This window comes from Dendrobates tinctorius, unplaced genomic scaffold, assembly GCF_039654945.1.
Source record: "Dendrobates tinctorius isolate UK_male_01 unplaced genomic scaffold, ASM3965494v1 ptg000163l, whole genome shotgun sequence".
NCBI lineage: Eukaryota > Metazoa > Chordata > Amphibia > Anura > Dendrobatidae > Dendrobates > Dendrobates tinctorius.
The window spans coordinates 8,871,937-9,160,294 of NW_027361830.1; the positions used below are offsets into that span (position 1 = coordinate 8,871,937).

The 288,358-nt window shown below is 44.4% G+C and overlaps 1 protein-coding gene across 6 annotated transcripts; it reads right to left on the bottom strand.

Annotated features, from left to right (window-relative positions):
- Positions 1–72,555: 72,555 nt before the first annotated feature.
- Positions 72,556–231,994, bottom strand: RELCH (RAB11 binding and LisH domain, coiled-coil and HEAT repeat containing). 6 transcript variants are annotated; one of them, XM_073550188.1, is made up of 30 exons: positions 231,440–231,990; positions 202,403–202,492; positions 194,140–194,211; positions 193,970–194,025; positions 189,000–189,113; positions 186,758–186,949; positions 178,163–178,254; positions 172,878–173,180; positions 168,678–168,753; positions 168,287–168,382; positions 156,582–156,694; positions 155,023–155,113; positions 152,437–152,508; positions 147,341–147,481; positions 145,763–145,927; positions 142,800–142,947; positions 127,496–127,652; positions 126,723–126,846; positions 126,005–126,053; positions 124,555–124,634; positions 124,292–124,398; positions 116,570–116,669; positions 109,968–110,050; positions 108,970–109,033; positions 108,460–108,598; positions 102,796–102,912; positions 88,868–88,956; positions 85,059–85,129; positions 74,266–74,382; positions 72,556–73,410 (listed from the first exon to the last, which is right to left on the bottom strand). In XM_073550188.1, the coding sequence occupies exons 1-29, from the start codon at positions 231,954–231,956 to the stop codon at positions 74,268–74,270; spliced, it is 3,633 nt and encodes a 1,210-aa protein (XP_073406289.1). In that variant the 5' UTR covers positions 231,957–231,990; the 3' UTR covers positions 72,556–73,410; positions 74,266–74,267. The 6 variants fall into 6 exon arrangements, 5 of the variants coding, with proteins under 5 accessions (XP_073406289.1, XP_073406288.1, XP_073406287.1 ...); XM_073550187.1 differs by lacking the exons at positions 74,266–74,382; positions 109,968–110,050 and adding an exon at positions 109,188–109,270 and having other exon boundaries at positions 231,440–231,989; XM_073550186.1 differs by lacking the exon at positions 74,266–74,382 and having other exon boundaries at positions 231,440–231,987.
- Between the last annotated feature and the right edge of the window lie 56,364 nt (positions 231,995–288,358).

Below are 288,358 nucleotides of genomic sequence, written 5' to 3' on the forward strand. Positions count from 1 at the left end.
CCGAGAGCAGTCCGTGACCGCTCCTGGCACTTAGTGCCGGGTGTCAGCTGTGAGAATCAGCTGACACTCGGCCACGATCAGCCGCTCTTCCCTTGTGAGCACGGCTGATCGTTATGACGCACTATCCTGTCCACAGTCATACGAGCCCGGGTCACCTGAACGGGATAGTACATCATATATCAGAAAGGGGTTAAGGTCCATTTACATGGACCAACCGGCTAAGCACAACGACCAGAGATTGGCAAACTTTTACTGATCGGAAGTCGTCTAATTGCCTATTTACAGAGGCAGACCAAAGTAAACGGTACGCACAGAGTCTGGCTGGTTTATTTTAGTTGTGATAAAGCACATCACAAGAAAACTTAAAAACAGTCCTTGTACAGCACAAAGTGAAACATAAAGCAAAAAGTCCATACAATAGTGCTGGTTTTCCCGCTTGGGTTGGAGTCCAGCTTCTAAGTCCTTTAGCAAAGGCACACAATAGAGGAGGGCTGCACACCTCCATACACAGAACCATCTTTGAGAGAAACAGGTCCCATTTTACAATGTTAACCACCCCCAGGGGTGGAGATATGGCGAGCAGCCGCCCGCTCTAACTCTTCATCTGCTCACATTGAGACCTGGCCCTATCATGGCTGATTAACCCCTCTTAGTACTTTGTGTACTAGAGAGAGCATTACTCCAGATTTATATCACAGACGACATGCACCTCTGTGATAGATATCTCCCATCCACTATGTGTCCGGCAGCCCCCTTAAAACATGTAAATCTCATGCAATTAATTGTTTAATACTTGCAATTTCATAAGGTCTAAAAATTGCTCCAGACTGAAATATTTCATTTGTCATATCATAACTTTAAGAAGCTGGTGTTAAAGAATTGTTGCCATTCATGATACACAATATTTTGCCCTGTTTGTTTAAAGATCGTTATAATTCTTTTTTCCCACTTAGATTACAGATCTATCCAAGTAAAATAGGTTCAACACACCTTCGGAAATCCCCACTGCTATCAGCGTCAAGGGCTATAAAAACAGAAAAAAAGCGATGGTCTTCTTGGATAGTTCTATTTTGCACTTAGATCATTTGCTATAATAGTTTATGCAGAAGAAATATAATCCTATACTTTCTATTCCAGAGTTAAAAAATGGTCTGTGAAATGTGCTGACAATGTACGTGAGATATTAAGAGAAATTACACAATACAGTTGCAAACAATTCCAACAACCTTGGCTAAAATGACAGCTAGAATTTAAAACTGTGTTACCACAAAAGGGTATGACAAAGGTAATAAAAAAAAGAAAATTGGTTGTATATAATTTCTCCATCGGGTCCAATTGGTGGCAGCATAAATAGACATGCTATAGATTTCAAGCAGTGCTCAGATCTTATTACATCTCATCTACTTTACTCTCACTAAAAATAGATTTTCCTCCTGGAAATCTGCAGAATATTTGCTACATAGGAACATGCACTAAAAGCTGCCAGTCACCCATTATGCCTAATCTTAAAGTGGTTATCTGTGATAAAATGGCCCCCAACACATAATTCAAGCGGCAGCCTGTACTAGTCCATGTCTGGATGTGCTGCACCAGAAGAAACAGAGCTCTAGATGTGCCTCTCAACGGACAGAAAAGCAGTAGGGTAAGCACACGGGAATGTGTGGTTTTATGTGTTCATTGTTTTTTGTTAGTCAATCATTTTTTGATTACCTACGTGTGGTCCTATGAAGGAGGTAGAACTTTTTGGCCGCACATAGGCTGGACCAGTCATCCAGCTGAGAAGGAAGGGAGATCCTGTGAGAGGTGCAAGTGGCCACTATGTATCCTTTTGGATTGCATAATGGTGGTTACGGCTGGACCTTTCTGGACCTTTTTGACTGGACCGGTGTGGAAGCTAAAGGTTAACCCATGGCTTTACAAAAGAGTGGCTTGGCAAAGTGCAAGTGTTTAGGTCATCAATACCTGATCATTGGAAATGCAACACTGGTGCCGGTGGGAAGTTCTCGGATAATGCTGGAACACAGCAGCACCATAATTTCTATAGCGACTGGGAACATATACTGTAATACACATATGCATGTTTTTCCCAATATCTGACATGAAATCAGAATAAACCTTTCCTGTGTTAGGTTAGTTAGGATTACCATAATTATTAATATTTGCCAAATGCCAGAATAATGAGAGTGAGAGAATCTTTTAAGGCATTTTTTTACTTACTGCAAAGTCAAAAGTTTCATTAGTGTTAGTATTTGGTACCATTGCCCTTAACCCCTTCCCGACATGCACCGTACATGTACTGCTCTGCGGGAGCTGCTTTCTCTGAAACAGCATTTCAGGTACGGCGCACCTATCGTGCGGCCTCATGCTGAGTGCTGCAGCAATTGGGTATGGGTGTTCCCTGAACAGTGATCCGTATGTCATCCATGTACAATGCCAGGATGCAATTTTCTCGCATGTAAGCATCCGTGTGACATGCGTATGGCATCCATGCGGTCAGGTGGGGAGTCTGCGCAGCCTCAGTGACTACCGCTGACGTCACTCAGGCTGCACTGACTCCCCGCCTGACCCGCGGTTAACTGACAGCGTGGGAAAATTTTCAGAAACTTTCCCACGCTAATCAGTTCATCTCCGGTCAGGCGGGGAGGCTGTGCAGGCAGCTTTTCTTTCATTCCTCTGTGGTTTACAGACAGGGCAGTAGCATTAGCACCGCTCCCGGTTGTAAATATTTAAACCCCTCCAGATGGATAGCAGCGTGAGACTTGACTGTACGATGGACAGGTATGGGATATTGTTGCTTTTTTTATTTTGGATTTATTACAGGAGAACGATGGCTTCGATTGAATTGGAAGTGTAATAAAGATGGAAAAAATGTGTGTTTATTTATTTCATTAAAAGTCTTTATTCTTAATGTGTGTGTGTTTTAACCCTTTCAGACAAGTGGATTAATAATGGATGGGTGTCTTATTGACACCTCTCCATTATTAGCCAGGCTTAATGTCACCTTACAATAGCAAGGTGACATTAACCCCTTATTACCCCATATGCCACCTGCATATAGGAAGAGAGAGGGTAAGTACCTGAATTGGTGCATCTTACAGATGCGCCTTTTCTGGGGTGGCTGGAGCAGACGTTTTTAGCTGGGGGGGCCCAAAAACAATGGTCCCTCTCTAGGCTATTAATATCTTCCCTCAGTCACCGGCTCGCCCTCTCTGGCGGAGAAAATTGGGCGGGAGCCTACGCCAGTTTTTTCGTGAATTAATCCTTTAATTTAACACCTACAGCTCCAAAATTTAACACACATACACTACTAACATTATTAGTGAGGGACATATAAAGAATGGATATGCAATGGTTTACTATATGTAAACCATGTCTCATATCCTGTCGGGTTCTGTAATGATTTTACAGATGCCGACAATTGAATTTTCACCTATTCTGCTATATATATCTTTATGAAATATATATATATATATATGTGTCAATGACATATATATATAATATATAAAGCTCAATGTGGGTGTGTATGTACAGTATGTATGTATGTATGTATGTCCGGGATTGGCATCCGCACCGTCGCAGCTACAGCCACAAAATTTTGCACAGTCACACGTCTGGACCCCGAGAGCGTCATAGGCTATGTTTTGAGGTGAAATTTTAACCCCGCACGTTCCAATTCACCAAACAATTTTGCCCCTTGGTACATAATGGGGGAAAAAAGTATATGTATGTATTGGCATCTGCACCATCGTAGCTACAGCCACAAAATTTTGCAAAGTCACACGTTTGAACCCCGAGAACATCATAGGCTATGTTGTGCGGCGAAATTTTAACCCCGCGCATTCCAATTCACCAAACAATTTTGCCCCTATCTACATAATGGGGAAAAGTGTATGTATGTATTGGTATCTGCACCGTCGTAGCTACAGCCACAAAATTTTGCATTCACACGTATGGACCCCAAGAGAGTCATAGGCTATGTTGTGTGGCGAAATTTTAACCCCGCGCGTTCCAATTCACCAAACAATTTTGCCCTATCTACATAATGGGGAAAAAGGAAAAGGAAAAGTGTTGGAGGCAAATTGACAGCTGCCAGATGTGAACAAGGGGAATTTAAAAAATGAGAGCGATGGCACCAAAGAGTATATACCGTACAGTTGCTAAGGTGGGGCCCTGACATGGGATACTCACCACACACGGGGATTTGAACACACACACAAAATGCGCCACACACTACCACTTGCTTCAACACGTATACCACCCTCAGCACACATTTCACCAACCTCGCCACATAAAAGTTGAAACACAAAAGTCGCCACTCACAACTCACCACACTGTCCTAGAACTGTTTAAAAGATGAAAAATGAGCTGTGATTGGTTGCTATCAGCAACAGTTTTCTTTGTAGACAGTTGTGGTAACTGAGGCCTATTATTGTTATTATTTCTATGGTGTTATTGTCCTCCTGTAAAGATGGAAATAACACAATTTATTACCGTGCCAACACAGACCACCCTCTGACACAGACTGCAGGGGGAGCCCAGTATCACACAGGATAGGATTAGATACACGGCTCAGCAGTCAGTATCACACAGGTTAGGATTAAGGGCCTGTCACACTAAGCGATATCGCTAGCAATATCGCTATAACGTCACTGGTTTTGTTACGTTATAGCGATATTGCTAGCGATATCGCTATGTCTGATACTTACCTCCGACCGGCTCCCCCGCTGGTTATCGCTGATCGTGCGAGAATGTCCTGGACCGTTTCTCATCGTCAGCTTCCTGCTGGGCTTCCTGTGGCGCCGACGAGCGACGCGTGGACGCGGGCGGGAGGACGTCTTGATCACCGTGTCTGACAGGTAAGTAGCGACCCCCAACCGCTGCTATGTCGCTGGTGAGATCTGCCTGTGTGGCAGCTCACTAGCGACCACTTAGCGATGCACCAGTGATCCATATTGTTGCCGGGATCGCTGGTGCATCGCTAAATGTGACAGTACCCTTAGATACACAGCTCAGCAGGCAGTATCACACAGGATAAGATTAGATACGCAGCTCAGCAGTCAGTATCACACAGGATAGGATTAGATGCATGGTTTTTATGTGCAATATAATCATTATAATTTGTTAGAACTAATCACAGTTGGTTACTATGCCCAGGCAACGCCGGGCTCTTCAGCTAGTGTATATATATATATATATATATATATATATATACCTATACTATGTGTATACATGTATTCTATCTATTCTATTTTAGCCTGTCAGTGTGATTTTACTGTATAGTGCACTGAATTGCCGGCTTTTCTAAAGGACACCGGTGCGTATTTCTCGCAAGACACAAGCATGGTCCGTGTGTAATCCATTTTTTCTTGCCCCCATAGACTTGCATTGACGAATCTCGGTTTTAATACAGTGCAAATCGCAGCATGCTGCGATTTCCCCGCACGTATAATACGGAGAGAAAAAAACATGATGGGAGCTGCCCCATAGATTAACATTGGTCCGAGTGCTATGCGATTTTTTCTCGCATAGCACTCGTCAGTATTTCTCTCTAGTGTGACTCCGGCCTAAGGGGTATACCGGGACCGTGTGATGCTCAACCCTTTTTATGTAGATGTATTATATTATGTGGTACTTGTATAGATGTTATTATATATATATACCGGTTCTGCTACGTATTATGATATTTTCATAGGGAAAGTGTAGTACCCGAATTTGGCCACAAGATGGGGTACATAGTAGTTTGAAGTATAGCAGTGTACATAGTAGGGTAGGAGCCCAGATAGTAAATAGTTAATTTAGGAGGGGTCACGGCAGTTAAGATAGTGAGGACTTCCTGTTAAGAGTCAGATGGGACACGGTGCCCAAACCGCCTGCATGGGCTTCAGTGACCAGGATTATAGCACGGACTTAAGTGTCCAGAATCATAACAGTCACCACGCAACATTGTAATAAGTGAGGAGCCCAGCCATCTACAGAAACAGGCCAGGAAAGCAGCAAGACAGAACTACGGTGGGCTACAGCAGTGTGGTGCAGAAGTAGAAGGAAAGGCCAGGAGAGTACAGGGACGCAGGAAACTCCATGATATGGCAACTTATCGCATGGGCTGATGCCCTTAGATTCGTGGTGAAATGGCTGAGGGAATCCCCAACCGCAGTGAGTGTAAACAGAGAGGATGCTGCATTACCGTTAAAGGCGGTAGGTCCCTGTAGTGTACTGGAGGCCATAGGAAGTACCACAGGAGAAGCTAAGACAGTGCAGAAGGGCAGGTCATTCACCATGTGTCAACTGACTTCGGGAACAGATGATCTGATATCTGGGGTGAAACAGACAAAGGAGTGTCTAGCCATGGCAGAGCTAAACAGGGAGGAATTATATGATATGGTCCGACTCGGGAACATGCTGTGTGACAGTGAGAAAAGTACAGGGAAAGAGGAAGAGATGTGTAAAGTTGAACATGTGATTAATGCTGTGAAATACTTGGATCTACTGAGAAATGAAAACAGTAAAGTTGTTCAGTTTCAAGTTGAAATGAACTGTGTCTCAATCCATGCGAAATTGTTTGCAGTCAGCCTTCAGTGGCGCAGATGAGGTCTTAATGATGCTGGACCTGAAGCCACAGGTATGCTGACAAATGGACAATGTTTTCATGTGATGGGAGGCCAGGGCCTAGAAGCCCCAGTGTCCTCTGCCATGACTATAGCCCTGGCCGTCTCACACTAGCACTGATCGTGATCGTGGGCATTTAACCCCTCTGATGCCGCTGTCAGTAATGACAGCAGCATAGAGGAGCATCGCGTATGAGCTCATTCCCTGCGCACTTCCATCAGGACAGCGAGATGCGATCGTGTTGTCCTGATGATCGCCATGGAGACCCCAAGATGGCCTCGGGGTCCTTCCAGGTCCTGCAGAGAAGGTGCCTTGTGAGTGTCTGCTGACATGCTTCCTTCCCTGCCTGTCAGATACTGATATGATACTCTGCAGTGCAGAGTATCAGATCAGTGATCTGACACCATGGAGTGATGTTCCAGAATGGGACAATGTAAAAAAAAAGTTATATATATATATATATATATATATATATATATACAGTATATACTGTATATTGATAAGTGTAAAAGTATTTTTTTAAATCCCCCCAAAAAAATTTTTAATATTTTTCCAATAAATAAATTTATTTATGTAGAAAAACAAAACAATAAAAGTACACATATTTAGTATCACCGCGTCCATAACGACCCTCTCTATAAATCTGTCCCACTAGTTAACCCTTCAGTGAACACCTTTAAAAAAAAATTTTCAGCAAAAAACAATGCTTTATCTTCATACCGCCAAACATAAAGTGTAATAAAACGTGATCAAAAAGACGAGTGTAAATAAAATGGTACTGCTGAAAACGACATCTTGTCCTGCAAAAAAACAAGCAATCAGCAGAAAAATAAAAAAATTGTAGCTCTCTGAATAAAGTGATGCAAAAATAATTAGTTTTTCTATAAAGTAGTTTTTATTGTGTAAAAGCGGCAAAACATTAAAAAAATATTACTGACCCGAAGAATAAGGCTGTCTTACCAATTTTACCACACACGGAATGGTATAAAAAAAACAAAAAAACAATTCCTGAATTGCTGTTTTGCTCATTCTGTCTCACAAATATCGGAATATAAAGCAATCAAAAAATGTCACGTGCCCGAAAATGGTACCAATAAAAACGTCAGCTCATCCCGTGGAAAAAACTAGCCATAACATGACACAGTCAGCTGAAATATGTAAAAATGTTAGCTCTCAAAATGTGGTGATGCAAAAACTAGTTATTGCAATAAAAAGCGTCTTTTGGTGTGTGACAGCAGCCAAACATGAAACCCAATATAAATCTGGTCTCGCTGTAATTGCCTTGACCCGAAGAATAAAGTCATCTAATAACTTGTACCACACGAGTAAAGGCGTAAAAAATAAATAAAACCAGTTCTTCACGTGTTGATTTTTTCTTTCTGCCTCCCAAAGATCGCAGTAAGGCTCGGCGCACATTTATCCTGCGCTCTGCGCTTACATCAGGGTTTCCATGTAAATCTATGAAATATGTGATTCAGACGGAACCTCTGGTGGAAGATTCCCATTAAAGCGGCAGATGGAGGCACTGTGGATGCCATAGGACTTGTGATCTGGCGGTGTCCGTCTTTTTTAGAATTGCATAAAACTGTGGTCTGCCACAGTTTTGTGCACTTCTGAAAAGGGGGGATTCTGCTTTTCTAGTAGTTAGGGGCTCTGTATGTGAAATCCGCAAACTTTTCTAGGAAAATCTGAACTCCAGGAGGCAAATAGCGCTCCGTCCCTCCCGAGTCTCTCCTTATGGCTAAGCAGTACTGTACAGCAACATATGGGGTATGTCTACATTCAGCAGAAATTGTAAGACAAATTTTGGTGCCATTTTTACTGTTTTCCCAGTATGAAAATGTAAAATTTGGGGCTAACGCAATTTTTGTGGTGATAATGTAAATTATTTCTTCTTCACTGCCCAATTGTATAAAATTCTGTGACACACCTGTAGTGTCAATATAATCACTATACCCCTAGATTAATTAATTAAGAGGTTTAATTTGTAAAATGGAGTCACTTATGGGGGGGTCCTGCTGTTCTGGCACCTTAGGGGCTCTACCAATGTGACATGGAACCCTCAAATCAGTGAAGCAAAATCTACACTGTTATATGGCGCTACTTCTCGACAGAGCTTTGCACTGTGCCTCAAAAGTAGTATATGGGGGTATCGGTGAAGTCAGGAGAAATTGCAAAGCAATTTCTGGGGTCCATTTTCTTCTATTACCCTTGTGAAAATACACAATTTGGAGCTAAAAAAGATTTTTGCAGGAAAAAGGTGATTTTTTTTATTTTCACTGCTTAATGTTAGTCCCACCGTGCGTCCAGATAGTTGTTTTCCTCCACATATTGGGTATCTGCGCACTCAGGATAAATTACACAACAAATTATATGGAGCAATTTCTCCTTTTACCCTTATAAAAATGCAAAATTTAGAGATACAATAAGAGTTATCTGGGAAAAATGTGATTTATTTTTTTTTATTTTCACAGCTCAACGTTATATAAACTTCTGTAAAGAACCTGTGGGTTCAAGGTGCTCAATACACATCTAGATAAGTTCCCTAAGGGGTCTAGTTTCCAAAATGGTGTCACTTGTTGGGGGTTTTCACTGTTTAGGCACATCAGGGGTTCTCCAAACGTGACATGGAGTCCGCTAATTATGCCAACAAATTTTACATTAAAAAAATGAATGGCGCTCCTTCCCTTCCAAGCTCTGCCGTGCGCCCAAGCAGTAGTATTCCCCCACATATGGGGTATCGATGTACTCAGAAGAAATTGCACAACAAATTGCATAGTCAATTTTCTCCTGTTACCCTTGTGAAAGTAAAAAAAAAAAAGTTAGGTCTAAAGGAATTTTTTTGTGAAAGAAAAGTAAATGTTTATTTTTTCCTTCTACATTCCAATAATTGCTGTGAACCACCTGAAGGGTTATTAAGCTTGCGGTTTTGAGTACCTTGAGGGGTGCAGTTTTTAGAATGGTGTCACTTTTGGGTATTTTATGTCATATAGGCCCCACAAAGTCATTTCAAATGTGAGGTGGTCCCTAAAAAAATGGTTTTTCAAATTTTGTTGTAAAAATGAGAAATCGCTGGTTAACCTTTACCCTTATAACTCACTAACAAAAAAACAGTATGTTTCAGAGATTGTGCTGATGTAAAGTAGACATGTGGTGTTAGGTTGAATAATAAGAAATGTTCACTAGTTGGAAATGTTCACTAGTTGCCTGCTCCTGGCCCAATGGATATTGATCAAGTGCACACTAAAGTATCACAACATACACAGTCGGATGTAACCTCTCTTTCATCAATCTATGGCACAGCTCCAAGAGACTTTATTAATCCAAACATAGGTTTATATATCCCCTGTAAGGGGGCTCGGTTAGCTCTAAAATACGAGTGATCAGATGTATTCCATTGGTTAGTGGGTTTGACAATGAGCTAGTCCATGGGCGGATCCATGAAGCCATCAGAGTGGGTGTCAACGTGGACAGATCCAGGAGGTCATCAGGGTGGGTTGGTCCATGAAGTCATCAGGGTGGGCGTCAATGTGGGTGGATCCATGAGGTCATCAGGGTGGGCGTCATCTTGGATACCAGCACATGGTGTGTGGTGAAACAAGAAATGGCAGCCATCTTTAGTGTCACACATTGATCTGAACAAGCTCATGTAAGGTTAAACAATACACTTTGTGTAGTTTCTCTCAATCTCTTATATTTTGAGGTTAATTATTTGATCTTATGGCTCTCCTCAACAGTCCCCCCAAATACTTTGTTAACTTTTTTTTCTTTATCCTACCGTGATTCCCAAACCCATCAGTGTTAAGTGTCACTATGACATCAGAGGCTTCATGACAATACAGATGCTATAGACACCAGTGAATGTGTGACCCATTATGGGTATATCAGGAGGTATATAGGAGCGCGCTACCCGCATCCTCGGGACTTTCCTACCTGCTGGGTCCATTACTCTCCAATCTCCCATCACCATGGTTACAAAGAATACACATGTGACTAACCCTGATGTACACATCCTAGATCTGACCATCTCATCCGGGAAGGGGGAATTAGAGTCTTCACCAGTTTGAGACAAGTTTTCCCTTGTGGAAAACCTCCCTTTGTAACTAGACTTTGATAAGCAGGTCAGACCCTGCTCTGTCCCTACCTGTCTGACAAGTTTACAGTATGAGAGATGGATTCAGGAGGTGCTCAGCAATCCTGAAAAGAAATTAACACGACAAGCACAAACTCGCGTACACCTACTCTGACTGCCTAGTTGGGGACTGTAAAAAACTGAAGAGGGCCTAGCTGTTCTATAGCTGCAGAATAACTAACCTCTTGAGCTAGGAAAATAGGCTTGATGTTTCTATACCTTTCTCGATTATCTTTCTTACACAGGGAAGAACACAACAAACAATAATTGCTGCAATAATTAAGACGACAAGGATAACACCACCTATCTGAGCTATCCATCTCTGCCATCCCTTCATCCACGAAAAGTATTGGTCCCAGGGATCTTCTATACCTGAATTCCTTTTTAATTCTTTTTGTAGGGAATTCAGCTTTTTTTATCGCTACTGTAACTGTGGCATCCCTGAGGGTTCAGTCGCCACAGAGGTACTGCACCTCCTCCTGAGGTGTGGTACCCCACCATTCAGGTAAGGTGGAGACCCCTGACCACACTCCAACACCTGCATCCCACACAACACAGTAGTTTAGCAAAGCACCCTTTGGTGGCTCCCTGCTTGGAACACGAAGCGTGCTGGGAGGCGGGTGGAGTTTAGTTTGCACAAAAGAGCGGGAAGAGGATAGGATAGGGAGTTGGTCACAGGAGTCTGACGAGGTCGGACCTGTGTAAGGAGATCCCCTGAGAGGGATGGAGGAAGGAAAGTGCTGCAGCCGACCTCAGTGATCTGGGTTCACTGGCACACCGAAAGAAAGCCTGACTCTCCATAAGAAGGAAAGGATTAGCACTGAACGTAAGGAGAATAGAGGAACTAAGGAACAGGGTTGGAAGAGAGAACCCTTCTCAAGTTCTAGGTGCAAGGCCGGGGTCCGGTCCCCAAGGTTGTTTGGATACTTATGGTCCCGCAACAGACACCGGAGGAATAGAAGTTTGTCATCACTTTATTCCCACCCAAGACTTGGGGGCACAACAGCAACAAGATAGAGAACCGGGACTTGGTAGCAGAGAGTCCCCGAAGCAGGCAACAGCTGTCTGCCATACAAGTAGAGTTCATAGGAACATCTGACAGGAGGAACTCCAGTGTAACTCAGTACTAGGAGTACTTCATTCACAGGTGCTAAGAGGGAGACGTTCAGCAAAGGCACATATGTTGGCGGGGTGTTGGAAAGGAGTGCTTCATCTTGCCTGGAGGTTGACTGAGCTCCTGACCCGGAGGACATGGCACCGATGCGGGATCTTGAGCCACCACAGACTGTGAGTAAAGCTTTGGAACTACATGCCCTGGTGTCCTCCACTTATTCCTGCGTCAACTTGCCCGGCACTGCTACATCCCTTGTGCCCGACACTACACCATCTAAATGTCGTTTCATTCACTCTGCCCTGCCTGTGGAGGGCTATACCATCACTGCTGCACCACACCAACTGTCCCAGAGGAACTGTCTGCAGCGTCGGCTTAACATCTACCTTGCCGAACACCACAGGTGGCGTCACGACTTACACATCGACACTGAACATTTACAATGGGCGCCCAGGGCCACGGGCCGGGTTCCAGCTACCGTGACATCTCTCATTGAGGACCATCGGGCCCGGTACCAAGTACCCCACTGCCCTGGGTGTGAGGGCGACCCATAACCTTTCTGGTGGGACCTGTATTGCACAACACACAAAGTAAAGGATATACAACATTATGCAGAAGGTTCTGATGGAGGCCCGAACTTCTTGCAGTGAGAGGCGTGTATCCATGTCGGTCTTCCTTCAAGTTTGACCGAAGTAGGAGTGGTCAGAAGCACTTGGTAGGGACCCTCAAATCTCAACTCCAGGGATGTCTTTCTGATAAACTTCTTTACCAGCACGTAGTCACCAGGTTGGAAAGTATGGGTATCTTCACTGGAATCTGGAATGGATGATAAAACTCATGCATGTGTTAAGAACAATTCTTTAGTAAGGGTAATGACATAATTTACAAGAGTATCACTTCCCAAGGCTAGCTGTTGTGGAAAATATTGACTCAACTTTGGAGGCCCCGCAAAAGAATCTTGCATGGTGTGAGTTTAGTGGGACCCCTTGGAGTATAAGGCAATGGGCAAAATGTCTGTCTAAGGAAGCTTGACCTCCTAACTGACTTTCAGTATTTTATTTTTCAAGGTGGCATTCAGTCTTTGTACTTTTCCACTGCTCTGAGGGTGATATGGAGTATGTAAACCCAAATCAGCCACTACCAATGTCTATAGTTCCGTAGTCAGTGCTGCAATGAATGCGGGTCCTTGGTCACTCTCAATTACCTCTGGGACCCAATATCTGCATACTACTTCATTCATCAGTCTCTTGACAGTCACTCTGGCAGTCATGTTGGTTACTGAATAGGCTTCGGGCCATCCTGAGAACATGTCAGTCACTACTCACATACTCGTACTTCCCTACTTTCGGCATTTGAATATGGTTGATTTGAATTCTCTGAAAAGGATAGAGTGGTTTAGCCAAATGTTTCTGAGTAACTTTTTGAGGTGGTGCTGGATTGCATGTTGCACAGGTCACCACACTGGCTTTGCCTTCCTCCAGGGGAGGGTAAATGCCAGGCTTGGAAGCAGTGATGGGTCTCTCCAGCAGTTAACCTAATGCATGCAACACAGTTCCACTCCGGGCCAGCAGGGGGAACTCTGAACCAGGATTCTGGAGAGGAGTGTCCTCTGAGGGCTAGGAGGAAGAAGGGTGAGATAGTCTGCGGAGGGTGAAGTGTGCAGACGGGATGTGCGAAGTTGGAGGTCGAGCTGCAGAAGGCGAGCTCCCTCAGCTTGAGAGCACACAGAAACAGAACTGGAGCCTGGTCTCCACGGTGGTACGGATACTGACGGTCCTGCCACAGATACCAGAGGAGTAGGAGGCTGTAAATGCCCTGCTCCCAGCAAAGACTTGGGGCACAACAGCACTTGAATAGAGAGCCAGGACTAAAGAGAGGAGTCCCCGAGAGAGGCTACAGCTGTCTGTCATGCAAGTATAGTTCTAGGAACATCTGAAGAGAGGCATTTCAGAGTAACTAAGTACTGGAGTGCTTCACACTACAAAGCGCTTGGAAGGAGACTGCACAGCCCTTCTGCTGAGAGAGAATCCTGATCTGCTTCCAGGCTAACCTGCCCCAATACCATCTGTAATCAGGACTCTGGACTGCATATACTCAGTAAAGGTACAGAAACTACAACCGCTGTGTCTTGTCTGTTCCCTACACTTTCGTCACTGCTACATCCCCGGTGCCAGCTACAGCTACACTGCCCTGGGACTACAGCTCTACCTGTGGGGAGCTTTTACATCTTTGCTGCACCCTACCATCAGTCCCAGCGGATCTGTATGCAGCGTTGGCCTAACACCATACTTGCCAAACACCACGGGTGGTGTCACGAACTATTCTACCATTAACTACATTTCCCCATTGCTTGGGCGCCCAGGGCCACGGACCGGGTCACTCAGGGCCGGACTGGGACTAAAATTCAGCTCTGGCATTTGAAGTTACACAGGCTCACTAGTCACATGGTGACTATATAATATGTTTGTACACTTGTAGGCTACAAGAAGTGAGAGGAGATTAACACGACTATATAACATGTAGTCAGAGCTGCGCCCAGTATTTCAGCTCAGTCCTATTTATTGCTTTTAGGTACAGTACTGCTCCCAAAGCTCTGTCTCCTTTTGTACGCATGGTGACAGAATTCCTGGCAGAACTGCTATCCATTGGGCAACCAGACCCCCTGGTCATAGCTGCCCCTATCATACCTCCCAACTTTTGAGGAAGGGAAAGAGGGACAAAGACTGCGGCGCGCGCAGCTGGCATTATGGGCACACTGACTGGCACTAAGGAAGAGAGAAAACAGAGAGAGAGAGAGAAAAAAAAGAAAAAAGAGAAAGAAAGAAAGAGGGGAAAGAAAGAAAGAGAAAGAAAGAAAAGAGAGAGACAGAGAAAGAACAGAGAGAAAGAAAGAGGGGAAAGAAAGAACAGAGACAGAGAAAGAATAGAGAGAGAAAGAAAGAAGTAAAGAAAGAACAGAGAGAAAGAAAGACAGGAAAGAAAAAGAAAGAAAGAGGGGAAAGAAAGAACAGAGAGAGAGAGAGAAAGAAAAAGGAAAGATTAGAGAGAGAAAGAACAGAGAATGAGAAAGAAAGAACAGAGAAAGAAAAAGAGAGAAAGAAATAAAGAAAGATTCTATAAAGATACTATAGCAGCCTGGCTCCCATTGTAATGCCCACCTGAGCCTCCCGATGCAGTACATATCATGATCCGCTCACAAGGCCGGCATCCCCGATTCCAAGGCGATCCTGATGTCTGCGCTGTCGGAGGACATGGTGATGGATCTGAAGCATTCCTGGTTCTGTTACAATCTCCTCAAGAAATTATCTCATTTCCGGTCAGCTTCAAGCACATCACTTCAGGTGGAACGTCATGTGTGTGTTTTAAAATGCTTCTCGGGGCTCCGCCGTGTACTCCTGTGTCCGTGGGAAAAGCACGCTTTGTATGCTTCATACACACTTGGCTCCGCTCCGTACATCCCGTACACATATGTCTCCATGCCGCACACACACGGCTCCGCTCCGTATACCCCATACACACGCGGCTCCGCTTCGTACACCAAGTACACACGCGGCTCCGCTCCGTACACCTCGTACACACGGCTCCGCTTCGTACACCTCGTACACGCGGCTCCGTTCCATACACCTCATACACACACGGCTCCTCTCCTTACACGTCGTACACACGCGGCTCTGCTCCGTACACCTCGTACACACACGGCTCTGCTCCGTACACCTCGTACACACACGGCTCTGCTCCGTACACCTCGTACACGCACGGCTCTGCTCCGTACACCTCGTACACACACGGCTCAGCTCCGTACACCTCGTACACACACGGCTCTGCTCCGTACACCTCGTACACACGGCTCTGCTCCGTACACCTCGTACACACGGCTCTGCTCCGTACACCTCGTACACACAGCTCCACTTCGTACACCTCGTACTCATGTGGCTCCGCTCCGTACACCTCGTACACGTGGCTCCGTTCCGTACACGCGGCTCTGTTCCGTACACCTCGTACACACGGCTCCGCTCCATACACCTTGTACACACACGGCTCTGCTCCGTACACCTCGTACACGCGGCTCTGTTCCGTACACCTCGTACACGCGGCTCTGTTCCGTACACCTCGTACACGCGGCTCCTCTCCGTACACCTCGTACACACACGACTCCGCTCCGTACACCTCGTACACACACGGCTCCGCTCCGTACACCTCGTACACACACGGCTCCGCTCCGTACACCTCGTACACACACGACTCCGCTCTGTACACCTCGTACACACATGGCTCCGCTCCGTACACCTCGTACACACGCGGCTCCGCTCCGTACACCTCGTACACACGCGGCTCCGCTCCGTACACCTCGTACACACGTGGCTCTGCTCCGTACACCTCGTACACACGCGGCTCCGCTCGGTACACCTCGTACACACGCGGCTCCACTCCGTACACCTCGTACACACACGGCTCCGCTCAGTACACCCCATACACATACAGCTCTGCTACATCTACCCTGTAAACCCCTCCTGACCCCACACATACTTATCTCATCCAGCACCATGACAACAGCCAACAGCACCGCAGACACCAAGAGGCAAGGCTGAGCGCACAGGACCTGTGATGAGGTCACAGGAGGGGCGGAGTCAGGGGTCACATGATCAGGGGTCTGGACAAAGGCTCCTGATCATGTGACCCCTGACTCCTCCCCTCCTGTGACCTCATCACAGGTCCTTCAAACAGAGAAGGCAAGCGACACTGTGAGTGGCTGCGGGGGGTGTCTCATGCTACGGCGAGGATGGGGTGCGTGGGGGGGCGTGCTGGCTTATCTCCCTGCAGTGCGGGAGGAACTTGGAAACTATCACCGCCGTGCCGCAGAGGGCCGGCGGCAGGAGCAACAGTGGCCGCAGCAGCTGGCAAGCGGCCAGATGATCGGGCGCTGCCACCCGCGGCCCACATGACAGCGGCCCAGCGGGAAAATGCCCGGTTGGTTATATTGCCAATCCGGGCCTGGGGTCACTGCTGCTGTTACACATCTCCCTGACACCGGCCCGGTACCGAGTACCCCACAGCCCTGGGAGGGCAACCCAATTTGGCGTCACAAACAGGATTACGGAGCCTGGTATCCCGGGGTCCTGTGTGCCATAGACTGTGTTTGTGAACTGTGTTATATTGGCACCAATTGCCGCGCTGCTTGGTGCGCGTGGGAAGAGAGAGGCGGGCCTTTGTGGGCGGAGCCTGCCGCAGAGTGCGAAGAAGCGAAGTGCCGCGCGGGAAGAGAGGACAGCGCGAGAGAAGAGGAGGAGCTGAGGCCTACAGCCCGGAGCGTCGGGCCTGTGAAGCGGCCGCCGGTGAGCTCACACAGCCCCCGGCCCTGGCCAACGTCCACTAGGGGGGAGAAGATGTCCTCGCCAAACGGCGATGCAGCCACAGCGGTCCCCATGATGCCGCTATCCATGCCCTACATACCGGGAGCAGTCTGGCTACCACAGTACTCAGGTGAGTCACATACCCTGAGTGAATTTAAGGAAAGACTGTGCAGCTTGTTTAAAGTTTACCCTCTGTCTGAAGACCAGAAAGTGAATATCCTGATTGGACAGCTAACGGGTGCAGCGCAGAGAGAAGTGAAAGCCTGGCAGGCCACCGATAAAGAGACTGTTGCAAAGGTCCTAGCCAAACTGAAGAGTACCTTTGACACCCGCACTGCAGCTGAAATCAAGATGAGGTTCTTTGACTGTAAACAGAGGGCGCAGGACAGTATCAGGAACTATGCCCTCAACCTGCAGGAGGCGCTGCGAGCAGTTAAGCAAGTTGACTCTGATAGTGTGAAAGAAGAAGACAAATTGTTAAAGGAGCAGTTCATCGAAGGACTCCTGTCCAGTACCCACAGAGGACAGTTACGCATCATTACCCTGCAAAACCCTGATTTGAACTTTGCTGAGTTTAAGGACAGGGCTATCCGGGTACTGCAGGAATCCTCTGACAGCCGTCCAGCGCCTCCTAGGCGCCAAGCGATCACCTACCATCGGGAAGCTACATCCTTTCCTTCCATCCCTGTGGAGGCTGATGCCCAGACCTTGGATAAAGATCCAACAGAGGAGCTGCGTCTTCAGGTCCAGGAGCTGACCAAAGGAATGGCTGCACTCACCAGAACCGTGCAGTCCCTGCAAGATTCCTCCAAAGAAAAGGTCCAGCTTGCTTCCAGTCCAGAGGATGTCCCGTGGCTCAGGAGGAGGAGAACTCCGCCACTTCGAGGAAGGAACAACGATCGCTACGACCAGGACGGACGTCTGTCGCCGCTGTTACAAGGCAGGTCATCTTGCAAGGTACTGTCCTTTAAACGAGCAACCCCTGGGGCAGAGGGCCAACCCCCAGGAGTAGGATCACCAGGCCCAAGGAACTGGAGAGCCAAGTATGTGGGAGGGAGACCGATCCTTCCTGTGGTGATTGACGGCATCCCCATGAACGCTTTGCTGGACACTGGCTCCCAGGTGACTATGCCGTATATTTTGTACAAGAGGTACTGGGCTGATTCTGAACTCACCCGTGGCCCCAATGATGAACTAACTGTAGTTGCTAGTAATGGTCATAACTTGCCGCAGATTGGATGCAAGGAAATTTCTGTTAAAGTGGGGCGGGTGGAGCTAAAATCACAAGATCTGATAGTTGTTGATATTGACCGACGTGAATGTAATCCCATGATGACTCTTGGAACAAATGTAATTGAAAACTGTCTGTCCAAGGTTATTGTCTTGTTACAACAGGTGGCTGAGACTGCTGGTTCCAGTGAACAACGAGTCCTGCAGAAGGAGATCCGAGCCCTGATGCAAAGGCAACAGGTAGAACTCTCTGGCGGAGAGATTGGCAGCGTCAGAGTGAGTGATGCTTTTCCCATTGTAATACCCCCCAGATGTGAAATGTTGGTTTGGTGTTGGGCTGCCATAGGGCTCAGAGGGCAGGATTACCAGGCATTGGTAGAGCCAGTATATTCAGATAGCAGGCCCACTGTCCTGACAGCCAGAGGGGTGGTTGATGTACGAAAGGGGAGAGTACCTGTACGCCTTCTGAATTGTGGGGAGGAGGAAGCCACAATACCTCGGTACGCCACAGTTGCTAAATTGCTCACTGTTAATAACAACTCATTGCAGGCAGCAGGGCCTTTGGTCTCATCCGATCCGGTGGAGGACAATGGCCCTGTGAAGCAGCTAGAAGAGTGGCGCCAGCAACTGCAGGTGGGAACTGACTCCACACCTTCATACCAGAGAAATGGGGTTTACAGGGTGACACAGGAGTATGAGCAGGTATTCAGCAAACACCCACTAGATTTTGGGCAGGCAAAAGGGGTGCAACATCATATCCCCACTGGAGACCATGCACCCATAAAGGAGAGGTACAGACCTATACCCCCAACACAGTACCAATGTGCTAAGAGTATGTTGAAAGAGATGAAGGAAGCTGGGGTCAATAAGGACAGTTGTAGCCCATGGGCAGCTCCAATAGTGTTTGTAAAGAAAAAGAATGGTACTATGAGAATGTGTGTTGATTACAGGAAAATTAACAGTATCACACATAAAGATGCCTACCCATTGCCTAGAATTGAGGAATCATTGGCTGCACTTAAAACTGCTAATTACTTTTCCACCTTGGATCTCACCAGTGGGTATTGGCAGGTTCCCGTGGCAGAGGCAGACAAGGAGACAACCGCATTTACCACTCCGATGGGTCTCTGTGAGTTCAATTATATGCCCTTTGGACTCTGCACTGCTCCAGGAACATTTCAGCGGCTGATGGAGTGTTGCCTGGGACACATGAACTTTGAGACAGTCCTGTTGTACCTGGATGATGTCATTGTTTTCTCCAAGACCTATGAAGAACATCTGGAACACCTGGCTGAAGTATTTGAAGCTTTGTCCAATTTTGGCCTGAAGGTGAAGCCTTCCAAATGCCACCTCTTGAAGCCTTAGGTACAGTACCTTGGTCACGTGGTCAGTGCAGAAGGTGTGGCTCCAGATCCTGACAAGGTCACGGTCATCCGGGACTGGAAGAAGCCCAGCAACCTCCACGAGGTACGCCAATTCCTTGGACTGGTAGGCTACTACCGGAGATTCATCAAAGCCTTTACTGAGATAGCTACCCCGATGCAAAACCTTTTAGTGGGGCAGTCCAAGAAAGGCAAGCAGAAGAATTCCACATTTGAATGGACTGAAGAGTTGGAGAGGTCTTTCACCAGATTGAAGATGGCTCTCACAGGTGACGAAGTTCTGGCCTACCCAGATTATGACAAACCCTTTGTGCTGTACACGGCTGCCAGCAGCGTGGGATTAGGAGAAGTACTGTCGCAGGTACAGAATGGAAAAGAGAGAGTGATCTCCTACGCCAGCAGGAAGCTGCGTCCCACTGAGAGGAACCTGGATAATTACAGTCCTTTCAAGCTGGAGTTCCTTGCCATAGTCTGGGCTGTCACCGAAAGGTTCTAGCATTACCTAGCTTCTGCCAAGTTTACAATCTTCATGGACAGCAATCCGTTGACCCACTTGGACACTGCAAAACTAGGTGCCCTGGAGCAGAGGTGGATGGCTCGGCTGTCTAACTATGAGTTTACTATCAAGTACCGAGCAGGGCACAAGAATGCCAATGCGGATGCGCTATCCAGGATGCCTAATTTGCCGGATGCAGGAGAAGACCCTGAGTCTCTGGAAGAGGTAGAATTGCCTCCCTTCCACCGGCCACTGGTGGCCCAACGTGCTCAAGGAGTGAGAAACAGGTGGCCTGGCTTGAAGGAAGTCACTCTGAATCCGTTGCCCCATCATGATTGGGCAGAAGCGCAAGATAATGACCCTGCAGTCCGCCTGGTGAAAGAGCTGCTGACACAAGGTGACACGCCCAGAGTTGAATGCTCCTGAGGAAACTCATCAGTTGTGGAAGGAAAGAGGTCGGCTGTTCATTTATGAAGGGAAGCTGTGTCGGAGGAGTATCAATGCCCGCACACATGAGCTGGTCTGGCAGGTGGTGGTCCCAAAGAGAGATGCATCAATGGTCCTAGGAGCATACCACAATGGAGCTGGACACTTTGGATGGAAGAACTTGGAAACATTGCCCCGAGATAGGTTCTACTGGACTGGCATGCGGAAGGCCATTGAGAGGTGGTGCTGGCAGTGTGGACAGTGTAACCTGCGCAGAAAGGATCGAGACAGCCAGAGAGCTCCCATACAGCCAATCATCCTCAAACAGCCCCTGGAGTTGGTAGTCCTGGACCATGTGATGCTGGTTCCAAGCCGGTCAGGCTACCTCTATGCCCTTACCATTGTAGCCCACTATTCAAGATTCCTGGTGTTTGTGCCCGTCAAAGATCTAACAGCCAGGACAGCGGCCAGAGCATTCCAGCAGCACTTCTGTAGACCACATGGTTATCCTGAGAGGGTGCTGACAGACCAAGGTCCAGCTTCCGAGGCAGAAGTGTTCCATGAATTTTGCAACTTATATGGGTGTAAGAAGATCCGGACAACACCTTATCACCCACAGACCAACGGCATGTGCGAGAAGATGAACCAGGTAGTGATTGATTTACTGAAGACATTGCCCTTGGAGGAGAGAAATATGTGGCTAGAAAAGTTGCCCGATCTGGTGGACCTCTACAACCATATCGCAGTGAACTCCACCCACTGTACTCCAGCGTACCTGATGAGAGCAAGGCCTGGTAAGCTGCCTATTGACTTGGACATGGGAGTCCTGACGCCTGAAGTAACGTCACCAGATGCTGACTGGGACAAGGAGAGGCAGCAGCAGTACAGAAGGGTACAGGAGTGTGTGGAGAAGAGTCTGGCTCAGGCAAGGCAGAAGCAGGAGAGACTTTATAACCAAAATGCACCTGCTGTTCCTTTTTCGCTGGGAGAACAAGTTCTCAAGAGAAAAAAAGACTGCATAAGCTGGATGATCAATGGGAAGAGGATCCCTATACAATTCTGCCCTCGAACTTTGATAATGCCAAAGTATGCCTTGTTAGCAAAGATGGAGGAGAGACCTCAGCAGCGGTATCCAGGGATCACTTGAAGTTATGCCCTGACCAGTTGAAAGAAAAAGCGGGAGGATCAGATAACATCCCACCTACAGAGGAAGAAAAGACAGTCAGTACCGTGCTGGGAGAATTCCCTGTGAATTGGACTAAAGTGAACAATGCTATAGTGGTGCCAGTGTTGCTGTTTCCCCAATTGGTAGCACAGGAAGATGTGACTCAAGAGAATCAGGAGAATCGGTTAGCAGATGCCACACCAGCAGTGGAGCCAGAGAACCCTCGCCCTGCCAGTGGTGAACCTGTTGTACCCATGGTGAGTCTAAGAGTCCATAGGAGAATGCTACCCAGTTTACCCACATTAGAGTTACGCAGGTCTACCCGCACCACACAAGGCATACTACCAGTTAGATACAGTATAGAAAGTAAAGTAAAATGTGAATATTGAAATTGAATGTAAATATGTAACTGTTTTTCAAGTTTTGTGCCTACAGGTAACCTGTAAGAGTTCCCTTTGAGTTACCAGTTTGTTTCATGGAAACTGAACCACAGGACTTATGTGTGGTCAAAAACTTTATTTATAAATAGTTTACCATTTGCCAGGAAAGGACATTGATGCTGGACTTATCATCATAGGACCATTTTTGAACACTTGGTTTTTGTACATTTTTACCTTTTTCAAATCCTGTACAATTATTGTTGTTTATATGTTATTCAGGTTTTCTTTTATTCAGCCCAGGAGTGCTGACTTTCACTAGGGGGGAATGTGGCGCCCCCAGGGGGTATGGTCGCCACACTGGCTTTGCCTTCCTCCAGGGGAGGGTAAATGCCAGGCTTGAAAGCAGTGATGGGTCTCTCCAGCAGTTAACCTAATGCATGCAACACAGTTCCACTCCGGGCCAGCAGGGGGGACTCTGAACCAGGATTCTGGAGAGGAGTATCCTTTAAGGGCCAGGAGGAAGAAGGGGGAGATAGTCTGTGGAGGGTGAAGTGTGCAGACAGGAGGTGCGAAGCTGGAGGTCGAGCTGCAGAAGGCGAGCTCCCTCAGCTTGAGAGCGCACAGAACTGGAGCCTGGTCTCCACGGTGGTACGGATACTGACGGTCCTGCCACAGATACCAGAAGAGTAGGAGGCTGTAAATGACCTGCTCCCAGCAAAGACTTGGGGCACAACAGCACTTGAATAGAGAGCCAGGACTAAAGAGAGGAGTCCCCGAGAGAGGCTATAGCTGTCTGTCATACAAGTATAGTTCTAGGAACATCTGAAGAGAGGCATTTCAGAGTAACTAAATACTGGAGTGCTTCACACTACAAAGCGCTAGGAAGGAGACTGCACAGCCCTTCTGCTGAGAGAGAATCCTGATCTGCTTCCAGGCTAACCTGCCCCAATACCATCTGTAATCAGGACTCTGGACTGCATATATTCAGTAAAGGTACAGAAACTACAACCGCTGTGTCTTGTCTGTTCCCTACACTTTCGTCACTGCTACATCCCCGTGCCAGCTACAGCTACACTGCCCTGGGACTACAGCTCTACCTGTGGGGAGCTTTTACATCTTTGCTGCACCCTACCATCAGTCCCAGCGGATCTGTATGCAGCGTTGGCCTAACACCATACTTGCCAAACACCACGGGTGGCGTCACGAACTATTCTACCATTAACTACATTTCCCCATTGCTTGGGCGCCCAGGGCCACGGACCGGGTCACTGCTGCTGTGACACATCCCCCTGACACTGGCCTGGTACCGAGTACCCCACAGCCCTGGGAGGGCGACCCAAGGGCAATGACATAATTTACAAGAGTATCACTTCCCAAGGCTAGCTGTTGTGAAAAATATTGACTCAACTTTGGAGGCCCCGCAAAAGAATCTTGTATGGTGTGAGTTTAGTGGGACCCCTTGGAGTGTTTCTGACTGAGTATAAGGCAATGGGCAAAATGTCTGTCTAAGGAACTTTGACCTCCTGACTGACTTTCAGTATTTTATTTTTCAAGGTGGCATTCAGTCTTTGTACTTTTCCACTGCTCTGAGGGTGATATGGAGTATGTAAACCCAAATCAGCCACTACCAATGTCTATAGTTCCGTAGTCAGTGCTGCAATGAATGCGGGTCCTTGGTCACTCTCAATTACCTCTGGGACCCAATATCTGCATACTACTTCATTCATCAGTCTCTTGACAGTCACTCTGGCAGTCATGTTGGTTACTGAATAGGCTTCGGGCCATCCTGAGAACATGTCAGTCACTACTCACATACTCGTATTTCCCTACTCTCGGCATTTGAATATGATTGATTTGAATTCTCTGAAAAGGATAGAGTGGTTTAGCCAAATGTTTCTGAGTAACTTTTTGAGGTGGTGCTGGATTGCTTGTTGCACACACAAGGAAGGACTTGCAATATTTTTGGGTGACAGTAGAGATCCCAAGTGCCATATAAGTCTTCCAAATCAAGTAATTCATCTGATTCCTGCCTCTATGGGTGATACCGTGTGCCCATTCTGTCACCGAGGGGTACAGATTACGGGGTAGACAGATCTTTTTGTTCATCCTCCAGACTCCAGCTTCATCCTTTTTAGCTCCGCCTTCTTGCCACAACTTATTTTCTGTTAGGCGTCGGATTCCTGGCACTGCACAGTTGGAATCCAGAGCCAGACATCCTGCGGTCTCCCATTCTCCTCTGACCGCTCAGACTCCTGCTCAGCAATCTCGGCGAACCAGGCATTCCCCGCAGACTCGTTCTGTGAGCCTGGATGTTGCTGCCACCTCTGGTGCAGCAATGATAACGCAACCTGCTTTGCAGGGAACTGCTCTAGAGGCTAAGTCCTCGCGCCGTGCGACTGGGCATGCCCGCAACTTGTCCTCTCAGTGGAGAGCAGGGGTCACATGTGAAGGTCCTATGTCGGATCTGATTGGTCCTTCCTATAGTACTGGAAGGTCCCGGAAGCGCATGGCTATAAAAAGCCTGCGTGGCGGCTCGGCCATGCGCTAGTGTAGCATATTATGCTGTGTGTGTATGGTGATGGATGCATGGACTGGTGTCTGACTTATTATGAAACCCCTTCCCTCGGATATTACGAATGGTGACAGTATGTTGGGTTAGTCAGCTCCAGATTGTGGCAGGCTACACGCCACTGAGCCTTCCTCACCTACACTAGCGTCCGTCGGTGCCCGGCTCCTCCGGCATCGTCGCTTAGCGGCTTCAGTTACGGCCGCGCTGCAGTAGTAGCAGCTTTTGGTGTTCGCGGCTGCGACGCCACACGCCGGCTGACCTGTGCAGCTAACAGGTTCAGCCTTTACGTCTAGTTCATACTTTGGCGTCTCTGTGACTAAACAGAGTCCGCTCTCAGGCTCTCGGGTGACGTTAACCCGAGCGCTGTATCGCACTTCTAGCGTATCTGCCATTGTCCAGCAGCGGTCTTGTCATCTACCGCACGGTGGACCCCGGGCGGCAAACGCGCCTTCCATTATTTATATCTGGTGCGTTCCGCCGACCCTAACACTACACTAGCGCCAGGGTCTGGCTGGCAATGGCAGACGTGCAGCAGCTGCAGCGCTACATTCGGCAGCTGGAGAGCAGGTTGGCGGCTATTGAGAGCACCAACTCAGCTGCGAATGCTGCGCTAGCTGCTGCTCAGACAGTCGCTGAGGCTGTCTCACGTGCGCCCACACTTTTGCCCCTGCCGACTATGTCTCGCCTCCCGCTCCCCGATAAGTTTTCGGGTGATAGTGCCTCCTGTAGGGGATTCGTTAGTCAGTGCTCCATCCAGCTGGAGTTGCTGGCTGCACGGTTCCCTACGGAGCGGGCTAAGGTGGGATTTATTGTCTCTCTGTTGTCTGGCCGGGCATTACAGTGGGCCACGCCATTGTGGGAACGTGGTGATCCCGTGGTACAGGGGGCTGCTCAGTTCCTCGCGGCTCTGAAGCAAGTCTTCTTGGGACCACGGGTCACCCACGATACGGCTCTCCAACTGTTATCTTTAACACAAGGGTCACTTTCGGTTAGCCATCATGCTGTCCAGTTTCGGACACTGGCTTCCGAGTTAGAGTGGCCGGACAAAGTGTTGGTCCCGGTGATTTGGAGAGGCCTGGCTGAGCACGTAAAAGATGCTCTAGCTACTAGGGAGATTCCCACCAGTTTGGAGGAGTTGATCGCCGTTTCCACCCGCATTGATCTCCGCTACACGGAGCGCGGGTTGGAACGAGCGCAATCCAAACGTAGGGTTAATTTGGCTCCCACCTTTACTGAGCCCCTGAAATTTCCCGCACAGGAGCACCTCTCCTCTGAGCCTATGGAGGTGTCTCGCACCGGCACTAAGTCGCGTCCGATGCGAACCTCTGTGCGCTGTTATCAGTGCCGACAGTTGGGCCACTCGGCTGGCACATGCCCTCAGCGGCCGAAAAGACGACCACGTTCAGTGGCCGTAGGTGGTGGTCAATCCAAGGTGGGACCCTTTTCACCCAAACCGGTGTTCCGGGGTACATTAGATAGTGGGTCCTCCTCCTGGGAGGCAGAGGTCACCCTGGATTCCGGGGCCGAGGGGAACTTTATGTCCTCGACTTTTGCCCAGAGACACGCTATCCCTCTGGTGATACTCCCCCAACCTCTGACCATCAGGGTGGTAAATGGGGCACCGTTACCGTCTCAGGTGACCCATCAGACAGCCCCACTCGGACTCTCTATTTCACCCTCACATCAGGAGACTCTGTCCCTGCTAATTATGCCCAATGGCATCGATCAGGTGCTCCTCGGAGTTCCCTGGCTTCGTTGCCACTCCCCGCATATTGACTGGGCTTCAGGGAGGATACTGGGCTGGGGCAAGGACTGTGAGAGAAGGTGCCTGAGGGGCAGCGTTCAGGTGGCTTCCACAGAAGTGCCTGCGGATCTCTCCGCGCTCCCCAAACCCTACCACCATTACGCGGACGTCTTCTCTAAGAAGTCTGCGGAGACGCTCCCACCGCACCATTCCTATGATTGCCCGATTGATCTCCTGCCAGGCACAGAGCCTCCCCGAGGCTGTGTTTACCCTTTATCACTCCCTGAGACGGAGGCTATGTCCCAGTATATCCGGGAGAACCTGGCTAGGGGTTTCATCAGAAAATCGGTGTCACCGGCTGGTGCCGGGTTCTTCTTCGTACAGAAGAAGAACGGAGAGCTACGCCCCTGCATCGACTACCGAGGTCTCAATGCTATCACGGTTAAAAACAAATACCCCCTACCGTTGATCTCGGAGTTATTTGACAGGTTGCGGGGGGCCCGGATCTTTACTAAACTAGATCTGCGGGGTGCATACAACCTGATCTGCATTCGCGAAGGAGACGAATGGAAGACAGCTTTTAATACCAGGGATGGCCATTACGAATACCTGGTTATGCCCTTTGGCCTTTGTAATGCCCCAGCTGTCTTCCAAGATTTTGTCAACGACGTCTTCCGCGACATACTCTCTACCTCGGTGGTGGTCTATCTGGATGACATACTCATCTTTTCGCCAGATTTGACCACCCACCGGAGAGACGTCTGCAGGGTCTTTGACCGTCTGCGGGCGAACTCGTTATTTGCCAAGCTGGAGAAGTGCCAGTTTGAGCAGGAGTCCTTGCCGTTCCTGGGCTATATCATCTCGGCCCAGGGGCTGGCCATGGATCCGGCCAAACTACAAGCGGTAATGGACTGGCAGGAACCCCATTCCCTCAAAGCGGTGCAGCGCTTTTTGGGGTTCGTGAATTACTACCGCCAGTTCATACCACACTTTTCCACACTGGTGGCTCCTTTGGTTGCTCTCACCAAGAAAGGAGCTAACCCCAATGCTTGGTCAGAACATGTCTCCAAGGCCTTCTCGGCTATAAAATCACATTTGGCTGGCGCTCCCATATTACATGGTCCCGATGTGGATAAGCCGTTTATCCTTGAGGTAGACGCTTCTTCCGTCGGTGCAGGAGCAGTCCTTTATCAAAAGGATGCTCAAGGTCGGAAGCACCCCTGCTTCTTCTATTCCAAGACCTTCTCACCGGCGGAGAAAAATTACTCCATCGGCGACAGGGAGCTGCTAGCCATGAAGTTGGCTTTTTCTGAATGGAGACATCTCCTGGAGGGAGCCCGGTTTCCCTTTCTGGTATATACGGACCATAAAAACCTGGTCTATCTACAGACGGCCCAACGCCTGAATTCCCGTCAGGCCAGGTGGTCGCTCTTCTTTTCCTGATTCCGCTTCACCCTCCACTACCTCTCTGGAGAGAAGAACGTCCGTGCGGATGCTGTCTCACGTTCAGTGGTCTCAGCGGAGGAAGGAGAAGCTGAGCCTCGGTTAATTCTCCCGCCGGAGAGTTTTACGACCGTGGCTCCAGTTGCGCTCGAGTCGGTACCACCGGGCAAGACCTTGGTGCCTCCTCAGCTACGGCCGGAGGTCCTCACCTGGGCACATGCCTCCAGAGTGGGTGGCCATTTTGGTAAAAAACGGACCGCCGAACTCCTGGCAAGGTCATATTGGTGGCCACATATGGCTCGAGATGTCAAGGAGTACGTGCAGGCATGTGTTTCGTGTGCTCGGAACAGACCCTCTAGACAGAGGCCGGCGGGGCTGTTGTTTCCCCTGCCAGTGGCGGATAGACCATGGGAGATGGTTGGCATGGACTTCATAGTTGGCCTGCCCAAGTCTGGTGGCAGTACGGTCATCTGGGTGGTCACCGACCATTTTTCCAAAATGGTGCATCTGGTGCCACTCGCACGCCTGCCTTCCGCTCGAGGTCTGGCCACCTTGTTCATTAAACACGTATTCCGTCTACATGGCATGCCGGACAAAATCGTGAGTGACCGTGGTCCCCAGTTTGCGTCTCGGTTTTGGAGGGAGCTCTGCAGTTTACTCAGCATCGAGCTAAATCTATCCTCCGCTTACCATCCCGAGACGAATGGCTTGGTCGAGAGAGCCAATCAGACCTTGGTCACCTATTTACGACATTTTGTCTCTGCCAGGCAGGATGACTGGGCATCCTTGCTACCTTGGGCAGAATTTGCCCTAAACAATGCGGTGGCTGATTCCACTGGTCAGACGCCCTTTCTCCTAAACTATGGCCAACATCCACGTGTCCCTGTCCCGATGCCAGTGTCCTCCACTGACTCCAGGGTGGCAGACTGGGCAGTGGAGGCCCGGGACATTTGGGATCGCACTCAGGATGCTATCCGGGCATCTAAAGAAAGGATGAGGGCGTCCGCCGACATGCATCGGCGGCCTGCGCCAAGCTTCTCCCCTGGCGACATGGTATGGCTCTCCACCCGAAACATTAAACTGCGGGTTGAGTCTCCCAAGTTCGCACCGCGATACATTGGACCATTCAAGGTCCTCGAGCGACTTAGCTCGGTGGTCTACCGCCTGGCTCTACCTCCACATTTGGCCATTTCGGACGTGTTCCATGTGTCCCTCCTCAAACCAGTTCACATGGTCCGGTTTTCTGAGTCATCTGCCGGGTCATCAGACTTATCGTCTGATGAGTTTGAGGTTAACGCCATCGTGGGGCGCATGTTTGTCCGTGGCAAAAAATTTTATTTGGTGGACTGGAAGGGTCATGGGCCCGAGGCTCAGACCTGGGAGCCGGTGGAAAATACTCACGCACCGCTCCTGATCGCGGCCTTTGAGCGCAGTGAGGCTCAGAGGGGGGGGGGCCCTGGGGGGGGGGGTAATGTTAGGCGTCGGATTCCTGGCACTGCACAGCGGGAATCCAGAGCCAGACATCCTGCGGTCTCCCATTCTCCTCCGACCGCTCAGACTCCTGCTCAGCAATCTCGGCGAACCAGGCATTCCCCGCAGACTCGTTCTGTGAGCCTGGATGTTGCTGCCACCTCTGGTGCAGCAATGATAACGCAACCTGCTTTGCAGGGAACTGCTCTAGAGGCTAAGTCCTCGCGCCGTGCGACTGGGCATGCCCGCAACTTGTCCTCTCAGTGGAGAGCAGGGGTCACATGTGAAGGTCCTATGTCGGATCTGATTTGTCCTTCCTATAGTACTGGAAGGTCCCGGAAGCGCATGGCTATAAAAAGCCTGCGTGGGGGCTCGGCCATGCGCTAGTGTAGCATATTATGCTGTGTGTGTATGTTGATGGATGCATGGACTGGTGTCTGACTTATTATGAAACCCCTTCCCTCGGATATTACGAATGGTGACAGTATGTTGGGTTAGTCAGCTCCAGATTGTGGCAGGCTACACGCCACTGAGCCTTCCTCACCTACACTAGCGTCCGTCGGTGCCCGGCTCCTCCGGCATCGTCGCTTAGCGGCTTCAGTTACGGCCGCGCTGCAGTAGTAGCAGCTTTTGGTGTTCGCGGCTGCGACGCCACACGCCGGCTGACCTGTGCAGCTAACAGGTTCAGCCTTTACGTCTAGTTCATACTTTGGCGTCTCTGTGACTAAACAGAGTCCGCTCTCAGGCTCTCGGGTGACGTTAACCCGAGCGCTGTATCGCACTTCTAGTGTATCTGCCATTGTCCAGCAGCGGTCTTGTCATCTACCGCACGGTGGACCCCGGGCGGCGAACGCGCCTTCCATTATTTATATCTGGTGCGTTCCGCCGACCCTAACATTTTCATCATCTGGTGTCTTGTCTTGATGTACATGGATAAACCTCATAAGAGAGCTTTGAGGCCCTTCTTCAGAGTCTTGTGACATGTACACCGCTGCTTTCTCTTTCCCAAATGGATCCACAGCATAAGTTTTTGTTGTTTTGTCAGCAAAGAAGTTCCCCCTTACTTCTGGAGAATCCAATCTCCCTTGAGCTTTGATCTTGATCACTACAACATCCGAAGGTATATCTAGAGTGGCCACAAGTTCTTGTATGGTAGCAGCATGTTTTACCGGAGTTCCACTGGATTTTAGGTATCCTCTGGCTGCCCAGATACTGACGAAGTCATGAGCCACTACGAAAGCATATCTTGAATCCATGTAGATGTTGACCACCTTCTCCGTCGCTTCCTGACAAGTCAGTGTCAAAGCCTTAAGTTCTGCTTCTTGAGCAGACATGCGGTGGTAGAGATCAACCTGAGATGACCTGGTCATGTGAAACCACGGCATATCCCATATGGAACCTTCCTGTTTCATCTGCAAATCTGGAACCATTAGTGAAGAACTTCAGGTCAGCATGTGGGAATGGGCCTTCAGACACGTTTTTTCTTGGAGGTTGCTTCTTCCTGCATTTGTTCGAGACAGTCATGATCCTCTGAGTGTGTAAAGGTGTATTCACTGAGAGCATCAATATCATCATCCACCCCCCCTGGAAAGAGGAAGCAGCGTGGAAGGGTTGAGGATGGTGCAACGGACAAGAGTGACATTATCCGGACTCAAGAGGGAACATTGGAGTCTCATATGACACTGCAGCGACAGGTGTTTAGGTTGAGTCTGGTCAAGAATAGCTTTTATGTCATGTGGAGCCTTTAAGAAAACCGGATGTCCTAAGATGATACCAGAAGTTTTGTCCAGAAGCATATGTGCAGTATGTACAGCTCTGAGGCAAGTCAGGGAAGCTTGAGACACAGAGTCCAGGAGGGCAGAGTAATAGCCAATTGGTCTTGTTCTTCCCCCATGTTTCTGTGCTAGGACTCCAGAAGCATGTCCTGCTACTTCACTGACAAACAAGTAGTTAGACGAGCATGATATCTCTCCACTGATTCCCCAGGTTCCTGCGTGACAACCTTGAAAGATGTTGACTGATCAGTGTTCTGCCCATTCTGTGCAGCAAGATATTTTTTAAGTGCTGTTTCAGCTATGGCCATTAGGTGTCATATTTGCCTCTTTTTTATTCATGTGTTTGGAATCTTCTGTTTCCCTAAATGGTTAACTGTTCAGAACCGCCCTTTCTTCCTTCCCTGGTTAACAACATGTAACCATTTTCAGCTGGTCTTCTGAGTAGCTCACATCTGCTCAACTCCCTGCAAAACCACTGCTTATAACAAGTGGATTCTGGTAAGGTTAATGCAATTATGAGTTATTCATCTTTGTTAGCAGCCATAATGCAGCCCCCCATGATGTTTGTGATGCATGTTCAGCTCCTGTAATGTTATTACACTGCATGATAGTTATATGCATCCTCTGGCCAGTGAATGCATAGCTGGCAGCCATGAGTTGTTTTAGATATCTTTCTCCTTTGCTGCTGTGTATGTTGTATTACACAGCCTCTATATAATGCACTCTATCGATATAACAGCATCCTGTATCATTGCTACTGTTGTGATAGTACCCTGTATAGCTGTGATATTGTCTGCTAGTACTGACATGCTGCATTATCTGTTTCTTATAGTTTTTACCTGAATCATCCATATCTGTGTTCAACAATCTCTGAATCATCAATAACTGTGTTCAACAATCTATGATATCATCTACATCTTTGTGCAACAACCCCCAATCTCATCTACTACTGTATCCTACTATACCATCTGTTATCTCCCATTGTTGTCCATATCATCCCAATAAATAATAGACAAGCACCCATACAGTCTTGTTACTGGGAGTGGATGAAAGGTTTAGCCGTATGCTGGAATCCACACAGTGTCATACGTGGAAGAAGGCAGAACAATCAGCCAACTTATCCGAGGCCCATGTCTTAAGTTTTTGGCAGAACTCGACACCAGAGTTCCATGTGGTGTCAATAGCAAGTGAGGCATCATTGAACGCGATTTCCATAACAGGTCAATATGTATTGCCTGCTTTAAGATTTGCCAGGGAAATGAGATCTTGCCACGTGGCTGAGTAATTCCTTTGGATTTGAAGCATGCTTCTGTAGAAAGGCATAGGCAGTTTTTCTGGATCTGGATGTTGGTTCAACAGAGTAGCAGCTTGCTTGGGTGTTAACTTGATATAGAGGGTGGGCTCCTCTGACATGAGCATTGGCACTATTGGTGGTGGCACCTGAGGTGGGTGTAAAGGTGGCACTGGGAGTACAGATGTAATCACTTGCGTATGAAGAGCAGGAGGAGGTAACAGTCCTGGAATAAGCTCTATTTGGGCAGCTCCAATTTCATGGGGTGGTGTCCATGTGACGCAGTCAGTCTTAAAAGCTTTAACAATCCTGTCCTCATTACTAATTATTCTGATTTCGGCGAGGCAGCAAATGTTTGCGTGGCTACATTTGTTCATTATAATTCCAACTATTTCTCTTGCACAAGCATGAACAGGGAAACCGAAAATGCCAGCAGCAATAGCGGGAATTGTCAAGGTCTCAATCTGCTCACTAATATTGGCATACTCTAAAATGCGAGTTATTGCTGCACGAAGTTGTTGAGCACAAACATCTGGATGAATAGGGTCAAAAGTAGGGGTCACAGCGTGTATGATCATTCTACATGGAAGACTGCCAGATTTAATCACTGCTATGTCCCCAACAGCTATCTGACCACGTGACTCAACAATGATTCGACTGTCAGCTTGAATAGTCGCCCCTCCTGCTTCCACTATAGACCAAATAGATATAATACTAAAATTTACTGGTGATTCCAATAAATATTTGCAAAAACCGAAAGAACAATGGAAGCTCAAATACCATAAAAAATGGATTTTTATTTAGTATATGCAACAATGCAAATTTTACATATTTTCATCATGAAAGACAAATTTTATTTAATAAATGCAACAATGCCGATTAAAAGCGGGTAACACCAATACAACAAAATTGCTGCACAAATATCCTATGGTATAGATGGATGATGCATTCCCTGCATAAATGTATGCCCAGAAAAGTCTTAGTTACTCACCGGTTAACGGTGTTTTTCGGAGTCAATGACAGCACCACCTGAGAGAGGGGATCCGCCCTTCAGGAACAGGAAACCTACAGATACAAAAGGGTGGCACCTCTCCCACGCATCAGTTGGATTACAGAGCACAAGAGGACCACAATGGTTAATGGCAAAATTTATATACAGTACTTTTACACAACTATTCCTTACTAGTGTACATACAAGAAGAAGAAGTGCACACCCAAATTTCCAAATTTAAACTAAAGGGAGGGAATATACGGGTGCTGTCATGGACTCCGAAAAACACCGTTAACCGGTGAGTAACTAAGACTTTATCGGTCGTCCATGACAGCACCACCTGAGAGAATTACAGAGAGTAAAAACTATTTAGGGAGGGACTACAGCCTGCAGTACCCTTATACCAAAAGAGAGGTCTGTGGAAGCACCCAAGTCTAGCCTATAATGACTATAAAAGGTGCTCGGAGAGGACCAAGTAGCCGCCTTACATATCTGGTCAATGGACACTTCTGATCTTTCGGCCCACGAGGTCGCCATGGCTCTGGTGGAATGCGCCCTCAGCTTCTGGGGTGGCGACCTGCCTTTTGAGGTGTATGCTATTGAGATCGCTTCTCTAACCCACCTAGCTAGTGTACTTTTTGACGCTCTACAACCTTTCCTAGGGCCTTGATGAGAGACAAACAGGGCATTATCTTTCTTTCAGGGATCGGTAACTGCCAGATATTTTATGAGGCATTTTCTAACATCCAAGGTGTGAAGCTTTTCTTCCTTCTCATTAGCTGGATTAGGGAGGAAAGATGGAAGGACTATCTCCTGTGTCCTATGAAAGCTGGAAACTACCTTAGGTAAATACGCCGGATCAGGTCTGAGTATTACCCTATCGTCCTTGAACTGTATATAGGGAGGACGTCTAGATAATGCCTGGATGTCGCTTACCCTACGAGCTGAGGTTAGAGCTACCAGGAAGGCTACTTTGAGGGACAGGATCTTTATGGAAGCTGAAGAGATAGGTTCCAATGGGGCTTCTGTCATGGCCGTGAGGACTAGGTTCAAGTCCCACGGCATGAATCTATCTTTCGCTATTGGCCTGGATCTACCTGCTGCCTTAATGAATCTACTGATCCAGTAATTACCCGCGATGTTTCAGCTAAAGAGGGCCCCCAAGGCTGATACTTTTACTTTAAGGGTACTAGTGGAGAGCCCCATATCCAGACCCTTCTGAAGAAACTCTAAGATTTGGTTTATAGGTGCTGAAGTGCCAGCGACCACTCCAGAGTTCTGCAGGAATTTTTTCCAAATTCTGACAGATTTTGGTGGTGATGACTTTTCTACTTTTAAGTAGGGTGTTAACTAGGTTTGGGGAGAAGCCTTTTTCTCTCAGCAGTGTCCGTTCAAACTCCACGCTGTCAGATGTAGGCCAGCCACCTGAGGATGGAACACTGGGCCCTGGGATAGGAGATCCGGGATGTCCGGAAGGACCCAAGGGTCGGATAACGACATGGTTCTGAGGCAAGAAAACCAAGCCCTCCTGGGCCAAAGTGGAGCGATAACTATCACCCTTGCTCTGTCTCTCCTGATTTTCTTCATCACCAGGGGTAGTAATGATAGGGGAGGGAAGGCGTAGGCTAGCCAGAAGTCCCACTTTATCAGAAAGGCATCAACCGCCAGGGGGTTCTCTCTGGGATTTAGGGAGCAAAATTGTTTTAATTTTCTGTTTTCCCTGGTAGCGAAGAGGTCTACCTCTGGTTGTCCCCATTTTTGTACAATTAGGTCGAAGATGGAGGTGCTTAGGGACCATTCTCCTTGTTTTAGTGGATTTCGGCTTAGGAAATCTGCTGTGATATTTTTCTTCCCTTTTATATGTAGAGCTGTTAAAGATTGGAAATGCTGCTCTGCTAGCCGGAATAGCCGCTCTGCCACATTCATCAGGGGTTTGGAACGAGTCCCGCCTTGGTGGTTGATATAAGCCCTGGTGACTTGGTTGTCGGAGAACACTCGCACATGATGGCCCTGTAGATACACAAGTAGCTCCTTAGCTGCCTGCTCTACCGCTGTCAACTCTTTCAGATTAGATGACATTTCTATCTGATGATGCTCCCATAGTCCTTGTACCAGAATCTCACCCATATGAGCCCCCCAACCGGAAGGGCTAGCGTCCGTGGTGACTATGCGGGATATGTCATACTCCCAGGGGACCCCTTTGGATAAGTTATCTTTGTCTAGCCACCACTCTAGGGACTCCCTTGTGTTTCGGGACAAGGTTAGCTGGCCCTCTAAGTGACCCTCAAGGATTCTCTGGTGCCTTAAGACCTCGCCCTGCAGTTTTCTTGTATGAAACTGTGCCCACTGGACTGCCGGGATACAGGACGAGAGGGAACCCAGGAGGGACATGGCTTTCCTGAGGGACATGGTGGGGTTATTGCAAGCGTTCAGGACCTGATAGTGTAGGCGAACAAGCTTCTCCGGGGGCAGACGGCATTCCTGTTTCTCAGAGTCTAGGATCAGGCCCAAGAATTGTTGGACTCTCACCGGCTGCAACCGAGACTTTTTAATGTTAAGCAGCCATCCTAACCCCTCTAGGGCAGACATTGCCCTTTGTAGTTGTTCCAGACAATGTTTTGCTGTTTTCCCTGCGATCAGGAAGTCATCTAAGTAGGGGATCACCAGAATGTCCGATTCACGTAGATGGGCCATAACTTCCGCTACTACTTTGGTAAACACGCGGGGAGCGACTGCCACCCAAAAGGGGAGGGCCGCATATTGGAAATGTTGGACTGACCCATCCAGCTGAACCGCCACTCTGAGAAACCGCTGATGAGCTACATGAATGGGAATATGGTAGTAAGCATCTTTTAAATCTAACACCACCATAAAACAGTTTTGAAACAGTAATTTTATTGTCGATTTAATTGTCTCCATCTTAAACGGGCGTATGACCAGGAATTCGTTTAGGGATTTAAGGTTTATTATAGTCCTGAAGGACCCGTCTGGTTTGCGGACCAGGAACAGGGGGGAGTAAAACCCTTTCCCCGTTTCTCCCTCTGGGACCACCGTTAGGACCCTCTTACGGCAGAGATCATGCACCTCGGCCTCCAGGGCAGCTTGTTCTGGTGTGGAAGACCTGAGCGGGGTGACTTTAAATCGATCTTGGGGGACCCGGGCGAATTCTAGGCGTAGACCCGCAGCTATCACCCCCAGTATCCATTTACTATTGGAAATCAAGGACCAGGCTGGGTAGAAGGTAGCTAGTCTCCCCCCTACCGGGGCAACTAGTCATTGGGGCGGTTTTTTAGTGTCACGTGCTGGACCTTCTTGACGTCCCCCTCCTCCGAACATGAAGCCTGTACCTCTCCTTCTTTTGTCCTCCCATCTGCCCTGATCTCTGGACGGCCTTCTATGGAAATAGCCTTTCCTGGTAAAGGGACGTCTGTAGGAAGGATTCGGCAGACTGGGGAACTTCTTTTTATCATCCCCGGCTTTCTCTAAGAGTTCATCCAAGACTGGGCCAAACAGATATTCGCCCTCACATGGAATGGAGCAGAGTCGTGATCTGGCCTGGATATCTCCCGGCCAGCATTTTAACCAAAGGGCTCTTCGAACTGCGTTAGATAAACCCGCAGTTCTGGCTGCCATCCTCGCCGAGTCCACTGAAGCATCCGCCAAAAAAGCTGCCGCACTTTGGATGATTGGCAGCGTTTTCCGGATAGAAGCTCTTGAGACTCCGTCCTTTAGTTGGGAATCCAATTGGTCTAGCCAGACCATCATGGATCTGGCCGTACATGTGGCCGCAATCGCTGGTCTTAGAGCGCCTGCTGACATTTCCCAAGTTCCCTTCAAAAAGGAGTCTGCTTTCTTATCTAGCGGGTCTTTTAAGGAGGCCATGTCGTCGAAGGGAATGGAGGACTTTTTGGAGGCTTTGGCTACCGCCGCATCCAGTTTAGGGGCTTTATCCCATCTGTTTACCACTGGGTCGTCAAACGGGTACCTCCGCTTGAAGGCCGGAGGTAAGGAACCTTTTCTTTCAGGTTTCTTCCATTCCCTATCTATTAGGCTCTGGACCTTATCATTTAATGGAAAGGCCTTCCGCTTCCTAGGATCTAGACCCCCGAACATCACGTCCTGAGCTGAAAGTTCCGGTTTTGTGTCTGCTACCCCCATGGTGGACCTTATTGCTTTAACTAGCTTATCCATCTGGTCTAGGGGGAAGCAGAATCGACTCGAGTCTTCCTCTGAAGAAGACGAAGTGGAGGCCGGGGAATCTGAAAAGTCTTCGATCCTTAGGGCGGTCGAGGACTCTGAACCTGAGAAACTGCATTCTCTTCCCCTAGAAGAATCCTTTTTAGATAGGGCCTTTATCTCTGTCCTGATTATGTCCCTCAGGCTTGTGGAGAAGTCTGGCGTTTCTTCCGCTACCTGTATGGACGGGGGAGAGTGTAAGGGCCTGTCAATCTACCCCTGGGCTCCCATCCCTATCCGACCCCTACCGTTTGTCGCACGCATGGCTGACACAACTTTTTAGGGTAGCCGTCCGGCAAGGGGCAACTACAGAGGGCACATTCCCTGTGCTTCTGTTTTCCCGTAGCTTTCCTTCCCTGCGGAAAAAACATAAGGGGACACTGCATCAGGGTACATTCACGGAGATCTCTTACCCATGCAGATGAGGCAGGTACCGGATCACGGAGGGAGGCAGGAGGGTCCTTTAGCCTGGAGGAGCTTCTGTGGCTCTGTTCGCCCGTCCGTTTCTTCTTTTGCTGGCCACTCGCATGTGGTTTCACAGTGGCCTGTTTCTGCGGGTGCTCCTGCACCTCGTCCAGCTGCTCTGTGGGGGCTTCCGTCGCATCCATTGCTGGCCTTCAGAAGCACCCCAGCAGCGTCACCTCCTGCCTTTTAAGGCCTCCTTCTGGTTCAGCAGGATTCTAGGCACGCACCTCCCACCCGGGACCCCCCCGCGACCCTCCCCCTGCAAGCTCCGGTCATCCCCTCCCCTGCCCCGGCCACCGCGCGCCGGCCAGTAACGCCGTGCACACACGGCGCGCGCCGGAAGCCGGCCGGCACCCGACTTCCGGTTTCGGCGTTCCCGGCCCCGCCCCCTCCGCCGCATCACTTCCGCCGCCCGTCCGAGGCCTGCGGGGACGCGCAGAAGGAGCCGGCACGGCGCCCCCGGCTCAGGCCCGGCCACAGCCCCCACGCGCGCCGACCTGCGCCCGCCGAATGGGCGCCACCACCGGCCGGTCGGAAGAGAGAGCGCGGACCAAGGGGAGAGCGCACCAGGAGGGGACCGGGACATACATACCTGGTGCAGCAATATGGAGGCAGCTGTCCACCGGACCCCTGGCTCCACCTGCTCTCACCACCGTCGTGGTGACCTACCCGGCCCCACCGTGGCGCTTCCAGGAACCCGAGCTTGACCGAGGTAGGAGACCCCCTCGCTACCTGGGTCGGTCAGCCGGCCTGGGAATCCCTCGGCGACTCCATGATGGACGATCTGAAGGAAGTCCCATCCTCTAGGAACAGGAAACCAACTGATGCGTGGGAGAGGTGCCGCCCTTTTGTATCTGTAGGTTTCCTGTTCCTGAAGGGCGGATCCCCTCTCTCAGGTGGTGCTGTCATGGACGACCGATAAAAGTTGTTCTTGATAAAGAGTGCAAAAAAGGTTATTTTTCCAAAAATGTCCAAAAGACTAGCCTACATGACCAAATCCTTATAAAATATTTATGTATAGGAGATGTAGACAAAGCCACCTACCACAGCAGGAACTTTACCCCAAGTTCAATGGACCCAAGTTCAACAGACCAAAGTACAATGACCCCAAGACCAGCGGATCAGGATACTTCGGCACAGTCAGGAGACAGTGCTTCTCATTCTTACGCCACAGAGCCAAAGACTTTGTTCACGGACTGCGATGCCGTCGGGAACTGTTCCAACCGTTCTCTGATAAGATCTTCAATCAATAAAGTCTTTATCTTCACTTTTACTCTTTTGCTGAGCTATATTCCGTAGCAACCATGCTGGCATCACTGCATGGCCTCCCAACCCCACCTACCTTACTCACTACTCCGGGACATGCTGTAATTTCTGTCTGCTGCCGGCTTCATGCTGTATGCCTCTTGCCTCATGCCTGCTCTCTGCAGACTTCCTGGCTGTGTGCATAGGGGGCGGCGCCGGCACTCTCTGGTTCTTATGGAATCAGTGTGCACCTGCCTATGGTGTTCCCAGCCAATTGCCAAGAGGCCTCTAGTATTTATGGCAGGTCCACCTGGTGGTGCCTGAACAACACCTTTGCTCAGTAAGTGTCTTGCTGCTGAGTTGCCAGGTCCTGTCCTATCTCTGCCTCTTCTGGTGGCTTCATTCCTGCATCTGTTTCCATGTGCTTTGTGTCATATTTTCCGCCTACCAGGAGGCAGTATATGCTGGTCTCTGTACCCCTGTCTCTGTGCCTTATGCATTTCTCGTTCCGCCCACCAGGAGGCAGAATATCCTGGTCTCCGCATAACGTGCGGTTCTGCCTTGTTTCGTCCTTGCTGGTGCAGAATGTTGTGCTGCAGCTCCTCTCCGCATACCTGCGGTTCCGCTCTGCTCTCCTCTGTGGCACTTGTTGCTGCAGAACCTCTTGCTGCAAAAGAACCTCTTGCTGCAAACTGCAGTTTCTCTCCACATACCTGTGGCTCCGCTCTGCTCTCCTTTCCTGTGGCACCTGCTGCAGAACCTCTTGCTGCAAACTGCAGTTTCTCTCCGCAGCCTTGCGGTTCTACCCTGCTCCGCAACCCTGCGGTTCTGCTCTGTTTCTGTTCAGCATCCTGTGGATTCTTGTCCTACCCATCTGTACTGGTTCCTGAACCAGTTCTGCATCTTCTGTGTGAACAGCTCTCTACCTGTTCCCTGACACCATTTATATCTGTCTATGTTCCATCCTTCCCGAACCAGTTCCTGCACCTCCATTGTGAACAGCCCCTACCTGTTCACATATTCCAGTCCGTGTCTCTGTCCTGGCTCTACCGAGTCAGTTCTTGACTGCCAGTGCATCAGCCGTGCCCGCCTGCCTGCCAGCATCTCAGCCATGCCTGCCTGACTGCCAGTGCCTCAGTTGTGCCCGCCTGCCTGCCAGTGCCTCTGTTGTGCCCGCCTGTCCTGTCAGAGTGCCAGCCGTGCCCACCTTTTTTGCCAGAGTGCCAGCCATGCCCGCTTGTCCTGCTAGAGTGCCAGCCATGCCTGCCTGTCCTGCCAAAGTGCCAGCCGTGCCCGTCTGAGTACCAGTCAGGCCTGTCAGCACCTACCTGCACCTGCTGTCAGTGACCAGTCCCTCAGTGGGATCAGCAGCCACATCCAGACACCACCCTGGAGTGGTACCTGGCAGCTACCTGCCGCACAAGCCTGACCTCACCATCAGAGGCTCCAGTGAACACCAAGGTAGCTGCTTAGTCACACCCCTTCCAGGGTAGTGTGGTTTGTGGCACAGTGGGTCCACTCCCCTCGCTCGCGCCAACCAGCCTGGGCACGAGCGTTACATATTGTATATTTTACTGTCTTTCTCGGTACCTCCCTGCGTGGAAGGTTTCCTTGTAATCATATCCGTTAATTGCTCAAGTAAACTTTGTTAACCCCTTCTCTGTCTCCTGCTGTTCACTGCATCCGACGAATCTTTACACAATAAAGCTATAGTGTGCTAAATGAATAGGGAAAATGTGAATTTGGGTGGAAAATATTTTGGCATGGTGGGGGGCCCCATTTGAAAGTTTGCCCTGGGGCCCATAACTTTGTAGTTACACCACTGGTGGAGACGTATAGAATCCAAGCTGCTTAAGGCCTTCTTGTGATTTTTCCACAATCAGTGATGGTTTGGGGAGCCATGTTATCTGCTGGTGTAGGTCCACTGTGTTTTATTAAGACCAAAGTCAGCGCAGCCGTCTACCAGGAAATTTTAGAGCACTTCAGGCTTCCCTCTGCCGACAAGCTTTTTGGAGATGGAAATTTCATTCTCCGGCAAGACTTGGCACCAGTCCACACTGACAAAAGTGCCAATACCTGGTTTAAAAACAACAGTATCACTGTGCTTGATTGGCCAGCAAACTTGCCTGCCCTTGTCCCCATAGCGAATCTATGGGATATTGCCAAGAGGAAGATAAGAGACCCCAGATCCAACAATGAAGATGAGCTGAAGGTTGCTATCAAAGCAACCTGGGCTTCCATAACACATCAGCAATGCCACAGGCTGATCGCCTCCATGCCATGCTGCATTGATTCAGTAATTGATGCAAAAGGAGCCCCGGCCAAGTATTGAGTGAATTTACTGAACCTATATTTCAGTAAGCCAACATTTTAGATTTTAAAATAATTTTATAGGCTGGTGTTATAAAGTATTCTAATTTACTGAAATAATAATTTTTGGGTTTTCATTGGCTGTAAGCCGTAATCATCAACATTAACAGAAATAAACACTTAAAATAGATCACTCTGTAATGACTATACAATATGAGTTTCACTTTTTGTATTGAAGAAGTGAAATAAATTAACTTTTTGATGATATTCTAATTTAGTGAGAAGCACTTGTGTGTGTAAATACAGTTGTGCTCAAAAGTTTACATACCCGGCAGAAATTTTGCTTTCTTAGCCTTTTTTTCAGAGATTATGAATGATACCACCAAAACTTTTTCTCCACTCACGATTAGTGGTTGGGTGAAGCTATTTAATGTCAAACTACTGTGTTTTCTCTTTTTAAATCATAATGACAATCCAAAACATCCAAATGACCCTGATCAAAAGTTCACAAACCTTGGTGATTTTGGCCTGATAACATGCACAGAAGTTGACGCAAATGGGTTTGAATAGCTACTAAAGGTAACATCCTCACCTGTGACCTGTTTGCTTGTAATCAGCGTGTGTGCATAAAAGCTGATTGAATTTCTGAGATCCAGACAGACTCTTGCATCTTTCATTCAGCCACTGACGTTTCTGGATTGTTAGGTAGTTGAACTTTATAAAACAGGAAAGGGATGCAAAAAGATATACAAGGAAATGATAATGCCATTCAGCAGCGTACAAACTGTGATTAACAAATGGAAAATCAGGGGCTCTGTAAAAGCCAAACCACGTTCAGGTAGACCAACAAAAATTTTGTCCACAACTGCCAGGAAAATTGTTCTGGATGTAAAGAAAAACCAACAAATAACATCAGCTGAAATACAGGACTCTCTGAAAACTAGTGGTGTGGTGGTTTCAAGATGCACAATAAAGAGGCACTTGAAAAAAAAATGGGCTGCATGGTCGAGTCGCCAGAAGAAAGCCATTACTGTGCAAATGCCACAAAGTATCTTGTCTACAATAAGCAAAACAGCACAGAGACAAGTCTCAAAACTTCTGCAACAAGGTAATTTGGATTGATGAGACCAAAATTGAACTTTTTGGCCACAACCATAAACGTTACATTTGGAGAGAGGTCAACAAGGCCTATGATGAAAGGAACACTATTTCTACTGTAAAGCATGAAGGTGGATCGCTGATGTTTTTGGGATGTGTGAGCTACAAAGGCACAGGAAACTTGGTCAAAGTTGAAGGAAAGATGAATGCAGCATGCTATCAGCAAAAACTCAAGGCACATTTGTAATCATCCCGGAACTGCGCATGGGTCATACTTGGATGTTCCAACATGACAACGATCCAAAACACAAGAACAAGTCGACCTGTCAATAGCTACAGCTGAACAAAGTGAAGGACCTGGAGTGGTCATCTCAGTATTCTGACCTCAATATCATTGAGCCACTCTGGGGAGATCTCAAGCGCGCAGTTCATGCTAGGCAGCCCATGGATTTACGGGAACTGGAGGCTTTTTGCCAAGAAGAGTGGAGAGCTTCACCATCTGAGAAAGAATAAAGAACCTCATCCACAACTACCACAAAAGATTTCAAGCTGTCATTGATATTAGAGGGGGCAGTACATGGTATTAAGAAAATAAGAAAAGGGGTATGTGAACTTTTGATTGGGGTCATTTGGCTGTTTTGGGTTGTCATTATTATTTAAAAAGATAAAACACAGTAGTTTGACAATAAATGCCTTCACCCAACCACTAACCATGGGTGGAGAAAAAGTTTTGGTGTTATGATTCATATTCTCTGCAAAAAGGCCAAGAAAGGAAGAAATTTCCCAGGGTATGAAAACTTTTGAACACAACTGTGTTATATATATATATATATATATATATATATATATATATATATATATATATATATATATATATATATATATTACATAGTACCCTATGCCGCTGGGTTCGGGCAGCATCTTGGAACTTCTGGCCGCTGCCGGTAACATCTGATTGGCGGGGGTACCAAGTGTCGCATCCCCACGTATCAACTATTGATGGCCTATCCCAAGAATATATGCTACCAATATAAAACCCTTTTAGCTATGATATCCAACTAAAAATGATACTGTGACATCTAATATCTAAGTAAACAGTTGCACTGCAGAGATTTCTGCAGTTCCTCTCCGTATTTTATATCAAGGATCAGGGTACTGACTGTTAAAAAATGAAACCCAACAGCAAATGGTTTTGTGTTACATGCTTGTGGTTTTTCGTTCTTGTGAAAGCATACACAAGTTCAGCAAATCCTTGCACCCTAAAGCGAAGGTTATGAAAAACCAACATAAACAATAAACATAGTGAAGAAATGAGGATTCTTTACAGTTAGGGCAGTGAGAATCTGGAATTCCCTGTCTGAGGAGGTGGTGATGGCGAACTCAGTCGAAGGGTTCAAGAGAGGCCTGGATGTCTTCCTGGAGCGTAACAATATTGTATCTTACAGTTATTGTTAGGTTCTTTACAAGGACGTAGATCTGGGGATTTATTCTGACAGAATTTTATAGGCTGAATTGGATGGACTATTGTGTTTTTTCGGCCTTACTAACTATGTTACTATATTACATTCAAGCTACTATAATCTCAGAAAAACGTGCTGATGTTATCCTATGGAGGCATCATTAGGTCATACAATTGCTATACTTCTCTTTTTGTGAAAGCTAACTTGTGCGGTATGACATTTGCCTGAACTATTGCAGATCTGAAAGTGGCCTTTTGGGTACCCTCACTTTCATATACGTGGGAACAAAGTGATTTATGCAGAATGTGTTTTGCTTATCATTGTTGACATTACCAGATTCACTGTACTGTATTTTTCACCATGACAAACTCAGTAAACTCTGGCCAAGGCAAGTTACAATGTTCATATTCAGTCTTACAGTTTTCTGAGAATAACATTTTTCCTTGTATAATGAAGTTATGAAACTTTCTAATATACTTCTTTGTTTTAACTGATTAAGTTCTGAAGGCCTCTTGCTGGCAGTGAATGAAAAGCATCCGATATTTTTCAGTTACAAAATTTGCCCTTGTGCATTTACTAACATCGACAGATATTTTATATTACAAACTTGTATAACACTTTATTATGCCATGAATAAATAAAAAAAATCCTAATGCATTAGTGAATGTGACCTTATCCAAGAAAGAAATCTATCTTGTGTCAGTGCTTTAAGCAAATCTACGTGTCTTTGTACAAGGGTAACAATGTAGCGTACAGTGCGAGTCATTCTCACTAACTGCAAACATGACATGGATTTATTAAATGCAAAAAAAGCCCAAAACTGCATTACTAAAATGGTTCAGGTGACATGCAGCAGTAAAGGGAGCCTGTTGGCAGGATTTCACATCCAAAATTATTTATGTTGATATGTAGCTCTTTTTAACCCCTTCACCCTGAAGCCTGATTTCACCTTCCTGACCAGGCCAATTTTTTCAATTCTGACCACTGTCACTTTATGAGGTCATAACTCTGGAACGCTTCAATGGATCCCACTGATTCTGAGACTGTTTTCTTGTGATATATTGTAATTCATGATAGTGGTAAAATTTCTTTGATATGACTTGCGTTTATTTGTGGAAAAAAATGGAAATTTGACAAAAATTTTGCAATTTTCAAAATTTTAATTTTTATGCCCTTAAATCACAGAGTCATATCACACAAAAGAGTTAATAAATAACATTTCTCACATGTCTGCTTTACATCAGCACAATTTTTAAAACATAATTTTTTTTTGTTAGGAAGTTATAAGGGTTAATAGTTGACTAGCGATTTCTCATTTTTACAACAAAATGTTCAAAACCATTTTTTTAGGACCCACCTAACATTTGAAGTGACTTTGGGGGGTCTACATGACGGAAAATACCCAAAAGTGACACCATTCTAAAAAGTGCACCCCTCAAGGTACTCAAAACCACATTCAAGAAATTTAATAACCCTTCAGGTGATTCACAGGAATTTTTGGAATGTGGAAGGAAAGAATAAACAGATTTTCCAAGAATAGCTTGCGGATTCCATATAAAGAGCCCCTAAGTGCTAGAACATCAGAATGCCCCTCAAGTGACCCCATGTTGGAAATTATAACTCTTTGGGAATTTATCTACAGATGTAGTGACTGTTTTAACTCTGTGAGGGAGGGCCAGGGCTGTTGTCGTGACTGAAACTAGTGGCTCTGGTGCACCCTGGTCTTCCATCACATGAACAGAATGCCCCCCTCTGCAGCATACCTTTTGCTTCACCTTCTGCACCATCAGGGTCCCATCAAGCTGGCTGAAGTTCCCCTGCTTCCGAGGTTGTACAATAAGAGACAGAGTCCATTTCAAACTTAAAACGAAGACCTTTACTCTTTTCTTGATGCAGCACATTCTTGTCAGTTACAACATCAGCATTAGGTTCCACACAGTCCACGTTCTCCGCTCTCCCTACTCTTTCTCCTACGTCCTTCAGTACATTACTGGGTCGTACTGCCTCTTGCGATAACACAACGTCCTCCCTGTACATGCTCACTAAGCCTGGGAGTTCCCTCGTCTGTTTCACTCTGGAACGGAGGGCGTCAGCCCATGCAATGATTTGCCACATGATGCATGTCCTGTGTCCCTGTTCTCAATTATGGTCACGCTGCTGTTTCAGCTGCACTTCTGTCCTTAAGGACTCCAAATGACTGGCTTAACATTACGGAGCTATGCGCCCAACACGGGCACTAGGCCCTTACTGACTAACAACAGGAAGACACTTTCCTCTTAACATGCCTAGCTCCACCTAAGTAACTATGTACACTAATGTGCCGCCATCTAGTGTCTGATTATATACAGTACATAACTATACAACATAGCAGCAAGACATACACATGTACAGTAGTTAGACATTAGTAAGGGAGTAGGGGCATGTATCTATCTCTGCTCCCCCTTACATTCCCCCTTCCTTTTAAAATGATTGACCCTGACCATATAACGCTTTAATTTTTAATGTGTGCAAATTATACTTCACACAGAGAAGTATACCACTTCAATGCAGTAGACATATATATACATTAACTCAACGTGAGCCAAATCTCTACAACGTCGCATGAGTCCGTGCTCTTGGAAATAAGTGCCTGGCTCACAGTCCTCCAGGTGATGTTCACAGTTTAATAAACTACGGTCCCATACACCGGACCCGAACATAAATATATACAGCATACCAAGTGACCCATCCATGGGGTCTACAGTCCCTGGGGGAGGTGTCACCCTCTCTTTGAACTGAGTACTGCCCTTGAATGTTAGGTGCACTGCCTGTCCCAGGAACAGTCTGTTGCTGCAGTGGTACATGGTCCATGTAACAGTCCCAGGGCATATTCCTGCTTTCCAGCAGAAGGGGCGCAACAGGCACAAACATAACTTATCAAACTCAACATTTACTCCTGGCCATCCGGCCTCATTGTTCCCAACTCTGGGAGTGTTTCTGGACTCTTTTGCCCAGAGGGACCCAGAACAGTCCCACATTTTCATAAGTGCAACGAGCACAACTTCACAATATCAAGCAGACAGTTCAATGGCACATGCGTCCCGTGCCGCTTTATTAGAAGTGTCCCATACCAGTGTTCAGGCTGAAGAGGACTCTGCAGCCACAGAGTCCGTAGACTGCCAGGATGTAGCAGAAGCAGTGCTACACTGGTGGCTAGATGGGGTACAGGGGACCGACCGAACCTGATGCGGGCCCGTGTACAGTTCCAGGCCCTCACCCTCTGAGCACAGAGTCACTGCCACTGCAAAGTAGCCCCTGCGGCAGTCCTCTTTTATAAAGGAGACCCAGTCCCCTTCTTTCAGGAGTCCCCTGAATTTTACCGAGGCAGTATTAACATAGATTTTGTCGTTGGTTCCCGACTCATGAATGAAGCCGAACGAAACCTCTCTGCACCTCCTTATACACAAGCTGGCCGCCCCGCAACTGCGACGACCGGCCTTAGTGCCCTCTCCATGCCGGCGCAATTCGGCCCAAATCTCCCTTTCCCGCTGCTTATTTCTCTCGATGACACCAGTAATCCAAGTGGACTGCCCAGGATATGGAAATGGGCCCTCCATGATGAGATGGGTATGGGAAGCGCCCATCGCCAAACCGGCACCGGACGTGGGCCTGACCTCCCGTTCTTGATGGACCCGAGAGAGATCAAGGGGCACCGGATCGCCATATGAAGACTCATCCCCCAGGAAGGGATGCTGCGGAACAGACCAGCCTGGTAAGGTAGAGGACTGCGGCCAAGACTAACCCCCCAGGGTCAAGGTCTGAGGAACACTCACCACCACTGGTCCTGTTAGTCCAGTCGCATCTGTCCCGTGACCGCTGCATCCCTCAACTGCTGTGTACTCTGACCCCAAGGCTTTAGTACCGGTTTGGCCTTCAGTTCCGGTACAGGTTCCTCCAGGGCTGTCATTGATTCGGGTCCCCGTCGACGCGGTAGAACTGGCTCTGGGTGAGAAGGTTCCGGTCCCAGCAGATGGCGTTCCGGCTTGGCCTCCACTTCCGATGTAGGCTCCTCTGAGGCGGTCACTGGTTTCGGTCCCCGATGATGTTGAGGAATAGGCTCCGGACAAAGTGGTTCCGATCTCCGCTGCTGTCCCGGCTCCTGAAGATCAGGCTCCCTCTCCGGAAGGTGTTGAGGCTACGCTTTCCGCTGATGTTTTGGCTCCACACAACATGGCTCCGGCTCCTATGGACGGTGTTCCGGCAGCCACCGGCAACTTTCCTCCGCAGGTAGCAGGCACATTGCAGCATCGTCTTCCCTCTGTCATCCGGGTGGGGTCAGCTCCTTCTCCTACCGCCATTTTCACTCCACACGGCCTATGCCCCTGCAGTGGTGGGTACAAGAGTGGTCCATCGCTGCCGGCGCCGTGTCTTGCAATGATGCCGCACTGCAGCATGTAGGGCCTTCTTCTGGGCCCTACCCGTTCCAGGGTGGGGTCACCTCCAGCCGCTCCAACCATTTCATAGCAATCGGTTGTAGAGGGTGAGTTCTTCGACTTTGTCAGACAGTTTATTGCGCCATTTCTCCATCAGGATGCCCACGAAGGGTGGGATCAGGGCTGTTGTCATTCCCTTGCTCGCCATCTTCCACCATCTTTAGAGCCGCCATCTTGATGTCAGTCACACTTAAAGTTTTAGACAAGTCCAGTATATCAGTCACATCCAGCATTTCGGTAACATTCACAATTTCTTCATTTTCACTCTTTCAGGTCACATCACTAGCATCTTCACGGCATTCCCACGCTGCACGGTTGTGGGATCCTGCCGATTACGCCAAGTGTGAGGGAGGGTCAGGGCCATAGTCATGACTGAGACTAGTGGCTCTGGCGCACCCTGGCCTCCCATTAAATGAAAAAGAAAACCAGAAAGCACAAAAGAATAAATAACCCCTAAAATATAGCTTTTAATTCAATCACTAAAAACATTAGAAGTGAAAATTACTAAATACCTAGGGGGTCAGGAGACAGGATCCAAAGAGCAAAATCAATATTGCAATTCCATATAATAATAATTATAGACCATGGGGCAAAAAGCTAACATGTCCTAATGAGCCCTAATCAGGCCCTTTCTGACTGCGAAGGTTGGCACCTTAGTTGTTGACGATATGGCGCCCCCGCTCAATGTCGGTGTCCCTAGTTACACCCTAGACCTCCCTACGTATACAAAAATGGGGGACACAAAAAATATGTACACACACACCTATGATACCAAAAACAAAAGTGAAGAGACGTTTTAAATGTCTCATAAATAAAGTGCTATAGTGCTGTAAACTTATCTCGTAGTATGTCTAATGATATACATACCTCAAAAACTAGAAACTTATCTCGTAGTAGAGAAAAAGGGGAGGGCATCAATATGCAGCTTAAATAGGACTTATCTCGTAGTAAAAAAATGCTGACGCGCTGCAATAGGCAGACCCATATGGCAATAACAAATACAATAAAAAACATCTACAGAGAAATTAATATATAATAGACAGCACATATGAAAATTCATTTGTCCGAATCTGAGGACAAGCACCAAAGATAATCGGAACACTGCACATTTAAATAGCAGAAAGTAAATCCCGCATTGCATATGCGGCAGCCATTGCTAGTGGGCAGGGGTTAAAAATGACCCTATTCCACTATGAGGCTCAATTAACCTCAAAAATAGTTGCACATAGACACAATGCACACCATATGTGATATTTCATATATCCAAATAGAAACAAACAACATGATGCTACCAAATTCACCTCAGTAATAATTTCTCATGTGGTCCAAAAAATATTAGTCAGTTAAATTCACGCATGCATTCTCTGTGAATGTAACTGACTAAAATTTTTTGTACCACATATGTGCTATGTCCCGGAACACAGCAAAATACTTCCGGGACATAGTGTACCGGCGCATGCGCAGTAATTATTATCGGCTTTGCCCGCAGTTGGGCAAAGCATACTGCGCGAAGCAAGATTGCTTTGCGCACACGCGAACTATGGATAAGAACTACTCTAATATCGGAGAAGATTGCAGTCGGGGTCCACGGATGGGGTGGAGAAAGATGAACAAACACCGCCCTTTGGACTGGACCCAGGCCATTTACATAGGCCTGCAACTTCCGGTGACAGATTCCCTTTAAATCTAAAGCAATAAAAAAATAAACATGAGATATCATAAAAGTCCAGTCTATCAAAATATAAAGTTAATTACGTACGGTTAAAACCTTATAGAGAAAACAATTGGAAATGAAAGAAATGTGTTTTTTTTTCTCTGCAACCATAGCACATGAAAAAATATAGGAAGACGCAATCAGAACATTATATGGGCCTCCCAAAATTCTATCAATTAAAATGTCCGCTTGTCACACAAATATGGTGACACAAAACCATTTTTTTTTTTACTAAAGTCTGATTTTTTTTCATCTTTTAATTAAAAAAAAACAAAAACACTTCGGTATCATTACAACCATACTGACCTGGAGAATTATGTGCATTTTTTTCTCACCATTTAACAATACTAGCAATTTTTAATCACGTTTTCCCATACATTTTAAAGTTATCCAGGTCTGGTACAAAAGTCTGCAGCCACTTTGACTGCAGACTTGTAAATCCTCACATCGTGCATAGTACATGCTGTCAGGATTCTCCAGCGCCACTGGTGAGACTGGGCAGTCATGTAACCACAAGTATGCAATATACATACTCCTGGCCAAATTCTGACTAGACGATGGGTGGCCTCGCTCAATGCGAGTGAATTGTGACTGCAGTCTTTCGTGGAAAACCTGGACAACCCCTTTAAGGTAAAATTAATTGTGTCGTTCAAAATTACGATGAACAAATAAAAATATTATGACTTTTGGAGGAAGAGGAGAAGAAAAACATTTATTTACAGTAAAAATTGCTCAATTCAATTCTCTCAATCCATGTGTGGCACCATCCGTCTCATTTCCTCCATCAGTAATCACACGGCATCTGTTTCATCACCAAGGTTCCTTCAAGTGAGGCTCTCACATTATGGAAAAACAGGGATCCTCCCTTTGGTACTAAATTAACCCCTGCTTAATGCACTGCCCTCTAGCCCTTGCACTAAAATGTTTTATCTGCTGTTTAAAGGGAATGTTCATTTAAAAAAAACGGCTCCTGTAAAGGATCAGCATTGAAATCCTTAACATACCAGAACTTGTCAAGACAAGAGCGATCTAACTTAGGAACATTTTCCTTTCACATATACACTTCCTTAATAGTTCCTCTTCAGAGTACTATTAGCCCAAGGCCTAAAATGCCTACAAATATTATAGAGCCCACAAGATGAAAGTACTTTTAGAATATATAACTTTTGGCAATTCTAGCACACATTTTAATTAGATGAAGGGATGAAGTTAACTTTCAAGATTACAAGGGCACCTGGCCCCAATTCATTAATACTGGTGATTTGTACGTCAGTCTTAATGATGGGAATGAGAGAATTAGATGTGCTAAATTCATTAAAAGGTATATCTGAGACATTATAAAAAATAAAAAAAATGCAACTAAGCACTAACAGGCAGGTAATTACAACTTGCATGCCTGTTGTGCACATTGCCGCTCTTCCCTGGCACAGAACGGTCACAGACCACGCTTGTCGGGGATGCAGAAGCTTCTGCTGACATCACATGTAAATAGAGGAGGCTTCTTTTCTGCTCTGTTGCCGGGGCGGGATTTACAACATCATTCTGATTGACAGCCGGATGGCCGCTGCCTAACTGGGGGAGCAGGCTGTCAATCAGAATGATGTCAGAAGTCACGCCCCGTCGCATAATTAGAGGAGTCCGAATCCACAGTAGGAGCGTCTGTGACCGCACGGTGTTGGGGGAAGAATGGCGCAGTGCACAACAGGCAGGTAAGTTGCAATTACCTGCGTGTTAGTGCTAAGATATATTTTTGGGTTTTTGTAAAGTCCCAGATATATGCTTTAAAGACATTGCCAGAAATGTTACTACAGTCAGGCACTGAAGTAGCATTTCGGGTGTAATACACACCACCACTTTTGATGACTTTGTCATGATGGCATTGACACACCAATCTCTCTTTGCTATCTTCTTATAGCCTTCTCCTGCTTTCTGGGCCTCCACCATTTTCAGAGTGCTAGGCAGTTGCTTAGAAGAGCCCATGGCTGATGTTTTTTGGCACAAGGTTAGAGGAGGCTGGGTTTTTATAAAGCTGGGAAACTTGCATCACCTGGCCTTTCCTAACCATGATAGTGAACAAGCCATAACCCTAACAGGTTATTTAAGGTCTGAAACTTGGTCAAAGTTGTCTGAGCACACAAATCTCCAAGGATGCTCAAACTTTTGCGACTGCACATTTTCCTTTTTGTAATTTTTAAACTGTAAAAAATTACTATTATATATATATACACACACACACATACACACAAGCACACATTTCTCACTAAATTATCAAAAAGTTATTTTATTTCAGTTCTTCAATACAAAAAATTAAACTCATATTATACAGTATAGAGTCATTACAGAGTGATCTATTTCAAGTGTTTATTTCTGTGAATGTTGATGATTATGGCTTACAGCCAATGAAAACCCAAAAGTCATTATCTCAGTAAATTAGAATACTTTATAACACCAGCCTGAAATATGATTTTAAAATCTGAAATGTATTGCTCAGTAAATGCACTCAATACTTGGAAGGGGCTTCTTTCACATCAATTACTCCATCAATGTGGCGTGGCATGGAGACAATCAGCCTGTGGCACTGCTGAGGTGTTCTGGAAGCCCAGGTTGGTTTGATAGCAGCCTTCAGCTCATCTGCATTGTTGGGTCTGGTGTCTCTCATCTTCCACTTGACAATACTCCATAGATTCTCTATGGGGTTAATGTCAGGCGAGTTTGCTGGCCAATCAAGCACAGTGATACTGTTGTTTTTAAACCAGGTATTGGTACTTTTGGCAGTGTGGACAGGTGCCAAGTCCTGCTGGAGGATGAAATTTCCATCTCCATAAAGCTTGTCGGCAGAGGGAGGCATGAAGTGCTCTAAAATTTTCTGTTAGACGGCTGCACTGACTCTGAACTTGAAAAAACACAGTGGATCTAGACCAGCAGATTACATGGCTCCCCAAACCATCACTGATTGTGGAAACTTCACACTAGACCTCAAGCAGCTTGGATCGCGTGATTCTCCACGTTTCCTCCAGACTCTGGGACCTTGATTTCCAAATTAAATGCAAAATTTACTTTCATCTGAAAACACCTTGGACCACTGAGCAACAGTCCAGTTCTTTTTATCCTTGGCCCAGGTAAGACGCTTCTTTTGTTGTCTATTGGTCATGAGTGGCTTGACACAAGGAATGCGACATGTCCCATGTCCTGGATATGTCTGTGTGTGGTGGCTCTTCAATCAATGACTCCAGCAGCAGTCCACTCCTTGTGAATCTCCCCCAAATTTTTAAATAGGCCTATATTGACAATCCTTTCAAGGCTGCGGTTATCCCGGCTTGTGCACCTTTTTCTGCCACACTTTTTCCACCACACTTTTTCCTTCCACTCAACTTTCCATTAATATGCTTTTATACAGCACTCTGTGAGCAGCCAGCTTTTTTAGCAATGACCTTTTGTGGCTTACCCTCCTTGTGGAGTGCGTTAATGACTGCCTTCTGGACATTGTCAAGTCAGCAGTCTTCCCCATGATTGTGGAGTTTACTGAAACAGACTAAGGGACCTTTTAAACGCTTAGGAAGCCTTTGCAGCTTTTTTATGTAAATTATTCTAATTTACTAAGTGACCTGTCAGCAGTCTGCATTATGAATACCTAAGCAGAGCACCACATAAGGAACACCCCTCCCAGCCTGTCCCGGGGCATGGGCATATCATTAACACAAAACTGAAAATAAAGATTAAACAAGAACCAGAAGATGGATTTCATCAACCAAGGTATCATTTTAATCAGTATAATGGCGCCAACCTGACACTGTGTACAATCCTGCTGACAGGTTCCCTTTAACGACATGTGATTTACAGGGTGTGTCATATTCTGGCTCTATGCCTTTGATGCAGGCTCGCAGACCAAGCCTGCATCTTTGCCGGCAGATCGGCAGATGATAGTTGTAATAATCAGCCATCATCAGGTGGCACAGAGTTGGCGCTCATAGGAGACAGTGTTTTTGCTATATACAGTCATGGCCAAAAGTGTTGGCACCCTTGAAATTGTTCCAGAAAATCACCTTTTTCCCTCATTTATTTGTATTGGAACAACACAAAAAAACAGAAAAAATAGCAAATTGGACAAAATGTCACACAAAACACCCAAAATGAGCCAGACAAAATTGCTGACAGCCGCAACTTAATATATGCTTGCATGCTATTTGGAATAAATAACTGCAATCAACTGCTTCCTATAACCATCAACAAGCCTCTTACACCTCCCAACTGGAATTTTGACAACACTTCTCTTGCAAAATGCTCCAGGTCTCACATATTTGAAGAGTACCTATTCCCAGCAGCAATTTTAAGATCTCTCTGCAGCTGTTTAATGGGATTTAGATCAGGACTCATTGTTGGCCACTTCAGAACCCTCCAGCGCTTTGTTTCCATCCATTTCTGGATATTTCTTGAAATATGTTGGGGGTCATTGACTTGCTGGAAGACCTATGACCTCGAACGAATTTTGACTTACACACATACTTTTTGGCAAACTGCAGTCTAGCTTTTTTATGTCTGTCAACACTGTGGTCATTCTGGGTCTCCTGCCATAGCATTTAATTTCATTCAAATGACGATGGTTAGTTGATGCTGAAACTGAGCCTGCAGGTCAGCTTAAATTTGATTGGAAATTGACTGGGGCTGTTTATCCATCGTTTGGATTATCCTGGGTTGCAACCTTTCAGCAATTTTTCTCTGCTGTCCACATCAAGGGAGATTAGCTATAGTGCCATGGGTTGTAAACTTCTTGATTATGTTTGCACCGTGGACAAAGGACCATCCAAGATCTCTGGAGGTGGACCTGTAACCTTGAGATTGTTGATATTTTTCTACAATTTTGGTTCTCAAGTCCTCAGGCAGTTCTCTTCTCTGCTTTCTGTTCTCCATGCTTAAGCCCCCGTTACACACTGCGATATCACTAGCAATATCACTGTAAAGTCACCGATTTTGTGATGTTGCAGCGATATTGCTAGCAATATCTCTGCATGTGATACTTACCTCCGACCGGCTCCCCCGCTGGTTATCGCTGATCGCGCGAGAAGCCCCTGGACCAGGGCTTCCTGTGGCGCCGACGAGCGATGCGTGGAGCCGGGTGGGAGGACGCAGGATCGCCTCGTCTGACAGGTAAGTAGCGATCCCCGTCCCCAGTGATGTCGCTGGTGAGATCTGCCTGTGTGGCAGCTCACTAGCGACCACCTAGCGATGCACCAGCGATCCTGACCGCGTCATATCGCTAGTCGGGATCGCTGGTGCATCGCTAGGTGTAACGGTACCCTTAGTGTGGCACACACAGACACACAATGCAAAGATTGAGTCAACTTCTCTCCTTTTTATCTGGTTTCAAGTGTGATTTTCATATTGCCCACAACTGTCACTTGCCAGAGGTGAGTTTGAAAGAGCATCATATGCTTGAAACAAAGTTGTTTATGCACAATTTTGAAAAGATGTCAACAATTTTGTCCGGTCCATTTTTGGGGTTTTATGTGAAATTATGTCCAATTTGCTTTTTTCCTCCTCTTTTTTTGTATTGTACCAGTATATAAAGAAGGAATAAACATGTATAACAAAACGTGTAATTGCAATAATTTTCTGGGAGAAATACTTCATTTTCTGGAACAATTTCAAGGGTGCCAACACTTTTGTCCTAGACTGTATAGCAATACTATGGTATTGCTGCATATAGTACAAGTGACTGGATGATTGCAGATTAAGTCCCCAAAGTGAACAGATGCAGCAAAATGCAAAAAATGCTTTAAAACATCTGAAAAAAAAAATCAAATTACCTCTTTTTTTCCCCATTGAAAATTAATTTAAAAAAATTACACGTTTTATACAGTGTGGGAAATAATTATTTGATAGCTTGCCGATTTTGTAAGTTTGCCCACTGACAAAGACATGAACAGTCTATAGTTTTAAGGGTAGGTCAATTTTAACATTGATAGAATATAAAAAATAAAATCCACAAAAATCACATTGCATAAATTATATAAATTTACTTGCATTTTGCAGTGAGAAATAAGTATTTGATCCCTCTGGCAAACAAGGCTTAATACTTGGTGGCAAAACACTTGTTGGCAAGCACAGCAGTCAGACATTTTTTTATAGTTGATGATGAGGCTTGAGCACATGTCAGGAGGAATTTTTTAGTTTTTGGATTATCTTTCACCATCCTAATGATCAAGGATAGACCACTGTCGATTGACAGTCATTTTATATTTCTTCCATTTTCTTACTATTGCACTAACAGTTGTCTCCTCACCCAGCGCCTTACATAAGGCTTTGCACCCCATTCCAGCTTTGTGTAGGTCTATGATCTTGTACCTAACATCCTTAGAAAGCTCTTTGGTCTTGCCCATGTTGTAGAGGTTAGTCTGACTGATTAACTGAGTCTAAAAAAAATTTGGATTTGTCATGTTATGAATTGTGCCACTGATTACTGTGTTTATATCATCTTTTGCACGACATGCAGAAAACAGTATGTAGGATCCACAAGTCGTAGCATAAGAAAAAGATTGTCGGAACACATTTATGACATCAATAATATTACTACCCGTAGTCTTTCGGGGGCTTCTAAACATTTTTTGCATGAACATAAGGGAGAATTGAATAGCCAGCGAGTAAGTGCTTTGGAATTTGTTCCTGCTCCTCGGCGTGGTGGCGATAGAATTAAATTGCTCTATATGATTGAAGCTCGATGGATACTAAAACTTAATACTAGATATCCAGCAGGATTAAATTTGAAGCACGAATTGATGTATCTATATTAATATGTTTTTTTTTTTTTTTCTTTTGCCGGGTGCGGTGGTATGTGCCTTTAATCCCAGCTACTAGGGAGGCTGAAGTTTGTTTGCTTTTGGTTTAATCATCAGATTATTATTAAGTGAGAATTCATATTGTAATATGTTTGTATAAGATGAATGCATCATAGGGTTAAACCAGTGAGATACTATTGTTAACTTTGAATTAGTGATGTCAGTTTCACAGCTGATTTTGGTGGGTGTTACCCAAGGCAGCCTTCTCTGGTTGCTTTTCCTTGATAAGTGCAACATTTATTCAGTATTTTATGCTATGATTAAGGGTCAAATATGATCCGAAACGCGTAAGCCTACACATGCTTTTATCATCACTGGAATTGCATTTTTTAATTATGGATTAAATAAAGGCTTTTCTTAATTTTTTCACATCGTGTGCTGGAACCATAAAAAACTTTTTTTCATTGAGCATTTCTCCGTGCACCGAGATTATGGAAAGGAGGACTGGGCAGGCTGAACCAGGTGAGCTGAAGATCAATTCTACATTGTTTGATTAACTGAGTCTGTGGACAGGAGTCTTTTATAAAGGTGACTATGTAAGACAGCGGTCTTTAATGCAGGTAACGAGTTGATTAGGAGCGTCTAACTGATCTGTAGGAACCAAAACTCTTAATCGTTGGTAGGGGATCAAATACTTATTTCTCACTGCAAACTGAAAATAAATTTATTTAAATTTATACAATGTGATTTTCTGGATTTTATTTTTGATATTCTATTAGTGATAAGCAAGTATGCTCGGTACTCGAGATTTCCAAGCATGCTTGGGTGATCTCCGCGTATTTTGGGCGTGCTCGGAGATTTAGTTTGTGTTGCTGCAGCTGCATGATTTGTGACTGCTAGACAGCCTGAATAAATGTGTCCCCACATGTATTCAGGCTGTCTAGCAGCTGCGGTGACACAAACTAAGTCTCTGATCACACCCAAAATACTCAAACACCCGAGCATGCTCTGAAATCTTGAGTACCGAGCATACTCGCTCATCACTATATTCTATCTCTCAATGATAAAATTAACCTACCCTTAAAATTATAGACTGTTCATGCCTTTGCCAGTGGGCAAACTTACACAATCAGCAAGAGATGAAATAATTATTTACTTCACTGTAGCTGCTGTCGAAAAAAAAAAGATAAAAATCTAAATTTGACCAAATCGGTAAACATCGCAATGAGAAAAAAAAATCACAATGCTAGAATTCACGTTTTTCGGCCAACGCAAGAACACAAAAGATTACATCTACCCCAGAATGGTGTACATAAAAAAAAAAATTCGACTCAAGGCACAAAAATAAGCCCTCTCACAGCGCCATCTCCCGGAAATTGAAAATGTTACGGCTCTCTAACAGACGTTGCAAGTAATTTTTTTTTGTTAATTCTGATTTTCTTGTCACTGCTTAGGTAGTATCTCAATAATCGTAAGGAGATACCAAACATGGAGAATCATATTTCCAGATAATTTGGGGAAATTCCACTGTTTTTGCTATTTTGCCACACTTGAAATTATTTCCCCGCTTTCCAGTACATTACGGGATAAAATGGATGGAGTTCTTCACAAGTACAACTTGTCCCAAAATAATAAGCTCTCATATGGCTGTGTAGACGGAAAAATAAAACTTATGGCTCTTGGAACATTTCGAGGAAAAGCTAAAGCGCAAAAAAAAAAAAATAAAATAGCTTGGTCCTTAAGAGGATAAATGTTTTTTTTCTTGAAGAAAACAATGCAATACTTACATACTTGTATAAATTTCTTGATCTGAATGTTGATTCAATAGATATACATTCGGGATTAGGAGGGAGAAGCTTGCTCAATAAGGCAAACTAGATCATGAATTATGGATGTATTGAAGCCCTCCATTTATGCTCTCCTATGGTCTAAACTTTCACCACATTTTTCATGTTGAGCTGGACACACAAGTAGCAGTGACTGCAGAGGAGTGGACTAAAAATTTTTTTTTTTTTTTTTTTTTTTTTAAATTTCCCTCTCCATTGCCAAGATATTAGCAATCGAAGTATTTGGCACCTAATGAGTTAACTTTAGTCAAATCCGAGTGAGTGTTTTCACTGGTAGGCAAGAGTTGCTATGTTTAGTCAAAGTGGGTGTTAACGCATTAGATACCAAATACTTTGATTGCGAATATCTCCAAAATGGAGAGGTGGAATAATAAAGGAAAAATGTTTTGGTGCTCGGTCCTTCATGAGTCTTTTTAACCGTTTTATTCAACAGATGTCTTCTCTGGACAGTTTGGAACACTAAGGCCTTTTTCACATTTCCGTTTTTTGACGTCAGTGTAAAACCAGCAGAATGTGAAAAAAAGGATCCGTTTCCATTGTGGCACAAACGGAGGCCACCGGATCCGTTTTTTTGACGGATCCGCATTATCAGCTAGTGGTGGAAATTTAAAGGAACACGAGCAGAGAGAGATTCTGCCGCCAGAACGGAATTTGGGGTTAAATTTCTGGCAAGGAAATTCTTCCGGGCATGCTCAGTGTCAAAAAGCGGATCCGTTGCCGGATTCCATCAAAAAACGGTTGGCAACGGATCCGCCACCCATAGGCGACCATTATAACGAATGGCGGATAGCGGCAGATCCGTTGCTATCCGCTATTTTGACGCAGACAAAAAACATTTCATTGTCCGTCCACTGAAGTCAGCGGACTCCAATATTTTGGCAGATCCGTCAAAAACCGGATCCAACGGATAACCATCCGTCAAAATCCACCGCTAATGTAAGTCAATGGGAAAAAAACGGATCCGCCAAAAAAAAATAAATGGCGGATCCGTTTTTTTTTTTTGCAAAACGGCGGATTTTGACTGATGGCAACAAACGGAAATGTGAAACAGGCCTAATGAATGATTCAAGGAGCCTCCTGCTTCCATCGTCTATGTGACTGCTGGAAAAGCTCAATAGTGTGCTTCACTTTCTCCTCAGTCCTACAGACAATGAATGGAGCATGGTATGAGTTCTCCGTTCGAGATGAGCATCTGCAGAGCCAATTTCCAGATCCTTGTTCTCAGAATTGCTGGGGGTACCAGTGATCTTACTTATGAAGAATGAATAACTTACTATTTTGCAACAACTTTTTAACAATGGCAATTTCTCCATGCGAAACAGCCTCATGATGAACAGCTACTTTTTGGGGTAAATGAGCTATAAAGGGGGAACAAAGCATTTTTCACTTTAACCCCTTTACCCCCCAAGGGTGGTTTGCATGTTAATGACCGGGCTAATTTTTACAATGCTGACCACTGTCCCTTTATGAGGTAATAACTCTGGAACGCTTCCATGGATCCAGGTGACTTTGAGACTGTTTTCTCATGACATATTGTACTTCATGACATTGGTAAAATATCTTTGATATGACTTACGTTTATTTGTGAAAAAATTGGCGAACATTTTGAAAATTTCGCAATTTTCATCCCCTTAAATCACAGAGATATGTCACACAAAATACTTAATTAGTAACATTTCCCATATGTCTACTTTACATCAGCACAATTTTGGAACCAAATTTTTTTTCGTTAGGAAGTTAAGGGTTAAAAGTTAAACAGCGATTTATCATTTTTCACCACCATTTTTTTCTCTAGGTACCACATCACTTTTGAGGGGTCTGTATGATAGGAAATACCCAAAAGTGACACCATTCTAAAAATTGTACCCCTCAAGGTGTTTAAAACCACATTCAAGAAGTTTATTATCCCTTCAGGGGCTTCACAGAAAGTTTTAAGAGAAGGCTGGTAGTGCAATAAGAGACTGCGCTGCTGTGGTAGAATTCAAGATATCTTTATTGCCAACGCGTTTCCTGAGCCACTCCCAGCTCACTTCATCAGGGCATGTTACAGAAGATCATTGCAGGGGTATATATACATAAAAAAAAAAGGGGGGAGGCGCCAAAAATAGTGGGGTGACACATCAGCATGGATACATATACATGAATCATACAAAACAATAAAACTTTATTACAACCATATTAAAAACGATGTTTAAAATGCCATAAAAAGAGTGTTGGTATAAAAAACGTGAGGGAAATGTTCATTGCTCAGAGGTATCCCAAAAAACTCATTAGTTCTACATTTTATAATGTTTTTAGAAATTTTAACCAGAATATTCTCCTCAGCAAATCTCTGACTAAACAAAAGATGATGCTGAACTCTTTAGAACAAATTTTATTACAACAGTCAGTTCACAACAGAACAGGATAAGAGATAGAATCATAGAATCGTAGAGTTGGAAGGGACCTCCTGGGCCATCTGGTCCAACCCCCTGCTCAAAGCAGGATTCGCTAAATCATCCCAGTCAGATGTCTGTCCAGCCTCTGTTCGAAGACTTCCATTGAAGGCAGCTTGTTCCACTCATTGATCACTATAACTGTCAAAAAGTTTTTTCTAATATCTAATCTGTGTCTCCTCCCATTCAGTTTCATCCCATTACTTCTAGTCTTTCCTTGTGCAAATGAGAATAAAGTTGATCCTTCTACAATGTGACAGCCCTTTAGATATTTGTAGACAGCTATTAAGTCTCCTCTCAGTCTTCTCTTTTGCAAACTAAACATTCCCAAATCCTGCAACCTTTCCTCATAAGACAGGGTTTGCAGACCGGTCACCATTCTGGTCGCTCTTTTCTGAACTTGTTCCAGTTTGTTGATGTCTTTTTTAAAATGTGGTGCCCAAAACTGGACACAATATTCCAGATGAGGTCTGACCAAAGAGGAGTAGAGGGCAATAATGACTTCATGTGATCTAGACTGTATGCTTCTGTTAATACATCCTAGAATTGCATTTGCCTTTTTTGCTGCTGCATCACACTGTTGACTCATATTCAGTCTGTGATCTATTAGTATACCCAAGTCTTTTTCACATGTGCTGTTGCTTAGCCCTATTCCTCCCATTCTGTATATGCTTTTTTCAGTTTTATTGCCCAGATGTAGTATTTTGCATTTTTCCTTGTTAAAAACCATTCTGTTAGTTGCTGCCCACTTCTCCAGTTTATTTATATCTTTTTGAATCCTCTCTTCTCTATTGAGATGTTCTAAATAATTTATGGCCCATCATTAAGAAGGACCCCATACTTAATGGGGTCCTTCCAGACAAACCTGCTATCACCTTCCGAAAGAATATTCTGGCTCCAAGTAGACTTCTACCCCAGAAGCCTACTACCCATACCATTTAATCACCAGGTATTTAAAAGTGTCACCGTCCTAATTGTGTTTGCTGTCATACCATTTCACACTGCACATCTGCGTTTGTCCACCCCATTACACTTGAAAAATTTCCCCTCAAATTCCACCTCACTTGTCATTCCTCTCATGTTATATATGTCGCGGGCAGCACGGTGGCTCAGTGGTTCGAATCCCACCAAGGACAACATCTGCAAGGAGTTTGTATGTTCTCCCCGTGTTTGTGTGGGTTTCCTCCCACATTCCAAAGACATACTGATGGGGGGCTCAATCTAAATTCCCTATCGAGGACAGTGATGATAATGTGTGCAAACTGTAAAGCGCTGCGGAATGTTAGCGCTATATAAAAATAAAAGATATTATTATTATAATGCAGCCCACATATAGTATAATGCAGTCCTGCCATACAATTTAATGTAACTCCCCCATAGAATATAATGCAGCCCCTTATATAGTATAATGTAGCCCCTCCATAGAATACAATGTAGCCCTCCTCATATAGTATAATGCAGCCCCCCACAGAATACAATGTAGCCTCCTCATATAGTATAATGTAGCCCACTCATTGAATCATACTCTATCACCCCCACAGAATATTATACAGCCCCCCATAGAATATAATGTAGCCCCAAATAGAATACATCCCACCTCCCCATAGAATATAATGTAGCCCCCGTATTATATACACAGCCTCCCCTATAGAATATAATGTAAAATGTAGCCCCCCATGGTATATAACATAGCCGCCTAGTATATAGCCCAGCCACACATGGTATATAGCACAGCCACACATGGTATATAGCACATGGTATATAGCACAGCCCCATGTGGTATATACAGTGCCTTGCGAAAGTATTCGGCCCCCTGGAACTTTTCAACCTTTTCCCACATATCATGCTTCAAACATAAAGATACCAAATGTAAATTTTTGGTGAAGAATCAACAAGTGGGACACAAGTGTGAAGTTGAACGAAATTTATTGGTTATTTTAAATTTTTGTGGGAATTCAAAAACTGAAAAGTGGGGTGCTGGGGGCAGGCGGGCCTCCCTGCCTCACAGGGGTCCCATAGCGACTGCGTGATGTGCCGCTAGCTGGGGGCCCCTGGGGGAGCGGAGGCCCTAGGCAACTGCCTGCCCCTAACGCCGGCCCTGACTCTAGGCAACATAGATGTGAAGCAGTTCTAAAAAAAACTGTGGATATACAACTAAATATTAGGTTAGTGATTCTCAGGAATGCTAAATCCACAAAAAAAAAAATAAAGTACATATTATGAGTTTGTTTTTGAACAGTCCAATGTTCATTTTTTGTTATTTTCTGTAAAGTAGTTAAAAATTATATACATGTCTCTAAATGTTTTGAATTAGAGAACAGTGTGCCATGTTCCCAATGCTGGAAATAAAAACTAGTATAAAGATATTGGGATTAACTCATCTTTTTGAACACACTGATATTATTTTGGCCACTACTGTACATGCATAGATATACTATAGAATCAATTACATATTAAATACTTTACACAGTGCAGTAACTTTTCCAAGTGAGATTGTAAGGATATTTTAAGTTTCTCCACTTCTGATATTGTTGATGTATCTGAAGATAGGTGAACAATTTATAAAAGATCAGTGGGGTCAGTTACCAATCAGCTGTTCTCTGCCCCTATTCAATGAATAGAAATAGATCTGCAGTAGCTGTCAGCGCCACGACACAGTTGATGGAGCTGTGCTATTCAGGTCAAGCAATTGCCAACATCTGGCCGCAGCCTGCACGAAGAATGAATGATAGGTGGGGTACGGATCTGATAGTTAAGGCTTACCTTAAGGACAAGTCATCAATATAAAAGAAGGTGAACAACACTTTAAATCTGTACAGCTAAAAACAAGTGATTACATTCAGTTCTTGAGTGTATTCTTGTTAATAACATTAAAAAACATGACCATAGCATTCAATGGCTTATCGTGTGAAAAAGACAAATGTGGTAATGCAACATATTTTCAGAAGAGAATGAAATCCCAAGGGGCAAAGCATTCCAATCCTGGAAAAGAACTTGTTTAGCTACCAGCGACTCTCTAGTGAAACATTAATGCTGGCAACGTGATGGGTCACTTCCTGCTACGTAATGGACTATCCTAATTTGCTGAAAAGGGGAAAAGGAGAACGCTTAGTCCAGAAACTGCTGGTTAGTTCTCCGGTTGATTTATCTATTAGACGAGTTGTGTAATTGTACCACCCCAGCATCAAAGCTCAGGGTCGGTCCCGTTCTGTGAACACACACATGTACAGTTGTACTTCTATTATTGGAATTACTTTTTCATTTGCTTCGTTCTTCATAAATTCAATAAGAGGAGCAGTCAGAACTAAAATGACAACCTACCTCTGCCCAGAAATGCTACCAGCTGGATACAGGCTGCCATTTACCGACACAAACTTCTATTTCCACAAGGTTAGAAGCCATTTACTTACAGTTTTTAACAATATTTTCACATTTTTCTCAGATACCCGTTCTGTGGCCCCGTCAGGGCTTACGTCTGAAACCCCCCAAAATAGGGATTTGGGCATATGCGCCGACTATAACCTGGAGGCAGAACCTCAGACGTAGTAGATTGCTTCTTTGTGTCCTCCTCTATAGGCGTATGCACCCGGAAATGATACACGGCAGAGAAGACATCCACTCTGCTGGCTCCATTATAGTCTATGGCCCCGTCGGCACATATGCCTGAATTCAGTTTTGCAGTGATTCAGATGTAAGCCCTGAATGGGCGCCTGAATGCAATGTGCAAACACCCTTAGCATCATAGCACCAAGCACTGCATGCAAAAATAGCTTAGTTACTCACCAATAACGGTGTTTCTCGGAACCCATGACAGCACCACGGAGAGAGGGGATCTGTCCATCCTGGACAGGAACCTACAGATAAAAAGAGCGGTACCTCCCCTCCGCCTTCAGTTGGTTACAGAGCATCAGAGGGTCTCCAGATTAGTTAAACAGAAGTATATACACATTATAATATTGCTTATTATCAAGAAGCACCGTGCCTAAACGGAAACACTCCATGGACAGTAAAAACGTGCTCACCATACTCGTGAAGGGGGGGAATAAGCGGGTGCTGTCATGGGTTCCGAGAAACACCGTTATCGGTGAGTAACTAAGCTATTCTCTCTCATCCATGACAGCACCACGGAGAGAATTACAGAGATTGGTAGCTTAGGGAGGGACTACCGCCTGAAGGACCCTTCTCCCGAAGGTCAGGTCAGACATAGAGGCTAGCTCTAAATGATAGTGTCTGAAAAGAGGTGTCGGCCGGGTGGCCACCTTACAGATCTGTTCTATCGATACCTCGGATCTTTCAGTCCCCGAGGTCGCTACTGCTCCTGTGGGATGAGCTCTCAACCCCGTGGGAATGGTATTCCCACTGGATGTATATGCCAATTGCATCCCTTATCCATCTTGCCAGGGTACTCTTAGATGCTTTGAGCCCCCTCCGAGGTCTCTGGAAACACACAAAGAGAGCCTTCCTTCCTACATCCTTTGGTGGCCTCTAAGTACTGAACTAGGCACCTCTTCACATCTACAGTAGGGTGTGAAATCTTTCTTCTCCCCTATTCCTGGGATTTGGGTAGAAGAAAGGAAGGACTACCTCTTGGGACCTATGAAAAATGTGATGCCACTATAGGTAGATATGTCGGGTCAGGCTTCAAGACGACTATCTTCTAGAATTTTGGTCAACGGTGGCGCTGTTGATAGACTGAATATCGCTTACCCTGTGAGACGATGCTAGCACCGCTAGAAGCATAGTTTTAATAAGATATTAAGGGGAGCTGACTGGATAGGTTCAAATGGGGGACCTGTTAGTGCAGATAGTACGAGATTCGGGTCCCATGATGGTAACTTCAGGCTAAATATTGGCCTAGACCTGGTTGTGGCCCTGATAAACCGTGCTACCCAGGGAATTGCCTGCCACATCCTGGTTATAAAAAGCACCTAAGGCCGCTATCTGTACTTTCAGTGTGTTAACCACCAGTCCCTGCTCTAAGTCCCTCTGCAGAAATTCAAGAATTTTGTCAATCTGGATTCCATCCTGGACCCTGGAGGTGGACAGAAACTTCCTTCAAGTTCTCCCATAGGCTCTTGTCATGACCGGTTTCCTACTCTTTTGTAGTGTAGAAACTAGGCTTTCAGAGAAAACCCCTTTCCCTCAGCAGTGCCCTTTCAAATTCCATGTGTTAAATAGAAGTTCACTGCCCGAGAGTGTAACATTGGTCTCTGAGACAGTAAGTCTGGGAGATCTGGTAGGACCCAAGGGTCGGTTATTGAGAGCATTCTCGGCCAGGAGAACCAAGTTCTTTTTGGCCAGAAGGGAGCCATTAGTATCATTCTCGCTCCGTCCTCTCTGACTTTCCTTATGACTGCCGGAATGAGAATGATCGGGGGAAAGGCATACATTAGGCTCTGTGTCCACGGGAGCATAAGAGCGTCCAGGGCCCGACGATTCCCCCTGGGGTCTAGGGAAAGAAAAAAGGTTTCACTTTTTTGTTTCTGTAGTTGGCATACAGATCTATGTCTGGGGTTCCCCACATTTCTACAATCTGCAGAAAAAAGGACTGTTTTAGGACCCATTCTCCCTGGCGTAATATGGAGCGACTCAGAAGGTCTGCTCTCCAGTTCTCTGTTCCCCGTATGTACAGTGCCGAGAGAGATACTCGGATAGGGTGAGGATTTTGGAAGACGTGTTCATTAGGGTTCTGGACCTGGTCCCTCCCTGATGATTTATATAAGACACCATCACCTGATTGTCCGAAAATATGTGGACATGATGACCTCACAGCACGGGTAGGAAGTGTGTTAAGGCGTAGCCTACTGCAGAGTTCCTTTTGGTTCGAGGAGGCTTCTAATTCCTGGCCTCCCCCTTCCCTCTGGGCCACCCTGCTGTTCATGTATCCTTTCCCATCCTGTGGGACCGGCATCCGGGGTAATTATATGTGTGATTTTTATTTTTTACCCAAGGAATCCCTTTGGATAGGTTGTCTTTGCTTCCACGCCAGGCTAGGAAATGAAGTTTTAGAATCTAGGGTAATGCGGCCCCCTAAGTGACCTTGTAATGCTAACTGGCTGGCTAATATATCCCATTGGAGATGTCTTGTATGTAGCTGTGCCCATTGGACCGCCCGTAGGCAGGCAGAGAGAGACCCTAGTAATGACATTGCTTTTCTTAGTGTCATGGAAGTGTTCAGAATAGCTCTTGCTACCATGTGAGCGATGCTCTCTTTTTTACGGCTCGGGAGGTATTGCTCTTGGGTGTTTGAGTCCAGTGTTAGTTCTAGGAACTCCCGAACGTGTTGGCTCCAACCTCAATTCTCTTAGGTTCAGAAGCTAGCCGAGGTTCTGTAGAGTGTTCATCACTCTGTCCCTCTGTTCCTTGCATTTTAGGGGCGAGCCGCTATTAAAAGTCGTCCAATATGGGATTATTAATTTGTCCTGCTCCCTTAGGTGGGCCATCATTTCTGCTTCTAGTTTTGTGAATACTCGTGGGGCTATACATATTCCAAACGGCAAGGTCCCATTTGGACCCCTTTTTTCTCGCCCTCTATAGCGACCGCCAGTCTGAGGTATTTTCTGGAGTCTTCGTGGATGGAGACATGATAGTACGCGTCGCTGAGATCTAATACTGTCCTAAAGCAGTGTGGGAACAGGATTTTGGTGGTTAATTTGATTGACTCCATTTTGAATTTTTGTTGACAAACGTTTAGACTTTTCAAATTTATAAATTATCCGGAAGGTGCCGTCCGGTTTGGTCACCAGAAAAAGAGGGGAATAGAAGCCTCTGCCCCTCTCCTGCAGGGAAACATCATGGAGGACTCCTTTCTTTACTAAGCTTAGGACCTCATTTTTGAGAGCTTTTGTTCTCATATAGAGGATCTTAGTGGAGTTACTACGTATTTTTGAGGTGGGAGAGAGAGAGAGAAAGTCTATCCTTAGGCCCGAGGCGATCAGAATAACCAAGGGCTGTCTGAGATTTCCTTCCACAATCTGTCAGTTAGAAGGTTTCTTGTCTTGGGATAAGTTACCGAAGAGGACCTCTATCTCCTCTTCTCTCATCCCATTCCTGTTCCCTCGGTGACCTCCTCTGAAAGAACTTTGTTATGAAAGGACCTTTTAAAAGCTATAGGCCCCAGGTTTGGGCATCCCTTCATTTTATCCCCTGCCTTTGGAGGATGTGATCCAACGTCTCCCTGAATAGGAACTTTGTTTCGCAGGGGATCGAGCATAGCTTCATTTAAGCTTGTAAATCCCCTGGCCAACATTTGAGCCACAACTTTCTTCGGGCTATGTTTTGACAGGGCTGCCGCTTTGGATGATAATCTTACTGAGTTGGCTGATAAGTCCGCCGAGAAAGCCGCCTGCCCCCCTTATTCTTGGAATAGATTCCCGAATCTTTTCCCCTGAGTGTACCTTTCCTCAACTATTTATCTAGTTGATCCACCCATACCATAAGGCTCTGGAGGTACATGTTGCCGCTATAGCTGGCCTATTGCTTCCCAAGCACCCTTGAGGGAGGTATCGGTCTTTTTATCTAAGGGGTGATTCAGAGTACCCCTGTCCTCAAAGGGGAGTGCAAACTTTTTTTTTTTTTTTGAGGCCTTGACGACAGCTACTTGGGATTTCGAGGCCTTGTCCCAAGATGTGTACGCCCCTTCGTCAAAGGGATATTTCCTCTTAAGGGAAGGGACTGCCTATCCGGCTTTTCCCTTTTTTTTTCCCTGTACATTCTTGTTTACCAGGAACACCCTGCGTTTCTTTTGGCCCAGTCCCCCAACATTATGTCCTGGATGGGCCTATCAGGGCGAGGGTCTGCCACCCCCATGGTAGATCTTACTGCCTTTATCAGCGTGTCTACCTCCTCTAGGGGAAAACAATGACGGCCTCCCGTTTGCTCGTCTGAGGATGATGAGCCGGTGTCCGAGGTATGTGAGGTAATCTCCTCTGACGTCGAGACATGTGACTGGGAACCTGCTATGGCGTCCCCCCTTTAACTTTCCCCCCCATGTTAGGGATGAAAAGGGGGTACTCTGAACTGATTACAGCTCTTAGGTTCTCTTATCTCATGAGATTGGTAGGGCTCTGCTACCAGTGGGGCATACCCCGTTCTTTGTTTTCCCCCCTTCTTATTTCCCTGATAAGGGAAAAGAAGTCTGTTACAATGGTGAACATTCGCGAAGGTCACTCACCATGTATGCACGGTAGCAGGTACCAGTTCGGGAGGCGGATTCAGGTCCCGTACGGGCTGATACAAGGATGGTGACTGCTCCTTGCAGCCGATCTGCTGCGTGGACTGGAGTGGCTACTAGACCGGTCACGCCTGTCCACTTTTTGCCGGAGATGGTGGTGTCGCTGCTGCCTGGCTCCTGCTTGGGCTGCTGCTCCTGCTGTTCCCCTGTCCCCCACTTCCGGGACGCTACCAGCCAGGAGCACTTTCAGCGCTTTCATTTCGAATCTCCCGGCATGTGACGTCACCTCCTCTCCCAGGCTGCACCGCTCTCTGTCCGGGGAGTGCGCCGTGCGCATGCGCCGACCGCGGGGATCCGGAAGTCTTTGTTCATTTCCGGGGCAGCGCCATATTGGTACACCTCTGTACCATAGCGCAGCCCGCACGTGCCCTGGGTCCCCACCAGCCCCAGCCTCCTTTCCGGAGCGGCGGCTCGGTCCTCTCCCCCCCCGTCCACCCTGTCGACTGCAGCGGTGGCGGCTTCAGGAACCGACTCCGCCGTGACAGGGGCCTCCCCGCTGTCAATCCTCGGACGGGACGGCCCTGGATCTCCTCTTTGGTAAGCTGCTGCTGGTTCTGTAGGTCACCTGTCAAGGACAGGAACCCAACTGAAGGCGGAGGGGAGGTACCGCCCGTTTATTTGTAGGTTCCTGTCCAGGATGGGCGGATCCCCTCTCTCTGTGGTGCTGTCATGAGTGAGAGAGAAAAAGACAATTGCACTAGTAAAACAGGTTTTTTTTTTCCGTTTTAAGAACTTTTCCTACAACTTAAAGTAAGCTGTATACGGCAAATCAAACCATGTAATACAATTTAGAAAACAACATATTACAATGTTTATATTAGAACAGTAACATTTGTGTATAATACATCTACTTTTTATTTTTCGACAAGTTAGTTCCTGTAGTTTAGTTTAAACCATGTAGCATCTCATTACTGGGCCTCCACAAAGGTGCATAGGGCTTCTTCTGTATATTTCCAATTTTGAACAGATTATTTTTGGCAAATTTCCTGTAAATCTGAAGATGATTATGTGCAGCATACGACAGAGTTTGTATGGCAGCACAGCTCGGTGCGAGGCAGCATATATTGCTCCATGTTAGACACTGTTCACATGGCTCTGTTGTGTGCATGAGCCTTTTGCCTTATTCACTAATCCTTGTGTCATGATCCAAGCACGGACGGTGATGAACCGACAATGCAAGCTGCATACAATATACAGCTCTTTGACCTGACAAACGTGGTGTACTTACTTTGAAAATCCACATTAGAATGGTTGTAGAATCCTCAAATGAAAATAAAGATTGAAGATTGCGGAAGACTTTCTGGCAAGAAAATTCAGCAGCCTCATCAGGTCTAACGTTCCCATAGAAATCAGACTATATTGGCAGACAGTTTAGTCATGTGTACGGAGCCTCCCCCAGATGATGGCTGTCTATTGTGTATGAGGATCTTAAGGCTATGTGCCCACGTTGCTTTTTTGAAGCAGAATATTCCTGAGCGGAAACGCACACCCTCTTCCTGGGAAACCGCATGCGTTTTATGAAGCGCTTTTGTAAGCATTTTTGACGCTTTTGTTGAGCATTTTTGCATGCGTTTTCCTATGCGTTTTTGCAATACAACTGTATGTATGTGGAATCGCACGCGTTTCTGCAAAATTAATCAACATGCTGCGTTTTTTCCGCTAAGCGTTTCCGCTGTGGAAAAAAACGCACCATTAGCACAACATGAGCGGATTCCATTATAACATTGGATGCTTTTCTTAAGCATTTCCGCAGCAGAAACGCGCGTCTAAAAGTGCCACGGAAACGCTTAAAAAACGCAACGTGGGCACACAGCCTCAGAATTGTCTTCAGAAATCTGGCGAGAGATCCTTGAGGTTGTGTACCCACGTAAGCGTTTTTTTCGCGCTTTTACCGGCAAAAACGCTTAAAAAAATGCTTACAAGAAGCATCCCATTCATTTTAATGAATTCCGCACTTTTTGTGCACATTGATGCGTTTTTTACCGCGAAAAAAATGCAATGCGGTAAAAAAAAGCAGCATGCTCATTAATTTCACGGAAAAATCCGCATTTCTAAGTATATTCTATAAGCAGGAGGATGCTCCTGTAAAAAACGCATAAAAAAAACACGCAAAAAAAACGCACGTTTTTCCTGAGAAGGAGTCAGTTTTTTTTCTGCATACGTGGGTACATAGCCTTAGACTTAAAAGAAGATTGTCTGGTACCACCTAGAAATGCAAACCACTCCGCTGTTATTAGTGCCAGTGGTGGACAGACGCAAACCCGGAATGGAGCTGCACATACCGGCTTCATTAAATGTGTAGCTGAACATGGCTCATCTGCAGTACCCAGCAGCTGCTGCTACCACCACAGAACAAAGCTGTGCAGTTCTGTTCAATGTTTATATCCAGCCTTCACCAGAGCCAATAGCAGCTGATTGGTGGGGGTGCCAGACCCCATCAATCTGATACTGAGGGCCTATCTAGTGTTAGGTCATCAGTATCATATGAATGGAGAACCCCTTTAATTCCAAATTTTAAAGCTAGTGTGTATTGTTCTAACTAAACCAGTCAAACTACTAAAAAGCATAAAAATACACCAACACAGTTGTTAGAATCAGTGGAAAAAAATAAAAATGAATCATGGCTCGTTTCTGGCAGGGCAATGCCATGATGAACGTTAAGACTACCTGAAACATTGATGTGAAGGAAAACCATAACAAAACCATCAGTGATAAACAGTTTTTAATATTGAATGAAGTGTCTTCTGAAGATGACAAAGCGAATATTTACAGGATTTTGTTCTCAATATAATGGTAGACTCCTCAAGCTTCTACTCTACAATGACATCGTGGCATCACTCCACTCCGAAACAATGAAAGACAAAGGCCAAAGAAAACCCACATGGGAAGAAATCGTAGAAAAAAGCCTCAGCCGCGCGCGTGACTTTATGCTTATCCTTCTACCATGGTTTCATTGAGAAAGAATCCAAAAAGGCACAGGGTAACGCTGGCTCTTAATCATTTACACATACTAGAAACCGATCCATATACCCAGAATTTAAATACATAGTCATTTTCACTTTATTACTTCATGACAATTAATTTACATTAAGTACCATTGCAATGTGTGCGGTATATAACAGAATCGCCAATATTCCTTTCAGAAAAAAATACTTTTTCACTATATATATATATTTTTCTTCTTATGTATAAAAAAAATAGACAAAACACAGAATGGAGACATGGGATAGGCTAAAGATCCTGCTTAAACTTCATCTACAGTAGTTACTCCCAGATCAACGGACATGCTGATATACTAATGAAGTGCAAATATCTTTGGAGTTTTCAGTAAAATATATTACAAGAACGTAAGACAGGAGAAAAATAAAAAAGGCATGTACTTCAAGTACGAGGAGCAAGTGGTCCATCTTTAGTGTTTTATTGGCTAGAAGGAAGCCATTCATTTTTTCCGCTGAAAAACATTTGCCAACATGGCGCCAGATGTTGTAAGCTGGCCCATTTTGTTCAGAAACTTGGTCTTTGCATCTTCGCTCACGAGGCTTGCTGCAATCGACATGGACCTAAAAGAGAGAATTACATAATACATAAGACAAACTAATGTAGTGCTACAGCCATAACTAAATAGGAGATTTTTCTTTCACAACAAATAGACAAGACCTCACAAATTCTAGAAATGAAGCATTAGCCCCAGTTCCAAATTCCAGTGATTCATGTTTCAATTCTTAAAAATATATGTCTGAGGCTGCTGTAAACTACATTTGAGAGCTTTAAATGGAGTCTGACAGCAGGTTTTTCCTATGTGATCTAAGTGCTGCATGACTTGGGGGCAGAGAGCCCGATTCCAGCGATGTACCACTTGCTGGACTGCTTGGTTCAGTTTGGATGGGATCCCTTTTCTCTGCTGTAGAAGTAGCAGTGGTCAGACTCCCGAACTGCACATAACCCGCCCAAATCAATGAGTGGCAGCTGACAATCACCCGTGGGGGCAGAGTTACACAAATTAGCTGGACTGGACTGCACGCGAGACCTAGTCCTCTAGTGAATATTTCCTACTGAGCAAACACAGATTATATAGAAATTACAGCACACAGCCTAATAAGTGACACACTGCTGGAATCAAGAGTCTCTGCTCATGCATCAGGCAGCTCTTAGATTAAATGGCCAAAACGTGCAGACAGATCCCCTTTAAAATGAAGCTTGATGTTTGCCCTCACAATATGCTGATGGCCATTAACAGAGACCATTGCCCCAATAACACGTGCCAGTTCTGGAAGCCTACTTTTATTTAATCTCACTTCACTGGAAATATTCCCCGGCCTTGAACACAAGATATTGATCAGAGAATATTTTGATTTGGAAAAAGATAACCTCTGGCATATAAATAAATGTATGCATAAAGCTGAGGAAAAACTCACTTCTAACCCTTCTTTTCAGCACCTGACTTGGACAGAGACCAAACGTTCCAGGTTGGAGCACGAGCACACGACGGCATGGAAAACAGATTGGCCGGAAAAAGACAAGCTGAGAGCATTCTGGAATGAGAGCAAGAAAAGCTGAGAGTAGAGAGAAAAATGTAAAGTGCAATTCAGTAAGGGTAACAAGGAAACGGTGAGTACGTTGGAGAAGACAGGGAATGACAGCACGTAAAAAGAATTGAAGAATGTTCTCAGCCAGCTTTTAACTCTCCAGTAATGTCCATCAGCAATCTGGAACGTTTGGGTTTAGTCATTATTGCACAAAATTGGATCTTGAAAAACCAACACCAGAATAATAATAATAATAATAATAATAATAATAATAATAATAATAATGTAAATATCATGAACTATAGAGATTTTTCTAAACTGAGAATATCTTCATAGGACAGATTATACTATATCCCAAGTTTTCTTCTAAAGTTCATACATGTGGTCGACCCAAGAAACATATTTACCAACTTCAACTACATTTAAACATGTGTAAGAAGAGGCTGCTCACACTACTGTCCACCCTGTTCTGATCAAATGCTGGAGATATCAGGGATGCTGAGGTAAGAAGAGGCTGCTCACACTACTGTTCACCCGGTCTTTCTGATCTAATACTGGAGATATCAGGGGTGCTGAGGTAAGAAGAGGCTGCTCACACTGCCTTTCTAATCTAATACTGGAGATATTAGGGATGCTGAGGTAAGAAGAAGCTGCTCACACTGCTTTCCACCATGACTGTCTGATCTAATACTGGAAATATCAGGAGTGGTGAGGTAAGAGGCGGCTGCTCACACTGCTGTCTTCCTGATCTAATGCTGGACATACCAGCTACACTTTGCTGTCCAGCCTTTGTATCTGATCGAATACTTGAGCTACCAAGGGTGCTGAGGTAATTAGAGGCTGCATGCATGGCCGTAAACACTATCAACTTGCAGCTATAGGGTTAATCTGCAAGTTAAGAGCATTCCAAAGCTGCTCAGTCACCTAACTGAAAAAGTGGCTTCCAGGAGAAAATAAAGTTTATTCTTCCCAAAGGTGTGCATGTCAGTCACTGCTCGCTATACTGTGGGAGTGGTGGCTGTAAACACACTCAGACACTGCTCAACAGCTTGCTCTGTACAGATGCACTACAGACCGAGCTGTTATAGTGCTGGGGCATGATGACAGCTGCCACTCGCTATGTACAGAGTGGTGACTGAAGTGGCTCCGGCACATGTTAATGACTGAAAGCTTGAGGCTGCCGGGAGAAATATAGTTAATTTTCTCCTTGCCATGCACTTTCAATAAGACAGCTTTGGAACGCTATTAACCTGCAGATTAACCCTATATCTGCAGGTTAATAGAGTTTGGGGACATGATTGCCATTAAAATATTAAATAGCTATGAAATAACGCTTAAAACCAGCATAATCCAAAGGACAAGCAACAGCCATCTAAACCATACAAGCATCACGCTTGGCTTACACCATGTATATGTAGCTGATTTGTGAAGCTCTGTAAATAAAACAAAATATGAACCAAAATAAATGTTACCATTCATAAAAAAAAAGAGTTGACGTTTCAGTAAATCGACCAAAGTATATTGTGAAAAAGGGCATGTAAGCTTATGATTAGCAGATATGATATGTTGCTGCTGTTGTTGCCGTTAATGGGAACGCGTTAACAAAACAAAACAAGGTATCTATCTTCAGCCAAAATAGTTATCTGTAGGTAAATATGGTTTTAAAAATATGTGGTGCAGCTGCAGGGAGAAAATGAAATTATACGGGGCAGCACTGGAACAGCGAGTGCTCACTACATAGTGAGCACGCTGTAATCATTCCTCCTGCTGCTTGACGGACATCCTGCTTTGGATACGGACATACTGCACCGCAATGTGTCAATAAAGGAGCAGTGGGAGTGATTGTGTGCTCGCTGTGTAGGGGAGGGCTCGCTGTGTAGGGGAGCGCTCGCTGTGTAGGGGAGCGCTCGCTGTGTAGGGGAGCGCTCGCTGTGTAGGGGAGCGCTAGTCATCAGAGTTGCACCTGGAGCTGTGAACACACAGTCGGCGCTCACTGTTCACAGCCTCAGGTGAAACTCCGATGACCAGAGCTGAGTGTTTGCAGGAAGGATATAACTGCATGCTCTCCCGGCAGCCTCATTTCAATACAGTGGGTGCAGAAAGTATTCAGACCCATTTAAATTTTTCACTTTGCTTCATTGCAGCCATTTGGTAAATTCAAAAAAGTTCATTTTTTTTCTCATTAATGTACACTCTGCACCCCATCTTGACTGAAAAAAAAACAGAAATGTAGAAATTTTTGCAAATGTATTAAAAAAGAAAAAACAAAATATCACATGGTCATAAGTATTCAGACCCTTTGCTCAGACACTCATATTTAAGTCACATGCTGTTCATTTCCTTGTGATCCTCCTTGAGATGGTTCTACTTCTTCATTGGAGTCCAGCTGTGTCTAATTAAACTGATAGGACTTGATTTGTAAAGACACACACCTATATAAGAGCTCACAGTGCTTGTCAGACCAAATCAGAATCATGAGGTCAAAGAAACTGGCCAAAGAGCTCAGAGACAGAATTGTGGCAAGGCACAGATCTGGCCAATGTTACAAAAGAATTTCTGCAGTAATCAAAGTTCCTAAGAGCACAGTGGCCTCCATAATCATTAAATAGAAGAAGTTTGGGACCACCAGAAGTTTTCCAAGACCTGGTCGTCCAGCCAAACTGAGCAATTGTGGGAGAAAGAGCCTTGATGAGAGAGGTAAAGAAGAACCCCAAGATCACTGTGGCTGCGCTCCACAGATGCAGTAGGGAGATGGGAGAAAGTTCCACAAAATCAACTATCACTGCAGGTCTCTACCATTCGGGCCTTTATGGCAGCCTCTCCTCAGTGAAAAACATATGAAAGCAATGAAACAAAGAGAGAAAAATTTAAAGGGGTCTGAATACTTTCCGTTCCCACTGTATGTTTAGAAAGGTATTTACCTGCTGGATAATACTGTTTTGTTATTTTGCTGTCAGGTTCTCAAAAATATTTCAATTAAAATAGTTTTGTGAATGCACATGCAAGGAGAAGAAAAAAAAGGTTTTATGATTTACCCAGAAAACAGCACAATATGCTAATCCACTACAATCTGTGATACTTGTAAAAGCCTCAACACAACTTTCAAATGAAATCTGGAAGGAATAAGTAAGAAGAGGAACCCAAGGGGAAGGAAGCAATGTGGAACAAGAGGGAACTTCCCTTTTCAGGACAACACTATAATTTTTATGTTCTCTACAGTAACGCACAAATCACATACAAGGCAATTTAAATGTAATAATGCATTAACACTGACTCTAAATATAATGATGGAGACATGTAAACTATAACCCATCTTGACACTTTGTAAAATAGTAAACGTGACTCTAAACTAGTCCCGAAATCTGCCAACATAATAATAATAAAGTATATAAATCATAATTTAAGCATTTCATCTTTAACTGTATCACTGCAGATGAGTAGAGTAGCAGCAACTCCTGTGTTGGAAGCAATAGTCCAAAAGAGGTCATACATCTTCAATAACTGGCGGCCAACCACGATTCCTTTTAGACAAACCCAGGCCCATTTCCCTACACGTGTCCACATGTGTTCTCGATAGAGAGTCGATGCTAGACATCTTCTGTGGCACTTCTCTCTCTTAAAGGGGAAGTTTCAAAAGGAATCTTCCACAGGGCACCATTTTCTGCTTACTGCTTTGCTCGCTCGTAGGCTGCTGGCAGAGGTGGCAGGAGAAGAGTTATTCTAAATAACTGCATCCAGCGATCCGGTCAGTTTCAGGGCGGTGCGTGTAGGCTATAAAGCATGGAGCCTACTCATGCCCATGCTGATGCCTAGATAACCGATAGAGACAGCAGGGTGGCCTACGCAATAAACTGTATAATATAAAATTAACAATCCCTCTGTTCTTGACCACAGAGAGGATTTTTACTAAGGGGTAAATTGAAAACTTGCTTGTCTATGTAAGCACTTTGCAATTTCACCCATCTATGATCTTGAGAACACCTTTAACAACCAAAAATATCAGGCATGTTGAAAAGTTACAAGCATGACCCTTCATTCCCTCAGCATCCGCGGTCAGAGGAGGTATTTATTAAATATGGATGGCCATAGTAAGTCCTATAATATGATGTTTGGCAGTACCTTTGATGTCCCTTTACTGGCAGATATACAATGTGATCAATACACAAGCGATAACTTTTGGAGCCTTATCGAGCAGCCTCCCGACTAGATGGAATCTCCAAACAATGGCAGAGTGATTCTTATTGTTTCCACGAAAATAGACTACTGCGCCATGTACCAAAGAAAATACGTCTAAGAATTCCCTGTGTAACAGAGTTTGGGAAATTATACCGAAACATATTTTTAGCAGGAATTGTCAAAGTTTAACTTCAAGTGAAACAAAAGCTTCATTACTAGGTAATCATTAAATCACTAACAGTCTACATGCCATGATATCGACTAGACAGCTAAGGCATCCGGCTCAATTCCAATATATTCTGTATGTCTGGGTTTACAATCTGCTAATAATGTGAAGAAAACAGCCCTTGAAGGATTCAGTATAGTATTTATTGGAAACGTAGGAAACCGTGATAGAGGAGATAGGAAAACGGTGTTGTCACAAATGGGGAGCAACCTGGCCAACAAAATATACAACCCCCAAATTGTAGACCGCCTCTTATCTACTGGCCAGTAATTTGCGCCATTGATTCCATTTAATGATCTGTAATAAGCCACAGCCAACCCGGCACATTCCTCACAGCCAAGCTGAGTGTATCTGTGTATAGAAAACACGGGTATTACATACCTGGTAATGTGTTTTTTCATGACACATGACGGCACCACGAGAGAGGGGATCCGCCCCACGAGGACAGGAAACCTTCAAGATAAAAGGGGCGGCTCCTCTCTCCGCATCAGTTGTTTTACAGAGCACGAGAGGAACTCCGCAGGTTAGTGGACACATAAATAATACATATTTTATACTGCTAAATTTCCAACACCAAGGGAGTGTATAATACTAACAAAACACCCAACTAATGACGTGATCAAATAGGGCGGGAATATAAGGGTGCCGTCATGAAAAAACACATTACCGGGTATGTAATACCCGTGTTTTTCCATTCTACATGACGGCACCACGAGAGAGTTACAGAGATTTGTATTCTCTTTAGGGGGGGGATCACTGCCTGTAACACTCTTCTCCCAAATGTGAGATCAGAGGTAGCAGATAGGTCTAATCTGTAATGTCTGAAAAAGGTAGATGGAGAGGACCAAGTGGCCGCATTACAGATTTGGTCGATGGAGGCGTCCACTCTCTCCGCCCAGGACGTTGCCATGGCCCTCGTGGAGTGGGCTTTTAGGCCCTCTGGAACAGCCCTGCCTGCACTACTATATGCTAGTATGATGGCCTCTCTCACCCATCTAGCTATAGTTTGCTTAGAGGCTTTAAGGCCTTTCCTTGCCCCCTGATATGAGACAAATAAGGCCCTCTGCTTCCTCCATGGTTTTGTCACCTCTAAATACTGTAGGATACATCTCCTAACGTCTAAGCAATGTAATCTCTCTTCCTTTTTGTTAGCGGGGTTAGGACAAAAGGATGGCAAGATTATTTCCTGAGCTCTGTGGAATTTCGACACTACCTTAGGGAGGTATGCTGGATCTAATCTTAACACGACTCTATCGTCCATAACCTGAGTGTATGGCGGGTCTGCTGATAGTGCGTATAAGTCCCCAACCCTACGTGCCGATGTGAGTGCCACTAACAAGGCTGTTTTTAAAGTTAACACTTTATCTGATGTTGCGTTTATTGGTTCAAATGGGCTTTCCGTTAGAGATGATAGGACTAAATTTAGATCCCAGGGAGGAGGTTTAGGAGATGGGACAGAGTCAGCTCTAGTACAGGCCCGGATAAATCTGGCGACCCATCTATCGTTTGCCAGGTCATAGTTGAATAATGCTGCCAGGGCTGAAACATGTACTTTCAGGGTGCTGACCGCTAAGCCCAAGTCTAAACCCCTTTGTAGAAACTCTAGCACTGCCCTCACAGGTACTTCCCCCTCCTGTATTGGGCCTGAGGTGGACAAAAATTTTCTCCATATTCTCCCGTATATTTTTGTAGTCACTGGCTTTCTGCTACTGATTAGGGTGGCAATCAACCTTGCTGAAAAACCTTTCTTCTCTAACAGTGACCTTTCAAATTCCAGGCTGTCAAATGCAGCCTGGAATTCGGAGGGTGATTGAAGGGACCCTGTGTTAGGAGGTCGTGGTCCTCTGGGAGCACCCATGGGTCTGTCACTGACATCACTCTTAGCCAATAGAACCACGGCCTTTTTGGCCAAAAGGGAGCTATCATAATTACTCTGGCTTGGTCCTCCCTGATCTTTTTCAGGACTAATGGAATGAGGCATATCGGAGGGAAGGCGTACAGGAGACCTGATGTCCATTTTATCCTGAAGGCGTCTACCGCCAGTGGCATGTCTGCTGGCCTTAGGGAGCAGAATTTTTGAACTTTTCTGTTGGTTTTTGAGGCGAAGAGATCTATTATGGGTTTTCCCCACCTCTGCACAATTTGTTGAAAAATGGACTCTTTTAGGCACCATTCGCCTTGCTTTAAGTGGTTCCTGCTCAGAAAGTCCGCCTTCAGGTTGTCCACGCCTCGGATATGCAGGGCCGATAATGAGAGAAACTGATGTTCCGCCAGAGTCAGGATTCTTCTTGCTATTTCCATTAATGACCGAGAACGGGTGCCCCCCTGATGGTTCACGTATGCAACTGCTGTACGATTGTCCGATAGGACTTTCACATGATGTCCTCTCAGGTGTGTCAGCAATCCTTCCAGCGCTCTTTCGATGGCTAGTAGCTCCCACTCGTTTGAGGATAGATCTTTTTCCTCCCGAGCCCAAGGATCTTGGAGCCATAGGGTGTCTAGATGGGCTCCCCAGCCCCAGGGACTGGCATCTGTCGTGACTACTCTGGAGGCTGCATATGTCCAGGGTACTCCCCTCGGAGAGGACTCTATCTGTAACCACCATCTTAGTGACTGGAGTACAGGATCCGGGATGGTGAGCTTCTGTTCTAACTGCCCTTGAAGCGTCAGATCGCTTTGTAACACACACCACTGAAGTTCCCTTGTGTGAAATTGAGCCCATTTTACCGCTGGTATGCAGGAGGTTAGGGACCCCAACACTGACATGGCTTTCCTCAGAGTCATTGTTGGCTTTCCTAATGTTGTCCTGATTAGATTTTTGATTTTCTCTTCTTTATCCTTTGGGAGGCGACATTCCTGTATTACCGAGTCTATTGTTAGGCCCAAAAAATTCTGGACCATTGTTGGCTCCAACCTGGATTTTTTGAAGTTCAGTTGCCAACCCAGAGTCTGAAGAGTCTCTATCACTATCTTGACTCGTTCCTGACAGTGAGAGAAATCTTTCCCCACTATCAAGAAGTCGTCCAGATATGGTATTACTAGATTATCTTTTTCTCTGAGATGTGCCGTGACCTCCGCAATTAATTTCGTGAAGACTCGGGGGGCTGTTGCTACCCCAAAGGGCAGAGCCTTGTACTGAAAGTGATGCCACTGAGATTTTATCTGGACTGCCACCCTGAGATATTTGCGGTCTTGCTGCCGGATCGGGACATGATAGTAAGCATCCTTGAGATCCAGGACCGACATGTAACACCGAGGGAAGAGGAGTTTCACTGTAGATCTTATCGTCTCCATCTTGAATGATGGGACTACTAGATACTTGTTGAGGCCTTTCAGATTTATAATCGTCCTCCAGGAATCGTCTGGTTTCTTTATCAGAAATAGGGGGGAGTAAAAGCCTTCCTTTTTTTCTTTTTCTGGAACTTCTTCCAGTACGAGTTTTTGTATAAGCGATAATACCTCCTCTTCCAAACTCTTTTGTCTTTCTTGAGATGATTGTACCGGAGTTTGAATGAATTTTTGTGGTGGCCAGTGGTGGAATTTTAACTCCAGACCTGACCCTACCATCTGTCGGATCCAGGTGCTGGATGAGATCCTTTCCCAGGCTGGGAGGAAGTGAGAGAGCCTTCCCCCCACCTGAGAAGGACCGTCACTGGGCGGGTTTTTTGGCTTCTCTTGGGGGCTTACTGAAATAGAAGCCTCTCCCTCCTCTGTATCGTCTGTCAGAATTGTTTCTGTCACGATCTTTAAATTGTTGCCTTCTGAATTTTCGGCCCCTCTGAAAGGAGCGCCGAAAGGCTTGAAATGGTTGTTTCGGAAAATCCTTTTTTATATCACTCGCTTTTTCCAACACTTTATCCAATGCCGGACCGAATAAGAAATTTCCTTCACATGGTAGAGAGCAAAGTTTCATTTTTGCCTGAGTGTCCCCCGGCCAGCATTTGAGCCATACCGCACGCCGTCCTACATTGGTTAAGGCTGCTGACTTTGACGCTAGCCTGGCCGAATCTGCTGACGCCTCTGCGAGAAAGTCTGCCGCCACTCTAATAGCCGGTAATGCTTCCAGAATCGTCAGTCTGGGAACTCCTTGTTCTAATTGATCCTCCAAGTTGTCTGTCCATATCTTCAGGGACCTAGCCACACAAGTGGCTGCGATGGCGGGTCTTAGTGCCCCAGCCGAGGTTTCCCAGGCTGCCTTAAGGCAATTGTCCGCCTTCCGGTCGAGCGGTTCTTTTAGAAACCCCAGGTCCTCAAAGGGTAGGGAAGATTTTCTGGCGACCTTTGATATCGCTCGATCTTAAATAGCACCTTTTTTTTTTTTTGGACCACCTGGTCCCGCCCTGCCCCGCTTGTGTCTGTGTGGACGCGCGCACGTGCGTGCCCCATGCCTCTGCGTGCCCCCCCCGGGACCGCAGGCCCCGCGGTGCTGTGCGCGTCGCTCTACTTCCGGGTCGCACGCAACCACTTCCGGTTCATCGGCCGTCATGCGCGCTCCCAACGCGTGCGCGCCTCCCGGTGCGACCATACGAACCTGGGCGGGGTGAGCGCCTGGGCCCTACTTGCTTCGGGGCCCCCAGACACCCCTTACCTGCCCGATGGACACCCTGGCCACCACTGACTGCAGGTATACCTTTCCTTTTCGCTGCGGGGTCCGGTGTCTGGTCTTCAACAGGGAGGGTACACTCTCTGTGGCCTCCGAGGAGCCTTTTTTTTCCCTGCCCGGGCACCGATGTGTCTCCTGGGCTGCATGGCCACTGTATGTCGACAGGGAGGGAACACTGCAAGTGGCCTCCCTGGACCTTGTGATGTCATCTTGGAGGGTCCACCGCCAAGGTACCCCGCTTCGCCTGGGCATCTGCCCTACCGGCTGTGGCCATGCCTTCGCTCAGGGGGGACATAGGCATATATGGCCCCCAAGGCGACTACCGGTACCCGGCGTCGGGTGTAGCAAACCCATGCCTGACCTTAATCACCCGACCCAGGTCCAGGCATCCTCTTCTTTCTTCAAAATTTTCAAGAGGCTTTCATCTTGAGGGTTCCCCGTCGAGGACAGGAAACCAACTGATGCGGAGAGAGGAGCCGCCCCTTTTATCTTGAAGGTTTCCTGTCCTCGTGGGGCGGATCCCCTCTCTCATGGTGCCGTCATGTAGAATGGAAAAACTACTATGCAGGGTTAATCCTGTAATCAGAGGATTGCTGCATGACTGACTGTTGTGTCCTGTAAGATGCCATTTTTGGAAGATCATTGTGCAGTGACTAATGTGCCCAGAGGATATCCCATAAATGTCTGATAGGCGAGTCGCAGTGATGGGGTCTGCCATCTATCTTAATGTGCTGGCATTTTAGTTAAAATATACTATAAAGCTCCTAGCCACAGACGAGGCTAGTCTGGCTATGGACCACAGCTGGCTCTTCCTAGCACCACTCTAGGAATATAACTCTTGTGGTCTAGATTCTATTCAATTTTAAAAAAAAGTAGTCAATAAGTGTATGCTAAAAAGAAATCACTTACTTCTTTGTTGGCTAAGGCTATGTGCACACACTGCGGTTTTGGCCGCAGCAGAACTGCAGCAGTTATGCAGACAGTGTACAGTAGCATGTTATCCTATGGGATTTACAATCTGCTGTGCACATGCTGCGGATTTTTAACTGCGGAAAAGCTGCGGTTTTGAATCCGCAGAAAAAAATGACATGTCAATTTTCTGCGGATTCTGCTGCGGTTTACCATCTCCTCCATTGTAGAGGTGATAAACCGCAGGGAAAACCGCAAGCCAATCTGCAGGTAAAAACGCAGGTCATTTTACCTGCAGTTCCGCAGATAAAAAAATCCGCAGACCAATCCGCAGTGTGTGCACATAGCCCAGTTAAAGGAAACCTGTCATGTTGAACATGGCACCCTATCTAGAAGCTAGATGTTCTAGAGCAAGAGGCTGGTCAGCTTGATGTACATTTTTGTAGGAAGAGCTTCAGTAAACCTTGCAAGTGCTTGTGCATGTTGGAGTCCAGTGGGTGAGGCTATTCAGGGAGTCTTCCCAGTATGACTGTGCTTACAGAGAGAGCAGTCAATCACTATTAGGACAGCCCTCTGTACTCGTATGCTTACCTACACCAGAGATCGCAATAAATAAAATACACGCTATAATGAACCACAGAATGTAAAATAATGTGTCATGTGTTTTATGCCTTCATTTCATGGAATGACATGTACATTCATACAATGATTATTTTTTTTAGTGTGCCTTCACAAAGGCAATTGAAAATGAACAACATGGACACCTACCCTTGAGGTTCCTGGACCGTCTTATTTTCCACCTTTTGCTCACATTCTTTTATCATGGAGCTTAAAATTACCTGACAAAAAGAAAATAAATCACAAAGATCAGAACATTCTGTTCACATCTGATGACCTGTGCATAAGTAGTTATACTCTTCCAAAAATATATGACATTTGCCAGCAGAAACCTTGTGTAGCCTTAATATCCACTGAAATAGAGCATTCAATCTTCTGAAAATTACCACAAGTCTGTAGAAAGGCCTACACATATTTACAGATACAAATGCGAAGCTATAACAATTAGGAATCATCTTCGAGATGAGAGCAGTATGGATATGTTGTCATCCACATTAACTGTCCTATTGGGATTTTTCTCCCTGATAAATTAGATTGGAATAACCCACCATACTAATCTACCTAATACTGCCCTATAATTATACTACATGCAATTTGCAATCTCATTTATTTTAATAGACTGTCAGAAATAGATTATTAAAGGGAGTGTCTGGGACTTTTATACTGATGGCAGGTCCTTAGGATAGGTCATCAATAACTGATGTGACAACCGGGACCTCTGCCGATCAGCTGTTCCCGATGCAGTCAGCAGAGATGTGCTCTATGGCAGAGTGGAACTAAACAGCTCTGTCAATTGCATATATGCTGAGGCCAGGTACTGTACACCCGCCCCCTATTGACTTCAATGGCATGGCCACTATACAGTTAATGCAGCTTTGCTGTGCAGCTCCGTAACTGAGCACATGCGGCATCCATCGGAAATCGCTGATCGGCAGGGGTACCAGGTATCATATCCCCAATCAGTGAGATTTTGATGATTTATCCTAAGGATAAGCCATCAGTGTAAAGTCAAGTACAACCTTAATTAAAGCAGATAAAGTACATAAAGGAGTATCTGCAAGACACTAAAATATGTGGCTGTAACAATCTTACAATGTCTAAAAACTTAGCAAAGTAATAGACAACTGAAAAGTTAAAGGCAAGAAAAGGCAGATTTTTATTATTTTTTTTGTGTTCAGCAGTAGTGCGTAGTGCAAATGTGCAATTTTCTTAAGGAAGCAACACCGTGAAATGTGCCTTGAGGTTTGGGACTAGGAAGTGCGAGTTCACTTCCAGGATTTGTTCTCCCTTGGATCTGTGACCTAATAGGTGTGTATGTATTAAAGCAATTGTTCAGGATTAGAGAAACACGGCTACTTTGTGCCTAAAATGCACCACACCTGAGGATATTAGCATAGATTAAGATTGGGGTCTAGAAAATTAAATGCCATCTATATACTAAACTTTAATGTTACAGGCTACAGTTTTTCACATTAATTTATGGTACTGTGAACTAAAATACAGTGGCTTGTGAAAATATTCACCCCTTGGCCTTTTACCTATTTTGTTACATTATAACCTGTGTTTTCAATATTTCTGTAATCTGATTTCTGTAATGTGATTTGATGATTCAGCACTAAATAGTCTAAGTTGGGGAAATAAAGGGAGACAAATATAGGCATATAATAAATTTATGGGATCAAATAACTAAAAATTGTCATGTGCATATGTATTCCCCCTTCCTGCTGTGAAGCCCCTAAAAATTTCATATGTCACATGCTTAGTGAAAGGAAGTCCACCTGTGTGTAATCTAAAGGGGGTTAACACATAGCGATATCGCTAGCAATATCGCTAAAGCGTCACCGATTTTGTGACACAGCTGCGATATTGCTAGTGATATCGCAACATGTGATACTTACCTCCGACCTGCTCCCCCGCTGGCTATCGCTGATCGCGCGAGAGCGGCCTGGTCCATTTCTCGTCGGCTTCCTGCTGGCGCTGACGAGCGAGCCATGGACGCAGGCGGAAGACGGACACCCTCGCCGCGTCTGAAAGGTGAGTACGACCGCCGACTGCTGCTGCATCGCTAGTGAGATCTGCCTGTTTGGCAGCTCACTAGCGACCATTTAGCGATGCACCAGCGATCCTGATAGGGTCATATCGTGGTCGGGATCGCTGGTGCATCGCTAAATGTAAAGGGGCCTTAAGTGTCCCATGGTCTGTCAGTATATAAACACCTTTTCTAAGAGGCCACATAGGCTACAACACCATTAAGCAAGTGGCATCACTAACCAAACACCACCATGAAGACCAAGGATATCTCCGAACAAGTCAGGGATAAAGGTGTTGAGAAGTACAAGTCTAGGTTGGGTTATGAAAAAAAAAAATCCCAATCTCTGATGATCCCCCGAAGCACCATTAAATCCATTATCATCAGATGGAAAGAACATGGTACCACAACAAACCTGCCAAGAGAGAACAGCCCACCAAAACTATCAGCCTGGGCAAGGAGGACATTAATTAGAGAGGCAGTACAGAGACCAAAAGGTAATCCTGAAGGAGCTGCAGAGTTACCAAGCAGAGACTGGAGTATCTGTCCATATGACCACAATAAGCCGTACACTCCATAGAAGTGGCCTTTATGGAAGAGTGGGCAGAATAAGCATGTACTTACACACAAAAATTGTAAGGCTCATTTTGAGTTTGCCAAAAGACAGGCTGGAGACTCCCCAAACTTATGGAGGAAGGTGATGTGATCAGATGAGAGCAAAATTGAACTTTTTTCCACCAAGGTAAATGCTATGTCTGGTGCCAAACCAACAAAGTTCATCACCCCAATAACACCATCCCCACAGTGAAACATGGTGGTGGCATTATCATGCTTTGGAGATAGCTTTTGGCAGCAGGGACAGGGAAGTGGTCCAAATCAAGGGGAAGATGGATAGTGCAAAATACAGGGATATTCGTGAGCAAAACATGTTTCAATCTGTCAGTGATTTAAGACTGGGATGGAGGTTCACCTTCCAACAAGACAATGACCTAAAGCATACTGCTAAAGGAACACTAAAGTGGTTTAAAGGGGAAATGTGTGGCCTACTCAAAGCCCAGACCTTAATCCAGTTGAGAAACTGTGGTCAGACTTGAAGACAGCTGTTCAACAGAGGAAACCATCTAACTTGTAGGAGCTGGAGCAGCTTTTCCTTGAGGAATGGGCAAAAATCGAAGTGGCAAGATATGGAAAGCTTAGAGACTTATCCAAAGCAACATGCAGCTGTAATTGCCAGAACAGGAGGCTCTAAAAAGTACTGACTTTGGGGGGGGGGAATAGAAAAGCACACTGAAATTTTCAGTTATTCTGTTTTATTTGCTATTTGCGTCACAAAAAAAGAAAATCAATTGTTCACAGTTGCAGGCATGTTCTTTACATGAGCTGATACAAACCCTTCAGAAAAACAAAACCGTGAAATTTCAGGTTGTGAGGTAGCAAGACAATGCCAAGGGGGTGAATACTTTTAAAAGCCACTGTATATCTTACTATATATTTTTGCATAGGATTTTCTAAACACATTTTAGTTGAAATTACTCATTAGTATGGCTTGATATAGTTTATTAAGAGAGCGAAGAAAACATCAGGGAGAAAATTCCTGCACATAGAGAAACTCCTCCTGTTATTGTAATGTTTGGTTGAATAAATTATGAACAATCTATAAAAAAGAAACACTATTACGTGATCAGGCAAATCCAACACAAAGTTAGCGAATTGTAAGAGATTTTATGAAGACACCCCTAAAAGGAAGTTGTAACCATATCTAAAAAATGTCATGCCATATTGCACATTTTACTGATGACTTCTATACTGTGAAGCACGCTACACGTTTATCAGCTCGGCTCACCCTTTAAGAATTAGTTAATTCCTAAATCCCAAAGTACAATTCTCATCCAAATTATAATGCAGCACTAGACAAACCAAAACGACTTACCTCATGTTCTGGGGACAGATGTTCCATGTCAGCACGCAGACACCTGAGACCCGGTAGAAAGTGGCTTACCATCAACTCTTCAGATATGACTGACATTTAAGTTAAGTGGTTCTGTAATTTATGAAATATACAAGCATTCTAAACCTTTAATTAAAGCAGGCCATACATATGAGACTTGCTGGTGTGTTCCGACAGCTTTTTCTGCTGAATCCATCATAAATGTGAACGCTCAGCCAAGCATGTGCTTCGACAGACATCATGAGACATCATGCCACTCGATCGGGGAACAGATGTACTGCCAGCAGTCAGTGATTTTTATCATCAAAATCTTGGATTATTTTTTTCTAAAAAAGAAAAAGTTAGAAGTTGCATAGGGAAGAATAGAACACTATAGTGACTAAGTTAGGGGCGGTGGTGTGGTCTCATGCCTCTGTTCGTGTCCATACACAATAAGAACAAATAGCGAAACTTGCTGTTTAAGGCTAGGTTCACATTTGCGTTCAACCAAGCTGCGGAGGGATGCGGACTTCCTCCATGAAGCTCCGCCCACTGCGGCACCTCCTCCGGTCAGCTCCGCCTACGCCTGCATGCGGCTTGCGTACCCATCTTTAACATTGAGTACGCAGGCCGTGCGGATGTATGCGCTTTGATGATGCAGCGATCCGCATTGAACGGAACATGTTGCAATTTGATGAGGTCGCCGCATCGTCAAAACGACGCATGCGGAGGCATCCACATACATCCGCACGGGCTGCATACCCAATGTTAAAGATAGGTACGCAAGCCGCATGCAGACGTAGGCGGAGCTGACTGGAGGAGGTGTGCAGTGGGCGGAGCTTCACGGAGGAAGTCCGCATCCCTCCGCAGCTCGACCATCCGCAAATGTGAACCTAGCCTAAGAAAGGACTAACTACATATCCTTCCTACAATATAGGATGTTGGTGGGGAGGAAAGAATAAAGCATGTTGAATTTTAACTCCTATTTAACGCCTATAACTAAAGGATATTCTGCTTGCAGAGGAGATTATCGTCCACCAGAGAGGTCTATTAGTGATTCAAGGCCCATCTACATGGGACAAAATTATAATCGGCAAATGAGCATTCATAAAATGGTTGGATCCTGATCGGTCTGTGTAAACATGCCACCAATCGGCCATTGAACGAGCAATACACTTGTTCGCTGGTTGATCGGATTGTTTATGTCATCATAAAAATCACTGTTGACAGCTCGTGGTCCCATATAACAGGGACTGTGTTGCTGACATCATGCATGCTGTATGGGGACATAATGAGCAGATCAGAGATCGCTGTGTCTGAATACAATTTTGCCAGCCTGTGTAAACAAGACCCTAATTAAGCATAAACTGACGTAGTGTCTAAGGCTAATTACTTAGCTGAAGAGATTTTGACCACGAATACACTTCCAGTTACTTCTTTCAAATCTAACATTAATGAAGTGTTTCAGAGTGCTATCCTAGTCATCGCGTGAAACCAACCAAGACTATTTATTTACTTGAGTTTCCATGTGGCCTCCAGTATGTAGCAGAACCATGCTCAAATTAAAGACCAGCCTTAAAGAGCATGGCTACAACATTACCATGGGTTTAGAGACGCACAATGTCTCAGCACATTTAAAAAAACAAAACACAATCCAAAAGGTTTGAGGTTTCAAACAATAGAAAAAGTTTCTAAAAAGTAAAAAGGGTGCGACCCAAGTAAAGAAATTAAAGGGAACCTGTCAACCCCCCCCCCCCCAGGGCCTATTAAAGTAAAAGAGCCATCTTCAGCAGCACCAAGGATGCATTCTGTGAACGTGGCTCTTATGTTTATTATGCCTAGGAATGCTGAAATAATGGGTTTCATAAATCCCCCGCCATACCTGGGAGGTATGTTTTCTCCGCAATTCAACCGCCTCACAGCTGTCCATCATCTCCCTCTGGGTGCCGCCTCCTCTTTCTCGTGATGTCACCGGCGCCTGCGCTCTGCACTCAATATTCGGGCATGCGCCTTGCGAGCTGCCCGGGAACTTACATCATGTGATGTACGGATATCGCACCTGCGTGTATCAGAGGCCCCAGATCCCGCCCCGCAGTGTGTTATGATGTATTCACACTGTGGGGCTGGGAATCTGGGGATCTCTGTGTCTGTCCCCATCTCCCTCCGCCTCTTTCGGAGGCGGAGGAAGATGGGCGGCTGCGAAGCGGTTGAGTCAGAAGGAGAAAACATACCTCTATTGAGTCAGGGAGGTATGGCGGGAAATTTATAAAACTCATTATTTCAGCGTTCCTAGGCATAATAAACATAATAGCCACCTTCACAGAATGCAGCCTTAGTGCTGCTGAAGGTGGCTGTTTTACTTTAAAAGGCCCCTGGGGGTGACAGGCTCCCTTTCGGGTATGTGCACACGCTGCGAATTTACCTGAGGATTTTTCCACGTGGATCCACAGGTAAAACCGCAGGTAAAGGGACTTGCGGTTTACCTGCGGATTTGCCAGCGGTTTTTCCCTGCGGTTTGACACCTGGACAATGGAACAGGTGGCAAACCGCTGCGGAATCTGCAGAAAGATTTGACATGCTGTAGATTTAAAACCGCAGCAAATCCGCATGGAAAAATCCGCAGCATGTGCACTGCGGATTTTAAATCCCATTGGCTAACATGGTACTGTACACTGTCTGTGGAAATGCTGTGGATCCGCAGGGCCAAATCCGCTGCGGATCCACAGCGTGTGCACATACCCTTAATGTGAGGGAAAGTTACTGGATATTCTCTAAGGACTTTGTCACTGAATATAGACAGAACTTAAATCTAGTTGAAGTTAACTTAATGTTGGATTTTGTTTTCTATTACTTACATCTTCCTTCGCTTTAAACAAAACCCACAAACAAAATGATGCATAGGATTGTGTTTCACGAGAAATCTCACATGGCTATATTCATTCTTTATTGTTATTCATTGATACCTTTTTATTAGATTTGTGGCAGTTTGTGCTCAGAAAGAATAAAAATACATATAATTTAGTGATTTTTTGGTACAAAAAACTTGTTTATATACATGTTTGGTTTTCACATGCATGATATATAAGAGGTGGAGTTCAAAGCTAGCCGGGCCACGGAAGAAGCTGCAGTGGTGAAACTCGAGTCAGGCTTTACATGTTTTATATGCTGTGTTTTATGAATCTTTTGTAAGTACAGTAAAATGTCTTGCGGAAGAAAGACAATAAGAAGGCTAAGCTGAATTATTTTACCCCCAGGAGAAGTACAATAGAAGAAAATATAACCAGTTTGGGGAATCCAGTAACACCTTGGAAGTGAACTCACTTGATTGCTAACTGTGAATCTCTTCAGCTAAGTAGTCTGCACAAGAGCTACATTATCTGTGCAGCTTATCTTTGAAAGTGTGACGACTTGTGTGAGAGTGGTGACCATTCTTGTTTTCTTTTTTGGACTGATTCATCTGTTCAGGTTTTAAGGGCTTTGAGCTACATTTATACTACAACAAAATAAACGTGAACGAGCGCTTTTAAAAAGGTTTTTTTTCCATCATTATATTGTCATGTAAACAGGTAGCCAATCACCCAATCAACAATCAAAATACCTGTTCATTTGGAGACAATATATTATTGTTTTCGGTGGCGCATCACCCTGTGTAAACAGGACTCGCACTGCAGAGAACTATGGCAGCTTATGCGCACTGAGCGAACTATTACAGATCACTCACATCGTATACTGTGTAAACCGGCATTTAAACGACTGCCGATCGGTAAAGGTTCATATCGTGCCACCAGTCGGTGTAAACAGACCCTTACTTCCAGATTAAAAACTCACATACAACGAGCACAGTTGGGTATGGAGAAGTAGGGAGGAATGACTGTTGATTGAATATGGACAGGTTAAAAGAATGGTACCGATTAATCTGAAGCAGTTAAATAATGGCAAATTGTGCCAACTATAATTGCCATGCCAGTACGATTCACAGACTAAATAAATCCAACTACACCCGAATCAGTAAAGATCCATCTCTAGGTCACTACCAATGAGGGCTCATCTGATTTTACTACTCTAAAAGATCTAGCAACCACTCACAGGAATAAAATACTCTGTTAATGCAGGATCAGAAAAGAGGAAGGTGATGGGAAGGAAGCAGTTATTGACTGACGCATCAGTGGAACTTCTCGTTTATAGACACAAGCCTGCCATTTATAATACAGATATCATCAAAAGCCTTGCACAACTCACCGGACTAAATATAAATGAAGTGTCCAGGAAGTTTAGTGGCGGCAACAATTCTCAAATACAGAACATTAGCTTCCTGTAGCACGAGACAGAATGTTAAAACTAACTTAGTTTGAAGCATTAGCCAAGTCCTAGCCGGCACAAAAGAGTTGTGTTGTCCCAAGGGGTCTCCTCGTGGTTATTAGAAATTAAGTAATTACATAAGACAAGCACGTAAACTAATGGAAACATATAGACAAATTGTTAGCAACTCTTTTAAAATCACTTGTGGCAACAAAAACACTCCGTAGGCAGATGCTCTCCTATGTGTCTGCATTCAGGAGCTTTGTCCCTTGGATATCATGTCACTTCACTGCTGCAGTCATTCAACCTCAGGTTTCTGCTGTCTGGTCACCGCAGAACCTAACACCACGGCTTCCTGTCCCAGCACCGATAGCCAGAGCGGCCAGTACTGCATTCATTGGGTAAGAGCCGAGGTATACGCCTTAATATCATAGAATTAAACCATCGCTGATGCTTGGAAGACTAATTAGGGGTCACATTACATCTAAGTCAATTTCCGGCTTTGATGGCCAAAACTTTTCATGACCCAATTAACTAGTTCTAAGATCCATTTCTCAAAGTGGAACTTGGAAAACTTAGCAAAATGGCTAGAAAGATGAAAATGCATAACTTTATTCAATGTCCCCACAAAATATAAAAAATATTCAATGTCTCAAGAAATACCCAACAAAAAACGTTACAGACTGGGAGAACTATATTCAAAGCGCAATGCCAAGCTTACTCATAAATGAAAACCAGAATGGAAGAATAACCGACAAAGAGGTCAATAATAATGGTGAAAAAACAAATCAAACAGTTTATTGATCAAGAATTTTAGTGTTGCAAGGGAAGGAAGAACAATCAGAAGAAAAGGCGAGTGCTGATCCAAGTGGCAGAAAAGATATTAAATATTCAAATCAACAATGATAAATGAGTGTAAAATAAATACTTACATAGTTTAATAAATAGCTGCAACTGTGAGCGGCCACTGTAAGCATGTCCCGGCACTTATTATAGGCGGCTAAGCAGTCATTCAGTGCAGAGCCAGCTGTCAGTCAGTGCCGCGGTGTGCGGCGAGCGGTGACTAATTGCTTCAGGCACATCTGCATGACCTAAAGCTAATGGCTCCTGGAAGGAATAAAGTTCATTTTTTCCTAGATGCCACACTTTCACTACAGTGGTCCAACAGTTTCCTAGAGGCATTATCCTGCAGATTAACCCTATATTTGCAGGTTAATGGCATTATCTGACATGGAAGGTGCCCTTTATCCCCTTTACAACCTTGGACATATGGCTACATCATAGCAATTTTGAGCTCACTCACAGAGGCTGTGCGGACATGATCGCTGCCGGGTGTCAGCTATCAAAATCAGCTGGCACCCAGCCCCTGAGGGCACTTTAGCCCCCTAAATGCTGCGGGGGAAATTATACTTTCTAAAGGGGGTGCTACTAAGTACTAACCATGTAGAGTGCCCAAACTTTTGTAATTTTTAAGATGTAAAACAGAGCAAAAGAAAATAAATATTTTATAACATACAGTGGGGAAAAAAAGTATTTAGTCAGTCAGCAATAGTGCAAGTTCCACCACTTAAAAAGATGAGAGGCGTCTGTAATTTACATCACAGGTAGACCTCAACTATGGGAGACAAACTGAGAAAAAAAAAATCCAGAAAATCACATTGTCTGTTTTTTTTTCATTTTATTTGCATATTATGGTGGAAAATAAGTATTTGGTCAGAAACAAAATTTCATCTCAATACTTTGTGATATATCCTTTGTTGGCAATGACAGAGGTCAAACGTTTTCTGTAAGTCTTCACAAGGTTGCCACACACTGTTGTTGGTATGTTGGCCCATTCCTCCATGCAGATCTCCTCTAGAGCAGTGATGTTTTTGGCTTTTCGCTTGGCAACACGGACTTTCAACTCCCTCCAAAGGTTTTCTATAGGGTTGAGATCTGGAGACTGGCTAGGCCACTCCAGGACCTTGAAATGCTTCTTATGAAGCCACTCCTTCGTTGCCCTGGCGGTGTGCTTTGGATCATTGTCATGTTGAAAGACCCAGCCACGTTTCATCTTCAATGCCCTTGCTGATGGAAGGAGGTTTGCACTCAAAATCTCACGATACATGGCCCCATTCATTCTTTCATGTACCCGGATCAGTCGTCCTGGCCCCTTTGCAGAGAAACAGCCCCAAAGCATGATGTTTCCACCACCATGCTTTACAGTAGGTATGGTGTTTGATGGATGCAACTCAGTATTCTTTTTCCTCCAAACACGACAAGTTGTGTTTCTACCAAACAGTTCCAGTTTGGTTTCATCAGACCATAGGACATTCTCCCAAAACTCCTCTGGATCATCCAAATGCTCTCTAGCAAACTTTAGACGGGCCCGGACATGTACAGGCTTAAGCAGTGGGACACGTCTGGCACTGCAGGATCTGAGTCCATGGTGGCGTAGTGTGTTACTTATGGTAGGCCTTGTTACATTGGTCCCAGCTCTCTGCAGTTCATTCACTTGGTTCCCCCGCGTGGTTCTGGGATTTTTGCTCACCGTTCTTGTGATCATTCTGACCCCACGGGGTGGGATTTTGCGTGGAGCACCAGATCGAGGGAGATTATCAGTGGTCTTGTATGTCTTCCATTTTCTAATTATTGCTCCCACAGTTGATTTCTTCACTCCAAGCTGGTTGGCTATTGCAGATTCAGTCTTCCCAGCCTGGTGCAGGGCTACAATTTTGTTTCTGGTGTCCTTTGACAGCTCTTTGGTCTTCACCATAGTGGAGTTTGGAGTCAGACTGTTTGAGGGTGTGCACAGGTGTCTTTTTATACTGATAACAAGTTTAAACAGGTGCCATTACTACAGGTAATGAGTGGAGGAAAGAGGAGACTCTTAAAGAAGAAGTTACAGGTCTGTGAGAGCTAGAAATCTTGATTGCTTGTTTCTGACCAAATACTTATTTTCCACCATAATATGCAAATAAAATGAAAAAAAAACAGACAATGTGATTTTCTGGATTTTTTTTTTCTCAGTTTGTCTCCCATAGTTGAGGTCTACCTATGATGTAAATTACAGACGCCTCTCATCTTTTTAAGTGGTGGAACTTGCACTATTGCTGACTGACTAAATACTTTTTTTCCCCACTGTATACACACACGCATAATAATATATATATATATATATATATATATATATATATATATATATATATATATATATATATATACGTATTATAATATATATATATATATATATATATATACACACACACACACACTGTATATGTACACAGATACATACACAGTATATGTATATGTGGTTTAGACAAAAAAAAATAAGGAAATGTGTCATCTTTAACTGCAGGCCTTTGAGAGATCATTTCATTGTCAACTTGCTTAACTGTTCACAATAGTCATTTTGACCAGGGGTGCCCTAACTTTTATATGTCACTGTATACTACATTTCTAATCGAAGGCATTTGCTAATATTATTATTACCTACCTCTTTATTGGGATATTATCTTGGAAATAATACCGCTTTAAATCATAGTGGGTGTTATCAGTTAGTTTTCACTGGGGGTGTGTACTTCTCCTGTATAAGACTAATTAACCCCTTTCTGACATTTGACGTACTATCCCGTCCACGGGCCCCTATGACTGGGGACGGGATAGTACGTCATCATGATCAGCGGCGCTCCCGGGTTTAATAAACCCGCTAAACAAAGAAAACAAAGGGATCAAATGAAGGTAATTAATTTATCTGAACATGTTTTATCCCCAATACAGGAGAATCTTCTCAGTTGAGGCCTCACCTTCTTGACTTCTTCTTGTTTAGATGCCTTTAATACGGTAAAGGACATCAACTTATTTTCTAGAAAAATAATTCTTCGAAAACTTCATTTTAAACCTGAACAACATGATCATTTTGATACAGAAGAGAACAGGGAGGCTATTCAAATTTTGGAATCCCTACAAGAGAATGAGTCATCTAAGGTGAGCATGATTCCCAACGAACTAGTGTCTAAATCCAAAAATTTTCCTTCTTTGGGACTATGCCCTGCTGTAGAGATCTTCACAAAATTAGTAACACGTGATGTGGAGGAACTGGCATTACATCAAAAAGTAGATCATAATTTAACTTTCATGGAGCGTCAGGAATTGGCTGAATTGAAATCTTGGGATGATGTTTTATTCAAGCCAGCGTATAAGGGGGGCAACCTCGTTATCTGGCCGGTTTGGATATATGAGAAACAGGCATATAAATTACTTGATGACGATTTATGTTACCAGAGATTAACGTATAATCCATTATCTGCTTTTCAACAGACTCTTGTGAGTATTCTGGAGAAGGCGTTTAATGATGGTTTGATCACCAAGAACTTTTTGGACAGAATACGTGACTATCACCCACGGCTGCCCACATTTTACCTCATTCTCAAGGTACATAAAAAACCCCATTGATCCTCCTGGGAGACCTATTGTGGCAGGGAATGGGGGGGTTATGTGAGGTAGTCTCGGATGTGATAGATCATTTCTTAAAACCTATTATTGTTTCCAATCTCCTATCATTTATTAGGGACACGAATCAGGCATTACAACGGATTGATCAATTGGTATTAGATGATATGATTCTAGTAACAGCTGATGTAGAAGCATTGTATACTTCAATCAAACATGACAATGGCTTGGCTGCTACCTCTCGGTTTTTGAAATCCAGCAATATGGATAGTCATCTTGTGAACTTTATCCTGGTACTTTCGGATTTTGTTATTAGGCACAATGTTTTCATTTTTGATGGGAAAATTTATTGTCAACAGCAAGGTACGGCTATGGGGGCATCTTATGCCCCCTCATATGCCAATTTGTTTTTGGGTGCCTGGGAAAGGAAAATATTTTTTGAGGATGACATTCCAGAGATGAGTCAGGTTCACAATTGGATGAGATATATTGATGATGTCCTATTTGTGTGGGAGGGACCTTTGGAAGATCTGGGAAGCCTTAAGCAGAAATTAAATAACAGCCGTAACATTTGTCTTACATGCAAGTCAGGTAGAAGCTTAGAGTTTTTGGATATTTGGGTGGAGGAATCTACTAATGGGATGATACGTACATACTTGAGAGCCGATTCATCACATCCAAGGAGTACCATCCGTGGAATTCCAATTGGCCAATTTCTCCGGATTAAGAAAATTGTTCGGATCAGGAGTCCTTTGCTAAGCAATGTAGTGACTTAAAAGAGCGATTTCAAGAGAGAGGCTATAGTCACACTTCAAAAAATTCTACCTCAATCTCCGCAATGTGTACCTAAGAGATCTACCAACTTGAAAGATATTTTGGTACATAGCAACTATGAACTGAAGAAAAGAGGGATGTTGGGCTCACCGTTACCACAGGGATTTTATACTTGTGGCCATTGCAAGGCCTGTTTCAATCTGGTGAAACTGGTGAAAAGTAGGTACTTCAAAAATTGGGATGGATCACGTTCTTTTGAGATGCGCAAACATTTGACATGTTCATCTAGAGCTGTTGTCTACTACTCTGAGTGTCCGTGTGGTAAGGTATATATAGGCCTTACCACTCGTGAACTCAAGGTTCGTGTTAGAGAACACGCTCTCGATATCGAAAAGGCTAAATCAGTGGATGATGAGGCCCAATTGAAGACTCTACCGTGCCATTTCAAAAGATTTCATGGTTGTAATTCTAGAAAATTGAGAATAAAAGCAATAGATCAGGTTGATTTAGGTCCACGCGGTGGTGATGTGGGTAGAGTCCTAGCACAATTAGAGTGCTGCTGGATTTACCATTTAGGAACTATGAGCCCTTCGGGCCTCAATGAAACTACAGGTTATTCTTCATTTTTGTAAAGATGCATCCTTTTTAGTGGGGGGTATTTAAATGAGGGTTTGCTTTGTTTTTAATTATTTTTATTTTAAATTTGTATTCATTTAGGTTACATGATTGATTTGGGATATGGGACGTGGTTCAGTGTTTACAGTTGCAGCTGCTTCAGAAAATTGACATGGGACACTTATTTGGAATCTCTGGAACTTTGGGACATTTATTTATGGCCTAATATGTATTATGTTTGTAATTAGTATGTGTTTTATAATGTATGTCCGTGATGTATATGTATGTATATATTGACATATATGTATGTATTGACATATATGTATTTTGTATTATGTCATATGTTCATGCTTTTATTTTAGTTATTTTTTTTTATTTTTCATTTAATATTTTTTCTTTATTTTGTTTACATTTTTTAGCACTGACAGTTTGGATTATGCATGCACACTAACCTTACATGAAAATTAATTATAATAATGTATATGGTTTATTGATATACTGAGCATTTTTATACAAAAATCTAAATTTTGCTATATGGCACGGTCACTTTAATTGCATTGTCACTTTGTTTGATATATATTCTTATATATTAAATATTGGTGGTTCACTAAATAAATTAATGATATAGTCACTTTATTATGGTGCGCACTCTTGTCTATTTTATGTAGATATCTAATAATGATTTAATTCACATATGGGTCATAATGCATTTATGGCTTTTACATAATCAATACATAAATTTTCACTTCACAAGGGCACATTATCGTTGTAAATTTATGTCCAGTTTAGATCTACGGTCAGTATGGGTCCATGTATTTTTTCCACACAGAGATCTTTCACATTATTTCTTGGTGTTCTCATGAATATGCAGCCGCAGGTGCGCGATTGTCCTGACCTCGGTCTATTTCCGGAGACGCTCTCACACTGACACGCAGGCAATCATGCTTGCATGTCATTGAGCGTTACCCAGAGGAAGTATGTCATCAGGAGGCGGGCTACCGCGTCACGCGTCATGATTTGCTTATGCTGTCCATCTCTCCCGGCTCTTCTCTCTCATTGGCTACCAGCCGTATAAATATTCATGTACCCCTCTCCCTGGCACGCTTCTAGAAGAAGCAGGTGGCGAAACGCGCGTCGGGGTGAGGGGACGCCAGGTGCACACATCTCTCTCTATTGGTAAATATTATTTTGTTATTCTTTAGCACCATTTATTCCCACACGGCTAGGTATTGCCTTGAGGGATGGTCACAGGGGCTATTACTGCTAGTATATATGCTGATATATTATTATCTGATAACATCACCACAATATGTCTTTTAGAGTGTGATGTTTTGAGCCACTTTATTGAATTGCCTATGGGATTATACTAGAGTTTTCACTGACAGCATTTATTTTTCATGCTTTGTATATATGATTATCTCATCACATCACTACAATAAGTTATACGTCATGTGATGTTTTGATGTGTATAATTATAACAGCACCTTAACATTTACTTAAAATGCTGATCATAATACTGATATACTAGGCTTTTTTTTCTCTCTATACTCAGTATTGGCAGTCTTGTTGTACCCTGTGCATGTTTCTTTGTATAAAATTATTGTCTTGATTGATTTTTGTGCCTTGGTGTCCCCTAGACAGTATTTTGCTTTTTATGAATTTATTAATTTTATTATGAGTATTTAATAAAATATTGATTTTTAAAATCTAGGATCTCTTCGTATTTTTCCTTGAGATTTATGTATATGGGATTTTGTGTGTCCAAGTTCCTTTTGGGGTCTAGTTTCCAAAATGGGGTCACTTGTGGGGGGGTTTCCACTGTTTAGGCACATCAGGGGCTCTCCAAACGTGACATGGCGTTAGATCCGAATTCCAGCCAAGTTTGCACTGAAAAAGACAAAACGGCGCTCCTTCCGTTCTGAGCTCTGCCATGCGCCGAAACAGTGGTTCCCCCCACATATCAGGTATCTGCGTACTCAGGACAAATTGCAAAATAACTTTTGCAGTCCAATTTCTCCTGTTACCCTTGGTAAAATAAAAAAAATTGGACCTGAAGTAATTTTTTTGTGAAAAAAAGTTAAAATGTTTATTTTTTTTTTTAAAACATTAAAAAAATTCATGTGAAGCACCTGAAGGGTTAAAAAACTTCTTGAATGTGGTTTTGAGCACCTTGAGGGGTGCAGTTTTTAGAATGGCATCACTTTTGGGTATTTTCTATCATATAGACCCCTCAAAGTGACTTCAAATGTGATGTGGTCCGTAAAAATAAAACGGTGTTGCAAAAATGAGAAATCGCTGGTCAACTTTTAACCCTTATAACTTCCTAACAAAAAAAAATTTTGGTCCCAAAATTGTGCTGATGTTAAGTAAACATATGGGAAATGTTATTAAGATTTTTGTGTGCCGAATCTCTGTGCTTTAAGGACATAAAAATTCAAAGTAGGAAAATTGCGAAATTTTCAAAATTTTCACCAAATTTCCGTTTTTTTTCACACTTAAACGAAAGTTATATCAATTAAATTTTACCACTAACCTGAAGTACAATATGTCACGATAAAACAATGTCAGAATCACCGGGATCCATGGAAGCGTTTCAGAGTTATTACCTCAAAGGGACAGTGGTCAGAATTGTAAAAATTGTCCTGGTCATGAACGTGCAAACCACCCTTGGGGGTAAAGGGGTTAATCATAAGCAGGCAGCACCACATTAAAAGGAAAGAACACCCCCCCCCCAATAAGTTACAGTAGGCTTTTCAATGTGTTGGATGTAAAGATACAGCTCTGACATCCTGGTTTAACACGAGTCCGTGTGAAGGAATGGGCAGTGGAGCTGAGTTTAGCTGCGTCACATTTCAAATTCTTCTATTAAGTCTCTTCCTCTCATAGCACTATGCACTGCCCCAGCACTGATAAGAGAAGAATATTTGGAAATCAGTTTGGTTTGACTAAATATTCCAAATCAAGTGCCATAACTTATGGGGTAGTTACATAAAAAAATGGCACTATATAGCCAGCTTTCTTTCTCCTGGAGAACCAATTTAGATACTCTTTTCCCTAGTCTATAAGTCTTCCAATTCCAGATGGCGGTCTTACAAGGAGAAACAGTGCCATCCTAAACTACTTACACCAAAACAAGTTCTGTATGTACTTTAGACATCATATCCACATTTTAGCAGGCAAAGAGGACATAGAAGTCTACATATTATAATCACCATATTTAATACTATGCAAATCAGCTACAATTTGAAGATAATGCTAGTTTCACATTAAAAGGGTTGTCCACTACTTGGACAACGCCATTCTAAATTCTCATATTTTCCTCTTGGAAAACAAAGACATCTATACTCCCCTCCGGCACCATATTTATGTCATGCGATCCCTGCAGCCACTCAGTTGCTGGCTTCACTCTTCCCCTCCTTCGGACAAATCACATACATCCGGAGAAAGCGAGAGTTGCAGCTTTTTCCATTTCCTCAAGATATAGGAGACACGTCTGAAGGTGGGAAGAGTGAAGAGGCCGCTGATTGGCTGCAGGGATCGCATTACTTAATATTACGCAATCCACAGGGGAGCCAGTGCTGACACCGCTGAAACGGCACTGTTGGTGAGTATAAGTGTTTTTATTTTATAAGAAGCAAACCTGAGGATAGAAATAGGGTTGTCAGAGTAGTGGACAACCCCTTATGAGCAATGCAAAAAAAAAACTCCTTTGTACAGCAGAAAAGTACTATGGTACAGACTAGAATTTTCACAACTAAACTATTTGCCTCCCATTCAAAGCCTAAATTAAGAGGCTACATAAAGGATACAGCAGCAGGAAAGAGCACTGTAAGCTTCAAACAGAAATGTTGCGATGTCCAGTCTTTTAGTATCCACAGACTGCTGGTTATTGACCAATGCTAGTTTGTGTAGGTGCGGAAGAACAACTAGAAGACAAAAAGGCAGTGTTAAAGGCAGGCTAGTAAACTGTTCAGTATGCATGTACAGTAACATTTAGCGGGAACGTGTCACCAACAATAAGCCAACTGGATGATATTCTATGAAAGTGCACTAATGGAGCATCAGCCCCACTTACAAGGTCCCAAAAAAATGCTGGTCACGTAGAGATAACGATAAAATATGAGACCCAACCCTGTGACTCCTTACAAAGAGTTCAGTCAAATCTGTTAATTTACTGGACGATCATTTACAAAGTGACACCTGTAGGCAGTTCGTGATGTTCACTATATGGACACAAGTATTAGGACACCTTCAGGACTTTTTAATGACACTCCATTCTAAATCCATAAGCCTCGATATGGACTTGTGGTCTCCTTCTGCAGCTCTAACAGCTTTCACTTTTATGGGACGCTTTCTATAAGATTTTGGACTAAGTCTTTGGGTTTTTTGCCCATTCATCTATCAGAGGATTTGTGAGGTCTGACACTGGTGATGGACTACAGGACTTTGCTCGCAATCTCTGTTCTAATTCAATCCAAAAGTGTTTGAGCGGGTTGAGATCAGGATTCTGCCAGCCAAGTCTTGCCACACCAAACTCAGCCAACCATGCCTTATGATACTGCTTCACTGAAATTTAGGGGCCTAGGCTAAAACATGATAAACTGCTCCATGGCATTATTCATACTCCACCAAACCGTACAGCAGACACAATACAGTCTGACAAGTAACGTTATCTTGGCATTCATCAACCCCATACACATCCTTCAGATTGTCATATAGAGAAGTGCGATTGGTCAATCCACAGAACACGAGCCAAGTGGTGGTGTGCTCTTCTCTATACCGTCTAAAACTTAGCATTGTGCTTGGTGATATAAGGCTTGCATGCAGCTGCTCAGCCATGGAAACCAATGCCATGAAGGTCCCAGTGGGGGCAGTTTTTGTGCTGATGTCACTCAGCAGACATTTGCCACTTTTAAGCACTATGCAGCTCAGCCCTCAGCGAGTCGCCGTCTGTAACTTTACGAGGTCTGCCAATTCATATCTGAACTTGTTTTGCCCCTTAATGTTTCCACTCTTCAATAATACCACCCACAATTGATTTTCCTAGTTGAAATTTCACTAACAGCCTTGGTACAATGGAGGGGGTCCTATTTCAGCCCCCAGCTCACATTCAGTAAGGCAGACTGCATGGCAATGGGATGGATTTTATACATCTGTGGCAATGGTACTCAATGAAAAGCCAAAATTTGTGCCCACATAACATACTGTATCTCTTTATTGGTAGATACAAATTGCATAAAGGCAAAAGAAAACTCAATTTTTACCATTCTACATTGTGATGCATTAGTTGAATGTTCAGTATAAAACTTCTACACCTTTATTCATAAAAGGCTAAAAAAAACTTGTTGATTAAAAACAGACATGTTGGGTCTATTAATTGTCTATACTGATTAGAGGACTTTTCTATTGATGGCTTAGCCTTAGGATAGGTCATCAATATCTGATCAATGGGGGTGTCTGTGGCTTGATACTGCACTTCTGCCCCCTATTTGAATCAATGCAGGGCTGATGTGCAGTACCCACCCGCTGCCACTTTGCGGATGACGAAGCTGAGTACATCTGGCCGTCACTGGCAGAGCTGATAGGCGGGGGTACCGAACAGATATTGATGGCCTAGCCTAAGAGTAGCCAATCAATCAATGTAACATTTACAGACAACCCCTTTAACTCCACTTAGGTAAAAGTGAGGCTCATAATGTGGTAGGCATGGCAGAGACTTTTGCAGTACAACTCTGCTTATAACGAGGATGACGATACTGACTTTCAAAATGAAACACAACAGCCCCCGACATGTCTCACGGCTAGATGCATCATCGTCAGAGGTATTGGGGTATGGATCAATGTATTTATGACATTAAAACCTGCCATATAGCTCAAATCTGGACTGTCAATCAATGGTGTACACACACTTCAGCTTGTGTAGATTTATTGCTGCATAATGAGCACACATTTCATCATGATTAAACAGGTTGTGTGGATTTAGTATAACCATCAGGAAATAAAACATTGAACATTTACTTCCAAGTTTTTTTTATATACACCGGTATTTATGAATATTTGCTTCCCAAAAATGAGCCACACAGGACCTGCCAGAGGTTTTATTTGTTTTTTATGCTTTATAATTAACAAAGGTGAAGATTTATTGAGCAGTGAACTACTGCATCACAATGTAGAGAAGTAAAAGTGGTGTTTCTTTCATCTTGGGGCAATCTACCCAATTCATTGTCTAGTCAAGTCTGCAATTTGTGCACCTCTGAGCATCCCTTCGCATCTCGGATGGGTACACAAGCCATGTGCCATTCGGCGCTACTGAAACTAGCACTGTCAAATCGTCTGGGAGTATTGCATGCTGTTTCCACATATACCAAATGCTCACGTGATCTAGCAGAACTGACTGTTATTAGGACCGAACATGGATTTAATTTCAGTAGTCACAACAGATCTTTTCTGTTTCCAGTCAAGGATATGGGCCTTGCTAATGCAGCTAAATGGATGAAGGCTCAGTGAAATAGGACTATATATATATATATATATATATATATATATATATATATATATATATATATATATATATATCTCTCTATCTATATATATATATATACATATATATATATATATATATATATATATATATATATATACACATATATATACACATATATATACATACATACACACACACACAATCAGTGCCAAAAGTGTTGACACCTTGGAAATTGTTACAGAAAACTTAGTATTTCTCCCAGAAAATCACTGCACTACACAATTTGTTATATGTGTTAATTTCATTTCTGTGTATTGGAAGAACACAAAAAAAACAGAAAAAAAGGCAAGCTGGACCTAATTTCACAAAAAAACACAAAAATGGACACGACAAAATTGTTGGCACCGTTCCAAAACTGTGGGTAACAACTTTGTTTCAAGCATGTGATGCTCGTTCAAACTCACTTGTGGCAAGTAGCAGGTGTGGGCAATATGAGAATCACACCGGAAAGCAGATAAAAAGACACTTTGCATAGTGTGTCTGTATGTGCCACACTAAACATGGAGAACAGCAAGAGGAGAAGAGAACTGTCTGAGGACTTGAGAACCAAAATTGTTGAAAAATATAAACAAAATCTCCAGACATCTTGATGTTCCTTTGTCAGCGCTGCACAACATAATCAAGACGTTTACAACTCATGGCACTGTAGCTAATCTCCCTGGATGTAGACAGCAGAGAAAAACTGATGAAAGGTTGCAACGCAGGATAGTCTGGATGGTGGATAAGCAGCCTCCATCAAGTTCCAAAGAAATTCAAGCTGTCCTGTAGGCTCAGGGTGCATCAGTGTCAAAGTGAATTATCCATCAACATTTGAATGAAATGAAATGCTATCGCAGGAGACCCAGGAGGACCCCACTGCTGATTCAGAGACAAACAAAAAATAGACTACAGTCTGACAAAATGTATGTGTGTAAGCCAAAATGCTTCTGCGAAAGCGTCTCGTGGACAGGTGAGACCAATATAGAGCTTTCTGGTAAAGCATATCATTCTAGGGTTTACCGAAAATGGAATTAGGCCTACAAAGAAAAGAACACAGTACCTACAGCCAAACATGGTGGAGGTTCAAAGATGTTTTGGGGTTGTTTTGCTGCCTCTGGCATTGGGTGCCTTGACTGTGTGCAAGGCATCACGAAATCTGAAGATTAACAAAGGATTTTAGGTCGCAATATAGTGCCCAGTGTGAGAAAGCTGGGTTTGTGTCCTAGGTCATAGGTCTTCCAGCAGGACAATGACCTCAAACATACTTCAAGAAGCACCCAGAAATGGATGAAAGCAAAGCGCTGGAGAGTTCTGAAGTGGCCAGCAATGAGTCCGGATATAAATCCCATTGAACCCTTTTGGAGATATTTCAAAATTTGTGTTGGGAGAAGGCACCATTCAAATATGAGAGACCTGGAGCAGTTTGCAAAATTCAAATTCAAAATTCCAGTTGAGAAATGTAAGAAGCTTGTTGATGGTTATAGGAAGCAATTGACTGCAGTTATTTATTCTAATCAGTGTGCAACTAAATACTATGTTGAGGGTGGCAACAATTTTGTGTGGCCCATTTATGGGGTTTAGTGTGAAATTGCGGTATGTGCAAATTCCTGTTTTGTCTCTTTTTTGCGTTGTCCAATACATACTAAGGGAATAAACATGTGTATAACAAAACATGCATAACCAATAATTTTATGGGAGAAATACTTCATTTTCTGTAACAATTTCAAGAGCGCCAACACTTTTGGCCACGACTGTATATAAAAAAACTTTTACCAGCCCAAAAACTAGTCCTGTAAAGAAGCATTATTAGGCTCCCTGTAAGAGCTAATGTAAAGCAATCAGTTACAGAGACAGATAGTAACTTTAATTGGAAGAACATTTGTGGCTCTGTGGCAGCACATTTCATCAAATTTATTTCAATACATACATTTAAACTTATATAATATTTACATTCTTTTTGCATATCAACTAAACTAATATATTTTTTTCTTTCAGATTGAGGAAATGGGACAAAACATAGATGTGGGGTTCCAAAATACAAGGAAAGCTGTGGAAAAACTAAACCTCTTTTAAAAACAATTTTAAACTCATATAAACAAAAAGGCGTTACACAATATAAATGCCAAAGGTGAAGTATATCATGTTGTCTTAAGTTCTAAAGTATCTTTAAATAGGAAATTGCAAGAAAAACGTTCAGAGACCAGTGCACCATCAGAAAATCATCTGCTGGTTAAATAAAATTTATTATTTTAAATCCAGAACTTTTTTTTAACTATGGGCCTAAAAACTAACAGGCAAGTAGGCGAACCCGAGTAGGAGTACCCGAAGTGGCTCAGAGCCACAGTAAAGAGAGGAGACTTAAAAGCTACAGTCAGTTCACAAGCAGGTAATTAGATTATTACATGGGATGGAAGGTTTCTCTTATAATGAGAAGTTAGAAAACTTATGCTTGTTTACATTAGAAAAAAATTAGCTCAAACAGTGATTTAATTTACGTGCATCAGCATATGCAAAGCTGTGGAAGTCGACTTAATCCTTCCAAGTACCTTACAAAGGATCAGGGGACGTGGATTTTGTATGAAGAAAGGCTATTCTGGTAGCTAAACAGAAAAGGGTTCTTTACAGTTAGAGCAGCCAGACTGTGGAATGCGTACCCACGAGTTAATGCAGCTCCTGTATTACCGAGTGTGCAAACAGACTGCTATAAAGAGGAGTGGTTCCCAGTTTTGTAGTTTTCTTTGGCTGACAGCAGAATTTTGACACTGCTTCTTTGTACTGAATGTCCCCATGTGTGCTAGTCATGTAAACGTATGGTCACTGCTAGCTCTTCTCCCCAAATAAACCACAAGCACAGAAATTCCCAGTTAGATGCTGGCACACGGCCTGTGTACTCAAGATAATTGCCCATCTGCGATGGTGCCAAGTATGACGGCTCATCAAGGTCACTCACATTCATCTCTGAATCTAGGCTCTGCATTGGGTCCAACTCTTCCAAATGTCCTGATGATTTCAATCTGCAAGGAATGCTGATCTTGATACTGGGGGTCCTCCAGGAATGACGCCAGCTGCATTTTTACTCTTTCTAATAACTGCAATGTAAGAATCATTACACAACGACGTCCAAGAAACAAAACATGTACATCTCACACTATGAAAAGCCAACTGGCTAATGACAATCTGACTCTCCTATAACCATATTACAGTGGCATACAAAAGACAGGGAATCATTCCGCAAGGTAAAACAAAAGGAATAAAACATATGGGAAAGGAGTGAAATTGGCCTGCTTCCCTTCTTCAGACTGTCTAATAATGTACAACCAGACTGATCGCTATCTTTACAAATTAACAGTACGAAGGTCATAGATGCACAAAGTTTACAAGCCTTGAGACATTCCATAAAATCTAAACAATGTCCTAGTAGTAAGTATATAAAAAAAGTCACATTTGCTTGAGTTCCCACCTCTCTCTGAGTAACAGTCTCCATGATGGTCCCGAATGCTGGGATGGTAGCAATTCTTACAGAACTGTAATAGATTAAGGGGTAACGTGCCATTTGTATTGCATCCAACACACTTATATTAAAATCAATACAAAGAACCTTCTAGAACATGGACTTTAAATCTAGTTATTGAAGGGAGAGTAAAAATAGGAGAATTAGAGTCATTTATTGGAACTCACAATTCTGGGTCACTGGACAAGGTTACAAGGGCCGGAGCAACTCGCTTGTCAATTAGGGATTCTTGCATGCCTCGGAGAATGAGCTGTAACCAGTCAACATGCAATAAAAAATGGCTTGGTAAAAAGAAAGTAAACCTTGGCTAGTTGTGACTGTGGATGGGCAGAGTGTAAACTTGGTCTCCTCCATAATTGTTAGAGGTAGTGGAAATTGTGGTTTCATTTTAACAACGGTGTTAGTCAGAATATTAAGCATCCTGCAGGTAAGTCATGCTCCATCAGTTTAAGGGTGTGTGCACACGCTGCGGATTCTGCTGCGGATTGATCCGCGTGGATTTAGCAAAATCCGCAGGTAAATCCGCAGGTCAAAAGACCTGCGGTTTATCTGCGGATTAGCCTGTGGTTTATCACCTCTACAATGGAGGAGATGGTAAACCACAGCGGAATCCGCAGAAAGAATTGACATGTCAATTCTTTCTGCGTATTAGAAACCACAGCAAATCCGCGCGGAAAAATCCGCACCGTCTGCAATGCGGTTTCCATTTCCCATAGGATATTATGGTGCTGTACACCGCAGCAGAAACTGCTGCGGATCCGCATGACCAAAACCGCTGCGGATCCGCAGCGTGTGCACACACCCTTAGTCTAAAAGATCCAATTTAAATTTTGTCAGAATAATTGAAAACTCTTTGCCCGAAGTAGTGTTTCTGGAGAATTGTGGAGACTGCGGGGCATTTCCCATGATCAGGATGCTTAAAGGTTGAAATCAGCAAAGAAACTTACATTTCTGGATCGCTGGACAGAGTGATGAGAGCAGGGACAACTCTCTGAGCTACCAAAGTCTCATTCACGCCCTTCACCAAAAGCTGATTGGACGGAGCGAGGGGGAAACCATGGTGCGATGCACAGGAGAGCGAGCAGGTAGAATGGCAAGGAGCGAGAGAAAGGGGAGAAACACAAAAGGCAAACATTAGAAGCTACTATTTACTGTACATGCTAAAGAAAATTCCAAGTAGGAAGATCAGGCATAAGTCGGAAAAACTGGAGTCAACATTATCAAATATAACAAATCTAAAACGCAACTGACAAATTTATGAAAAAAATAAAAAAATCGCTAGGCAAAGATGCAAAATACATTGCAGACTGAATACAGAGGACAGGGGTTTCAGGTCATTCAGAATAAGCTGCTGTGTGTACATGGAGTAACACTATTTCTTCCTGTTATAAGAATTGTATCACCCATTTTTCACATATCTTCAGCATGGAGGGCAGGGCAGAGAGGAGAGCCGTAGAAGACATGGTGTGGATGGCTTAGGACGCGTCTTCCACATGAAATAGGAAAGGCGAATGGCGGTCACAAGAAGAGAGGAGGCGCCCGATCAAGGCCAGGGGTGCACATTGGCCCGCCTCATCTGTGAGTAGAATACAAGGTGCTTTTTGTGCTCTATATAGGGGTTTGGGAACATACATCCAGCATTGTAGAATGCGGCCTCAGAGGGCTGAAAGACGCTGGCTGTACATGGTTACGCTTGCCATTAACAGCATGCAATTTCCAATGCTGAACATTGACCATGATTTAATGTTTGGTAACCTATGATCTTACATCTTCAGAAAGGGAATCTCCATTTTTGTTAATTATCACCCAGTGGATAAGTCTTCACAGCAAAATATCAACTATACTTTAAGGAAATACAGGTTGTTTATTTTAGCTGCGTTTTTTTCATGCACATTAAAAGCGTGTTTTTAGAGTACCAGCAAAAGCTATGGGATTTCAGAAATCTCACGCATATGCTTGCTTTTTTTCATGCCTGAATAGGAAAAGTTTGGAGTTTTTTAAATCTGTAGCACATCAATTCTTAAAGTGTTTTTGAAGCATTTTTTCACCCACGGAAAGCAATGAGAAAGAACAAAGATACTGAACAGTATTAAACATGTTCTGTAGACTAGTGACACACATAACCTGTACCAAAAAAAGCCGCAAAAATCCAACGAGAATACAAGAAAACCTGCTTTATGTATGGTGCTTCTTCACTGCGCAGCGCAGGTCATGCCTGCAGAAAAAAATGCTGAAATATACCCTGTGGCAAGAAGATATATTTTTAGGGAAACCAGACAGACAACCTAAAATAGTTTAGGTTTGAAAAAAATACACATCAGTCTAGGGCTGCTTTTTTTTTTTTTTTTTGATAAAAGAGGATAGCCCCAGGCTGGGGATCTTAGTAAATATACGGTAAGTTAATGTCAAAAGGATTCATACGTGACCCTAATGCCCCCCCCACTCTGCCTCCCAAAAAGGCCTGACCTTCTAGCGAAAGGTGGCCCCGAACTTCTGAGTTGTAGGATGCTGGCAGACAGAAATGTATCCCACCGCCCTCCGTGACCCCTCTTACAGTGAAGGTGCATCCATCTCAAAGCCAATATCAAACAGTAGTCACCAGATTGGTGACAGGTAGTCATTTCTGTATGTGAAACACTGCAGGTGTATGCAGAATGTCACACCAAGCTCCCCCCATATTATTGTTGTTTTGCATGCAGTTTTTTTCAGGACATTTTTCTTTAAACTTGATCATGTGGCTAGAGGTTACTTTCACGTCTACAAAATAATATTTTGGGTGGTCAGTTGCGTACAGAGCAAACTCTGGTTATGGATTTTTGACTGGGTACTCTACAGGTCTTAACATCCCTCCCCCTACATAAAAAATGGCAATAAAGACACCCCAAAATGCTTGCTACATATTATAAAAGGCTGGAGTAAAATAAAAATAAATATGAAAAATAACACTGGAGGTCATGCCTGACGAAGCATTTGTGAAATGTGTGTTTGGTGTTCGGTGGTTGAGCCTCTGTGTACTGTATGCACTTTGCACAATTTAACATCTGGGAATTATTTCTTCTGGCACTCCAGCTATATACACCGAGTACATGTGATATTACCTATGTATTAGCTACTTGTTACAGGTACTCTGCTTGGTTTATTACTTCATATAAGCAATTGGTGCCTTCTTACTATTGAGGCTTCCACATTGGCTCACCCACCAATTTGTCCTCGTGTCTGTCTTGTTGGATATTTACAGTATATACTTTTTTAATGTTTAATTGCTTTTAAATAAATAAATATTATAGTCTTGGCACACAATTGTTCTTTATGGTTTCATTTCAAATGTGGAAAAATGTGTCCTTGACATTTCACAGCATATGCGTTCAGAAAGTACCTACAGCTTTCCCCCACACACAGTATTTCAGATATTCTCACGGACATAGGAGTGTCTGGGGTAACAAAAATATCAAGAATAGCACTGATAAACAATGAGAAGGCAAACTTCTACGTCTTGCTTACAATTGTGTACACAAGCTTATATAGACTATATGGTCATCACCCAATCCTGTCCTATGCAGGTGAAGTTTTGTATTATTGTGAGTTTAGAACATCGTTATAAACAATAAAATATATAATCTGTACATGTAAGCTTTCTGATAACAAAGGTGTCAAATGCAAAATGCATTAACTGTGAAATGTATACTAGGAACTTTAGAATAGAGGTAGAATGTCTGTGTGTGCCTGCACCACGCCCCGCCTGTGCCTGCACCACGCCCCGCCTGTGCCTGCACCACGCCCCGCCTGTTTTTTGGTGTAGAGTACAGTGTGTGAATGTGTGTAGAACAACCACAAACTGACTAAATCCAAAAAGAGGTGAGCAGGCACCATTCCTCTATCCCAGGACCAACCTATAGCATTTTAAATGCTTTCGGCTTGCCTGGGTGTTTAATAAAGAATTTTGATATTTATTGGTGATCCCTTTTCTTATTGCTATGTGTGTGTAGGAGACTGCAAGAGAGGTTCCAGCTATTTTTGCTTATAGCTCACAGTCAACTCCTTTCACTCACTATTGGTGCTGTCAGGTTGCCATTGCTGCAGTGATGCTCTGCCTGTGGGGGTGGCGTAATATGGAGCTATGGGGGTATTGCCTTGCAGCATGGGTGCAGTGAGGCACCAAGTTGCTCCCCTTATTGGTGCGCCTTCTCTTTGGCACATGACGGGGCACCCTTTAAATTATCGACCCACAGAGTTTCACCGTGACGTGGTAGTGGGCTTTATCCAGTCAGTACAACATTTTAAACTGAGAACCTTGCATCCATTTTTTGCAAAGTGTTTGATTTTTTTATGTTCAGTCTATATCATTTTTTTCTACATTTATAGTGTCTGTAGCATGCAAAGTATTTATATAATAAACCGCATTCGTAGCATCCACATGGAAAAATAGCATCAGCACTCAGCACAGGCGAGCCTTCATGTAGGCAATCACCTAACGAGTCAATCGTGTGATTGGATCGTCTTTCTGGAACAAAATGATCGTTCTTGGCAACATATTGCACGTGTAAACAGGACATGTTCTGCTGATAACATAATATTGTAAGGGAATAGAGCAAGGTGTTGGCAATTGTTCAGTCCCTGTTAGCCTGTACAAAAGAGGCCAATAAAGAGCTGAATGAAAAATACAATTGACTGTCGCTTTAAAGGGTCAATTTAAAAGTCCTTGATATTTACATGAGCTCATGTTTCCCTTATATATTTTTAAATTTTTAAGATATAGGCCACGTTCACACCATTGGCATTTGGTCAGTAATTTACCACAGTATTTGTAAGCCAAAACCAGGAGTGGGTGAGAAATACCGAAGTGGTGGGGTGTTAAAAAAAAAAAAAAAAATAATAATGAGCTTGGTTTGAGTTGATACACATGCAGCATATAAATGCGTGCTGACATTGTCTTTTGCAGGTTTTATGGCCAAAGTGAGCAAAAACCCTGCTGTAACTAAATAAGCAAAAGCGCATCTAAATAATAGAGTTTTTAGTAATACTGTTTTTGATCAAAAGTAGCATGAAAGCCATCCCACCACGACACGGTAACTTTGTTGTGTATCAACTCAAACCAAGCTCAATTCTTGTGTTTTTTCTTTGTATTTTTGCATTCTGTGCAAGCCGGGGTGTGACCTCCCTCTCCTGAGCTGGAAATTGTATATAAGGCTTCCCCAGACTGGTGTCTACTGTTTGGAACCCAGTCCTTTTGTCTGCCCTTATTCACACATTGAGGTCAACTTTGACACAAGGCAAGGTTTTTAATATTAGACAGTGTAGGACTATCCCGAACAGAGATACCGTGTCGTGGTGGGATGGCGGCTTTCATGCTACTTTTCATCAAAAATAGTATTACTAAAAACTCTGTATTATTTAGATGCACTTTTGCTTTTACTTATTTAGTTACAGCAGGGTTTTTGCTCACTTTGTCTTTTGCAGAAGTGGTGATGTGTATCTATTATACTTTTCCTCTGATTGTTCCTCTCCTAATTTTGTCTTACAAATACTGACCAAATACTGAATGTGTGACCGTGGCCATACAATTATAGACTCTGGTTGCTTCAATCAACAAGCCTCTTTCTCTCTCACAAGTCTCTCGTCCTCTTTCATGTTAGCTTTTGCTTATGAATATTGTTGGAAAAAAAAAAAAAAAACAACATCCCATAAAACTCTAGAATGTATACCTATTGAAACTTAATCACTAACTAAAGGAAAGATGTGCAGATTGCACTACAGCACCACACCCCTATATAATACTTTACTAATAAAATGTTCTCACACCAGGCACAGAGCCATCCTGACTTACAGGTTTTTGGAAAGTCCCAGTGGCTCCCCTGGAAGAAAACTGCAATCTCACCCAAGTACTAAGTACAAGGCTTCCTCAACCGTGGCCTGTCAATCCTTTGCATGTCGTCTGTCAAAGACACCAATGACCCTTACAGTTCCCAGCAATAGCGGCCACAAAAAGGCTAATCTGGTAGATCTGCACGATCTGAGGGTGAATCGATTATAGCTCTAGAAGATGGTTGGATTTTATAAAAAAAAACTGCATGTAGCTGGCTGCAAAATGAGTTACCTGTGAACTAGTCAGTGAGCTTGTTCTGACAACAGGCTTATAACATGTACAATTCTTCTAAGCGGATTTATCACTAAAACGAAGTTCACGGTTTATTCAGTCATAAATCCGCTCAGAAAAAAAAAAAAAAAAGATACGAGTTAGAGACTTTTCAGAATGGGCTTATCGATGCATTCACAGTTCACTCATTCTTCAGCCTACTAAAAAAGTTCCAGATGTTACAGATATATTTTCTCATACAACTGCAAGGTTTCGTGACCTGAACACCAAATCTGATGCTGTTAATTAGGGTTTCAACATGGGATCATTATTGTGCGACTCATTCCTTGTCCATGCTTCGTGTGACTGCAGGATTGTGAATCCCCACATGGCATGCACTGTGCGCTGTTAGGATTGTCCGGTGCCAGTGGTCATGCGGCCGCAGGTATGCAATATACATATTTACGGCCACAATCTGACTAGATGGAAGCGTATTGAGCGAATCCGCAAACAGTCTAGTCGGAATGTGGCCGTGAGTATGTATATTGCATACTGGTGGTCACATGATCACCACACAGAGTTTAAGACCGGACAACCTCTTTAACCAGCCATCACAATATGCTGTGGCAGGGTCCCATAGTCTTGCTGCTCCGATTAGAATAAAAACTCCTCTAGGATAGTACGATATTTTTCTTCTTCTAGATGTCGTGGTCATTACTGGCCTAGACATGAAACGCTTATCAAAAATATTGTACCTAGAGATTTAATCACCGATGACTATCTTACCTTCAACGAGGATCTTAATTTAGCTAAACGGTCTCTGTAATATATCCTCTTAATCATAGGTCACCCTCCATGTGCCGCCTCACCCCTGATCTATAGGACAGAACTATGATCCCACCATGTGCCTCCTAGGATTTCATTCTCCTTTACAGCAGTAACTGGCACTGGTTGCTAAAATTCAGTTTTCCAATCACTAATATACAGACACCCAAAGTCTCTCCCATGTGTGTTTAACCCATTGTTTTACCATTGATATGCAATACAGATACAGTAACGGGAGTTATGCATTTGTCAGATATATACCAAAGTCTAAATGCTTTGCCAATTCCCTCCAATATAAAACGGTCTTGTGTGCGACCACCTGTACAGAGAACTATCTGCAAATATAGAAGTAAACTATAGGGAAAGGCGAGCAAAGAAAACAGAATGGAAGTAAAGAGTAAGTGAAGGTTAGTCTGGTAAATAAGTGCAAAAAAGGTCAGAAAATCATCAAGGGCTCAGTGTTTGGGGCATTACAACATTAATGATTTCAGACTTGGAAATCATCTTATTAGACAGGACATAAGATCCCAGGGGTCTGATTGAATTAACCCTTCATATAGTTTACATTCTCTTTCTGCTCCATCTCACAGTACCAGAGACATAATAAAAGCAAACATAGTAAAACAACAAGGAATTCACTTCAAGACTAACCTCAAACATCCTGGCTGCAGTACAGCGTACGAGTGCCGAGGTGTGAACAACCCCATACCAAAGCACAGTTAACAGCAGCTCGTGGTACGCGGGGTTAGTCCTGCCGGAGAAATATACCATTAATGACCGAACACACACACAAGGAGGGAAATATACATAATGTGTATCACATTACATATGTGGGATAACATTAGAAAAAATAATATAAAGAAAGACTTTACAAACACTATACATTGCCTGATCTTTCTGTCCCTTATCCCACTCATGGCTGTTGTATGCATAAAATGTTTTGGATTAAGACTTTACAAGAGTTGACTAATTTATAAAACCCATCTTCAAACATCCTGTTATAGTATTCCGACTTACTAGAAGGACTGTTCTTAAGGCTTGTTAAGATGAACAAGCTTTTTTTTTTTTTTGAATCAGATCTTTTTTATTAAACATTCAGGAATCAATACAGAAAGAATATGACATCTTATATAGCTAGTAAAAATTACATTGAGAGCAGATATTATTTAAAGGGTAAAATTCTTCCTGTGTAAGAATAAATAAAAAGAAGAAATCTCAAAACACAGATATTTGCATAAAATTGAGCCTATAAACAACATGGCTCCACAAATAAACAAAAATCAAAATTATACATCAGTGCCTCATTTCAGCGGGAAAACCATCCCCGCCAGCCGCGCCACTCCGCATATTTCGCCCCCCCGCCCCCCACGGATATCAGGTCCAATCCACCCCAGCCCCCTCCCACCGCGCCACTCAAAATCTACTTCGCCACAGAGGGCACTAGACTTTATTTTCACCCCCCAAGCATCCCCTCATCACAAGCACAACAACAACTGGTCCAACATCGCATCCCGTACCAGTGCGCCCGAGGGGAGACCCGGTGACTCCATCCATGGCTGCCAAATTTTGTAAAACTTGCTTATTGCATTTCTTTTTAAATAAGCCCCCCTTTCCAATCTGATGACATTATTTAGTTTATTTTTAAGCTCTGACAATGTTGGTGGCATAGGATCCAACCAATGATATGCTCTTTCTTGCCTGATACAGGATGCGTGCTATTCCCAGGGCCACTGCAGAGTCCGGGTCAACCCCCTCCTCCCACAAATTCAACAAACATAGACGAGGTGACGGTCGTATTGTAATATGGTATACCTGGGCTATGAGTCCCAGAGTCTGCCTCCAGAAATCCCCAATGTGCCCGCACTCCCACATAACATGCATCAAGTGGGCATCATCCTGCCCACACCTAACACATTGTGTATTGGGCCTAAGTCCCATTTTAAATAATAAGCTGGGTGTTTTATATACCCTGTGAATGAGATATATTTGCGAAAGCCGCTGGCACTCAGAAACCGCCATTTTAGGGACCTGTTCTAGAATATCGGACCACTGGTCCTCCGTCAGGGGGCCAACGTCCCGTTCCCACTTATTCTTAGCAGCAGTCAGTGGATATGTCTCCAGATGGGCAGGCAATAATCTTTTATATAATTCAGAGATAAGTCCCCTAGAAGACTCAGATGTAAGTAGCATATGTAGTGTTTGATTATGTGTCACTATCACCGGATTTGTCCTTCTCTGTTTTTCCAATGCATGTCTTAGCTGTAAGTACTGATAAAAGAAGACGTGCGGGAGGTGAAATTCTGTTCTCAATTGTTCAAAACTCTTAAGAGTATTATTTTGCAAAATTTGTGACACCAGATAAATCCCTTTATCTTCCCATCTTCCGAACCCCACCAGCTTTTTGATCTCTTGCAAATCCGGATTTCGCCACAATGGCCACAATTCCGTAGGCCCGTTTATCTTCAAAAGAGACTTACCCCTATCACACACCTTGAAAATCATAGCCAACGTGGGGTATCGTGCCCCATTTATCTGCCGTCTTCCCACCTCCAACCGGCACCCTGGATGTTTCCATACCGATCCTTCCCTCACAATATCACCACCATTGTCACACGCCCCGTCTCTACCCCAACCCTTAAGATGTTGCATCTGGGAGGCTATAAAGTATATGAATGGGTTTGGCACCGCCAATCCTCCCTCCTCCTTCCCTCGCTGCAGTATCTCCAAGCGAATCCTAGCCTGTTTTTTCTTCCAAATTAATTCCCGGAATAATGTATTTATTTTTGCAAAAAAGTCCCTACAGATCCACACCGGAGAATTATGTATCAAATATAATAATTGTGGCATCATTACCATTTTGATTAAGTTAGATCTACCAATATTCGACAACGGCAGGCGACACCAAGTATGTACTTTTGCTCTAAATCGCTGCAACAGGGGCTCCAGATTCAGAGCCCGAAAATCCTTCGGGGCAGGACTAACAATTATACCCAGATACTTAAACTTCCGAACTACAGGGACCGGTATCTGCAAATCTGAGAAATCCGCCGGGAGAGGGTCTATCGGCATTAAAGCTGATTTGGACCAATTAATCCGAAGACCAGACCTCAGCCCAAATTCTCGAATGACCCCCATTGCCGGCAAAATCGAGGAATGTACCTTATCTAAATATAGAAGTAAATCATCCGCGTACAATGATATCCTCAACTCCACAGTTCCACACCTGAATCCCATTATTTCTCTGGACTTCCGAATTGCAACTGCCAATGGCTCCACCGCAGTAGCAAATAGCAAGGGCGAGAGCGGGCACCCCTGTCTAGTACCTCTCCCAAGAGGAAAAGACTCAGAGACCCTGCCATTAGCCCCAACCTTCGCCACCGGCGAGCCATACAACAGCCTCACCCAATTTATAAATCTGTGTCCAAAGCCCATTTTCCGAAGTACTGCCCACAAAAAACCCCACTCCAGACTATCGAACGCCTTAGCGGCGTCTAAGGACAAAATTGCTCTTCCCCCCAACTCCCCAGAACTATGTTGAATCCCCAAGTATAGTTTCCTAAGGTTCATAGATGTGGCTCTGCCTGGGATAAATCCCGTCTGATCCTTCTGTATAACAGATGAGATAACTCGGGACATCCTATTGGCGAGTACCTTGGCCAATAATTTAACATCTGTTGATAATAGGGAAATCGGGCGATATGAATCCGGAACCTCTGGATCCTTTCCGGGCTTTAATATTAAAACTATCAAAGTTTCCCTCATAGATGGCGGGAGGACCCTCTGCCTTTCAGCCTCTTCAAATACCTTAAGTAGCTTAGGTAGCAGTAAGGGTGCATAGGTTTTGTAAAACTCGCCAGGCAGGCCATCCATTCCTGGAGCCTTTTCATTTTGCATCTGACCAAGCGCCTCCTCCAACAGGATGTCCCGATCCAACGAATCCCTATCGCTATCAGCCAATGCAGGGAGAGAGAGAGCATCCAAGTACTGATCAATCTCATTCTCCGTGAGACTGCAATCTGATGTGTATAGTCGCATATAATACCTCCTTATCTCACTCACTATGTCCGCACTGTCTGTCACAAGACCACCAGAGTCCGTTTTTAGCCTATTGATATATGAAGATCCGTCCTATGCTCTAATGACCGTGGCTAATAAATGTCCTACTCCCTCCCCCTCTATAAAATATTTGTGTTTGAGGAAATAACGTTTATTTGCTGCCGCCGACATGAGGTTTTCCCTGAGCGACCCCTGTGCCTTCTCCAAAGCTTTTTTAGTTTCCTCTGTCGGGTTGAGTATCACCGCAGCCTCCGCAACAGACACCTCCTGGATCAGGCCCCGGGTGTAGCGTCTATTTTGGCTTTTCCGTGTTCATATTTCTCTAATATATAAGCCCCTGACATAGGCTTTCATGGAGTCCCAGACTATGTGTGATGATGCAGAGTACTCATTAAGATGAAAATATTCTAGAATGGCATCATGCAAAGATCCCCCTATAAGCTGGATCCAGAAGGAATTAAGCTTCCAGATAGGTCTAGACAGGGTGAGGGGGTGTCCCCATGAAAGTGTGACATGTAGCGGCGAGTGATCAGATACACTTCTAGGCAGGTAGGCCACCCCTCGTACATATGGGGTCATGAGTGTATTCCCAATGGCCAGGTCTATCCGTGACATAGCGTGGTGGGAGCTAGAGTAGCAGGAAAACTGTCTGGCTGTGGGGTTTCGGACACGCCAAAGATCTACCATACCCAGCTCCACTAACGTTCTAGCAAATGAGGTTGAGGCTGCATCTTCTGATATGTTTCCCGAATGCAACTTATCCAAATAGGGATGCAAATATGTATTAAAATCTCCTATTAGAAGAGTCGGCGCAGGGGGAAAGGAACCCAAAATAGACAAGATTCTTTTTACTGGTTCGACTAAATAGGGCGGGGGGATGTACATGGCAACCAAAATAAATTGTATACCGTATAACGTGCAAAGCAAACATACAAATCTGCCCCCAGGGTCAACCACTGATTTAGTACATGAGAAGGGGATGGACCTGTGCACCAGCACACTGACACCCCGCGCATGGGTCGAGTACGTGGAATGATATTCATGTGAAACCCATCCCTTTCTTAGCCAATGAATATTATCTTTCACCATGTGGGTCTCAGACATACACAGGATAGCCGGGAGAAATTTCTGCATAATAGTAAATATAGCACATCTCTTATTTGCATCCCCGAGCCCCCTAACATTACACGCTACAATATTAAGTGATATCGCCATAAGAGCAGACTAAAAAATGAGAAATCGGAGCATACTCCACTCCCGAGGGAGAGAGGCAATCTCCACCATCCCTCGGTACAATGAATTTGGTGACACGGCCGACGCACATCACATCCCACAGAACAATTAGGGAATACAACAACAAACGAAAAAAACAAATGAGGGAGAGGGAGCACTGCACACCAGTCAGTGCACAGCGCCCCTACCCCCAAACACAAGTGTAACTTGCACATTTCTCTCAAATAGAGAGAATCAGGGCTAGAAAACTCGCCCAGAGTCCATGCAGGGAGAAGGGTCCACAGCTTGTCACTGTAACGAGTGTCCACAGAAATCCGGTCAGCTCCCGCCCTGAATCCGAAATGGAATGAACAGTAGTAATTAAACCAGCATAGCGTCCTAGACAAAAAGGAGTAACAACACCTGGTGGCGAAAAAAGGAAGAACTTCAAGTATTCTTCCTCCTCATGGACCTCTCATTAATATCCAGCCAGGACAGCGCCATTCCCGCCGTATCAAAAAAGTGCGTTTCTCCATTCACATCAATCCGCAGTCTAGCAGGGTACATCATGGAATATGTCACCTGTAAGTCACGTAGGCGTTTTTTAATCTCAATAAATTGTGCCCTTTTACGCTGCACCTCCAGGGAAAAATCAGGGAAAATGGAGACTTTCCTCTCATTAATAGCAAGTTCCTTAATATCTCTGGATCTGCGCAGGATAGCATCTCTATCTTTAAAGTGTAGGAGCTTGAGCAAGATGGGACGCGGGGGTGCTCCCGGCAGGGGGGCACGCATAGGGACCCTGTGTGCTCTCTCAATAGTAAAGAATGGGGACAAAACATCTTTACCAAAGGTGTCCATTAGCCATTTTTCAAAAAAGCCCAGTGAGTCAGTCCCCTCCGTCCTCTCCGGAACCCCCACCAGTCGCAGATTACTTCTACGGGAGCGGTTCTCTAAATCATCCACCTTGTTCAGCAGTATTGTAATATTTTGCGTGGCTTTTCCCAGCTCCTGTGTTATTGGTGGCAATTTATCCTCCGTCGCACCAACACGCTCCTCCAGTTCCCCCACCCTGGCAGTCACCCCCCGCAGCTCTTGTTTAATACAAGCCATGTCCTTGGTGACAATCTCCATTTGATTACTTAAGTGGCCAGTGTGGTATTGCAGGAGTTAATTGCTGCGAGGATTTCTCCCAGCGTGGGCTCAGCAGTCACAGACTCCGGCTGCTCCCCATCCCCCACTCCTTCCTCCTCCAGCACAGGCCCCTGCGTCTGCACGTGTCGGGCTGAAGGGGGGCCCAGTTTACTCACTGCTCCCTCCCTGGAGAGATGATCCTCCAGCTCCACGCTGCAGCCAGCGTCTGCCTCAGTCTGTGCACCGGGTAATGGAGCAGCAGCAGGAGGCACCCTCGCATATCGTTCCAGCCTGCCAGCCGCTCCCATTGCTCCACTACCGGCCGACTTGTTGTTTGCTGGCGCCATCTTGGATGTAGCAGAGGCGCGCCCCGGCGTCTCCTTATCTTTTTTACTGCCGCGGTTCGACATGGCCTAAGGATCCTCCGCTGTCTAGACGCCCAGGGAGATAGTGCAGCCCTCCAGGTCAGTGGGACTCGTCAGCAGTGCCGGTAATCAGGATTTATTGTCGGATCCGGGCAGGAGCTCTCTCACTCCACGTCCTCCCTACATGAGGTCCAGGCCACGCCCCCCAAGATGAACAAGCTTTTGGTCCGTGTGAGAGATGGACCACACATGGGACAGGATACAGCCCAAGAACAGACACACGGGACAGGACACAGCCCAAGAACAGACACACGGGACAGGACACAGCCCAAGAACAGACACACGGGACAGGACACAGCCCAAGAACAGACACACGGGACAGGACACATCCCAAGAACAGACACACGGGACAGGACACAGCCCAAGAACAGACACACGGGACAGGATACAGCCCAAGAACAGGCACACTGGACAGGATACAGCCCAAGAACAGGCACACGGGACAGGATACAGCCCAAGAACAGACACACGGGACAGGATACAGCCCAAGAACAGACACACGGGACAGGACACAGCCCAAGAACAGACACACGGGACAGGATACAGCCCAAGAACAGGCACACGGGACAGGATACAGCCCAAGAACAGGCACACGGGACAGGATACAGCCCAAGAACAGGCACACGGGACAGGATACAGCCCAAGAACAGGCACACGGGACAGGATACAGCCCAAGAACAGGCACACGGGACAGGATACAGCCCAAGAACAGGCACACGGGACAGGATACAGCCCAAGAACAGGCACACAGGACAGGATACAGCCCAAGAACAGACACACGGGACAGGATACAGCCCAAGAACAGGCACACGGGACAGGATACAGCCCAAGAACAGATACACGGGACAGGATACAGCCCAAGAACAGACACATGGGACAGGACACAGCCCAACAGACAGATGGGCGCTTTTCCACATGGAACAATAAAACATAAGAAAGAAGAAAAAAAAAAAAGAGAAAATTGCAGCTTGTTCTATATTGGTTCACTTTCCAGACTCCTGCATCCTACGGACGAGCACACAGGGTCGCCTATGGAGCAGTTAGGACCCGGCCTAACTGGAGGAAGTAGCCAGACCATGTATTACACAGAAGGTCATTCCTTTGGATAAGACGTGTAAGAGCCAATGATGTGGTCCGACACAGATTAAAACTTTCCACTGGGGATCCCTGAAGCAGATTCCTGTGATCCTCTTAATATCAAGAGACCCTGTTGACAAATGGGGATTGTCCAGAAAGGTCAACCTCTTTTAATGTCTCAAAGAATAATTATCTAAAGTAATCTACAGTGGAACCCAAGTATTATATTCCCCTGCAATGCTGCCAAAAGGAAGAGGAAGAATAACAGAGCCCATGAGATCCCTTTTATTTACTTTAAACCTGTTCCTAAAATGTTCAAAAATCAATTACCCCTTTTCATGTAAACCCTGATTAGTGTTTTACCCCATTAAATATTTGTCACACAAATTGTATTCAATGTATTCTTTACATGAAAGTTGGACTATGGCATGTTGTACTGGTGCTAGACTACCATGACAGATTTACCTACCCAAGTTCTACGAAAGAGGCTTTTAGGCTGTCTAGAGGCGCATGAGATAATGAAAGCATAGTCATTACATCTTCAAGGAAACCAACAAGGAGCTTCCGGTCTTCTTCCTAAAATACAAAGGGACAAAACCTAGAGACAGGCGATGATGGACCTTGACACTAAAATAGAGACTACCTGGCAGACTGGCAGCGCAGAACGATACCAATAAACACGACAGACTTAATAGTAAGCTGGGTTCACTTTCCTAGAGATGGCTTACTTACCTGATTGTAGCAGGTTAGCACTCCTGTAGCATAGATAGGGACTGTGGCTTTTGTCAGAACCCCATTGCCTGCTGTGGCATCTAAGAGAGAAGATTGGATAGCGTTATTAAAAGGAATATGTCCGGACTGAAGCAGCCTGAACCATGAGCAGCAGTAATCGCACAATGGCTACCTGACTGCAAGTAGGTGTGTTTTGTACTAAAAGGCTGCAGAGTTACAGCATAGACTTGCTTAGAAAAGCCGGCCGAGGACTCTGCGTCTCAGCTGACTAGTATGAGGAGGGGCCTTAGGCTGGCTTCTCCCCGTTTTTGTTGATTGACAGGTCCCTTCTTATGTGCACAAAGGAAATGACTGCTCTGTGATTGGAACAGAGAAGAGCCGGATGAGGACCTGCCTCAGTTTAGTCAGCCAAAACATACAGTGTGTAGATGACTTTTTAATGTGTCTCAGCTGACTAGCAATAGGTCGGTACCCAGCGGCATCTCTCCACCCAAAACTCTTTGAATGATAAACAGTTCTCTCCCTGTGTGTGCATATATAGAAAATCCTGTCTTTGAGAGCAGGATGGGGAAAAGCCACCATATATTTGTCAGCAGGGCTGTGGAGTCAGAGTCGTGGAGTCGGTTTCCATTTTGGTGGAGTCAGAGTTGGTATAAGATGGGACTGACTCCGACAATATATAATAAACTGGGTTCAGTAGTTCAGTGCAGGATGTGCTGTAAATGTTTTCATAATAATTTGGGAAAGTTATGAAATGTCCTATAAAGGTCTGTTCTGTTCCTGATCTAAGGATCTCGGCTTTTAGTTGAGATGAATCTGTGCTGCACTTTAAGTACAAGCTCAGTAGTGACCAGTGCTGTGGGGTCGGAGTCAGGGAAATTGACGAGTCAGTCGGAGGTTTGACATACCGACTCCACAGCTTTGGTTGTCAGCAAGGACATGTTTTCTTTAGCTCGGGTAGCATCAATCTAATGACAAGTTCCGTTTAAATAAATGGCAATATTTACATAATAAATGGCAATATTTACATCAAGTGTATGAATATTTACATTCATGTGTATGAAGACAGGGTGGGAGATAACGGAGAGCTGAATGAGAGCGTAGCCTATGAGGTGCAGGAACCTAAGAAGTGCATGAGACAAATTCATATCTCCACAATAAGTGACATCTTCCAGACATATTTTTTTTTTGTTTTTAAACATTAATGCGACTTGATAACAACACAGCACTATAACCTGACCGATGTACATTTTAGTCTCCAGCAACTGTGTATTTACAGAATGGGTTTAACACCACTTCTGTCTTTTCTCTTACAATCTATAGAGCGCTCAGTCCTGTCCCCAAGGCATGCCAGAGGTGCTGGGACCTAGCAGACCGGGATCAGATCTGCCAGTCACTTATGTCACATTACTCTGTAATTGGAGCCCATAGTAGCAGCATAAACACTTACCTATATTTTCCTCAGACAGCCTCAATATTTCCTGGAACTGTGGCTTTACCTAAAAAAGAATTTATAGCTGAATATTTTTAGTGACATAACTATACTCACACCGGTGCAAACAAACAAAAGGTTTCCTGCAGCACCGGAGGTGATCTCTGTGCAATTAGTAGCCTGTGGATCTACCTTCACCCAGCGAATATCGGAGTCCAAGACACGGCCACTGCACTGAATCAAGTCTTGTTTTATGTCATGTCCAGATAAAATGCATACCGTGAGCAGAAACAATAGAAGTTTGGGCCAGTTAAGAATGGCTTGAGAAAGGCCGGTAGATGGGCTGCATTCACTAATTCCTTAAATAACCCCCTGACTCCCTGTGTATAGCACCAAAAAACCTTTTTGATTTCTCCTGTGCTGTATTGTAAGCGGATCAGTCCGGTCAGATGGGCGTAGCTTCGGTCCTCCCCACGGCTGCTGCTCGAAGTCCTTGACGTGGATGACGCCTCCTGCGTCATCCTCATCCCTGCAAGATATCTCGCACCTGCGCAGACAAATCATGTCTCACGCTTGCGCAGCACATTTTGCTCAATTGCAGTCAAAGCCGAAAAGCAGAAGTGCGCTTGTGCCAGCAAACGTTTTTCCGGTACGTGAGCCAATGAACCAATCTGTTTGCAGGGTTTTTGAAAAATTTACACCAGACGAACGACAAAGAAATGAAAACACTTTTTACCTTTGTGTTCGTAAATATCTTTCCAAACGTTCTGCACAACCTCCAGAAATATCTTGAAAACTCATGAACGCAAGCTGTTGATGCAACATTGATGCGGCCCACAATCTCGATCAGTTGTGGTAATCTGCAAACAAACCGATGGTTGTTTTGTTACTAACATCAATTTTATTATCAGTTTAATAAAATACCATCTCGATTGTAGTTTCTAAGCATACCAAGTGTCTTCCGAGTATATGACTGTTGCAGTACAGGAGGTAAAGGATGGGCACAAATCTTTACAACATGACAAAAAGGAGATGCTAAGATACCAGTGAGACCCCAATAACTTATAAGATATGGGATATATTCACTAGGACTGGTGGTATTGCACTGCTTTAGGCAGTTATGGTGTAGCATACTGAACACTAGCACTTTGTGAATGCTATTGGCAGACACATAACTAAAATGCCTCTGGTTCTCTTCATGTACAAAAACAAAATTGCCAGCAAAAAAAAATGGTAGTAACAGTGACAGTGGTTGTTCATAAAAACCAGCTATATAGCATTTAAAATCTTTTCTCTTGAAATCAGAAGCAATTTGTGCAATCGTGACCTGCAACTACTACTTTGCTGCAGCCACGATCTACTCAAGTGGGCACAAATTATTTAGAGTCCATACATTACTTATTAGGGATGTTACAGTTAAAGAAATATTGTATACATTATTAATAATAACAAAAATAATAATGAAGACATTTAATGAAACATTGAAAATAATCAGGAAAACCAACTCACAGTTGATTAACAACCCAAAGTAAACTTTCCCAGCCAGTGGTTCCCTCGTGCTCCAGCTGGTGGTCATAAAGCTGTAGTAGTACAGCCAGCTGCTCACGGCTGCCAACTATAGTCGCTACGTCCTGGAGAGGCGATATAGGGCGCGGAAAGCGAGTCACTGTGATGAATGACCAGGAACAAAAGAAAAGCGTTAGCAACGACTAATGATAACCATGGGGATTTCCGTTCAATTCACCTAAAACAGACCTAAGAGGCTAACATATCATCTGATTGTTCCAAGCTGCATAACTACTAAAGTACACAGAAAGGGTCAATAGAAGGGCGCACAGCTACAGAGGGACTTTTCTACATACGATCAATAGTTACATAGTAAGGCAGAAAAAGCGTCCAACAATTCACAGGCTTAACGACCATAAATCATTTGTCCCAGGGGCCATCCAGCACGCTGGTCATATAAGGACGCACACATGGAGTCCGACCAAAAGCCACAACCAAGCATCACAACACACCCAAAAAATGGGGTCCAATAGAATTTCTGCTTGCTGCCCTTTCAACACATTGATTTGCACAAGTATTTTGCCACTAAAAGACAGATCTTTAAAATACACAGTATAATATATATATCTATATATACACATATACATATACACACACACACACACTCTACCATTCAAAAGTTTAGGGTCACTTAGAAATTTCCTTATTTTTGAAAGAAAAGCACAGTTTTTTCCAATGAAGCTAACATTAAATGATTCAGAAATACACTCTATACATTGTTAATGTGGTAAATGACTATTCTCGCTGCAAACGTCTGGTTTGTAATGCAATATCTTCATAGGTGTATATAGAGAGGCCCATTTACAACAACCATCACTCCAGTGTTCTTATGCTACTTTGTGTTTGCTAACTGTGTAAGAATGGATGGTTAGAATACCCTTGAAAAACCCTTGTGCAAGTATGTTAGCACAGCTGAAAACAGTTTGGCTGATTAGAGAAGCTATAAACCTGACCTTCCTTTGATCGAGTTGAGAATCTGGAGCATTACATTTGTTGGTTCCATTAAACTTTCAAAATAGCCAGAAAAAAAGAACTTTTATGTGAAACTCGACAGTCTATTCTTGGTCTTCGGAATGAAGGCTATTCCATGCGAGAAATTGCCAAGAAACTGAAGATTTCCTACAACGGTATGTACTACTCCCTTCAAAGGAGAGCACAAACAGGCTCTAGCCAGAGTAGGAAGAGAAGTGGGATGCCCCGCTGCACAACTGAGCAACAAGACAAGTACATTAGAGTCTGTAGTTTGAGAAATCGACGCCTCACAGGTCCTCAACTGGCATCTTCATTTAATAGTACACGCAAGATTGCCAGTGTCAACGTCTACAGTGAAGAGGCGACCCTGGGATGCTGGCCTTCAGGGCAGAGTGGCAAAGAAAAAGCCATATCTGAGACTGGCTAATAAAAGGAAAAGATTAATATGGGCAAAAGAACAGACATGGGACAGAGGAAAATTGGAAAAAAGTGTTATGGACAGACTAATCCAAATTTGAGGTGTTTGGATCACACAGAAGAACATTTGTGAGACGCAGAACAACTGAAAAGATGCTGGAAGAATGCCTGACGCCATCTGTCAAGCATGGTGGAGGTAATGTGATGGTCTGGGGTTGCTTTAGTGCTGGTAAAGTGGGAGATTTGTACAAGGTAAAAGGGATTTTGAATAAGGAAGGCTATCACTCCATTTTGCAACGCCATGCCATATCCTGTGGACAGCGCTTGATTGGAGCCAATTTCATCCTACAAGAGGACAATGACCCAAAGAACACCTACAAATTATGCAAGAACTATTTAGGGAAGAAGCAAGCAGCTGGTATTCTATCTATAATGGAGTGGCCAGTGCAGTCACCAGGTCTCAACCCCACTGAGCTGTTGTGGTAGCAGCTTGACTGCATGGTACGCAAAAAGTGCCCATCAAGCCAAACCAACTGGTGGGAGGGGCTTCTGGAAGCATGGGGTGAAATTTCTCCAGATTACCTCAGCAAATTAACTGCTAGAATGCCAAAGGTCTGCAATGCTGTAATTGCTGCAAAGGAAGCATTCTTTGACGAAAGCAAATTTTGAAGGAGAAAATTATTATTTCAAATAAAAAAATCTTTTTTTCAAACCTTGTCAATGTCTGGACTAGATTTTAAATTCATTTGGTAACTCATTTAATTAATAAAAGTATGAGTTTTCATGGAAAACACAAAATTGTCTGGGTGACCCTAAACTTTTGAACTGTAGTGTATATTATATTTATCAAAAAGGAAGGCAGCACTCCAGTTTTATTGGACCCACATGGCGTGGCGACGTTTCGGCTCACATGAGCCTTTTTCAAGCCTGACAATTTTGAAATCCACATAAACAGTCCCTACGAGAACAACATGAGAAAGGAGAAAAATACAATTGCAGGAGACAAATATTGATGTATGGTGTTGTGTAATGGTCAAGTTTTTGAGTGCGTGTCAAAATAAAATGTAAGATTGACATCTCTCTGCTTAATAAAATCTATAAGGAAAATAATTTGTATCAAAGTAAAAATATAGCTCTGCTAACACCTGCTTATGGTGGCACCACATGGGTTTCTATCATGCTTTTTGGCATTTTTTATGGCAATAACAACGCACTCTGCTTTGCTAATTATTGACACCTAGACATCCTGGCCGCATGGATCCCATTAGAATTAGTATAGTCTGTCAGGGTCCACTGATGAGTTGTATAATGGATCAATTAACGGTCATGGCTATGTTTTTGAATGGGCTGTCCAGCGCTTTTGTGAAGTACCTGTCTGTGGCCACTATGTAGCTGACAGAATTGTGCAAATCAGAAAATCTGGCCGCCAACACACGGAACAGCTGATCGGTGGGAATGCAGAGTGGCCGCACCCCCACTGATAAGAAATTGATGATCTATCCTACGGATAAGCCATAAAAAAAAAGTCCTGGAAAGACCCCTTAAATGTAAGTAATAGATGCTAGTATGACCAGAGCTTTAAGCTGGCCATACACTGAGAACAGCAGCCAAACATTCATTTGCAATCTCTGGCATGACGGCATTGCATTAAAGGGAATCTGTCACCTTATTTTTGCCCTATGAGATGCGGCCACTGCCATCAGGGGCTTATCTACAGCATTCTGTAATGCTGTAGATAAGCCCCCGTTGTAACCTGAAAGATAAGAAAAACAAGTTAGATTATACTCAGTTATATTTTTATGGAGCCTTACAAAAATGTAGATATAGGATATAAAAACCAAATCTTTATTAAAGTCTTGATAAAAGACAAAACAACCACACAAAACACAAACAACCGTGTCACCTACTGAACCCTAAAAGAAGGGGTCCTGATATCAAAACTGCCTAACAGCAGAGGTTGGCACCCTAAACATAATTGAGATTGGCGCCCCCGCTCAACGACGGCTGTACCCTAAATCTCCTCGATAACCCTGAATAAGTGCAGCAAACGGTTATTCACTTAACCAGGAAAGGAGTGTATAGGGGTTGCCACAATGATAGTAGCTGGGTAGGCAACAATAGAAAAAGTGCAAAAAACAGTGTAATTGACAAAGACCATAAAGTGACATGTGCAAACAGATGAGTACCTAACTAACTGTTCCCTGTATCTGTAACCCTTCCTATTAGCAGAGGTTGGCACCCTACTGGTCAGCGGAATGGCGCCCCCCGCTCCACGACGGCTCACCCTCAATGCGCCCTGATATAGCTGATAATAAAACATTAGGGTGATACAATATTATTTCAGGAAGGTATTATAAAATAATCAAAAGATTTTCAACACATGTTGATAACAGTATAAAAGGGTACTCAAGTTTTGATGATGGATAGGCAAAACCTCAATGCATTTCTCCCAACAGGATCATCAGGAGGTAGATAGTTAGATAATGTGTGGAAAATGACCAAAAAAAGGAGATTTTTGTGTACTCACCGTAAAATCTCTTTCTCTTAGCCTTTAATTGGGGGACACAGAACCGTGGGTGTTATGCTGCTGTCCACTAGGAGGCGACACTATGCATAATCTGAAAAAGATTAACTTTGGCTCCTCCTCTGCAGTATACACCCCTGGACGGCGTCAGCCTTCTCCAGTTTTGTGCAAAAGCATTAGGAGGAATATACCAGAAACATAACCATGCCTGTAAGAAGGCTACCATAAATGAGCTCAAACAATATGAGAACCCAGCTCAAACAATATGAGAACCCAAACGTAACAACGGCCCGCAAGGGCAACAGGGTGGGAGCTGTGTCCCCCAATTAAAGGCTAAGAGAAAGAGATTTTACGGTGAGTACACAAAAATCTCCTTTACTCTGTCGCCTTATTGGGGGACACAGAACCGTGGGACGTCCCAAAGCAGTCCCTGGGTGGGAAGCAGTGGACGAATATTGTACTGACAGTTCCCTAAATTTGGGGTACTGCCGCCTGCAGGACCCGTCTACCCAGGCTCGCATACCCTGAGGACTGGGTATGCGCTCTGTAGTGTTTTGTAAATGTGTGCAGACTAGTCCAAGTGGCTGTCTTACACACTTGATGTGCCGAGGCTTGATGCTGAATGGCCCAAGAGGCCCCTACCGCCCGCGTAGAGTGAGGTGCGATACCGGCCGGAAGAGCAGAATTGTTAAGGCGGTAAGCTTCTTGAATGGTGGACTTGATCCACCTAGCAAGGGTGGCGCTGAAAGCCGGTAGGCCCTTGCGAACGCCTTCTGGAAGAAGGAAAAGTGAATTAGACTTCCGGAAGGGAGCAGTCCTAGACACGTAAATACGCAATGCCCTGACAAAGTCTAGCGTATGCAGAGCCTTCTCCACTCTATGAACGGGAACCGGGCAAAGAGATGGTAATGAGATTTTCTCATTGAGGTGGAAGGTGGACACAACCTTCGGAAGGAAGGATGGCACTGTACGGAGAACCACCTTGTCCTGATAAAAAACCAGGAAGGGTTGTCTGCAGGAAAGAGCTGAAAGTTCGGACACCCTGCGTAGCGAGGTGATTGCCACCAGGAAAAACCACTTCCTGTGATAGAAAGCGGAGTGAGACCTCCTTTAGGGGTTCAAAAGGAGGTGACTGTAGTGCTGTCAAGACCAGGTTGAGGTCCCACGTCTCCGACGGATGTTTGTAGGGGGGAACCAATCGAGAAACCCCTTGGAGAAAAGTCTTCACTTGCGGATTGTTAGCAAAATGCCTCTGAAAGAGCACTGAAAGCGCTGACACCTGGCTCTTAAGCGAGCCCAGGGATAGCCCGGCGTCCAGGCCTGACTGAAGGAAACCGAGGACCTTTGGAAGAGAATAGGGGAGTGGGATGTGCCCACGGAATTCGCACCATGTGAAGAAAGCCTTCCAGGTACGATAGTAAGTTTTGGCTGAAGTTGGCTTTCGAGCCCTGATCATGGTTTTAACAACGTCCGATGAAAAAACCTGCTTGGGTCAAAAACCAGGTCTCAATGGCCACGCCGTCAGATTGAGAGCCCCTGATTTCTGGTGGAAGAACAGGCCTTGTGACAGAAGTTCGGGACGTGTGGGGAGACGCCAGGGAGCGTCTGCTGTGAGTTGCACTACGTCGGCGTACCATGTACGCCTGGGCCAGTGTGGAGTGAACAGGATGGTGGGGAACACCCTCTTGTTTGATCTTCCTCAGGACTCTGGAAATCAGGGGAAGGGGTGGAAAAATGTACAGAAGCTGGAACTGGGTCCAGTCCTGAACCAGGGCATCTGCTCCGAGCGACTGCGGATCGCGCGTCCTGGCCATGAAATTGGGAACTTTGGCATTGAGATGGGATGGCATCAGAACCACGTCCGGGGTCCCCCAACGATGGCAGATCTGATGGAAAACTTCGGGATGGAGAGACCACTCCCCCGAGTCCATTCCTTGACGGCTGAGATAGTCGGCTTCCCAGTTGTCCACACCCAGAATGTGGACCGCAGAGAGTACCGACCTCGCATCCTCCGCCCAGTGTAGGATACGTGTTACTTCGTTCATCGCCTGGATGCTGCGGGTGCCGCCTTGATGGTTCACGTATGCCACCGCCGTGGCATTGTCCGACTGCACTCTGGTATGAGAGTCTGCTAGCAAGTGATGGAAGGCTTTCAATGCCAGGAAGATGGCCCGAATTTCCAAGATGTTGATGGGCATGGTCACTTCCATTGGTGACCACTTGCCTTGCGCTCTGTGATGTAGGTGTACCGCGCTCCAACCTGAAAGGCTTGCGCCGGTGGTCAAAACCTTTCAGTGACCGGAGAGAAAAGGATTTTCCCATTGCAAGCGAGGTTGGCTGGAGCCACCAGTGCAGGACCCTCCTGGTTTTCGCTGATAACCGGAACTATCTCTTGAGGGAGAACAGATTCCTGTCCCAGGACTTGAGGATGGGGTCTGAGGTGAGTCTGGGCAAATGGTACCGCCTCCATTGCCGCTGCCATCCTGCCCAGTCCGCTCATGGCATACCGGAGAGATCGGGGGAAACCGCGGAGGAGAGTGTGAACTCCCAAACGGAGGACAGTGCCTTGTCCCTGGGGAGGATCACCAGACCCCTGGAGATGTCAAATAGCATCCCCAGGAAGGTCAGAGACTGACTTGGGGTAGTCGAGGACTTCTGTAAATTGACTAACCATCCCAGGCGACTCAGAGTGTCGATCGTGATTGAGACTTTGACCTCGCAGTCCTTGAAGGTGGGGGCCTTGATGAGGAGGTCGTCCAGGTATGGAACGACTACTATGTCTCTGGAGTGCAGAACGTCCATGGTAGCTGCCATGTCCTTTGTAAATGTTCTGGGAGCCGTGGCGAGACCAAACGGGAGGGCCACAAACTGGTAATGGTCTTGGTTGATTGCGAGTTTGAGAAATCTCTGATGGGCCAAGCAATCGGTATATGCAGGTATGCGTCCTGTATGTCTATGGAGGCGAGATATTCTCCTTCCTCCATGGACGCAACGATTGACCGGAGGGATTCCATGCGAAGGTGACGAACTCGAACATACTTATTCAGTTGCTTGAGGTCTAGTATGGGTCGGACGCTGCCTCCCTTTTTGGGCACCACGAACAGGTTGGAGTAGAACCCTCGTAAGCGCTCGTCTGCTGGAACCGGTATTATGACTCCTGCTTGCAGGAAGGATGAAACCGCTTGATGGAAGGCTTGAGCTTTGAGTGGAGGTTTTGGAGGAACAGAGAAAAAACCTGTGCGGTGGGCTGGTAGTAAACTCGATTTTGTATCCTGAAGACAATATTTCCTTGACCCACCTGTCTTCTGTAATAGGCAGCCAGACCTGCTGAAAGAGTAGCAGTCGTCCGCCTACAAGTGCGGTGTTTTCCGGAGGGGATGTGATGAATGAAAAGTCTGAGCTTTCCCTCCCTTGGGTTTTGCCTGGCTTTCCTTTGACTGCCAGTTTCTGTCCGGCCTGTGCCGCCCGTGTGTTGTCCCTGAGAGGGGAACTGTTATGACTAGCCTGAAGAATTCCGAAAGGAACGGAAACGAGATTGATTACGTCTTTTAAACGTGCGTTTTGGTTTCAGCTGAGGGAGGGAAGTACTTTTACCCCCGGTAGCATTGGATATCATTGTATCCAGCTTTCCACCGAAAGGACGGCCCCTGAAGTACGGGAGATTTGTTAGGGACTTTTTTAAGGCCGCATCCGCCTTCCATTGTCTTAGCCAGAGAATATGCCGGATTGTGATGGCATTTGATGCTATTTCCGCTACCCCTCTTGCAGAATCCAACGCTGCATGGACCATGTAATCTGTCACTACTGCAATTTGCACCGCCTGGTCCGCCAGCTGAGGATTTGAAGCTTGGAGGCCCTGTTGTAATAGATCAGCCCAGGCCATAATGGCCTTGGCAGCCCAAACTGAAGCAAATGCAGGAGCTAAAGAGGCACCTGCCGCCTTGAAGATTGAACGAGCCATGCGTTCTTCCTGTCTGTCTGCTGCGTCCTTGAGGGTTGAGCGGTCAGGCAGCGAGAGAAGCGTTTGTGCTGTCAGCCTAGAGACTGGAGGATCCACTTTAGGCGGATCTGTCCAATCCTTAGTGTCCTTCTGTGGGAAGGGGTACTTTGCTTTCAAGTATTTGCGATTGGCGTTTTCTCAGGCTGCGAAAAATGCTTAGAAAGTATTTTTTTTTTTTTTTTTTTTAAATTCTGGGTGATCAAGAAAGACCTCAGATGGTTTCTGAACACTTTCAAAGGAAATCTTGTGTTCTGGTACTTCAGGGGTTGGATCAGAAAAGTCTAGCACCCGAAGGATGGAAGAGATTATATCCTCAACTAGCGCAGCATTGTTAGGGGGACAAGGGAGCAGAGCGTTCCTTGTTTCGTTATCTAAGTTGGAGTCACATATGCCCTCTGAGTCTTGTGTGGTCTGGGATCGTTGTGGAGATCCACATTGTCTCTCTGTATCAGGGGACGGTCTCGGTGACCTGTAGCCACTGTCTCTCCCTGGAGGGGGACGACCTAGTGCTATGTGAGGACGCAGATGAACGCGACCTGTGGGTCCGCTTACGTCTCGAACTGTCGTAAGCGGCCTGTTCCTGATACCGGACGTCCCTTTGCTGGGTAACGTTCATAGTCGAGACATGACCCTGCAGAGCCTGCAGTAGTGAGGTCAGGTTATCTATAGACTTTGTTATAGACTGCGACATCTGAGTCGCCCATTCTGGCGCAGTAGCGGCCGCAGAAGCGTTGCTGTTCTTTGGGTACAGTCCCAGCAGTGCGGGTACGTGCTGCCGCTGGGGAGAGTGGCCTTGCAGGCTGTGCAGACTGCGCAAAAGCAGTCTTGCCTGGTCCTTTTTTGAGCCCGACATAGTAACTATTCGCAGAGGCCCTACAGGTGTATCTACGCAGAGGAAAGGAGGGGTAGGGGAGCGTTATAGGTTACAGGAACTCACAGCTGAGTACAAAGGACCCAGCTGTGATCTTACCCCACCGGTGCTCCCCCTAGGTCCAGCACTGGTAAATCCTCTTGTGCCCCCCAGAGACTGCTGTGCTGCCTTCAGTTTCTTCAGGTGCAGCAAGATGGCCACCGGATTCTGAGGTGGAGGGGGAAGGGGGCGGAGAGCTGAAAAGGGCGCGCGGAGCTATGTAGAAGCGCGCCCTTCCTGTCTCGATCCGCCCCTTCTATGACACTGTAGTGTCATTTTTCGTCATCCGGGGGTGGGCCGGGGGGCGGGAATATGGCGGCGACTTCGGCTAGGCCGAAGCCGCGGCCTAAATTTGATAGCTCATGCCCAGAAGGGCTCCAGGACGGCGCGGTTGTCCGGGGGAGGGTCGGATTCCAACCAGACCCCCCCGGATTGAACGGTAGGCTAGCGGTGGGGATATGAGCGCCACCTGGGCCCTGTGGGGGGTCCCTTTGAGGCGCTATGCAGCTGGTGCTGCCGCAGAGACAGGGGTGCCGGGAGCCCTGTCTCTGACAAGTGCCATGCCTGCCTGCACCTCCCCCGGTCCAAACAGGAGCCCGCAGCTGGGCTGGGGTCCCTGGACATGTAAGTGGCCGAATGGTGCCTGGTACAGGCCCTACCTGCGGTGTCTCGACCTAATGCCCCCAGAGGGGGATTAGGGAGGGTGCTGCTGTCACCGTCAGGGGGCTTCGTCCTACCCTCGACCTCAACCAAGAGCCCAAGGAAACTGGGGAAGGAGGGGGGGTTCTCGACTTCGAACCAGTACCCGAGGGACTGGGGAAGGAGCGACATGGGGAAGAACCATCTCGACCTCAACCGGGTACCCCTTAATAGGGGACCGAGGAGGGAGCCATGCCGGGGGTCTCACTGGAGACCCGCTTTTCTTCATCTGTAATCCGTTGAAAAAAATTAAGGAAAAAAAAAACGGAAGAGAGAAAAAAATCTTAGGTGTGCCTCCTTGCGACACTAAGCAAAAACTGGAGAAGGCTGACGCCATCCAGGGGTGTATACTGCAGAGGAGGAGCCAAAGTTAATCTTTTTCAGATTATGCATAGTGTCGCCTCCTAGTGGACAGCAGCATAACACCCACGGTTCTGTGTCCCCCAATAAGGCGACAGAGTAAAAAAAAACATATATATAGCTGCTAATTAGTAACACGCACGCCCGACATTAAAGCAATGGCGGCGTAACTGTTCTCATCAGGTTGAGAGGCCGATACACCTGTCAATCAGGTGCGATCGACTTTGGCTGATAGAGCATAAGCCTGTCTACATTTTCAGTATTGGATCCATGCCTGGCCCCATTGTGAGATCATTAGACAGGGACCTCTATGTCATGCAGGAAGTGGGTGTTACTAATTAGCAGATATATATATATATATAGGGGTTTTTGTCATTTCCCACACATCATCTATCTACCTCCTGATGATCCTGTTGGGAGAAACTCATTGAGGTTTTGCCCATCCATCATCAAAACTTGAGTACCCTTTTCTACTGTTATCAACATGTGTTGAAAATCTTTTGATTATTTTATAATGCCTTCCAGAAATAATATTGTATCACCCTAATGTTTTATTATCAGTTATATCAGGGCGCATTGAGGGTGAGCCGTCGTGGAGCGGGGGGCGCCATTCCGCTGACCAGTAGGGAAGGGTTACAGGTACAGGGAACAGTTAGTTAGGTACTCATCTGTTTGGACATGTCACTTTATTGTCTGTCAATTGCACAGTTTTTTGCACTTTTTCTATTGTTGCCTACCCAGCCACTATCATTGTGGTAACCCCTATACACTCCTTTCCTGGTAAAGTGAATAACCGTTTGCTGCACTTATTCAGGGTTATCGAGGAGATTTAGGGTACAGCCGTCGTTGAGCGGGGGCGCCAATCTCAATTATGTTTAGGGTGCCAACCTCCGCTGTTAGGCAGTTTTGATATCAGGACCCCTTCTTTTAGGGTTCAGTAGGTGACACAGTTGTTTGTGTTTTTGTGTGGTTGCTTTGTCTTTTATGAAGACTTTAATAAAGGTTTGGTTTTAATATCCTATATCTACATTTTTGTAAGGCTCCCTGAAAATATAACTGATGCTTTTTGACCTTACTGGTTTATATACTTTTCAAAAAAATTTTTTAGATTATACTCACACGGGGATTCGGTCTGATGGGTGTCGCAGTCCGGCGCCTCCCATCTTTTAGCAATGACGTCCTCCTCCTTACTTCTGCCGCGGCTCCTGCACAGACGTACTATATCTGCCCTATTGAGAGCAGATTAATGTACTGCAGTGCACAGGCGTCGGGCCTCTCTGACCTTTCCCAGCACCTGCGCACTGTAGTACTCTGCTCTGCCCTCAATAGGGCAGATATAGTACGCCTGCGCAGGAGCCGCGGCAGAAGTAAGGAGGACCACCGCGACACCCATCGGACAGGACTGGACCCCCGGGTGAGTATAATCTACCTTGTTTTTATCTTTCAGGTTACATCGGGGGCTTATCTACAGAATTATAGAATGCTATAGATAAGCCCCTGATGGCGGTGGCCGCATCTCATAGGGCAAAAATAAGGTGACAGATTCCCTTTAAGCCAACACTGTACACTGCTAATGTTACACGACATGCATATGTAATTTGATAATCTTTGCATTTCACAGCTGAGCCACAACTGAGGCCTATACCCTGAATAAAAATCCCAAAGTGAAATTAAGATAAAGATGCCAAACATTTCATAGATACAAGATTACATCTTTTTGTAGCAGCTTTGAATTGGTCACTCAAGTTACAACAGACAGAATAAGTAGTTTCTTTTCTATTTCTTCTTGGCGGAACAATGAAATCCAGCTGAAGTTACTTCCTTGTAAACTCATTATGAAACCAAAGAACAAAGGGATATGTAAAACAGCTACAAGCAAAGTGAATATATAAGAAAACCAACCATGTAGCGTTACGAAAGCCGTCCCTACAGAATCCCCCATATGCATGCACACTCAGCAAAGCATGCATGTTTTCTTTTAGTGAGAAGATGGAGCAATGGAATTTGTAGGACGTTTTTGAAATAATATTTAACTTTTTCAGAACATATTGTGAAATCGCTGTGAAATCCGAGTACTGGACTTGGCTATCTCCGGTATTTTCATAGAGAATGAATCAAGAACATGCTGAGCAAGCACTATGCATCTCCATTCAAGTGGGGACAGAAATCCCGTTCTGGCCATCGGTGAGGGTCTCAGTGGTGCTATACAGAACCCCTTGGCAATAAACAAGAAGACATTTCATATCAGACATGATGATGTAGCTCAGCATAGATGCACCTAACTTTTCTCAAGTGCACACACCATACAATTCCAAGAAAAGGAAACTGTCATGTTAATTAACTTGGACAGAAAGAAAACATGATTACAGTAGTCCTAGCTGTATTAGGTTACAGAAAAATAGTGCATATATTGCATAAAGTTTATTAAACAGATACTTTGGCAGAAGAGTATTGTAATGTAACAATTAATAGTAAGTGCACAGAACATTAGATCTACTGTCACAGGGCAAATAAAGCAACTTGCAACTTATAGGGGTTGTCTGGGCTTGAGACCAATGTCGACAATCAATATGCATGTGTGATTTCCTTACATGCAGATTACTCTCATTCGGCTGCATTCAGTCTGAATCTACAATGTGCACATTCCAATAAGAACAAGGAAAACCACTGCAGGAACACGAATGTCCAAACGGTTCATCAAATATACATGGATACAAATATGAAGTTCTTAAAATATGTTAGTAGATACATTAAAAAAATTGAGATTTTTCCCAATTTTCAATGTGAAGATTTCACAACCACTGAACCAGGCTGACACTTCTGAAGAGATCACTTCTCAGCAGTCATCTAACCATCACAGCCAGGATTGCAATAAAACCAACACCTATACAGAAATTACAGCCTACATGTCCCCTACACACACAGAAATCAAAGCATACATCTCCCCTACGCACATGGAAATCAGCCTACATCTCCCCTACGCACACGGAAATCTCAGACTACATCTCCCCTACACACAAAACTCACAGCCTACATCTTCCCTACACACATGGAAATCAGCCTACATCTCCCCTACGCACACGGAAATCTCAGACTACATCTCCCCTACACACAAACTCAAAGCCTACATCTCCCCTACACACAGAACTCACAGCCTAGATCTCCCCTACACACAGAACTCACAGCCTACATCTCCCCTACACACAGAACTCACAGCCTACATCTCCCCTACACACAGAACTCACAGCCTACATCTCCCCTACACACAGAACTCACAGCCTAGATCTCCCCTACACACAGAACTCACAGCCTACATCTCCCCTACACACAGAACTCACAGCCTAGATCTCCCCTACACACAGAACTCACAGCCTACATTTCCCCTACACACAGAACTCACAGCCTACATTTCCCCTACACACAAAACTCACAGCCTACATCTCCCCTACACACAGAACTCACAGCCTACATCTCCCCTACACACAGAACTCACAGCCTAGATCTCCCCTACACACAGAACTCACAGCCTACATTTCCCCTACACACAGAACTCACAACCTACATCTCCCCTACACACAGAACTCACAGCCTACATTTCCCCTACACACAAAACTCACAGCCTACATCTCCCCTACACACATAACTCACAGCCTACATCTCCCCTACACACAGAACTCACAGCCTACATCTCCCCTACACACAGAACTCACAGCCTACATCTCCCCTACACACAGAACTCACAGCCTACATCTCCCCTACACACAGAACTCACAGCCTACATCTCCCCTACACACAGAACTCACAGCCTACATCTCCCCTACACACAGAACTCACAGCCTACATCTCCCCTACACACAGAACTCACAGCCTAGATCTCCCCTACACACAGAACTCACAGCCTAGATCTCCCCTACACACAGAACTCACAGCCTACATCTCCCCTACACACAGAACTCACAGCCTAGATCTCCCCTACACACAGAACTCACAGCCTACATTTCCCCTACACACAAAACTCACAGCCTACATCTCCCCTACACACAGAACTCACAGCCTACATCTCCCCTACACACAGAACTCACAGCCTACATTTCCCCTACACACAAAACTCACAGCCTAGATCTCCCCTGCACACAGAACTCACAGCCTAGATCTCCCCTACACACAGAACTCACAGCCTACATTTCCCCTACACACAAAACTCACAGCCTACATCTCCCCTACACACAGAACTCACAGCCTAGATCTCCCCTACACACAGAACTCACAGCCTACATTTCCCCTACACACAAAACTCACAGCCTACATCTCCCCTACACACAGAACTCACAGCCTACATCTCCCCTACACACAGAACTCACAGCCTACATCTCCCCTCCTTGCACAATGACCTGATGATCACAGAACATTCCAAGAAAATTTTCCTGTACAAGTAGGTAAGTCACCTACAGATACTAGTTTCCTATGGTCTATGGGGCTCTGCTGTGTACGGTATTAATAATACACACCAGCACAAAAAAAAAAAGAGCAGCTCTAAAAATCAAATTACAATTAGAAAACAAAAACAAATTAGATAAACAAACCCGTGTTAATATCTGGTTTTGCTTAGTGGAAAGAAAATACAGGTGATGCATTCACTTTAAAGGAACAACAATGTGCTCATCTGTTAAATGAACAATGTTCCAAATAGGACAGAAGACACATTACACAGTCTCACATGCTGGGACGGCTGAGTCAGATGCAGGAAAATCACAGACAGCAGATCTATTTTAAGGGCCAGCAGACAAACCATAATAGAAGCTGGAAAAATAAAATCAAACTTTCTGTGTGTATAAACCGCCACTACTGTATGGTATGCAACTACACACACACAAAAAACAAAAAAAAAAGAGGAACACACTGCCAATGATTGCAAAAAAAGCAATCCAAGACTGACACACACTGTGCCAGGACAGAGCACTTAAACCCAAGTATCTGAAGCGATTGTACAGTGAAAACAATTTACCAGCTATGCACAGAATTGGTGACAACTTGTTCCTCAGTGAGGGTCAGATCACTCAGATCCGAACCGATTGGCAAAACAGGGAACCTTTATCCCCGTAAGAACGGAATGGTAGTGAACGTGTGACCTGACCTCAATTTGTTGCCTATGGGGCTTTACTGGCAGTCACATAGAGAATGAATGGAGAGGCGGTCGGACACTTGATCTTTTGGGACATTTTGTAACGGTGATAAAAGTTATGGAGGGACAGCCACCAATCAGTAAGTTATCCCATATCATGCTCATTTGTGACAGATTGTACAGTGAAACAAGTAATTGCATAAAAGGACTAATATATTTGTTATAACTCTGGTCCTTCTTTACCTTCTATCTGTAATACTTCTCCTTGCAGCTTGGCTTTATTTGTAAAAGGTGCATTCTGTAAAACTGTGGCAAACAGCGAGGGAATAAGGGACTGCAGGGCAGAGAGATACATGTGCAGCTTGTGCTCATCCAGGCCATGCTCCCCTTCCTAGAATAAGAAGGGAATACAGATGAATTAGCAGTGATCCGGCCGTAAAATCACAAGTCTCGGTCAGGCTCTAAGAACGAGAGCACCAACCCATGCTTAGGGCAATGTGACTGTGCTGACGATTGTGGAGCGGCGGAAATACATTGTAATACCCTGATCATACTATAGACCCCATAGCAGCAACAAATTGGCTTTAAATTTAAGCATATCCTGATCAATCGGTTTTCCTATAAAGTATTTTATTCTATGTGAGTGTACAAAATATTCATATTAGCTTTTTATGTCGCTTACCGTATTTTTCGGACTACGAAACGCACTTTTTTCCTCCAAAAATGTGAAGGAAAATGGGGGGTGCATCTTATAGACCGGATATCCCGCCTGTGGTGGGGAAGTAGGGAGGTGGGGGAGCGGTTTCGGCGGAGCAGCGAGTCACAGAGGCAGGAGTCGGCTGCTGCGGCTAACTCCTGTGCCCGCTGCTAAAGAGAAATGAATATTCACTGCATTCCATGCCCATGGGCGCAGAAGGCAATGAATAGTAATTTCTCTTTAATGGCATCCTGGTATGACTGGCCCCTATCTAAGGCGTGGTATGCATGACCCCATCAGAAAACATTAACAAACCATTACACTTACCTTCCCGGCAATCACTCGCAGCATCCTGCTCCAATGTCAGCAGCTACTTAATGCTGGTAAGTAGCGAAAGGAAGGGACGTCATGCGCTGCTTGCAAGCTGAAGGGCAGCTGCCGGAATACTCAATGCTCTGCAGTGCACGCTGGGACTGTGTGCGCGCAAAGCAGTGAATATTCATTGCTCTCTAGCAAGCACAGTATCAGCCGGAGTCTTCCTGCTGCTGCAGTCGGTCACGATGCCGATACTAAAGAGAAGTGAATATTCACCCCATTCCATGAATATTCATCTCTTACGTATCGGCACACGTGACTGCCGGCAGCAGCAGGAAGTCTCCGGCTGACACTTCTCTCTAGAGAGCAATGAATACTAACTGCATTGCGCGCACATAGTCCCGGCATGCAGAGCATTGAAGCAGCTGCCTTTCAGCTTGCAATCAGCACATGACGTCTCTGCCATGCGTTGCTTACAAGCATAAAAGCAGTTGCTGGCATCGGAATAGGACGCTGCAAGGGAGCACTGGGAAGGTAAGTGTAATTTTTTTTTTTTTAATGTCTTCTGATGGGGCCAATCCTACCAGGATGGGGGGTGGGGGCCATTCATACCAGGACCAGGATGGGGCCAATCATACCATGTAAAGGATGAGACCCTGAATACCAGGATAGGGATGATAGCCAGGATAGGGATGAGGGAGACCATTCCTACCTGAATAGGGATAAGGGGGGGCATGCATACCAGGCTACGCATGGAGAGGCGTGCACACCAGGATAGGGATGAGGGTGATCATTCTTGCCAGGATAGGGATAAGGGGGGCATGCATACCAGGGTAGGGATGAGGGGGGCCATGCGTATCAGGATGGGGATGAGGGGACCATATATACCAGGATAGGGGATATTAAGTACAGAGTTGACCACATTTTTTGCTTCAATTTTTTCCCTAATCTCCACCTCTAAAACCTAGGTGCGTCTTATAGTCCGAAGAATACGGTAACTTGGTTTCTGTTCCATCAAAGGAAAAAAAAGTTACAATACAGAATAACACTTCAACGTTCACTGCTTTCCGAATGTAGCTTTCATGGTGATCAGCCGATCACCACAGGTCCCTCTTAGGCCTGTTTCACACATCCGTTTGTGACCATCAGTCAAAATCCGCTGTTTTTCAAAAAAAAAAAAAACGGATCCGCCATTTGTCTTTGCGGATCCATTTTTTTCCCCATTGACTTGCATTGTGGGCGGATTTTGACTGATGATCGTCCGTTGCGTCCGTGTTTGTGCAGATCTGCGAGAATTTTGGCGTCCGCCGACATCACCTAACGGAGCCTGCAACGTTTTTTTGCTTCACGGATCCGCATTTGTCCTTTTTAACCCTGAATCAACTCTGGCTGCTAGAAGAAAATATTCTCTCTCTTTCTCTCTCTCCTTACCCGACACCTCCTCCATTTCTCGCGATCTCCTCCCTCATGGTCTCACTTCGCGCGGGATGTGTGATCGCACCGCAGATGCCCGCTCTCCTCCGGATACCGCTACATCCGCCTTTTTTTTGTTTTTTCTTTTTTCCAGGCGCGGTTCCTTTTAATTTTTGCCATCGGCGGATCCGTACATCCGCCGATCCGCTGTCCCCCGTTTCTGTCAGTCTGCCTGCGGATCCGTTTTCTGCTATTTTGGCGGATTTACGCGTAGACTGACAGAAAAAACTGAAGTGTGAAACAGGCCTTAGCTAGCCTCACACATTGATGACTCCTATGGAAAAAATGCCAGCCAGGCATTCAGAAGAACGGCCGTCCATAGAATACAACGACTATACAAGTCCACGAGAGGAAATTAAGCGTATGTGCACACGCCGTTTTCTTTCTTTTTTGTCTATAAAAGACGCTCAAAGCCTGAACGTATGTACAGCAAGTCGTCTATGCATAGACATGAATATATTAATTCTTTCATCGGTTTGTTATTTTTTTTTTTTTTTCAGATGAGATTGGAGTAGATCTGCTCTGAAACCCGCCTGAAAAAAAAAAAAAAAATGCTGTGTACATACTCTAAAGGATTACATTTTTATTCATACGCTAAACAATCTGGTTTTCACACATTATGTCAGAGCACTTCCAAAATGAACAGCCTCCGCAATATCAGGCCAGTAGTTTCAATGTCATGGTTGTTGAGTGTTTAAGGCAATGTAAAGACTCAACTTACCCGGAGGAGTTTTTCAATTTTGCTCAGAAGAGTGGGAATAAGGTGGGATTGAAGGTTTCCAAGCTCCATAGTCCATGCAGCATACGCTGGTAAAAATACCTGGTGAGTGGCACCCACTACACGCTCTGAGGGGTCCCCTAAGGCCGTTAGGAGGAGTTCAAAACCCTGGAAGGACATCATATTAATGACTATTTCAGAACAGCAATCATTCCATGGAGAAAAAAGTGTGAGGAAACAGCAAAATGAAAAATCGGACCTCCATGTGCTGGCGTTTATCCATATCCTTAAAGGGGTTGTCCAGGTTTGAAGTCTGAAGTTTCTCTGTTACTTAACACTTGCAAATTAACACACAGTGCCTGTCAAGCACTGATAAGATTCTCTGGTACTGGCGGCAATATTGGGTGGTCATCTGGTGGCAAGACAGGGCGGTCAAATAACCAAAAGTATGTGATAAGCATACTCCCAGCAACACTCATTCGCATTGATTAAGGTTGTGCACATGCACGTCTAGTCAGAAAGTGGCCAGCAGTCTGCAGATCATATTACCGGCCACTCTTGGTACACGCCATCAGGATTCACTAGTCTGCAGTTACATAGTGTGACTGCAGACTTGTGTGCCAAACCTGGACAACTCCTTTAACAATGTGGGACAAAATGACTTTGTGGTTTTTAGCTCCAACTCCTTACCATGACCCATACATTTAAGGGAAAGTATCAATAATAAATGATCTAGTGTTTAAAAATCAAGTTTTTATGTTAAATGTATTGTTTAAAAATATTTGATAATTTCTTTTTCAATTTTTTCAGATCCCTATTGATTAGAGTTGAGCGACTTTGGTCGGATCGGGTTTCATGAAACATAGGATAACATGGTACTGTACATCCCTTGGAAAACTGCTGCGGATCCAAATCCGTAGGGCCAAATCCGCATGGATCCGCAGACAAATCCGCAATGTGTGCACATACTCTATAAGTGTTGTGTCTCACACAGCTACATAAGATGAGCAGTTCGACATTTAATTATCAACCTTTTATCAGCAATTATCATACTACCTTTATACTAGGCTCACAGTTTCTATTTTGTACAGCAGCCAATCATAGTAACATGGTGAACATGCAGCGTTTGTGGCCTCCTGAGACTCCGCACTCTGGACAGAATTCTACAAATGAATGAAGTTGGTAGAGCGTCCTATGGCACATGCTCACCGGTACCTATCCAGTAGATAGAAGCGCCACAGTGCAAAACGGCCGTTGTCAGCACCTGCACACTCCTTTATTCACTCTCCCGGTGAAGATGTTTTATTTCCAATAAAGTGTGGAACTTTTAAAGATTGGCGAGTCCTACCCTGTCCTTTCTTCTCAAAGCTGGTTCTATCCTAGGAACATTCTAGGACAGTTTTCAGGTGTCAGCATAACAAGATGGTGGACATAGTAATATACTACAGAGATTACATAGGCCAAAAAAAGTATACTTTGCTAATTACAAGGTCTATAGGAAGTTATTTTTAATGGTATTTTCTTTTATACTTTCAATCTATTCCCGCAGAACTACAACCATTGACTGTCAGTGACATGTACCTGTTGATATTTGTCCGGATCATCAATGTATCCCATAATTATGCCAAGACTTTTAATCACAGCTTCCCGCACCATATCTGCTTTGTCTTCCAGCAGCATCTGTTGTAACATTGACAACACTAGAGAGCTTCTTATCTCTTTCTGAAAAATAGAGGAGCATGCATTGCTATAGTAATCCGACATGGAATTCCCCACACTTTAATAAAAGACCATCACGGTGTAAGGGAAAAGTGTACAATACTGCCCGGAATCCTGTGATGTGGGGAAAATAACACTAGGGGAGGGGCACCAACAACATTACTAGATTTCTGGCTCTTTTTTAAAAAAAAAAAAAGATTTCCTTTTTTGCCAAGCATTTAGCACTGGTGAGGGACAGAGACTAGACACATGCAGTACTTTTGTATGGTGGGTCCGATTGCTTTACAGCGGTAAATCGATATTGATTTGTCAGGTCTGCTCTTCATTAACTGATCGATGAACACTAAACATGGAAAGGCACATTATATTACATACTTTAAATGTCAAGTTTGAAAGCTATCCCGTCTCTAGGGAGATGGGGGATAGCTTCCTGACCACTGGGGGCCTCACTGATCAAGAGAAGAAGAGCTATGAAGAGCCCTGAGTGAACGGAACAGTGGCCAACAATGTGCACTGCCCCTGCACTCTTAATGGGACAATTGAGATTGCCAAGCGATGCATACAGTGGTCTTCGGCATTACTAATAGAATGACTAGAGTGGTACTGTGCATAATCAATCACCTTCAGAGCCCCAAGATTAATGGGGGCCCCAGCAGATGGACGCCCAATGATCTGGAAATTATCCCACAGATATGGAATATTTCTCAAACTTGAGAATACCCCTTTAATACTGACAAAGGCTGTATTCCCTGACTCTGGAAATTCATTCCCCAATGGCTTGCTGGTAGTAATAAGATAAAGCATATGGAATAGCTGACCCAGCTAAACAGGAAGAAATCCCTGTGCTGCAGAGAAGATTTGGTCCATAATTCTCATAAAGCTGCATTGTGAATACAAGGCTTCACCACCACCGCATGACCCAGCACACCGTACTCCTCCCAGCTCACACTTTCATATTCTGCGTCTTATCGTCATAAGATTAGTCTGTAATAAGTTAACAGCACAAAGAATTCCTCAAAAATGAGTGATCCCTTCCCAAACAAGATAGAAACCTACTGCAATATGGAAGAAGCAAACCATGATCAAATAAAAGGTTAATCATTTATTGAATACAAGAAATATAAAATACAAAGTAGCAACAAAAATGTCACATAAAAGACACAGTGACCTCCTGATGAAATCGCAGGCAGCGGTGAAACGAGTCGAAGTGTTCACTTAAGCCCTATTATATAATATGGCCACAGGTAACCACTGTTCATGAGGATTTCCAGATTACATGGCTACACTTATTATGGTGGCAGAGTTCTGTCTGTGTAGGACTCCTTTTTATATTTGTGTATTTACATTCTAAGGTGTGTTCCATATATATGAGTTATGGCATTGTGTTATTTATGCAGCAATCATATGTCGCTCTAGGTTTCTAATCCTAAATCATTTTCCTCAATATAGAAACTGGTCCATTTACTGCTGACAGATATACTTTCCATGCACACTGGTTTGTGCAGCGTACACATACTGATATGAAATCCCTTCCTCTTTTCTATTTTCTACCGTTATTTGTCTACAAGCCTATTAAAATATGTAATGTAGATAAAAGCATAAACTGGTCTTTTATCGCAAGTAATAATTAACTGATCAGAATGAGAACTATTCATTAGGTGCCCAGCCATTTGCCCTTCCCGAGTCCTCGCTATTCGGTGTCTGGCTGCAGTAGGACAGAGTCTCTGTGGCCCGTCTGTGGCACAGCACAGAGATGGCCCCCTCAGCTGTTCCCAAGCCAAAATTGGAAGACATCAACAAACTGGAACAAGTTCAGAAAAGAGCGACTAGAATGGTGACCGGTCTGCAAACCCTGTCTTATGAGGAAAGGTTGCAGGATTTGGGAATGTTTAGTTTGCAAAAGAGAAGACTGAGAGGAGACTTAATAGCTGTCTACAAATATCTAAAGGGCTGTCACATTGTAGAAGGATCAACTTTATTCTCATTTGCACAAGGAAAGACTAGAAGCAATGGGATGAAACTGAATGGGAGGAGACACAGATTAGATATTAGAAAAAACTTTTTGACAGTTAGAGTGATCAATGAGTGGAACAAGCTGCCACGAGAAGTGGTGAGTTCTCCTTCAATGGATGTCTTCAAACAGAGGCTGGACAGACATCTGACTGGGATGCTTTAGCGAATCCTGCTTTGAGCAGGGGGTTGGACCAGATGGCCCAGGAGGTCCCTTCCAACTCTGCGATTCTATGATTCTATGAAATTAAAGGGGCAGTCCGGTCCAAATTGAAAGGTCTGCCGTTACTGGTTTCTGTCCCAGGACTGGAGGATATGTATGAGTTATACATACTCCCGGCCAGTGGGAGCGGCCTCGCTTCCATACACTTGTATGGAGTTAGGCCGTGCCCTCTAGTTGGCCACACCCACTGCACAGCCGCGTCAATAGACAGGGCTTGGCCTCGCTCAATATAAGTGTATGGCCGGGAGTATGTATAACTCATACATACCCTCTATTTCCGGCTCAGAGACCGGTGAATCCCCACAGTGCACAACGCATGCACTGGGGTGTTCCAGAAGTCTGCAGTCACACAGTGTCACTACAGACTTATCGATTTGGGCCGGACAACCCATTTGAACTTTGTGTTCTTCACAGGGTTTCCACAACACTGTAGATTTTAAAAACAAGCAGAAATCCCAGCAAACTGAGAATTAATAGAGCCAAGTGCATTTTTTGCTTACATTCCTGGGTTAGATTTCCTTGTAAAGGAATCAGTCACCATATTTTAGCTACCCCATCTGAGATCTGCATGTTGTAAGGGCAACGACCCGGATGCCAGCAATGTATCGCTTACTGGGCTGATTGCGGTCATTTTAAAAAAAAATAAAATTTCCATTTTCTTTCTAGAGCAGCAGTTCTCTGAATGCTGAGCCCTGTATAAACCCGCCCACTGCACTGATTAGTAGCAGTTTCTGTGCACTGTACAATAAAACTATCTATGAACTGCATCAGTATTTCCTGCCCCAACTGTCTCTCTCCTTTCCATACAGTCTTGGAAGCTTGCTATTCCTTAATATCATTTCAAAAAACCCTAATCATGAGAAGCAATGAGTTGGCTTACAGCAGATACACTAGACCAGGGGTCCCCAACCTGTGGCTCGCGGCCCCATGAGCTAGCACGTCACCTGGCATCCTGAGACCGTCATTTCATCTTGCTACCCATCTAATTTATAGTTTAAACCTTTAGGGACCATTTGTATTTTCATTGCTTATACAATCAAATTGATCCCAACAATCTGTGCCTCTACGAAAGATCGTTCTTCATTGTATACTTGATACTTGATTTCTGATCCTTCAGGGAAATCCAATTGATTAGACACAGAGAGCAGAAAACACATGCCAGAAAACCAACAAATGAACTGCTGGCCTCTCAAAGGATATAATATCTTGGGAGACAATATTTGTTTTTACATGGAAGCATGCATTTTGGGCCAATTCATTTTTTTTTTTAAGTGCGTTTTATTAAAGACCTTGCATCGTGTGGCTTTAACAGGCTCCTTACTTCCCTGCATATTGCCGGCTGCATAATGAGTTAACTGAGAATCTGCTGAAGGGGAATTAGTCCCACACATATCCATAGTCCATGTATTTTTAATACTGCACTATAATAAATGGTCATAATATATGCTAAAAGGGGTTGAGCAAAATTGGGAATCATGGGAGAGTGGCAAAATGAAAACTTTATGCAAGACAGATTTCGGAGGATTGGAATGGATATAAAGGCTCTTTCACATGGGCCAATGCAAATCATATGGTAACAAACAATTGCTAATAATCATCTGGTCTCCAAACACTTGGCAGCCTATCAGCATTATATTCCCCACTTACAAAATAAAATTGTGAAAATATTGAAATCTAAACAGTCGGACTAATTTGCAATAATAAGATCATTTGAAATACGAGGAAGGAGATTCGGTGTCATTAGTTATACATACACTGCTCAAAAAATAAAGGGAACACTCAAACAACAGAATATAGCTCCAAGTAAATCAAACTTCTGTGAAATCAAACTTTCCACTTAGGAAGCAACACTGATTGACAATCAATTTCACATGCTGTTATGCAAATGGCATAGACAACAGATGGAAATTATTGGCAATTATCAAGACACCCTCAATAAAGGAGTGGTTCTGCAGGTGGGGACCACAGACCACATCTCAGTACCAATGCTTTCTGGCTGATGTTTTGGTCACTTTTGAATGCTGGTTGTGCTTTCACACTCGTGGTAGCATGAGACGGACTCTACAACCCACACAAGTGGCTCAGGTAGTGCAGCTCATCGAGGATGGCACATCAATGCGAGCTGCGGCAAGAAGGTTTGCTGTGTGTGTCAGCATAGTGTCCAGAGGCTGGAGGCACTACCAGGAGACAGTCCACTACACCAGGAGACGTGGAGGGGGCCGTAGGAGAGCAACAACCCAGCAGCAGGACCGCTACCTCAGCCTTTGTGCAAGGAGGAACAGGAGGAGCACTGCCAGAGCCCTACAAAATGACCTCCAGCATGCCACAAATGTGCATATGTCTGCACAGACGGTTAGAAACTGACTCCATGAGGATGGTTTGAGTGCCCGACGTCCACAGATGGGGGTTGTGCTCACAGTCCAACACCATGCGGCCCTCCAAAGAAATGCCACCCCACACCATTACTGACCCACTGCCAAACCGGTCACGCTGAAGGATGATGTAGGCAGCAGATCGCTCTCCACGGCGTCTCCAGACTCTGTCACGTCTGTCACATGTGCTCCGTGTGAACCTGCTTTCATCTCTGAAGAGCACAGGGCGCCAGTGGCGAATTTGCCAATCCTGGTGTTCTGTGGCAAATGCCAAGCGTCCTGCACGGTGTTGGGCTGTGAGCACAACCCCCATCTGTGGACGTCGATGCGCGAGGAGCTGTAGGAACACTTACAGGGAGGTACGGTGCTAGATCTCCACATGATTCTGCCACAAGCAGTCTTCTTTCTGGGTATTTGTGATTGATCTGGAAGACAGCATAACAAATACAAACTTAACAATGAATAGAAATGAAGATGAAAAAAAAAAAAATCTGTGAGGGTCTAGTATGCAGCTAAGATAGAAAAACAAACTAACGTGGCATGTATACCTGCAGGAGCCCCCACTGAACCCATGCCTATTCACACAGAATAAACTCATGAAGATGATCACTACATAGGACTTGCGCGTTCAGACTAATACATAGAATGACAGAACCATCTCAGTATGTATAGTAATGCAGACTGCAGCAGTATTTCACAATTCTAATCCTCAAGGAACTTTTCAGATATTATTAACCCATTGAGTCTCCAGCTATTTTGAGTCTTGAGGACCCAGCATTTTTTGCCTCACTACATTCGGAGAACAATCTCGTTATTATTTTCCCATCTACGTAGACACATGCCGTTTTATTTTTTGCGGGACAAGTCGTTTCAATGGCACAATTTTAGGGTACATATATAGTTTTAAAATATGAGTTGCTACGGCCCCCACAGGACCAGTCGTGTAACTTTTCAATTTTTTTTTTAAATTTTTTGACAAATATAGACCATTTTGTAATAGACATATCTTGTCAGGTATTTTTTTTTTTTTTTTACATTTTTTCACAGATCATACAATGGAATGCAATATTCTAAAATATCAGTACATTTCCATTTAAATGAAGTTTAAAAGCTGGCAGGTTTCCTATTAGCCCCTGCTAGTGGCTGTAGGAGAACATTGGAGGCCTTAATCATAACTATGTGTACCATAGAAATAGTTAAAGGGATTGGCCACTACTTTACTGATCGCCTATCCATAGTATAGGCCATCAATATCTGATTGGTGGCCATCAACAACTAATCGAAAGTTCTGGGATCCTGCAGGGACACTGGATCTTCAACAGTCGGGTACTGCAGATCCACCCCTTGTACTACAGAAATTCTGGAGATGCTGCGCTTGGGCAGCATCTGAGAACGTTCAGTAACAGCTTATTGGCAGGGGTGCCAGGACTCCCGCCACCACTCAGATATTGATGGCCTATTCTAAGGATCGACCATCAATAAAAGGTAGTGGATAACCCTGCTGTGATTGCAGTTATTGCTGATACAGTATGAAGGCTGTTACTTACAGTCTGCAACCCCTAGTCATCAGATTGCTGTATGTCTGTGGTGCCTTGTGCTGAAAGCATAGCTGCAGTGCTGTAAATCTTCATCAAATGTCACAAAGGGTGTTAGGATTCATATATTAAAGGGGTTTTCTAGGCTCAAGAGAGATTTGTGAAGTCACTGCACAGTACTGCAAATTTTGACCGTGCACACGTACTCTGGATTCCCCTGTATTTCCAAAGTGTTGGGCGCTCACATGACTGCAAAATTCAGAGCAACAATCAGAGAAGAGCATAAGAATATAGTCCACGTGTGACCACTGGCATGCAGCATATTAGCTGTCACGACTGCCCACTCATCCTAGAAATAGAGGTGAATTCTGACAGTGTGCACAATGCACACGGTCACATTTTGGCATCTACAGACATGTACAGTGACTGCAGAAATCTCTTGAGCCAGGTAAAAACATTTTCAGGATTCAGTATCCAGGGCCACGTACAATTTTGAATTGGAGACAAATGTAAGTTTATTGCGCTAACTTTATTTTTTTTAATCTTGTTTTTTGCTTTTGTACAAAATTGTTAGGGCTCATTCACATCATACAGTGAAAACTACACCAAAAAAACACGGGCTACATTATTTTAATACATATGTGTTTTCCTCCCTGACATTTATTGTGAGGGTGTGCGACAGTCCTAGACAAGCCCCCAACTAGTAACACCCAGAAGTCAATATATTCAGGATGGGATAATGCATTTATGAGAAGAGAGGCTCCAAAGTGACGACATGTAGAATAGAAGTGTGTAGTAAACCAGACGTATGTGGAGCGCAGACAGCACCACACAATGACAACACTCCATGTGGCCAGTATCAGCATGTACATACAAGATTAGTAAGAGCATGGAAAGAAACACTCGGTCAATATAAAGGTACTGTCACACTTAGCGATGTACCAGCGATCCCGACCAGCGATATGACGCGGTCAGGATCGCTGGTACATCGCTAAGTGGTCGCTAGTGAGCTGCCACATAGGCAGATCTCACTAGCGACATCGCTGGGGACGGGGATCGCTACTTACCTGTCACACCAGGCGATCCTGCGTCCTCCCGCCCGGCTCCACGCGTCGCTCGTCCTCACAGCAGGAAGCGCCACAGGAAGCTGACGACGAGAAACAGTCCTGAACGTTCTCGCGCGATCAGCGATAAGCAGCGGGGGAGCCGGTCGTAGGTAAGTATCAGACACAGAGATATCGCTATCAATATCGCTATAACGTCACTAGTTATAGCGATATTGCTAGCGATATCTCTTAGTGTGACATGCCCTTAAGTGACATGTATCAGCTCATGACAAGCAAAGTCTGATGAACCAAACAGAGGCTGAGCCTGCGGAGACTAGCAGCCAAATGGTGTACTTACTTGTTCCCAACACTGTGGCAAAAGTTCTGCTTCAACTCGAGGCGGCCCAACATGGCGGGCAAAAGCCACACATCCTGTTAAAATCATCTGCCTACAGCGAGAGAAAGATGACAGAACACATCGCATACACATTACTTATAGACCGGATATTCCAGACCCACTTTCATGATGCACATCCTAAACAATCATACAGAATTATTCTTCATTTAGCAAAACAGCAGAGCAAGTCTTAACGGGTGATGAGATAAGGAGTTATCTTCAACGTACTTGAAAAATATGTTAGATTCCTCGAGGCTGCATGTTTATTAGTGGCTGTTCAACAGGTGGAACATAAGCAGGATTGACTGTCTGTTAGGCAATCCCTGCATGTGTCGCGGATGTCTAACAACCATGAGACATGGAGCCAAGGGACTGGAACATAGTATTCGAGCACGCCGAAGACACTCAGTGAGCACCACAGCATGCTAGGATAACACCTTACTCCTGGACGGGCGCTCATCACTAGTCCTAACTCCAAAGAATTTTTTGGTTTCTGGAGGACTGTAAAAACTTAAAGGGATCACTTAAAAAAAAAAAAAATATACAAGGTATTCAGCTTGTGGACCTAGCAATACTGTAAATTTGGCACGATACTGGGCTTAGGACAGGCACCATTTGTTAGAGAAAAAAACTGATCTGAAAGTGTCCCCCGACAGGAACCCCTATCCGGAGTAAACTGTGGGGAAAAAAGTTTGTACCCAAAAAAAAAAAAAAAAAAATGGAAGCATTCTCATCCATGAGCTGTCTGTGGCATTCTCATTATAATCACTTATACTCTGGCCAAAAATCTTTTAGACTGTTCTCGTTTTTATCCTAGTGCTCCAGGGCCCAATAGCAGACAAGTACACTAATGTTTTATGCGCTAAATATATATGATAGATATTACAAATAGCTGCAGATGTATGGAGGGGGGGGGGGGGGGAACGGGTCCCAAGACCCTTACGATCACACAAAACACCCCTCTGATGTTCACAGCTCTTGTATGCAGTCTGTAAAGAACTCTGTATGGGCTCAATAATAAGTCTAAGGGTCCGTGCACCCCATCTCTCAGAGCGGTGTATGGACCCACAGACCTACTAATAAGCCTGTATCCACTCTAAGTCTATGGGTCCACACAGCTCTGCGGGGTGGAGTATACAGATCCTTAGACTTACTGAGACCACACAGCGCCATGTACAGGCTGCAAACAAGAGCTTTGCACTTTAGAATGGCACTTTGTGCAATCAGTGGTGGTCTCAGGAATCGAACCCCCACCAATCAGCAGCTATTTGCAGTGCCCATTATCTATAAAAACTTACATAATGATAGTTACACTTTAACTAAAAACCCTAATGGATGCTCAGTGTATCCCTTCTGCTGATCTGCCAAGAGTGGGGAAAAGATCAGCCTGCTCCTCTTCAGAGCACATCATCCATTGTTAAGCATTTACACAGATGGGATATACTAGATGAGTGATGAGGAGCGACCATCCTGTGATCATCAGAGCAGGCCCAGAGACGAGGCCATGAATGACGCCGTACCTCTGCTCATCGTCTGGACGCTTTATTAAATTAAACAGAATATGCAGGAGCTGGTCTCTCTCCTTGGGCTCGGGGTGGAGGCAAGCGGTGCACAGTATTAATGGAATCAATTCCTGTTTATCAAGGGAAGAAAAAACAGAAGTATAAACACAAGCGAAGCAGAAAAACACCACAAATAATTCACTTTTAATTTGACATACACTGAAAAGAAAATATGGTTTGAGGAGCATAAATGCCTTTGTGGCAGTACACAGAGTACACAGTAATAAGGCCAAGTGCAGAGGTTTTTATTTTAGGAAAAAAACAAGAATGGATCAGAGGAAGCAAAGAAAGAGACCGAAAAATAGAGGAACAAAAAGAACTAAACAATGCAAAAAAGGCTAGCTGAGAGACATCGCCTCATGGACTGAAACGGAACAGGATATATACAGCGTTTTACTAAACCATGACAGATGATAGATCCTAGAACTCAATGACTCTTTTACACACATCTTTCATAAATATATATATATACAAAATGTAGGAAAAAAGGAATTCCCAGGATAAAAGACCAGACAAATTTGGAACAGCAGATTACAAAGGGAATCTGTCACAAAGTTGGTGCTGGGTAATCTGAGAGTAGCGTGATATAGGAGCAGAGACCCCGATGCCAGTGATGTATCACTTACTTTATCACTTACTTTACTGGGTGCTGCACTATTGATTAAACTCTATTTCTTTCCTGCAGATCCAGCAGTTCTCTGAATGCTGAGCACTGTATAACCCCGCTTACACCACTGGTTGCCAGCTTCCTGTGTACACTCTGCATAGGCAGAAAGCTGCCAATCAGTGATGTTGGCCAGTTAAACAGAGCATGGCCCAAGACAACTAGTCCTCTAATGATAATCTCCCATTAATATAACACTGATTTTACTGAAACTACAGCAAGCTGTGTAGTTAGTGGCACATCCCTGGAATCAGGGTCTTGTGCTACTCTCAGATTCCCTCTCAGAATCTGTACTATAAACCTGGGCACCTTGGACACATTTCCAGGGCACTGCGGGGACTCTGGGCCCGGAGTCGGCTGGGGGGTGCCACGGCGGCCGAGTAAGTAGCGAGGAGTGATTGAGCCCTGGGGGCCACTGAGCCAATTTCTTCAAACTATCTAAGGTCATAATTACAACAGATGTGCATGACAGAGTGTTGTATCGGCTGAGGCGACATTCTGGTGGGGGCGGTTCACCGGGCCTCTTCACTAATATTTTTATCGGAGAACCTTAAGAGCTTGTTTTTCTTTGTAAAGTATGCCCTAGAGCATCAAGGATACCTGCCTATGTAATGGGTTAGTTTTAGTTAGGTTATTTACCTCGTTAAGTGTTATATTGTTTGAAAAGAGTAAAACTGTATAATTAATGCTCTGTAATTCTACATACAGACTTGTACCTCAAAATTTGAACATGTCTTGCTTCTGTATTGCTGTAATCTCTCTTTATTAATAAAATAAAGAATTACAAAAAAAAAAAAAAAAATCTGTACTATAAGCGCAGGGCCTTGTCTCTTTTAGTACCAGTCTATCAGTTGGTTAGCTATCATTGTCTGAAACCTTGTTCCGATACTTTCATCTAATGCTAGCCCAAAAACTGAATGATGAAAAATCCCAGCCCTCGCTGTACCTGCCATCTGTAGGATTAGTGTGGGAACTTAAAGGGGTTGTCCGGGCTTTTCACATAATCTCAGTACATATCTGGGCTGCAGAATTATGACAATAAGTAATTTACTTTCTGTCACTAGTTTGCACGGTTTTCTAGATATTCTTAACAGAACTTCCAAGGGGGGGGGGGGTGTTATGGCATTGAAATGAGAACTAGCCGTAACCTCCTACTCTACTACAAACATGCCCTCTATAGCAACAACCCCACCCTCCATAGCTACAGGCCCTCTCCATCCACATGAAGCAGCCCTCATCACACAGTAACAAATTCTTCCCCTCCAGCAGCCTCAGTGCAGAGAGCAGAGAGCTGACCCTCCCCCAGACACACACTGAACAGTTATCTATGGAAAGTGAAAGTAGTGAGGAAGGAAAATCGTCCTGTATTCTGGGACACGCCATGATTACAATACATAACTCATTATCAGTAATTTCTTCCCTCACTGTCCCAGGCTGCTGGCAGCAGTGAGAACAGACTGTGTGATGGCCAGTGATGGGGGTCTGCAGCTTCTAATCTGCACAGGGGATGGCAGTCACTGATGTCATCTGTTGTGTGACAAAGTCTCTGCTGTGTGAATGAGACAGCTCTGTGTCAATGCCATAACACACCCCCCCTTGGACGTTCTGTTCAGAATATCTAGAAAACCGTGCAAAGTAGTGACAGAAAGTAAATTACTTATTGTCATATTTCTTCAGCCCAGATATGTACGGAGATTATGTGAAAAGCCCAGACAACCCCTTTAAGCAGAAGACAATAAGTACACTGCACACAGGGAGAGGCAGCAATGGATCCTGAGGAGGTAAGTAACCACATACACTGCCAGCCATTCACTACCAAAACACATCATCTAAACTATACTAATCCACTAGATTTCCCCACACCATCAGTGAAGTTTGCACCACTATGAAAGTTGGCATGCGTCATCCGTAAGTTACTTGTTTAATCATGTTTTTATGTTAAACACATCTTTATTTTGCATATCATATATATCTTAAAATCTTGCAGTTTTCACCCAGGCCACTAAAGCCTAATGTTAGCCTGATCATTTGCATACTGTATAGTTCGCTTTTCAGCAGACTCATTACCATCATGGGCAGGATTATCAGCTATATGATCCACCATTAAGAGAAAAGCGATGAGCACAAATCAACTCCCGCCCCGACCCCCCCACCTACCCAACCTCCCTTCACAGATCAAAGACCATTCCTAAAAAAAAATACATAAGTCAATGAATCAGCACTTGTCCATAGATGGCTGGGGTTCATGTTGCTGCTGTAAAGCACATTTCTACATGGGACTGAATAGAAGCTTGGGCAACATGGCAGACCCCATAATCATGGACAGAAAAAAAAAATACAATCAAGATTAGAAAATCCCATATAAAATATACCAGTATGGTATGTGTTCCACTAGTTAGTTCTACATTTTACAACATTAAGTGGCACGTTCCCTTTAAACAGGAGATGAAAAGTAACAGCAGCTTGACAAGGGCAAGAGACAATAATTGTAACATTTATGGTCACGTTTTTGTGCTACCAATAGACTACCCCAGAGGATATATGTTGTACTTATTTGGAAAGACATAAAAACTACAAATTACAGTTTAGCTTGAGGAGATATAAAATTTGCATCCAAAAACACACACACAAAAACAAACAGCAGATTATCTCTAACAACCTGGCCAAAACCAATTATAATTGCTGCCCGTCCATGTAAAGTAATATATAAAGCCATCTTGTGCTGCCACCTAGGGATCTAATTCATTCACAGTATATCCAATAATGTAAGGTATAGCACACGAGACTGACAGAAATATAACAAAAATCACATCTATTATTAATAACTATTAAAAGTGACAAAAACTTTTTTTTTTCACTGGTGTGTAAGTAATAATAGTGATTTAACAAGATTTGAAGGACAGGGAGATTTTTTTTTCAGGAGCTGGTACAACTGGAATTAGAAATACCATATCTCAGATGCACAGAAAAACATAACATGTATTATTATTCCTGTTTTTCTTTTTTTATGCTTAGTCCCTATATCTGCCTACTAATGATGAGCGAATGTGCTCGGATAAGGCGTTATCAGCTTTTCCGTTATCCTCTGCCTGCTGGAATAATATGTCCGAGTCCCCGCAGCTGCATATCTCTCGACTGCTCAACAGCTGCAACACATGTGTTGCTTATGACATACAGTCGAGAGACATGCAGCTGCGGGGACTCGGACATATTATTCCAGCACGCCGAAGAGACAATTAACGCATGAACACAGTCACATGCTTGTCACTAGCCCCTACCTAATTGCCACTTTGTTTCTGCCAGGGTGCCAACCTCCACAGTTAGATAGGGGCAAATATAGGGACTATGCGGAAAAGCCGGATTACTTACCGGTAATGCTCTTTTAATGAGTCCACGACAGCACCCACTGGAGGTATCGGATCCGCCCATTTGGAACAGGAAACCCTACAGGAAAGATAAAAGGGGCGGTCCGCCTTTCCTCCTCAGTTTTACGTTTCAGAGTACCAGAAGGACCGCCAAGGATTAGGCAATGTTCTCTTATTTTAACATCTTTCTTATCCATTATTTGGTTAATATACTTTAACTATTGATATCCTTGGGGGGGGGGAGTGAGCGGGTGCTGTCGTGGACTCATTAAAAGAGCATTACCGGTAAGTAATCCGGCTTTTTACTCTTCGCCACGACAGCACCCACTGGAGAGATTCCAGAGACCATCACCTGGGTGGGACCACCGTGCCAAGGATAGTCCTGCCAAAGCTTAAGTCAGAGGTTGATGAAAGATCAAGTCTGTAGTGGTTATAGAAGGTAGAAGGGGATGACCAAACTGCCGCCTTACATATAGTTTCAATCGGAACATCTCCCTTTTCCGCCCAAGAGGTTGCCATTGCCCTGGTGGAATGCGCCCTGATGTTCCCTGGAGGATCTTCGTTTTTTGCGGAGTAGGCTAAACGAATGGCCTCTCTGATCCACCGGGAAATGGTGCTCTTCGTGACTCCATACCCCTTCTTACAGCCCTGAAATGAAACAAATAGGGCCCTACTCTGCCTCCAACTGTTGGACCTCTCAATACATTTTAGGACAGTTCTTTTGACGTCCAGAGTATGGAACTTCAGCTCTTCCGGAGTAGAGGGATTTTTATAGAAGGTTGGGAGGAGTATCTCCTGAGATCTATGGTATTTTGTTGCCACTTTTGGCAGGTAGGCAGGGTCTGGTTTTAATACCAATCTGTCTTGGTATTCTTGGAAAAAAGGTGGATCTATTGACAAGGCCTGGATATCACCCACTCTTCTAGCTGAGGTCAGTGATACTAAGAGGGCCATTTTAAGTGCTAAGTATTTGAAGGGTATTGTGTCGATCGGCTCAAAGGGGTCTACCGTTAGGGCGTCTAAGACCAGATTTAGATCCCATGTAGGGACGGAGGGTATGTGGATTGGAGCTATTCGTTCACATGCTGTAATGAAACGAGTTATCCACTTGTTGCCTGCTATATTATGGCCATATAGTGCTCCTAATGCCGATATTTGTACTCTCAGCGTATTTACTGCTAAGCCTAAGTCTTTCCCCTTCTGCAGAAATTCCAAGATTGGAATTATCGGAACTTCTGCTGTATGAGGTACTGTATGGAATTGAAGAAATTTTTTCCATATTCTAGTGTAAATTTGGGTTGTGGACTGTTTTCTACTTTGTAGTAGTGTAGTAATTAAGGACTCCGAGAATCCTCTTGTCCTCAATAACTGCCTCTCAAATTCCACGCCGTCAAGTGCAAGCTGAGCACTTGAGGGTGGAAAAAGGGGCCTTGGGAGAGTAGATTGGCAGTCGGAAGGATCCAAGGATCTGTTATTGACATAATCTGCAGCCACGAAAACCACGGTCTTTTTGGCCAGAACGGTGCTATTAAGATTATTCTTGCTTTGTCGTCTCTGATCTTCCGAATTACTTGAGGTAGGAGGATCAATGGAGGGAACGCATACGCCAGGTTGAAATTCCATGGAGCTAGAAAGGCGTCCAGTATGTCTGGGTGATCTGACGGAGATAGGGAGGCAAATGTTTTTATCTGCCTGTTCTCCTTTGTGGCGAAAAGGTCCACCTCGGGTTGTCCCCATGAGGCTACTATGTCCCTGAAGACCTTCCGATTGAGGCACCACTCTCCTTGTCGTAGAGTGTGTCGGCTTAGGAAGTCTGCCTTTTGATTGCTCTCGCCTCTGATATGAAGGGCCGAGAGGGACAAAAAATAGTTTTCTGCTAAGTTTAAAATTCTTGCCGCTGAAGACATCAGAGTCTCTGATCGAGTTCCTCCTTGTCTGTTTATATATGCCACTGTGGTGGTGTTGTCCGATAGGATCCTTACATGCTTCTGTTGGAGTTGCGGAAGGAAGTTGAATAGAGCATAGAACACTGCAGTCAGTTCTTTTAAATTAGATGAGTAATCGCATTCCTCTTTACTCCACCTTCCCTGATGAAACCCATTCTCCATGTGGGCTCCCCAGCCCTGGGGACTGGCATCGGTGGTTACGATACAGGATGGAACTATAACCCATGGAACTCCTGAACATAAATGGTTATCGTCTAACCACCACTCTAGGGAAGTCAAGACTTCTTGTGACAGGGTTATTTTGCTCTGTAAATGACCACTATGTCGCTTATCCTCTTGGAGGATCTGGTGTTGTAGTGTACGGACATGGTACTGGGCCCACCGGACTGCCGGGGTGCAAGAATTTAGTGATCCTAATAGTGACATTGCTCCTCTCAAGGATACACGTGGTTTATCTATAGCTGCTTGTATTTTTTGTTTTGTGAGGGTGATTTTTACCTGAGGTAGTAGACATCTCTGGGTCAAGGAATCTAGTTGAAATCCTAGAAATGTCTGGAGAGATTGCGGATCGAGTCTGGACTTTTGGATATTGATGATCCAGCCAAGGCTCTGAAAAGAGGAGATTGCGTCAGTCACGCGTTCAGTACATTGTTTGACTGAATTCCCAATTATTAGGAAGTCGTCTAGATATGGCACAATTAGTGTGTCCTTTTGGCGAAGGTAGGCCATCACTTCTGCCATCACCTTGGTAAATATTCTTGGTGCCGTGGAAAGCCCGAAGGGCATGGCTGCGTATTGGAAATGACGAATCCTTCCCTCGACTTCCACTGCGACTCTTAGGTATTTCTGGAATCTGTTGTGTATAGGGAGATGATAATAAGCATCTTTTAAATCAATCCCTGCCATTACGCAATTTGGGAAAAGAAGCTTTATAGTGGATCTAATTGATTCCATTTTGAAATTATAATTTTTTATAAATGAATTTAGCTTCTTTAAATTAATAATGGTTCTAAACGTACCGTCTGGTTTAGACACCAAAAACAGGGGAGAGTAAAAGCCCCTACCCTGTTGTTCCTCAGGGACGTCAACTAAAACCTTTTTAGCTAGTAGGACTCGAATCTCGTCTTCGAGAGCCTTTTGCTGAAGTGAGGAATTAAGGCGAGTTATAACAAAGAACTCATAGGGGATCCGAAGGAATTCAATCTTTATTCCTTCCTTGATTATATTCAAAATCCATGGGTTTAACGTAATTTGTTCCCACTTGGTAAAAAAAAAATTTAATCTACCCCCAACTGGTGGGTCTAAACTCTTAATTTTTATCTCTCCTATATGTTGGCCCTCTGAAGATGGTACCCTTCTGCTTTTCGTCTTTCGTGGCCCATCTATTCGTTCTGTCCGATTGTCTTCTTCTCCCGAATGGCCGTCTCTTAAAGGTTTTCCTATAAAACGGAATGGGAGAATCACTGAAGGCCTTTTTCCTTTCTTTTGCCTTGGCGAGAATTTCGTCTAAGGCTTTTCCAAAGAGGAACTCACCCTCGCATGGGGTTGCACTAATTTTGGATTTTGATTGTGCATCCCCTTTCCAGCTCTTTATCCACAGCGCGCGTCTGGCGTTATTCACCAGGGCTGCCGACCTCGCTGCCAGTCTTAGGGTGTCCGCTGAAGCGTCTGCCATAAAGGCAGCTGCACCTCTTATCAACGGGATGGCTGCACGCAGTTTCTCCCTTGACATTCTTTGCTCAATCTGCTGGTCTAATTGATCTAGCCATACCAGCATTGATCTAGCAGTACATGTGCTGGCTATTGCGGGTTTGAATACCCCGGTGGTGGATTCCCAGGACCTTTTGAGCGAAGATTCAGCCTTTCGGTCTAATGGGTCTGCTAACAATCCTGCGTCCTCGACCGGGATCGAGGTCTGTTTGGAAGTGGAGGATATGACGGCATCCACCTTTGGTACTTTAGTCCATTTTAATAGATCTTCATCAGTGAACGGGTATTTCCGTTTTGAAGCTGATGGGAGAAAACCCCTCTGGTCGTGTTTCTCCCACTCTCTTTTGATGAGGTCCTTAATTGCCGGTATCACCGGAAATGATCTCCTCTTTTTCTCTGCCAATCCCGCAAACATAATGTCCTGCGCGGTTTGGGCTCCCCTTTCCTCTTCACACCCCATAGTATTTCTAACCGCTTTTACAAGGTTATCTACGCTGTCCAGTGGATGCGGAGCCTGAGTTTAACTCCTGTTCTTCCTCTGACTCTGAACTAACAATGACCTGTTTCTTATGACTGGACTCTGCGGGAGTGCTGGCGCGGTTGATGGCTTGTATTTCCTCCCTAATTATGGCTCGGATATCTTTGGAAGATATCGTTGACCCCTGCCTGGTCTCTTTCATGCATTGTTTGCAGAGTTTTTTGGGGTAGGAGTCAGGGAGAGGATCTGAACATAATGCGCATTCTTTATGTTTAGTTTTTTCTTTTTTCTTTGACTGAAGTGAGAGGTCAAAGGTAAAGAGGGGGGGGGGGGGAGGGAGGAGGTTAGCTTAATAGGTAGAGTATATACTTTGCACACTCACCCAGTGAAGCTTAATACCGGGTCGGATGGCTGAGACGGTCTGGATTGGGTTTCTGCTGCCTCACTCCTGCGGGCAGTCTCTGTCCTGGCGCTGCGGTCCCTGGTGGAGTTGCCCCCAGCTGAATCCCCTGCTGGGGTTTGCGACTCTGCGGGGGACGACATGGTTCCAACGATGTAGCGCTGCAGCGCTGTTTTATCTTTGTTCTTGTCGTGCCCCCGGAAGTCGCCCTGTCACAGGGCGCATGCGCCGCGTCATCGCCATCCTACCCCAGAAGTTCAACCATTACTTCCGGGGTATAGGAGCGTCGGGCGCCGGCCGGCTCCCGCGCCACCGCTACTCACACGCGCGGCTCGCGCGCTCATGGCCTCACCTCCACGCTATATCCCCACCGATTGGGGGGGGGGAAATCCCCCGGATGCCGGACCGGCCTGGCCCGCTCCCTGGTAAGACCGGGCGGCCCTCCCCGGACCCGGTCATTACCACTATGCCACCAGACGAGGGGGGAGCCGTCAAACGGAATCTCCCCCGACGCTGCTTCCGGACCGCAGCCCCTGCCGTTCCCGAGGAGACCGCACAGGCGGATGCATGGCCCAGGTAAGATCCTGCAGGATCCTGCTCCATTTGGAACAGGAAACCAAAACTGAGGAGGAAAGGCGGACCGCCCCTTTTATCTTTCCTGTAGGGTTTCCTGTTCCAAATGGGCGGATCCGATACCTCCAGTGGGTGCTGTCGTGGCGAAGAGTAAAAAAGGGACAAATATGGCCGTTTCTTTACATCAATAACCAATAATATATTACAGTAATGGCTGAAGTGATTGCAATTATAAGTTTTGTTATACACATTTATTTCCTTTCGCAAATTAAACATAATTCCACACAAAATTCCCCAAATGGGCCATACAAAATTGTTGGCACCTTTCCAAAATTGTGGGTAACAACTCTGTTTCAAGCATGTGATGCATGTTTAAACTCATCAGTGGCAAGTGACAGGTGTGGGCAATATGAAAATCACATCTGCAACCAGATAAAAAGGAGAGAAGTTGACTCAATCTTTGCAATGTGTGTCTTTGCGTGCCACACTAAACATGGAGAACATAAAGATGAGAAGAGAACTGTGAGGACTTGAGATCCAAAACTGTTGAAAAACATCAACAATCCCAAGTTTACAAGTTCTTCTCCAGAGATCTTGATGTTCCTTTGTCCATGGTGCGCAACAAAGTTTACAACCCATGCCATGGTAGCTAATCTCCCTTGAAATGGATTGCAGAGAAAAATTGATGAAAGTTTGCAACGCAGTATAGTCCAGATGGTGCATAAGCAGCTCCAATCAAGTTCCAAAAAAATTCAAGCTGCCCTGCAGGCTCAAGGTGCATCATTGTCAGCACGAACTATCTGTCGATATTTGAATGAAAAGAAACGCTATAGCAGGAGACCCATGAAGGCCCCACTGCTGACACAGCAACAAAAAAAGCTAGACTGCAGTTGCCAAAATGTACGCGAGTAAGCCAAAATCCTTATGGGGAAGCATCTTGTAGAAAGACGAGACCAAGATAGAGCATTATCATTCTACCATTTACTGAAAATGGAAAGATGCTTTGGGGTGGTTTTGCTGCCTCTGGTACTGGGTGCCTTGACTTTGTGCAAGGCATCATGAAAACTAAAGATTACAAAAAGATTTTGCTTCGCAATGTAGTGCCCAGTGTCAGAAACCTGGGTCTGTGGTCTAGGTCATGGGTCTTCCAACAGGACAATGACCCCAAACATACATCAAGAAGCACTCAGAAATGGATGAAAACAAAGAGCTGGAGGGTTCTGAAGTGGCCAGCAATAAGTGTGAATCTAAATCCCATTGAGCACCTGTGGAAAGATCTTACAATTGCAGTTGGGAGGAGGAATCCTACAAATGTGAGAGACCTGGAGCAGTTTGCAAAAGAAGAGTGGTCAAAAATTCCAATTGAGAGGTGTAAGAAGCTTGTTAATGGTTATAGGAAGCGACTGATTGCAGTTATTTATTCCAAAAAGTGTGCACCCAAATATTAAATTGAGGGTGCCAACAATTTTGTCCAGCCCATTTTTTTTTTTTAAATTATGCTCACTTTGCCATTTTTCTTCAGCTTTTTTTTGTGTTGCCCAATACACAAAGGAAATATACATGTGCATAACAAAACTTGTACAATAATTTTCTTTGAGAAATACTTTATTTTCTAGAACAGCTACAAGGGTGTGAACACTTTCAGCCATAACTGTATGTGCTATATTTTTCCCTTTTCCCTGCATTTTGAGATTATATGGGATCTCTGCATTTAATCACAGCTGTAACAGCTACTCAAAAAACCTCCCCTGCCTTCTATTCTTATGAAACAAATTACTATTATTACTTATACACCAGTGGGAAAAAAACATTTGCTGGTGGTCTTTTCTACTAATATTATTTGCCTATCTTAATAATCATTAATAAAACTTGTGATTTAGGTATATTTCTGGGAGCTGCCTAGTGGTCTACAAGAGTTGCACATCCCTTATAATGCATGAATTAAAAAATATTAACATAATATTTTACATTTTAATCAAAAATATTAACATAAAATCCCTAAGCTGTAAAAATACATTTCAATAATCTGTAAGTTGTGTGTGAAAGGGAAAGTGGCTGCTAGAGGAAGATTTCTGTACAACTGACATTAATAATATGTTACAGCATAGTAATTGGGACTTCGGCTCCATTACCAGACTGGACAAACTGGGCAATACAATGAACAGAAGGGCAACAACATAGAGATGTTCAGAAATACCAGCGACAAAAATGCTGCTAGGACTTCGTTATCATATATGCTTAGGACATATATGGGGGAAGCGGATGTGACCACGATGATCTGAATATTCTCACTGCTCGATGAATAGGCGGAAAGGACAGAGGTACTATATTCTGGAAAGCACAGGGGGATGTGGCGGGGATGGCATGCTATACTACTAACTCACCTGGCAGAGATGCATAACCATTTTCTAGAAGCAGATGCATGCACAAAAATAAAACTGTCAACTGAATTAATGATCCACATACAGATTGGAAATTTTCATCTAGGCAGAACTAATCCTAAATCACTGAAATGGAAGTGGTTTACCTCTCTCTTTGCAAGCAGCACATTTGGGACAATATGAGGCAGGCAGCGGCCCAGCATCAGCATGACTCCATTCTCACTGTCTGCAATCCTAGACACCTGCAAATGTGACAAGATAGTTACAGTCAGCTTTGCTCCAAAATAATTAAAATCTACACAGAAAGTCCGAGAAATCCAACCAATATTTCTATAAATATCACGAGGGGAGATTTATATAAAAAAAAAAAAAAAAAAAGTTTTCCCCCCCATGTAAAATGTAATGCACTAAAATAATGAACTCGAATGACACAAATTAAAAAGAACAAAAAAAAAAAAACCCCCCAGGCCGATCTGTAGTGGGTAAGCCCTGAAGAACATAGGAAAAATAGGTAAAAAACATACAAAGGTTTCTCACCTCTGAGCCTAAACGACTGTCAGACGACATGCGACAGAAAGACAGAAGAGCTTGATGAAAGGCCGGAGACAGTTTTCTGTTGGAAAGGATAGACAGCGTTACTTACAGCTTATCGGGTGCACAAATGCAGGGTGCACCCCACCAGCTGCTCCTAAAGTGCCAAGGAGACCCTCTTGAAGCATTGTATTAGTACTGTGCATGCAGAATGGTGAATATGAATAAATGTCAGGGCCCATCAACCAAGCTTGACCAATCAGCAGGTGCTTTAAAACTACAATTGTGATAAATGCTATAACAACGACCATTAATTAAAGGGAACTGGTCGCCAGCAGTCCCGCTGGTCTCAGTCCACTGCCACCTCTCTTCTTGCGATGCCATCCTCGGTCTCTGCTTCGTGTGGATAAAGCATCTTACATCATCCCGTGTTCCCCTTCTCACTCCTGCACAGGCGCACTCCTCTCTGCCCTGCTGAGGACTGAGCATTCTACTATTCTGCGTATGCGCAGGGAAAGGCCAAATAACACATATGCGCACGCACATTATAGTACTTTGCTCTGCCCTCGACAGGACAGAGAGAAGTATGCATGCGCAGCAGCATGAAGAGGAACACTGTGTGTATGACTTAGGACGCATCATCTACATGAAGCAACGAAGGCGGACGGCATCACAAGAAGAGAGGAGGCGCAAGATGAAGACCAGCGACACCCGGCTGACCGGACCACGCCATAGGCAAGTATAATAAAAGGTGGGGGTTTTTGCCTTACAAGGTGAATTGGAGTCGTATACAGTGGCATGCAAAATTTTGGGCATCCCTGGTCAAAATTACCGTTATTCTGAACAGTTAAGCAAGTTGATGATTAAATAATCTCTGAAGGGGGTTATTTTAAAGATGACACATTTCCCTTGTATTTTAAGCAAAAAAAACTATATTATATACAACATATATATATTATATTATATATCACGCTTCATTCTCACCCCCCCCCCCCCCCCCCAATGTGGGCGGTCTTTGTTGTCCTTTCTCATTCTCGGGTCCTCTACCAGAGGCCTGGGAGTTTGAGGGTTCTGCGCAGGATCTTAGTTGTTCCCAGTATTGTGCTTTTCTGGACAGAGAGCTCAGATGCTGCTCCTGGGATCTGTTCTTCCAACTTATGGGTCACTGCTCCAAGTGCTCCTATCACCACTGGAATCACTGTTGCCTTCACCTTCCACATCTTCTCCAGTTCGCCTTTGAGGCCCTGGTATTTCTCCAGCTTCTCATATTCCTTCTTTCTGATGTTGCTGTCACTTGGCACTGCCACATCTATTATCTTTGCTTTCGTCTGATCCTTGTTTACTATGACAATGTCTGGTTGGTTAGCCAACACCTGATTATCTGTCTGGATCGTGAAGTCCACAGGATTTTAGCCCTTTCATTCTCCACTGCTTTTTCTGGGGTCTTCCACCTGGACTATGCTGCACTATGTTCCTGTATACAATTCCAGTTACTTGGTTGTGGTGTTCAGTATACGCTATTCCTGCTTGCATTTTGCATCCTGCCACTATGTGTTGGACTGTTTCTGACATTTCTTTGCATAGTCTGCACCTTGGGTCTGGTCTTGTGTGGTAGATTCCTGATTTTATGGATCTGGTACATAGTATAGTGCTTGTTCTTGTGCCGCTGTGCTGTCTCGGAGTCCAGCTTTCTTCAGGTAGGATTTCTCCATGTCAGCCACCTCCATTATCTGTCGATGGTGCATCCCATGCAGCGGCTTGTCTTGCTATGGTGCTTCATGTTCCTGTTCTGCCTTCCAAATCTGTTGCTGTCTTAGGCCTGTTTCACACTTCAGTTGTTTTTGTGTCAGTTAAAATCCGCCAAAATGGCGGAAAGCGGATCCGTTGCTAACTGATGCGAACGGATGGCACGAGAGAGAGCGAGAGAGAGAGAGAGAGAGCGAGAGCGCGAGAGAGAGAGAGCGCGAGAGAGAGCGTTTTTTCTGTTCGCCAGAAATGATTTCAGGGTTAAATTTCCGGCTGACTTCATTCCTCCGGGCATGCGCACTATAAAATGCGGATCCTGCAGCAAAAAAAACGTTGCATGGTCCGTCCAGGCATGTCGGCGGATGACAAAAAATTGACGGATCCGCAAAAAAATGGATCCAACGGATGGCCATCCATCAAGATCCGCCAGTAATGCAAATCAATGGGGAAAAAAACGGATCCGCCAAAAAAATGGCGGATCCGTTTTTTTTTTTGCAAAACGGCGGATTTTGACTGATAGTCAAAAACGGAAGTGTGAAACAGGCCTTAGGCTTTCTTGTGAAGGGTTAATACTAAAATCAGAGCTGAAGTTTCGTTTTGTCCATTCTCTGAAGGTTTCGTTTCTTCATTTTTGTTGCTGTAAGATAAATTTTTGTAATTGGCAAGGGCTGTCATGAAACCAGACTGTTCTCATCAGGTGCAAAGATAAGGGAACCGGGGGTGTACTACTCTGAAGAATATGCCATTTGGATACGGACATATATGCAGTTTCCGGTTTTCTTGCAATATTATTGGCTTATAAAGTGAAATGATGCTATTGGTACTTGAAAACCTTGCATTAAGCAAAAGATTATAAAAGATGTGACTAAAATAAAGGGGCTTAGCGATCTGCCTCGATCCTCCCGTACAGAGACCCCCGTCTCCGTGTGGTCATTTGAGTTGCTAGCAACACTAGAATACTTTGGATATCACTGGCTCAACCGTGAAGGGTTAATTTAGCCCTCCCTAAATAGCTACCCCGACATTCTCTCAGCATCTCATCTTCTGGTGCCATTCTTCTGATGTATTCCTGGATACTCCTTGTTTCATCCGTGATGGTGTCTTGGATGCTTATCAAGCCTCGCCCACCCTCCTTTCTGTTGGTATACAATCTTTGGGTGCTAGACTTAGGGTGGAGACCTCCATGCATTGTGAGGAGCTTTCGTGTCTTCACATCTGCAGCTTCCATCTCTTCTTTTGGCCAGCACAATATGCCAGCAGGGTATCTGATGCATTGATGGCGTGGATTTTATTCATCACATTTAACTGGCTCTTGAGAACCTGTCTTACCCTTTGATGGTCTTTGGATGTTGCCTCTTTCCTTGCCTCCTCATCATTGTTACCGTATGCCGAGGTACTTTTAGCATGTCTGGACATCTGCTATGTGCCCTGCTGGTAATTCCACTCCATCAGTCTTGACTATCTTGCCTCTCTTTATTACCAACCGGCCACACTTCTCCAGTCCAAAGGACATCCCGATGTCTTCGCTGTAGATCCTTGTCAGGTGATCAGTGAGTTGATGTCTCGTTCGTTTTTCGCATACAACAGGAGGTGGCTGATGGTGCTTCCACTCTTGGAACTTGTATCCATAGCCAGACTCTCTGACTGAGGGGGTTCAAGCCTATGCAGAACAGCAGTGGAGACCCTTGGATATTTGTGTGTTCAGATAACTTTAACCACGGTTTCAGACCTTACTTACTTAGCCAGTTAGGGTTATGGCTTGTTCACCATCATGCGTTTTATATAATTTCTTTTTGCCTAAAATACAAAGGAAATGTCTCATCTTTAACTATAGCCAGTTTAGAGATCATTTTATCTTAAGCTTAACTGTTCACAATAACCGTAATTTTGACCAGTGCTGCCTTAACTTTTACATGCCACTGTATACAGCGTTATAGAGTACTATCACACGAGGCTCAAAAGGTGGTAGCCACAGGTTATATGGGAAAAACCTGGTGTCAGGTTCCCTTTAATATCAAATATATATTATGTTGTGCATTATGACAAAGTTTGTGATCACTCAAGAAGCAGCTATAAAAGAAAGTGGACCCAAAACGTCCCTATATACCTAAAATAAACTACACAGGTGCTCACACTCCCAGATGCTGCTCAGATACTGGATGTTTTGGCAGCAGCAGTGATGCCACATTGACCGTGTGCAACTCCTTCTGCCAATCACTGAGCTTAGTGGCTTGTGCCGGCTACATTAGCTGAGCTCAATGATTGGCTAAGGTGATGTACAGTGTTGCAATAATGATAAAACACAGATCGGAGCAGCGGTAGCAGTACTAAATGTGGGGAGGGCAAGTACTTGCTCTTATTTCAGTATAGTGTGTTTGACGGCCATATTCCTGAAAGTGGAAGACTCATTTAAACGTTGTTTTTTTTTTTTTCAAACTTTAAATTCAATATGGAATTTACCGATTGGGCTGATCAAACTGAACGCCATCTTTGAGAGGAGGAGTATACAGCAGGGTCTTCTTGCTAATTTTTGACAGGTCAGGGCTGGGTGGAATTTTTAGTGACAGCGGAAAATCTGTTTTGGTGTCTACATCAGCCGGATTTTCTTCAGCTTTTTTGCAATTAGTGTCAGTATCTGTTGTTCTGATATCTATGTAGTGGTCGCTTTCTTCTGAAGTCTGGCTCTGGAGTCTGGCAGGAGGAGCTGCCTGGGATGAAGGAACAACTTCTGGTACATGGCTCAATCTGAGAGATTCTATTTCTCTAAAATCAAAATGAAATGTTTTAGCACAAAAAAACAAAACTTCCTTTCTACAACCCAAATGCCAAAAAAGTTGCTCCAATGTGTAAAATATAAAGAATACAAGGATTTGGAGATCTCTTCCAAGCACATTTTGCTCACAATAAAACATAGAAAACCAATTAGAAATTGAAAGTTAGACAGTTTTCCATTTCATTGGAAAAAAATTACTCATCTAGAAACGGATGGCAGCAATACATCTAAGAAAAAAAGTTTGGACAGGAAAAGACTGTAAAAATAAGAGGTGCAACTGAAAAAACTATAGGGTCAATTATCAACTAATTCATATGACTATGTATAAGGGTATGTGCACACTTTGCGGTTTCTGCTGCGTTTCCGCAGCGTTTTTGGCTCTGCAGAAACGCAGCAGATTCTGCTGCGTTGTACAGTACCTTTATTTCCTATGGAAATAAAAAAAAGCTGTGCACATGCTGCGTTTTTTTCCGCGCGGTTTTGCTGCGGTTTTCAAAACGCAGCATGTCAATTGTTTGGTGCAGAAACGCTGCAGTTTTACACCTCATCCATTATGAGGTGTAAAACCGCAGGGCAAAACCGCAGAAAAAAACGCAGATAAACCGTAGTACTTTGTCCTGCGGATTTCCTGCAGTTTGCTCTACAAAAAACTATGTGTGCACATACCCTAAAGAGCATGTTAGAGAGGCAGAGTCTCTCAGAAGCAAAGATGGTCATAGGTTCACCAACTATGAACAACCATCTAAAAACTGGGAAACAATTTCAGAAAAAAGTTCCTCAATGAAAAATTGCAAATACTTTGAACATTTCACCATCCACAATATATAATATCAAAAGATTCAGAGATTCTGGAGATATCACTTTTGAAACAGGAACAAGACAGATGATCAACATTGGATGCTTGTGATCTATGGATAATCAGGAGACACTTCATTAAATACAGGCATAATTCAGTAATGCAAAGCACTGCATGGGCTCAGGAATACTTCCAGAAATCATTGTCTGAACACAGTTAAGAATGCAGTCCACATATGCAAATTAAACTATCATACGAAGAAGGCATATATCAACACAATCCAGAAACACTTATGTCATCTCTGGGTCAAAGTTGATTTACAATGGACCAAGTAAATCAGATGAATCAACATTTCTTTATGGAAACCAAGGACGCCGTGTCCTGTGAACTCCAGAGAAGGACCATCCACTATGCTGTCAGTGCACAAGCCTGCATATCTGATGGCATGGAGCTGCATTAATGCCTAAAGTATGGGCACTATCATTGCTGAGAATCATATAAGAGGTTTTAGAACAACATGCGCACATCCAGACAATGTCTATTTCAGGGAAGGCTTTGCATATTTCAACAGACAATGCAAAACCATATACTGTATCCGCAACAGGAAATCAGGGGATGAACTGGCCACCTGCAGCTGAGACTTTTCACCAACAGAAAACATTTGGTGCAATCTAAAATGAAAAATCTGGCAAAGACGACCCAGGACAGTTGGCCAGCAAAGAATCCAACATTACATAAGAATGTGAAAACAATTCTCTTCCAAAACTCCAATTGGTCTCCTCACTTCCCAGACATGTACAGACTGTTGTAAGAGGAGGGAATGCTACACAATGGTAAACATGGACTGGTTACAACTTTTTTGAGATGTTTGCGGCCAATTTCTAAATGAGTGATTTCAAGGATATGGAGTCGGTGGCCATTTTGGTGGAGTCGCTATGAAATGGACAGACTCGGAAAATACAGAATAAATTGGGTACAGTAGTACAATTTCATAAGAATTTGGGAAAGTTATGAAGTGTCCTGTAAAAGTCTGTCCTATTCTTGATCTAAGGATCTTGGCTTTTAGTTGCGATGAATCTGTCCTGCACTATATGTACATGCTCTGTAGTGACCAGTGCTGTGGAGATGAATCTGCGTCGTGCTCTATATGCACATGCTCAGTAGTGACCAGTGCTGTGGAGATGATTCTGTCCTGCACTATATGTACATGCTCAGTAGTGACCAGTGCTGTGGAGCGGATTCTGTGCTGCACTTTACGTACATGCTTAGTAGTGACCAGTGCTGTGGAGATGAATCTGTGCTGCACTATATGTACATGCTCAATAGTGACCAGTGCTGTGGAGATGAATCTGTGCTGCACTATATGTACATGCTCAGTAGTGACCAGTGCTGTGGAGATGATTCTGTGCTGCACTATATGTACATGCTCAGTAGTGACCAGTGCTGTGGAGATGGATCTGTGCTGCACTATATGTACATGCTCAGTAGTGACCAGTGCTGTGGAGATGAATCTGTCCTGCACTATATGTACATGCTCAGTAGTGACCAGTGCTGTGGAGATGAATCTGTCCTGCACTATATGTACACGCTCAGTAGTGACCAGTGCTGTCGAGTAGAATCTGTGCTGCACTATATGTACACGCTCAGTAGTGACGAGTGCTGTGGAGATGAATCTGTGCTGCACTTTATGTACACGCTCAGTAGTGACCAGTGCTGTGGAGATGAATCTGTCCTGCACTATATGTACATGCTCAGTAGTGACCAGTGCTGTGGAGATGAATCTGTCCTGCACTATATGTACATGCTCAGTAGTGACCAGTGCTGTGGAGATGAATCTGTGCTGCACTATATGTACATGCTCAGTAGTGACCAGTGCTGTGGAGATGAATCTGTGCTGCACTATATGTACATGCTCAGTAGTGACCAGTGCTGTTGAGATGATTCTGTGCTGCATTATATGTACATGCTCAGTAGTGACCAGTGCTGTGGAGATGAATCTGTGCTGCACTATATGTACATGCTCAGTAGTGACCAGTGCTGTTGAGATGATTCTGTGCTGCATTATATGTACATGCTCAGTAGTGACCAGTGCTCTGGAGATGAATCTGTCCTGCACTATATGTACATGCTCAGTAGTGACCAGTGCTGTGGAGATGAATCTGTACTGCACTATATATACATGCTCAGTAGTGACCAGTGCTGTGGAGATGAATCTGTGCTGCACTATATGTACATGCTCAGTAGTGACCAGTGCTGTGGAGATGATTCTGTGCTGCACTATATGTACACGCTCAGTAGTGACCAGTGCTGTGGAGATGAATCTGTGCTGCACTTTATGTACATGCTCAGTAGTGACCAGTGCTGTGGAGATGATTCTGTCCTGCACTTTATGTACATGCTCAGTAGTGACCAGTGTTGTGGAGATGAATCTGTCCTGCACTATATGTACATGCTCAGTAGTGACCAGTGCTGTGGAGAGGAATCTGTCCTGCACTATATGTACATGCTCAGTAGTGACCAGTGCTGTGGAGAGGAATCTGTCCTGCACTTTATGTACATGCTCAGAAGTGACAAGTGCTATGGAGTCGGAATCAGGGAAATTGAGGAGTTGGAGGTTTGGCTTACCAACTCCACAGACCTGTTTGTTATTAATAAAATGGTAAAATGTCTAACTTTCACCTCCTGAGATGTATTCTATATTCTGCTGGCAATAAAATATGCGTATTATTTTATAAATGGCTAACACAGTGGAGAAGAAAGATTAACGCTGCCCTGGCCCAGCATCTAATCCAGGACACAGGTCATGACAGCACAGGGTCTGACAAATATTAGAGGCGCCCAGGATGCCGTGCACAGAAGTGAACACTGCCCTGGAGGACCAGACGCCAAACCTGGGTGACATGAATCCCCCTCCAACTCTAATATTAGCCCACATCCAGCTTTATTTTTAACTGAAGTGGTTTCTTTTTACTTATTGATGTACCATTCTGACAAATGAACACATCAGTACAAAGTAAAATATTAAAATATAAGCAGTGTCCAGTCACCAAGCAAACTTCATTACTTCTTAAAAGAGGATGTCGGACCAATAAGAATTTTTGGGGTTTGTAGTATTGGAAATATGCAAAGGTAGCTATAGTTACCTCTCTGATCGCACCTTTTCCTTCCCAGCCTACTTCCTACTTAGGAATAACGTCATCACTCTGAAGAAATGTACAGTGACTGAGATGCGTCAGAGGATCAGTAAGGGGACAAATGAGTTCACTCACTACGAGCCCTTGCTTTTTTAATTACACGCAGGATAACCCCTGTACACCTTTAGAAATCAATCCTTTTATTGCCTCAATGTATTTAAAATTAAATATGAAGCAAATTTGCATCAAGTTGAACTCAAAAATAATTGTGTGTATACAGTTGTATGTAGACATATGCATCTCCATGGTAACAGACAACAAGAGCAGTATATACTGATGTCGCAGTGATACTTTGTCCTCTGTTCCCAAATTTATGCCCACAAACACTCAGCAGGTTACTAAGAAGTATGTGACTGTTGGTGGAAAGGGAGATGAAGCTTGCACTCTACCGGGCTTTTGTTACCTGTTACTATGGAGACATTTTAATGAAAATTTTTGGCATACTTTTATTTGTGCTGTGGGATAATATACAGCCTTAACGGCAATATAAAGAATAAAAGCTGAAACACAACTCTTAAAGCTCCAAAATTGTTGAAGCATTGTGCATAATAGAGCGAGCTCTACAAAAGCTCAGTAGTGAAAACAGGTTATTCCAAGCTACAGCACTCCCTGCGCCTACAGACAGGGGGGAGAAATTACTTTATTGGACAATTACATCATTCCTTCTATGCCAACAAGTTACACACTCATTGGCCTAAATCTCTGCTCCTGTACCTCTCTGGGGAGGCGTTGTAGGATATGATGGTCGCCTCAAGGTAACTGGTAATATTTCAGTTTCTATAGGACAAAAATACAAAGTGCCCAGCCATCTCCATCAGTCCCATAAACACACAGCAATGCCGCTCTATTCAACCCGATCCAGAGAGGATTACTGAGGGTCCAGTGGTGGGATCTTACAAATTCAGCCAATAATCATGTCATCTGTCCTGTGGTCTTTTGTCAGAAATAAAGGCCTTCGTCCCTCAGTAGCAGCATTACTTACCCTTGAAGGATCCTTATTTGATCCAGCAAAACTTCTCTCTCGTCATTACAGTGCCGGACTCGATCTTCTAATTCCTGTACTAATGCTGAAGGCTAAAAAAGAAAAAGCATTAACAAGACATTATTATCTGGACATTTAACCCCTCATAACGTCAGTATATATAAGTTTTCACATATGGCGCTGAACAGTGCTGCTGATTGGTGGGGGGGACAGCTCCTGAGGCCCCACGGATCAGTCAAAATAATGCTCTAAAGTCTGCAGATCTTACATGAGCTGCGCGGACAGAGCGGTGTACACGCTCCAGAGTAAGTCTATGGGTCTGTGCATTCTCTCACAGAGCTGTGAACAGTGTTTAAAAAAAAGTATTTAGTCAGCCACCAATTGTGCAAGTTCTCCCACTTAAAAAGAGGAGAGAGGCCTGTAATTGACATCATAGGTAGACCACAACTATGAAAGTCAAAATGAGAAAACAAATCCAGAAAAATCACCTTGTCTGATTTGGCAAGATTCATTTTTCAAATTATGGTGGAAAATAAGTATTTGGTCATTAACAAAAGTTCATTTCAATATTTTGTTATATATCCTTTGTTGGTTATGACAGAGGTCAAACGTTTCCTGTAAGTCTTCACAAGGTTGGCACACACTGTTGGTGGTATGTTGGCCCATTCCTCCATGCAGATCTCCTCTAGAGCAATGATGTTTTGGGCCTGCCGCTGGGCAATTCGGACTTTCAATTCCCTCCAAAGGTTTTCTATAGGGTTGAGATCTGGAGACTGGCTACGCCACTCCAGGACCTTCATATGCTTCTTACGAAGCCACTCCTTCATTGCCTTGATGGTGTGCTTGGGATCATTATGCTGAAAGACCCATCCACATTTCATCTTCAAAGCCCTTGCCGATTGTGAGATATGGGAAAATGATATTTGGTATCGGATAATAACGGAATGCATTATTTCTGAGCCTAGCCGAGCACATAATCGGAACCGGCATTCCTTCCCCCACATGCCTGTCCCCTGCAGCCACCTGTAGATCTCTGCGTTATTGAGTTATAAAGCACAGCTAACAGGAATTACATAAGGTAGGCATATTTGGTCTCCCTGCAGACAAAATCGAACAGAATCCAGATATGGGAGGAGGGAGGCTGGCCAGCACAGGGGCTGGCGCAGCGTGTGGGAGGGAGCAGCCTAGGGGATAATAGGCAGCTCCTAATTTTGGACTTAAGCTTTTCTACTGACAGGAGGCCCGTTAGCTGACGCAGCCAGAGAATCACGTAAAAAAAATGGACCTGTGAACCATCAGCGCTTCCCTATGGTCACATGCTATATAACACGGTATTTGCAATCTTTCTGTATCCCACCCGTGTACTTCACTCCTGACTATATACCTGTATATCTGCTTTTGTATAACACAGCTCTGGCAAACATTAAGAGTCCACTGCACAGTTTTATAAAAATCAGCTTCTCTACATGTCTGACAGCCATTCCATTCCAGTGTCAGTTGAATTGCAACCAGAGTACACCTCATTCTACTTTTTGTGCTTCTGATTAGGTGATCACCTGCACCAAATCTTATTTAACGAACGAATGTATAAAAAACCCTACTGTGGTGTTCACAATCCTGTTGCAATAGGACAAGCGGAATGGCAAAACAAGTGCTAGTAATATCCCAAAAAATAACTTTTATTCATGCCAAAGGATTTGAAAAGAAATGTCTTGAGTAAGGAAAGAAGGGCTCAATTCTGGCTTTACTAGCAGAAGGATACAGTGAGCTTCATGTTGCCTCCATCCTTAAAATTTCTAAGACGGCAGTCCATTACAACAAGGTCAAGCAACAAACATTGGGGACAACAAAGCTAGAGATCGTCAGATGGCGAAAGAGACTATCCACTGACCGGGATGACCATCATCATATTCAAATGTCACTCAGCAGCCGCAGAATAACATCAAGTAACCTACAAAAGGAATGGCAAATTGCAGCTGGGGTGAAGTGCACGTCAAGAACAGTTCGTAACAGGTTCCTAGAGGCAAGGTTCAAGTCATGTAAAGCTAGAAAAAAGCCTTTCATCAATGAGAAGCAAAGGAGAGCCACAGAAGACTGGAGTAAGGTAATCTTCTCTGATGAGTCCAATTTTCTGCTTTGCCCAACAGCTGGTTGTCTAATGGTTAGACGGAGACCTGGAGAGGTGTACAAGCCACAGTGTCTTGCACCCACTGTGAAATCTAGTGGAGGATCGGTGTTGATCTGGGGATGCTTCAGCAAGGCTGGAATTGGGCAGGTTAATCTTTGCGAAGGACGTATGAAACAAGCCGCATACAAGGTTCTCCTGGAAAAATAGTTGATTCCTTCTGCTCAGTCAGTCAATGTTTCCCAACTCTGAGGACTGTTTTTTCCAGTAGGACAATGCGCCATGCCACACAGCTAGGTCAAAACCACCACATCAAATCCCTGTCATGGCCAGCCCAATCTCCAGACCTGAACCCCATTGAAAACCTCTGGAATGTAATCAAGAGGAAGATGGATAGTCGCAAGCTATCAAACAAAGAACTCCTTACATTTTTGTATCAGGAGTGGCATAAAGCCGTGTGAAATACTGGTGGAAAGCATGCCAAGACGCATGAAAGCTGTGATTAAAAATAATGGTTATTCCACAAAATATTGATTTCAGAACTCTTCCTGAGTTAAAACATTAGTATTGTTGTTTCTAAATGATTATGAACTTGTTTTCTTAGCATTATTTGGGGTCTGCAAGCACTGCATTTTTTATTATTTTGGACCATTTCTCATTTTCTGAAAATAAATACAAAATTTAGTGCTTGAAAATTTGAAGACATGTGGTCAGTAGTTTATAGAATAAAAGAGCAAATTACATTTTACTCAAAAATATACCTATAAAGAGAAAAATCAGACAAACTGAAAATTGCACCTTTTAGTGATTAAATCTAAAATTAATCTTGGGCTGCTCTTATCACGATTCACGAATCCCCAAGTCCGCATGATCGGTTGATTATATTATACGCTACCCCGGGGTTGGTTTCTGACCCAAAATATATGCTGTCGGACGGGGCTTATAACGAACGAAGAACTGGTGGCAGCATACCGTACTGTGTTAGTGAGAAGCCCTGACAGTAAAGTAACGGCTGGGATGTGTGTGTGTGTATATATATATATATATATATATATATATATATATATATATATATATATATTACACATGCACACACACACACACACACACACACACAGACACACACACACACACACACACACACTGTATATACATCTACATCTCTATATTTCTCTCTATATATTTTATATCTGTCTATCTACAGTCATGGCCAAAAGTTTAGAGAATGACACAAATATTAATTTTTACAAAGTCTACTGCTTCATTTTTTCTAATGGCAAATTGCATATACTCCAGAATGTTATAAAGAGTGATCAGCTTAACAGCCATTACTTGCAAAGTCAATATTTGCCTAGAAAATTAAATTTATCCCCCAAAACACATTTCAACATCATTGCAGCCCTGCCTTAAAAGGACCAGCTAACATCATTTCAGTGATTGCTCCATTAACACAGGTGTGGGTGTTGATGAGGACAGGGCTGGAGATCAATCTGTCATGATTACGTAAGAAAGACACCACTGGACACTTTAAAAGGAGGCTGGTGCTTGGCATCATTGTTTCTCTTCTGTTAACCATGGTTATCTCTAAAGAAACACGTGCAGTCATCATTGCACTGCACAAAAATGGGCTAACAGGGAAGAGTATCGCAGCTAGAAAGATTGCACCTCAGTCAACAATCTATCGCATAATCAAGAACTTAAGGAGAGAGGTTCCCTTGTTGCCAAAAAGGCTCCAGGGCGCCCAAGAAAGACCAGCAAGCGCCAGGACCGTCTCTTAAAAGTGTTTCAGCTGCGGATCGGGCTACCAGCAGTGCAGAGCTTGCTCAGGAATGGCAGCAGGCAGGTGTGAGTGCATCTGCACGCACTGTGAGGCGGAGACTCTTGGAGCAAGGCCTGGTCTCAAGGAGGGCAGCAAAGAAGCCACTTCTCTCCAGAAAAAACATCATGGACAGACTGATATTCTGAATGAGGTACAGGGAGTGGACTGCTGAGGACTGGGGTAAAGTCATTTTCTCTGATGAATCCCCTTTTCGATTGTTTGGGACATCTGGAAAACGGCTTATTCGGAGAAGACCAGGTGAGCGCTACCACCAGTCTTGTCTCATGCCAATTGTCAAGCATCCTGAAACCATTCATGTGTGGGGTTGCTTCTCAGCCAAGGGAATGGGCTCTCTCTCAGTCTTGCCTAAAAACACAGCCATGAATAAAGAATGGTACCAGAATGTCCTCCAAGAGCAACTTCTCCCAACCGTCCAAGAGCAGTTTGGCGATCAACAATGCCTTTTTCAACATGATGGAGCACCTTGCCATAAAGCAAAGGTGATAACTAAATGGCTCAGGGAACAAAACAGATTTTGGGACCATGGCCTGGAAACTCCCCAGATCTTAATCTCATTGAGAACTTGTGGTCAATCATCAAGAGACTGGTGGACACACAAAAACCTTCAAATTCCGACAAAATAAAAGCATTGATTTTGCAAGAATGGACTGCTATCAGTCAGGATTTGATCCAGAAGTTGATTGAGAGCATGCTAGGGAGAATTGCTGAGGTCCTGAAGAAGAAGGGTCAACACTGCAAATATTGACTTGCTGCATTAACTCATTCTAACTGTCAATATAACCTTTTGTTACTCATAATATGATTGCAATTATATTTCTGTATGTGATAAAAACATCTGACAAACACACATAAAAACCAGAGGGCAGCAGATCATGTGAAAATATAATATTTGTGTAATTCTCAAAACTTTTGGCCATGACTGTATATATCCCACAGCCTGGACTGGTGATGTATAATCACCCCCCCCCCCTCTGGGAGCGCCTCAATAACTCTTACCTATAAGGGAAGCCTTTCCAGCGACTATTTGCCCTCAGTGCAGTTCCCTGACTGACCTGGGGCTAGTGGTGGCGCCAGAGAGCCAATTCCTGCTGGATGCTTCCCTCGACACACCCCTTCCCCTGTGCGATCCGTCACACTGATGGAAGGAGGTTTGCACTCAATCTCACGATACATGGCCTCAGTCATTCTATCGTGTACACGAATCAGTCGTCCTGGTCCTTTTGCATAGAAACAGCCCCAAAGCATGATCTTGCCACTCCCATGCTTCACAGTAGGTAAGGTGTTCTTTGGCTGCAGTCTGTCTTCTCCAAACACGACGAGTTTTGTTTCTACCAAACAGTTCTGTTATGGTTTCATCAGACCATATGACATTCTCCCAGTACTCTTCTGGATAATCCAAATGCTGTCTAGCAAACTTCAGATGGGCCCGGACATGTACTGGCTTAAGCAAGATGACACATCTGGTACTGCAAGATCTGAGTTCCTGGTGGCGTAGTGTGTTACTGATGGTAGCCTTTGTTACGGTGGTCCCAGCTCTACGCAGGTCATTCACTAGGTTTCTTGTGTGGTTCTGGGATTTTTGCACACCGTTCTTGTGATCATTTTGACTCCGCGGGGTGAGATCTTGCATGGAACCCCAGATCGATGGAGATTATCAGTGATCTTGTATGTCTTCCATTTTCTTATTATTGCTCCCACAGTTGATTTCATCACACCAAGCTGCTTGCCAATGTTAGGCATCGAGTTTCCCCCACTGCACAGGGGGAATCTCAAGCCATGTCCTCTGCGGTCTCCCATTCCTCTGCAGCCGCAGAGATTCCTGCTCAGCAGAGATGTTGGTCCAGGCGTCTTGCCCAGGCTGATGCTAGGCTTCTGGTTGCTCATTCTGGCTCTGTTATAACTCCATGCTTGAGTCAGCAGCAAGTAGACGCTTCTGGGACTAAGTCCTGTCTTTCGCTTACTGAGCATGCCCGTGAGACGACTTCTCATTGGAGGTCGGAGGTCACATGCACAGGTCCCGTTCCTGCTCGGATTGGTCCACTACTGGGAAGGTCCCGGAAGGACGCCGCTATAAAAGAGTCGCACGGCCGCTCGGCCATGCGCTAGTATAGACTTATTATTAAGGTGTGTATGATGATGGATGCATGTATCTGGTGACTGACTCATTTGAAATACCTACCCTTGGTTGTGCCTGTTGTTAGGGTCTTGTGGTTAGACTCAGCACCCGTCAGTGGCTAGGCTTTATGCCACAGTGCTTCCATGTCAGCACCTCACGTAGCGCCATATTGTGCCATCCAGCACAAGGTACATAAGTACCGCATCTACTGCGGCGCCGAGTACCGGTGAGTCTAGAGGGACTCCGACCCTGTGTCTTGGGGCAGAGTCCTGTGACTTTACACCAGCGCTCACTTCGCCGAGCTCTGTGAGCTTAACAGGCTTCGGCATTTATATTCAGCGGTAGTGCGGCTCTGTGAGGCAACAGAGTCCGCCTCGTACACACCGGGTGACGTTAACCTGCGTGCGTTCACTTATTATACCGCTATATAGTCTCCGCCATTACCGAGCAGCAGTTACCATCTCTGCACGGTGGACCCTGGGCTGCGAACGCACCTAAATACCTTCTATTTTATTTGGTGCGTTACGCCAGCCCCTAAGGGTATGTGCACACGGTGCAAACTCTGCTGCGGATCCGCAGCGTTTCTGCAGCTGCAGGTCCGTAGCAGATTTAGGAGCGTTGTACAGTACCATTGTTTTCAATGGTAAACTGGAAAACGCTGTGTACATGCTGCGGATTTTTCCACGCGGTTTTGCTGCGGTTTACAATCCGCAGCATGTAAATTCTTTTGTCCAGAAACACTGCGGTTTCACAACTCATCCATTATGAGGTGTAAAACCGCAGGACTTTAGTCCTGCGGATTTATCTGCGGTTTTCACTACAAAATCAACAGAAGCAAAAAACTCCGTGTGCACATAGCCTAACAGCCTATTGCAGATTCAGTCTTCCCAGCCGGGTGCAGGGCTACAATTTTGTTTCTGGTGTCCTTCGACAGCTCTTTGGTCTTCACCATAGTGGACCTTGGAGTGTGACTGTTTGAGGTTGTGGGCAGGTGTCTTTTATACTGATAGCAAGTTCAAACAGGTGCCATTACTACAGGTAACGAGCGGAGGACAGAGGAGCCTCTTAATTAAGAAGTTACAGGTCTGTGAGAAATCTTGGATGTCTTTAGGTGACCAAATACTTATTTTTCACCATAATTTGCAAAATAAATCTTGCCAAATCAGACAAGGTGATTTTCTGGATTTGTTTTCTCATTTTGTCTCTCATAGTTGTGGTCTATCTATAATTTTAAGTGGGAGAACTTGCGCAATTGGTGGCTGACTAAATACTTTTTTCCCCCACTGAACAGGCAGCAAAGTGAGGCTATGGGTCTGTGCATTCTCTCACAGAACTGTGTACAGGCTGATATGTTTACTATTGGTCCTATAGACGGCTCAGTGTACACAAATAATGCAGTAGCTCTGGACTTCAAAGTGGTACTTTGATTGACTGGAGGTGGTCTTTGGACTTGGTTCCCCACCCATCAGTAAGAACTTGCAGCACCTGTTATATATTAAAACTTTTATAAAATGAAAATTACAATAAGATATATTCAAGACCAATTTCAATTTTTTCTTCATAATGTGGAGAAAAACAATATTACGATATTTTTTTGGGAATATAGGACACACATTACTATAAGGCGCAACACAGGCTTAGATTAGCAGAAAATAGAAACACACACAGCTCAGCTGCTCCATGACCACACAGACACAGATCAGATGCTCTGTCAACACACAGAGGTCAGCTCTATCATCAATACACACACACAGGTTAGCTCCATCAACACACACAATCAGCTTCATCAATATCCATACACAGATTCGCTCCATCATCAATACACACACAGGTCAGCTCCATCATCAACACACACAGGGTTGGGTCCATCATCAACGCGCACACACACACACGGTCAACTTCATCAATATCCGTACACACAGGTTAGCTCCATCATCAACACACACAGATCAGCTCCATCATCAACACACACAGAGGTCAGCTCCATCATCAACACACACACAGGCCTGCTCCATCAACACATACACAGATCAGCTCAATCAACACACAGAGCTCAGTTCCGTCATCAACACAAAGGTCAGCTTCATCAACAACACACACACACGTTCCTTACAGGAATGAGACAGATCACATAACTTGAGGTCCTTCAGCTAGTTAGGACGGGTAGCATACATGCAGCATTAGTGATGATCAGGTCCTGGTAGTTTTATCTCCTGCCCTGCACTGATCAGATAGATCAGCGTCAGACAGAAGAAGAGAGCAGTTCTCCAAATAAGTGGGAAAGATTCTGCATCAGCGTTCTTCTCGATCATAGACAGCTGCCTCCAAGCTATAGGATGCATACTTTATTGCTACTAAATGTGTCTTCTAGTAACAAAAAAATAAATCTGTTCCATTTTCAGAAACATGCTTTAGTGTAGTTGATGCTGCAGAAGTTGTATAGCTATCGAACAGAATAGGGACTAGGGAAACATTTTACAATTCCTTCAAGTATTCTGAAATACAATTTCTGACCTGTACAGGTACTGGATCCATGGTAGACCTCTCAGCTTTCGGAAGTGGCTGCAGATCATCCTCATCTACACTTACTGCAGCATCTGCTGTGTCCTTTACTATGCCTCGGTGGCTGCTAAAATTTCGATAAAGTTGAAGCAAGTCGGGAGGCTTTGGGATATTTAACCCTACATCATCCCATAGTTCAAAGTCCTAAAGATAAGTACATCAAAATAAATTGAAACTAGCAATAAAATATCTAAAAGAGAAGGCATCATTGCATTTTCTAATGTACACACATGCACTCTTATGTAACGCGAAACAAAGTGACAGAAGTATTTATACTATATGCTTTAGTTCACATTACTCTGTTGCTCTCAGACTGATGTACATTCAGAGAATGTCCAGAAGTACACTTCCAACAGGACGCGGTCCCATATCTCACTGTATAGGATAAGCCATCCATATGGTCATATTGCAAATAATATTTTATAACTTTCTATGGCACAGCGTACTATACTGCGTTGAATCCGAAGTATACTGCCTAACATAGGCTAAAAGGACATTTCAGCTTGTACGTCTGGAGCTTTACTTCGCGTACGTGAATTGAATAATGAGCTGAGCTGCAGTTACCTGCGACGGTCATTACACATATACCTTATACATACACATGTGAAACAATATCATCAAAACAGAAACCATATTTAAAGATGTAGGTATATAAAAGGACCCTATGCCTAATTTAAGGGACTATATGGACTCTCCTATAAAGAAAAGAATACTGAATATATAGAGTATACAGTCCAAAATATAACTCAAAAATCCTTATTAAACATACAAAAAGGAATGTACATATGTACAAAAAAAAATCAAACGCAAAGTCATATAGAACGGAGACTAAGGTAGAAAAACGTGCATATCACATAAATAATTAGGGCAGGAAGACTATCTAAATCGATTCATATCTGTGCAAATTCTTTGTGTAAACCTCATCACCAGGTGTCTGAAGAGATGCAGAGAGGATACCATACCACTACAAAACGAATGCATGCTTAATTTCAAAGCGTATTGTAACCTTAGTGTAACACTGCATCCATACAAACAACCAATCTACACTAACTCTTACCCATCGTTGCCCATGTGTGGTACCAGGGTGACAGCCCCAACGCGCGTTTCAAGTTGGCTTTCTCAGAGGGCCATAGACTTTGCTTTGATACTCGTTTTTTTATACATATGTACATACCTTTTTGTATGTTTAATAAAGCTTTTTGAATTATATATTGGACTGTATACTCCATGTTTTTGGTATATATACCATATATACTCGTGCATAAGCCAAATTTTTTAGCACTTTTTCTGTGCTGAAAACATCCTAATTCCCCCCCCAGCTTATAAACGAGTCAATTGTCCCAGAAAGCCGGCGGGGCAGGGGGAGCGGCGGAGTAGCGGGTCACAGAGGCAGGAGGCGGCGGTTGTGGCAAAAGCCTGTGCCACTGCTAAAGAGGAATGAATATTCATTTCTCTTATAGTGCGCACAGTGATACCGGCAGCCGCTGGCTTCCAGAAGACATCATACTCGCCTTCATGCACGCCCTCGCTGCATCTCGTTGGTTCCGGTGCCAGTAGCATTTCCGGGCCGAGCGATCACGTGGCCCCGTTCATTAAAGTAATGAATATGCACGCCTCTCCACTCCCATAGGTGTGGAGTCAATATTCATTACCTTAATGAGCGGCGACACGCAAGTGCTCGGCTGAAGGAGCTGCTGGCCGGAACGAGATGCTGCGAGGGCGCGCAGGAAGGTGAGTAGCATGTTTATTTTTTATATAGGAAGGAACCATGCATACAAGGATAGGGGATAAGGAGCCATGCGTATAATGACGGGAGGGGGGAGCCATGCATACAAGGACAGTGATGGGGGAGCCATGCATACGATAGGGAATAAGGAGCCATGCATGAAAGGACAGCGATGGGGGAGCTATGCATACAAGGACAGCGATGGCGGAGCCATGCATACAAGGACAGCGACGGGGGTGCCATGCATACAAGAAAAGGGATGAGGGGACAATGTATACCCGGCTTATACTCGAGTTGATATCCAACCACTGCTGAAGCTGAAAACAGATGATTGGTGGGGATGTCAGGTGTCTGGACCCCACCGATCTGCTACTTGTGACCTATGTTAAGGATAGGTCATCAATATCGTAAGACTGGACAATCCCTTTAATAAAAAAAACTCAAAAATTAAAATAGAATGCACCTTACCTGGTCATCATTTTCATCAGAAAATGTTATAGAACTAAGTTTGTTGTTACTTTTCAATAAATACTCATTGACAAGGAAATTTAGTGCTCTTTTCTCAAGAGGTTTTATAGGCTCCTAGACAAAAAAAAAAAAAGTTAGATTAACAAGGTCCATTTATTCATATTGTTTGAGAAATTTAATAGTCTGGGTAAATAACAACAAGCCACCAATCAACTTACCCTCCTATGTGATGTTGCCTGTGTGAGACTAGTTGTTAAAGGGAATCTGTCAGCAGACCTTTGCTATGTAATCTGACAGCATCATGAGGTAGGGACAGAGACCCCGACTCCAGCAATCATGATAGATTCACTGTTTCCTCTGCTGCATATCTAGCAGAGCTCAGTTGTTGAGCTGTGTATAGCCCTGCACACACTACAGCTTACTGTGAACATTGCATAGTGAGTGACAGAGAGCTGCTAATCAGCGATATGTGCATGGCTGGACTAGGAGACATGAGGCCAGTTGTCCTGTAGTGATAATCTCCTGCTGATAAAACAAGGATTGTATTGAAACAGAAAAACACAGCACAGTAAGTGACACATTGCTGAAATCAGGGTCTCTATTCCTACATTATGGTGATCTCCGATTATAAAGGAAAAACCTGATGAGAGATTCCCTTTAAAAAGTCAAATTAAAGGGAATCTGACGGCTGAAACATGCATTCTGATCCACCGGCAGCATTAAAGCCGCCAGGTAACGAGCCGCACAGGAGACTATTCAGGCAGTTAAATCCTCAGAAGCTTCTCCCTACCCGCTTCCCCTCGAGTGACCGAGCTCTGCTTGCGTGTATATATAGGGGGAGAACTTTCAATCTAGAGAGCAGGTGGGGAGAAGCATCTGGGGGCCCACCTGTCCAACTATTCTCCTGTGCGGCTTAAACATCAGTGGCTTGTAAAAGTATGTTTTTCTCGGAAACACCGCAGCTTTCACAATCAAACATACCTGGCCAGTGCCGAATACATTTGGCCTGTGGATCAGCTGTCAGGTTCCCTTTAAAATGAATGGGAAAAAAAATAATGCCATCTATAATATCTGGCCATTATCTAACCGGCATAGAAATTCCTGATCCAAAACAAATCAGAAAGCCTCTTTATGGAAAGTTTTCGTAACATATGTAGCCACAGTAGATCAATCTGCTCTGTAAAAAGTGTCCCTACTTTATTAAAATGTTCCAACTGCCAGAAATTATCAAGTCATAATAGTTTGCTCATATCAGCCATTTTCATTTTCAACAAGGCATGACAACATTTTACTGAAGTTACAAATCAATGCTTATAAAGGAGTCAAGTTTTAATATATACTTACAGGAAAGCCACTTATTGGTGGGCACTAGAGAGAAGGGTCTCTTTCCTTATGGAGGAGAGCAAGTTTGCGTTCTATTCTCAAGAGTGCACAATCTTTTCTACTCTGCAAGTCTACCTGCCACAACAAGGCAATCCCGTACAGATTTGTGTAGCGTCCTCTTGTCGTGGCGGATGGGCTGCCAGAATTTGATCACAATGTGCATTTACAAGCTAACATGCAGTGTAGTAAAGAAGTGATTGCATGGTTACAGTATAGTCAATATCAGTATGCAGTAGATAGTGGCAATCGGTTTGCAAGACCCAGTCCAGCAGCCACGTCAGTAATCTGTGTCTGCTGGACAGGAGCACTGAGGTCCGTCTCCGATCTAGGGCACTCGCAACCCCTGTTTTGATTTGCCAACCTCAACGATGACGTTGCAGCAGGTTGTTAGGCAAGGGGCGGCTCTGAGGGCTTCTGTCCGGTAGCCACAGATTACTGACTTGCATTTATTTGTGAAAAAAAAAAAGGATTGCAATTTTCAATCTTTCAGTCCTTAGATCTTTAAACCAGGTAGTCATGATACACAAAATAATGAATAAATGACATATTCCATACGTCTACTTTACACATGCATAGTTTTTCAAATGTCAACTTATTTTGTTAGGCTGTTAGAAGGGTTAAATGTTTGGCAGTAATTTCTCATTTTTTTCAACAAATTTACAAAACTCGTTTCTTTAGGGACCTATTCAAATTTTAATGGGCCTTGAGGGCCTAAATACTGGAAACTCACCAAAAGGGATGCTATACTAAAAGTCGCACCCCTCAAACACTTCACAACTGTTGTCAGGAAATTCTTTAATCCTTCAGGTGCTATGTAGGAATTAATGCAAAGTGGAATGAAAAAATAATAATTCTATTTGATCTCTAAAAAATGTTGTTTTAGCCCCAATTTTTTTCTCTTTTGTAAGGGGTAACATCAAAAAGTGGACCACCCCACAGTTTGCTACCCACATTCTTATGAGTGTGGAGATACCCCACATGTAGCCAAATAGTTGTTTGGACAAACGGCAGGGCACAGATTTGAATTTTGGAACACAAATTTGGCTGACAGATGGCAGACACCATGTGGCATTTGCAGGGACCCTAAACAGCATAAACCCCCACAAATGACCCCATTTTCAAAGCATTTTGAATCCACAGGTACTACACAGAATTTGATAATAGGGTGTCATATTAAAAAGGTCATACAGTCATCTTTTTTGGGGGGGAAGGAACTTTTGAAAAAACCCCAACTCCTACAGAAATGTAATGTGACACAGTTGGGTGTGATCCAAGGGGTGCACAAGGAGAGGCATTGCCAAGAGCTGCATATTTATTAATTATTGAGCTTTTCATCCCTGTGATAGGGTCTGTCATAGTGATAAAAATTTAGTTACCAATAGTAGCCGGCTGGCAGATCTCGGTGGGCAGACTGCACATACGGCTGCCATTTTGCTTCCGGAGCAGGAGGGAAGCTGGTGGTTCCGGTATTAAGGCTCCTGTGGGTGGCCTGGGGACACTTTTTCTCATGTGATTGGAGACCGGAAAAACCAACCCTGATCGTGTTCTCCAGGGTCTCAGCTACCCCCAGGAAGCTGAAACAATAGAGATTTTCCAACTCTGGGGGGCATTATTACCTTATTCCCTTGGAGGCCACCATTTATATGTGTATCAACGCGTGTAAGAGGTTAAAAAGCAGATAATCCAAACTTATTCAGTGGCTGGGTCATAAGAGTTATATTGTGGTGATCTCGCCAATGGGACCTCCACTGATCCTAAAGTTTGTCCCCCCCAACTCTTATTTGAAAACACCCAAAAGGGAAGGGGTGTGGTGACATCACACTCATGTGATCAGATCCCGCCCACATTTCCAGCAGTCGTAAATGAACTAGTACTACACTAGGTTTCCATGACAAATTTCAGCAGCTCCTCCCCCTAATGTTTAAAAGTTTAAAATAAAACTTTTTAAATACTGGTAATCTCTCATTTTATACCATTAAAAAATGATTGCTGGACTTTGAAAGAGCTACATGCCCAATTAAAATTTCTGTACAATAGAAATATATGTTATGGTTTTAATTTTCTATGTCGTCCGTAAAGAAGATTGGAGATCAAAGTTGGTAATCTGAATGGTCTATATAGAAAATACAGAAGAGTGATGACAGCTGAGCTGAATAGGAAATAATAGACAGAAAAACGCCATAGATTAGTGTCCAGGAAGTGATCGTGTCCTGCCCTCTTCCCCCTTTGACCAGAGCATGACCGGGAATAAGCACTCATCTGTCGCCCTATCTGTGAACCCTACAATACTGAGTCATCCAAGCCTCCAGCAGGAAAATAGAGTTCTTTAAAGAGGTCGGCCACTTTGTCTGGTTAGTGCAGCTTTCCTCACAAACGGGCCAACTCTTCTGTCTATAATATGGCTACTGGTTGAAGAGCATGTGACTCAATCAGTCCACTAGCCTCCTCTTATATTGGGCACTTTAATAAAGGGTTGTCCAGTTGGAGATAACCTCTCTAATGACAGATAATCTGATTGTGTTTTGGGGGGCCAACTGTGTAGTATAGAAATATCCATTAAAGTAATGGCACAGGTAGAAAATGCCATCACTTTATGATCAGTGGGGAACAAGCTCTGAGACCCCCAATGACCCAATAATAAAAAGGATATGGCGTTGATGTTTAATAAGATGCTTTCACCATCCCAGTTGTACAGGTATTTGCACTTGCTCCCTTCACTTGAATAGGGTGGTTCTGCTGATAACAAGCAAAAGGACTGACGTTCCAGCGCCATAAAAACAAATTTTCTTTATTGAAAAAAAATATTAAAATATCATAGATTGGCAGAAAAATCCTCCAATATAGTGAGTGTACACACAGCTGCTGGTATAACGGCAACGCGTTTCGATCACAGATGGATCTTTTTTATAGCTCTTTATGGAGCTGGAGCGTCAATCCTTTTGCTTCTTGTTATCTCCACGTTGGGTCTGAACGAAGTTCCGAGCACCTGTGGCAGTTTGGTGAGCTGGCTTGGGCTCTTGCCCAGTTTTGTATTCTGTATATATAGTTCTGCAGATCCCTGTGCACTGGATTGGTGGAGAGGCATTGAACAGCGAGTGGCTTGGGGGCCTCTGAGCTGGGAAGAGCCATGATGGCGCTGCAGTGATTAACCAGGGTAGTGCATGCCCCAGACCTACACAAATCACAAAGTGATGGGGTATTGCTAGGAGAATAGTCTGTAAATCTTAAGACCTCAGCAAACCTTGTCTCAGTTTATACAGCAAAGTGCAGTTTCAGCCTGTTGTGCGAAGATGGAAACATTTCAGGACAAACCCATCTGATGCATGCTTTGATAGCTAGCTGTACATTATCTACCAACTCATGGAAGGGTCTTACTCCAGCCTACAGAAAGCGAATGAGTCTTGGCTAGTCTTTAGGCACAGATTAGAAACAAATATTGACCATCTGCAGCAGCAGAGTAGTAAGTCTATTAAGAAATATCTGTTAACAAGCAGAGCACCAAGAAGTCACCCCTGTGCTTTGAAAACCACTTTATATTCCATGTTTTTAAATTTTTTATGTGAAATATAGAAAAAAAAACTTCATACCTGAATTTCAGGACTTGATTTATAATTCTTGCGTTCCTGCAAAGGAACTTCATTTTCTGAAACACAGAAATTAAGCAAATTGGCACTCTTATAAGATCAGCTATAAGTGTTACCTCTGTTAGTATTGTGAGTTAAGAAAACTAGGAAGAAGAAAATCGTATGTACACCACCTGCAGCCAGTGTAAGGTTGACCCTGAGGGCCTGAATGGTCTCCTTGGCTTTCCGTAGCTCAAACTCCAGGACTGGACAGGGTTTTGGATTAAACACACACAGGCATCCAACCAAGAAAAGGGAAACAAAAATAAAAATAAAAAGCAAGGATGGGTGTGGAAAAATATATATACAGTTTGTATTGAAACAGAAAGCATGCAGTCTAATGGATCTCATGAAAGCATGCAGCAGAGTTGGCTTAGCAAAACCATCGGCATACTTTTCTTCTGTGGAAATGAATCTAGCCAAACCAAGTTCACAGTTCAAGCTGTCTGACAAAGTTTAGGCAGAGGGAAAACAAGGAAACGCACATTCTGGCGATTTCATCATAGTCATTTTTAATTGGAGACTGTACACTATGGCTTAGTCTACACTACACTCAAAAATGGAAATCAAACACTTTTTGGTGGTCTTCTACAGACTGGACATCGAGGACCTATTCTTAGGAGAAGTCATCAATATTGGATCTGTTATGGTCCCACACCAGGCACCCATCAGATCAGTTGTTATTCTCTCCAGGAACCGGAGAACAGCCTAAATGCTTCTTCATAAGTCAGCAATTGTTCTTGTACGCGAAAATAAATCCTCTTCTTCAGAGTCTTAGAGTTTGGTCAGTTTTTAACAACAGTTTTTCTCGGATGGAAAAATAATTGATGGAAGGGTTCCTCAAGCTTCTCCTGTCAAATGGTCCATGAACAATAGCATGTTTTTTTTTTTTATCACAGCCCCCACAGACTTGCATTGGCGAGTTTTCTCTTACAAATCAGATCAAAATAGGTTGAAAACTTCAATCACTTGTACTTGTTTGGGGTTTGAACACAATCTAATGTCCACATGGGACATAAATGAAAACCACCCACAAACGTATCTGAGCCAAAAACTTGATGGAGTCTATTCCAGGGCGACCCAAGGACATGATAAAGATTGTATGTATCTTTTGGCAGGATGGCAAAAAGGGCCCAAGGACTTCTTGTGCAAGGTGAACCAGGGTGGAGAGCCCATCCATACACACCTGCAACCTGTCCACATCCGGTATTGCCCAAGGTGCCCATTCAAGAAGGAAACTTTTGCTTGTCATTTGGGAATGCCTCCAGTAATATTATTGGAGGGTTAGTGTAGTGTGGTGGTATAATGTATAGTGTACGTAAAAGATCACAAATCTGTGGCTCGCGGCTGTCTGCCAACTTGGTGTATTAGCGCCAAGTCTAGCAAACAGCTATGAAGATCAGGTCTCTAGACAGTGACTTTGTAAGTAGCCCCACACAGAAGAGCAGATCTAGATAGACCTATACTGGCCATGGGGTTGGAGAGATAAATTAAGTGCCAATCTGGAGACAGGACGATACTGTCAGAGGGGTGCTTGGAGCTGGATGGGATAGTGTGGCGGGAGCGCTGGATGGAAGAATACTGAATGAGGGTAAGGTGGAAACCCCTAGATGCAAATATACAGCCCTGGTGTGGTTTAGATGGATAAGCTTTGGCTGTTATTATACCAATAATGGGGACTATGAGTGTTACTTTTGGGGGAGAAGCAGGTGCTGGATGTCACCATTCAGGCAGGTGGGGGATGCTATGGCTCGCGAGGTAAGAAAGGTTAGGGACCACTGGTGAAAGGTAACCTGTACTGTGCATTATACTCATGTATGACAAATCCCATTACTTATAGTCTGCCACTTGGCTTGCACAGCATTATATTATTGTGTTTTGACTACCAATTTTTTTTAAAAAATTGAATAACCGTTTTATTAATAAAGAAAATGATGTGGGCAATTGACTTATGTAGCGTACGGATGATATTTAGGACAATTTGATCCACTTTTCTTTTACTCTAAAATGATAAAACAGTTTCTGCCCCAAAAATCTGGATGGAAGATCCACTGCGTATCCGCCCTGAGGGCAAATAATGAATGGGGAAAGAGATATTCAGTGCATCAGTCTAAAACAAAGAAGGTAGGTGTGTGACACACCAAAGTGGGAGAGAAAAATTGCCAAAAAAAAACAACACAATCTCAGGTTTCATGTTAAGTAACTATTGCACTCATGTTAAAAGCAGTGATTCTTCTTCTGTACAGGATGTGAAGGGTGACATTATACCAGCTAGGTCATTGTAAGATTGTCCTCAGGTCTTGTCAATAAATCAGACATTTATTCACAGAAGATTTCCACTGATGTCCCCAAAACAGCCTCCCATTACCTAAATTGCATCGGACAAAGTACCAAATTCTGAGTAACAGGTTCTGTTACCCAAAACTACACATGTAGCAACAGCAATAACTGTCCTGGCCCGATTCAGCAAGAGCCATAACGTAGGACTCGGCGTCTGTCTCTGGGATGGGAGGCCGGCCATGCAGCAATTCAAACTAAGTGCACTATGGAAATTGGAGGCCTGTTTGGGCGGCATTGGCTGAAATCTTCAGTGGAAGAGCAGAAAAGGATCAGATCCACGGAAAATATCTGTATGTCTTCCTTATAAATTATGTCAAGTTTCTATTTCAGAAGCTCTTGACACCAGGTCAAAAGTGATCAGTTTTTCCTCTTATTTTATTCCTGATGCTCCTCTGAATATTTAGGCTTTTCTTTTTTTAATTTGCCATATGGTTCTAGAGATATGGGAATTTTTATTTAGTGATAATTTTCATGGTCTTTACCAAAGGGGCATTGCTCAGAATAATAATACAGAGCAGCCTAATGACATGCCCCCAGAGAATCCTGTATAAAAATACTACATAAAAAGGCTCATCTCTCTGGAAACGTATGGCGGATTTATAAAAAAAAAAACAAAGACACAACAATACAATAGTCAGAGGAGCAGCGGGAACAAAGAGCAAACATTGGCCACTCTAAAACTGGTGACAGGTAATTTCTAGGGTATGTGCACGACTCCTTTTAGATGACGGCATAACCACACCATTATTGAAGTAGAAGCTTCAGGAAAGAACTGGCAGTCATAGCGATGAGCGAGTATACTCGTTGCTCGGGTGTCCTCCGAGTATTTTGGCGTGCTCGGAGATTAAGGCTGTGTGCACACGCTGCGGATTAGGTGCGGATTCAACCGCGCGGATTTTGTAAAATCCGCAGGTCAAAATACCTGCGGTTTTACCTGCGGTTTTGCCGTGCGGTTTTTCATCTCCTCAATGGAGGAGATGGCAAACCGCAGGTGAATCCGCAGAAAGAATTGACATGTCAATTCTTTCTGCGGATTGAAAACCGCAGATAATCCGCCCGGAAAATTCCGCACCGTCTGCATTGCGGTTTTTGATTCCCATAGGGAATCATTGTACTGTACACCGCAGCAGAAACTGCTGCGGGTCCACAGCGGCCAAAACCGCTGCGGAACCGCAGCAAAATCCGCAGCGTGTGCACACAGCCTTAGTGTTTGTTGCCTCAGAAGCATGATTTGCGGCTGCTAGACAGGCTGAATACATGTGAGGATTCCCTAACAAACAGGCAATTCCCACATGTATTCAGGCTGTCCAGCAGCCGCATATCATGAAGCTGCGCGGACACAAACTAAATTTCCGAGCACGCCAAAATACTCGGGAGGACACCCGAGCATGCTCAGGAAAACCCGAGCAACGAGTATACTCGCTCATCACTAGTAGCTAACAAGCAGAAGCCACCTGATTAATGTTCAGGACATTCTATACAGCTTTCTAAGCCTGAATCAGTTAAAATATAATAATAATTCAATTTCACATTGCTGAACACATGTTAATTCTTTTTGGCAGCTTTTTAGCGCTTTTTCAGGGGGCTTCCATTTAAATCCTGCCTGAGAAAGATGTCAAAGAGCAGGTTACACATGGCATCTTCTACACACCAGAATACCCAAAACATTTTTTAAGTTAAAGTAAACGTAGATGTTTTCACTGAAGCATCTTTTCGGGCATGTCTATGGACAACTTTAGTGATGGTTTTACAATAGGTTTTTTTTTTTTTTTACTATTCCATATGTGACATATTGACGGCTTACACCTGTTTTTCTTTACCACTCTCTCTGGTGGGTTCCAGGGAAAATCTGCCTGAAAAAAACTGTGCACATACCCTGAAAGTGCTTGTACTGCGACACATAAAACCTCCTTCTTTCAGAAGATATATAGCATATTTAGGCCAAAACGGAGAGTTGATCTATAAACTAATAGAGAAAGAACACCGTGAGCACAACTCAAGATGGTGCTAAGGTTAGGTTCCCAAACCGTTAAAGCAACAAATATGAACCTAGCACTCAACTTAAAGGTATTTGTAAGGCGGTTTATTGTAGTACACTAAAAAAGACGTTTCGGTCAATGTGACCTTCTTCAGTTACGTGTGGTATATAGATTGTGTAGAGCTTATAGGCATCTATCAGAAAGGACGATGGTGCTTTAGGCATTGAGGAGAATGATCTCTCTAAGGTATATAGGAGAGGGGCAAACGTGCCTCCAGATGCGGTGTCCACCGCATCTGGAGGCACGTTTGCCCCTCTTAGAATCATAGAATCATAGAATCGTAGAGTTGGAAGGGACCTCCTGGGCCATCTGGTCCAACCCCCTGCTCAAAGCAGGATTCGCTAAATCATCCCAGTCAGATGTCTGTCCAGCCTCTGTTTGAAGGCTTCCATTGAAGGAGAACTCACCACTTCTCGTGGCAGCCTGTTCCACTCATTGATCACTCTAACTGTCAAAAAGTTTTTTCTAATATCTAATCTGTGTCTCCTCCCATTCAGTTTCATCCCATTGCTTCTAGTCTTTCCTTGTGCAAATGAGAATAAAGTTGATCCTTCTACAATGTGACAGCCCTTTAGATATTTGTAGACAGCTATTAAGTCTCCTCTCAGTCTTCTCTTTTGCAAACTAAACATTCCCAAATCCCGCAACCTTTCCTCATAAGACAGGGTTTGCAGACCGGTCACCATTCTGGTCGCTCTTTTCTGAACTTGCTCCAGTTTGTTGATGTCTTTTTTAAAATGTGGTGCCCAAAACTGGACACAATATTCCAGATGAGGTCTGACCAAAGAGGAGTAGAGGGAAATAATGACTTCACGTGATCTAGACTGTATGCTTCTGTTAATACATCCTAGAATTGCATTTGCCTTTTTTGCTGCTGCATCACACTGTTGACTCATATTCAGTCTGTGATCTATTAGTATACCCAAGTCTTTTTCACATGTGCTGTCACTTAGCCCTATTCCTCCCATTCTATATATGCTTTTTTCATTTTTATTGCCCAGGTGTAGTACTTTGCATTTCTCCCTGTTAAAAACCATTCTGTTAGTTGCTGCCCACTTCTCCAGTTTATTTAAATCTTTTTGAATCCTCTCTCTCTCTTCTCTAGTATTAGCTATCCCTCCTAGCTTTGTGTCATCAGCAAATTTAATCAGTTTACCCTCAATTCCTTCATCTTCTTCTATATACTGACAAGCTCATTACCTTAGAGAGATCATTCTCCTCAATGCCTAAAGCACCATCGCCCTTTCTGATAGATGCCTATAAGCTCTACACAATCTATATACCACACGTAACTTTAAGTTGAGTGATAGGTTCATATTTGTTGCTATAAACTAATAGAGGCACGCCATTCTGTAAATCTCAGGTGGCCATGGTGAGCGCCATATTAGTACTATATTTTTCACCTATAGTCTTTTTGAGGCATTAACTATTTATTTTTATTTCATATAATTAAATAAAAAGATTAAAATCATTCAAATTGGTTTGGATTAGATCCTGATCCTCAAGAAAATGAGATGCATAATCAAGCCAATAATGAAGGCAATGAGAAAAAAAAACGTTGGTACAAAAACAACTGGAAAAATTTAAATAATACATTATAATTAAAAAAAAATAAATATATTATATATATATATATATATACACACATACACACACACACATATATAAAAAAACACTAACACTGAAACATGAAACATGACCAAAAATAGGTGAGGACACCCAAAAAAAAAAAAAGAACCAAACTATGTCAGACGGCAAGAAACCAATGGCAATGGTCAGACAAAAAAAATAAAATAAATGTCTGGAGGGTGAGAGGAAGGCCAACGATAAACACTCTGCTGCATGTTTCTTTTTCATAGATGGTAATTCTCATAGTTATATTACTAAGGCAATGTTTCTTAATCCTGGAAGTAGTACAGTCACAGAACATGCACAAAGTACAAGAGTAGTGATGAGAGTATACTTGTTGCTCTGGTTTTCCTGAGCATGCTCGGGTGTCCTCCGAGTATTTTGGTGTGCTCGGAGATTTAGTTTTCGTCATCTCAGCTGCACGATTTGCGTCTTGTGGACAGGCTGAATACATGTGGGAATTCCCTAACAAACAGGCATTCCACACATGTATTCAAGCTATCTAGCAGTCGCAAATCATGCAGCTGAGACTACACAAACTAAATCTCCGAGCACGCCAAAATACTCGGAGGACACCCGAGCATGCTCGGAAAACCAGAGCAATGAGTATACTCGCTCATCACTATACAAGAGCTAAAAGGATCCTTGTGAGTATAAAGGTACACACCGCAGACACTTTCATACAATGCATCGCAGTGATGCAATCTAACACCCTATAATATTTGGTAGAGCTATGCTGGGGAATCTCGAAAGTGACAGCTTCAGGACAACTGCAGAATATCGACACACTGACGAGTCACGTGACTTATGAAAGACTGAAATCAGAAGCTGGAATTACAGGTTCCGTTTACTCAGGTAATGAATTACCCATCATTACAGTCACTGAAATGTGCAGAATATGGTCAGAATCTCCTGAGCAGCTCCACAATAGCAGCAAATGAGAGAAAAGAAAACTAACCATAGCAAAGCTTTTAAATACCTGGCTGCATCAGTAGCACCAACCCAAGAGTCAGTGCAGGTCTGGGGTTACACACGCTGCAGTGATGATGGGGCGCACGTGCACGGGATCACTACAGGCAAGTAAATAGAGACCATCGCTGCAACAGGGCTAGTATAGCAGGGCATTTAATAGGATGGTAATGGCTACTTTTTTAATGCATTAGCTGTTAGGGACCTTTTTTAATAAGATGTGGAGAACTTCTGCAGTAAAGTAGGTTTTCTCAGAGCAGGTGCGTTAGCGGCAACCTGAGAAAATAAAGTGACAGCTGCAAATGTAAGTAAAAAAATAACGCACACATATAGGTTTACATATTTGTTTTAACTAAATCTTCCCCAGGGATAATAAGTCTACCTGTAAGGACAGGAAACCACTGAAACGTACAGAGAGCCTCTGCCATTTATCTGCCGGTTTCCTGCCTTTGGCGGCAGAGCCTCTCTCGGGTGCGGTCATGGGCAAAGGTAGAAAAAGAAAAGTAAATAAGGGTTTGTCAACCATATTAGAAAAGGTGTTCCAATCTGAAGACCGGCACCTGTTCCAGTGGGTCCATTTCCAGATTGTGTTCAAAATAGGACAGTGTTTCCTATGGCAGAACATCATCATAGAGAATGGCTGGGTGATCATTCCAATAGCTAGGCCATCCCATCCTCGGTCATGACATCTGTCTGCACCAGTCATCAGCCAGCCCCCCCTCACACATAGCAATGGTCATGTGTGGACATTGGAAACGCTTTCCTGAGTCGAGTCCAAGCTGGAAAAGGAGCTGCCGAGCCTCCGGCTGACATCTATGATGGGGGCAATGTTCTTAAATGATATAATCTAAGCCAGGAGTCCCCAACCTGTAGCTCGGGAGCCACATGTGGCTCACAGTCCCAGGAATTGTGGCTTGCGACTGTCTGCCAGCTTGGTGCATTAGCTCCAGGTCTAGCAAACGACTATGAAGAGAACATCTCAAAATGGAGAATTTTGTGAGTAGCCCTGCACAGAAGAGCAGATCTGGATGCACATTTACTGGTCTTAGGGGTTTAGAGATGTTTTAGGTATGGTACGCTGGAGGATACTACCTGTTTGAGGAGGTGCTCAAAGCTGGATGTGACAGTGTGTTGGGAGTCATTGATGGGAGAATACTGAAAGGGGAGTATTGTGGGAACTCCTGGATCTCAGTGTACTGTTTTGGAGTGATTTCTGTGCAAAAGCTTTGGTTATGATTATACCTGTAATGGGGGCTTTGGTTGACACTACTTTGAAGGAGATGGGAGCTGGATGTGGCTCGCGACCCTCTCTAAGCTGAATGTGGATCTCAAGGTCAGAAAGGTTGGGGACCACTGATCTAAGCAAACCAAAAAAGGCATTTTTCAAGCGGACAATTTATCAATGTATGATGCTACTCACCTGCCACCCGCTCATCAGTTTCCCTATTTCCATCATCAGAGTACCGCGCAAAGTCCAGCGAATCAAGAGTGCTAATGCTACCCGCTCGATCTGAAACGAAGCGGAAAGCTGGTGAGTCAAAAGGAACCACGGTTTACATCCAACACATGACAATACCATCCATCCACTTTATTACTCTATGGAGGAAGACATTCAGGGTCGCTCTCATTCCCCATAATAGCCATGATGGGTAAATATTGGAAACAAATGACATTCACGCTTCTCAGATCCATAGAAGAACAGAAGGGAAACGTCATTCCTGATTGTTCAGTAAAGTACTGGTTTTATTAAGAACTAGATTATGGCCCGATGCTATCACATCGGGAGGATGCGATAGCATCACACCTCTTGCCATGTTAACCCTCAACACACACTCCTCTCACCTTTCACCATCTCCACTCGCATCCACTCACTCTTTCACTCGACATACGACCCTTTCTCTCTCACTCCATCTCTCATACTCACACCGTCATCGTCGCTGCCCCGACATCTTCCTCCGCCGCCGCGATCCTGGATCCAGACGTTCTCCAGGCCGCCATGTTCTTGCGGCGACGCCATCTTGGATTTCGTGAAATCCCGCGATATTCAAGATGGCGTCGCCGCAAGAACATGTCGCTGGCGTGGACGACATCGGGATCCAAAATGGCGTCGGCGTAATCTCGCGAGATTTCGCCGACGCCATCTTTTTGGATCCCGAGTCGCGGCGGCGGAGGAAGATGTCGGGCAGCGACGATGACGGTGTGAGTATGAGAAACGGAGTGAGAGAAAGGAACGTATGTGGAGTGAAAGAGTGAGTGGACGTGAGAGGAGTGTGTGTTGAGGCGGTGTGGTGTGTTGAGGGTTAACATGTGCGTGTGTTTGGTGACGTCACCGGTTACAACTGGACGGAAGTTGTTACAACCGGAAGCTGCTTAGGGCATTTATTATTATAGATATTTCCTACGTGTAAACTGGTGTTTGTACAGAAAGGTTCAATCAAAAGTCAGAAAAAAAAAAAGCATCCAGTGTCCAATAAGCCACAAACAAGATGAAAAGGAGCTGTTCAGTAACGACACCCACACAATATGCCAGCGCTAACCACCCGGGCCCGAGGCTGGCAGTTTCCATGGTAACGAACATGTGGGATTTTTTTCTTTTGTTGCTCCAGCACATGGTACAGGGCAAATCTCGCTATGTAACACAAAATACAGATAACAGGATACAGCGTGGCAGCAGGAAAGTCTGCCGGGCGGTCACGTCACCACCGACTGGCTGCAGAGGTCACATGCAAAACGACAGTGACCACGCAGTACCCAACTTTCATTATAAGCATTATGTAAGCACCGGGACCACCCTTTCAAAGGTGTTCTCCATGAACAGATAAGAAACTGGCATCAGAAAAATGCATAAATACGGAAATCACAATAATTTTGTTTTGTCTAGGAAAGTTAACCATTATAGCATTAATATGGCTGCCCCCGTTACACTGATAGATACTGGTGTTAGCATGGTAGTAGGAGAGTTGCCTGTGAGCATGTGCAGTAGGACGCTGCACCGCTGCGCCCTGGAGATCACTCATGCTGTCAACTACTGTATCTCCAGGTCCTAATACACATACTCACAGACGCGTGTCCTAATAAAGGGAATATGCCACTTAACCTGAGAGCAGCATAATGTAGAGGAAGAGACACAGATTGCAGCGCTATATCACTTGCTGGGCTGATTAGTGTAGTTTTATTAGCAGGAAATTATCACTAGAGGACTAGTAAATCTGCTGCACTGTAGTCCTCCTCCTTCATAAGCTCTATATAACTCCGTTGTCACCACTAATTGGCAGCTTTCTGCCTATGCACAGTGTACACAGCAAGCTGTCAATAAGCGATGTGGATGGGGTTTATGCAGAGCTCAGAATTCAGAGAACTGCTGGATCTGCACCAGGTAAAACGGATTTTATCAAAACTGCTCAGCAAAGTAGTGATACATCACTGAAATTAGGGTCTCGGCACCTACATCACACTGCTCTCAGATGGTGTAGCAAAAACCAGGGCTGTGGAGTCGGAGTCATGGAGTCGGAGCTCATTTTGGTGGAGTGGGTATAAAATGGTCCGACTCTGACAATATATAATAAATTGGGTACAATAGTTCAATGCAGAATGTGCTGAATATTTTTTCATAGGAATTTGGGAAAGTTATGAAATGTCCTATAAATGGCTGTTCTATTCCTGATCTAAGGCTACATTCACACACAGCGTTTTTGCTGCGTTTTTTGAGGATACATTTTTCAGCTGCAAAAGCAGATCAGCTTTTTAAAAAACCACATCACCTGAAAGGTTTTAGCGCTCATAGATGTTTTCAATAGCAAAAGCAGATTAGAAATCTGCTCTATCCATTTATCCATATCTTATCTGTACCAAAAAGAATGAAAGCTGGGTAGCACACAGACTAACACTCCTTTTTTTTTTTTTTTTTTTTAGCACCAGGCAGGTACACCTCATAGCTGCCCAAAAGGACGCCCAGGACAGGCATTGCTCGTCTTCAGTAACACATCAACATCAATTGATAGTTGGAATAAGTAGACCGCATTCATCACCACATCTTAAGGTGCAGGCTTTATTTTCAAGTATAGGGGTGTGCAGTATAAGGTTCTGCAGTAGCTGAGGTGTGCAGTATGAGGTTCTGCCCCCCCTAGTTATGATCCTTGCTAAAACCGTTTCTTATAGATATGGCGAACCCTCAGGTAACAATAAATGAAGGTCAATGGACACAGGTGGCTGAATTGAAGGAATTGCTTAATCACCTATTTATCGTGACTAAAAAATTACAAGCTGATGATTTAAGCCTGGCATTTTCATAAGGGAGTGGAAGAACTTGCCATTTTGCCTGTCCCAAAGAGGAGATTTAATCGCAGAAGGCATTTCTGCTTCAATGAAACGGAGAGAGACACAGCTATTGGAAAATAAAATTTTTCTGGCAGCTGTTTATGTGGACCCAAGTCATTGTATATTGCTTGATGATCAACAGCTTACTAAAGGAAAAGAAGCTCTGACAGAGGTAGCAGTTAGGATGAGTGGCCTACAGGAGGACTGCCAGGCTCAAGAGGACTTGGGTCCTGACAGTGCTACTGCTGCCATATCTTCATCCTCATCAGATAAGGAGTTTGACTTTGACATGTATTTGGATGACATGGAGCAGGCAAAGCGTTGCTGCAAGGAAAAAGATTTCACTCCGTCTCCTATAGCAAGCAGATTGACCATATTTCAGCAAAATGTTTCACTTGCTCTCAAAGAAAAATTCAACCGTTCATCAAAACTGTGCATGAGGCAATTCCTTTATACCCGGAAATTGTTAGAGATGTTGTCCATGTGGTTACGGCTTTGCCACCAACCCAAGTTACTGTAGAGAGGTTGTTCTCTGGCCTTAAAATTATTAGGCCAGATTTTAGGTAATCTGTGAAGGAGGATCTGATGGAGGCAATTCTATTTCTTAGAACAAATTCATAGACTGCACAAATGTTATTTAGTATGTTTTTGTTGAAAACTGTTTTTTTTCCCCACTTACACAGTTTATTACGTAGTGTTATATATACTGTATATATGTAATCGATATTACATAGTGTATTACATATTTACAATTTATTACAGTTTTGTGTTCTAAAGTTGTATTCCAATAAATATATATTATGTTCTATCTAAATGTCTTAATTATTGTATCATAAAAATGATTAAATGTCGGATGTTCACATTGTACTACAATACACTTTTCACTTAAATATAAGCAATATATGTGGGAGTCGGAGTCGTGGAGTCGGTGGAAGGGAAATTGAGGAGTCGGAGTCGCAGGTTTGGCTTACCGACTCCACAGCCCTGGCAAAAACCTAAGGCCGTGGTCCCTGCTGGTACCAGAAGTGAATAATATGTAGTGCAACCTGTTTGCTGCAGCCAATCACTGACATCACAGGTCATTGGAGCCAAGAAGAGATGTAAAGCTTAATACTTTTTTCTTGTAACATTCCTTAATGCCCCCATACACACTGGACATATGATGATTGAACTCCATGGGTTTGGCAGACGCTCAATGTGTATATATGGTGCTATCTGGGATCTGGACAAATCTAGGCAGGGCTACAGAAAAGCGACACCTAAATGACATTATAAACTAAATTTGCTGACGGACTTATAAAGAAAAAAAAAAGCATTTCAAATACCAATAGGCAGTGAGTACAGATAAGAGAATCTCCTCGGGGATCTACAGCTGCAAAGTGTTCGGCTCTGGAACATGCAGACATTAACAGGGCACGAGCACAATTAGATATTGTATTACTTCGTAAGGGACACCAAACTACAGGACAGTCTGAACACTAAAATGTGGATTCTCTAGATTAAAGAGAAATCGATCTACCATTTTATTTTTCATTCCATATATACAGTGATTTTTTTTTTTTCACCAGTTCTTCTATGGGAGATTGTAGTGGGCATGCCTCATAACAAGTACATTACTCTCTCCGCGCGGAAGAAGAGGTGGGGGAACCAAGTGATCCTCTTTTCAACGGTGCTAGTGATCCCGTGGGATCTGCCTCCTTTACACCGCTAAACAGTGACCTCTACAAAACAGAAACGCAACGTTGTACAGTTCCAGCAACGTGGATGGGATTTCTAGGATTCGCATACCCACTGCGCTTCTTTTTTACTCCAAAGCAGTGATTGAATCCCTAGCGAATGATGCTAATAATAATCACAATTATATGGTCCAGTGGGACAAAAAGTTTTCTAGCATCCAAACAGGAGTGTATAAAAAGCTGTTCTACACTACAACAGAGAGAGCATGTAAGGAGAGGCGTAAGAGGAACAATAAAAGTACAATAACTTTAGTAGAAATAATTTAAAAGACAAACAATGTTAAAGCAGCGCAAATATAGTGCAAAAAAAAAAAATACGTGTGAGCGGCAGGAATAAAAATAAAAAGAGCAAAGTCAGAGTATTTTTGATCTGGCGCCAGGTCCTTTTTTATACGTGTAGTGTGATCTGTGGTCAGCACAGAATAGACCAGGAGAAGCTGAGCAGAAAGACACCGTATGTAGGTTTGTTGGAAAAGATTCTGTATAACTTGTGCTGTATCCATTGAAATCCCTGGTGTATGTGTGCATAAGAGTCCAGTGGGCGGTCCTAATAGTGATTGACAGCTATGACTGCATGCACAGGCATACAGGGAATACTCACTCAATGGGACCGCCCGCTAGACTCATTCATACAAACACAGGGATATGAATTAATTAAATGCAAGTTTTACCGACACTTAATCCACAAAAATGTATAATAAATCTGATTAACTCCTCCTGATCTTAACACCCTGCCTGCAACAGGACGTGTTGTCTTTAAGTAGACAATTGAGCACAGTGGCTCAGTGGTTAGCAATGCAGCCTTGCAGCGCTGGGGTCCTGGGTTTAAATACCACCAAGGACATCATCTGCAAGGAGTTTGTGTTCTCCCCGTGTTTGCGTGGGTTTCCTCCCACATTCCAAAGACATACTGATAGGGATTCTAGTTTGTGAGCCCCATCGGGGACAGTGCCAATAATGTCTGTAAAGTGCAGTGGAATTAATAGTGCTATATGAGTAAAATAAATTACTGTAATTTTTTAAATCAGATATGGAACCAAAGTGGGCTGTGATCACAAGCCAACGACCTCTGCATCACCAAGTATATAACCTCTGTAGGCGCTCCACAATCCGACTGTCTGGTTATAGCTATAAATCAGGTTCTCTATGATGGAAAGTACATAATTACATACATACATGTAGAGATGACAGTGATGATCTAAATGTGGGCTCTGTGCACACAAGTCTGTGTCCCTACATTACTCTGCCATTTCCATGGAAACCTTTAAAGAAACATTTCTGTTACAATATTCATTGATTTATCATGTAATCTTTCTGATGACAAAGTTGGCTGGTTCTACTATTTTTTTGTTAAGCACTGGACAGAATAAGACTCCGATTATTTTAATCTACCCGCGGCGACAGAAAACGGATGGGAAATAAGTTTTTTTTTAAAAAAGTTAACGATTTTTTTCCACTTTTATACGCTGGAAAGGATTTCAGTAATGTAAAATAACTACGAGCTAGTACTCACCATCTCCAGCGTTGGCTCCCTGCCACTGCTCCGGTGTGTGCCGTGATATCCCACCGACAGCTCGCATCAAGCTGCAGCCAGTCACTTCAGCTCAGTAGCTATGCTGATGTAGACCGCATAAGACGCTGAACTGAGTGATTAGCTGCAGCTCAATGTGACGTTACCACTGCAGCCAAAACACAGGCCAGAGCAGCAGCAGGGAGCCGGCTCTGGCGATTCCTGCCTGTATGTCTGTGGGGTCCACTTTACAAAAAAGGAAAGCTTCCTTGACCTGTCTTCCTTAAGGTATCTGTTACTTTAAGTGGGCAGATTATTATTCATTCATTTAGAATTCACCACAGAATATAAAATATAGAAGGGAACCTGCCCGAAACATCTACACCCCAAGCAACAAGAAATTGCGCTGTGAAGTTCTGGAAGTGCATTGGGACGCAAGGATGCACTTACAGCTCCTCAGCCTCCCACTGTGTATTACCTGAGATGAGTGGTGGTAGGCAGGGAATACAGTGCATCCTCAAGCCCCAATGGGATGCCAGACACATAGCATTCCAGAACTTCAAAATGTGATCTCCTGCAGCTTGGCCTCATAAAGGGGCCAAATTAATAAATATTTTAAAGGGCCACACAGACATAGGAATTGACAGTGTAGAGGTTTCTGACAGGTTCCCTTTAAACGCATTTCTACAAATTATTCAACACTTCTTATAGCACATCTGATTACTAAAATTTTCTCTGTTTAATTAATCACCCAAGTTCAATAAAATATGATTTTTGCTGTTTTTAATCTTAATTTTCACAATATGAATCATACATTTGCTGCGTCTTAGTCATCCTCATGGGACAACCATAAAAACTAAATTTGGCTTTAAAAATAAAAATTCATCACAATTAAGCGTGGAAAGAGGAGTTATCACAACTTTGTGATTATTGCTCATCAGTTTAGTTAGAAACGGCATATTTATTTTTTCTTTATTAAGAACAAATATTTTGGTTGCTTTATAATGCGCATATCCATATACAAGGGACCAAAAACTAAAATTTTCACGTTTTGAGATGGAAAACAAAACAAGTATGACTTTGGTGTGTAGAATGGGAAAGAGTGAACTACCGTAAGTCATCTCACTAACATTAGTACGTGGGAAATTTATTGAAAGATGACATCTCTTTTGAACTGCAAAACCACCGCTTGTCTTCTTCAAACTTACAATCAAATTTAAAGGGGCGTTTCACTACTGCGAAATAGACAGGTTATTAATATTAGATTGTTCGACATCCAGCACTCAAACGGCTCAGCAGCTCCGCCGGTCAGGGCTGTGGAGTCGGTAAGCCAAACCTTCGACTCCAACCCCGACTCCCTCATACCAGGGCTGTAGAGTCGGTAAGCCAAGCCTCCGACTCCAACTCCATAGCCCTGCTGCTGGTGGCTAGATGTAAACAGTTATGGTGCGGAGCGGCACTGCTCCATCATCTGTATAATGGCTACATATCCATTTTGAATAGCAGCCGACCTTCTAATCAGCAGAAACCATGCCTGTGCAACTATGGACACCAAATCTGATTTTTGGCAGTCCTTAAGCACTACTGCGAGTTCATGGTCACCTTCATTATGTACACAGTCCTGTACTTTTAGAAGCGGCTTTACAGCTTTGTGCCATTCAAATGTATAAAACAAAGCTGCAAAATCAAGCACACCCACCACTAAAAATACAGCTTTCTGTGCAAATTAGGACCAAGCGTTGCATTCTGAATTTCATGGTCAATTATTCCATGCTGATTTTTTTCCTCGGCATATCAATGGATACAAAGAAAACCCATTGATTTGCATTAGCTCTGTAACATCTGCAGGGTCTGTGGTCATGGGATCCATGCTCAAATCCTGACCGAATTAGGAATTTGTGACCATGGCCAATAGTGAGGGAATACTAGGATGTTTGTTAGGTTCAGTTTACAACACAAGTTTGCAACTGGTTGAAATGGTACGGTGCTTTTTTTGGCAAATTTAGAGCTGTAAAGCAGGATAAATTCAGCCGTAACACGCACATGCAGCTCACACGTAGCCTTACATAAGAAGGGAGCAGCCTGGAAATACAGCGATAGTCATGGTTCTTGTTTGTCGATAAAGTTTATTATTGCATCCACTCATGCCTGGCACAGAAGGGAATGCATGGGTATTTACACAGGCACGAAGGACTTTGTGCCGGAACACTCCTTACTTGTCTAAACAGCAGGAATAAGAGACAATACTGGCCACTTTTCTCTGGTCATAGATCGTCTTCAAGGTGCATTTACATTGCACCATTATCTGGAACGAGAGTTCTCAATAATCAGGCAATGTACATACGCTGCCTGCCTTAACAGAACATGCAATGAGAAGACTCAGGTCTGAAACCCGTCTGCACCTAGTTTTAACTTTTTATGATGTTTTACAGTGGTGCTGGGGTTGGGACTATTGTCATGCTTTTTTTGTATGAATAAATATATGGCTTTTAACAGAAAAACCCAACACTGGAAACCATTTGTTTTCCCAAATTTATCAAAGTGGTTTGTGCAGTTTGATAAATCTGTTTAATTTTACAACTGTCTATTGTGCAACAAATTGGCATCAATATTTTGGCTCATTTTTGTTCCACATTTAACCACATAAATATGGTGCAGGTCATTAAAGGCAGTTTTTGGAGCAAATCACAGCAGAATTCTGTTGCAGCTATCTTGATAAATATGCCCCTGTATTTCATATACCAATACGTATACATGGCCACCAATTAAGGCTGAGATGGGAATTTGCCTCTATGAGCGAGTCATATGTGGTCCGGCTGGCATAAACAGCCAAGTGGGATGCGCTATGCTATTTTCAAAAGTCTCACAGACGTAAACGGAGATTATGGAAACAATGCCGCTCTGCCTGCTTGGCTATTTCTACAGCCCCAACCATAAGTGGCTGGTGCAGTCACAGCAAATTGGCTGCTTTCTAATTGATTGCTAATGGACTTGGAAATATACAATTTAAGAATTAAACTCAAAAACTTTCTGGACCGTTTGTTCCCTAAGACAACTAGAGATGGGAATGTAATATTGAGTAGTTATATGTCTGAGGAGCAGGAATCCCAGTATTGATCCCCACTGCCAGCACAGTAGTGGGATACATGGCATATTGCCTAGTGGTCACCTTACGTCATGTGTGACGTGCCTCTGTGATCACAATAATGAAGTGCTGGATCTCAGCTTCCCATCTCCTCGAAGATACCTGATAAACAATTTTTTTTTAACCAAAATATTCCAATAACGATTAGAAAAAAAAGAATGTGAGAGGTGTTTTCGCTGGCAGCGTAGCCAAAAATAAGTTATGAACTCTATTAAAATACTTAATGCCCAAGAGTCTTACCCTGATTTCTCAGCTAAATTTACAATGGGGAACTTATGAGATAAAGAAAGCGTGGGTTACCCAGAGAAATGATCAGCGCCATCCGGCGACTTAGTCAATGGCAGCAAGGCCAGTCTCAGACGGGCAGATTTCATGGTCCTTATACAAACCACAAGGCCCGGACTGACCCCGGGTCTCCCGACCCTAAATTGCAGTCTAGTAGATGTACATGAGGCTGTAAATACAAGTCAGGAGACCCGCATTCAGTCCAGGCCTTGTGGTTTGCATATGGACCATGAAATACGCCCCTCTGAACTCTGCCTTAGACAGACTGGACCCCAGGATCAGTGTGGATATCTAAACTTGGAGGCAAGTTTTGCTAACAAAAAACATTAGTAGGTGATTAATAAGAGAGAAGATAATAATCCATCCAAATAAAGAAAAGATCACCCACGTGTATCTTGGCTCCATTTATTCTCCAAAATCTCCGGAGATGGCTGCATAAAGCGCTTGGCTATTTCCAGCAGTCCCATAAAGAATGGATGGAACAGAGGTTTAATAACTACTTCACTTGAAACACATTCAAACTATTTGTTTTTCTGGACAACACCCTTTAAAAATGTAACAAAGCTACTCTGACCAACAAGACATACCAGAAGTATCAAGACAAACCACTGTGCACGATAAAAAATTCACTGGCTGCATCTATTAGTGGTGAGAAAAATCGAGAAATGACACCAGAACATGTGTATACAGTGTATTCTGATAAGTGTAATCTGACAGCAGGTTTTTGCTATGTAATCAGAGAACAGTGTTATGAATGGGTCACCGAGGAGAAAAAAAAAAAAAAAAGCAAGCTCACAGAAAACCAGAGAGGTTGGTAACTATGCAGATTGCAGATCCCTGATCCTAACCACACAACTAGAAGCAGCCATGGAGCGTGCCTGCGATGATCCTCGACGCTTCATCACAGTCGGAGGACTAAATAAGCCTGAAGCAAGAAAAGGGGAAAGCTAACTGCCCCAGAGCAGACCCAAAAGGAAAGACAGCCCCCACACATGTATTGACAGTGAAATAAGATGAAAGCACAAACACAGGCAGGAAAATAGACTGAGCAAACGATGGGGCCCAAACTAACTAGCAAAGCAAGGAAACACACTGTCTGCAATCTGCAAAAAACCATACACAAATAAAGTCCAAAACTTCTCATAGCCAAATTATCAGTAGACTTCTCCCACTATATAAGCACTCTGAAATATCCTGAGACAGAGCAAACAGAGGCCAATCTAATAAGGGACAAAAAGCAAATTGGCAAATAAAGATAAATAAGAGTGGAAATTTAGCGCAGCCCCAGCCAGGGCTGGCTGACCACACAAAAAAATGAATAGACCAACAAAATCAAGTGTGAACATTAGCAGAAAAACTTAGCTTTAGATGACTGGAACAGAGCTGAAAACCAAGTCCTGACAAGCCAGAAGGAATCACCAGCACCAGACTAAAGCGTCGGCTGTCTTAAATCCAGTCTGAGATTCCTGAGGTCCAATCGTCATCCTCATTATCAGGTGGCAGATTTCTACTGATTAAATCAGCCTCACTACCTCCAGTTACCACCAGAGGGAGCCTGGAAGGTTCACAACTGGTGAACCGAAAAATGAACTCACAACAGTACCCCCCCTTTGAGGAGGGGTCACCGAACCCTCATCCACGCCACAAGGCCGATCAGGATGGGCCCGGTGAAAAGCACGAACCAATCTATTGGCATGAATATCAGAGGCAGAGACCCAAGAATTATCCTCCTGGCCATTACCCTTCCATTTAACCAAATACTGGAGTCTCCGTCTAACCAAACGAGAATCCCAAATTTTCTCTACCTCATATTCCATATTGCCTTCAACCAACACAGGGTCAGGAGGTGCTGCCATAGGAACCACTGGCTCAACAAACCTCTTCAACAGAGACTTGTGAAATACGTTATGGATCTTGAACGTAACTGGAAGAGCCAAATCGAAAAGAAACAGGATTAAGAATCTCCAAAATCTTATAAGGTCCAATAAATCTTGGCTTAAATTTTGGAGATACAACCTTCATAGGAATATTCTTAGACGACAACCAAACCATATCACCCACTTTAAACCGGGGACCAATGGTCCTATGCCGGTTGGAAAATCGCTGGGCCTTTTCCTGAGAGAGTGACAACTTATCCACCACTTGGTCCCATATCTGCTGCATTCTCTCAACCACAGTGTCCACACCTGGGCAAGACGAAGATTCCACTTTCCTTGAAGAGAATCGAGGATGAAACCCAAAATTACAGAAAAAGGGCGACATCAAAGTGGCAGAACTAGCTCTACTGTTCAGTGCGAATTTGGCCAATGGCAAAAATTAGACCCAATCATCCTGATCAGCAGATATAAAACATCTTAAATAAGACTCCAAGGTCTGGTTTGTTCTCTCAGTCTGTCCATTGGTCTGGGGATGAAATGCGGAGGAGAAGGATAACTGAATTCCCAGGTTGGAACAAAAGGCTTTCCAGAATCTGGAAACAAACTGGACTCCTCTGTCGGACACAATGTTCTCAGGAATCCCATGTAACCGAACCACCTGTTGTAAAAACAAGGGCACCAACTCAGCGGAAGATGGCAATTTTGGGAGTGGTACAAGATGGACCATCTTCGAAAATCTATCACAAATCACCCAGATAACAGTCATTCTCTGAGAGACAGGAAGATCAGAAATAAAATCCATTGAGATATGGGTCCATGGCCTCTTGGGCACCGGCAGGGGCATCAACAACCCACTAGAACGAGAACAGGGTTTAGACCGAGAACAAGTCCCACAGGACTGTACAAAATTCCTAACGTCACGAGATAAGGCAGGCCACCAAAAAGACAGACTCACCAAATCTCTGGTACCAAAAATACATGGATGACCAGCCAATGCAGAGCAATGAATTTCAGACATCACTTTCTTTCTCCACTGGTCAGGAACGTACAATTTTCCCATTGGGCAACGCTCAGGTTTATCCTCCTGAAATTCCTCCAGGGCGCGTCTCAAATCGGGCGAAATGGCAGAAAGAACTACCCCCTCACCTAAGATGGTAGTAGGCTCGGTCACATTAAGAGAATCGGCAAAGAAACTCCTAGAAAGGGCGTCTGCCTTAACATTCTTAGTGCCCGGAAGAAAAAGAGACCACAAAATTAAAACGCGTGAAAAACAAGGCCCATCTAGCCAGCCTAGGATTCAAGCGTTTGGCCGACTCCAGATAAATCAAATTTTTATGATCGGTGAGGACCACAACTTGATGTCCAGCTCCCTCCAACCAATGTCTCCACTCCTCAAATGCCCATTTCATGGCCAACAATTCCCGATTCCCCACGTCATAGTTGCGTTCAGATGGGGAGAACTTTTGAGAAAAGAAGGCACAGGGATTCATTTTAGAAGTCACAGGGTCTTTTTGGGACAAAACAGCTCCTGCACCAATCTCAGAAGCATCTACCTCCACCTGAAATGGAAGTGAGACATCAGGTTGCCGTAAAACTGGAGCTAAAGTAAATCTCCGCTTAAGCTCCTGAAATTCTGAGACAGCCTCAAGAGACCAATTCAGCACATCAGCACCCTTCTTGGTCAGATCAGTCAGTGGTTTGACAATACCAGAAAAATTACCAATAAATCTACGATAGAAATTGGCAAAACCCAAAAACTTCTGGAGGGCTTTCAAAGAAGTAGGCTGAACCCAACTAAAAATGGCCTGTACCTTGGCCGGGTCCATTTCAATAGTCGATGGAGATAAATCCCAAAAATGAAATCCTCTGTACACCAAAGAGGCATTTCGATCCCTTAACAAACAGGCAATTCTCCCTCAAAATCCGGAACACAGTCCGGACGTGTTTCACATGAGAATCCCAATCACTAGAAAAGATCAAAATATCATCCAGATAGATGATCAAAAACTTATCCACAAAGTCACGGAAAATACCATTCATAAAGGACTGGAAGACAGAAGGGGCATTAGTGAGCCCAAAAGGCATCACCAGGTACTCAAAATGTCCATCCGGAGTATTAAACGCCGTCTTCCATTCATCCCCGTGCTTGATGCGAATAAGATTATACGCCCCCCCGAGGACAAGCTTAGTAAACCAGCAGGCACTCTTAACTCTGGAGAATAAATCAGACATCAGAGGTAACGGGTACTGATATTTAACAGTCATTTTGTTAAGGGAACGATAATCAATACACGGTCTTAATGAACCATCTTTCTTGGCCACAAAAAAAAAAAAAAAACGCACCTAAAGGTGACGAGGATGGTCTAATATGACCCTTCTCCAGCGACTCCTTAATAAAGGACCGCATAGCATCATGCTCGGGTACTGATAAGTTGAAAAGCCGACCCTTGGGAAATTTACACCCAGGCATCAACTCAATTGCAGTCATAACTCCTATGAGGAGGCAAAGACACAGACTTACTCTCACTAAATACATCAGAAAAATCGGCTAGATAATCAGGAATATCATGAGACTGAGGAGAGGTGGAGAAAAACAGGAGCGTCCCTAAGAACACACTGACAACCCCAACTCACCACAGACCCAGACTTCCAATCCAAAACTGGATTATGAGTTTGCAACCAGGGAAAGTCAAGAACAATAGTATCATGCAAATTATGCAGCACCAAAAATTTACAATTTTCTTGGTGGTCTGGGGAAACTCGCATTATCACCTGGGTCCAAAACTGAGGTTTATTCTCCGCCAAAAGAGTAGCATCAATACCCCTCAAAGGAATAGGCGTCTGCAGAGGCGTCATGGAAAAACCACAACGTTTAGCAAAGTCCAAATCCATCAGATTCAACGCTGCACCTGAATCCACAAAAGCCTTAGTAGAAAACGTGGATAAGGAGCAGATCAGAGTAATTGCCAAAAGGAATTTAGGTTGTACACTGCCCACAGCAAATGTGTGTGCAAAACGTTTTTCTCATTTAGGGCAGACAGAAATAGTATGAGAGGCGTCTCCACAGAAAAAAAACACAGCTTATTACGCCTTCTAAACTCCTGACGTTGCACCCTAGACAAAACCCCATCACATTGCATAGGTTCAGACGTTTGTTCAAAAGGTGGCAGCGCCTCCCGTGTAGTCTTACGTTCACGTAAACGCCGATCAACTTGAATGGCTAATGACATAGAATCATCCAGACCAGAGGGAACAGGAAATCCCACCATAATATCCTTTACGGTCTCTGACAAACCTTTCCGAAAGAGAGCCGCCAATGCACTATCATTCCATGTAGTAAGGACCGCCCACTTTCGGAATTTTTGACTGTATAACTCTGCAGAATCCTGACCCTGGTTTAATGCCAACAGGGTTCTCTCAGCTTGATCAACAGCATTAGGTTCATCATAGAACAACCCCAAGGCCTGAAAAAATGCATCCACATTAGTCAGAACAGGATTTTCAGGTGTCAGAGTAAAAGCCCAATCCTGGGGATTGCCGCACAGCAAGGAGATGACAATTTTAGCCTGCTGCACAGAGCTCCCCGATGAGTTAGGCTTCAAGGCAAGAAATAATTTACAATTATTCTTAAAATGCAGAAATTTAGACCGATCCCCAGAAAACACATCAGGAGTAGGGATCTTAGGTTCAGCAGCATGTGACTGAATGAGGTAGGTGGAAATTCCCTGCACTTCAGCAGCAAGTTGCTTCACACAATCAGACAATTGCTTAATCTCCATTAGGGGAAAAAAAAAAAAAAAATCCTCCTACGGCCCCAGAAACAAGAGGAAAAAATAAAAAAATAATAAAAAAAATTGACACTTTTTTTTCCTTTAACATCTTTTTCCTGCTTTTGAGTACCCTAGAATCTGCGGTATGGCTGGTGATTCTGTTATGAATGGGTCATTGTTAAAAAAACAAGCTAAGTCACAGAAAACCAGAGAGGTTGGTAACTATGCAGATTGCAGATCCCTGATCCTAACAACACAACTAACAGCAGCCGTGGAGCGTACTTACGATGGTCCTAGACGCTTTGTCACAGCCGGAGGACTAAATAAGCAAGAAAAGGTGAAAACTAACTGCCCCAGAGCAGACCCCAAAGGAAAGACAGCCTCCACACATGCATTTACGGTGAAATAAGATGAAAGCACAAACACAGGCAGGAAAATAGACTGAGCAAACAATGGGGCCCAAACTAACTAGAAAGGAAAGGAAAGACACTGTCTGCAATCTGCAAAAAACCCTACAAAAATAAAGTCCAACACTTCTGATAGCCAAATTAACCCTGAAGTCACTAGACTTCTCCCACTATATCAGCACTCTGAAATATTCTGAGACAGAGCAAAAAGAGGCCAATCTAATAAGGGGCAAAAAGCAAATTGGCAAATAAAGATAAATAAGAGTGGAAATTTAGCGCAGCCCCAGCCGGGGCTGGCTGACCACACAAAAAACTGAATAGACCAACAAAATCAAGTGTGAACATTAGCAGAAAAACTTAGCTTTAGATAACTGGAACAGAGCTGAAAACCAAGACCTGACAAGCCAGAAGGAATCACCAGCAACAGACTAGGGCGTCGGCTGTCTTAAATCCAGTCTGAGATTCCTGAGGTCCAATCGTCATCCTCATTATCAGGTGGCAGATTTCTACTGATTAAATCAGCCTCACTACCTCCAGAGGGAGCCTGAAATGAGAACTCAACTGGTGGACAAAAAATGAACTCACAACAGAGCAGCCTGATGTCAGTGATGTGTCATTTACTGCGCTGTGTTTTAATGTTTCAATAAAATCAGCAGATTACCACTACAGAACAACTGGCTTCGTGCCTCCTAATCCAACCACGCCGCCAACACCAAATAGCATTTTTCTGACACTATACAATGTACACAGAAACTGTGGTGTGTGCAGCGTTACACACAGCTCAACAACTGAGCTCTGCTACATCAGCAGTGGAGAAAATTGTGACTATCCAAACTGCTGCATCCCGTAATCTAAGTGACACATCGCTAGAATCAGGGTCTCTGTCCCTACCTCATGCTGCTGTCAGATTACATAGCAAATATCTGCTCTATGTTGTGTGCACTGTGTTAATTTCCAGAATGTATCACTCATCCAAGGAGGAATATGATTATGGTGTTATCTGGGATCTGGACAAATCTAGGCAGGGCTACAGAAAAGCGACACCTAAATGACATTATAAACTAAATTTGCTGACGGACTTATAAAGAGAAAAAAAAAAAGCATTACAAATAGGCAGCGAGTACAGATAAGAGAATCTCCTCGGGGATCTACAGCTGCAAAGTGTTCGGCTCTGGAACATGCAGACATTAACAGGGCACGAGCACAATTAGATATTGTATTACTTGGCAAGGGACACCGAACTACAGGACAGTCTGAACACTAAAATGTGGATTCTCTAGATTAACGAGAAATCGATATACCATTTTATTTTTCATTCCATATATAGTGATTTTTTTTTCACCAGTTCTTCTATGGGAGATTGTAGTGGGCATGCCTCATAACAAGTACATTACTCTCTCCGTGCGGAGGAAGAGGTGGGGGAACCAAGTGATCCCCTTTTCAACGGTGCTAGTGATCCCATGGGATCTGCCTCCTTTACACGGCTAAACAGTGACCTCTACAAAACAAAAACGCAACGTTGTACAGTTCCAGCAACGTGGATGGGATTTCTAGGATTGGCATACCCACTGCGCTTCTTTTTTACTCAAAAGCAGAGATTGAATCCCTAGCGAATGATAATAATCACAATTATATGGTCCAGTGGGACAAAATGTTTTCTAGCGTCCAAACAGGAGTGTATAAAAAGCTGTTCGACACTACAACAGAGAGCATGTAAGGAGAGGCGCAAGAGGAAGAATAAAAGTACAATAACTTTATTAGAAATAACTTAAAAGACAAACAATGTTAAAAAAAAAGTGCCAATATAGTGCAAGGTGATGAGCCAAAGAAAATGGCACCACCAGATGGCAGGCAAGAGCAAGATGTAAAGTCTCTCCCTGATGAAGGCACGCCGCCAAAACGCATGTAGGGTAAGCGGCACCATCACATGGTGAGGTACGATATGTTTATTACATTCATTACATCAATGTAGGATACTATGGTCTTTACATCTATGCTCCAGTGTTCTATCCAATGTGTATTGCAAGTACTTTAGCTGTAATTTTGAGGGTTATAGGAATATAGTCAATACACTATATGATTTTTTTTCTAGTCTCTGGATGCAAGATTTATTTATGTTGGTACTTATTTGTGTATTTTCTTTCTTACTCAGCAAAACTGCAGGTTTCAGATCAGCAGCATGTCTATTTTTCTTGTGGGTACGATCAGTTTTACGCGCAGATTTTCTCCATAGACTTACATTAGATGCGGACAATACGCAGCAAACAACAGAAAAACAAAAACACATACATAATATAATATTATGCAACAGGAACTTAATCCAAATATTCTGAAAAACAGGAATCTGGTAAAAACCATCTGCTAATCAATCAGAGGAATCACATGAGAGGAGTATGACTTGCATCTCAGGCCATAAAGACAAAAATGAAAGAAATCTATTGAGGGAGTGAACTGTCAGTATTTTACCAAAAATATAACAATGTTCTAAACAAGAGACTCTGGAAATCAGTAGAAGCGTGAAGTGAAAGGCTCAGCGGGATCTGCTCCTGTGTATCTACCACATTGCAAACGATCTTGTCAGACAAGCCAGAGGCTGAGCCCTCACAACCAGCACTAGGCCATGGAACAGCTCTAGTCATGACAAGGCCTGGGTCGTATTATACCTCACCAGCAACAGATGTCTTCTTCCAGGAGGGAGTATTCAGCCCCATATCATTGGAGGTATCACTATAGGGTCCACTTGGGGCCTGTCCTTGTTAGGACAGGAGCAATACTGGGGCACGACAGGGAGTCTAGGAAATTAATACATACCGCTTACGTCTCTCTCCCCATATCTATTCCTCTTTCCCTTATTTGGATCCATCTCCCGGCAAGGTACTTCCGGAAGGAGGCCGGGATCTTTTGTCCGTCAACAGTGGTGAGACCAAACAATTTTTTAATGAGCACTGGTTTGCACGAGCAACTTTATTTGGTTTGTTTGTAATATTTGTCTTTTTAATAATAGATTAAAGGTTATGTTTTAATATTTGGGGCCCCTCCAGGCTATATTCGCTCATTCACGCAGACATAAATGACATACAGTTAGGTCCATATATATTTGGACAGAGACAACATTTTTCTACTTTTAGTTCTAGACATTACCACAATGAATTTTAAACAAAACAATTCAGATGCAGTTGAAGTTCAGACTTTCAGCTTTCATTTGAGGGTATCCACATTAAAATTGGATGAAGGGTTTAGGAGTTTCAGCTCCTTAACATGTGCCACCCTGTGCTGTCTGTGTGACAGCTCACCAGCGATCATGTAGCGACTCACCAGCGATCCTGACAAGTTGATATAGTTGTCGGGACCACTGGTGAGTCCCTATGTGTGACAGGGCCCTTATTCCTTCCAAAGACCATACTAAGGACCATGGGGAGCTCATTATGCTTCTACGATAGGCGATTTAGGCGGATAAATAGGAATGGGTTCTTTACAGTTAGAGCAGTCAGATTGTGGAATGCCCGACCACAAGAGGTAATAATGGCAGACACTAGAACAGCTTTTACAAAAAGGGCTGGATGACTGTCTCACAATGGCCCTGTGGGGTGTAATAACCTAGAATGTATAACTGGTGGAGAAAGGTTGAACTTCACGGACAGAGTCAATTTTCAACCTATATAACTGTGTAAAAGGTATCCATTATAATCTATGGTGCAATTGTGCAATTTACATGTCCGTGTTTTTTGTGGAACGTGGAGCCATGTCAGTCTCTGGACAGATATAAGGAACTTGGCACTCAAAATAGAGATAAACAGTATAGCATCTTCAATTACATGGGAGTCATAAAAATCAGTAATGCGACAAATGTTTCCGTCTCAAATGACCATCATTAGAATACGCTAAAGAGGGCAAAAGGTGACAATTGTCAGCAACAGAACACATCTAGGAAAAAAACAAAATTCAATAGTCACGTAATGAAACAAATCATCAATATTATAGAGAGTCCACAATAATGCAAGTCAACATTAGATATTTTGTATTGGAGTCAAAAACATCTGCTCTGTGGGGATAAACTCCAAGTCATCCATCTATATATGGAACTATCCTACCTGACTACACAGGTATGGGGGAAGAAAAGTAAGAGACGACACAGCGTCACTTCCGCCATCAGATGACATTATCTTTTTTCTACTGGCTGTTTTTACAGGACTGGTCCTGCCATTACTCTTTTTATATCTGTCTGCCACATTACACTGGCACACAATAGGACAAGCGATGGACACTGCGTCCAGTGACGCCATCACACTGCTTCATATCTGGACTGGGGTGGGTCTTTTTTGCGATTTCCACCTGTTCCTGTGACACTTATTTATTAGAGTACTTATTTGTATCCCTTATGTTTTCTTTCAGAACATTTTCCCTAATGGACACTGTCCTCTCTTCCTTCTCCTCTTACCCCATACCCGGGTAGGTTAGTTCCATATATCTATTGATGGAAGATTTGGAGTTTATGCCCACAGAGCTGATGCTTTTGACTCTGAAACTAAATATCTAATGCTGATTTACATTATTGTGGAGTCTCTATAAGGCCTCTTTCACACGTCCGAATCTCTGTTACATGTGATAACAGTTTTCACACGTACTGGAGACACTCACATGGGCACAATACGCTGACATCAGGGCTGTGGAGTCGGAGTCGGAGTCGTGGAGTCGGTGCTCATTTTGGTGGAGTCGGAGTCGGTATAAAATGGACCGACTCCGACTCCTAAAATATATAATAAATTGGGTACAGTAATTCAATGCAGGATGTGCTGAATATTTTTTCATAGGAGTTTGGGAAAGTTATGAAATGTCCTATAAATGGCTGTTATATTCCTGATCTAAGGCTACATTCACACACAGCGTTTTTCCAGTGTTTATTGAGGATACGTTTTTCAGCTGCAAAAGCTGATCATCTTTTTAAAAAACTGCATCACCTGAAAGGTTTTTGAGCTCATAGATAATGTTTTCAATAGCAAAAGCAGATTAGAAATCTGCTCTATCTATCCATTTATCCATATCTGTCTATCCATATCTTATCTGTACCAAAAAGAATGAAAACCGGGTAGTACACCAATATATATTCTGTTCTATCTAAATATCTTGATTATGGGATCATAAAAATGATTAAATGTCTGAGGTTCACATTGTACTACAATAAATTTTTCACTTAAATATAAGCAATATGTGTGGGAGTCGGAGTCGTGGAGTCGGTGTAAGGGAAATTGAGGAGTCGGAGTCGGAGTTGAAAGGTTTGGCTTACCGACTCCACAGCCCTGGCTGACATGTCAGTTTTTTAACTGCAGCACGGAACGCAAAACATAACGCAAGTATAATATCCGTGTGTCATCAGTGTGACACGTATTGGCGCCTGGGGAGCAGCTGTATAGTAAGAGCTGTTCCCCGGCGTCGGGTGCTGAAGACGGCACTCATCATTATCCCCCGGTCTGCCGGCGATCAGGGGAGAATGTTTAGTTATATACAACTGATAACAGTGAGAGCAGGAGGCAGCTGATGGGAGTATTCATCAGCTGCAGCCTGCGCGCTATAATATATAAATAAATGTGAATGTATGTGTGTGTGTGTCTGTATGTGTATCACCAACCAATCACGAAGCATCTTTAATTTCACCAGAGCTGTTCAAAAGAAGCTGAGCTGTGATTGGTTGCTATGAGCAACAGTTTTCCTTGCAACCAATCACTAAGCATCTCTCATTTCAGAGCTGGTTAAAAGTAGCTGAGCTGTGATTGGTTGCTATGAGTACATTTTCCCACTTGACAACACCTCAGCAGACACTGACATGGTGGGAGAAATCTAGCATCCCCAGGAACATAAGCTCCCAGCCATTGTCTGCCACCCGAAAGGAGCAGAGAGCACATGACAGAAATGAATCACCCCCCTCTCCCCATATCCCAATCACACATCCTCCATCCCATAGGCACATCTTCCCTCTTAAAGGGATCATTGGTATGGAAGTTAGGGCAAATCCATCCAGCGCTTGGGTTCTGACCCCAGGCTCTCTTAAAGGGATCTCCTGTATGGAAGTTAGGGCAAATCCCTCAATGCTCTGGTTCTGACCCAAGTCCCCTCTTAAAGGGATCCCCGGTATGGAAGTGAGGGCAAATCCACTCTGTGCTCTGATTCTCACCCCAGGCTTCTATTAAAGAGATAATTGGTATGGAAGTCAAGACAAATCTACTCAGCGCTCTGGTTCTGACCCCAGGAAGACGGGATGATGTGGGATATTAGTGGTAGTAGTCTGGCAGCTCTGGCTGACGGGATGATGTGGGATATTAGGGGGAGTAGCTGACGGGATGATGTGGGATATTAGTGGTAGTAGTCCGGTGGCTTTGACAGGATGATGTGGGACATTAGGGGTACAAGTCCAGTGGCTCTGGCTGATGGGATGATGTGGGATATTAGTGGTAGTTGTCTGGTGGCCCTGGCTGACGGGATATGGGATATTAGTGGTAGTAGTCCGGCGTCTGTGATGAGATGATGCGGGATATTAGTGGTAGTTGTCTGGTGGCCCTGGCTGACGGAATGATGTGGGATATTAGGGGTAGCAGTCTGGTGGCTGTGACAGGATGATGTGGGACATTAGGGGTAGTAGTCCGGTGGCTCTGGCTGACGGGACGATGTGGGATATTAAGGGTAGTAGTCCGGTAGCTCTGGCTGACGGGATGATGTGGGATATTATAGTGAATGTGGCTATGCGGAGTGGGCGGGGCTCTACACTCAGCTATATAATCATTATAATTTGTTATAACTAACCGTAGGTAGTTACTATGCCAGGGCAGCGCCGGGCTCTTCAGCTAGTAAATATATTAAAAAAAAAAAAAAAAAGGCCTGGGTTCACCTGCATTTTTGATAACCAGCCAAGCAAAACTGACAGCTGCGGGCTGCAACCCACAGCTGTCAGCAAGGTTGGTTATCAAGAACAGAGGGGTCATCACAATGTTTTTTTAAAAATATTTAAATAAACTAGCTTGGCCCGTGCTAAATTTTCGCACATTGGTCGTCGGGGGCGCAGGCAATTTCAGAAAAAGCAAGCTGGTCAAATGTAAATGCATTTCGTGAGCTGATGAACACAGACAGGCATTTATATATATTGGTAATACAATAAATTGTTTTGATAAGTAGAGGCCAAAAAATGTTTTCCGGTTGAGGTGCCACCTACAGGTCATTGTGTCTTTCTGCAGGTTTGTGAAAATGAATGTTTAAGCTGTATTTAGTGATAAAATCGTGAATGTGTGGTTTGTTTGGCTCTTTTCTTGCTGAAGGAAGCAAGTTTACCTTTGAAATGGTGTATTGTGTGTCTGGGGCGAAGTAATCAGCGAAAAAGCAGTGCATGTTTACAAATGTGTTGGTAGTGTGCTTTGGGGTACTGTGGTGCCACCTGCAGGTCATTTTTCCTTATTGCAGTTTATGAAAATTAATGTTTAAACTGTATTTTGTGATCAAATCGTGGATGTGTGGTTTGTTTGGCTATTTTCTTTCTGAAGGGGGCAAGTTTACATTTCAAATGGTGTATCATTTATGTGTGTGGGTGCAGCATGAACGGGGATACAAAGGAATCACCGAAAAACAGTGTTTAGAAATAATAGAATAGATAACTAAAAGAAAAATGGTATGGGGTCCGACCCATATTTTTTGACAACCAGCCTTGCTAAAGCAGACAGCTGGGGGCTGGTATTCTCAGGCTGGTAATGGGCCACGGATATTGACCCTCCTAGCTTAAAAATAGCAGCCCACAGCTACCCAGAAAAGGCGCATCTATTAGATGCTCCAATTCTGGTGCTTTGCCCGGCTCTTCCCACTTGCCCTGTAGCGGTGGCAAGTGGGGTTGATGTCACCTTTGCATTTTCTGGTGACAGTAACCCCTACTGTTTAGCCTTATTTTGAGTGCCAAGTTCCTATAACATTTACAGCCGGTATTGGACCCTACTGGAGCACCTGTTCCAGGAAGTGCCATGATTTTTTCTCTATATTTTAGTCTCTGATCAGAGTCACAAATCAAATTTACCCATATAGGAATATGGGTCAGTGAAACTCAAGGACAGCACATGGATGGCATCAGAGTGCAGTCTATGTGCTGTCTGTGATTAACAGTTTTAAGGGACAGCGAGTATTTTGGTTTTAATTTTTCCATATGTGAGAAGTCACTGACAAACATCAGATTGAAAACACTGGTGAACAAGTGTCTTTCCACATGCTATTCAGGCTATGTGCACACGTGCAGAAATGCTGCGGAAATTTCTGCAACTCCCGCCGCGGGTGAAACGCATGCGTTTTTCCTGTGAAAAACAAGCGTTTTGCAAGCATTGCCTGGAAATGTGATTGACAGGTTGGTCACACTTGTCAAGCATAGTGCTTGACAAGTGTGACCAACTTTTTACTATTCATGCTGCCTATGCAGCATCAATAGTAAAAGATAGAATGTTAAAAATAATAATAAAAAAAAAAACATTGCTATTCTCACCTTCTGATGGCCCCCGATCTGCTCTGCGGCGCTCCCAGCATCTTCCGGTCCCAGTAAAGCTTTGCGCGATGGACCTGAGATGACATCACGCTTGCGAGAGCGGGGCCCAGGAGGGTGATTACGGTATATCTCTTTTTATTTTTATTCTATTTTATACAGGATTATGGTACCCAGGGCCTGGAGGACAGTCTCCCCTCCTCTAGACCCTGGGTACCATCCGCACATGACCCGCTTACTTTGCACATGGTGGGCATAGCCACATGCAGAAAGTAAGCGGATGAATGAATTCCTGTGTGTGCGGAATTGCCGCGATTCCGCACAAAGAATGAGCATGCTGCGGATTTTTCAGCAATGCGATTTTGCAGCGGAAAAATACGCATTAGCACAGCATGTGCGGAACGCCATTGAATTCAATGGGTTGCGTTGTGTAAGCGTTTTCGCGGCAAAAAAAAGCGGCAAAACCACTTACAATCCGCAACGTGTGCACATAGCCTGAAATCAAGGACGACTGAGAGACGACTTAGGCTGGGATCACACTACCATGTGTGATGTAAGAAACTCGCACGAGTTTCTCACATCAAAATCCGGCGCTGCTGCCGACACTCAGGACTTGAGCTGTGGCTGCATAGAAATACCGGTCCTGAGTTTCTCGCATCACATATGGTAGTGTGATCCCGGTCTTAGTGTAAATTCACACATCCCTGAGAGAAACTGACAGATTTTTTTTTCGCAGGTATCATCCTAGTTGCTTCTGTTTTTTCTCTCTGGAGACGGTACATGGTCTTAATTTTTTTTTTATCCATTAACGCTTAGATCAAAACGGATGAAACACTGATGGAAACTTGAAGTACAAGATAAGTCTTCAGAGTGTCATCCGGTTTACTTTCATTAACACAGAAGGCAAAAAATAGGACGTGGTCGGAGACGCCCGGACTGGAAACACACATACATTTCTAAAAATGAGATGTGTATGGATCAATGAAACTCTCTGGGTCTGTGCTGTCCGAAAAAAAAATGGAGGGCTGTGACAGGACACACACACACGGAGGGCTGTGACAGGACACACACACACGGAGGGCTGTGACAGGACACACACACACGGAGGGCTGTGACAGGACACACACACACGGAGGGCTGTGACAGGACACACACACGGAGGGCTGTGACAGGACACACACACACACGGAGGGCTGTGACAGGACACACACAGGGAGGGCTGTGACAGGACACACACAGGGAGGGCTGTGACAGGACACACAGGGAGGGCTGTGACAGGACACACAGGGAGGGCTGTGACAGGACACACACACACGGAGGGCTGTGACAGGACACACACACACGGAGGGCTGTGACAGGACACACACACACGGAGGGCTGTGACAGGACACACACACACGGAGGGCTGTGACAGGACACACACACACGGAGGGCTGTGACAGGACACACACACACGGAGGGCTGTGACAGGACACACACACACGGAGGGCTGTGACAGGACACACACACACGGAGGGCTGTGACAGGACACACACACACGGAGGGCTGTGACAGGACACACACACACGGAGGGCTGTGACAGGACACACACACACGGAGGGCTGTGACAGGACACACACACACGGAGGGCTGTGACAGGACACACACACACGGAGGGCTGTGACAGGACACACACACACGGAGGGCTGTGACAGGACACACACACACGGAGGGCTGTGACAGGACACACACACACGGAGGGCTGTGACAGGACACACACACACGGAGGGCTGTGACAGGACACACACACACGGAGGGCTGTGACAGGACACACACACACGGAGGGCTGTGACAGGACACACACACACGGAGGGCTGTGACAGGACACACACACACGGAGGGCTGTGACAGGACACACACACACGGAGGGCTGTGACAGGACACACACACACGGAGGGCTGTGACAGGACACACACACACGGAGGGCTGTGACAGGACACACACACACGGAGGGCTGTGACAGGACACACACACACGGAGGGCTGTGACAGGACACACACACACGGAGGGCTGTGACAGGACACACACACACGGAGGGCTGTGACAGGACACACACACACGGAGGGCTGTGACAGGACACACACACACGGAGGGCTGTGACAGGACACACACACACGGAGGGCTGTGACAGGACACACACACACGGAGGGCTGTGACAGGACACACACACACGGAGGGCTGTGACAGGACACACACACACGGAGGGCTGTGACAGGACACACACACACGGAGGGCTGTGACAGGACACACACACACGGAGGGCTGTGACAGGACACACACACACGGAGGGCTGTGACAGGACACACACACACAGGGAGGGCTGTGACAGGACACACACACACAGGGAGGGCTGTGACAGGACACACACACACAGGGAGGGCTGTGACAGGACACACACACACAGGGAGGGCTGTGACAGGACACACACACACAGGGAGGGCTGTGACAGGACACACACACACAGGGAGGGCTGTGACAGGACACACACACACAGGGAGGGCTGTGACAGGACACACACACACAGGGAGGGCTGTGACAGGACACACACACACAGGGAGGGCTGTGACAGGACACACACACACAGGGAGGGCTGTGACAGGACACACACACACAGGGAGGGCTGTGACAGGACACACACACACAGGGAGGGCTGTGACAGGACACACACACACAGGGAGGGCTGTGACAGGACACACACACACAGGGAGGGCTGTGACAGGACACACACACACAGGGAGGGCTGTGACAGGACACACACACACAGGGAGGGCTGTGACAGGACACACACACACAGGGAGGGCTGTGACAGGACACACACACACAGGGAGGGCTGTGACAGGACACACACACACAGGGAGGGCTGTGACAGGACACACACACACAGGGAGGGCTGTGACAGGACACACACACACAGGGAGGGCTGTGACAGGACACACACACACAGGGAGGGCTGTGACAGGACACACACACACAGGGAGGGCTGTGACAGGACACACACACACAGGGAGGGCAGTGACAGGACACACACACACAGGGAGGGCTGTGACAGGACACACACACACAGGGAGGGCTGTGACAGGACACACACACACACACACACACAGGGAGGGCTGTGACAAGACACACACACACACACAGGGAGGGCTGTGACAGGACACACACACACACAGGGAGGGCTGTGACAGGACACACACACACACAGGGAGGGCTGTGACAGGACACACACACACACAGGGAGGGCTGTGACAGGACACACACACACACAGGGAGGGCTGTGACAGGACACACACACACACAGGGAGGGCTGTGACAGGACACACACACACATGGAGGGCTGTGACAGGACACACACACACATGGAGGGCTGTGACAGGACACACACACACATGGAGGGCTGTGACAGGACACACACACACATGGAGGGCTGTGACAGGACACACACACACACAGGGAGGGCTGTGACAGGACACACACACACACAGGGAGGGCTGTGACAGGACACACACACACATGGAGGGCTGTGACAGGACACACACACACATGGAGGGCTGTGACAGGACACACACACACATGGAGGGCTGTGACAGGACACACACACACATGGAGGGCTGTGACAGGACACACACACACATGGAGGGCTGTGACAGGACACACACACACACACATGGAGGGCTGTGACAGGACACACACACACACATGGAGGGCTGTGACAGGACACACACACACACATGGAGGGCTGTGACAGGACACACACATGGAGGGCTGTGACAGGACACACACATGGAGGGCTGTGACAGGACACACACATGGAGGGCTGTGACAGGACACACACATGGAGGGCTGTGACAGGACACACACATGGAGGGCTGTGACAGGACACACACATGGAGGGCTGTGACAGGACACACACATGGAGGGCTGTGACAGGACACACACACACACATGGAGGGCTGTGACAGGACACACACACACACATGGAGGGCTGTGACAGGACACACACACACACATGGAGGGCTGTGACAGGACACACACACACACATGGAGGGCTGTGACAGGACACACACACACACATGGAGGGCTGTGACAGGACACACACACACACATGGAGGGCTGTGACAAGACACACACACACATGGAGGGCTGTGACAGGACACACACACACACATGGAGGGCTGTGACAGGACACACACACACATGGAGGGCTGTGACAGGACACACACACACACATGGAGGGCTGTGACAGGACACACACACACACATGGAGGGCTGTGACAGGACACACACACACACATGGAGGGCTGTGACAGGACACACACACACACATGGAGGGCTGTGACAGGACACACACACACACATGGAGGGCTGTGACAGGACACACACACACACATGGAGGGCTGTGACAGGACACACACACACACATGGAGGGCTGTGACAGGACACACACACACATGGAGGGCTGTGACAGGACACACACACACACACACGGAGGGCTGTGACAGGACACACACACACACATGGAGGGCTGTGACAGGACACACACATGGAGGGCTGTGACAGGACACACACATGGAGGGCTGTGACAGGACACACACATGGAGGGCTGTGACAGGACACACACATGGAGGGCTGTGACAGGACACACACATGGAGGGCTGTGACAGGACACACACATGGAGGGCTGTGACAGGACACACACATGGAGGGCTGTGACAGGACACACACATGGAGGGCTGTGACAGGACACACACATGGAGGGCTGTGACAGGACACACACATGGAGGGCTGTGGCAGGACATAATGGGAATCTATGGAGCAGCCTTATGCCCGGTGACAGCGGCACACAACCCACTCCCCGCCCCCCGGTCACTCACTCAGCTGTCCGCCGGTGTTGGGGTTACTGATGCCCGTTGTGGGCGGAGCCCCAGCAGTCGGTCTCTCGAAATTGCCGGGATTGGAGAAGTAGTCCCGGAGCCGGGGCAGCTCCCTGCCGGTCTCCAGCAGCTCGGTGTGCAGTTCCAGAGCCGTGAGCAGCAGCTGATCCCGCAGCAACTGCGCCGCCACCGCGTCCAGCGGTACTCGCCCGGGCTCCCCGGAGAGGACAGTAAGTCGGGGCCCGGCGGTCTGCAGGAAGGCGGGTTCGCTCTCATCCAGCATATACCGGGCAGTGAGTGAAGGAACAGGTCGTGCGTCCAGTGGAGACACATCTTCTTCCTCCTCCTCAACATCTTCTTCCTCCTCCTCCTCCTCTTCTTCAGCCTCTTCGTCTGAATCGCTCAGAAAGGGGTTCACGCTGCTACTACTGGTGCTCGGAGCCACGAGAGCGGCGGAGCCCCCGGGAGAAACGGCTGAGGAGCCGCCCGGGCCTGGACCTGCTGCAGGGGCCGCCATCTTGTAATGAGGCGGAGATGGAGGAGGAGGACTGGGAGCCACCTTCCCCTACTCCACACACAGGGGAGGAGGCTGCTGCTGCTGCTGCCCACAGTGACACCTGGCACTCTCCCTGCTGTGCCCGGGCACGCCTGGCGTCAGATCAGCTGAGAGCAGAGAGAATCCTGGTCCTATAGTAACGGGGCATCAGTGCCACAATTCTCCAAGCGCTAGAGATCCAGAGGTGCTGGGAAAATCCGCTGCATCACAGGCGGCAGCCCCCTTATCAGTGTATCCCACCAGATGTTTTAGCCCAAGCTGCATTCATGGACAGATGAGCCGGCTAAGTGTGGGCTGCACAGGGGCACTGTCACATAGGACCCTTATGGAATACAATGGCTTGGTTGTTTTTTTGTTCTTTATGTGATTTCGTTGTTTTATACTTTAAATATCATGTACATAATCTCCATTAAGAGGTTTGTAAAGTGAAGGCATATTTCTAGCATTTGTGGGTCATACAGCTGATAACTACAGCCCCCTGTCCCTTGCAGCCCCCTGTCCCTTGCAGCCCCCTGTCCCTTGCAGCCCCCTGTCCCTTGCAGCCCCCTGTCCCTTGCAGCCCCCTGTCCCTTGCAGCCTGCAGCATTTTTTTTTTTTTTCCAGGTTCCTAAGTTCTTTTTTGATTATTTTTGGTCGCCCTCTTATTTTTTTTCTCAGTTTTTTCCAGCATTATTGGGTATCTTTTTTTATTGCCATTTTTCTAACATGTTTTAATTTCGATCAAGAAATCAGCAGTTCATCAAGCAAAAAAAAACTTTAAAAAAAGCCTCCCATCTTTTGATCCCATATGTTTGTATTGTTAAATATAGAACGTGTTCAGTACATAAGCCGCCTGAAGAATAGGCAACTCGCTTCTTTTCCCCACCGTTTTGGAAACCTGAAGCAGTTATAGCAGAGGTGGGATTCTGCTGGTTCTTGCCGGTTCCCCCAGATGTTAAAATTATCGCCAGTTCCCCGAACTGGCAAGAGGCAATGCCACAATCCCATAAAGAAGACTACTGGCAGTTTCAACTGAATGCGCTTCTTCAGAGGCACAGTCACTAGAAATTAAAATATCAAAAGTATTGTGGTGCACAAAGCCACCGTTGTTCTGCACCGCAATAGTTAAAATGTCTGCTGGCCTGCGAGAGGATGGCAGCGGACGCCATCCCTCACTTCGCCAGCAACGACATATGGTGACGGCGCACTGAAATCAGCTGCTGGGCTCATATGGAAAAGAAGAGGAAGCCACTGGTGCGCAGAGGGGAGAGGGGCAAGAAGAATCTTCTTTTTTTATTTTTTTACAATATTACAGAAGAGCGGCAATATGGGGGACATTATTACCGGAAGGGGCCCAGAATGGGGGACATGATAACAGAAAGGGGCACAGGATGAGAAGCTTAGATTATTGTGGTATGGTGGCAAGAGGGAGACATAATTACAGTAGGAGACAATTGGGGGATGGTATGTAAAAGTTTGCCCACCCCGGATGAAAATTACTCTTATTGTGAACAGTTAAGTTGAAGATGAAATGTTCTCTAAAAGGGCTAAAGTTAAAGATAACACATTTCCTTAGTATTTTATGCAAATAATACATATATAGTCATCTTTTAAATTACAAAAAGGTAAATGGGCCAATGGAAAAGTTAGGGCACAGGTGATCACTGGATTACATGTACACTATATACTATATAAAGATCTCCTGTGTATAATGACACTGGTGATCACTGGATTACATGTACACTATATACTATATACAGAGATCCTGTGTATAATGTCACTGGAGATCACTATTATCCACACACTATATACAGCTCCTGTGTATAATGACTCTGGTAATCACTATTATCCGCACACTATATACAGAGCTCCTGTGTATAATGACACTGGTAATCACTATTATCCGCACACGATATACAGAGCTCCTGTGTATAGTGACACTGGTAACCATATTATCCGCACACTATATAAAGAGAACCTGTGTATAATGACACTGGTATCACTATTATCCGCACACTATATAAAGAGATCCTGTGTATAATGACACTGGTAATCACTATTATCCGCACACTATATACAGAGATCCTGTGTATAATGACACTGGTAATCACTATTATCCGCACACTATATACAGAGATCCTGTGTATAATGACACTGGTAATCACTATTATCCGCACACTATATACAGAGCTCCTGTGTATAATGACACTGGTAATCACTATTATCCGCACTCTATCATAGAATCGTAGAGTTGGAAGGGACCTCCTGGGCCATCTGGTCCAACCCCCTGCTCAAAGCAGGATTCGCTAAATCATCCCAGTCAGATGTCTGTCCAGCCTCTGTTTGAAGACTTCCATTGAAGGAGAACTCACCACTTCTCGTGGCAGCCTGTTCCACTCATTGATCACTCTAACTGTCAAAAAGTTTTTTCTAATATCTAATCTGTGTCTCCTCCCATTCAGTTTCATCCCATTGCTTCTAGTCTTTCCTTGTGCAAATGAGAATAAAGTTGATCCTTCTACAATGTGACAGCCCTTGAGATATTTGTAGACAGCTATTAAGTCTCCTCTCAGTCTTCTCTTTTGCAAACTAAACATTCCCAAATCCTGCAACCTTTCCTCATAAGACAGGGTTTGCAGACCGGTCACCATTCTGGTCGCTCTTTTCTGAACTTGCTCCAGTTTGATGTCTTTTTTAAAATATGGTGCCCAAAACTGGACACAATATTCCAGATGAGGTCTGACCAAAGAGGAGTAGAGGGAAATAATGACTTCACGTGATCTAGACTGTATGCTTCTGTTAATACATCCTAGAATTGCATTTGCCTTTTTTGCTGCTGCATCACACTGTTGACTCATATTCAGTCTGTGATCTATTAGTATACCCAAGTCTTTTTCACATGTGCTGTCACTTAGCCCTATTCCTCCCATTCTATATATGCTTTTTTTATTTTTATTGCCCAGATGTAGTACTTTGCATTTCTCCCTGTTAAAAACCATTCTGTTAGTTGCTGCCCACTTCCCCAGTTTATTTAAATCTTTTTGAATCCTCTCTCTCTCTTCTCTAGTATTAGCTATCCCTCCTAGCTTTGTATCATCAGCAAATTTAATCAGTTTACCCTCAATTCCTTCATCTAAATCGTTGATAAAGATGTTGAACAATGCAGGGCCCAGGACAGAGCCCTGTGGTACCCCACTTGAGACATTCTTCCAACTGGATGTGCAGCCATTTACGACCACTCTTTGGGTCCGATCACTAAGCCAGTTATGAATCCACCTAACAGTTGCCTTGTCCATTCCATACTTAGTCATTTTTTCAGTAAGGATTGTATGAGAGACTTTGTCAAATGCTTTGCTGAAGTCAAGATATACTATATCTACAGCATTTCCCTGATCCACCCAATCAGTGATTCCGTCATAGAAGGAAATTAAGTTAGTCTGACATGACTTTATTAGTTACAAACCCATGCTGACTCTGTTTAATCACTTCATTCTTATCCAGGTATTGACATACATGTTGTTTAATAATTTGTTCAAAGATCTTTCCTGGTATAGAAGTCAGACTCACCGGCCTATAGTTGCCTGGGTCCACCTTCTTCCCCTTTTTGAAGATAGGAACAACATTTGCTCTTCTCCAGTCTTCTGGCACTTCTCCTGGTCTCCAAGAATTTTCAAAGATTATGGAGAGGGGTTCAAAAATTTCTTCTGCTATCTCCTTCAGTACTCTGGGGTGTAATTCATCTGGACCTGGAGACTTGAATTCATTAAGGTTAGCTAAGTGTTTCCTCACTATCTTTCTGTTTATAGATATCCTGGATTCTTCTATTCCCTTAATAGGACAGTGAATAACAGTTGATGTTACATTTCCTTTCTGAGAGAAAACAGATGCAAAATAGGAATTTAAAAGTTCAGCCTTCTCAACATCCTGTCTTACCATTTCATCATTTTCATCCTGTAAAAACCCTATAGCATCTTTGACTTTTCTTTTACTTTTGACATATCCCCAAAATCCTTTATTATTGCTTTTGACATCTCTTGCAAGCCTCAATTCATTTTCAGCTTTGGATAATCTGATTTGTGCCCTGCAGGTTCTGCAGACAGCATTATATTCTTCTTTAGATATGCCTCCCTCTTTCCATTTTATAAACATTTTTTTCTTCCTTTTTTAGCATGTGCTTAAGTTCTGTGTTCATCCATCCTGGTTTCTTTAAATGCTTCCTATTCTTCCCTCTTTTCGGAATTGTTAACAACTGTGCTTTGAGAATTTCATTTTTCAAGATTTCCCATCCTTCCTGGACATTTTTGTCTTTAAGGATATCCAGCCATTGGATCCCTCCAATTCTCTTTCTGAATCCCTTAAAATCTGCCTTTCTGAAATCTAACCTTGACGTCTGAGTCTTCACAGGTCTTCCGCCTCTAGTTATCCAAAATTCTAAAATAGCATGGTCGCTACCTCCTAGGGTCCCAGCCACTTTTACCTCCTCAACCATTTCCTCCCTGTTTATAAGGATTAGATCCAAGGTAGCAGTTCCCCTTGTTTTCTCCCTTACCTTTTGGAAGATAAAGTTGTCAGCAAGAGAGGATAAGAATTTCCTTGACCTGTTAGTTTTGCCTGAGAGAGATTCCCAACAAATGTCTGGATAGTTGAAATCTCCCATGACAACTATGTCATATTTTTTGGAGAACTTGGCCATTTGATGCATAAAGAGTTCATCCATATCTTCAGCTTGCACAGGCGGCCTGTAGTAAATGCCTACAATGGTGTCCTTTCCATTGTTCTGTCCTTGTATTCTTACCCAAACAGTTTCCACAGAACTCCCAGTCTCTGAAGCTTCAATCTCTGTGCAGATATACGCGTTTCTAACATACAATGCGACACCCCCTCCTCGTTTATCAAGTCTGTTTCTTGCAAATAAGTTGTATCCTTCTAGTCTTGTATTCCAATCATATGTATTGTCCCACCAAGTTTCAGTGATTCCAGTGACATCATATTTCTTTTCCTGTGTTAGTAGTTCCAATTCTCCTTGTTTGTTGCCCATGCTTTGTGCATTAGTATAGAAACATTTTAGTTTGTGATTGTTTTCTCTTTCTCCAATATTTTTATTAATTAGATTATTTCGTCTCTGTTCTTGCTTTCCACTTATAATACAGAGTTCTCAATAGCATTTGTCAGGTGTATGGCTTTTTCTGGTCTTTTGCTTCCCTTCCCATGTTGTTCTAGTTTAAAGCTCTCCTTACAAGTGTAGCAAGGCGACTTCCAAATACATGCTTTCCAGTCTTCGTAAGGTGCACCCCATCTCTAGCAAGTAGTCCATCGTATAAGTAGTTCACTCCGTGATCCAGAAATCCAAATCGTTGCTGACGGCACCATCGACGTAGCCAGTTGTTTACATGCAGAATCTTATTCCACCTCCTTGTTCCATGGCCATCCACTGGGAGGATGGAAGAGAAGACCACCTGCGCTCCCAGTTCTTTCACTTTCTTGCCTAAGTCTTCAAAGTCTCTGCAGATGGTTTCCAGGTCGTTTCTTCTTGCGGTGTCATATACAGAGCTCCTGTGTATAATAACACTGGTAATCACTATTATCCGCACACTATATACAGAGCGCCTGTGTATAATGTCACTGGAGATCACTATTATCCACACACTATATACAGCTCCTGTGTATAATGACACTGGTAATCACTATTATCCGCACACTATACGCAGAGATCCTGTGTATAATGTCACTGGAGATCACTATTATCCACACTATATACAGCTCCTGTGTATAATGACACTGGTAATCACTATTATCCGCACACTATATACAGAGATCCTGTGTATAATGACACTGGTAATCACTATTATCCACACACTATATACAGAGATCCTGTGTATAATGACACTGGTAATCACTATTATCCGCACACTATATAAAGAGATCCTGTGTATAATGACACTGGAGATCACTATTATCTGAACACTACATACAGAGCTCCTGTGTATAATGTCACTAGTAATCACTATTATCCGCACACTACATACAGAGCTCCTGTGTATAATGTCACTAGTAATCACTATTATCCGCACACTACAAACAGAGATCCTGTGTATAATGTCACCGGTGATCACTGTTATAGGGCCCTCCAGGGTCATAGTGTGTCCACCCCCTTGCTCAAGGCAGGATTCACTAAATCATCTCAGACAGAGAAGTATTAACTATGTACAGAACCAGAGCTGCCACTAGGAATTTTGGGGCCCCCTTGAGACTTCGCCCAGGCTCCACCCCAGCCCCGCCTCCTCCCCTCAAACTGTCCACAGACCCACCGCTCTCACTTGGAAAAACTCCACTTCTCACCAATCACACATTAACAGTTCCCATCACCAGATCACACATATAGCCGGCAGCTTTTGTTTTGGCCAAAATATTTTTTCAGCCGCCACCACAACACAGAAACTTTTGGCCGGGCCCTACTCTACTGTAACCTATTAAACATTTGTTAAAATATCCAATAAAATTTAGGTATATTTATATTTTTCAATTTTTAAAATGACCAATAATATCACAAGGGACAAATGCCACCGCACCATGACCAGACACAATATTACCACCACATAGTGACCTATAATACCACATACAAGGAACAAATACCGCTACATCATGTCCAGATCAGATATTACCACCACAGTGACAGAATAATATTACATACAAGGAACAAATACCACCACACCATGACCAGACCACATATTACCACCACATAGTGGCCAAATAATAGCACATACAAGGGACAAATACCGCAACACCATGTCCAGACCACATAGTGACTGAATGCTACAATACTGATCAGTAATAAAAAAAAAAATCACAATACTATCACCATAAGTGCCATTATACACACGAGATCTGTACTTAGTATGCAGTGTCTGTGTACAGGTGATACAGTGATCAATAACATTTGTAGGGATCCGCTCTGGTAGGTAATGGCAGGGCTGCAGTAACGAGGCAACACACAGGCTTAAAGTCTAATTTCAGTGGTTTAACGTCACCTTGCAAGCAGCAGGTTAACAGAAAATAAGGAAAAACATAAATATACTCCAGCTGGGAGAACCACTGGTCCAAGACTCACCCCTTGCATGGGACGGGCTTAAATAAGCGGCTGCCAGGTCCGCGGCATCCGCCAGGTGCCATTCCCGGGGTTGTTGAGAGTCTTGATTTTATAGTCCTGCAGCACAGGGATCCTGTATACAAGTTCAGGCTAAGTCCAGCCAAGTTCCTGTAACTTCCAGACACACTCACCATGTGCCAAATACCAACCTCCATTACATAGCCCATAACCCCTGCCACCGGTGAGGTATATATCACATGGGCTGATCACGTGACCATGACACCATCGCAGGTCCTGTCTTTAGGGAAAAACCCAGCCAAACATTAATCTGCTGGGAGAAATGTATCTCCCATCCAGTAAAACACCCTTTACTGTACCATACATTATACACAGGTGCTCTGTAGATAATGTATAGGTAATACAGTGATCACTGGTGACTTTGTACACAGAACCTCTGTATATAGTATACAGTGTATAGTGTCAGTGTATAGGTAACACACTGACTCACCAGTGACGCCTCTAGGTGAAGTCCTTCATTTTCTCTTTTCATCTTTCATCCAGCACAGACCGCCATCACTTCTTCCAGCCAGGGCTCATCTCTGCAGGAAATAACATGGTTATCTAGAGCTCCGCTTGCAGAATATATTACTTTTTTTTCCCAACTTCTACATTACACCACATGAAGAAAAAAAGTCAACATAGTATCTGTTAAGGGCTGGCGGAACACACCAAATAATAAGATGGTGTTTAGGTGCGTTCGCAGCCCGGGGTCCACTGTGCAGAGGTGTTAACTGCTGCTCGGTAATGGCGGACGCGATATGGCGGTGCAATAACGGCACACACGGGGTTAACCTCACCCAAGGTGTACCGAGGCGAACTCTTATGACTTAGAGCCGCACTACCGCAAATAATAGATGCCGTAGCCTGTTTTCGCTCACAGAGCTCGGCAGAGTAAGCGCTAGCGTAACGTCACAGAACTCAGCCCTTAGACAGCAGGACTGAAGTCCCTCTAGACCGCTAGCGCCCGGCACCGCGACTGCGATACCAACAGGGATCAAATAAATGGCGTGTGCAAGTGTGCAGACGGCCGGTATGCACTGTGGCCTACAGGCTAGCCACTAGCAGGCGCTGACTCAGTCTCTAAACCCTAACAACAGACGTATCAAAGGGTAGGGGTTTCATAATGAGTCAGACACCAGATACATGCATCCATCATCATACACACCAAACTATTTGAGTCTATCTTAGCGCATGGCCGAGCGGCCATGCGAACCTTTTATAGCCGCAGGCGTCCGTGATCCTCCTTGCTTCTCGGATGGGCCAATCCGAACACGAGCAGGACCTGAGCACATGACCTTTGATCTCCAATGGGAGATCACTCCACAGGCATGCTCAGTGGCACGACATGAGGACTTAGTCCCTGGAGGATCTTGCTGCTGAGCAGCATGCATTGCCAAAGCTGAACCAGGGGTGGCAGCAGCAAGCAAACCCACGGAGCTGGTCTGGACAGAGCGCCGGGACCGACGAGTTTGCTGAGCAAGCTCCTCTGCGGCTGGGGAGGAATGGGAGACCGTCGGAGGCAAGGCTCGGGATTCCCGCTGTGCAGCGCCGGAAATCCGACGCCTAACATTACCCCCCCTCCTCTCTGAGCCTCGCTCCGCTCAAACTCTGCAATGAGAAGAGGAGCGTGGATATTCTCCACCGGCTCCCAGGTCCGGGCCTCTGGACCATGACCCTTCCAATCCACCAAGTAAAACTTTTTACCTTGCATCCCACGATGGCATTGACCTCAAACTCATCAGACGACAGATCTGATGTTCTGGCAGCTGGCTCAGAAAACCGGGACATGTGAACTGGCTTGAGGAGAGACACATGAAACGTGTCCGAGATAGCCAAGTGTGGTGGAAGGGCTAGACGGTAGACCACAGGATTAATCTGCTCGAGGACCTTGAAAGGACCGATGTAGCGTGGTGCGAACTTAGCGGATTCCACCCGCAGCCTGATGTTATGGGCAGAGAGCCACACTAAGTCGCCAGGGGCAAAGGTCAGAGCAGGGTGCCGGCGGGTATCAGCGGAGGACCTCATTCTCTCCTTGGAGGCCCGGACAGCATCCTGCGTGCGGTCCCAAATGTCACGTGCTTCCACCGCCCAGTCTGCCACCCTAGAGTCGGTGGATGACACGGGCATGGGCACGGGGACGCGCGGATGCTGACCGTAATTTGAGAAATGGGGTCTGACCGGTGGAATCGGCTACCGCGTTGTTCAAGGCGAACTCCGCCCACGGCAGTAAGGATGCCCAATCATCCTGCCTAGCCGAGACAAAATGTCGCAGATATGTCACCAGGGTCTGGTTGGCTCTCTCCACCAACCCATTCGTCTCGGGATGATAGGCCGAAGAGAGATTTAGCTCAATGCTGAGCAGAGAACAGAGCTCTCTCCAGAACCGAGAAGCAAACTGGGGACCCCGGTCGCTGACAATCTTATCCGGCATGCCGTGTAGGCGGAAAACATGTTTAATAAACAATGCCGCTAGGCCTCGTGCCGACGGTAGCCGAGAGAGTGGTACTAGGTGCACCATCTTGGAGAAATGATCGGTGATCACCCAGATGACGGTGCTGCCACTGGACTTGGGTAGACCCACCACAAAGTCCATACCAACCATCTCGCAGGGCCTGTCCGCAACCGGCAGAGGATAGAGTAACCCAGCGGGCCGCTGCCGAGAGGGCCGATTCTGGGCGCAAGAGACGCACGCCTGAATATAGTCCTTGACGTCACGGGCCATATGCGGCCACCAGTTCGTCTTCGCCAGTAGTTCAGTGGTCCGTTTGATCCCGAAATGACCTCCCACTCTGGACGAATGAGCCCACGAGAGGACCTCCGGTCGCAGATGGACAGCGACAAAAGTCTTGCCCGGAGGTACAGACTCAAGAGCAACCGGAGCCACGGTCCTCAGGCTCTCCGATGGGACTATCAGTCGAGGCTCCTCCTCCTCCTCTGATGACACCACAGAGCGAGAAAGAGCATTGGCTCGGACGTTCTTCTCCCCGGAGAGAAAATGTAGTGTGAAATGGAACCGGGAGAAGAACAAGGACCATCTGGCCTGACGAGAATTCAGCCGCTGAGCCGTCTGCAAATAGACCAAATTTTTGTGATCAGTGAACACCTGGAAAGGATGGCGAGCCCCCTCCAGGAGATGTCTCCATTCTGAGAAGGCCAGCTTCATTGCTAGCAACTCCCTGTCCCCGATGGAATAATTCCTCTCCGCCGGTGTGAAGGTCTTGGAGAAGAAGCATGGGTGCTTCCGACCTTGCGAGTCCTTCTGGAAAAGGACCGCCCCAGCACCGACGGAGGAGGCATCCACTTCTAGAATGAATGGCTTATCTACATCAGGGCAATGTAGAATGGGAGCGCTAGCAAAATGGGACTTAATGGAGGCGAAAGCCTTGGAGACAGTCTCCGACCACAGTTTGGGGTTCGCACCCTTCTTGGTGAGGGCTACCACGGGTGCAACCAAAGTTGAGAAATGGGGAATGAATTGGCGATAGTAATTTATGAACCCCATAAAGCGCTGCACCGCTTTGAGAGAATGGGGTTCCTGCCAATCCATCACCGCCTGTAGCTTGGCAGGATCCATGGCCAAACCCTGGGCTGAGATGATGTAACCCAGGAAAGGCAAGGACTCCTGCTCAAACACACATTTCTCCAATTTGGCATAGAGGGAGTTGGCCCGCAGGAGATCGAAAACTTTGCGAACATCTCTCCGGTGGGAGTCAATATCTGGAGAAAAAATAAGAATATCATCCAGATAGACTACTACCGAGGTGGCAAGCATATCCCGGAAGATATCGTTCACAAAATCTTGGAAGACGGCTGGGGCGTTACATAGCCCGAAGGGCATCACCAGATATTCATAGTGCCCATCTCTGGTGTTAAATGCCGTCTTCCATTCGTCCCCATCACGGATGCGAATCAGGTTATAGGCTCCCCGCAGATCAAGCTTAGTAAACACTCTCGCTCCCCGTAGCCTATCAAATAGTTCCGATATCAGGGGCAGAGGATACTTGTTCTTAACGGTTATGGCGTTAAGTCCCCTGTAATCGATGCACGGACGTAATTCCCCATTCTTCTTTTGGACAAAGAAGAATCCCGCTCCCGCCGGGGACACCGACTTCCTAATGAATCCCCTTGCCAGATTCTCCCTGATATACTGCGACATGGCCTCTGTCTCTGGGAGAGATAGGGGGTATACTCGACCCCGAGGAGGCTCAGCGCCGGGCAAGAGGTCAATAGGACAGTCGTAAGGGCGGTGCGGCGGAAGGATCTCCGCCGCCTTCTTGGAGAAAACGTCTGCATACTGCCGATATGGCTTGGGAAGCGAGGAGAGATCTGCAGGAACCTCAGAAGTAGCGACCTGAATGCAGTCCCTCAGACACCTACCCTCGCAGGACTTACTCCAAGCGAGGATTTTCCCCGAGGACCAGTCTATGTGGGGAGAGTGGGCCCGTAACCAGGGAACCCCTAGGAGGACCTGGTCGATACCTTCTGGCATCACAAGGAGAGACAGCATCTCCTGATGAGACGGAGACAGTGAGAGTCTCAGTGGAGCCGTTTGGTGGGTGATTAGGGACGGGAGTGTCGCCCCATTCACCACCCTAATGGTGACTGGCTGAGATAGCAAGACCAGAGGGACTGCGTGTTGTTGAGTGAAGGCAGATGACATAAAGTTGCCCTCCGCCCCAGAGTCCACGCAAACCTCCACCATCAGAGTGGAAGACTCAAACTCTAACGCCCCTTTAAACAGGAGCTTGGAGGAGAAATTAGCTGTGTCTAGTAGGCCCCCTCCGATAACCACTAGACGGGGGCGTTTCCCGGCCGCTGTGGGCACTGGTTAGTGTGGTGCCCAGTCTGCCGACAACGGAAGCAGACTGGGGGTACCCGCATGGACCGGGCCCTGGACCCTGTGCGGGACACCTCCATGGCCTCTGGAGGCTCAGGCGGTGGGCCGAGGGGTTCCAGCGGTCTGGCAAAATTTGGAGCCAACTTATAGCGTTGGCGTGACCTGGAGCGCTCCAACCCTCGCTCAGTGAAGCGAACGTCAATCCGGGTGGAGACTGTAATGAGCTCCTCTAGGGTGGTGGGCACCTCCCTGGTGGCCAGGGCGTCCTTGACATGATCAGCCAGGCCTCTCCAGAATATGGGTATGAGCACCTTATCTGGCCACTCCAGCTCAGAGGCCAGAGTTCTGAAGAGGATGGCATACTGGCTGACCAAGACGAACCCTGGGTTAGCGCCAGCAACTGGAGTGCCGTATCATGTGTGACCTGAGGTCCCAGGAACACCTGTTTCAGAGCGACCAAGAAGTGGGTGGCACTCTGTACCAGGGGATCCCCACGCTCCCACAGTGGAGTGGCCCATTCCAAGGCCCTGCCCGACAGGAGGGAGATGATAAATCCCACCTTGGCCCGCTCAGAGGGAAATCGTGTAGCCAGCAGCTCTAGGTGAATGGAGCACTGACTCACGAAACCCCTACACGAAGCACTATCCCCTGAGAACTTCTTGGGCAGCGGGAGGCGGGACAAGGTCGGGGCAGGACTGGCCGTGGAGACACGAGCGACAGCCTCTGTAGCTGCCTGAACGGCGACCGAGGTAACATCCGCAGCTGAGGTGGAACGCTCTAGCGCTGCCAACCTACCCTCCAGCTGCTGGATGTACCTATGCAGTCGTTGTTCATCCGCCATTATCAGCCAGACCCTGGCGCTAAGATAATGTTAAGGGCTGGCGGAACACACCAAATAATAAGATGGTGTTTAGGTGCGTTCGCAGCCCGGGGTCCACCGTGCAGAGGTGTTAACTGCTGCTCGGTAATGGCGGACGCGATATGGCGGTGCAATAATGGCACACACGGGGTTAACCTCACCCAAGGTGTACCGAGGCGAACTCTTATGACTTAGAGCCGCACTACCGCAAATAATAGATGCCGTAGCCTGTTTTCTCTCACAGAGCTCGGCAGATTAAGCGCTAGCATAACGTCACAGAACTCAGCCCTTAGACAGCAGGACTGAAGTCCCTCTAGACCGCTAGCACCCGGCACCGCGACTGCGATACCAACAGGGATCAAATAAATGGCGTGTGCAAGTGTGCAGACGGCCGGTATGCACTGTGGCCTACAGGCTAGCCACTAGCAGGCGCTGACTCAGTCTCTAAACCCTAACAACAGGCGTATCAAAGGGTAGGGGTTTCATAATGAGTCAGACACCAGATACATGCATCCATCATCATACACACCAAACTATTTGAGTCTATCTTAGCGCATGGCCGAGCGGCCATGCGAACCTTTTATAGCCGCAGGCGTCCGTGATCCTCCTTGCTTCTCGGATGGGCCAATCCGAACACGAGCAGGACCTGAGCACATGACCTTTGATCTCCAATGGGAGATCACTCCACAGGCATGCTCAGTGGCCCGACATGAGGACTTAGTCCCTGGAGGATCTTGTTGCTGAGCAGCATGCATTGCCAAAGCTGAACCAGGGGTGGCAGCAGCAAGCAAACCCACGGAACTGGTCTGGACAGAGCGCCGGGACCGACGAGTTTGCTGAGCAAGCTCCTCTGCGGCTGGGGAGGAATGGGAGACCGTCGGAGGCAAGGCTCGGGATTCCCGCTGTGCAGCGCCGGAAATCCGACGCCTAACAGTATCACTCTATACAGTAACAGGACCGCCTCCCCTGTTGTGAGTTCATTCTCTGGTTCACCAGTTGTGAGTTCTCCTTCCAGACTCCCTCTGGTGGTAACAGGAGGTAGTGAGGCTGATATGATCGGTGGAGATCTGCCACCTGAGAATGAGGATGACGATTGGACCTCAGGAGTCTCAGATTGGATTTAAGACAGCCAACGCCCTATTCAGTTGCTGGCAATTCCTTCTGGCTTGTCAGCTCTTGGTTTTCAGCTCTGTTCCAGTCATCAAAAGCTAAGTTTTTCTGCTAATGTTCACACTTGATTTTGTTGGTCTATTCAGTTTTTTGGTGTGGTCAGTCAGCCCCGGCTGTGCTGTATTTCCACTCTTATTTATCAGTATTTTGCCAATTTGCTTTTTGTCCCTTACTAGTTTGGTCTCTTTTTGCTCTGTCTCAGAATATTTCAGAGTGCTGATATAGTGGGAGAAGTCTAGTGACTTCAGGGTTAATTTTGCTATCAGAAGTGTTGGACATTATTTTTGTAGGGTTTTTTGCAGGTTGCAGACAGTGTCTTTCCTTTCCTCTCTAGTTAGTTTGGGCCCCATCGTTTGCTCAGCCTATTTTCCTGCCTGTGTTTGTGCCTTCATCTTGTTTCACCATCAATACATGTGTGGGGGCTATCTATTCCTTTGGGGTTTGCTCTGGGGCAGTTAGTTTTCCCCTTTTCATGTTTCAGGCTTATTTAGTCCTCCGGCTGTGACGAAGCGTCTAGGAACATCGTAGGTACGCTCCACGGCTGCTGCTAGTTGTGTGGTAGGATCATAGTATCATAGTATCTGCATAGTTACCAACCTCTCTGGTTTTCTGTGACATAGCTTGTTTTGCTTTTTTCTCCTCGGTGACCCATTCATAACAGAATCACCAGCCATACCACAGATTCTAGGGTACTCAAAAGCAGGAAAAAGTTGTTAAAAAAAAAAGTGTCAGAATTTTTTTTTTTATATATATTTTTTTCCTCTTTTTTCTCTGGGGCCGTAGGAGGATTTTTTTTTTTTCTTTTTCCTAATGGAGATTAAGCAATTGTCTGATCGTGTGGAGCAGCTGGCTGCTGAAGTGCAGGGAATTTCCACCTACCTCATTCAGTCACATGCTGCTGAACCTAAGATCCCTACTCCTGATGTGTTTTCTGGGGATCGGTCTAAATTTCTGAATTTTAAGAATAATTGTAAATTATTTCTGGCCTTGAAGCCTAACTCATCGGGGAGCTCTGTGCAGCAGGTTAAAATTGTCATCTCCTTGCTGCGCGGCGATCCCCAGGATTGGGCTTTTTCTCTGACATCTGAAAATCCTATTCTGACTAATGTGGATGCATTTTTTCAAGCCTTGGGGTTGTTGTATGATGAACCTAATGCTGTTGATCAACCTGTTGGCATTAAACCAGGGTCAGGATTCTGCAGAGTTATACTGTCAAAAATTGCGAAAGTGGGCGGTCCTTACTACATGGAATGATAGTGCATTGGCAGCTCTCTTTCGGAAGGGTTTATCAGAGACCATAAAAGATGTTATAGTGGGATTTCCTGTTCCCTCTGGTCTGGATGATTCTATGTCATTAGCCATTCAAGTTGATCGGCGTTTACGTGAACGTAAAACTACACGGGAGGCGCTGCCACCTTTTGAACAAACGTCTGAACCTATGCAGTGTGATGGGATTTTGTCTAGGGCGCAATGTCAGGAGTTTAGAAGGCGTAATAAGCTGTGTTATTTCTGTGGAGACGCCTCTCATATTATTTCTGTCTGCCCAAAACGAGAAAAACGTTTTGCACACACATTTGCTGTGGGCAGTATACAATCTAAGTTTCTTTTGGCAATTACTCTGATCTGCTCCTTATCCACGTTTTCCACGAAGGTTTTTGTGGATTCAGGAGCAGCGTTGAATCTGATGGATTTGGACTTTGCTAAACGTTGTGGTTTTTCCATGACGCCTCTGTGGACGCCTATTCCTTTGAGGGGTATTGATGCTACGCCTTTGGTGGAGAATAAACGTCAGTTTTGGACCCAGGTGACAATGCGAGTTGCCCCAGACCACCAAGAAAATTGTAAATTTTTGGTGCTGCATAATTTGCATGATACTATTGTTCTGGGTTTTCCTTGGTTGCAAACTCATAATCCAGTTTTGGATTGGAAATCTGGGTCTGTGGTGAGTTGGGGTTGTCAGTGTGTTCTTAGGGACGCTCCTGTTTTCTCCACCTCTCCTCAGTCTCATGATATTCCTGATTATCTAGCCAATTTTTCTTATGTATTTAGTGAGAGCAAGTCTGCGTCTTTGCCTCCTCATAGGAGTTATGACTGTGCAATTGAGTTGATGCCTGGGTGTAAATTTCCCAAGGGTTGGCTTTTTAACTTATCAGTACCCGAACATGATGCTATGCGATCCTATATTAAGGAGTCATTGGAGAAGGGTCATATTAGACCATCCTCGTCACCTTTAGGTGCTGGGTTTTTTTTGTGGCCAAGAAAGATGGTTCATTAAGACCGTGTATTGATTGTCGTTCCCTTAACAAGATGACTGTTAAATATCAGTACCCGTTACATCTGATGTCTGATTTATTCTCCAGAATTAAGAGTGCCTGCTGGTTTACTAAGCTTGATCTCAGGGGAGGCGTATAATCTTATTCGCATCAAGCACGGGGATGAATGGAAGACGGCGTTTAATACTCCGGAGGGACATTTTGAGTACCTGGTGATGCCTTTTGGGCTCACTAATGCCCCTTCTGTCTTCCAGTCCTTTATGAATGATATTTTCCGTGACTTTGTGGATAAGTTTTTGATCATCTATCTGGATGATATTTTGATCTTTTTTAGTGATTGGGATTCTCATGTGGAACACGTCCGGACTGTGCTCCGGATTTTGAGGGAGAATTCCCTGTTTGTTAAGGGATCGAAATGCCTCTTTGGTGTACAGAGGATTTCATTTTTGGGATTTATCTTATCTCCATCGACTATTGAAATGGACCCGGCCAAGGTACAGGCCATTTTTGATTGGGTTCAGCCTACTTCTTTGAAGGCCCTCCAGAAGTTTTTGGGTTTTGCTAATTTCTATCGTAAAATTATAGGTAATTTTTCTGGTATTGCCAAACCACTGACTGATCTGACCAAGAAGGGTGCGGATGTGCTGAATTGGTCTCCTGAGGCTATCTCAGCATTTCAGGAGCTTAAGCAGAGATTTACTTCAGCTCCAGTTTTACGGCAACCTGATGTCTCACTTCCATGTCAGGTGGAGGTAGATGCTTCTGAGATTGGTGCAGGAGCTGTTTTGTCCCAAAAAGACCCTGTGACTTCTAAGATGAATCCCTGTGCCTTCTTTTCTCGAAAGTTTTCCCCATCTGAACGCAACTATGACGTGGGGAATCGGGAATTGTTGGCCATGAAGTGGGTATTTGAGGAGTGGAGACATTGGTTGGAGGGAGCTAGACATCAAGTTGTTGTCCTCACCGATCACAAGAATTTGATTTATCTGGAGTCGGCCAAACGCTTGAATCCTAGACAGGCTAGATGGGCCTTGTTTTTCACGCGTTTTAATTTTGTGGTCTCTTTTCTTCCGGGCACTAAGAATGTTAAGGCAGACGCCCTTTCTAGGAGTTTCTTTGCCGATTCTCTTAGTGTGACCGAGCCTACTACCATCCTAGGTGAGGGGGTAGTTCTTTCTGCCATTTCGCCCGATTTGAGACGCGCCTTGGAGGAATTTCAGGAGGATAAACCTGAGCGTTACCCCATGGGAAAATTGTATGTTCCTGACCAGTGGAGAAAGAGAGTGATGTCTGAAATTCATTGCTCCGCATTGGCTGGTCATCCAGGTATTTTTGGTACCAGAGATTTGGTGAGTGTCCTTTTGGTGGCCTGCCTTATCTCGTGATGTCAGGAATTTTGTACAGTCCTGTGGGACTTGTTCTCGGTCTAAACCCTGTTCTCGTTCTAGTGGGTTGCTGATGCCCTTGCCGGTGCCCAAGAGGCCATGGACCCATATCTCAATGGATTTTATTTCTGATCTTCCTGTCTCTCAGAGAATGACTGTTATCTGGGTGATTTGTGATAGATTTTCGAAGATGGTCCATCTTGTACCACTCCCAAAGTTGCCATCTTCCGCTGAGTTGGTGCCCTTGTTTTTACAACAGGTGGTTCGGTTACATGGGATTCCTGAGAACATTGTGTCCGACAGAGGAGTCCAGTTTGTTTCCAGATTCTGGAAAGCCTTTTGTTCCAATCTGGGAATTCAGTTATCCTTCTCCTCCGCGTTTCATCCCTAGACCAATGGACAGACTGAGAGAACAAACCAGACCTTGGAGTCTTATTTGAGATGTTTTATATCTGCTGATCAGGATGATTGGGTCTCATTTTTGCCCTTGGCCGAATTCGCACTGAACAATAGAGCTAGTTCTGCCACTTTGATGTCACCCTTTTTCTGTAATTTTGGGTTTCATCCACGATTCTCTTCAGGGCAAGTGGAATCTTCGTCCTGCCCAGGTGTGGACACTGTGGTTAAGAGAATGCAGCAGATATGAGACCAAGTGGTGGATAAGTTGTCACTCTCTCAGGAAAAGGCCCAGCGATTTTCCAACCGGCATAGGACCATTGGTCCCCGGTTTAAAGTGGGTGATATGGTTTGCTTGTCGTCTAAGAATATTCCTATGAAGGTTGCATCTCCTAAATTTAAGCCAAGATTTATTGGTCCTTATAAGATTTTGGAAATTCTTAATCCTGTTTCATTTCGATTGGCTCTTCCAGTTATGTTCAAGATCCATAACGTATTTCACAAATCTCTGTCTAAGAGGTTTGTTGAGCCAGTGGTTCCTATGGCAGCACCTCCTGACCCTGTGTTGGTTGAAGGCAATGTGGAATATGAGGTAGAGAAAATATTGGATTCTCGTTTGGATAGACGGAGACTCCAGTATTTGGTCAAATGGAAGGGTTATGGTCAGGAGGATAATTCTTGGGTCTCTGCCTCCGGTATTCATGCCAATAGATTGGTTCGTGCTTTTCACCGGGCCCATCCTGATCGGCCTGGTGGCGTTGATGAGGGTTCGGTGGCCCCTCCTCAAGGGGGGGTACTGTTGTGAGTTCATTCTCTGGTTCACCAGTTGTGAGTTCTCCTTCCAGACTCCCTCTGGTGGTAACAGGAGGTAGTGAGGCTGATTTGATCGGTGGAGATCTGCCACCTGAGAATGAGGATGACAATTGGACCTCAGGCGTCTCAGATTGGATTTAAGACAGCCGATGCCCTATTCAGTTGCTGGTGATTCCTTCTGGCTTGTCAGCTCTTGGTTTTCAGCTCTGTTCCAGTCATCTAAAGCTAACTTTTTCTGCTAATGTTCACACTTGATTTTGTTGGTCTATTCAGTTTTTTGGTGTGGTCAGCCAGCCCCGGCTGGGGGTTGTGCTGTATTTCCACTCTTATTTATCAGTATTTTGCCAATTTGCTTTTTGTCCCTTACTAGTTTGGTCTCTTTTTGCTCTGTCTCAGAATATTTCAGAGTGCTGATATAGTGGGAGAAGTCTAGTGACTTCAGGGTTAATTTTGCTATCAGAAGTGTTGGACATTATTTTTGTAGGGTTTTTTGAAGGTTGCAGACAGTGTCTTTCCTTTCCTTTCCTCTCTAGTTAGTTTGGGCGCCATCGTTTGCTCAGCCTATTTTCCTGCCTGTGTTTGTGCCTTCATCTTGTTTCACCGTCAATACATGTGTGGGGGCTATCTATTCCTTTGGGGTCTGCTCTGGGGCAGTTAGTTTTCCCCTTTTCATGCTTCAGGCTTATTTAGTCCTCTGGCTGTGACGAAGCGTCTAGGAACATCGTAGGTACGCTCCACGGCTGCTGCTAGTTGTGTGGTAGGATCAGGGATCTGCAATCTGCATAGTTACCAACCTCTCTGGTTTTCTATGACTTAGCTTGTTTTGCTTTTTACTCCTCAGTGACCCATTCATAACACTCCCCATTTAAAACAGTATACTAAAAAAATAAAATAAATACTTCCCTGCAGTAATAATATCCCTTAATTAGCCCCTATTGTAATAATATCCCCCATCCTGACCCCCGTGTGTCTCATTCCTGGCTTCAGCCATATGTTCTCTCATCCTGCTCTCATGAGTATCTATTCTGCCACATATGATCTCCTCATCCTGCCCCATCTGTCTCCATTGTATCCATCCTGCCCCATCTGTCTCCAATCCTGCCCCCACTATCTCCAATCCTGACCAATGATCCTGCCCCATCTGTCTCCATCCTGCCCCATCTGTCTCCATCCCGCACCATGTCTCCAATCCTGCCCCTGTGTCTCCAATCATGCCCCCAGTGTCTCCAATCATGCCCCCTGTATCACCAATCATGCCCCGTCTCCATCCTGCCCGTGTCTTCATCCTGCCCCGTCTCTAGCCATCCAGGCACGGCTTCCCGCTTTCAATACTAATTAAAAAAAATAAAAAAACACCTTTCCTCTTACCTTGCCGCAATCCAGCGGCGAGCGATCTTCACCTCCAACAAAGCGCGCACTTGCCGGCGACTGACAATGACGTCAGACGCCAGCGACATGCGCGCTAACGTCAGAGGCCAGCCTCCGATTGGCTGGCAGTTTTAACTATTGCCGTGCGATCCCACACGGTAATAGAGTAACTGAACCTGCGTCCTGGATGCAGGTTCAGTTACTTGATCGGCAGAATCCTGCCGATGGGAACTGGGCAGTGGGGCCCAATGGGTAGAGGTGACGGGACCCGATGAGGGCCCCCTCCGCTGATCGGGCCCCATATGCCAGTCACGGCAGTAATGCCCTGATGGCAGCCCTGTACAGTCATGGCCAAAAGTTTTGAGAATGACACAAATATTAATTTTTACAAAGTCTACTGCTTCATTTTTTCTAATGGCAATTTGCATATACTCCAGAATGTTATAAAGAGTGATCAGCTTAACAGCAATTACTTGCAAAGTCAATATTTGCCTAGAAAATGAACTTTATCCCCCAAAACATATTTCAACATCATTGCAGCCCTGCCTTAAAAGGACCAGCTAACATCGTTTCAGTGATTGATCTCCAGCCCTGTCCTCATCAACACCCACACCTGTGTTAATGGATCAATCTGTCATGATTAAGTAAGAATGACACCACTGGACACTTTAAAAGGAGGCTGGTGCTTGGCATCATTGTTTCTCTTCTGTTAACCATGGTTATCTCTAAAGAAACACGTGCAGTCATCATTACACTGCACAAAAATGGCCTAACAGGGAAGAGTATCGCAGCTAGAAAGATTGCACCTCAGTCAACAATCTATCGCATCATCAAGAACTTAAGGAGAGAGGTTCCCTTGTTGCCAAAAAGGCTCCAGGGCGCCCAAGAAAGACCAGCAAGCGCCAGGACCGTCTCTTAAAAGTGTTTCAGCTGCGGGATCGGGCTACCAGCAGTGCAGAGCTTGCTCAGGAATGGCAGCAGGCAGGTGTGAGTGCATCTGAACGCACTGTGAGGCGGAGACTCTTGGAGCAAGGCCTGGTCTCAAGGAGGGCAGCAAAGAAGCCACTTCTCTCCAGGAAAAACATCATGGACAGACTGATATTCTGCAAGGACTGGGGTAAAGTCATTTTCTCTGATGAATCCCCTTTTCGATTGTTTGGGACATCTGGAAAACGGCTTATTCGGAGAAGACCAGGTGAGCGCTACCACCAGTCTTGTCTCATGCCAACTGTCAAGCATCCTGAAACCATTCATGTGTGGGGTTACTTCTCAACCAAGGGAATGGGCTCTCTCTCAGTCTTGCCTAAAAACACAGCCATGAATAAAGAATGGTACCAGAATGTCCTCCAAGAGCAACTTCTCCCAACCGTCCAAGAGCAGTTTGGCGATCAACAAAGCCTTTTTCAACATGATGGAGCACCTTGTCATAAAGCAAAGGTGATAACTAAATGGCTCAGGGAACAAAACATAGAGATTTTGGGACCATGGCCTGGAAACTCCCCAGATCTTAATCCCATTGAGAACTTGTGGTCAATCATCAAGAGACGGGTGGACAAACAAAAACCTTCAAATTAAGACAAAATAAAATCATTGATTTTGCAAGAATGGACTGCTGTCAGTCAGGATTTGATCCAGAAGTTGATTGAGAGCATGCCAGGGAGAATTGCTGAGGTCCTGAAGAAGAAGGGTCAACACTGCAAATATTGACTTGCTGCATTAACTCATTCTAACTGTCAATATAACCTTTTGCTACTCATGATATGATTGCAATTACAGTCATATGTTAAAGTTTGGGCACCCCTATTAATATTAACCTTTTTTCTTTATAACAATTTTGTTTTTTGCAACAGCTATTTCAGTTTCATATATCTAATAACTGATGGACTCAGTTATATTTCTGGATTCAAATGAGGTTTATTGTACTAACAGAAAATGTGCAATCTGCATTTAAACAAAATTTGACCGGTGCAAAAGTATGGGCACCCTTATCATTTTCTTGATTTGAACACTCCTAACTACTTTTTACTGACTTCCTGAAGCACTAAATTGGTTTTGTATCCTCATTGAGCTTTGAACTTCATAGCCAGGTGTATCAAATCATGAGAAAAGGTATTTAAGGTGGCCACTTGCAAGTAGTTCTCCTATTTGATTCTCCTATGAAGAGTGGCATCATGGGCTCCTCAAAACAACTCTCAAATGATCTGAAAACAAAGATTATTCAACATAACTTTTTAGGGGAAGGATGCAAAAAGTTGTCTCAGAGATTTAACTTGTCAGTTTCCACTGTGAGGAACATAGTAAGGAAATGGAAGAACACAGGTACAGTTCTTGTTAAGCCCAGAAGTGGCAGGCCAAGAAAAATATCAGAAAGGCAGAGAAGAAGAATGGTGAGAACAGTCAAGGACAATCCACAGACCACCTCCAAAGACCTGCAGCATCATCTTGCTGCAGATGGTGTCACTGTGCATCGGTCAACAATACAGCGCACTTTGCACAAGGAGAAGCTGTATGGGAGAGTGATGAGAAAGAAGCCGTTTCTGCAAGCACGCCACAAACAGAGTCGCCTGAGGTATGAAAAAGCATTTGGACAAGCCAGTTACATTTTGGAAGAAGGTCCTGTGGACTGATGAAACAAAGATTGAGTTGTTTTGTCATACAAAAAGGCGTTATGCATGGAGGCTAAAAAACACAGCATTCCAAGAAAAACACTTGCTACCCACAGTAAAATTTGGTGGAGGTTCCATCATGCTTTGGGGCTGTGTGGCCAATGCCGGCATCGGGAATCTTGTTAAAGTTGAGGGTCGCATGGATTCAACTCAGTATCAGCAGATTCTTGACAATAATGTGCAAGAATCAGTGACGAAGTTGAAGTTACGCAGGGGATGGATATTTCAGCAAGACAATGATCCAAAACACCGCTCCAAATCTACTCAGGCATTCATGCAGAGGAACAATTACAATGTTCTGGAATGGCCATCCCAGTCCCCAGACCTGAATATCATTGAACATCTGTGGGATGATTTGAAGCGGGCTGTCCATGCTCGGCGACCATCAAACTTAACTGAACTGGAATTGTTTTGTAAACAGGAATGGTCACAAATACCTTCATCCAGGATCCAGGAACTCACTAATAGCTACAGGAAGCGACTAGAGGCTGTTATTTTTGCAAAAGGAGGATCTACGAAATATTAATGTCACTTTTATGTTGAGGTGCCCATACTTTTGCACCGGTCAAATTTTGTTTAAATGCAGATTGCACATTTTCTGTTAGTACAATAAACCTCTTTTGAATCCAGAAATATAACCGAGTCCATCAGTTATTAGATGTATGAAACTGAAATAGCTGTTGCAAAAACCAAAATTTTTATAAAGAAAAAAGGTTAACATTAATAGGGGTGCCCAAACTTTAACATATGACTGTATATTTCTGTATGTGATAAAAACATCTGACAAACACACATAAAAACCAGAGAGCAGCAGATCATGTGAAAATATAATATTTGTGTCATTCTCAAAACTTTTGGCCATGACTGTACAGAGCTCTTGTGTATAATGGCACTGATGATAAGTGTTATTAGTATTGAGGTTTTTATTAACCCTTTCATGCCACAGCCAATTTCCATTTTTGCATTTCCTTTTTTTCCTCCCATTCTTCCCAGAACCATAACTTTTATTTTTCTGTCCACCGTGACATATGAGGGCTTGTCTTTTGTGGGACGAGTTGTACTTTTGATTGACACCATTTATTTTACTACATGGTGAACTGGAAAAAAATTCCAAATGTGTTGAAGTTGTAAAAAAAAAATGCAATTATTTTTACAGTGCACATTTTGTGGTAAAAATGACCATACAATATGATTTTCCTCCTCAGTGATTACGGTGATACCCAACATGTCTAGTTTTTGAAACTTGAAAGTTTGAAAAAAAAAAAAAGTCATAATTTTTCGAGTCCCAGATAGGTAATTACCCAGGATAGGTAATAACTTATCGATCGGTGAAGGTTCAACCGTTCATATTTGTACCAATCAGCAGAACGGTAAACTTTTATCCCCGTAAGAATGGAGCGGCAGTGTGACTCGCCCCCAGAGGCCGTGGGGTACTCGGTGCCGGGCCCGTTGATTTCAATGGGAGATGTTACAGTGGCAGTGACCCGGTCCGTGGCCTCAGGCAGTCAATGTAAAAGGGGTAGAGTGATGGCGATAAAGTTATTGTGATGATTCGTGATGCCACCTGTGGTTCCTGGTCAGTTTGACCAGCGTTGCAGGGTTGCTTCTCTGGGACAGATGTTGTGGTGCAGCAATGATGAAACTCCCCACAGGTGGAGCTGTAGTCCCAGGGCAGAGTAGATGAGGTTGGTAAGTGGGGAGATGGTGTAAAGAAGTAGATGTAGCAGAGCCCGGCGCAAGGCGCAGGAATAAGTGGAGGACACAAGGGCATGTAGTTCCAAGGCTTTACTCATAGTCTGTTGCGCTTATAGGTGCCCACTTCGGTGCCGTGTCCTCCAGGTCAGGGGCTCAGCCAACTCCCAGGCAAGATAAAGTACACCTTTCCAGCACTCCTCCAACATGCGTCTCCTTACTAGCGCTTAAACTGAAGTACTTGTAGTTGTGTATTAAACTCAAGTTCCTCCTTTCAGATGTTACTTGGAACTCCACTCGTATGGCAGACAGCTGTAGCCCGCTTCGGGGACCCCCTTCTCCCGGCTCACACACGTTGCTATTGTGCCCCCGAGTCTTAAATGGGAATAAAGTGGTGACAACTTCTATTCCTCCGGATTCTGCTGCAGGAACATCAGTATCTATACAACCTCGGAGACCGGACCATGCGCTTTAACTTAAGGAAGGGTTTTGCCCTCACCCTTGCCCTCAGTTCTCTTCTCCCCACGTTCCGTACTAAACTATCTTCCTTCTGAAGAATTAGGCTTTCTCTTGTTCCTTCCCGTGCCAGCTGCTCCAGGTCACAGGAGTCTGCTGCAGCACTTGCTTTCACTCCATCCCTCTCTGGGGATCTTCTCTCTAACTGACCCTTTCCTAACATTCTCTCGCTCTCTTGTGCAGTCTAAGCTCCACCTACCTCCCAGCACACTTCGTGTTCCAAGCAGGGAGCCATGAAGGGTGCTCTGCTACACTACGTGTTTGTACTGGGTGCAGGTGTAGAGTGTGGTCAGGTGTCTTCACCTTACCTGGATAGAGGGGTACCATACCTCAGGAGGTGGTGCATTACCTCTGTGGCGACTGAACCCTCAGGGGCGCCACACAGTGCACATGCTCAACCATTTTTTGTCGGGCTGTGAAGTACTGCGCCCAGCTAATTCCATCAGTCCCTTAGAGAATGTATGGAGCAGCTGTCAGGTGTCCAACCTTACACTCCATTCTAATGGAGATAAAAATTCCCCCCTTCTGCCGATCGGTGAGGGTCCCAGCAGTCAGACACTTCGCGATCAGCACGTTTTCATCTATCCTATGGAAGGGTGATAACTTGTTTTCACAGGACATCCTCTTCAACCTATATGGTAAAAACTATAAAGAGAAAAAAAAAGAGAATTGCACATTTTGGTCGCTGCAACACCCCCCAAAAATGTAATCTGCAATAAAAATGTTGCATGTACCACCAAATGGTATGAATAAACAACGCTCACCTTGCAATAAAAGGCAAGCCCCCCCCAAAAAAAACAGGTCTATCGATGGAAAAATTAAAATGTTTAGAGGTCTCAGATGACTCGTCTTAAATGGCAAAACTATTTTTTTTTTTTTTTTACAAACTGTAGAACTTTTATCACCCCTTAAATAGCAATAAAAATACAAAACAATCTTTACAAGTTTGGTATTTCCATTGATCTGGAGAGTCATTCTGACAGGTCAAGTTTAGCAAAAAAAAAATGAACGTTTTTAAAAAGAAAACCCCCAAACTACAGTATGATGGAACTGCACTTATTTCAACGCTTCACAGCACTTGGAGTTTTATTCCTGCTTTTCAGTACATTATATGGCAAAATAAATGATGTCATTCAAAACAACAACTTGAAAAAAGTACTGATATGGTTATATCAATGGAAAGCTAAAATATTAAGGCTCTAACTGGAGGAAAGAGAAACAGGCAAAAATAGAAAGTCATCTGGTCATGAAGGAGTTATAGAAGACCAGGGCCGGCATTAGGGGCAGGCAGAACAGGCAGCTGCCTAGGCTCCCGGCTCCTCCAGGGACCCCCAGCCATTGGCGTGCCACTAATAGCACACCATGCGGCAGCTATGGGGCGTGTAAGAGAGGCTCGGCACCGCCCCCCAATCGCTCATTCAACCTATCGGCATCATAGACGCCGATACAGTTGAAAGCAATGATGGAGGAGAGAGCGTAAGATGATGCTCCCTCTCCCATCATTCCCCCTCTGCTTGTGACTCAGCTGGCGCGATGACTTCACTTCGTGAGCCACACTGTGCCAGCAGAGGAGCCGATGAGACCGGAGCAGAGCCCGGAAAAGCATGGGGAACAAGGAGGAGAGGTGAGTATTGGGTGTGTGTGAATGTATACATTATTCTTTGAGTGTCTCTGTACTGCACTGTACTGTGTGTTGGGGGAGCTACACTATGCTGTATGTTGAGGGGAGCTGCACTGTACTGTGTGTGCGGAGGAGAGCTGCACTGTACTGTGTGTGGAGGAGAGCTGCGCTATAGTGTGTGGGGGAGCTGCAATATACTGTGTGTGGAGAGATGCATTATACTGTGAGTGGGGGAGCTGCACTATACTGTGCGTGGGGGGAGCTGCTTTATACTGTGTGTGGAGAGGGGATGCATTATACTGTGTGTGGGGAGATGCATTATACTGTGTGTGGAGAGGGGCTGAATTATACTGTGTGTGGGGGGGGAACTGCACTATACTGTGAGTGAGGGACTGCATTATACTGTGTGTTTGGGGAAGGGGCTGCATTATGTGGGGCTGATGCAGAGAGAGCAGAAAGGGGAGTACAGTGTGGGAGTGAGGCATTAGAGAGCTTAAAGTAGGGTTGACATGGGCACTGCGGGAGTGGAAGGGGACACAGAGGAGGCTGCAGGCCTAGAAGACAGGGTAAGAGACTGAGCGCTGGTCCCGCTGAATAATTAAACCCGGAGGGGCCTACTCCCGCCCCCTGCATGTTTGCATGGCACGAGCGTTGCGGCGGTGATATGATGTCACCGCCTGTCACACCCAACCCTGTTCGCACCCAGGCACGGCGGCAGGGTGTTTTGAAGTGCCGTGCATTCACAGCGATGTGATTACACCGCTATGAACATGGCGAACCCCTGCAGGTATCCGGTTTCTCCACCCTCATGCTGCTTATCTCCAGACCACACCTATGCCTAGGTGTATGCAGTGGTGCCTTATATGTTTTTAAAATAACAAATAAAGTTTCTTGCATTTTATGTACTGAAGCTGGATCTTTGCAATTTGCAAGTTTGTTTTGATGTCTGGCAGTGACATGATCTTGTGCTTTTAATGCTGGAACACACAGGGACTTTCCACCAAGGGTGAGCTGATTCTGTTAGGGTGTGTGCACACGCTGCGGATTCTGCTGCGCATCTGCAGCAGTTTTGGTCCTGCGCAGTTTCTGCTGCGGTGTACAGTACCATTAAAATCAATGAGAAATGAAAACCGCTGTGCAGACAGTGCGGATTTTTCCGCGCAGATTTGCTGCGGTTTCAAAACCGCGGCATGTCAATTATTTGTTCGGATTCCGCTGCTTTTTGGCACCTGTTCCATGGCAGGTGTCAAACTGCAGGGGAAAACCGCAGGCTAAACCGCAGATAAACCACAGGTACCGGCGTTTTTTGACAAATCCGAGTGGAAAAATCCGCAGGACAATGCGCAGCGTGTGCACACACCCTTAGTTTCAAATTCCTCCTTGTGGAGTCGTTTGCTTGAATTATTCAAGACAGACTGTCTATACACATACTATCATGACCAATAGATAGAGTAGGCCACATAAATTCTGATGATTTGGGTGTGGGGGGGATACAGGGTTAAATGTACTGTGTTTAGTTAAGCGTTTCTGGGTAGATAAATCCATACTCATGCTTTCTAGAGCCATCTTGGTCAATATTATCCTCCTTGTCCGTTCTGTGCTGCTTGAAAAAGGTCGTTTTACTTTCGGAACACCTTTTCCTGACCAGCTGGACTTTTCCTGTAAAAACGACTATGCCTCTTTGGAAGAATGCCTTGGTATACATCACTCCAAACTCTCAAAGATTCCTTTTCCAAAAATTTTAACACGAATGTCATGCAAAGGAAACAGAAAAACGCTAAGGAATAATAAACGTCAAACTAAGGTTCACTGTTTTTAGTTGTATCCTAAATCAGGTTTTAAACAAAAACGTGTTATCCATCCAAACTTCGAGGTCTAAGTGCACAGTATAACACGACCCTCCACTGTGTACTTCTGTTATCTCTAAATTGTTCGGTAATGTTTTTATTATTCATGAAGGCAAGCATAAACAAGGTGAAATGTGCTACAAAGTTAGACGTTTCGACCCCGCCAGGGTCTTTATCAGTAAGTCACTGTAAAAGAAAAGGACAAAGTGGAGACACAGGGGGGCTGTGGGTGCCTCCGGTCCGCTAGCCGGAACCACATGGACCAGGGATCATCCTGCCGAATGCCCACTCTCCTTTTAACGTGGGCATAACGCTACTCAGGCAACACAGGGTGAGGGTAAAACAGTGTGGCAATGTTTTATTGAACCGCAAAACAGGCAGATAACACATACATTAGAACAGTTCCAGCAAAATACCCCAAGATGGTGCACATTACAGAGTCTCACCCGCTGACTTGCCGGGATAATGGCAACTGTTACTTCAGAGCTCCCAGGGTTGACTACTTCACCTGTGGTACACACACAGAGAGGAGGTAACGACAAGCGCTGGAAGACAACAGTCCATTCAGATACAAGACCAGTTTACCCAAGGTTCACAACCTGGCTTAATCTTCCAACTGGAACCGAGGTCGCCTAGGTTATTTCCTGTAGAATGATAGTTCCATGTCCCTCGTGATGGAGTCATGATGTATGAGTGGCAGTCCTGTAGAGTCCCCTGGATGTGTGAATGTCTGGGCTGAATCTCTGGCTCCCTCTGTCTCTCAGTCTCTCTATACATAGGCATGTAACTTATTTTTATACTTAAAGCGAACCTGTCAACAGGTTTGGCATATATAGGATGCAGCCACCGCCTTTCAAGGCTTATCTACAGCATTCTATAATGCTGTAGATAAGCTCCCGATCCGACATGAAAAATAAGTTTTATTATACTCACCCCGGGGGACCCGTCCGGTCCGATGGGTGTCGCAGGTCCGGGTCCAGAGCCTCCCATCTTCTTACGCCGCCGCCCTCCTGCTTGCTTCATGGCTCCCCGGCATCGCGCTCCTGCGCAGGCGTACTTCTCTGCCCTTTGAAACAACAAAATAACAAGGATAAAAAGATAATCAGGCCACCTTCCTGATAATTTGGATAGAGGAAGGCAACTGGTGCCGTGTTGTAATCCTGTGTATGTGTATACAGTGTATATATATTATATATATATACAGTATATACACTGCGTTCCAAATTATTATGCAAATTGGATTTAAGTGTCATAAAGATGTAATTTTTTGTTTTTCACAAACTCATAGATATCAGGGCTCTTTGGATCACTGAAATCAATCTCAAATTCCTGTGATAATTAGATTACCAGGTGAGCCCAATTAAAGGAAAACTACTTAAGAATGATGTTCCACATTATTAAGCAGCGCACAGGTTTCAAGGAATTTAGGAAAGAAAAAGGACCTCTCTGCTGCTGAAAAGCATCAAATAGTGCAATGCCTTGGTCAAGAGATGAAAACATTAGATATTTCCCAAAAATTTAAATGTGACCATCATACTGTTAAGAGATTTGTGGTTGATTCTGAGCACAGACATGTTTGTGCTGATACAGGCAGAATGAGGAAGGTTTCTGCCAGGCAAGTTCATCGGATTAAGAGAGCAGCTGCTAAAAAGCCATTACAAACTAGCAAACAGATATTTAAAGCTGCTGGTGCCTCTGGAGTCCCTCGAACCTCATGGTGTAGGATCCTTCAAAGGCTTGCTGTGGTGTATAAACCTACTATTCGGCCACCCCTAAAAAGTGTTCACAAGCAGAAATTGTAGCAGTGGGTCCAGACATACATGAAGACTATTTTTCATACAGTCTTGTTTACTGATGAGTGTCGAGCAACCCTGGATGGTCTAGATGCATGGTTGGTGGATGGCCACTATGTCCCAACAAGGCTGCAACTTCAGCAAGGAGGAGGAGGAGTCATGTTTTGGGCCGGAATCATGGGGAAACAGCTGGTATGGCTCTTTAAGGTTCCTGAAGGTGTGAAAATGACCTCTGCAAAGTACTGTATATAGAGTTTCTGACTGACAGCTGTCTTCCATGGTATAAAAAGCAGAAATGTGCCTTCAGGAGCAAAATCCTCTTCATGCATGACAATGCACCATCTCATGCTGCAAAGAATACCTCTGAGTCATTGACTGCTATAGGCATAAAAGGAGATAAACTCATGGTGTGGCCACCATCTTCCCCTGACCTCAACCCTGTAGAGAACCTTTGGAGTATCATCAAGCAAAAGATCTATGAGGAAGGCAGTTCACATCAAAACAGCAAAAGACAATACAGACATTACATCAGGGGTTCATAGATGATTCATTTTGTGAGGTAAAATATTTCACTGTTTTTAAACAATATTGTACCTCACAAAATGTATCCTCTGCGATCTCCTGCTGTAATGTCAGTATTGTCTTTTGCTTCCTCCCCTGCCCAGGAGCTGTGGTATGTTCTGTACATGGTCAGACACAGACAATTTGTCATGGTTTGAACAGGGTTCTTGCCCTGCACTCATAAGGTTAAGTGTTTGTGGCCTCTTTCTGGATCTGGGAGGGGTATTTATACTCACTCTTTACCAGGGTTCTCTGTCAGCTATACTGTTGTTCTGGTGTGTCTGACCCCTGGTGTGAGTGTATTCTGCGTTGCTTGTTTGCTTCCCGTGTATGACCCGGCCTGTTCCCTCACTCTGTATTCCATATCTCGCTTTGGTACTATTGTCTTCTCTGGTTCTGACCTCCTGGCTTGGCTATCGTTACTCCGTTACAGTTTGTCCCTATTGCACCGCCTATTGCCCGTTCTGGTTTTCTGACCTATTGCTACGTCCTGACTATCCATTCTGTCTAACCCTTTGGTACTGTATTGCTATCTTGTGCTTTGACCCTGGCTTCATCTGGTTTCTGTCTCTGTCTATGCCCCTTGGTAACATTGTCCTGTAGTTACCTTTCTAGGAGTTTCCCTCCAGCTCCTAGATCTGTGGAGCTTAGGCCACGCCCCCAGCAGTCATGTGCTTCAGGTCCTGATACCCTGAAGCACGCATCTTCACCGCTGCTGCCCAGATACCAAAGGTATCTTTGAGCACTGTCTTTGTACTCAGGACACCTGCACTGGCTCAGTGAGCCAGTGCAGTGTGGGGCTCCTGACACAATTTTTAAAATTAACTTTCGTTTGTGGAAAAACCCCTTTAATGTGACCGGCTTCTTCTGCCTGTAGACACGTCATGCTTCTGCCGCCGGGATCAGCCGAGTGATTCACTGCGCCTGTGCGGAATTCGCGCAGGCGCAGTGCGACGGTGGTCCGCTGGTGGTACTACGCAAGAGGCTGCGTGTGTGTGGTGCGTACCGTGTATAGAGTGTGTGTGTGATGCGAAGGTGTTCCGCTGGTGGTACTGCGCAATAGGTTGGTACCAGCAGCAGTTTCCATATTGAGACACCCATCACTTGGGTGTCCCAATATGGCAGTCGGTGAACTTCCTCCGCTTAAGAGTTCTGGGATACGGTAACATCTGGACAGAACAGGAAATGAAAACATTACATGGCAATTATATAAATATAGTCTGCTGGGAGTTGCCGGTGATATTTCCATTTCCCCTGTTGAGTGTCATGTGCCCCGTCGTGTGTGACACAGCCAGCAGGCCGGTAACTGATACAACAGGACACGGCACGTAGGCAGGTAACTAATACAACCAGACACAGGGGATAGGGAAAACCTGGGTAACAATAACAATGGTGGCCCTGCAATAGGGAACGGGGATGTGGAGACCTCCTGCACTCCCCTGAGTCAGTGTCTCTACACTCCTAACGTTCCCTAGGCCGGTTCCACACCGGGCGATGATCAGGAACCTAAAAACCCTGACTCGCCCTGCACCTAAGCCCTCACTAGGGAAATGGTCGGTGCGGTAACTAATCCCACCACTGCACTAAACACACATAAGGAAAAGTGACAAAACAGGGGAACACCACTTAGCTTTGCTCTCTTGCCTACGCTCCCAGCAACAGAGCCCACCACCTGCGTGCATCTTTTCCTCTGACCGGATCCAACACCAAAGTGCAGCCTTGGAGCAAACAGAGTCCACCACCTGTGTGCAGCTGTCCAGAAACAGAGTCCAGCAAATGAGTTCAGCTTTTCTGCCAAAGAGTCCAACATTTTGAGTCCAGCATCCTGATTGCAGCTCTACACCATAGCTGCCACTCCACCAAGCAATGCCAGCCCTCCTTGCAGACACCATAGCTGACACTCCACCAAGCCATGCCAGCCCTCCTTGCAGACACCATAGCTGCTACTCCAGTACTCTGACTGGGCTGTCCGGGACTCTTGTTCAGCTCCATCCTTCACCCAGGCTTGCTTGCAAATGAGGAACTATCACCCACCAGTGATTGACACACCTGACACTTTTATAGAGCAATCACACCTGTTACATAATCACGTGCACAAACTAAGGTAACCAGAGTGCAATGACCCTAATTGCCACCGGGGGGAAAACAACTGAAACCTCCACAGTGCAATGACCCTGATGGCCACCGGGGGCAAAACCACCTTTGGCACACAGCCAAAGGATAAAAAATCGTTACTTTGTGCATTTAATCTGTCAGATCCAACCTGGATCATGACATTGAGGCTTGGAGCTATAGCAGTCGTTACATCTCTGAGTCTGCTAAAGATAAGTGTTCCTCTTGTTCATCTTTCCCAGCTGTCTTTAGTGGTAGTGGGGGTCGACTAATGTATACCCCGTCATTCCCTATGTAGGTCTTATCCCCAGGGTCAGGCAGAGATTGGGTTCCTGCTTGGCAATAGGTGCAGAACCTACATAGGGATGTTTAGGACAGACAGAGTGACTTTAGATCTGCCTAGGGGGTCTCCACTTCCCCCTTGCCTAGTGTTGAGTTCCCTTCCCCTCATCTCATTATGTTGCACTTAGTTTTTCCTACACTGTGCGTGATACGTGTATCAATAAAGAATATTTATTACAGACCAAGGTCTACAGTTATACTATTAAATTACCACACTAATACCGGATAGAAAAATATAGCAAATATGTAGCGCCGGCGTTCCTGACGGGGTAGAGGAGAAGCGTGCAGGGATGCCAGCTCTACACTATTGCTATAGTTTGTATCTAATATTAGTGTGGTAATCACCGCCATCCCGCCCTTCCTCATTCCTCTCCGGCTGCTGCCCAGGGTCCACACATAGATCCCTGGGCACTGTGCTTATGGCGTGCACTCCCTCCCACGTAAAGGGGCGGCACATGCCATCCTAAAGTATCCTCAGCCAATGGTTAGGAGACATCTATTATTTAAGGGACCTCCACCTGCATGGCGGTGCCTGTGCAATATTGTTAGGGTATATGCCCACGCTGCGGATTTGCTGTGGAATCCGCAGGTGTAAAAACGCATCCCATATCCGCACAAAATCCGCATAAAAAACGCTTGGATTTTGACCTGCGGATTCTGCCAAGAGATGCAGATTCCGTACAGCAATCTGCAACGTGTGCACATACCCTTAGTCTGTTCCCAGCACGCTTACTAGCTCTCAGGTCCCTGTCCGTTAGTGCCCACCAGTTCCGATAGTGTCTGCCTGTTCCTACCCTACCTGCTGGTTCTTGCCTTGTTCATATCAGTCCTTGCTAGTATCGACATTTTCAATCTGTATTTCAGCCGGACCCATCTGCACATGCCGTGCCAGTGTTTATCAGCCAGACCCGCCTGCCCTTGCCAGTGCTTATCTGTATACCAGCCCGCATTTGCCTGTTACCGTCTGTATTCCAGCAGAACCCATCTGCATCTGTGTCCCTGCCATGCCTGCCTGTATCAGCTGTATTCCCTTGCAATAGCATCGGGAGTGCGATGAAATGAACAGCCAATGAGCGGTGCCGCGCTGGATTTGAATGCATGGTCGTCTCACTCCCCTATCCTGGTATGCATGGTCCTCTCACCCCCTATCCTGGTATACATAGTCCTCTCACCCCCCTATCCTGGTATGCATGGCCCTCTCACCCCCCATCCTGGTATGCATGGCCCTCTCACCCCCCCAATCCTGGTATGCATGGTCCCCTCACCCCCCTATCCTGGTATGCATGGTCCCCTCACCCTCTATCCTGGTATGCATGCTACCTCTCATCCCCCTATCCTGATATATATGGTCCCCCTCACCCCTATTAAACTGCGCACAAAACAAATTTATACTCACCTTTATTCCCTGTGCTCCAGCGCTGTCACGTTCTGCCAGAGGCCGGGGGAGGAGTGTGGCGCCGGAGTACGTGTATGCCCATACCGCGCTGTCCGGCGCCATATTGCTGAAGACACACTGCAAATGTGTCTTCAGTAAAATGGCGCGGGATATTATGCGCATGCCCATACCGTGCTGTCCGGTGCCATATTGCCGAAGACACACTGCAAATGTGTCTTCAGTAAAATGGCGCCGGACAGCACTATGTGCATGCGCAATTCCGACACCGCACTCCTGCCCCGGTCTCTGGTGAGAAGCACCATGGCAACGTTCCTCCCGGTCAGGTAAGTATATAATCCCCGCCCCGCCGGCTGAGCCAATGAGTGGTGCCGCGCGGGATTTGAATCCCCCGCCAAGCCTCAGCCAATGAGCGGAGCCGCACAGCTTGGCGGGGGATTTGAATCCCGTGCAGCTCATTATTTATAATAATAAAGCTGTTGGATGGTTTTTTCTATCTCTTCAGGGGTGAAAGGAGAGGTTAATGACTCTAGCTAAGTTGAGTAATTTTATAGATGTACGAATGTTCTCTATGTCTATTTTACTGGGTTGGGGGGATGAAAGTTGGAGGTATAAATTATATAGTTTGAGAGAATTCAGCGAATTTGTTCACTATATCCTGGGGATGAGATAACAAGGTGCCATTGGGGGACATGATTTTATTGATCCTATTACAGTAACTTGTCTTAATTTTTTGACTCGACTCATACCGCGTAGGTTTGTTTAATGATGAATATTGTTTGAATCTAGAGTTTTTTATGACTGAGTAGTAGGAAGAAAAAATTAAGGATTTTAGTTCTTGCCTTAATTTTAACAGTTATGTTTTATTATTTCAGATGGGGAGGCAAGAGTAAGTTGTTAATTTTCTTTGATTTTAGTTTGGGGATCTGTTATTTTGGATCTTTTTTCTCTGGATGAGATCTGAATGAGAATTCCTCTTATGACAGCTTCAGGAGCGCACCATTTGATGAATAAGTCTATATCTTCAGAGTTGTTTTCATTAAAATAATTTTTCAGTGAGGATTCAATAGTATTCCTGTGAATAGGGTTATGGAGGATATTGGAATTACATTTCCATAAAGAATTTTTGTTTAAGGGGGGACATGGAGAAGTTCAGCTGAGACCGGCGAATGATCAGAAGAAGTTTTTTCTCTATTGTTACTTTTTGGAATTTGGGTAGTGTAAAGACGTCTGTTAACATTAAGTCAATTCGCGAGGCGGACTGGTGGGGGTCAGAGAAATGGATATATTCAATTGACGAGGTGTTAATGCACCGAAAAGTATCGAACAATTCGTTCTGAAACAACCAGTTGTTAAGAGTGGTTGACCGGAATCTATTTGGTGAGGAGTCCAGATGAGCATTTGGGACTATATTGAAGTCACCCAGCCAAAATCAGGTCTCCTTTCCTAACTGAGGTAACTTTAATGTTGAGTTTATCCAAAAATTGTAGGTGGCCTTTATTAGGGGCATATGTATTAACAAACATGCAGGTTTGATTATTTAGAGTGCAAATTAGGATGTGGAATCTCCCTTTTGTGTCCTTGTACTCTTCAATGAGTTCAAAGGATACGCTATTTTTAATAACTGTAATAACTCCGGCTTTATTTTAGATTTTCCGATTCAAATATATTGGGTAAGTTTTTACGTGAAAATTTTGGGCGATTGGCTTTTTTAAATTTAGATTCTTGGATGCATATTAAGTCTGCATGGGAATTGATGATTTCTTTCCATAGGGTGAATCTTTTTTGTGGGCTGTTCAAACCTCTGACGTTAAATATCAACAATTTGATACTCATGGCGCGATTTGGAGTATGACAAAATTTTGTGTGTTTTCAGTACTCAAAGAGCAGGAGCCTGTTTATTAAACACAGAAAATCTGTAAAAAACAAACTGCTTAATAATCAATTTAAGCAATTCAAACACTACAATCAACAAGGTACTTTGAAGTACAATCAATCAAGAGTCCTCTGGAAGGAGGGAATCTCACCAGTTTGTGAGTTCTTCTACCTTCCTTTTCTTTGGGGAAAAGTTCATGCAAAGAAAGGCTCAAGGTAGTAACCTCTTGTAGTGAAAATTATTCAAGTTACAAAAAAACTTATAATAACACATTTCGAGTAATCATGGAAAATGTAATATGTTTTGGACAAGTAAAGCATAGACTCATAGGAATCCAGATAGTAATTCTCCATCAGCGGTTAGTGCGAGGGGGGGAATCTGTTTTTGCATCGGTTGTATCTCTTAGGGAGGAAATAAAATCCAGGCCTTCCTCTGGTGTGAAAAGGGGGATGGTTTTGCCTCTTAAAAATGAGTTTTAGGGGGAAACCCCACCTGTATGAGATTCCTTTGTCTCTAAGGAAAGTGGTTTCCTTAAATGACTTTTTTGCCTCGATGGTTTCCATAGACAAGTCTGCAAAAAGTTTTAAATTGTTATATGGTTCGGGAAAATGTTTTTCATCCTTTATAAATTGCTGTTTCTTTTCTTTCATGCTATAAATGTGCTATAAAAGTGTATACAAAGGATAGTATCTCTTGGCACGCCTGGGGAATTTGCACTGGACGAGGCAACCTAAGGATCCTATCCATAATCAATTCTTGGTTAGTAAGAGTAGGAATCGCTTTTTTGAAAATTTGTTTGGTATAATCGGATTTGTTTGGGGTAATTTTTTCTGGGATACCTCTAATTTTAATGTTATTTCTTCAGTTTCTATCCTCGAAGTCCGCAAGTTTTGTTCTTAGTTTAATTCTACCCTGATTTCCTGAGTTTTGTTAGTGGCTTTGTCCATTTTCTCTTCTACGGCGACAATTCTGTTCTCGTGCTCAGTTTTTTGCTAAACAGGTCAAAGGTAGATTTAAATAGTCTAGCCTGCTTTTCAAAATTTAATTCCATGTTGTCATTAATTTAATTTTAATAAAATGAGTAGAGAGAGACGTCTTTTGTTGCGGCGTGAGTTGGGTTTGAGGTTTTACCTCAAGAGCTCCTGAAACGTGCGACTCACATGACCTGAGCCTTAGCCCACGCCCCCGTTATAAGGCTTTTTCAACAATGACATTTATTAAGTGTTCATCAAGTGTGGAATCCATCTTTTCAGTAAATGAATTGACTGTTTTAATAAGATCAGAGAAGGTACTCCTGAGCCTAAGGATCTGACTTCTGGCACTTTCGATCATGTGCCATGCCTGTAGAACATCTAATTCCACGTGTCCCGAGGTAGTCTGAAATGGGAGTAGCAATTAAAAAAAAAAAAAATTTAATAAACAAAAATGCAACAAGCAAGTGTTCATACTTGTCCAGCAGTGAAGTAGGTTATTTGCCTCAGTTATTCCTTTGTCATCAACAGTTGGGCATGTTGAAATGTAATGTAAGCAGTACAATAGTGTGCTGTAGAGTTGCTTCGATTGGTCGTGGAAAGGATCAAAAAATTGTATATAGGGCCCTTGGTTTGCCCCACCAGCGTCACCAATTTTCTTAAGTCTAGCCAATTTGTCATGACCTTTAGTCTGTGATCTAACATGTTGAGTCCATACAGCAGATCTTTTATAGGATTCTGAGAAAAAGACTGCTGTTTTCTCTAAGATGCCAAAGAACGATTTTACCTGATAAGCAGATTTTGTAGCATCAATAATGACAAGGTGAATTATATGTGCAAAACATCAAGTAAACCCAGAGCTGCATGACATGGTCTTTATGTGGGCCTGAACACCATTGTAGCATCCACTCATATTAGCAGCTCCATCAAAAGAACAACCAATAATATTGGCCACACTCTGAGAAAATTTATCTAATTGCTCTTTCAATCCTGAGAACAGTTCTTGCCTAGTTGTGCTAGTGACACTAATTACAGAAAAGTCTTTCATGGACAGTCCTGTCTTGCAACATAACGCAAAATTATGCTGCACTGTTCTTGAACAGAAACATCTTGTGTGCTGTCCATTTCCACACTGAACTTAACAGCATTTTTCATATCCTGACTTATTTGGTCTTTCATCATTATTACAATTTGACAGGTAACTGAAGTTTTCCTTAAAAATATCACGAAACCACCACGTCCTTTGCTATGTGGGTGTCCTTTTTTTTTTTCTTCACAGACAAGCTGTTGCAGATGACTGAAGTCGGATTCATTCCTCATGTTCCGTTATACAAGCATACACATGTATTTTATCAACTGTCTAGCCATTAATAAAATGGCTTCTTCTGTTACTACAAAATGCCATGCATGTAGAGCTTTTGAGTTTGCGTACAGTAGGACAACCATTTGAATGGATCTACCACCTTGCACAGTACACTTTGTGTGCTTGGAATGGCAATGCATGGGTACCATCAGATGATGGTTGAATTGGATGTTTTTTTCATGAGGGTCCAACTTTGTAGTTAAATTGCACATCTGATCTGGTGATCTAAAAGCATTGTGTCTGGTGTTAGACTCATCATGTTACATCACAGACTGAACATTCTGAGTCACTTATTTTCTCTGACTCACAAGTTTGATATGTGCAATCCTGTTCAACAGTGTGTGGTGTGTGTGACGTTTCAGGAGCAGACAACGTCTAAGAGTGGACCCTCTGGGTCACGGATCTGGAGCCCCTGGGCCGAGCACGCCAGGTGATGACCGACCCCTATACAGGGATCGTTAGGGGCAGGCCTGCAGAGGTCAGAACCGCGACAGCCGGTACCAAGAGGGGTGGCTCACAGGAGGCACAGATGGGTGTATGGGAATTGGGTACCAGGAACACAAGGAGTGTACATGGAAGTGTGGAAACTACAGATAGTGCGAGACAGGTAGCCGTGAGCACGTATGGCGTATAGCGAGTAATACTTCCGGAGGTAAACAAAGTAGGATGCGTGCCAGGAGCACGACAGAGTACTGAATGGAGCAGCAGTCGTGCCAGGAGGTGTTACAGAGCACAGGGACAGAGAGTACCAGGAGGTACGACAAAGCAAGGGACAGAGACAGGATACTAGAGTGTGCCAAGAGGCACTACAGAGCATGAAGCAACGTAAAAGTTCAGAGCACGTGCTAGGAGCACAATAGAATACCAGACAGAGCAGAGGACCTGAGAACGGCGCACGGCCTGACTGGGACTAAGCAGACCCAGCCAGGAAGCACAACAATAATCAGGCACCTCCCATAGGGGAGGATGGCCTGATATAGCACATGACCAAGACAGGTTCCGGGTCAGATCCTAGCCAGAAAGCACATGACCACTACAGCTTCCGGGTCAGTTCCTCCATTACCATAGAGGAGACTGACCCGGAGACAGCACTGACAGGAGCGCGCAAGCGCAAACGTGACATGGAGGAGCCCCTAGGACGAGAGCTGCGCGTGCGCACCCGACGGAGGCCCCCGAAGGGACCGCCGTACCGGAGGGAGTGACGTCGGGACCAAAGCCCCGCCTCCTGGTGAGCGCGGCATGACAGTACACCCTCCTTTATGCCCACGCTCTCTAGAACTGGAAAATAGCACCTTGACACTAGGAGCGGGATCCAGACACTTCCTAACTGCATGAGGACTAATCAGATCCAGAGTCTCACAACGAGAAAATTTGGTCTCCTGCCATACCCTGGAGGACTCCACGGACGGAGAGTCGGAGGCAGGTGCGGCCAAGACAGAACGAGCCGGCAGAGGCACACTGACATGCTTGGAGGCCGAAGTGGTGGTGCGATTACTGGAAGTTAATTCAGCCTTAAGAGACAAGCTGTCGGAGGATGGTTGCTTGGGAACTTCCTTCTTGGCACAGAGCGGACAAGCAGCCACAAAGTCTTTAACATCCTGAGCAATAGACGGCCACCAGTAGTAGTGGGATAAACGAGAGAGGAATCATGGCCTGGGCAGAAACGGATTGTATAGATAGGAGCCGATTATCTACCGACGACATATAGTTGAGGATCTGGGCCTTGGAGTTGCGTTGCTGCGCGAGTTCCTGCTGGAGACTGGACAACTGGGCAGCATTCCCAGGCTCAGAGGACTGTAAGGCAGATAAACAAGACTCCATGGACTTAAGAAACAACATAATTCTAGTTTGGTTTTCCCGGAGAAACGCCAGCTCCTTTTGGACGGAAGCCGTAGTACCAGCGTGGTCCATGGCCTGATTATACCGTGACGTTTCAGGAGCAGACAACGTCTAAGAGTGGACCCTCTGGGTCGCGGATCTGGAGCCCCTGGGCCGAGCACGCCAGGTGATGACCGACCCCTATACAGCGATCGTTAGGGGCACGAGTGTACACGGAAGTGCGCAAACTACAGATAGTGCAAGACAGGTAGCCGTGAGCACGTATGGCGTATAGCGAGTAATACGTCCGGAGGTAAACAAAGCAGGACGCGTGCCAGGAGCACGACAGAGTACTGAATGGAGCAGCAGTCGTGCCAGGAGGTGTTACAGAGCACAGGGACAGAGAGTACCAGGAGGTACGACAAAGCAAGGGACAGAGACAGGATACTAGAGTGTGCCAAGAGGCACTACAGAGCATGAAACAACATAAAAGTTCAGAGCAAGTGCTAGGAGCACAGTAGAATACCAGACAGAGCAGAGGACCTGAGAACGTCGCTCGGCCTGATTGGGACTAAGCAGACCCAGCCAGGAAGCACAACAATAATCAGGCACCTCCCATAGGGGAGGATGGCCTGATATAGCACATGACCAAGACAGGTTCCGGGTCAGATCCTAGCCAGAAAGCACATGACCACTACAGCTTCCGGGTCAGTTCCTCCATTACCATGGAGGAGACTGACCCGGAGACAGCACTGACAGGAGCGCGCAAGCGGGACATGGAGGAGGAGCCCTAGGACGAGAGCTGCGCGTGTGGACCCGACGGAGGCCCCGAAGGGAGCGCCGTACCGGAGGGAGTGACATCTGGACCAAAGCCCCGCCTCCTGGTGAGCGCGGCATGACAGTGTGTAAGCTCTCTGGTAATACGTTATATTTACAGAAGTCGATTCGTCTGACACTAACTCAGGTTGAGTAGCAGGTTCCGAGGTTGAGGCTGTTGGCTGCCCAAATCTTTCACTGGCAATACCTCTTGGTTGCCATAATTTTTGCTGACCAGTTTTGGCTAGCCCCTTTCTTGATGTCTCCAGTCTCTTTACTGCACCAGACTTCTATTGTTTATTTTTTGCAACAGCTTCTTCTGGCTTGTCTTTTAAACGTGAATTTCTTTTAGAAGACATTCTGCTATCTTCTTCCTATAGAAAAATTGTAATATATATATTAGCTAATTAAAGTTAGTGCATGCTCTCTAATACAGCTTCTACAATCTATGTATACAAGCCTATGAACTTGTACTTAGCCATGTCAAACTTATTTTGCAACATATGGAATCAGTATGGATACAAAAGACACTGCATTGCTTCTAAAGAAGAATGTTGCATCAATAGGGAGACCTTTTATCTTACATGTTTGGTTGGTGTCAGGTGAGAAAATGGGTCCAACTTGCAGAACTACACGGGAGAGCAGACAGATCCGCTATATACTACACCATACGGGACACATCCTCTACAGTGGGGAAAATAAATATTTGATACACTGCTGATTTTGCAAGTTTTGTCACCTGCAAAGAATGGAGAGGTCTGTAATTTTTATCATAGGTGAACTTCAACTGTGAGAGACAGAATCTAAAAATCCAGAAAATCACATTGTATGAGTTTTACATAGTTAATTTGTATTTTATTGCATGGAATAAGTATTTGATACAATAGAAAACCAGAACTTAATATTTTTTGATTGCTTTTTATTCCAATTTTTGGGATGCAGAATGAACAAAAACCAGCATTTCATGAATTTCTTTTTTTGGGGGGCCTTTACACTGTTCCGTGTGTGGTAAAATTGATAAAGCGACTTAATTCTTCGGGTCAGTACGATTACAGCGATACCTCATTTATATTTTTTTATGTTTTGGTGATTTTATACAATAAAAACAATTTTATATAAAAAAATAATTATTTTTGGATCGCTTTATTCTGTGAGCTATAACTTTTTGATTTTTTTTTTGCTGATGATGCTGTATTGCGGCTAGTTTTTTGTGGGACAAGATGATGTTTTCAGCCGTACCATGGTTATTTATATCCGTCTTTTTGATCGCATGTCACTGCATTTTTTGATCGGCGGTATGATGATAAAGCATTGTTTTTTGCCTTTTTTTTTGAAGGGGTTCACTAAAGGGGTTAACTAGTGGAACAGTTTTATAGGGCGGGTCGTTACAGACGTGGCAATACTAAATATGTGTACTTTTATTGTTTTTATTTACAAAAAAAAAAATTAGGGAATATTTTTTTTTATTTAGGAATTTTGAAAAAATGTTTACAGTTTTTTTTTTTACTTTATTACTTTGGCCCAGTGTGGGACATTACTATATTATGTCAGATCGCTGATCTGACACTTTGCATAGCACTGTGTCAGATCAACAATCTGACAGGCAGTGCAGGAGGTTTTCTCAGCGCCTGCTCTCAGCAGGCACTGAGAAAGCCGCCTCCCTGCAGGACCTGGAAGGCCCCTGCGGCCATCTTGGATCTAGGGTCATGCAGGGAGGAGGCCCTCGGAACAACACGAGCACATTGCGTTGTTCCGAGGGGCTCAGGGAAGCACTGCAGGGATCATGTTTGATCGCAGTGTTCCAGGGGTTAATGTGCCGGGAGCGGTTCATGACCGCATCCGGCACATAGTGCCGTGTGTCAGCTGTGATAATCAATTGACACCCGGCCGCGATCAGATGCGCTCCCCCCTGTGAGTGCAGCTGATCGCTATGATGTAGTGTCCCTTCCATGGGCATACAGGCCCAGGGCACTTGGATGGGATAGTACGTCAGATGTCATAAAGAGGTTAAATGAATATTCTGAGTCCATGGACACATTCCAAAAAAATGTTATAGCGGACCTCTGTAAAATCAGCAATAAAAGATGTTTTAAATATAAATATAACCTCATGCTACCGTAACGTAAAGCTAATAAGTCCTTACAAAGTAATAAGAAAATAACAATTCACCCAGCGGATAAAGGGGGTGGAATTGTTATATTGGATGAAGCTATCATAGAGGCTCTACGCTTACTGAATGATACGCGGACATATACCAAACTATCCGCTCACCCAACGGACAAATTTTTGGCAGAATTGAAAACTCTCAGAGGGTTTAGTATGGGGCATTTAACAAAGAATGAATTTGATTTTATTTATACACGCTACCCAAGGATAGCCATTTTTATCTACCTAAAATCCACAAGAGTATGGTGGATCCACCAAGCCGGCCTATTATCTCCGGTATTCAATACCTCACAGCTAAGTCTAAATATATTGACTGTCATCTTCAAAAAATAGTTCCTCTATTACTGGCTATCTTAAGGATAGTACCCATATACTATAACTCTTGACATCACCTCTCTCTATACAGTGATACAACATGAGAAGGGATGTGACTCAGCCGTGTATTTTCTGGAAAGACATAAACTGCTTCCAGATGGGCAAATTGAGTTTTATGTTTTTTATATTAACACATAGCTATTTTAAATATCGGGCGGACTACTACTCCCAGCAGTGGGGTACTGCTATGGGCACCAGGTTCGTGCCCAGTAACGCTAATCTGTATGTCAGAGGATGGGAACATGACACCATCTATCCAGCGCGCGGGCCTGGTGCTCTGGCAACGTTTCATTGATGATGTAATTTTATTTGGTTGGGGAGCTAGGAGGCACTCCATAAGTTTTTAACTGATATTAATAAAAATGAGTACTTTTTACATTTTTCTACCACTAGTACACATAGTATTAACTTTTTAGATCTTACTATTTTTATTGAAGATAATAAAATACAAACTCGCACTTTCCAAAAACGAACGAACACAAATAGCTTTATTCCGACAGACAGCTATCACTTGCCTAGCTGGTTATTGAATGTACCAAAAAGTCAATTCACCATAATTTGACGGAATTGTTCAAAAATTCAAGAATTTGGCTTAGAAGCTGTTTCTCTTACTAATCAATTTCTAGAGAAAGGTTATGATGATACCTTAAAGGAAGCCAAGAATGCTGTGAGAGATCAACCCGCTAAAGATTTCTTGAGAGGTAATTCTACTGTGATTAGTATTAATAGGAATGAAAAAGGTTGTGAAATCCAAGAGGACTTCATTCCTATTATTTTGGAATACAACTCCAATTCTCACATTTTGTCCCAAACAGTGAGAAAACATTGGGATACCCTAAAGGAGGACAATATTTTAGGGTCACTAATTCCCCAAGGTCCAAGATTTGTGTACAAAAAAGCATGTAACCTTGGGAATATTACTGCCCCTACTGTATCCCTGACACATATAAAGAAACCATCATTGCCTTTCTCAAATAACCTTAAAGGATTTTTTCCATGTAGAAAATGCTGCATGTGTCAACAAACTAAAACTTCCAAACTGGTACTTGTAGGAGGTAATAAAGAACATACAATTCATGACCACATCACTTGCAGTACTGAAAGTGTTATTTACACAATTAGATGCTCCTACAATAAACTATACGTGGGACGAACACATCCGCAATATTAAAAAGAAATTTATGGGGCATCTGTTAAGTAAACACTTTGCCAATCATCACGAGGGGTCTGTATCGAACATGACGGTTACAGGTGTGGAACATGTTCAACCACAAACCCGCAAATTAAACTTGTCACGCGCTGAATCCCGCTGGATATTTGCTCTGGATACATTTATTCCAAAAGGACTCAATAGCGAGATCGAACTTTTTGGATTCTACGAGTATTGACTGAAGGATAACCTTCAGCATTGTTTGAACCGATCCGCTAAGATCCTATAAATATCTTATGACTGGAAGCAGGTCCAATCCCTGAGGAAGGAGACAGACGTCTCAGAAAAGCATTGGAAAGTATTAGGGTCCGTCCATTGCTCCGTAGCGGCTGCAGCCCAGCGGTACCACGTGTTCTGACGTCACGCAGGTCCACTAGCGTGGCGGTCTGACACAGCGTGGTTAGCGCCGGAGTTTATTCATTCATCGGTCTTCAAGTCCTTTCAGCGGTCGCTGCCTCCAGCCGGGGCAGCACTGCTATCAGCCACCAGTTTTTATCTACTGGATTGCAGATTTTGAGTCATCCGGAAGATTCACCGCTCTATGTACAACACATGGATCACTAAGTAAGAACTTGCCTCTACATCGCTACTTATAGGTAACTCTTCCTAGTGTATCCCCCTTTTATATCACATGCAAATATTTAATTATATGTGACTTTTTCTTGTGGAGGCATTATGGATCATTCTAATATATCTTGGACAGTATTGTACGAACCTTGTGTCTGGAGGCATTATTGTACACTTCTATATTGTGGATATCAAGATTTATCTTTGAGGCACTATTGCACTTTTGTTCATTGTGAACTCATTGTTTTAAGATACTTTTATTTATATCTACAGGGGCATCTGAGCGCAAATTATATCTACACCATCTAGAATTTTAACACTGACATTGTGGTGACCGTTGTCTCTTAATTTTGCTGCTGGATCTCTTCTGCACTTTAGCGCCACTATTTATTGTTTTATTATTTGGTTTATGCTTCATAGGGCTTTTAAACCCTCTCACATTAAAAGAAATAGCCATATCCAATGGGTATGGGATGGGGAGGGGGGGTAGACAAGGTCAAAAAATGAACATGGGGGAAATGTGAATTAAAGGCAAAACTAAACCTACAATTCCCATCAGGAGATTGGAGGACCTAACCAACAAGTTCAAATACCTAGGCTGGATTAAGAAAGCAATGATGGGAAGTAGCCTCTTTATTTGAACTGTATTGCCCCAAAAGTCATATAAACATTACAACCAACAAATAAATGAAAAATGAATAAGGGGCAAAATGTGGAAGAGAAAAGGAAAGAAAGAGAAAAAAAGAAATTGGAAGGAGTAAGAGTATGGGGGAGTGAAGGGAAAAATAGAGAGCTGGAAGGGAAGAAAGTTACAATAGCCATGGAATTCAAGCAGGTATAAAACTGCATACAGCTACTGTCACACACACAGTGTGGGAAGACTAAGTGGTCATTCAAACCCAACAGGAGTGGGCAATGTAAAAATCACACACTGAAACCAGATAAAAAGGGAAGACGTTGACTCATTCGTTGCATTGTGTGTTTATGTGTACGACACTAAGCATGGAGAACAGAAAGCGGAGAAGAGAACTGCCTGAGGACTTGAGAACCAAAATTGTTGAATAATCTCAAGGTTACAAGTCCATCTCCAGAGATCTTGATGTTCCTTTGTCCACAGTGCGCAACATAATCAAGACGTTTACAATCCATGGAACTGTAGCTAATCTCCCTGGACGTGGACTGCAGAGAAACATTTATGAAAGGTTGCAATGCAGGATAGTCGTACGACCGTATGATCATACGTTTGTTGCGTCAATTTATGCCGCAATGCGACTCGATGTTATTGTCTGGTTTTGTTTTGACTAATGTTTTGTATTTCTTTCAACTTTGCTTTCCCTTCCCCACTAAAATTGTTTTGAAAAAGAATAAAACTTTGGAAAGCAATGCAGGATAGTCTGGCTGGCAGATAAGCGGCCCCAATCAATTTCCAAATAAATTCAAGCTGACCAGCAGGCTCAGTTCGTGCTGACAGTGATGCACCCTGTCAACATTTGAATGAAATGAAACTCTATAGTAGGAGACCCAGGAGGACCCCATTGCTGACATAGACATAAAAAAGCTAGACTGCAGTTTGCCAAAATGTACTTAAGCCAAAATCCTTCTAGGAAAATATCTTGTGGACAGATGAGACCAATGTAGAGCTTTTTGGTAAAGCACATCATCCTACCTTTACCCAAAATGGAATGAGGCCTACAAAGAAAAGAACGCAGTACTTACAGTCAAATAGGGTGGAGGTTCAAAGCTGCTTTGGGGTTGTTTAGCTGCCTCTGGCACTTAAGTGCCTTGACTGTGTGGATGACATCATTGAATTTGAAGAATACCAAAGCAATCTGAGTCACAATGTAGTGCCCAGTGTCAGAAAGCTGGGTTTGTGCCCTAGGTCGTGGGTCTTTTAGCAGGACAATGACCACAAACATACTTCAAGAAGAACCCATAAATGGATGGAAACAAAGTGCTGGAGAGTTCTGAAATGGTTAGCAATGAGTTCGAATCCAAATCCTATGTCAGAGATCTGGAGCAGTTTGCAAGAATTTGTAAGAAACTTCTTGATGGTTATAGGAAACGATTGATGTTATTTATTCCAAAGGGTCTGCAACTAAATATTAAGCTGAAGGTGCCAACAATTTAGTCCTGACCATTTTGGGGATTTTGTGTAAAATGATGTCCAGTTTGCGTTTTTTTCTTTTTTTTGTGTTGTTTCAATACACACAAAGGAAATAAAATGTGAAAATGTGTATAACACTGCTACCGCACATTGATCTCCGCAAAATATATTAAAAAAAACAATGGTGGAATTTTTTTTCTCTTTAATCATTTGAATACACTTGGAATTTGCTTCCAGTTTTCAGCACATTGATAAAATGAATGGTGTCTTTCAAAACTGCAACTTCTCCTGCAAAAAAACAAGTCCTCATATGGCTATGTTGACTGAAAAATACAAAAGTTTTAGGTCTTTAATGAATGCAAGGAAACATTTGAAGCAGAAAAATGAAAGTCCTTATATTGTTAAATCCTGCTGCTGTCTTGCAGACTGAAATTTGAGGGAGTACTGGGTGCGCAACATCAATATCAAAGTAGTGGTCAACCCCTTTAATGCCAGTTTTCTGGATCATGTGAAGAACGACTTGGGTTTGTTTTGATCTTGATTTAATGATAGAAGATTACCATGTACAGGAGTTATTCATTGTGTAACGATAAAACTTGCTGAGCGCTGTCACAGTTTTATGTGACATATAACACTTTGCTGTTAGGTGGAGCACTGGGTGTGATTCTGAAAGCCAGGTTTTTCTAGTTATTCCTGCAGACTTGTTACTTCACAAGTTGTATTATATACGGTAGTTTAATTTAAGCGCACAATAGCTGTGAATAGTAAGGTGATCTGTCAGCTTGTACACCACAGCAGTATGATGTTCTTCACTCACGTAAAATGACATTTACAACCAGCCAAGGGCAACATGTGCATGAACATTGTATGTCTTCCCCATACTTACTCAAAAGCTCCAGCGTTCTACTACACCATTAAAAAAAAAAAAAAACCCTTGACAATATGACAATATCTATGCAGCGCTGCATAAGTCTGCATTTACACACCCGTGTCATGATCTGAGCACAAACCACAATGCATGGACCTGCCATGGGTCTCCTAACCTGAACTATGCAGCCCCACACGCAGGCCCGGACTGGACATCTGGCAATTTTGGAAAATGCCAGAAAGGCACATTTGGTCATGGGCCACCTTGTCTGCTATGTTGTTAACAGAATTGGTGTTCTCGAGATACCCATACTGTTAAGAGTTGTGATGGAGCACAAAGTCACCGACTCCATCACTTACCCCAGCAGGCCACAGGTATCATTAGAAATATTGGTGTTGTAGTAAATCTTGCTTTCCTTCATCCAGAGTAATATTAGTAATATATCCCATCTGGTGCTTGGGGACGGGGACATCATGGGTCTGTGTGATTTCAAATGACAGGGCTGAATTTCAGTCCCAGTCCGTACCCGCCCTCAAGTGAATGGGAGGTTGTTAATTTTGAATCAGGACACTCGAAGCCGCAACCTGCATCGCAGTCTGTGCTTGGAACGTGACATACAGTGGGGCAAAAAAGTATTTAGTCAGTCAGCAATAGTGCAAGTTCCACCACTTAAAAAGATGAGAGGCGTCTGTAATTTACATCATAGGTAGACCTCAACTATGGGAGACAAACTGAGAAAAAAAAATCCAGAAAATCACATTGTCTGTTTTTTTTTCATTTTATTTGCATATTATGGTGGAAAATAAGTATTTGGTCAGAAACAAAATTTCATCTCAATACTTTGTGATATATCCTTTGTTGGCAATGACAAAGGTCAAACGTTTTCTGTAAGTCTTCACAAGGTTGCCACACACTGTTGTTGGTATGTTGGCCCATTCCTCCATGCAGATCTCCTCTAGAGCAGTGATGTTTTTGGCTTTTCGCTTGGCAACACGGACTTTCAACTCCCTCCAAAGGTTTTCTATAGGGTTGAGATCTGGAGACTGGCTAGGCCACTCTAGGACCTTGAAATGCTTCTTACGAAGCCACTCCTTCGTTGCCCTGGCGGTGTGCTTTGGATCATTGTCATGTTGAAAGACCCAGCCACGTTTCATCTTCAATGCCCTTGCTGATGGAAGGAGGTTTGCACTCAAAATCTCACGATACATGGCCCCATTCATTCTTTCATGTACCCGGATCAGTCGTCCTGGCCCCTTTGCAGAGAAACAGCCCCAAAGCATGATGTTTCCACCACCATGCTTTACAGTAGGTATGGTGTTTGATGGATGCAACTCAGTATTCTTTTTCCTCCAAACACGACAAGTTGTGTTTCTACCAAACAGTTCCAGTTTGGTTTCATCAGACCATAGGACATTCTCCCAAAACTCCTCTGGATCATCCAAATGCTCTCTAGCAAACTTCAGACGGGCCCGGACATGTACAGGCTTAAGCAGTGGGACACGTCTGGCACTGCAGGATCTGAGTCCATGGTGGCGTAGTGTGTTACTTATGGTAGGCCTTGTTACATTGGTCCCAGCTCTCTGCAGTTCATTCACTAGGTCCCCCCGCGTGGTTCTGGGATTTTTGCTCACCGTTCTTGTGATCATTCTGACCCCAATGGGTGGGATTCTGCGTGGAGCACCAGATCGAGGGAGATTATCAGTGGTCTTGTATGTCTTCCATTTTCTAATTATTGCTCCCACAGTTGATTTCTTCACTCCAAGCTGGTTGGCTATTGCAGATTCAGTCTTCCCAGCCTGGTGCAGGGCTACAATTTTGTTTCTGGTGTCCTTTGACAGCTCTTTGGTCTTCACCATAGTGGAGTTTGGAGTCAGACTGTTTGAGGGTGTGCACAGGTGTCTTTTTATACTGATAACAAGTTTAAACAGGTGCCATTACTACAGGTAATGAGTGGAGGAAAGAGAAGACTCTTAAAGAAGAAGTTACAGGTCTGTGAGAGCCAGAAATCTTGATTGCTTGTTTCTGACCAAATACTTATTTTCCACCATAATATGCAAATAAAATGAAAAAAAAACAGACAATGTGATTTTCTGGATTTTTTTTTCTCAGTTTGTCTCCCATAGTTGAGGTCTACCTATGATGTAAATTACAGACGCCTCTCATCTTTTTAAGTGGTGGAACTTGCACTATTGCTGACTGACTAAATACTTTTTTGCCCCACTGTATGGATTTGTGAATCCAGCCTAAAGTCTCATGTAGCTGAGCGTATAAATCAAGTGTTTTTTCTTTTTTAATAGATAGTACATTGATCTATGTTATTCTATAGTGCTATTTAGATTAATTATTTTTCTCTCGCCCAACTGTGTGAGAATTTTGGTGTGCAAAAAATGCATCATATAACAGTTCCAGCAAACCGGATAAGATTTTTTAAATCTCAAACCCACTGTGCTGTTTTTTTCTTAATGCTGCTAACATTGACTTGGTGTTTGATTTGGAAATCTGCAACATGTCATGTCCTCTTGCAGCTAGTAAACATTTTATTTGTGGATTTTCCCCATCGACTTAAAGGGGTTTTCTGAAAATTACATAAAACACAGTCTCTGATATAATTCAAACCGCAGCCTAGTAATGTGTCAGAATGGGCTGCAGACAGCTTCCGAGCCTGTCACAACTGATTAGATCTGTATCACACATACCTCATCGGCAGAAGGGAGAATGGCTGCAATATGTAAAGAAATATATTTTAACCCACGTTGTGCTCGAGGAGGATACCTCCAGCTTCATCCTATTCTATCACTATGACCGCTTTATAACAGTGCACAGAGGCTGCCTGCACACAAAGTAGGCTCGTGGGCAGCATGGTGGCTCAGTGGTTAGGACTGCAGCCTTGCAGTGCTGGGGTCTTGGGATCAAATCCTACCAAGGACATCTCCAAGGAGTTTGCATGTTCTCCAGGGCCGGACTGGCCATCTGGCAAATGCCAGAAGGGCCTGTCTGGTCACGGGCCACTTGGCTGCTACATTGTTAACAGGATCGGTGTCCTCAAGACACCCATTCTGTTAAGAGTTGAGACGGAGCACAAAGTACCTGACTCCATCATTTACCCCAGCAGGCCATGGGTATCATTAGAAATATTGATCTTGTAGTAAAACTTGCTTTTCTCCATCCGTTCCAATATTAGTAATATATCCCATCTGGTGCTTTGGAACGGGGACAAATGCCAGGGCTAAACTTCAGCTCCAGTCCGTACCTGATGTTCTCCCTGTGTTTATGTGGGTTTCCTCCTACACTCCAAAGACATACTGATAGGGAATTTAGATTGTGAGCCCCAATGGGGACAGCAATGATAATGCCTGTAAAGCGTTGCAGAATAATAATAACCCAAATTGTGCTCAGGGAGGAAGACATATTTCTTCACATCTGACATCCATGCTCCCTGTTGCCATATGTGATAAAACTCTTGTAAGTTGGCACGCAGGTCTTAGCTATAAGTCTTCAGCTCATACCTACATGTGACTAGGACAAGCTGTAGTTTGAATTATATCAGGAACACCATTTTATCTAACCCCTTCATGACCTTTCACGTACCCATACGTCATGGTCAGGTAGGGGTTCCTGACCTTTGACGTATGAGTATGTCATGATGACCTTTTGTGGCACAGGCTCCCTCTCCCTTCCGATTGGCACCCCCGTGATGTCATTGCGGAGGTCTTACCGTTGTCATAGCAACCCAAAGTTGTCATGACGACCTCCGTGTCAGCCACCTACGGCAAGCCTTCTGTCAGTGCAACACTGACAGGTACAAAGCATTGCAATGTTGAGGCATTGCACTTTGTTATACCAGCAATCAGAGTGATAAAAGTTAAAGTCCCATAGAGGGACAAAGTAAAAAAAAACAAAAAAACAAAAACTATAAAAATTTTAAAAGTTAAATCACAAATTAAATAAAAAATTAAAATATTATACCAATAAATATGGATATTTAAGTACAAACAAAAATCAAAAAGTACACATATTCCGTGTTCGGAACAACCCAACCTCAAACTGTCACGCTAGTTAACCCCTTCAGTGAACACCGTAAAAACAAAATAAAGTGGCCAAACACTGCTTTTTCATCATACCTCCAAACGAAAAGTGGAATAAAACGCAATTAAATAGTAGAATAGAAATAAAAATGGTATCACTGAAAACGTCATCTTGTCCTGCAAAAAAATAAGCTGCCAAACAGCTCCCTCAGCAGAGAAATAACAAAGTTATTGCTCTCATAATAAAGCAATGCAAAAACAATACTTTTTTCTATAAAATAGTTTTTATTAAGTAAAAGCAACAAAACATTTAAAAATGATAGGTATTGCTGCAATTGAACTGACCCGAACAATAAAGTGGTCTTATTACTTTTACAGTATGGTGAACAGCATAAAAAACAAAAGCAAACAACTATTCCTGAATTGCTGTTTTTTGTTCATTCTGCCTCCCAAAAATTGGAATTGAAAGCGTTCAAAAAGTGTTATGTGCCTGGAAATGATACCAATGAAAACATCAACTCATCCCACAAAAAACATGACATGTAAGCATAAATCTAGAAAAATTATACATCAAAATAAGGCGATACAAAAACTTGTTTTTGCAAAAAAGGTGTCTTTTAGTGTGTGACAGCAGCCAAACATAAAAACCAACATAAATCTGGTATCGCTATAATCTCACCGACCCGAAGAATAAAGTTGTCTAATAACTTGCATTACACGAGGAACGGTGTAAAAAATAAAACCAATTCTTGATCTGTTGATTTGTTCATTCTGCTTCCCAAAGAACGCGTGCCCAACCGGACGCGTGTTTCAGTAGGAGCCTTCATCAAGGGGAAATGTATTAGAAAAAAAGGGCAGGTTTAAAAAGAGGCCCTCATCCAATGGTATCACAGCGTCCACCGAAAGTGACCCATGTGACACCATGGTAACTGGGATGCTGGGGGCTGGTGGACGTACAGGGACAATGGCGCGTGGGTACAGGTGTAGCTGCCATACATAAAGGGCTGTATTAGATGTGACAACATGATAGCACACATGATAGCACACAAATACAGTGAAGGAAATAATTATTTGATCCCTTGCTGATTTTGTAAGTTTGCCCACTGACAAGAACATGAAAAGTCTATAATTTTAAGGGTAGGTTAATTTTAACATTGAGCGATAGAGTATCAAAAATAAAATCCAGAAAATCACATTGTATAAAATTTGCAGTGAGAAATAAGTATTTGATCCCTCTGGCAAACAAGACTTAATACTTGGTGGCAAAACCCTTGTTGGCAAGCACAGCAGTCAGATGTTTTTTTGTAGCTGATGAGTTTTGTGCACATGTCAGGAGGAATTTTGGTCCACTCCTCTTTGCAGATCATCTCTAAATCATTAAAATTTTGAGGCTGTTGCTTGGCAACTCGGAGCTTCAACTCCCTCCATAAGTTTTTTATGGACTTAAGGTCTGGAGACTGGCTAGGCTACTCCATGACCTTTAATGCGCTTCTTTTTGAGCCACTCCTTTTTTTGCCTTGGCTGTATGTTTTGTGCGATTGTCTGGCTGGAAGACTCAGCCATTATCCATTTTTAATGTCCTACAGGAGGGAAGGAGGTTGTCACTCAGGATTTTACGGTACATGGCTCCATCCATTCTCCCATTGATGCGGTGAAGTAGTCCTGTGCCCTTAGCAGAGAAACACCCCCAAAACAATGTTTCCATCTCCATGCTTGACAGTGGGGATGGTGTTCTTTGGATCATAGGCAGCATTTCTTTTCCTCCAAACTCGTCGAGTTGAGTTAATGCCAAAGACCTCAATTTTTGTCTCATCTGACCACAGCACCTTCTCCCAATCACTCACAGAATCATCCAGGTGTTCACTGACAGACGTCAGACAGGACTGCACATGTGCCTTCATGAAAGATCAACAAGCAGAACGCAAGGCACAGAGAGAAAAACCACTAGCTGAATGTATGTCTGGCAGAGGGCTGAGAGAAACAGTCCAGTTAAGTAATCTGACAATCACCTGGGACAATGAACACCAGAAGACAGCCAGCGCCTCTCAGTCTCAGTTTGTACAGCTGAGCTGACAATCATCACACAGACTGCTCAGTACACCCCTGCACCAAACTGGATGACTGAGCTGTCAAAGTACTGACAGCTTCAGCATGCTCCCGTACCAGATTGGACATTTGAGCGGTCAGTAACTGCATCCCAGCCACACTGAGGGGCGGAACCGTGACACCATCCTTATTGTTTACGTTTTTTGCCGTGGCCTTGCCACTGGCCCTTCTCTTTATATGTATAAACTAGGGAGCCTGAAGAATGGTCCAGTCACTTAACAGCTTCGGAAGCTTTGCCCAGCACTGATGAGCTGCCTGCAGGGTGGATTGATTTAAATCTCGCCGATTTAAATCATGATTTAAATCACGATTTAAATCAAAAGATTTTTTTCTATTTAAATCGGATCGATTTAAATCATGATTTTAATCATGATTTAAATCACTGATTTAAATCAAAAGGTTTTTTTTTAATATAAATCACGATTAAAATGAGAAGTGAGAGCAGTGTGCATGTGCGCCCATAGTTACACGGACGAAACTAGGGGCAACGATCTAACGCCAGGGTGAGGGGGGGACCCCAAAGTAAGTAAAAATCTTTTTTGTTTTACTATATGGCAATAGGTAGGTGTTTAAAAGCAGCATGTCTTAATTGTATAAACTATTAATAGCCTCCACATTTTGTTCATACTGCCCCTTTAATTCCACACTTCTAGCTTGGTTTCAGTTTTGGTTTAGTTTCTTTTTCCCTGCATTCAGTTGACATGCCCAAACTTGTTGGATAGTCAGCAGTACTTGGCTCAGGCTGTAGTAACATCAGCAGTGCTTGGCTCAGGCTGTAGTAACAATCAAACTTCATAAGTGATCTGTGTGAGCCATGGCAGCAGGTCGTAAGAGAGACCCTATTTGGGTTCATTTTGTTGAGATGCCAGCAGCAGATCTTGGAAAGAAAGGTGCAAGAGCAAAGTGCAAATACTGTCAAAAGGATATCCAAGGACTTGTTTGCCGTTTGAAATCACATTATGAAAACTGCAACCAGAAGGGAAATGAAGATGTTGATAGTGATACAACTAATGTCAATGAACCCCCACAGCTTCTTATGCACCAGGAGCCTAGTACTAGTGGTAAGTCTGGCAATTAATTTACAACCTATTTTTTTAACAGACATTTTACTGGGATGGTTAAAGTCTATGAAAAGAAAAATGATTTAAATCAAAAAAATCTGATTTAAATCAAAAAAATCTGATTTTTTTGATTTTTTTTAAAAAAATCAAAATTTTTATCCACCCTGGCTGCCTGTCAGTCAGGGCCAGCGCGTGGTTACAGCTGCCACTCACTGTGCACTGAGTGGTGACTGAAGACCATCCCGGCTGCGCCTCTATGACTGAAAG

Excerpts from the sequence above, each read along its gene's own strand:
- RELCH (XM_073550187.1), bottom strand. The coding sequence starts at position 231,956 with ATGGCGGCCCCTGCAGCAGGTCCAGGCCCGGGCGGCTCCTCAGCCGTT. Across the intron at positions 147,482-152,436 it reads ATCTAGCACCGTACCTCCCT|AAAGAGATAAGAAGCTCTCT; the intron begins GTAAGTGTTCCT and ends TCTATTTTTCAG. Across the intron at positions 88,957-102,795 it reads CAGTGCTCTTTCCTGCTGCT|TCATATCTGAAGAGTTGATG; the intron begins GTATCCTTTATG and ends CTTAAATGTCAG.